Source organism: Phyllobates terribilis, unplaced genomic scaffold (assembly GCF_046119375.1).
Source record: "Phyllobates terribilis strain yellow unplaced genomic scaffold, ASM4611937v1 Scaffold_4__5_contigs__length_816908805, whole genome shotgun sequence".
Classification (NCBI taxonomy): Eukaryota; Metazoa; Chordata; class Amphibia; order Anura; family Dendrobatidae; genus Phyllobates; species Phyllobates terribilis.
This window is the reverse complement of record NW_027362764.1, coordinates 16974484-17262841: the sequence shown is the minus strand read 5'-3', so window position 1 is coordinate 17262841 and position 288358 is coordinate 16974484. Positions and strand designations below refer to the sequence as shown.

At 47.8% G+C, this 288358-nt stretch overlaps 1 protein-coding gene and 1 non-coding gene across 3 annotated transcripts; one reads left to right on the top strand and one right to left on the bottom strand.

Moving 5' to 3' along the window:
• Nucleotides 1–70857: 70857 nt before the first annotated feature.
• Nucleotides 70858–70931, bottom strand: TRNAV-AAC (transfer RNA valine (anticodon AAC)). The gene has a single exon. It is a non-coding gene; the product is annotated as a tRNA-Val (tRNA).
• A 24346-nt stretch (nt 70932–95277) lies between these two features.
• Nucleotides 95278–282417, top strand: LOC141264151 (tyrosinase-like). Of its 2 annotated transcripts, XM_073676458.1 has the most exons (3): nt 95278–96063; nt 187035–187248; nt 282275–282417. In XM_073676458.1, the coding sequence occupies exons 1-3, from the start codon at nt 95278–95280 to the stop codon at nt 282415–282417; spliced, it is 1143 nt and encodes a 380-aa protein (XP_073532559.1). The 2 variants fall into 2 exon arrangements, 1 of the variants encoding a protein (XP_073532559.1); XR_012319808.1 differs by lacking the exons at nt 95278–96063; nt 187035–187248 and adding an exon at nt 245953–246104 and having other exon boundaries at nt 282275–282403.
• Nucleotides 282418–288358: the final 5941 nt, after the last annotated feature.

The following is a 288358-nucleotide window of genomic DNA, read 5'->3' as shown; positions in this document are numbered from 1 at the left end:
TATGTATATCCTCAATACCCTAGACCAGGCGGATTTGGCCCTCCTAACCCTTGATGGAGAGGCCCGGCAAACTGTGATGTACTGCCCACCTGGGGACCGTGACACCGTGGACAAAGTGATAAAAATACTGGAGGACATGCACGATGACACCACAGATCTGGGACACTTGCGCCTACGGTTGTTTCAGCGGGGCCAAGGGGAAAATGAGACTATAAATCAGTATGTTAATGCATTACAGGAAGTGACGGCCCATATCACTAAGAATGCTCGAGATGGAAACCGAGGACTGGGACCATTGGATGAAGTGTTGCGTGACCAACTGATTGCTGGCTTGAAAGACCCTTCCCTGAGGCAGATCTTGAAGGAGCGGCTGCGTTTGAGCCCTAATCTGGGCTTCCTGGAGGTAGGGGCTGAAGCTAGAGTCCTGGAGAAAGAAGTTCCTGTTCTCAAAGCCACAGTTAGAAGTCATGAGGCAATTACCCCTGGATTCACCAACAAGGAGCCTGATTGGGTACGGGAGATACGTCAGGAAATTCGAGATATTCGGGGTGAGCTGAACACTATTAGAAAGGCCCCTGCTGCCTCCTTGCCGATGCATCCTACTGCCCCACGTGGGCGGAGACCAGAGCGAGAAAGACGTTCCTACCAGGCCCCAACACGTCATGTACCCGACCTATTGGTAGAACGAGGACCAGAGTGTTGGACCTGCGGTGGTAGGGGGCATATCTCCAAAGACTGTCCAAACTGAGAAAGGAGGAGGCGGGGGCAGCCGTTAAACTAAGATGCCCCACGGTTGTGGAGCATACCGTGGGGTCTTGAGCTTCAGAGAGTGGAAGAGAGAGCTCTGAAGACATTGTCTCCGAGAGGCCCATTATCTGGGCTGAATTTAATGGGCAGCGGATCCGCTGCCTAATGGACACTGGGTCTCAGGTGACCACTATGCCTGAGGCGTATTTCCAAAGCCACTTTCCTGAAGTTGCTCGTTCCTGGCGGAAACCCACTGTCAAGCTGGTGGCTGCTAATCAACTACCTATCCCAGTAGCGGGAGTAGTATGGATGTCTGTCTGGGCATGTGGATAGGACCTCGGTCAGAAAGGGATAGTACTGACCACAGGGCCCGAAGGCGATGGGCCCACTGTAACCCTGGGCATGAATGTGCTGAAGGAGGTCGGACAGTTACTGGCCGAGGGCTGTAACAAAAACAACTGGACCCGCGCCACTCGTGACCCAGCTAACAAGAGAGTATTCCAGCATCTTGTGCGGGTCAGTCAAATTCAAAAATTGCCTGCTACCTCTCAGTACCTTGGTAAGGTATCAATACCACCCGAAGCCACAATGACACTGCCAGTGGGACAGACCGTACTCACTCTACCGGTGCTGGCACATGTGTCCTTAGAGGGCGTGGACATTCAAATTGAACCAATGGAGGGAGAGGAAACGCCCTCTGGACTCCTGGTTGCTCGGACCCTGGCCACCGTGCGGCAGGGTCGAGTGCCCGTGCGTTGCATCAATCTAAGTGGCACGAGTTTACAGTTGTTGCCCCAACAAGAGGTGGCGCGAGTTTGTATAATGCCAGAGGCCCTTACCAGAGCTGATGCTATAGGGCTGGCACCTGTGGAAGGAGAGCCATGGACCCTGGAGGTGTCCCTCAACAGCCAAGAGCATGGAAGAGAACCTTTGACTGGGCGCCACCTCTTGGAGAAAATGGAAGCTAATCTTACTGAGTTTTCTGCTGGACAAGTAAGGCAGATCGAACAACTTCTACAGCGATATCAGGGAGTGTTTGCACAAGACGATTTTGGGTGCACTCGGGACATTCAGCACGAAATACTCACCGGAAATACTGCTTTCATTCGAGAGAGATATCGGCAGATCCCTCCTCAAATGTACCAGGAGGTGAAAGAGCTGTTGGCCCACATGTTGCGGAACGGTGTGATCCGCGAAAGTCAGAGTCCTTGGGCGGCTCCTATCGTGCTGGTCCGGAAGAAGGATGGTACTCTGAGATTTTGTGTAGACTATCGGAAGCTGAATGCCTGTACAGTACGGGACTCCTATCCACTCCCCCGAATTGAAGAGTCTCTATCTGCGCTAGGAAGCACCAAGTTCTTCTCTTCCCTCGACCTGGCCAGTGGCTATTGGCAGGTCCCAGTAGCTGAGAAGGATCATCCGAAGAAAGCTTTTGTTCTCCCTATGGGCCTGTTTGAGTTCAATCGGATGCCGTTCGGGTTAACAAATGCACTGGGAACCATCCAAAGACTGATGGAGAGATGCTTGGGGGACCTCAACTTTGAAGCCACTTTAATATATCTGGACGATATCATTATCTATTCCGCTACGTTTGAAGATCATCTCCGCCGACTGGAACAAGTGTTAGAATGGCTTCGGAGGCACGGCCTGAAGATTAAGCCTCATAAGTGTAGTCTCTTCAAGCGGGAAATTGAATATCTGGGGCACACTGTGTCCAGTGAGGGAGTGCACCCCACTGCGGAGAAAGTAGCTGTCGTGCAGAAGTGGCCCACACCCGCCAATCTAAGAGAACTGAGGGCATTCCTGGGGCTCGCTGGATACTACCGCAGATTCATTAAAGACTTCGCTAAGATTGCGATCCCGCTCAATGAATTGCTGAGAGGAATGGCTGGGGGAGCCAAGCGGCAGCCCATTCAGTGGGGCCCACGACAAGAAGAGGCATTCCGAGCATTGAAAAGGGCACTAACGGATGCCCCAATTCTGGCCTACGCTGACTTTTCGTAGCCTTTCGTGTTGTACACTGATGGAAGCTTGCATGTGTAGCACCCTGAGGATTCGGCTGCTACAGGGGTATTGCACCTCAACCCAGAGGTGTGGTATTCCACTCCCGGGTAAGGATGGAGTGTGGGACTGAGTCCAGAAAGCTGCATGCACTACACACATCCCATTTCCGGGGAACAGACCAACGGTACTCCCACTTAGAAATGTGCAGGTACGACCGAGTCTGTTCCTGGCTGGAGTGGGAGGGGGGTGGTACATCCCAGTAGTGTAGGGGCAGATAGGGGGAGCAGCCTGGGTAAAGTTAGGAGCTCATTGGGTGCTGGTCACCTGAGCTCACACATAGAGGGAGTATTTAAGGTGGGCACCATCTAAGATCAGGGTCAGTCAGCCACAGTCAGTCAGTCTGTGAGAAGCCAGAGGAGGAGAGCAGAAGAGCAGCCCCAGGCCCAGAGAGAGTGAGAGAGGAGAAGAAAGAGAGACCCAGAGGGGGAAACGAAAAGGAACTCTAAGAACCCACATACAAACACAGGGTGAAGAGTTGGCAAAAGGGAACCGGATCCCAAACTGGTGGGGGCTAAAGCACACCTCAGCCAGAGACCGGAGGCCGTGGGCAGGATCTGCCACGGCCACCCACCACATCCACCCTGAAGGCAAACCACGAGTAGGGTCAGGGAACCCAAGGCCAAGGGTTTCCCAACAGAAGGCCCGAGGGAGCTGGACCTAGGTGGATCCCTGGTGGGGACGGCCAGAAGACAGGACAGGAAGGAGGGCTCAGGGTCACGCTCCGGACTTGCTTGGGGGTTGGCTGAATCCAGGACCTGGTGGACGCAGCACGGCTCGGGTGGTCACTGAAGGCCGGAGTGACCGGAATATCTGCAGTAAGTAAACACCCTGAACTGCACAACCCGACTCTGTCTTGAATTACCATCTATGCTGCACCACCACAACCCCCATCCTCTGCACCTGACCCCCTGAGGCCATACCCCTCCCGTTGGGGGTTATACTATCAAAAGCTGCACCAACACCATCAGCCTCAGCGGACCCTGCTGCAGCGGCGGCCGTAGTGACCGCAATACAACGGGTGGCGTAGTCGACATAAAGAACTTTATAACATCTGTAGGACTGCCACATACTCTGAGCTTGACACCCTGGGCACGGACCGGGTCACAGCCACTCGGAGACTACAACCCCCATCTGATCCGGCTCCGGGTATTCCCCTAAAGAATATGGCCCAGGGGGCGCGTCACATGGACTGGGAGCAGTGCTGGCTCAAGTGCAAGGAGGAAAAGAGCGGGTGATTGAGTATGCCAGCAGGTCGCTCCGCGATACGGAGAAGAATCTGGACAACTACAGTTCGTTCAAGCTGGAGCTACTGGCACTGGTGTAGGCCATGACCGAGAAATTTGCTGAGTACTTGTCGGGATCAGAAGTGCAAGTGCGGACAGATAACAACCCTTTGGCCCACTTGGAGAACGCCAAGCTGGGCGGGCTAGAGCAGCGGTGGGTCGCAAGGATGTCCAAATACCAGTAAAAGATCGCCTATCGGTCCAAGGCTCTGAACACTCATGCAGATGCCCTGTCCCGGGTTACTCAGACGGGCCCGAAGAGTGATAGAGATGAGGAGCTAGAAGGCGACGAGATTCCGGATTTCAGCCAGTTTGCCGCTGTTGTGGTCGACGCCCAGGAGACCAGAGAGGAGCCGTGGCCCACTCAAATCCTGGGCCGCTCTAGAGACGAGTGGATACAGCTGCAACAATCCGACCCAGAGCTGGCAAAGCTGAGAGAATGGGTCGCCCTTGGTCAAAGACCCGACCAGGAAACCAGGGCCGCTTCCCTTCCAACTACCCTACAAATCCTAGGCCAGTGGGAGAGGCTCTTCCTGAAGGATGGTTTGCTATGCCGAAGAATCCAGCTACCTCGAGAGATTGATGTTACCTGGCAGGTGTTAGTTCCAGAGGCGCTGGTAACGCAGCTAGCCGTTGGGAGGCGATACCATATCGGGTGGTGAAGAAGATTCACCCCGACAACCCAGTCTACGAGGTCAGACCCGAAGGGGATGGGGGCCGCGACACCCAGGGTGTTGCACCGTAATATGCTGCTGTTATGTTCTGCTACCAGAGCTAAGGAAAGAGAGGAGATCTGTCCCTACGATAGAACTCAGCTTAATCCCTACGATGTAACAGGGAACCTGATCCTGCGATCAGACCTGCTAAAGTCCTAAGCTAGTCTGTACGGAGACCTATAGATATGGGGAAGGAATCCCTACAAGTACTAAGGACTGGGAGGAAAATGGGACACCTCCTAACAGAAATAGTAGCAGACAGACGAACAAACAAAATATATAGAACAAAGAGGTCCGTAGACCAAGCAAACTAACAGAGTTAGATACAGAGCACAGGCTAGCTAGAAAGTAGTTATACAATGAAGTCCAGCAAAGCCAGAAGGGCGGAGCAGGATTAAATAGGCCAACAAGGTCATGAGACCAGCAAAGGAAAAAACCTAAGAGCAAGGTTCTAACAGCTGCGACCTTGCTCTCCTGAAGCAGAGGCCTGTAACGAAGTTGGGCCTTCAAACGAATTGGCTGAGGTGCCGCATACAGGAACCTTGGAGGAGGAAGAAGGATGGGCCACAATGCAGTTGGGCCCGTCAGAACCGTCGATGCCAACCCCGAGTGGGACCCAGAATGAACCAAGAAGTGACTTGCAATCCCCAGAGGTTGATTCATCGAATATCCCGGAGTCACCTCCGCAGGAGGAGCCCTGCAGAACTGAGCGGGCTAATGCCGGCATTCCTCCTAACCGGTATGCTCAAGAAGAGTTTATCTGGTCTCAGATCCAACAGAAAACGCAGGAGTGTTGCCAACTCCTGTCTGAGCTTGCACTGCCTAGAAAGAGACCTCAATCCTGCAAGAAATCCACTCGCCCGAGGACTGGCGAACAAAAAGGAGGGAGGAATGTAGTAGAGGCGAGAGAGCCTTTAAGAGAACTCTTACATGATGCTTCAAAGATGGAGAGAGACTGCCATCTGCTGGCCAGACAAAGTCAAGCGGAACCAAGATATACAAGAGAAGTTGAAGGGAGAGCAGATTTAGACGCTGGACCCGGTCAGGTGACTTCCAGGAAGGAGTTCCTGGAGATAAGAGGCCAGCGCGCCAAGCCTGAGGAGTTTTTGGCGCCAAGCAACAGAGAGGAGCAGACGTGCTCCCTGCGTGCTGAGAAGCCCCGCGTGACAGGCCTAAGCCGGAGGCCTGCGAGGTGCCACAGCCGGGCGCCCGTGGAAGAGCTCCAGATCCCTCACAGATGTGACCCGAGTTCTGTGCCTGCTGAGGAGAGTCAGAACCTGCTTGCGGTGCTGAGTGAGTTCGCGGAACTCACGTGGTGTCTCCCATGATCTAGGGCACCACATTACTTTGAGAGACTTCGTATTTTGCTAATATTTCAAATTACCGTTCAATACCCTTGTTGTTATCCCCTTGTTCAAAATACCTGTTTTATATATACATAAACTGTTTATATTCATCTCCGACTGTCCCTGCCTTGTGTCTCTGTGCGTTGCATTCCGGCACCTGCATTACATTTATATCATTGTTTTTTTGTCATCTGATTCTGTAAGTATTGCTCCTGCATAATCTGCCTCAATAACAATCTTTTGTTCACATTAATCTCTTAAATAAAAGTATAAGTTTCCAGCTTACATTTTCAGGAGAATCACAGACTAAGCTTCGGAGAGAAACATGATGGCAGTGAGATCCCGATGCTGTGAGATCCTCTGCTCAGGTGTGATTGCAGAGATCCATTGTAAGGGTGGGAGCAGAATGAGGGTTCAGGAGTCAGAGATGATAGATGGCGCTCATTATTTCAGACCCTAAGATTAGACTTTGAGCCCCTGAGGACAAGGATGATTAGTGAAGGTCTCTTCTCTGTACAGGATTATGAAATCTATTGTTGCTAATATTACGTCATAAATAATATCATAAACAGGAATTAACCATATTAAAAGGCAAGGTAACATTTTAGAGGATTTACTACTAAAAATGTGTCTGAATCCTGGTTAAATGTTTCAAAAAACGACAGTCCACCATAATTATTCCATATTTCTGACACTTTTGCATCTCTACAGACACTTAAAAGGAAGCGTGACTAAGTAATAAAATGAACCAGACGTATTATTGGCAAGTTCCTGTAAAATATTCATGAAAAGAAAACTAACCAAGAGTTAAAATAAGTATAGAAATTCTTGCAAAATACGCTAAAGCTTTCACATGGCGCTCACTGCTGGGTCAGTTTGGTGCATGTTCTATGTCATCCATGTTTCCTAAACTTTAGTCAGAATTGGTAAATCTGCCCAATTTTGTCTCTGATGACATGTCTGCCGTGTATCAAAAAAAGCCAGATGTTTATGGAATAAATAGTAATTAGAGGATAATATGAGATGATTGTCAGCCCTGCATTACCAGCTGTTTATGGAGTGTGAAGCTGACAGGGAATTAAGATGTCCACCACCATTAACACGGAAGGTGTCATGATACAATCATCTCTGTTGGGCTGGTCTGCTGAAATGTCAAATAAAAATCTCATTCTGTACTTCTTGAAATTTGCAAATTTTGAGAGATTGATTTTATGTGCAGATTATCCTCACATTGCAGCTATAAAATGTTATGGACGGGACAGCATGAAGCAGAGAACCAAGAAGAATGATGTCGTATGATTTGTGGGAAGTATTTCAGGAGACCAGGAAATTCCTGCAGAATAAGGGAGAATAATCAATTCTGTCCAAGAGTCACCTGCCCAGGACAACTATAGACCTGACTCATGAGCTGCCTGGACCGAGCTCTGACTATGAAGACCTCAGTGGAAGAACACGACCAGCTTCACGTATCTTCACGCCATGTTTGGCCTCTACATCTGAACACATAGAAAACACAGCAGAGTCTTTTCTACCAAATGACAAAAAAAAAAGAACTTAGGCAGCAATTTGACTCGAAACAAGTACAATTCTGAAAAGAGCATCTGGCCCAGTTCTATAGTCACTCCAACATGTTCTGCAGCCACATAATTAGGAGTAAAAGCATTTTCTCTACAATCTCATAACCTGACGATGGCATATCCCATGAGAGAAGTCCTGGGTTCTTAGTTGAGCTGTAAGTCCCCATTAGGAATTTTTACACAGCGATATGAAGCTGTAGATATACACGCAGGCAAAAGCGAGAGTCCATATGAAAGCAGACAGATGACAACATTTTCTTCTACTATTGAGGTTAATTTAAAAAAATAAATAAATGGCAGCCATGATGAGAGAGTGTGTACGGATGGGCACCGTTTAGACACCTTTCGTATTGTGTAACCTAACCATGAGATCCAAGAGTGTGAACATTCCTCAGGCAATGTTTGTGCCAGACGGTCATCTCCTCCAATCTTCCATATTTGGCTTCACCTCGCTTCTGTCTGGTGAACAGTTTGAAATCGGAGCAAGTAAAATAGTTATTTAACTGCAACTCCAAGGTGTATGGATAAATGTCTTTAGCTGGTCGAAGACTTCCTTTAGTTAGAGCCAGTATTATTGAATAATTGTGTAGCCTGCCACAAACCAATGCAACGCCCCCTGTGGCTTTATATCTACAGTAGAAATGATGGATTGACGCATGAAACTTGTTTCATCGTTATTCCTTTTTTGTTGTTTAGTTAATAAGAACAACTGTGTTCAGATACTCAACTAAGACAGGACAGATGGCGAAAATGGCCATTCACTGGCCAATAACCTCAATGATTCGGTAGTTTTCCATCCATCTAAATAATAATGCCGAAATAGATGATCAATAAAATTATACATTGTTCCTCATTGTTTATGAAAACCTGCCCTTACAGTCATATTCCTAGCAGCAGGGGCACGAGGCATTTCTGCTTAGCACACAGTTCTCACTGGACATCTCAATCCTCTGGGAATGCGGATTGTCAGGATGGAAATGGTCATCAGTAGAGGTGAGCGAACCTTTAAATGTTTGGTTCATCTCAGCTCTGCGAACTTACCGATGTTTGCCGAATAAGTCGTCGAATGTTCGATGAACCTGCCGAACCCCATTGGATTCGATGGGAGGCAAAACCAAACGCATACACAACACCTTCAAACGGTCCCAAAAGCTACCAAAACAGCTCGAATTAGGGGCAGACACCAGGAAAAGTGGCATCAATTCACCCACAGTACAAATTTTGTAATGGCACAGCAGCAGTCAGCCATGGACCATGCATGAGGTATCAGGGTCTGGGCCATGCATGAGGTATCAGGGTCTGGGCCAGCATTTACAGCTTTAAATTGAACTTCAAATTAAGACGAGGTGGGTGAGGGATCGGTGTAGACCCGCTGTGCTGGGAGCCCTGATACCACATGCAATAGCTCATCCTGCTTTTATGCTCAGCCACACTCAGATGGCAGAAAAATCAGCTTCATAGATTAGTATTGGTACAAAAATTTAAGGTTGGTAACACGGATAGTTGACTGAAAGTAAGTGGAGGCCTGCCGGATTGGAGGCTTACTGCTACAGGCAACACACATTAAGGAGACCCAACCAGGAGTCTCCCCATTTCCAAAAAATAAAGGCTGACACCACCAAAGTAGCATCAATTTCACTAAAGTAGAAGTAGTATAATGGGGACCGACACCTCTTCCACGACAGCCAAACCAGCAGATGGAGACCCAATCAGGAGTCTTCAAATTTAAAAAAAAATAGGGGCAGACACCACCAAATTGGCATCAGTTTCACCAAAGTAGAACTAGTATAATGGGGACCGACACCTCTTCCACTACAGCCAACCCAGCAGATGGAGACCCAACCAGGAGTCTGCACATTTCCATAAATTATTATTGCTAACAGCTGCAGCAGATATCACAGACTGCAATTATGCAAGATCAATGCAGCACACTAAAAACTACAACATCGCCTACAGTCTGCGATTGGGGTGCAAAAGTCCTTGGAGATCCATGACTTGTTCATTTTGTTGAAAGTTAGGCGGTCTACACTTTCAAGGGACAGCCAGCTGCGCTTATCCGTCAGGACAGCAGTGCTGAAGATATATTCTGAGAGAATTCTGGTTGCCAGGCATGAAAAAACCTCTAAGGCATGAGAAGTGAGCTCAAGCCCCTCTTCCATTTTTGAAGAACAAAATGTAAAATGGTCCAAACCCTCCATGATATTGATATTGAGCTCTAGATACTCCTGCACCATCCTCTCCAGTCATTCACCACGTGTCAGACTTGTATTGTGCTGGTGCACGAGATGTTGTAAAAAATGTGTGAAAGGACTCACAGAAATTGCTTCTGCCACTTACGCTGCTGCTAATGTTTTGGCGTTGATGAATTGACATGCCAGAGGTTGGAAGTCTAGAGCTTGCGATGTACACTGTGAGCCTCACTGCTATCTTGGGGAAAACCTCTGTTAAGGTTGCTTAAAAGCTTGTTTTGATATTCCAGTATTAGTGGGTCCCTTTCCAGGGTGGGAAGCATATGGCAAAATTTACTCTTATAACGTGGATCTAACAGAGTGGCAACACAGTAGTCAGCACTATTTTGAATCCTAAGTATACGGGGATTATGTGCAGCAAGAAGGCGCTCATATGTCGGACTCTTCCAGGAGGTCCAAGCCCATGGTGTGTTGGTGGCTGGGTAACACTGAAGCTTGTTTCCTCCATCCCCTCCCACCAAGCACGAACAACAGCAAGGGGATGATTATCATCTTCATCTCCTCACTGGTGCTCGCCCATAACCTCTTCCTCCTCCATTTGTTCCTTGGCTCCTGCACCTTCACTAACAGTTTTTCTGGTATGACCAGCCCCCCTCGATCGCTGTAATCCACCGTCCCTTGGCACCTGCCTGTGTGATGACAGTGTGGAACTAAGAGACATTGTTATCCCTTCCGTATCCTCCTCTACTTCCTCCTCTTCTTCTGGGACGACCACCTCCTCACGCAGGCTATTCAAAGTCTGCTCCAGCATGTAGATGACCGGAATAGTGATGCTGATGACGGCATCGTCAGCGCTAACAATCTTAGTAGCCATTTCAAAACTATGCAAAAGAGGTCCTTAATCTGTGCCCACTCCGTAAAACGTGATTTGCCCCACGTCCGCACTGCGTTGGCCCAGGCTATACGACCTAACATATTGTATCAGGGCTCGTCGCTGATGACACAGTTGCTGCCACATGTGCAGAGTGGAATTCCACAGTGTCGGCACATTGTATATCAACTGGTTAACTAGCAAAGACAAAGACCTCTGTATCGATGAAAGTCGATAACCTTAGGGGTGTGGACGGCGGAAGTGAGCACATAGCTTCTGTGCTTTTTGCAGCAGCACAAGAAGGCCAGGACAGTGGCGGAGAAATTGCTGTACCACCAGGTTGAGGATGTGAGCCATGCCAGGCACGTGTGTGAGCTTGCCCCGGCGTAAGGTAGCCACCAGGTTCGCACCGTTATCGCACACGGCCTTCCTTGGATCCAAGTTCAATGGAGACAACCATTGCTTAAACTCGGCCTGGAGAGCTGTCCACAACTCTTCAGCTGTATGCGATCTCAAAGGCACATTAGTTTTAACACTGCCTGATTGTGGTGAGCCTGGCTGCGCAGTAAGAAGGTGGTAGGGATTCACTCTACACTGTTGGAACGTCTGAGGTTGAGGGCGCAGGTGGAGGCCCTAGAGGAGGTGGAGGAGGCAGAATCAGTGGAGAAAGTGTTAAATACAGAATTTTGTCTTGCAAGCCTTGGGGATTCCAAGACGTGTGGAGCAGCCCCTTCCCTGCCTGCCCCTACAGCCACAAGAGTCACCCAGTGCCCAGTCAGCGAGATGTAATGCCCCTGGCCATGCTTACTCGTCCAGGTGTCTGTGGTGCAATGCACCCTGGCAGACATAGATTTAGTCAAGGAATAGGTGATGTTGTCTGCGAAATGCTGGTGTAGTGCAGATACAGCTTCCTTAGAGAAGTAATGGCAACCGGGCAACTGGTACTGGGGGACTGCAACGGCCATCAGCTTTCAGAAACTGTCTGCATCTACCAGGCGAAAAGGCAGCATTTCCTTGGCCAATAGATTGGAGATGGTGGAGTTCAACCTCTTAGCTTTGTCATGTGTAGAAGGAAACAATCTTTTATGTGACCAAAACTGCGGGGCCGAGGGCTGTCTGCAGTGCTGAGAGGGCAGAGTAGGGTGAATACAACAAACTGTTGAACCGTGAGTGAGGTACAGAAGGAGATGTTACGGTGGATTGAGAAAGATATGGTGTGCTCATTGAAGCAAAAACAGCAGGCATGTTCTCTTCCATTACAGCTGATGGGCTCTCACTCAGCCTGACTGGAGGGGGTAAACAAGTGGAGGTTCTGCGGTTGGAGATCTGTGTGACAACACTTGGCATGGTGACAGAGGAGGAGGAAGTTGATGGGAAGGCCTATGGTTGGGGAGGCCCGCTGGATCGCATGTTAACTCAGGGACATTGCCAGAGTAACACATGTTGATCGTGCATGTGACGGTTCATGCATGTAGTATTCAAGTTATTGCACTTTTTTCTTCTACTGAGCCTTTTTTTGCAAAGTTGGCAGATAACTTGAGTTGGCTCATCCTTTATGGTGTCAAAAAGGCCCAGGCTAGGCAACCCTTGCTGCCCCTGCGAGCTGCAGACCAGCGACCGCTGCTGGCCACAGCCACTGCTAAGGATGCAGTGCTCATTGTGGTTGCATCACTCCGTGTCTGTACCGTAGAGCACAACGTAACCTCCTTGTCTTCCTCCTCCTCCACCTCCTCAGATGAGCTACTCAGCTGTGTGCCTCTGGGTTCACACCAAGTGGGATCCACAACCTCATCATCATCCTCTCTGTTCTCCCATTCCTTGCCATGAGAGTCACCCTCCTCCTCTTCCTGCCCTTACAGCACAGTGCAGTCTGCGTGAGCCTTAGTGTGAAGACCTGGAGTTTTCCGTGGGCGTAACACTACTCAGACAACACAGGGTGCAGGTAAACCAATGTGGCAATACTTTATTGAACCACAAAGCGGACAATGAACAGACAGAACAGTCCAAGCAAGTACCCAAGATGGTGCAAATAACAGAGTCCTCACCCTTCCGCTGGTCCGCCGAGAATAGAGTAGCTATTGGCGGGACCCAAAAGAGAGAAGGTAAGGACAAGCTTAGAAAACTAGCCGAGAGCAGTGAAGTCTGGGGCCAGGTGAACTGATTGTCCCAATGTGGATTCTTCAAGATGTCTCTGAGGGTTCAGCAATGGTCAATGGATTCAATCTGTATTTCTTCAGCTGGGCCGAAGTCCCCTAAGTTGGTATGCTGTAGAATGACACCGACTAGAGGCAGAGACCCCCTTTTTATAGATCACAATTGTCTTTGCAGCCATCATTCATAGGTCAAGGGTCAGGGCTGAATGTAGAAAGAGCTCATGACTCATTGTTTGAGCATTTAATCAACTTGCATAGTTTCTCATCCATTTCTCGGCAAATCAACGTCTCCCTGGGCTGGTATAATACGTAATCAGTAGTGATGAGCGAACGTGCTCGCCACTGCTCGGTACTCGCCCGAGCATCTCACTGCTCGAGATGCTCGGCACCCTGCGAGTGTTTCCTGGTTGCTCAGGCGGGAGCTCGGGTCCCCTCCCTGCATGTTTGGGGCTCTTTAGAGAGCCAATGAACATGCAGGGATTGCCTGCCACACACTGTAATGCCGTAGCCATGTTGGTTGTGGCATTACAGTGATTGGCTGGCCGCACAGCATCATCAGGTGTATATAAGACCTGGCGCCGCCATGCTCGTCATAGTCTACCCTGGAATCAGGCAGAGTAGGGAGAGCTGCTGCTGCGTCAGCGAGAGATTTACTTGTTTAGAGTTAGTATAGGTATTCCACAACATATATCTATAATATCCATCTGAACTAACAGTCCTTCTGAGGACTAATCCAGCTACATATAATCAGTGGTGATAGCAGGAATTAGGCAGTCAGTGTATGTGGCAGACTGCAGTGCATATAGCAAGAGGGTTAATTGAACGTCTTGTTAGTCTAGGTATTCCGCAACATATATTGCCAGAAAGTCAGGAGGAGGACCAGGGTTCAGAAGTGGAAGATGAAGTGGTGGACGATGAAGTCACTGACTCAACCTGGCAAGGTGACATGCAGAGCGAGGACAGCGGCACACAGGGGGAAGGAGGCATAGCACCACAACAGGCAAGAACAAGCAGTGTGATGGCTGCAGACAGAAGGCGGGCAACTGTTCCCCGTAACATCAACACGACGGAAGTTGCCAGTACAACTGTTAGGTCTTCCCGAGTCTGGTTGTTTTTTAAAGACTCTGCCGATAACCCCGAAAAGGCCATTTGCACCACCTGCCAGGCCAGCATTAGAAAGGGTAGCAAAACTAGCAGCCTGACCACCACCAGCACGATCAGGCACATGGCAGCAAAGCACCCGACTAAGTGGGCCGAAACCACGGGTCCAGCAACAGTGTCTGCGGGTGACACCACTGCTTGTTCTGCTGTTGTGCATGCACTCCAATCCCCTGTCCATGGCGCATGCCAAGCTGCCTCCCGCCCTGCACCTGTCATTGAACACTCTCAACTAGCACCATCAGCAAGCACGTCCTTGTCCCAGCTCAGCGTTCAGTTGTCCTTGGAACGCAAGCACAAATACGCAGCTTTACAGGCCACACTACTAAATTGACACATTTTGCGAATGCTTGCTCTCGAAATGTTGCCTTTTAGGCTCTTGGAGACGGAAGCTTTCCGCAACCTGATGGCGGAGGCCGTCCCTCGGTACTCAGTCCCCAGCCACCATTATTTCTCCTGATGTGCCGTCCCCACATTACACAAGCACGTGTCCCACAACATTAGCCGTGCCCTCAACAATGCAGTTACTAGGAAACTCCACCTAACCACGGACACGTAGACAAGTGCTTGTGGGCAGGGACGGTACATCTTGCTGATGGCACACTGGGTTAACATAGTGGAAGCCGAGACCCAGTCGACCTTGGGACGGAACACGTCCTCCCGACGCCGAGGATTGCGGGTCCTGGGTCAGTCAGGGGTGCCCCCACATTCTACAGCTCCTGCACCTCCTCCTCTTCACCATCTATCTCCGAAATGTCCACATTAGTCGCACGCTGGAAGCACTGCAGCACTGCCTCAGCCAAGCGGAAACAGGCTGTGCTGAAGCTATTATTCTTAGGTGACAAACCACACAACGCTGAAGAGTTTTGGACAGAAAGAGCAGGCAGATCTGTGGCTGACACAGCTGAACCTACAGCCAGGCATGGTCGTGTGTAACAATGGCCAGAACCTGGTGTCAGCTCTGAGGCGAGGTGAGCTCACACACGTACCATACCTGGCCCATGTGCTTAACCTCATGGTTCAGCAATTTCACAAAACCTACCCGGATCTGTCGGATCTGCTTGTTAAAGTACGCCGCCTGTGTGCCCATTTTAGAAAGTCAGCTACAGCTTCCGCCGCCCTTGCCGTACTTCAGCAGCGTTTGCAGCTTCCGGCATTGTCATTGGGTGACAATGAGGAAGAGGAGGAGGAGGAAGAACAGGAGCTAGTTTCCTGCGCTATAGATGTTACTACCTGCACAACTGCAATACCGTCTGTTCATCGTGGATGTCCTGAAGACAGGGAGGAGGAGGATGAGGAGGAGAGCATGGTCAGTCATCCTCTTGGCGAGGACACGGAAGTCTTGCCTCTTTGCAGTCTGGCACACATGACTGAGTTTATGTTATGCAGCCTTTCCCATGAATTTCGCGTTGTCCAAATTTTGTGTGACATTCATTACTGGTTGGTGACGCTTCTAGACCCATGCTACAGGGAGAACTTCATGTCTCTTATTCATTTGCAGGACAGTCCTAATAAAATGGGGCAGTACGAGAAAGCCCTTGTTGCGGAATTAGTGAAAAAATTCCCATCTGAAAACGCTGGCGGCAGAGGTCACAGTTCGTTGGACAACCAAGAGTACAGGCGAGAGAGACACAAATGCAATCTAGCAGAGGCAGGGGAACACTGTCAAAGTTCTGGGACAGTTTTCTCAGACCCTCCCATCGCACAGGCCCTGAGGCGTGGGGTACTCTCACAAGGAGTGCAAAGTTTTAGAAGATGGTGAGGGAGTACCTTGCTGACTGTACCAACGTCCTCTGTGATTCCGCTGTGCCTTATAATTATTGAGTATCCAAGATGGACACGTGGCATGACCTGGCTCTCTACACCTTGGAGATCCTGGCCACCCCTGCCGCTAGCGTTTTGTCAGAGCGGATTTTTAGTGCCGCCGGTGGAATTATAACCGATAGGCGCATTCACCTGTCAACTGAAAATGCTGACAGGCTGACTCTTATAAAAATGAACAAGGGCTGGAATGGGCCAGACTTCTCAACACCACCGAATGATAGCAGCGCAACATAAACTCAAATACAGTGTCTTTTTTTGGGGAGGTCTAACTCTATTCGCATGCACCTCTGTCTTCACATCCAGACATGGGTATACGCTTTCTTATTTTGTCTATTTGTTCTTGTCCCCCTCATCCTCCTCCTCCTCCACCACTATATCACCACCATATGTACCATATCAACATATCTACATCTCTTGCAAGGGGCATTGGAGTTCCTCCAAACTTTTGGCAGCCGTTGCTCCACTGCACAAGCAAACACTATGGGAGACGCACTTCCTAATAATGAGAACATTTGTTTTAGGAGGCTCTCTGACCTCTACGTCTCTTGCAAGGGGCATTGGAGTGCCTCTAAACTTTGGCAACATTTGCTTCACTGCATAGGCAAACACTATGGGAGACCCACTTCTTAATAATGAGAACATTGTTTTTAGGAGGCTCTCTGACCTCTACATCTCTTGCAAGGGGCATTGGAGTCCCTCCAAATTTTTGGTAGCCGTTGCTTCACTGCATAGGCAAACACTATGGGAGACCCACTTCCTGTTAGAACCCTCCTGTTTGTTTTTTCCATCTTATGTTTTGCGGTCACGCGACCATCTGCCTCTATATTCCAGCTCTGCCTTTTTGGCTGTGCTGGACTTCAGTGTTGTTTGACTGTTTTGCTAGCCAGGTGCTTCTGTGCCTATCTCTCAGTTTGCTTGGTCCTTTAGGGACCTCTAGTACCTTTTTGTCAGTTTATCTTTTGTGTTTTGCAACAACTTTCTCTGTTCAGGAGGTGTCCCTTTTTTGTTTCAGTCCTTAGTTCTTTTAGGGACCCCTTTCCTTCATTCTATAGGTCTTCATTCAGACTAGCCTAGGACTAAGGCGAGTCTGTTCGCTAGGAACAGGCAGCCCGCTACATCGTAGGCATTCAGCTTAGTCTTACTGTAGGGGAAGCTTTCCCCTTCTTTCCTTAGTACTTGTTTGCAGATCATAACAGTAAGTCCAGCCCAAAAAATTAAGGAAATATTTATACGGGGATCAGTATGACTTCCGTCCAGGATTTGGCTCAATGCTTTCAGGGGTTGACTCTGGAGGTGGCCGAACTCCAGCAACAAGTGAGTAGCTGTTCCAGAGCGCATTTCGTGGAACCCAAGGTAGGACTGCCAGATGTTTTTTATGGTAAACAGCAATATTTTTTTTCCTTTAAAAATGCTTGTTTGTTATATTTTCATTTGAGACCAAGGTCCTCTGGGAATGACTCACAGGGCATTGGTTTTATTATGTCACTTTTGTACAATGAACCACAAGGGTGGGCCTTTTCTCTTCAACCTAATGATCCATGTTTGGTAGAAGAGTTTTTTTCTGCTATGGGTCTATTATATGACGATCCTGATTGAATCTCATCTGCTGAGGCAGAACTAAGGCATTTGAATCAGGGGTCAGATGATGCTGAGATTTATTGCACACACTTTAGAAGGTTGGCTTCTGAAGTCAGATGGAATGATCTTGCTCTGAAATCTCTATTTCTTGCTGGTCTGAGAGAAAGGGTTAAGGATTTGCTAATTGCATTCCCTGCACCTGAGACTCTGCAGGGTGCCATGCAATTAGATGTTCGTGTGGATAGGAGGCTGAGATCTAGGCAGAATGAGGTAAAGACTCCTGTAATGCCAGGTTCTAGTCCCCAGAAAATCTGCTCAGACGGCGGAGAACCTATGGAGGTTGGGGTGATGTCGCTCCGCTCTCAGGAAAGAGACCGGACGTTCGCCGAGGGATTGTGTCTTTATTGTGGTAAAGCTGACCATTTGATTAAGTATTGTGAGCTTCGTTTAAGTAAAGAAAAAAAAAGGTAAATTACGCCTGTATAGCTTGTTTATGCCCTGCAGGAGTATTTCTATCAGGGAGTACTACTCTGCAGGAAAATTTGATTGAATTTCAGGTATTTGTGGATTGTGGTTCAACACGTAATGTGATTGATAAAGGGTTTTTGGAAAAACTTAAATTGAAATCCAAACCTTTGTCATCACCTATTTCTGTGGTTGCAATTGATAACACTCCCTTGAAATGTATTACTCAGAAGGTTGCTGCATTTCCCCTCACTATCAATGGTCTTCACCAAGAAATTTTGGACTTGGTTGTATTAGATAATTTACCCTCTCCGGTCGTTCTAGGATTGCCTTGGTTAAAACTGCACAATCCTTTGCTGGACTGGTCTACTAATATGATAAAGTCTTGGAGTCCGAAATGCTATGATAAATGCTGTAATGGTCGCATTGCGGCTGTGGGAAAAGGGGAATTACCGGTACCTATTCAAGATTTTTGGAGGGTTTTTTCGGAGGAGGAGTCACAAGTTTTACCTCCTCATAGGGATTATGATTGCGCCATTGAGTTTGTTCCAGGTGCTACTCTTCCCAAGAGTCACTTGTTTAATCTGACTTTCCCTGAAAGAAAGGCCTTGGAGGAGTACATACAGACTAGCCTGGCTGCTGGTCACATTAGACCTTCTAAGTCGCCTGTGGCAGTTGGATTTTTCTTTGTTAAAAAAAAGGACGGGGGTTTGTGTCCATGTCTGGATTTTTGTGAAATTAATAAGATTACCGTATGCAATTCCTACCCATTGCCGTTATTTCCTGACTTGTTTAACCAGTTAGTGGGGGCCAAGTGGTTCTCTAAGATTGATCTCCGGGGGGCATACAATTTGTTACGAGTGAAGGAGGGTGATGAATGGAAAACTGCTTTTAACACTCTGGTAGGTCATTTTGAGAATCTGGTGATGCCTTTTGGTCTTACCAATGCACCTGCATTTTTTCAGAACCTTATTAATGACATCCTGAGACCTTTGATTGGTAAGAATGTGGTTGTGTATTTGGTGACAGATCTGGAGTCCCATTGGCAGAGTGTACGTGAAGTTTTGCAGTTATTGAGTGAAAATTCACTCTTTGCTAAGCTGGAGAAATGTGAGTTCGCTGTGCAGAAAATTAGTTTTTTGGGCTACATTGTCTCTAGCGAGGGCTTTGAGATGGACCCGGTGAAGGTTCAGGCTGTGCAGGAATGGCCTAGGCCTATTGTTTTGAAATCTACACAGAGATTTTTGGGTTTTGCCAATTATTACAGGAAATTCATTAAGAATTTTTCTGTAATTGTTAAGCCTCTAACCGATCTCACCAGGAAAGGTGCGAATACGGTCCAATGGACTACTGAGGCCATTGAAGCATTTAAGTATCTCAAAGAGAGATTCAGTTCAGCCCCTATCCTTATGCAGCCTGATGAGACCAAGCCTTTTTTGGTCGAGGTCGATGCTTCATCGGTGGGGGTCGGAGCAGTTTTGTCTCAAGAGAACAGGGATGGAGTACATCCTTGTGCCTTCTTTTCGAAATTTTTTTCGGAAACTGACTTGAATTATGATGTTGGAAATCGGGAGTTGCTGGCTATTAAACTCGCGTTTGGCATCATTTCTTGGAAGGCGCTAGATTTCCTATTCGGGTTTTCACTCGTCAAGCTAGGTGGGCACTTTTTTTTTCTCGGTTTCATTTTTCTGTTACCTATATCGCTGGTACTAAGGATGTTAAAGCCGATGCTATATCTTGCAGCTTCTCTCCTGCGGTCGGTTCCGAGGAGGAGGAGAACATTTTACAGAAAGGAGTTGTGGTGTCGGCATTGGACTCCGTTTTGGAGAATTGGATTCTAAAAGCTTAAGATGATGCTCCATCTAACACTCCTCATGGGAACCTTTAGGAGAGACTTGTTTGTGGAGTGTCATGAGTCTCGGTTGCCAAGTCATCCAGGAATTTCTGAGACTAAGAGACTTATCAGTCGCAGTTTTTGGTGGCATGGATGGCAGAAAGAAGTCATCAATAGAGATGAGCGTTGTTCTACTCGAACTGTTCGCCAATCTCAAATTCGAGCTGTTTTGGGCGGTGTTCGAGCCGTTCGGCGAACACGAACAATTTGAGAAAAATTCGGCTGTTCGAGGTTATGTTCGATAACTGTTCGTGCACCAAAATCATAACTGGATTTTTTCTCAGTAATGATGAAAATTAATGTTAATACGCAGTTTGAGTGTACAGCGGGGTGGGGGGAGGGGCAGGGGATGGATCTCTGCAGGAATAATGAAGATCTCCATTTTTTTTTTCTTTCCCGCATTTGCAGTGGGGAGGTGCAATCTGTCAGCCTATCAGCAGCGCACACACGGAGCGAAGTGCTTTTTTTCACACAAGCAAGGGCATGTGTGATTGGCAGTGTATGTCACATGTCCTTGCCCTATAAGACCCAGCCATTTTCCCCGTCGCCACCATTTTCTCACTGCTGCAGCTGCGTGTTAGACGGCACCGCTGTTGCTGTGTGCGCTATACCTTGTTAATTTCAAGCCAATTTTCGCACAAATATACAGATAGCTTGGGAGTAGGGAATAGTTGTGATTGCAGTCCTTTTAAGGACTAGGTTACAGCATTTCCTACGACTTTTATCAGGCAGGTCTGTGCTCTTAAATAGATAGATTGTGGGAGTAAAGACTAATTGTAATTGGAGTCCTTTTCAGGACTAGGTTACATCAGTTCCTATCAGTTTTTGCCAGGCAGGTCTGTGCCAGTGCTGTGCAAGTTTTTTTCACAGCATTTGGCTGAATCTAGCAAAGCTAATCCTTTTTGGCCTATTGCAGAGTGTGTTAGTCAGTGGAGTAGCCTATCTGTGTTGCAAGATATACCACCTGTGTATAGAATACCAATTTTTTTACTGCACCTAGTGAAGTAAAATGTTTTGGGCATAGCATCATTCTATTAGTCCATCTATACTGACCTCCATCAGGTTGCAAACTGAATATAATTTTTTTCTGCATCTAGCTCTGAAAAAATATTTGGGCTTCTAGCGGTGTGTGGGACTTGGTCTATTAGTCCATCTATACTGACCTCCATCAGGTTGCAAATTAAAAATAATTTTTTTCTGCATCTAGCTCTGAAAAAATATTTGGGCTTCTAGCAGTGTGTGGGACTTGGTCTATTAGTCCATCTATACTGACCTCCATCAGGTTGCAAATTAAAAATAATTTTTTTCTTCATTTATCTCTGAAAAAATATTTTGGCTTCTAGCAGCGTGTGGGACTTGTTCTATTAGTCCATCTATACTGACCTCCATCAGGTTGCAAATTAAAAATAATTTTTTTCTGCATCTAGCTCTGAAAAAATATTTGGGCTTCTAGCAGTGTGTGGGACTTGGTCTATTAGTCCATCTATACTGACCTCCATCAGGTTGCAAATTAAAAATAATTTTTTTCTGCATCTAGCTCTGAAAAAATATTTGGGCTTCTAGCAGCGTGTGGGACTTGTTCTATTAGTCCATCTATACTGACCTCCATCAGGTTGCAAATTAAAAATAATTTTTTTCTGCATCTAGCTCTGAAAAAATATTTGGGCTTCTAGCAGTGTGTGGGACTTGGTCTATTAGTCCATCTATACTGACCTCCATCAGGTTGCAAATTAAAAATAATTTTTTTCTGCATCTAGCTCTGAAAAAATATTTGGGCTTCTAGCAGTGTGTGGGACTTGGTCTATTAGTCCATCTATACTGACCTCCATCAGGTTGCAAATTAAAAATAATTTTTTTCTTCATTTATCTCTGAAAAAATATTTGGGCTTCTAGCTGTGTGTGGGACTTGGTCTATTAGTCCATCTATACTGACCTCCATCAGGTTGCAAATTAAAAATAATTTTTTTCTGCATCTAGCCCAGCCAATAGTTTTGGCCTAATACCACAGTTTGGCCACTCAGCTCTGCTCGGTTACCATCCATTGTTTTTTTGTGCAAACAACTCCAGAGTTGTGAATTAGTTAACCACCAAAATGAGTGGAAAAAGGCCTGCTGCTGGTGGAAAGGGGAATAGGCGTGTTGGGAAGGGGAAAAAAGGTTGTGTCCGTGGGGTAGGTGCAGAAGAAAGACCATCTTCCAGCCAAACTAAAATGTCTACTTCTTTTAGCGGACAATGTGATAAGATCCCTTTCTTACGGCCACGCCAATCGCTACAAATTCCAGATGAGGCACAAAAACAGCAGGTGCTTCAACGGATATCAAGTGCTCCTTTAAGTGGGCTCTCCTCCACATCAACTTCAACATCACAAATACTCCAGTCCTCAAAGGTGTCACCCAAATCGCACTTGCTTCCTCACAGCTCCCAAATCTCCAGCTGCCCGTCTGAGTATGAGGTAGAACAGATGGTTGAGTCTGCAGAGCTGTTTACTCATACTATAGCCTGGGAATCAGAGGTCGACTCCAGCGCTTCTGTGAATCCAGACGAGGAAATGATCTGCACTGATGCCCAGAATCTTTATGAGTCGGATCCAGAACCAGACGCAGAAGGTTCTGACCATAATGTAGACCCTCATTCCCAAACTGTAACTCCTGTTGGTGGAGACAATGAGGAAGACGATGATAAGACTCAAATACCTGATTGGAGCGACAACTTTAGTTTTTTGTCAGGGCAGGAACAGGTTGGCTCTGAGGACGACGGGTGTGATAACGCACAGGGTGATGATGATGAGGTCGGAGATCCCACTTACTGTCAACCCACAGTCAGCCAAGAGATGAGGTCAGCAGAGGAGGTGGAGGAAGATGCTAGTGACGACGAGGTCAGGTTGCGCCTTCCTGGACAGAGACGTAGTACTGGAAGCACGTCAACAACTGCATCCTCAAACACAACTCTGCCTCTCACCACAAGTCGTGGTGGCTCTTCAGGTCGCATGGGTGCTAAGCCTTGCATAGCCTGGGCATTTTTTCAGATCGATAAAGATGACCCAACTCGTGTTATCTGTAACATTTGTCAGCAAAAGCTAAGTAGAGGCCAAAAAATACATAGTTTGAGTACTTCATGCATGAACCGGCACATGGACATGAAGCATAAGTTGCAGTGGGAAGCTCAGTGTGCTACAATGCGGCCTAGCCGGCCGGGCCAACCACCGTCTGCCATATCTTGTGCATCCGCGGCCTCTTCATCCTCTGTGACTGGGGGGACAGCAGTCACACCTGTTTTGGGGCGCAGACCTGCCACCTCTTTACCCGCAACAGCCAGCGTGATTGGCAGGTCATCATTTTCTTTGGAGGTGGTAACACCAGCTGGTGTTGAGCGCTGTCCGACATCGATAGCACCACCTTTGGATCAAGGCAACCTAACATGTCCGCCTGCATCTTCCTCACAGACCGGCAGTTTGCCGGGGACACCCTTATCAACCCCGTCTAAGCACAATAGCCAGCCCTCGGTCCCTCAGATGTGGACAAGTAAAAGACCATTTCCTCCTAGCCATGAGAAAGCTAAGAGGTTGAATTTCACCATCTGCAAGCTCTTGGCTACAGAAATGCTGCCTTTCCGCCTGGTGGACACAGAGGATTTTCGAGACCTTATGTCCGTCGCAGTGCCCCAGTACCAGATGCCCAGTCGGCACTACTTCTCAAAGAAAGGTGTGCCTGCGCTCCACCAGCATGTCGCACACAACATCACCGCTTCTTTGAGAAACTCTGTGTGTGACAGGGTGCATTTCACCACAGACACTTGGACGAGTAGGCATGGACAGGGGCGTTACATGTCGCTGACTGGGCACTGGGTAACTATGGTGACAGCAGGACAAGGGGCTGCTGTCCAAGTCTTGCCGTCCCCACGAGTTGTGCGTCAATCCTCTTTATGTCAAAGTTCCTCCACTGCTTCTGCCTCCTCAACCTCCTCTCGGTCTTCCACCTGCACCCAAAGCCTGTCTGGTCATGCCACAAGCTTTCTAACTGCGCAGAAGGGATCCTGCACACCTCCTTACTATGCTGGCAGTAGGGCTCAACGTCATCAGGCGGTTTTTACATTGAAATGTCTGGGAAATGTGAGTCACACAGCTGAGGAGTTGTGGTCAGCTCTGGAGAACCAATTTCATGAATGGTTGTCTCCACTGGACCTGAAACCAGGGAAGGCCGTGTGCGACAATGCTGCAAACCTGGGTGCGGCCCTTCGCCGGGGCAATGTCACACACGTGCCTTGTATGGCTCACGTGTTGAACCTGGTTGTCCAGCAATTTTTAGCCCACTATCCCAGACTAGATGGCCTTCTGCAGAGGGCACGGTCGCTGTGTGCTCACTTCCGCCGTTCGCATCCCGCAGCTCAGCGACTTACATCTCTACAGAAGTCGTTGGGCCTGCCACTTCACCGGCTAAAATGCGATGTGCCTACCCGGTGGAATTCAACTCTGCACATGTTGCAGCGACTGTGGCAGCACCGACAAGCCCTGGTGCAATACGTTCTGACGTATAGCCTGGGCCAACGAGATTCAGAGGTGGGGCAAATCACGCTGGAGGAGTGGTCTCAGATCAGGGACCTATGCACCCTTCTGCACAGTTTTGAAATGGCGACGAAGATGTTTAGTGCTGACGATGCCATTATCAGCATGACTATTCCGGTGATTTACATGCTGGAGCACATGTTAAACAGAATTCGGAGTCAGGTGGTGGCACAAGAGGAGGTGGAGGAAGTAGAGGAGGAGGAGTTGTATGCGGAAGGGCTAACATCTGCAAGGTCCAGACGGTCGGCAGCACCAAGGCGGCAGGCATGTGAGGGTGGGGGAGATGATTTTACCAGGGCGCATGGTAGCAGCCAAACTAGTGAGGAAGGTGCAGGAGCCCAGGAAGAAGTGGAGGACGAACTGATGGAAGACTCATCAGATGAGGGAGACCTTGATCACATTTCTGTTGTGCGAGGTTGGGGGGAGAGGACAGAGGAAGGAAGCATGATTGTTACCTCGCCACCAACACAACAGGGACTTGGTGCTCCTGGATGCGCAACACACATGAGTGCCTTCTTGCTGCACTACCTGCAACATGACCCTCGAATTGTGAGAATTAGAAATAATCCTGACTACTGGGTTGCCACACTGTTAGATCCCCGGTACAAAAGTAAATTTGCAGAAATTATTCCTGCCATAGAAAGGGATGCACGCATGCAGGAGTATCAGCAGAGACTGTTGCAGAATCTTACATGTGCTTTTCCACAAAATACCAGTGGTGCACGTAGTGAATCTCACAGTTCCAACTTGCCAACCGTGGGACCGTCAAGTGTTCAGCACTCAAACCGTAACAGAACCACAGTATCTGCTGGTAACATCAATTTTGCGGAATCATTTCACCACTTTTTTAGCCCATCCTTTGCAAGGCCACAGGAGACAAGAAGTCTGACACATAGTCAACGCCTAGAGACGATGGTACAGGAGTATCTCCAAGTAAACATTGAAGCCACGACTGTGTCACTGGACCCTTGCTCTTTTTGGGCTTCCAATCTGGATAAATGGCCGGAGCTAGCCACTTACGCCTTGGAGATCTTGTCATGCCCCGCAGCCAGCGTTCTGTCTGAACGTGTGTTCAGCGCTGCTGGTGGTGTGCTGACAGATAAGCGCACGCGGCTCTCCACTGATAATGTAGACAGACTCACGTTCATAAAGATGAACAAATCATGGATCCGAAACGACTTTTCTACCCCTGTGTCATCCTGGGGAGAGTAAAAGCTTGATGATTGGTTAAAATCACCCTACCAACCGTTTTAAGCTTTCAAATTACTAATCATGTTTATCTGTATCTTGACTGGAAAATAATTTGGGCTTTGTAGCAGTGTGCAGCACTGATCCTATTAGGCCATCTATAATAAGCTTCACCAGATTTAAAATTAAAAATAATTTTTAGCTGCATCTAGCCCGGAAAATAATTTTGGGGCTCCGAGATGCGCAAGACACATAAGTGCCTTCTTGCTGCACTACCTGCAGCATGACCCTCATATTGTCAGAATTCGAAGTAATCATGACTACTGGGTTGCCACACTCTTAGATCCCCCAAACTTTTCGATCAACCTTTTCATTTTAATAAAGACCAAAAAAATGGTCATTTTTGAAATTATAAGCATTAGCAGGTTGTTAGAAACTGAAATCAAACAGTTTTCAACTCAAAACTTTATTCTAGGTGATGTTACATTTTCACATAGGACCCCTTGTTCGAAAGGAGCTTCTGAACTCTCTCGTCCATTGAATTTGTCAGGTTTTGGATGGTTTCTGCTTCAATTGTTTTGCATGAGGACAGAATACCCTCCCAGAGCTGTTGCTTAGATGTGAACTGCCTCCCGCCATCATAGACACTCCTTTTAATGATGCTCCAAAGGTTCTGAATGGGGTAGAGGTCAGGGGAGCATGGGGGTCACACCATAAGTTTGTCCCCTTTTATGCCCATATCAGCCAGAGATGCAGATGTTTTATGTGCAGCATGAGATGGTGCATTATCATGCAGAAAAATGATCTTGCTGTGAAATACACGGTTCTTCTTCTTGAACCATGGCAGGAAGTGCTGTTTGAGAAAATCCACATACATTATGGAGTTCATCTTTAGCGCCTTCAGGGATCCTAAAGGGGCCGACAATCTCTCTCCCCATGATTCCAGCCCAAAACATTACTCCACCTCCTCCTTGTTGGCGCTGTAGCCGTGTTTGCGTGGGGTGTCCATCAACCAGCCATCCTCCACTCCATTCATCTGGACCATCGAGCGCTGCATGGCACTCATCCGTGAACAAAACAGTTTTGAAATCAGTCTTCATGTAATGTTTGGCCCACTGGAGCCGTTTCTGCTTGTGTGAAGTGGATAGAGGAGGTCGACAGGATGGCATATGCACAGCTGCAAACCTCTGAAGGACCCTGCATCTTGTTGTTCGGGGGACGTTGGAGGCACAAGCAGCTTCAAAAACTTGTCTGCTGCTATGACAAGGCTTTTTTGCCGCTGCTGTTTCAACCTGACGTAATTGCCTGTAGGAAAGAGTCCTCAATTTGCCCTTATCAGCACGCACACGTGTGTACTGTGAATCAGCTACATACTTCTTGATTGCCAAGACACTTCATCCTGATCATCGGACAATGTTGATTGTAGTCATGCCTTGACCTAAACACTCCACAATTTGTTGCTTCTCAGCAGCCGACACATCCTTTTTCTTTCCCATTTTGGCAGAAAATGTAGGCTGCTTAATAATGTGAGACAGCCTTCTTAAGTAGTCTTGCCTTTCATTGGACACACCTGCCAAACTAATTAGCACAGGTGTCTGCAATTGCTTACAGTGATATAAAGAGCCCTGACACACATCACCATCAATGAGTTTAACTGACAAACAAACAAATTCTTCCCTTATCACTCCTAAACACTTTTTGCATAATAATTTGGAACGCGGTGTACATGTGCTTTTCCACAAAACACCAGTGGTTCACGTAGTGAATCTTACAGTTCTAACTTGCCAACCGTGGTCTGTATGGAATTGTTCAATAAAGGGCCCAAAATTAAGATAACATAGATGGGAGAGGTCTCTATGAATAGGAATTCCTAAGTATTTGATACCCTGTGAGGGCCAGGCAAAGGGAAAGTTGGACTGGATGGAATCCTATATGGATTTGGGGAGGGAGACATCGAGGGCCTCAGACTTCGCTGCATTGATTTTAAAATTTGACCATGTAACAAAGTGATCTATTTCAGCCATAACAGCATGGATGGATATATGTGATTGAGTGATATATACTAGGACATCATCAGCGAATAGAGAGCACTTGTACTCGGTGCCTCCCACCTCAATCCACCTAATATTGGGGTTATGGCGAATTGATGAGAGCAGGTGCTCCGTCACTAGGATGTATAAGAGAGGGGACAGAGGACATCACTGCCTTGTCCCATTGGTGATTGTGAAAGGTGATGAAAATGTTCTGACGCACCCCCTGGGCCTTGGGACACCCGGAGCCGGACACTTTTTGGTGGATGCTGGTGGTTGTAGTCTTCGTGGCGGCGATCCGGTTCCGTGGCTCAGGGCGGTCAAACCAGTGGCGGAACTATTTATGTGGTTTTGATGTTTAAATGTCCGACTACGCCACCCGTGGATTGCGGTCAGAGTGAACCGCCGCTACAGGGCAGACCGCTAAGGCTGGTGTTGTGGGTGCAGCAGAGCGTAGCATAACTCCCCACGGGAGGAGTATAGCCTCAGGGCAGTGTATGCGGAGGATGGGGGTGATGGTGCAGGGCAGCAGCAGTAACGACACGGAGTCAGTGATGCAGTTCAGGGCCTTTACTCACAGTTCTTATTATCCAGACCACGTCTGCAGGTAACGGCTGCCCACGTCGTACTGTGCTAACCAGGTGAGGGGCTCAGACAACTCCCAGATAACTTTGGAGCGCTTCACAGGACCCCCTTTGTGTGTCCTTTGTCTGGCCTTTCTTACCAACACTTCTGTCCGGCTGCCTCGGGCCTCCTCTTGGTAAACTTGGCGCTAGTTTCCCTGACCCTATGTGGTGCCTTCCTAGCGGGTGGAGCAAGGGGCTGCGCCACATAAAATGTCAGAGCCTCCGGTTTCTAGCTGAGGGTCGTTTCCTGCCTCCACTAGTTCGGGGACCGGTCTCCCCCTTTGGCCTGACCCCTCCACGCAGGTGGATTCGGGCGTGCGGTGGCGACTCGCCCGTCCGCACCCCTGGGATCCCTTCATTCCTCGTTCCTGGAGCCTTCTCCGCTCCTCTTCCTTCCTTCTCCCTCTTGCAGGCCTGGGCCTCTGTTACTAGGCCCGCCTCCGGAGCAGAGCTCATGCAGAGCCCCTGCTCCCTGCCACTTCTGCTCAGACTTCTCTGCACTGAACTAAGATGGTGCCCACCTTTTATACTCCCTTCTCAATGCACCCAGGAACTGCTTCCTCCCTGCTCCTGCACTGCAGGGTTCCCCTTCCTCAGTGTTCCCTCCCCCCACTCCAGCCAGGGACAGGGACTGTCGTGCCCATCTCAGGGGCATATTGGTCGCCCTGCCCCACGGCAATGTGGTGTAATGCATGCAGGTGTCGGGTCCTGATCCACACTCCATCCTTATCTGAGAGTGAGATATCACACCTCTGGGTGAGGTGCAATACGTCTGTAGCAACCGAGCCCTCGGTGCTACAGTTCCATTTATCTTCAGCCTAGGTGACGTATTGTGATACAGGGCCGTGATTTTGGCTATAAAAGGGTCCCCTAGACCCCTACCCCAAGCTTTTTAAGAGAATCATATATGGCGTGCCAGGAGACTCTATGGAATGCTTTCTCAGCATCCAACGAGAGTATCTACTTACAAATTTTTAACTGCATCTAGCCCAGGAAATACTTTGTGCCTAGTAGCAGTGTCTGCTAGTCAGCGGATTATCCCGGCTGTTAAGCAAGCTACACCACCTGTAGTTTGGACACTTCATTTTTTCAAAGGAAATGCTTCGGGACCACGGGATACTTAGTGAAGAGCATCAGGAGGCACCCCAAGGCATAGGGGCTGGGACTGGCAGTAGGATGCCTTGCGGTGGACAGCCGAGCTCGATCCTTATAAAAGCTTTTTAACTGCAGCAGCTTTAGTGGACGCTACTGGAGCTGGAATTACGCGGCTGCTGGCATGAGACTTGCCCTCCAATAGATCCTTGTAAATGGATTTAAAGTGTATTCATTCAAATTAGAGGGACAATTTAAATTAAAAAGCTTAGAGCTGCCTCCACCACAGGGGGGCTCTCTCGACCCACCAGCGGACAGGCACCAGTATTGGGAGAGGGGGGCTGGCCGTCAGGGTTCACCGCGGCTCTGGCACAAACCCGGCGACACGGAGGTGGCACGGGCAGGAGCGGACTGGCCGTCTCGGCTTCTCACTTTTTGGATTTTAGAAGGGCATGACATGCCTATATCTGTGTCTCCCCCTCCTTTTACTCCTCCACCTCTTTTCTTTTCGCATGACTATATGTACTTGTCACTTTTCCATGTGTTAGTTGTGTCTTCTGAGCAGTTTGTCAGCTTTTGGACACCTTTGAAGGTGTTTTCTATGTGTTTCTATGTGTTTTTGTTTGCCTGCCATTGGTTTTAACGGTGTTCGAAGGTGTTCGACGAACAGTTCGACGAACAGTTCGGCGAACACACGGGTGTTCGACGAACCGAACCGAACTCGAACACTACGGGGGTGGCTCAACACTAGTCATCAAGTGGGTGCATCAATGTACAGTGTGTGCTAGGTCAAAGGCTTCACATACTCCTGCTGTGGGGTTGCTTTGCCCTCTGGAGGTTCCTAGTGCGCCTTAGACGCATCTCACAATGGATTTTATTACTGATCTGCCTGTGTCCGAGGGTTATACTGTCATCTGGGTGGTCGTGGAACGTTTTAGTAAGATGTGTCATTTGGTTCCATTCATTAAGTTGCCCTGTGCCAAGACACTTGCTAAGGCGTTTGTTAATGAGATTGTAAAGCTTCATGGCGTTCCCACGGATATTGTTTATGATAGAGGACCTCAGTTTGTGGCTCGCTTTTGGCGTGCTTTTTGTGACAGGTTGGGAGTCCATTTGTCATTTTTGTCTGGGTATCATCCTGAGTCTAATGGACAGACTGAAAGAAAGAACCAAGATGTAGAACAGTTTTTGCAACGTTTTGTGGCGGACAATCAAGAGGTGTGGTCTGAGTTTCTGCCTCTCGCAGAATTTCCTCTTAACAATCATACATCCTCCTCTGCTGGGTGTTCTCCTTTTTTTTGTTGTACTGGGAGACATCCGTCTTTTGGTTCGTTCTCCAAATTGGGGTCGGCAGTGCTAGAGGAGGACAATTTTTCCAGTGATTTGGAGAGAGCTTGAACTAATGTACGTTGCAACCTTCAAGAGGCTAACAAGGAGTCCAAGAAGTATTTTGACAGGAAATGAAAGGAGGTTTTTCTTACTGTGGGTGACATGGTTTTGTTGTCCTCAAGGAACCTGCGGTTGAGGATTCCCTCTAAAAAACTGGGTCCTAAGTTTGTGGGTCCATTTAAAGTGCTTCAGGTTGTTAACCCGTCTGTGGTTAGGTTGGATGTTCCTACTTCCTGGAAGATTAATCCAGTGTTTCATGTTTCCTTGTTGAAAAAGGCGGATGTATCTGATAGGGATGCCACTGTCTCAGTTCCTCCTGTGGTGGAAGACGGCGAATATGAAATTTCACGTACCTTGAATTCTAGATGGCATAGAGGGAGAGTACAGTATCTCGTCTCCTGGAAGGGTTTCGGTCCCGAAGATAACTCCTGGGTAAGGGTGGATGATGTCTCCGCTCCTAGGCTTGTTAGAGCTTTCCACAAGAAGTTTCTGGATAGGTCTTGGCCTGGAGGATCCGGAGGATTCTCTTAAAAGAGGGGTACTGTTAGAACCCTCCTGTTTGTTTTTTCCATCTTGTGTTTTTCGGTCACGTGACCATCTGCCTCTATATTCCAGCTCTGCCTTTTTGGCTGTGCTGGACTTCAGTGTTGTTTGACTGTTTTGCTAGCCAGGTGCTTCTGTGACTATTTCTCAGTTCGCTTGGTCCTTTAGGGACCTCTAGTACCTTTCTGTCATTTTATCTTTTGTGTTTTGCAACAACTTTCTCTGTTCAGGAGGTGTCCCTTTTTTGTTCCAGTCCTTAGTTCTTTTAGGGACCTCTTTCCTTCATTCTATAGGTCTTCGTTGAGACTAGCCTAGGACTAAGGCGGGTCTGTTTGCCAGGAACAGGCAGCCCGCTACATCGTAGGGATTCAGCTTAGTTTTACTGTAGGGGAAGCTTTCCCCTTCTTTCCTTAGTACTTGTTTGCAGATCATAACACTTCCTAATAATGGGAACATTATTTTTAGGAGGCTCTCTGACCTCTATGTCTTTTGCAAGGGGCATTGGAGTGCCTCCAAACTTTGGCAGCCGTTGCTTCACTGCATAGGCAAACACTATGGGAGACCCACTTCCTATAATGGGAACATTGTTTTTAGGAGGCTCTCTGATTTCTATGTCTCTTGCAAGGGGCATTTGAGTGCCTCCAAATTTTTGGCAGTCCTTGCAGTCACTGCATATGCAATAACAGTATAGGAGAACCACTCGTTACTAATGGGAACAACAAATCATAGCCGACTTCTGGCCCTTTAAGAATAGTAAAGGCCGCCTGATGGCCCTATAAAAATAGGCTTTGTGACTTTCAGAGTCCCTCCATCATAAATGAAACAGGATGTGTCTGATGATGTGTCACACACCACATGGCCAGGTAAGGTTGTAAAATGTTAAAATGACATTTCCCAGTGAATGCATTTGTCTTAATAACCTCAATGTAATCACATTGTTTAGCTCATGCACCTCCTCCTCCAGTTTGGCCTCCATCTCCGAAACGACCACATCAGTCACAAGCTGAAAGCACTTCAGCACTGGTTTGGACAAGCGGCAACAGGCTGTGCTGAAGATAACATGCTTAATGCTTAGGTGACAAACCGCCCACCGCTGCAGAGTTGTTGAAAGCTGTAACACAGCAGCCTGATCTGTGGCTCTCACCGTTGAACATATAGCCAGGCATGGTCGTGTGTGACAATGGGCGGAACCTGGTGATTGAGAAATGACAGCCGGATTAGATACGGTTTCCGTCTATGCCAGTCCTTTCACTAAAAAATATGGCTGTGGTGAAATACAACTCACCGACAAGCTGTGGTCTGGCTCCGTACTGTCCGTGGCCACATTCATTTGTCCACGTGTTTGTGGTTAGGCTGTCCTTCTCAGCAAGTCACTGGGGAGGGCACGGGTAATGTTGTGGTAACCATGCTTGTGAAGGCAGAGATGACATTGGGAGAAATAGTGGCGGCTGGGGACCGACTATGGACACCTGGCCGCTGCCATGAGGTTGTGGACAGCTTCCACCTCCACAAGCCTAAAATGCCGCATTTCAAGTGCAAGGAACTTTAGAGAACTTCATGGGAGAAATCACAGCTGGAGTAGATACGGTTTCCCAAGTCCTTTCACCAAGCTAAAGAATATGGCTGTGGTGAAATACAACTCTCAGGAAAAAAAGCTGTGGATTGGCTATGTACCGTCCCTAGCCACATTCACTTGACCACGTGTTTGTGGTTAGGCGGTCCTTCCCAGTAAGTGCACTGGGGAGGTCACAGGTAATGTTGTGGGACCCGTGCTTGTGGAAGATGGAGACGACACCGGGCGAAATAGTGGCGGCTGGGGACCGAGTATAAACATCCGGCCGCCGCCACCATGAGGTTGTGGACAGCTTCCGCGAGCCCAAAAGGCCACATTTCAAGTGCAAGCAGCTGTCAAAAATTTGGCAGTATAGTATTGGGTGGGTGGCTGGCTGCATACTTGCGCTTGCATTCCAAGGACTGGGGTAGGAACAAGGTCGTGGACGGTGATTGTTGCAAGTCGGCAACGACAGGTGCATGGTGGGAGGCATCTTCGCATGCGCCAAGGATCACTTATGATGGTCACACTTTTAGGCAGTGACCTGGGAGTCAGAGATGCTTCCAGGGGTCTTCCCCATGCTGTTCCCATGTCTCTTCAGCACTGTATGCTTGTGCCAACTGATGTGTCACACACCACATGGCCAGATAAGGTTGTAAAATGTTAAAATGACATTTCCCAGTGAATGCATTTGTCACGGTTGAAAGCAATGCAAAAGTGCAAAAACGCATCAAAAACGCCATGTGTGAACAAAGCCCAAAGTGTGGAGGAGCATTTTTGTTTTTGGTTATTTATTTTGCCTTATATACAAGTCATTACCCTGGAAAGGATGTTCTTTAACATATTTCCCAGGAAAATCCATTTTGGTTTTGTTTTTGCATGTTTTATTGTGAGTACGTAAAAGTTGCGTAATACCTCTGACAACGTTGTTGACAGCAGTGATCTGGGAGACAGAAATGCTTCCCCATGCTATTCCCATGTCATTTGAGTTCCTGTCGATTTGGGCAATTTTTAGTCCCTCTGCAGACCGCCAGGGGGAGCAGCCGGAAAAATGCTCGATTTTCCCATAGACTTACATTGGGCTCATTACTTGGACCGAGCACTCGAGTATTCCAATTTGCTCGACCTGAGCAACGAGTACCCGAGCATTTTAGTGCTCGCTCATCACTAGTTATCAGCATATTATCAAACGGTATTGCTCCCTGACCCTATCTTGCAAGATTTGCAAGCAGTAAGTTGCAGTACATCTTAACTCAAGTGTCAACATTCAGGATTCAGGATTATTTAAACAATAGTCGGTGTTACTCAACCAAAGAAGAACACAGGTTAAAAAAAGTGAACATAAAAATAACGGTATATTGCTCTTAGCCATCAGAAAGTATGTCTGGCATTATTAAGCTGTGTTGTCTCTGAGTCTCATCATGAACACCTCCCCCCCCCGGAGGTTAACATCTGGTGACGAGGGTCAGGATGCTGCTCGGAACCTACTTCGTCCTGCCCCAGATCCAACCTAAAAAAATGTTGGCATCGGTGCAGAAGCTTTCCTCCTCTTCAGTCTGTGAATCTTTGGAGTACACTTCTGATGCCCATGGCATAGAATGTGTGAACAGCTCTGCAGGCTCACCCATCTGTGGCTCCCTACAGTCAGTTGGCCGGTTGGAGAGTTGTGATGCAGGGAGAAACAAGCGTAATTGGGATCCCACCTCTGTGGACTGTACTGTGTGTGATGTTGATGTTGAGGTGGAGGAAGAGGAAGAGGAGCAGAGGCCACTTGATGCAGCGCTTGCCATCCACTGGAGCACCTGCTCTTTCTGGCCCTCATCTACAAGGCGTACTGCTGTGCGGCTTCCAAAGTAAGGGAGTGGAGTAGCCTTTCCAGTAATAGAAGTTGTCAGTTGTCTTTGGATAGGACGTGACGGTGTTGGTCCACTAGTGCTTTCATGAACATTGCCAACTATCTCATGTATACCTTGCACACCAAGCTTATTCCCCCTTCCACCACAACCTCGCTTTTTCCCACTTATGTTGCTCAGATAGTGTGGTTGGAGCATGCTATTAGCAACAAAAAGTTAGACTTTTTTACTGTGGATGAGGCCTGTATTAAATAGAATATATGCTCCAAGAAATTTCAAACTGAGATCTGGTCTGCTGCATCACTTTACTAACAGAAGAAATTAGATTTTTTTTACTATGAATGAGCTCTGCATACAGCTGAATTTCACCGCCAGAAAATGACAAGCTGAGATATGGCGTGCTGTATCATGTTAGTAACAGGAAAAATTAGATTTTTAAAGGTGTACTCGTGCATGGAGCACAATGGAAGCAATGCTGAAATGTGTCCTACTGTCTTTGTCTGGATGACACTAACAGCACAAAAAAAAAATCTGATGGAAGGTCGATTTCACAGCCACACAGGACCCTATCTATCTAAACTATCTGACTTAGAAGCAACTGACTAGCTAACTATATAAAATCACTCAGTATCCAAGAGCAGCATCAGGAGCAGCGTCTGTAACTTGTTACACTCACAAAATGGCGCTAAAATAACATGTCTGCTCTTTATATAGTGAGGGACATGTGATTTCAGCAACCAATGGCACAAGCCCTTGTGTCTGGACATTGTGGATGATTCCTGCGCCCTGATTGGCTCTCCGCAATTTGTACACATTAAGTTACGGGAAAAAACATTAGATTACAAGCATGCCGCTCACCTGACCTCTCCCAACCCCCTCCCCTCATCAAACAAGTCCCCCCCGCTCATCATACAGCACCACTATCCTGGCCAAAGTGATAAAAATGCTGTAGTGGAAACGCAATCATTTGCTGGACTTTTACCGAATTTTACTGATTTTAATCCAAATGTTCAACATTTTTCGAACATGTTCGCTTGTTTCTAGTCATCAAGTTGTCACCAACAAATGTTCAGATTTAATTTGGTGTTGTGCAAAAAAGTGTTCACAAATCTGACAAAGATGTCACAATTCAAATATAAAATTCATTATTAGAACTAAAGGCCACACTTTAAAAAAATATGATTGAAATATTTTGTCTTGGGTGTGTCAGAAGTGACAGATAATCGCCCTGCAGTTGGTCCAGGAGATCTCTACATTTGACATTACAGACATCTTCTTAGAGGCTGTCTCTAGGACCCAGCAGCTACCTCCCTCTGGCTAATTAACTCCCTGGCCTGGGTGTATAAATACCTGGTGTGTTCTAGGGGGAGGTGCCGGCGATATTCATTACTACTTGTGAAGGCTTTAGCTAAAGCAGTACCTTGCCCTCTCTGGATGTCTGCACATTTGTCTGGAGTTGTTTAAAGCTAAGCTATTTCCCCCTGTATGTTCTTCCTTGTTGTCTATAGTGTTTAGTGGAGATCAACTAATGCTCATCTCCTCCCTTCCCTAGCCTGAGCCTAATGCCAGGGAAAGACAGGGCGAGGTACGCGTGCGGCGATTGGTTAAGAGCCAATACAGGGAGGTTAGGGGAGACAGGGTGACGCTAGATCAACCTAGGAGATCTTCACTTATCTCCTTTCCCTAGAGTCTGGGCTCCCTTTCCCTCTACTCTTTGTGTTGCACTAAGTCTTTCCCACACCTTGCGTGACATATTTAAGGCAAGGGAACAGGATGAATATATCCAAACATGGCTGCATCAGATATTTAAGTGTATAGTGATGAAATACTAATAAATGATTACTGAGGGATTACAATAAAGCTAATAAGTAGAATAAATAAGCCAAAATCTGCATTCCTCAACAATTAAATTGCAACAACGAGAAGGAAAAGTTGTGGAATTATGGAAATCATAGAAAGTTAATGATATGCCAATGATGATAAAATGGAAACAAAAGTTTTAAAATATCTTTATTTATTCAGTATGGAATATGAGCTTACAGAAATCCTGGCACCTCCGGCCTACGCTGCAATCACTAAAGTTATTAATGGTCGCATGAGGAAGGTTCTGTCGCTGAATGTACAAATCACCAAGATCTGCTGCTGGCAGCGCCTGTGTAATCACTGACTAATAACGTCTCTGATGTGCTCCATGAAGACAAGTCGGGAGACGCTGCCGGCAGCTCCTGTGTAATCACCGACCAATGATTTCCCCATTTTGCTCTATGGAGACAAGTGAGGAAACTCTGCTTGCAGTTCCTGTGTAATAAACCAACCAATGACATCCCCGATGTGCTTAATGGAGACAAGTCTGGAGACGCTTCCGACAGCTCTTTGTAATCACCAACCAATGACATCTCCGATGTGCTCAATGGAGACAAGTCTGGAGACACTGCAGCCACGAGAGCAGGTTTAGGCCACGCAGACAGCTCACAGTAGTATGAGGAACATACGGCTTGAGGTTGTGGTGTGAAAAAACAGCTCCTGAGACAATATGGAGAAATGGCCGCACCACAGGGTCCACCACCAAATCAATGTAAGGGTATGTGCACACGATGCAGAAATGCTCAGGATTTTTTCCTGAGCGTTTCTGCATCTCTCTGGCAGGAAAAAACGCATGCGGATTGTACATGCGGATTGTACATGCGGTTTCCTGCCAGGGACATGCGGAAATGAAGCGGTCTTCACTTTCATTTCCGCATGCGGGTTGACAAGCGCTTCCCAGGCGATTTTAGCATCACTTGGAAAGTGCTTGTCAACTTCACACTATATAAATCCATGCAGCCGGCATGTGAATGTCAAAAAATAAAAAATAAATATATACTTTACCCTCTGATGGCCCCCGGTGTCCTGCTTCATCGGTCCCGGCTGCCGGCAGTGAAGACTTTAGGACCTTCCGGCATCAGCGTCACGTGACCCGTCACATGACTCTGACGTCAGCGAAGGTCCTTCTTCATTCAACCGCGAAGTGCGGGGAACCAAGCAGGAGCGCTGCGCCTGCCGTCAGAAGGTGAGAATATATATATTTTTTATTTTATTCTTTTTTTTTTTTAATGGTACCTGGGTCTGGATGCGAGTCCTCTCTTCCACACCCGGGTACCATCCGCACATTAGACCGCATGAAAAGCGCATCAACATATACAGTGATGCGGATTCCATGCGGTCTAATGCAAGTCAATGGCGGCAAAAGAGCAGCGTTTCCGCAAAATTAATTGGCATGCTGCGGATTTTTGAGCGCAGCGTTTACGCATCATGGGCACAGCACATGCGGATTTCAATTGGGGAACATTGCTGCCCTTCTACCATGCGTTTTTCATGCGTTTCCGCGGCGTTTACGCAACTGCAAAAACGCCGTGGAAACACATGAAAAACGCATCGTGTGAACTCAGCCTAACACCGTGCTGTTAGTCACGTAGAATGAAGATTAAAGGTGTCCGGCTGCAAAATTAGTACCAACTAGTACTAAGATAAATATTAGGAATAATAACTGGAAATAATAATAAAAATTAGTGCTAATAGTACTAGTCAGGCTCATAATGAGTAGTATTACCAATAATACTAACGATAACAACTAGTGCTAAAAATAATACTACTAACTATTATTAATGAGAAACACTGTGGCCAGCATATTACCAACTCACGGAAGAGTGGTGACAGGAAAAACCTGCTCATCACCCATAACCGCAAGGAAAGAGTGCCTACTCGGAAAGCCGAATAGAAGAAGCGAAAACGAGTAAAAATGGCATAAAGAGACAATATTTTATTATTCAAATATAGATATATAAATAGTGACACCAAAGGGATGCATACAAAAACATTGGGTGATCATTGGACACGGGAACATCCCGCTACAACTTGAAACCCCTCATAGGTATATATTCTTATCCAAGGTGGATACAGGTACAGTTCACAAAGAGTTAAAGATAAAAGGAAAAAGGATTGGAAAAAGAAGGACAAGAAATCGCGGGAGGAATGGGGACATAGAGAAAATACCAAGTATCAGTACAGCCAGGGTGAGATACCCATTATCTCAAGTGAAAAAATGGTACTGTTCAAAAATTGAAGAACTCACCCAGGCAGTTAGTATAATCTCTATGATGTAGGGGGCACAGGGGTGCAGATAGTTCCCATCCACGGAGGGCCTCGACGCGCGTTTCGCGTCGGCTTTATCAAGAGGCACATGTTAATAATGAACAAGGACCTAGAATAAATAGGACCTTGATAGATCACATGGGCGATCATGTGATCGCCACATGATGGCTGCCGTGAGGGCCACCCATAGGGCGCATGCGCCGGGGTCATAGCAACCACAGCAGCCGCGCGCCGTCTGTCATGGCAAGCGCGTATCCCGGAAGTGTCCAATGACAACATTCGGGAGCGCGTCATCGCCATAAAGACAGACGCGCGCGGGTGCTGGATCACGGATAGCCCAGCGCATGCGCACCACGGGCCATCGCAGCAGACAGCAGTGTGTCCCATAAGGGAAAGCAGCAAATATGATAAGTAAGAAGATCGCAGGCAGGAACAAAAAAAGTAATAGTGTAGATGATACAGAGGAGGAACATAAACAAAAAGTAAACAAACAAGAAGTGCAAATAATAATAAAATAAGACAGTGGGAAATAAGTACAATCAAAACGACAAAATGTGAAATAAAAAATAAAAAATAATCAAAGTAAAAAATAATGAAAAATAAAATGAACAAATGACAAGAAATCATTTTGCTAGAAGAAAACTCTTGGAAGGTGCTCCTGGTTCCGGCTTGGTCATCATATAGACGGGAAGAAGATCACTGACCCAAATATTGATATGGGAATTACAAGGGGAATGTGATGAAAACACTAGACAAAAAATAACAAAATAAAAAAATTATTATTGAGACACACAGACTGTTAAAAGCAACCATAAAAATAAAAAGTGGATGTTTAACCCCTAGAGAAAACATCAAGGGGAGGCCCCTGGGGGGCACCAGGAGAAAAGCAAACCCAAGGGAGAAATCAGGCGCAGGGGCCCACATGTGGACACCCAAAAAAAGTAATGAAATAAAACATAAAAGTAGTAATATTAACAATAATACTACCAATACCAACAAAACTAATCATCTCCATAACCAATATGTAGATATCCATGAAGACAGATTCCTAGAGAGAAATCATAAGAATGGGGAGAAACCTACGTGTTCATTAAGTCCCCGTGGCGTAAGAGTATCAAGATTAACGATCCACCTGGCCTCCTTTTGCGCCAGGAGGCGTTTAGCATTCCCTCCTTGGGAGCCCAAGTGTACCACATCAATGCCACAAACCTTCAGTGATCGAGGATCACAGTTGTGAGCAGATTTAAAATGCCGTGGTAAAGTCTTGAGCTCCCGAGGATCAAGGACCGCCCCCGCCGCGCCAATGTCCCTCACATGCTCACGAACTCTGACCCGCAACTCCCTAGATGTAAGACCTACATAAATAAGTTCACATCCACATGTAGCGTGATAGATCACATGTGTAGTGCTACAAGAGATGTGATGATGGATGTTAAAGTTACGGGAGCCGTCAGAGTTCGTGAACATAGTGGTCCGTAGGACATTGGCGCAGGCGGCACAATGACCGCATGGGAAGGTCCCCAAGGTGGGGCCACGGGAGCCAAAAGGGTTTCTCCCAGAAGGGACATAGTGACTAGACACCAAGATGTCAGCTAGGGTATTGGAACGCCGAGGTGTCATGCACGGAGATTCACCAATATATTCCCTTAGGGAGGGCTCCGTACCCAATATACCCCAATGTCGGGAGAGGATACGCCGCACCCCACACCACTCAGAGTTGAATGTGGAGATAAAGCGAATCCTATCCGGGCTTTTCTGTTTACATCCGGGGAGGGGATGGATGAGTTGATCGCGGGGGGTGTTCCGAGCTCTTCTATAGCCACGGCCGATACATCGATTACTGTAACCCCTATGTTTGAAACGTACGGCCAAATCAGAGGCACGTGTCTCAAACTTAGAGTTGGTCGAGCAGATCCGCCTCACTCTGAGAAATTGTCCGATCGGGACAGCTTTGATGGTAGAAAAATCATGTGCAGATGTAGCATGGATGAGAGAGTTCACTGCGGTGGGTTTCCTGAACAAATTGGTTTGGACACGACACTCAGAGTCCACCTCCTATGTGATGTCCAGAAAATCGATCTTCCTAGGACTATATGAATATGATAGCCTCACCGCACGATCATTCGAGTTTAATTGCACCATAAACTCCTCGAGCTCCTCGACTGTCCCCTGCCAGAAGAATAGAATGTCATCTATGTACCTCATCCATGACACGACATGGTCCGCGCCCCGCGTCCCCCCATCCCCAAAAATCTCCCTCTCCCACGCACCAAGGAAGAGGTTGGCGTACGAGGGGGCGCAGGCCGCACCCATTGCCGTGCCGCGTGTCTGGAGGTACACCCGGCATAGGAAACCCACTCATAAGAAAAAACGCATTACTCCTTTTCAGGTGGGTGACCCACCAGGGGGGCTCCGTATTATCAATCTATCCTCTCATATTCTTACTCGGGCACAGATGGAGGTCCTTAGCTTTGTGCTTTCATTTTCACTAACTAATGGTTTTGATTACTTCACAGCCCTTAAGGACCTCCACCTGTTTGCCCGTAAACTTATTCTAAAAAAATTACATTTCAGAGCATCTGGTGAGGGGACCTCTGTGACTGCGGCGGAGAGGGAGGCCTTGGCTAATTTAGAGGACCTCCTTCTGGAGCAGGAGCAACCTTTGACAGGTGGGTCACTACAAGCTAGACACCCCAGGTCCACAAGATTCCCTCCCCTGTCCCTGAGCCCAGTGATAGAGTTGTTTGTGCGACTTGTGACGGGCGATCTAAGACGTCTCCCCACACGGAGATGTCGCGATAACCTTACTTATCCACAGCGCACGGCACTTAGTGAATTACAATCTTTATCTGACATTGTCATCAAGCCAGCTGACAAGGGAGGGAATATTGTTCTATGGCCCTGCTCCCTTTATGAGAAGGAGGCCCTGCGCCAACTGAGAGACACTCAAACTTATACTTGATTGTCTTATAATCCCACGGCCTCCTTCTCCGACGCACTCCAGGGTATTCTGGGTCGTGCTTGCGAGCGGGGTCTTATTGATAGAAGGACTGTGGAGGCACTTCCTATCCGCTTCCCAAAAACAGCTACTTTCTATCTTCTTCCGAAGGTTCATAAGGATGCTGCCAGCCCTCTGGGACGACTGATCGTTTCGGGTCTAGAAGGCCTATGTGGCCCTATATGTCAATATATTGACAACCATCTCCGACCCTTAGTCGAGACCCTTCCTTCTTATATCAAAGACACGACGGACGTCCTGACCCGGGTTGACGGCGTCTTCCTCACAAATGACACCCTTCTTGTCACGGCCGACGTCGAAAGTCTGTACACATGTATCGGCCATAATTTGGGCCTGGCTGCAGCCCGCCTCTTTCTGGGTAGTTCTGATCTGGACGGCCTTTCGAGAGAGTTTATCCTCGAGCTCCTCGAATTTGTCCTCCGCCATAATTACTTTCTGTTCAAGGACAGGGTGTACCTCCAGACACGCGGCACGGCAATGGGTGCGGCCTGCGCCCCCTCGTACGCCAACCTCTTCCTTGGTGCGTGGGAGAGGGAGATTTTTGGGGATGGGGGGACGCGGGGCGTGGACCATGTCGTGTCGTGGATGAGGTACATAGATGACATTCTATTCTTCTGGCAGGGGACAGTCGAGGAGCTCGAGGAGTTTATGGTGCAATTAAACTCGAATGATCGTGCGGTGAGGCTATCATATTCATATAGTCCTAGGAAGATCGATTTTCTGGACATCACATTGGAGGTGGACTCTGAGTGTCGTGTCCAAACCGATTTGTTCAGGAAACCCACCGCAGTGAACTCTCTCATCCATGCTACATGTGCACATGATTTTTCGACCATCAAAGCTGTCCCGATCGGACAATTTCTCAGAGTGAGGCGGATATGCTTGACCAACTCTAAGTTTGAGACACGTGCCTCTGATTTGGCCATACGTTTTAAACATAGGGGTTACAGTAATCGATGTATCGGCCGTGGCTATAGAAGAGCTCGGAACACCCCCCGCGATCAACTCATCCATCCCCTCCCCCGATGTAAACAGAAAAGCCCGGATAGGATTCGCTTTATCTCCACATTCAACTCTGAGTGGTGTGGGATGCGACGTATCCTCTCCCGACATTGGGGTATATTGGGTACGGAGCCCTCCCTAAGGGAATATATTGGTGAATCTCCGTGCGTGACACCTCGGCGTTACAATACCCTAGCTGACATCTTGGTGTCTAGTCACTATGTCCCTTCTTTGAGAAACCCTTTTGGCTCCTGTGGCCCCACCTTGGGGACCTTCCCATGCGGTCATTGTGCCGCCTGCGCCAATGTCCTACGGACCACTATGTTCACGAACTCTGACGGCTCCCGTAACTTTAACATCCGTCATCACATCTCTTGTAGCACTACACATGTGATCTATCACGCTACATGTGGATGTGGACTTATTTATGTAGGTCTTACATCTAGGGAGTTGCGGGTCAGAGTTCGTGAGCATGTGAGGGACATTGGCGCGGCGGGTGCGGTCCTTGATCCTCGGGAGCTCAAGACTTTACCACGGCATTTTAAATCTGCTCACAACTGTGATCCTCGATCACTGAAGGCTTGTGGCATTGATGTGGTACACTTGGGCTCCCAAGGAGGGAATGCTAAACGCCTCCTGGCGCAAAAGGAGGCCAGGTGGATCGTTAATCTTGATACTCTTACGCCACGGGGACTTAATGAACACGTAGGTTTCTCCCCATTCTTATGATTTCTCTCTAGGAATCTGTCTTCATGGATATCTACATATTGGTTATGGAGATGATTAGTTTTGTTGGTATTGGTAGTATTATTGTTAATATTATCACTTTTATGTTTTATTTCATTACTTTTTTGGGTGTCCACATGTGGGCCCCTGCGCCTGATTTCTCCCTTGGGTTTGCTTTTCTCCTGGTGCCCCCCAGGGTCCTCCCAGGGTCCTCCCCTTGATGTTTTCTCTAGGGGTTAAACATCTACTTTTTATTTTTATGGTTGCTTTTAACGGTCTGTGTGTCTCAATAATAATTTTTTTATTTTGTTATTTTTTGTCTAGTGTTTTCATCACATTCCCCTTGTAATTCCCATATCAATATTTGGGTCAGTGATCTTCTTCCCGTCTATATGATGACCAAGCCGGAACCAGGAGCACCTTCCAAGAGTTTTCTTCTAGCAAAATGATTTCTTGTCATTTGTTCATTTTATTTTTCATTATTTTTTACTTTGATTATTTTTTATTTTTTATTTCACATTTTGTCGTTTTGATTGTACTTATTTCCCACTGTCTTATTTTATTATTATTTGCACCTCTTGTTTGTTTACTTTTTGTTTATGTTCCTCCTCTGTATCATCTACACTATTACTTTTTTTGTTCCTGCCTGCGATCTTCTTACTTATCATATTTGCTGCTTTCCCTTATGGGACACACTGCTGTCTGCTGCGATGGCCCGTGGTGCGCATGCGCTGGGCTATCCGTGATCCAGCACCCGCGCGCGTCTGTCTTTATGGCGATGACGCGCTCCCGAATGTTGTCATTGGACACTTCCGGGATACGCGCTTGCCATGACGGACGGCGCGCTGCTGCTGTGGTTGCTATGACCCCGGCGCATGCGCCCTATGGGTGGCCCTCACGGCAGCCATGATGTGGCGATCACATGATCTCCCATGTGATCTATCAAGGTCCTATTTATTCTAGGTCCTTGTTCATTATTAACTTGTGCCTCTTGATAAAGCCGACGCGAAACGCGCGTCGAGGCCCTCCGTGGATGGGAACTATCTGCACCCCTGTGCCCCCTACATCATAGAGATTATACTAACTGCCTGGGTGAGTTCTTCTAATTTTTGAATAGTACCATTTTTTCACTTGAGATAATGGGTATCTCACCCTGGCTGTACTGATACTTGGTATTTTCTATATGTCCCCATTCCTCCCGCAATTTCTTGTCCTTCTTTTTCCCCTCCTTTTTCCTTTTATCTTTAACTCTTTGTGAACTGTACCTGTATCCACCTTGGATAAGAATATATACCTATGAGGGGTTTCAAGTTGTAGCGGGATGTTCCCGTGTCCAATGATCACCCAATGTTTTTGTATGCATCCCTTTGGTGTCACTATTTATATATCTATATTTGAATAATAAAATATTGTCTCTTTATGCCATTTTTACTCGTTTTCGCTTCTTCTATTCTAACAATTATTAATCTTAATGATAATAACTAGAACTTATATTAATGGTAATGAGTAATATTAATTGGAAAGAGGGTTGAATATTTTAAGAAGAATATATTGCTGTCTGCAGGGCATGCATCAGATTAGCTAAAGCTGATAATAAATTAAGAGATGTCAAAAGCAATAAGAAAGGATTTTGGGGGTATGTCAAAAGTAAAAGAAAAGTCACAGATGCTATAGGATTTTTATAGGATGAAAATGGTAAAGTGGTAAAAAATAATGCTTAGAAGTTCGAACTTTTAAATTCCTATTTTGCTTCTGTGTTCTCTAAGAAAGTAAATGTAACATCAACTGATCTTCACTGTACTATTGAAGGAATAGAAGAATCCACACTATCTATAAACAAAGAGACAGTGAGGGAATACTTAGCTAACATAAATTAATTCTAATTCCTTGGTTCAGATTAATGACATCCTAGGATACTGAAGGAGATAGCAGAGGAAATTATTGAACCACTCTCCATTATCTTTGAAAATTCTTTGAGAACAGGAGAAGTTCCAGAAGACTGGAGAAATGAGAATGTTGTCCATATTTTCAAAAAGGGGAAGAAGGTAGACCCAGGAAACTATAGGCCTGTGAGGCTTATTTCTATACCAGGAGAGATCTTTGAACAAATTATTAAACAACATGTATGCAAGTACCTTTATAAAAACGAAGTGATTAACCAGAGTCAGCATGGGCTTGTAGCTAATAAGTCATGTCAAACTAACTTAATTTCCTTCTATGACAGAATCACTGACTGGGTGGATCAGGGAAATGCAGTAGCTATAGTATATCTTGTCTTCAGCAAAGCACTTGACAAAGTATCTCATACCATTCTTATTGAAAAAAATACCAACTATGGAATGGACAAGGCAACTGTTAGGTGGATTCATAACTGGCTTAGTGATCGAACGCAAAGAGTGGTGCTAAATTGTTGCACATCCAGAATGTCTCAAGTGGGGTACTGCAAGGCTCTGTCCTGGGCCCAGTGTTGTTCAACATCTTTATCAATGATTTAGATGAAGAAATTGAGGGTAAGCTGACTAAATTTCCTGATGACACAAAGCTAGGAGGGATAGCTAACACTAAAGAAGAGAGAGAGAGAAAGATCTAAACAATCTGGAACTGTGGGCAGCAACCAACAGAATGATATTTAACAAGGAGAAATACAAAGTCCTACATCTGGGCAAGAAAAATGAAAAAAAAAAACATATACAGAGTGAGAGGAATAGGGCTAAGCCACAGCACATGCGAAAAAGACTTGGGTATACTATTAGATCACAGACTGAACAACATGAGTCAACAGTGTGATGCAGCAGCAAAAAAGGCAAACACAATTCTGGGTTGCATTAACAGAAGCATACAGTCTAGATCACGTGAAGTAATTACCCCCATCTACTTCTTGGTCAGAACTCATCTGGAATACTGTGTCCAGTTGTGGGCACCACATCTTAAAAAAGACATGAAGAAACTGGAGCAAGTTCAGAGAAGAGTGACCAAAATAGTGAGCAGTCTGCAAACAATATCCTATGAGGAACGATTAGAGTATTTGTGAATGGTTTGCTTGCAAAAGAGAAGACTGAGAGGAGACTTAATAGCTGTCTACAAATATCTCAAGGGCTGTCACACTGTAGAGGGATCAGCTTTATTCTCATTTGCACAAAGAAAGACTAGAAGCAATGGGATGAAACTGAAAGGGAGAAGACACAGATTAGATATTAGAAAAACTTTTTGACAGTGAAGGTGATTAAAGAGGGGAACAGGCGGCCACGAGAGGTGGTGAGTTCTCCTTCAATGGAAGTCTTCAAACAGAGGCTGGACAGACATCTGTCTGAGATGGTTTAGTGAATTCTGCATTGAGCAGGGAGTTGGACCAGAAGACCCTGGAGGTCCCCTCCAACAGTCTATGAATCTATGATATACCGTATATACTCATGCATAAACTGACTTTTTTATCACATTTTTTTTGCTTAAAAAGCCCCCCGCTGCTTATACTCAAGTGAGCAGGGGAAGATATACAGCCAGTGCAGCTGCATCGGGGCCCTAGGATGGAGGTGGGCCCTTGCAGGGCGGCTAATAATGAGGGCAATCTGGCCTGCTTCTCTGAGCCCGAGGCTCTGGTGGGTCCATGGCCAGATTGCCCTCATCATGTGCGGTGGGCAGGGAGTCATCCCTAAAGCTCCGCTGCCTACAAGAGGAAATGGCAGCCTACAGGAGAAAATGGCAGTTACAGGTATCCGTCCTCTGCTTCCTACCCGACGCTTTCTCCCTGACACAGGCATGTGCGGCTTCATGGCGTCATCCTGAAGTGCGAGCCTGTGTTAGAGAGACAGTGCTGTGGGGGAACGGGCTGAGAGGTGAGTGTTTTTCTTTTCTTAGTTTTTTTGTTACCAATACACTGATGAGAACAATGATGGGGGTGGGAGAGAGAATGATGGGGATGAGGGAGATGACAATGATGGAGATGAGGGAGAATAATGATGATGGAGGTGGGGGAGACAATGATGGGGATGAGGGAGATGACAATGATGGGAATGAGGGAGAACACTGATGAAAGTGGGGGGAAAAAAAGATGGAGGTGGGGTAGAGCAATGATAAGGATGGGGAGAACAATGATGGGGGAGAACAATGATGGAGGTGACCCTCTTTTCCACTTACAGAGCTAGTTTACTGTTTTTCTTTGAAGTAAATATTCAAAAACATTTCACCTACTGATGCCTCAATTAGTGTAATTTTATTGGTGTCTATTTCTATTTTTGAAACTTACCAGTAGCTGCTGCCAGGGTCGGACTGGGGCACCGGGACACCGGAGAATTCTCCGGTGGGCCCAGGTCCTCGGTGGGCCCCCGAGCGGGACGCATGAGGGCCCACTGGTTAACATGGCCGCCGGTGCACCTGCACCAGTGCCCGGAGGTGGAGGGGGTCCTTTCAGTGCAGCTGATAGTGAGGGCAATCTGACCTGCTTTTCGGACCCCCAAGCTCCGGGGGACCTATGGCCAGATTGCCCTCATCGTCTGCGGCGGGCAGGGAGTGATCCCTCCAGCTCCTCTGCTGACAGGAGGAAAATGGCTCTGTCCTCTGCTTCCTGCCCGTGCTTCCTCCCTGACAATGGCTCGCGTGGCTTGATGACGTCATCATGCAGCGCGCGCCTGTGTCAGGGAGAAAGTTGCAGACAAGGACGATGCTGCGGGGAATGAGCAGAGAGGTAAGTTGTTGTTTTTTTAACTAATACATTGGGGATGAGGGAGAGCAATAATGATAGAGGAGGTGGGGGGAGATATGGCAATGATGATGGAGGAGGTGGGGGGAGATATGGCAATGATGATGGAGGAGGTGCGTGGAGATATGGCAATGATGGAGGAGGTGGGGGAGATAAGGCAATGATGATGGAGGAGGTAGGGGGAGATATGGCAATGATGATGGAGGAGGTGGGGGGAGATATGGCAATAATGATGGAGGAGGTGGGGGGAGATATGGCAATAATGATGGAGGTGGGGGGAGGTATGGCAATGATGATGGTGGAGGTGGGGGGAGATATGGCAATGATGATTGAGGAGGTGGTGAAAGATGTGGCAATGATGATGGAGGAGGTAGGGGAGATATGGCAATAATGATAGAGGAGGTGGGGGAGATATGGCAATGATGGTGGAGGAGGTGGGGGAGATATGGCAATGATGGAGGAGATGGGGGAGATATGGCAATAATGATAGAGGAGGTGGGGGGAGATATGGCTATAATGATGGAGGAAGTGGGGGGAGATATGGCAATGATGATGGAGGAGGTGGTAGATATTGCAGTGATGATGGAGGAGGTGGGGGGAGATATGGCAATAATGATGGAGGAGGTGGGGGAAATATGGCAATAATGATGGAGTAGGTGGGGGGAGGTATGGCAATGATGAAGGAGGAAGTTGGGGAGATATGGCAATGATGATGGAGGAGGTGGGTAGAGATATGGCAATGATGATGGATGAGGTGGGGGAGATATGGCAGTGATGATGGAGGAAGTGGGGGAGATATGGCAATGATGGAGGAGGTGGGGGGAGATATGGCAATGATGATGGAGGAAGTGGGGGGATATATGGCAATAATGATAGAGGAGGTGGGGAGAGATATGGCAATGATGGAGGAGGTGGGGGGAGAGATGGCAATAATGGAGGAGATATGGCAATGATGGAGGAGGCAGGGGAGATATGAAAATGATGGAGAAGGTGGGGGATATATGACAATGATGGAGAAGGTGGGAGAGAGAAATTATGGGGATAAGCAATGATGGAGGAGGTGGGGGAGAGCAATGATGGGGAATTATTTGGACGCTCTATGCTGTTAATATCTGGTCTGGTGGTCACGGTGTGGTGGTATTTCTCCCCTGTATGTGGTATTATTCGGTCACTATGTGGTGGTAATATGTGGTCTGGTCATGGTGTGGTGATATTTCTCCCTTGTATGTAGTATTATTCGGTCACTATTTGGTGGTAATATGTGGTCTGGTCATGGTGTGGCAGTATTTCTCCCTGGTATGTGGTACTATTGGTGTTGGTATAGTGGATTGTGTTGTGTAGGGCGGTCATTTGTTCTCTCTGATATTAATTAGGAGAAGATTCTTTATTTCCATTAGTGATTAAATACTTGGAACAAGATGCACTTACAGGGGTTCTCTGGGGAAAACAAGTAATCACCTCTTCACAGGATAAGTGATAGATTATTAATTAGTGGGGGTCTGACTGCTGGGACCTGCACCGATCGGTAGAATGTGGAGTTTTTATCCCATTAGACTGGAGCTCATGTGTGACTTGACCACTGATCCATTCATTCCCTCAGTGGCTGTTCTTGTTTTTTTCTGGAAGCCCTCATAGAATGAATGGAGCTGCGGACAGACGTTCCAGCTGTCGCTGCATTTTAAAATGGGGATAAGTGTCCTGTCAGGGATAAAACTTCCCCATTCTTCCGATAGGAGCGTTTTCCAATGTTTGGACCCAAACGAACAATAAGTGATCACCGATCCTGTGGATCCCATGGATTGGTGATAACTTGTTTTAATCAAAGAACCCCTTTAATGCAAACTAATGTAATTGTACATCCCAGTTATAGCATGTGCACAGTGTATGTGCCGGAGCTGCCTGTGTGTTACAGCCGACGCTCCACTATAACAGGGATATCGGGTATATACATATAGCTGTAGGGTGGGCCCCGAGGATCAATTCCTCCTGTGGACCCCAGACACCCCAGTCCGACACTGGCTGCTGCATTTCCCACCCTAGGCTTATACTCAAGCTAATACGTTTTCCCAGTTTTTTTGTGGTAAAATTAGGTGCCTCGGCTTATATTCGAGTCAGCGTAGACTCAAGTTTATACAGTAATAAGAGCACAAATAATAACTAGCACTAATAATAATGCTAATGACAATAACTGGTGCTAATAATGATGATAACTAGTGCTAACACCAATAGTAATAAAAATAACTAATATTACTAATAATGCTAAGAACTAGTAATAACAATAACACACATGATAATAACCAGTGAGAATAATAATAGCTAATACTAATAAAAAATGGTAATAAATAGTACTAATAATACAATAATAATGCTGGAAATAATAATAACTAGTGCTAATATCACTTGTAATGATAATTATTATGAATAATAATGGAAATGCTAGTAATACTAGTATGTTTAAGAATTCCAATATTAGTTTGTGCTAATAATACTAATGCTAATAACAACTGGTACAAATAATGAAAATTAATAATAATAATAATAATAATAATAATAATTTGTACTAATACTGCTAATGATAATAATGACTTCTAATAAGAATTATTCTAACAATCAATACTACTAATTATACTATTGCTAACAATATTACCATTAACTTGTACTATTAAGAAAATCAATGATAATAACTAACACCATAAATAGATAATAACTACCACTATGAGTAGTGCTTCTAATAATGGTATTACTAGTTGTAATAATAATATCAATGATAATTCGTATTAATGCTAATAACTAGTAATATTACATTGTGCTGATAATACTAATGACAAGCAGTTCTTCCTCCGGATGATTGTGATTCGCCCATAGAAGTGAGTGAAGGCAGCGCTGATTGCCGCAGGGATCGCGTGACATATAGGACAAGCCTATAGGATAGGATAACCCTAACCCTATGAGAAGCAGAGACCAGCAGAAGTCATTTCCAAAAGGGACTGAACAAGGATAAATCCTACAGTCTCAGATCTACGGCCGATACCTGGACTGTCTCCTCTACAGTGACAAATAATCAGACATTGTACAGTTCATACATCGAGTCTGGAGCGATAAGTCATGTGACAAGTGAAACATTAATTAGGGGGCACCGTGGGATCTTCTTCATTGGGGACCATGAGCTTCGAGTTAAGCCACTGTTTTTATGTGTTTTTGAATGAGTGAAAAGACTGCAAAAATGCTGAAAAAATTGACATGCTGAAGATTTGAAAATGTTTTGATGGTTGGATGCAAGGAAGAAATAATCAGAGTGCATGACATTTCAAAGATCTCATTCATTTTGATGGTAATGTAAAGTCCAGCTTTTTATATTTTTTGAAATTCAGGGAAAAAACAGCAAAAAAATAATGTGTGAATAAGCCCTAGGATGTGCATGCTGCATTAAATCTAAATATACAACAGCTCCACTTTCTAAAGAGAAAACTTCTGAACTAATTGCTGAAGTCCACACAAGTCCGAACAGTACAAGTGATCAGACACAACCAAACATCATATTGTGTGGACGCCATGAAAGCGAGATTGTACCATGTGGGATCACTAAGCGACTTCTCTCTGTGTCCACAGAAAAAACTGGGACAGAAGAAGGGATTGTCTTAGTGCAAAAAAGATTGTCAGATTGTGTGATGCATGTGGCAGTCCAGCGCTTTTTCTAGGTCGCGAGCTAGGCCCTACAGTGCAGATAAATCCTGCCATCATGAGGCTTGTGCAAGGTTTCAGGTGTTTGAAGACACAGATCTCGGGTTCGCCGTAGTTGCGCTGTTAGACTGTGGCTGTGATGAGCCATTAATGTGCTTCCTTGTGACTAAGCAGAGGAATTATGAGCTGCAGACATTTCCAGTCACTTCAGGGCTGTTCTCTACCGGTCACCTCCCAGCCCAAAGCCTTATAAACTGGGATCCCGGCACCCATGAGCTCATAAGCCGTGACCAGAGGCCTGAAGGCAAGGTACGTCCAACATTACCTTACTTATATCCAGGGGAGGGGGCATCTACATAATAGAAATAAGAAATAAAAAACAGCAGAGATGAAAGGTATAGGAGATAAAAGATCAAAAGAAAAATGAGAAAGAATTTGTGAACTAACCAGAGAAAGAAAAGTCTCACTCACCAAAAGCCTGAAATGTAAATGTCTAGATGTAGTCTAGTGCTCGAATACTTGTCTATTAGCAGCGAGTAGTAGATATAGGGTCAACCTGTATCCTGAAATTACATGGCTCTTATATCTATTAGGAGTGAGCATCATATGTAAAACTAGGAGAGTCACTTGTAGAGAAGGGTCTGGGTTTACTTGTACGTCACATACAAAACAGCGCAATGTCAATCAGCGCCTTCTAAGGCCAGCAGGATACTGTCGTGTACTAATAGAGGTGCGGACTCACGGGGCAGGGACATAATGTGACCACTGTACAAAGCATTAGTGCCACCTCATCTGGAATATGCAGCTCAGTTCTGGGTACCAGTTCATAGAAATCATGGAGTTAGAAATGGTAAAAAAAGGACCATAAAACTGATGTGTGGTGAAGGAACTTAGTTACAAGAAAAGACTAAAATAATTAAATTCATTTACTATTTAGCCGAGACATCTAACGGGCGACATGATTAATTTGTACACAAATGGCTCCTATAAAAAACTTGGTCAAAATCTGCTTCATGTAAAACACCCTCAAAAGACAAGGGTCACTCCCACCGTCTGGATTAAGACGGATTCAGTCTCCAAAGGAGACAAGGTTTCCGTACCATGTGTGCTATTAATCTGTGAAACAGCTGCCTTCAGCAGCCGATCGCATCAAGGACCGATGATGGCTCCAAAACGAAGGAAATAACATCAATAATTCTGTAAATGTGTAAAGTTCTTTTCTGAATGTTTGGTCCAGTAGATTGACAATTGAGATCAGGAGAGAAAGATGAGCATTTCTGGGGCGGTTCGCATCTTGCATTCTGGTTGTACACGTACCTGTCCCTTTTACCCTTTCCCATCTCTCAGTTGAATTTTATCAACATTTGTTTTGTTTCAACTGTATTAACTATGTAACTATGTAATATGGCTCTTATATCTGTGTGTTAGTAGACTGAATTCATGTATTTAGTCTTGAGAAAAGATGTCTAAGTGGCATGATAGGTTTAATTCTTATCCTAATATTACATTGCTGTAATATCTCTAAGGTTGCAGCTGGACAGGTCCTGGACGAGAGGTATGTGTCACGAAGGTGCCAAGCCTCGGTGGTGTAGGACCCGGAGAAGTAGGCTTTATCATGTATAGTGCTAAGAGGTGATTTTTTTAATAGACCCGTAGTTTAGGTCCGGGTTTTAGGAATGGCCATGGAGCTGGGTGGGACTGGCCGTTCCCTTACCTCTAGTTCCAGGGCTTGCAACAGGCTATAAAAAGCAGTTCAGCTGCCTCATATAGGGCTGGGAGTTGAGGTGGAAACATCTCTGGTGTACTGATCAGCCCTGGAAGAAGCAGACCGGGTCTGCAAAGCTTGGTTCATTTATATGGACTGTTTTGTTCACTGTTTATTTGTGCCAAGAAAAGGCTGTTTCTGTTTATGTTGGGGAGATTTATGCACTAAAATAAAGCTGTCATTTGCACCAAAAGACTTTGCGCCAGTACCTACCTGACACCGCTGCCAAAGAGTGAGTGGATCTTTGTGTATTAGGAGTGTAACATACAGATTTAATGACTTTCATATTTATTAGTAGGGAATGTTATGTATTGAGTTAATTTTTATCCTGATATTAGATGACTGTTATATCTATTAGGGCCAAGGGTTATATAAGGGGTAATTTCTTAGTCTGATATTACATAGCTGTTATATCTGTGTATTAGGAGTGAGTGTTGCATACAGGGTTACTCCTTATCCTGATATCAAGGCTCACTTTTATCTGTCTATTAGGAGTGCATGTTATATATTGAGTTAAAAGGGTTGTTTGACCTTGAAATTCAACTTTTTTAAGCTAATCTGTGCTGTATTGCAATATTAAACACCCCTATAAATGTAATCTTTTGCTTCTACCTTTCGTTCCTCCTGCATCCAGTTTGTGAACATGCTGCTCTTCTAGCTTACCCTGCTTTTCCCAACCTCACAGCCAGAGCTAGCCCGCCCTGCCTAAGTATCCAGCCCTCCGCCCTTTGCCTGCCCACTACACTCTCATTGGCTGTTAGGAATCTGCCGCAGCGCTGACCTTTATCATTCATTCCAGAATTGGTGTAAATACTTTTATGCCCAAAAATGACAAAAGTATTCTCGGAGTGATACCTTTATTGACTAACCAGAAAAAAATATATACTGTATATGCAAGCTTTCATAGCACAGATGCTCCTTCTTCAAGCAATATTACAAATTAATTCATAAGACAAAAGGCACAACATTTAAGAGCTGTTACAGCAAGACATTTGTTCATGAGGTAGAGGGGGTGATGCCTCATATTGATAAGTCAAAGAGATCAAATTTAGGGTTTTTAGTTGCAAATGGCAAGTCTGTGGGAATGTTTAATTATTTACAGACCATCTGGTGGAGGTGTGAATTGAATCCATGTAGTGAGTCATAAATCCTGGGGTTAGACTGAGTCCAGTTGTCAAGCAATTGAGCATCCTTATCAATTTGAATTCCCAATTTTTTCTCTTTCTGTCATCCTTGAAATGACCTTTTAGTACTAAAACGTTTAGATCTTTCATACAGTGTCCTGGGCCAGAGAAATGTTTTCCCACAGGCGTGTCCAGTTCATTCTTAAAGGGGTTGTCCAGTACTTTAGATTACCCCCAATGTATCCCCCCTGTGAGCAGCGCTATCCTTGGCCGCCAATGATAGCATCGCTCACAGGCAGTATCTGCAACGTAAGCTAATTACAAAAATCCTTAGGGGCCCCTTTGGGGGGGTAATCTAAAGTACTGGACAACCCCTTTAATTGTGTGTCTGTGCAAATTCATTCTCGTTTGCAGTTTTTGCATCGTTTCTCCAATATAGACTCCTTCCGGGCACCCTGTACATTGTATCATGTCACCACATTGGATGATGTACATGAAAAGACATCCATGTGACGCGCCCCCTGAGCCGTGGGGGGATACCCGGAGCCGGTCCTTGTAGATGCTGGGGGTTGTAGTCACTTGACAAAGTATCTCACACCATCCTTATTGAAAAAATGACCAAGTATGCAACGGACCAGGCAACTGTTAGGTGGATTCATAACTGGCTTAGTGATCGGACTCAAAGGGTGGTTGTAAATGGCTTCACATCCAGCTGGATGAATGTCTCAAGTGGGGTACCACAGGGCTCCGTCCTGGGACCTGTATTGTTCAACATCTTTATCAATGATTTAGATGAAGGAATTGAGGGTAAACTGATTAAATTTGCTGATGACACAAAGCTAGGAGGGATAGCTAATACTAGAGAAGAGAGAGAGAGGATTCAAAAAGACCTAAATAAACTGGAGCAGTGGGCAGCAACCAACAGAATGGTTTTTAACAGGGAAAAATGCAAAGTACTACATCTGGGCAATAAAAATGAAAAAAGCACATACAGAATGGGAGGAATAGAGCTAAGCAACAGTACATGTGAAAAAGACTTAGGTATACTAATAGATCATAGACTGAACATGAGTCAACAGTGTGATGCAGCAGCAAAAAAGGCAAATACAATTCTGGGATGTATTAACAGAAGCATACAGTCTAGATCACGTGAAGTCATTATCGGTCTTTACTCCTCTTTGGTCAGACCTCATCTGGAATACTGTGTACAGTTTTGGGCACCACATTTTAAAAAAGACATAGACAAACTGGAGCAAGTTCAGAGAAGAGCGACCAGAATGGTGACTGGTCTGCAAACCATGTCCTATGAGGAACCGTTGCAGGATTTGGGAATGTTTAGCTTGCAAAAAAGAAGACTGAGAGGAGACTTAATAGCTGTCTACAAATATGTCAAGGGCTGTCACATTGTAGAAGGATCATCTTTATTCTCATTTGCACAAGGAAAGACTAGAAGCAATGGGATGAAACTAAATGGGAGGAGACACAGATTAGATATTAGAAAAAACTTTTTGACAGTTAGGGTGATTAATGAGTGGAACAGGCTGCCACGAGAGGTAGTGAGTTCCCCTTCAATGGACGTCTTCAAACAGAGGCTGGACAGACATCTGTCTGAGATAATCTAGTGAATCCTGCTTTGAGCAGGGGGTTGGACCAGATGACCCAGGAGGTCCCTTCCAACTCTACCATTCTATGATTCTATGATTCTATGATTCACCGTGGCGGCGACCCGGTCCGTGACCCAGGGCGGTCAAATCAGGGTAGTTTGTGTATAGTCCGACTACGCCACCTGTGGAATGCGGTTATTGGGAACCGCCACTGCGGAGCAGTCCACTGAAGCTGATGGTGTGTGCAGCAGGGTGATGTAACTCCCCACAGGAGGAGTGTAGCTTCAGGGCAGCGTGACTGGATGATGGTGGTGATAGTGCCTGGATCAGTAATGATAACACGGAGTCATTGCAGTGGAGTCCTAGGGTCTTTACTGGTGGCAATTATATAGGCCCCAACGGGAGTACTTGCTAGGGATGAGGGCCTGGTCAGTCTGGGAGCAATCCTAGAATCCTCCTGGCCAGGTGGAGTTGTAGGGCTGCCGTTCTGACTGTACTCTTTTGCTATCCCGCTTATAGTCGTGTTGTAGCCCACGTCTCTGAGTGTAACGTGCTGTGCTCACCCGTATGGCTGGCGACTCGGACCTCGTGGATTCCTCACTCCTCTGTGGCGTTACTGGTCCTTTCGTGTGGCTGAGCCTCCGAGCTTCTGTTGGGCCAGGAGACCTGCAATCTCCTGCCCTGCGGTATCTGCTGCTGGGCCTGAAGGGTCCCACAGCCTCGGACTCCGGTGTCCGGTTCTCTGTGTATACTGGCCAGGACGAGCTAACTCCAGCTCCAGTCCCTGGCTCCTTGCTCCTTCTTGTCCTATCTCACTCCTGACACTAGACTCGACTCCCTAACCCCGCCTCCAGATCCAGTTATATAGGGCAGGATCCTCCCCTTTCTGTTCTGAGGCAGGAGGTGTTGCAGGTCATGTGTTCCTAACCAGGAAACTCCTGTTTTGCTCCCAGACATGGTATTACTACCACTGTGGCAACCAGACCCTCTGGGGTGCCACATTCCCCCCTAGTAAATTTCAGTACTCCGGGACTGAACATATTTTGCAAAATAACAGGTAACAAATATAATAGCAAATACAAGGTACATTAGGAATATTTACAAGTATTACAGTCTTTATAGGTCACAGTATAGTCCGTAACCAGGTGTAGTTTGAGGGACTCGTCCAAAACCCTCCACGGAGGCCCTGGGGTGGCTGCAGGGCATTGATGATCCGGATGTTGGACCACGTCTTCAGCCACCTGCACGGGTTTTTGTTCTGTGGTCTGGCACAAAAGGGGCACTTTACAGGTGCAACTATTTACAGGCAAAGTTTTTGGTTATCCATTGTCCATAACCTGAAAGTCTTTTTGGACCCTGTCGGGTAACTGGAAAAACATATTTAGTACACACATACTAACATTTCAGTTATATTTTACATTTCAAATTCTCCATCGAGCAGGGATCTGACCTCTGGTGATTCTGGTAGACCTACGTAACACACTGTCTGTCTGTGTTCTACCTTGGTCCCCTGTATTTACCCCTGGTGTGGCGGGTTCAGCGTGAACTGCGCTACAGGTATTTTGAGGTGTCACTGGTAGGTTGGGCAGCTTCCTACGGATCCTTTGGCTTACCGTGGGTACTACAGGCTCGCTACTAGCAGAGGGTAGATTCTCCTGGTCTGCTGATGAGGAATCTTCTGTCTCCGGGGCCAATGGTTCTTCCAACTCTACTGGGACTTCTACGGCTCCCTGAGGGGCTGGTTGGAGAAATGTAAGGACTGGTACAACAATGGCATTATTCACTTGCGTCCATGACCGGGGAAATTCTCTGAGTACTGTGCTGACCATTTCTTCCACTTCCTCTGCGGGTTGAGGGATATCTTGGCCTTCTTCAGCATGCTGTAGCTGCTTGGGACACTTCTTCAGGTGGTCTCTGGAAACTGTTGCTGTCGTTTCTCCTCCATCCTTACTTATGAGGTACACCTTGGTGTTATCATGATTTGATGGTAGAATGGTGTACGGCTCTTTTTCCCACTGGTCATCCAATTTATGGAGCCGCCTTTTTCTCTTTAGGACTTGCTCTCCCGGTGACAAGGGGGCAGCAGGTGCATGTTGATTGTAAGTCTTCTCTTGCCTTTCTCTTGCTTGGGACAGACTTCTTTCAACACTTTCCTGTACCTTACGGTATTGCTGTTGCCGCTCAGTGTCCCAATCCGCATCCGGTGAGGAGTCCTCTGGTGTCAGAACTCCCATATCCAGATCGATGGGCAACTTACCAGGTCTCAGTCTCATCTGGTACGCTGGTGTGCAGTTGGTGGAGTTCACTGGGATATGATTGCAGAGGTCCACCAGGTCTGGCAACTTTTCTGGCCACAGACTGCGTTCCTCCAGGGGCAATGTCTTCAGTAGGTCTATCACCACCTGATTCATCTTTTCACACATCCCGTTGGTCTGGGGGTGATAAGGCGTTGTCCTGATCTTCTTGCAGCCGTATAGGTTGCAGAATTCCTGGAATACTTCTGCTTCGAAGGCCGGACCTTGGTCAGTTAGCACACGTTCTGGGTAACCATGCGGGCAGCAGAAGTGCTGCTCGAAAGCTCTGGCTGCTGTCTGAGCCGTTTGGTCCTTGACTGGCACTACTACCAGGAACCGGGAGTAGTGGTCTACGATGGTGAGAGCATAGACATAGCCTGACCTGCTCGGGGATAGCTTCACATGGTCCAGGGCTACCAGTTTGAGTGGCTGCTTGGTAATGATGGGCTGCAGGGGAGCCCTCTGGCTGTCACAGTTTTTTCTTCTCAGGTTGCATGGTCCGCATTCTCGACACCACCTCTCGGCTGCTTTCCTCATGGCAACCCAATAGAACCGTTCACGTAGCCGGACTTCCAGCTTCTTCCATCCAAAATGTCCTGATCCATCGTGGTACGCTTCCAGGACCATAGACGCATCTCGCCTCGGGACTACCACCTGCCAGACCAGCTCATGTGTCCAGGAGTTGAAAGTTCTTCGACACAGCTTCCCTTCATAGATGAACAGCTTGCTCTTTTCTTTCCACAGCTGTTTGGTTTCTTCTGGAGCATCTGAATCAGAGTATGAGTCAGCTTGTGTCAGCAACTCTTTGACTAGGCGAACAGCCGGGTCACTGTCGTGTGTTTCTGCCCATCCATGGTGGGGCAATGGATTGAACGTGGCTTCTCTTTTGGCAGAGCACCTGTTCTTCACACAATGGGAGCACTGCTTTATCCCATGGCGGTGGAATGCGGGGATTTCTATCTCTTCCAGCTCCTCTGGGTCTTCTCCCCCGTCTGGCAAGTTAGGCATTCTGGACAGCGCATCTGCGTTTGCATTCTTGTGCCCAGCCCGGTACTTGATGGTGAATTCGTAATTAGACAGTCGGGCCATCCATCTTTGTTCCAGGGCACCAAGTTTTGCAGTGTCCAAGTGTGTCAGTGGGTTATTATCCGTGTACACAGTGAATTTGGACGAGGCGAGATAATGTTTGAAGCGCTCAGTCACAGCCCAGACGATGGCAAGGAACTCCAACTTGAAGGAGCTGTAGTTTTTTGGGTTTCTTTCTGTGGGCCGGAGCTTCCTGCTGGCGTAGGCTATCACCCTTTTTCTGCCTTGCTGGATCTGGGACAGCACCGCTCCTAGTCCCACGTTGCTCGCGTCCATGTGAAGGATGAAGGGTTGGCCATAATCAGGGTCGGCCAGGACCTCGTCTCCTGTTAGGGTCATCTTCAACCTGGTGAAGGACTCATCTTCCAGCTTGTCCCATTTGAATGGTGGTTTCTTGTTCTTGGCCTTCCTGGACTGGCCTATCAGGAGGTCCTGCATGGGTGCCGCCATCTTGGTGAAGCCTGGTATAAACCTTCGGTAGTAGCCTACCAACCCGAGGAACTGCCGCACTTCTTTGATGGTGGAAGGTCTCGGCCAGTCCTTGATTACGGTGACCTTGTCGGGGTCTGGTGCTACACCGTCAGCACTTACCACATGTCCTAAGTACTGTACTTTGGGCTTCAGCAGGTGGCACTTAGACGGCTTCACCTTCAGGCCAAAGCCAGCCAGGGCTTCAAACACTTCCGCCAGGTGCTTCAGATGATCCTCATATGTTTTGGAGTATACGATGACGTCATCCAGGTACAGCAGGACTGTCTCGAAATTCTTATGCCCTAGACAGCACTCCATCAACCGCTGGAAGGTTCCTGGGGCATTGCAGAGCCCGAATGGCATGCAGTTGAACTCGCTGAGGCCCATCGGGGTGGTGAATGCGGTCTTTTCCTAATCCGCCTCTGCTACAGGAACCTGCCAATACCCACTAGTAAGATCCAAAGTAGAGAAATAATTAGCAGATTTTAACGCAGCTAGCGACTCCTCAATCCTGGGTAGCGGGTATGCATCTTTATGCGTTATGCGGTTAATTTGCCTGTAGTCTACACACATTCTCATTGTGCCATCCTTTTTCTTTACAAGAACTAATGGAGCTGCCCAGGGGCTACAACTGTCTCTTATTACCCCAGTCTCCTTCATCTCTCGCAACATCCCTTTGGCATTTTGGTAGTGTGCTGGCGGTACAGGCCGGTACCTTTCTTTAATGGGTGGATGGTCTCCCGTGGGGATATGGTGTTGAACCCCCTTTACCTGCCCGAAGTCGAATGGGTGTTTACTGAAGACCCTTTCATACTCTTGGACCGCCCGGTATACTCCTTGTTTTTGGTGTTGAGGGGTGGAGTCAGTGCCCACATACAGCTTCTGACACCAGTCCTCCATCTGTCCCTTGGAGCCATTATCCTCCGCCTGTTTGGATGGAGGCAAGGGTTCCACTGTCTTTGTAGAATTGTGATTGACGGTGAATAGTTTGGCCAGGGTGGCATACCGGGGCAAATGGAGTTCTTTTTCCCCAATATTTAGGATGCGGACTGGCACTCTCCCATGGCGGACATCATTCACCCCCCTGGCTGTCAAAATGGTGGGCCTACTGTCGGAGAAGACGGGCTCTAACAGGGCCTGGTAATCTCTACCCCGGAGACCGATTGCTGCCCGGCACCATATCAGCATTTCACTTCTTGGGGGCATGGCAATAGGGAATGGGTCACTCATGCTGACACTGCCAATTTCTCCACCAGACAGCTGTACCTGTTGTCTTTTCATCAGGGCTCTGATCTCTCTTTGTAGAACCCACGGCTGACTGGAACTAGCGGTCTCTGCAACCTGCTGTAATAAGACAATTATTTCTGCAAGACAATTTTCAATGACATTAGTGCCTAAGGTTATCATGGGATGACTTTCTTGGCGATCAATGTTGACAATAATCAGTCCTTGTGCTGGCAGTTTGACTTTGCCAACCTTTATGGTCACTTCTTTGAACCGCACCTGAGGTACGGGTTGACCATTGCTGGCATAAATGCTCAAATGTTCATCTGGACGGCGGGTAATGTCAGAGTCAGTCCAGTACCGTTTGAAAAGAATGTAGGGGATGGTGGTCACCTGGGATCCAGTGTCCAGCAATGCGCTCATTGGAAAGCCGTCCAGCACGACAGGTAGGACCGGTCGTCCTCCCACATATTTGTCTCACCAGCTTGATGGGCCTGGTGGTCTTATGCCTGGGGGTTGGTCCTCTGCCCCAGGTTTTGCTTGTTTAAATGACAGTACCTTGCATAATGTCCTGGCTGGTTGGAGCGGCGGCAGATGGGTTGTCCGTCCTGGTCGTAGCGGTCGCTGTTCCTCCCTCTGGATGGTGGAATCCTCTTCTGTCGGCGCCACGTGACGTCCTCCGGACTGGAAGCCAGCTGGATCTTTCCTTTGGGATACATCTGCAAGGACTGGTAAGTTTTGGTTAGCGCAGCTACACTTTTAGTTAACTCTTGGACCTGATGGTGCAGGTCTGCAGACAGGGCATTGTCCATAGTCTGTGCATCAGCTCCTACAGGCTCCGGGGAAAAGGGTGCCACCTCCTGGTGGTAGGTGATAGCTGTAGCGCCACCTGGTGCTGGTTCTCGTAGCACCCGGATGGCCCTGTCCTTAAACTGAGCAAAGTCCAAGTCAGGGTTTTGCAGAGCCATTATGCGCAGCTGGGTTCGGTGGGCGCTGGACAGTAAACCCTCTAATTGCTCAGTTAACAGGCTGTTTTCATCACGCACACTGTCAGGGTCTACCTGTTTGATGGCCCTCAGCGCCTCCTGTAGGTTTAAAGCATAGTCCCGTACACTGTCCTGTGCCCGTTGTCTGCACCCATAAAACTTCATCTTTATCTCTGCTGTAGTACGGGTGTCAAAAGTGTCCTTTAGGCGGCCAGTATCTCTTTTACAGTCCCTTTTTCTCTGGCTGACCAGGATTTTATTCTCTCTGGGCTGCACCAATCAACTGGCCTATAAGGATGCTCACTTTCTGCTCCTCGGACAGGGGATATACTTTAAATAAACTGCTTAGTCGCTCCTTGAAGTGACTCAGGGTGTGCGACTCTCCTGAGTATTGGGGCAACCACGCCGCCCCCGGTATATATGGCATGGAGAGTGGCATTACCGTGGCAGTGGTCGCTCCGGTGGTTGAAGTTCCCTCCATATCGGACGTCTTCCTCCCCCCTAGTGAACCGTGGCCTACCTTCCTTCTCTTTTCTTCCGTAGGCCGCAGTTCCGCAGGCGATGGTTTCCGCTGAGGACCTGGCGTCGCTTGCTTCTGACGTCAGCGCTCGCTGGGGCTCCTTCCAGGATCTGGCGCTGCATCCGTGCGTGGGGTGGGGCTTTGGACTTTGCGCCTTTCCAGCGGTTACGCCCCTCTTCTTTCCACGCGGCGATCCGGAAATGGCGGCCAATGGCTGTAAACCGGCGACAAATAGCGGGAAATATTCACCACGGTAGGTGACACAGTCTGTGAAGGCGCGCAGTACCCGGTGGTAGTGGGCACTCAATCCTGCCGACTACGCCAAAGGCAGTATCTGCAATGTAAGCTAATTACAAAAATCCTTAGGGGCCCCTTTGGGGGGTAATCTAAAGTACTGGACAACCCCTTTAATTGTGTGTCTGTGCAAATTCATTCATCGTTTCTCCAATATAGACTCCTTCCGGGCACCCTGTACATTGTATCATGTCACCACATTGGATGATGTACATGAAAAGACATCCATGTGACGCGCCCCCTGAGCCGTGGGGGGATACCCGGAGCCGGGCCTTGTAGATGCTGGGGGTTGTAGTCACCGTGGCGGCGACCCAGTCCGTGACCCAGGGCGGTCAAACCAGGGTAGTTTGTGCATAGTCCGACTACGCCACCTATGGAATGCGGTTATTGGGAACCGCACCTGCGGAGCAGTCCACTGAAGCTGATGGTGTGTGCAGCAAGGTGATGTGACTCCCCACAGGAGGAGTGTAGCTTCAGGGCAGCGTGACTGGATGATGGTGGTGATAGTGCCAGGATCAGTAATGATAACACGAGGGCCTGGTCAGTCTGGGAGCAATCCGAGAATCCTTCTGGCCAGGTGGAGTTGTAGGCCTGCCGTTCTGACTGTACTCTTTTGCTATCCCGCTTATAGTCGTGTTGTAGCGGTACTGGTCCTTTCGTGTGGCTGAGCCTCCCGGCTTCTGTTGGGCCAGGAGACCTACAATCTCCTGCCCTGCAGTATCTGCTGCTGGGCCTGAAGGGTCCCACAGCCTCGGACTCCGGTGTCCGGTTCTCTGTGTATACTGGCCAGGACGAGCTAACTCCAGCTCCAGTCCCTGGCTCCTTGCTCCTTCTTGTCCTATCTCACTCCTGACTAGTGTTGAGCCACCCCCGTAGTGTTCGGGTTCGGTTCGTCGAACACCGGGATGTTCGAGGAACTGTTCGTCGAACTGTTCGTCGAACACCTTAGAACAGAGGTCCCCAACCTTTTTTGCACCAGGGACCGGCTTTAAGCAAGACCAGTTTTCCATGGCCCGGTGGGGGTGGGGGCGGGGCTTTGGTCATATGGGGGTGTGGTTGTGGAGGGGTGGAGCTGTATGGGGAGGATGCTGGCGGGACCTCGGTGTACAGCGCTGCTAAGTAGCAGCATTGTACATTGAGCGTCAGTGTATACAGCGCTGCTGCTTAGCAGCGCTACACACTGAACACCGGTACCGGGAGCCGCGTCACTGAAGCCAGTCTGCTGCCCCAGCACGCCCCACATAACATGTTCTGCCGGGGGCGTGTCAGTGAGGAGAGCCTGCCGCCCCACCCCGTCAGGAACACACCATGCTGTGCAGGAGGGCCGCGTCACTAAGACCCGCCCCGTGACGTACAACAGGTACCATGCTGTGCTGTGGAGGGCTGCGTCACTAAGACCCGCCCGACGCCCCACCCCGTCCTGCATAATGTTCTCTGCCGGGAGCTGCGAGCTGTCACGGCTATGGCAGAAAACATTATAAATCCACACAGAGCGAGTTCTGACCAGGCGCAGGGCCGCGGAGCTAGCTGTCAGCGGCAGGGCCGGCTCCAGGTTTTTCTGGGCCCCGGGCGAAAGAGTCTCAGTGGGCCCCTTTAACACATACCACGATTCATGATGCAGAGATACGGCGGAGAAATATATATATATAGTACAATGCAAAGATTTCACTTCATGAGTGATATCTATTGTAAATTCTACAATAGCTCAGAAACCGGTGAATCGCTCCACACAGAATAGTGGCCCCCATATAAGGCTCCATACGGAATACTGGTCCCCATATAACGCCCATACGGAATACTGGCCCCCATATAACGCTTCATACGGAATACTGGCCCCCATATAAGGCCCCATACGGAATACTTGCACCCATATAAGGCCCCATACGGAATACTTGCCCCCATATAAGGCCCCATACGGAATACTTGCCCCCATATAAGGCCCCATACGGAATACTGGCCCCCATATAAGACCCCATACGGAATACTGGCCCCCATATAAGGCTCCATACAGAATACTGGCCCCCATATAACGCTCCATACTGGATACTGGCCCCCATATAACGCTCCATACAGGATACCGGTCCCCATATAATGCTGCATGCAGGCTGTTACCCCCCACAAATTGCCCCATACAGGCTGTCCCCCCCTTATAATGCTCCATGCAGGCTGTTACCCCCCACATAATGCCCCATACAGGCCCCTCCCTTTTAATGCTCCATGCAGGCTGTTACCCCCACATAATGCCCCATACAGGCTGCCCCCCCCCCTTCTAATGCTCCATGCAGGCTGTTCCCCCCCACATAATGCCCCACACAGGCCCCCCCCTTTTAATGCTCCATGCAGGCTGTTACCCCCCACATAATGCCCCATACAGGCTGCCCCCCCTCTTTATAATGCCCCATGCAGGCTGTCACCCCTCCTCTTTATACTGCCCCATGCAGGCTGTCACCCCCCCTCTTTATAATGCCCCATGCAGGCTGTCACCCCTCCTCTTTATAATGCTCCATGCAGGCTGTCACCCCTCCTCTTTATAATGCCCCAAGCAGGATGCCCCCCCTCCCCTCTTTATACTGCCCCATGCCTCCATACATTAAAAAAAAAAAAAAAATCAAATACTCACCTCCCTTCTCCTCACCTGCTACCTGCTGCCCGCCGCTCGCTGCTCGGCTCCGAACTCCAGCGTTGTCGTTTCTTCCCGCTCAGCGCTCCCTGTGACGGCTCAGGGGAGGGCGCGGTGTAAAGACGTCACCGCGCCCTCTGACCTGAGACGTCACAGGGAGCGCAGAGCAGGAAGACAGCTGATCTGCGGAGGCACGGGGAGAGGTAAGTATCGGGCTGCCGGGGCCCTGAGCAAGCGGCGGAGAAGGGCGGGCGCTGACACCGCTCTCCTCCGCCCATAGCCCAGCGGGGTGCGCGACCGCCAGTGGGCCCCTCTGCCTGCTCAGAGCCCCGGCATTTGCCCGGGTGCTGACGCCGGCCCTGGTCAGCGGCGCCGCGGACCGGCTGAAAAACCCCAACGGCCCGGTCCTGGTCCGCGGACCGGCGGTTGGGGACCTCTGCCTTAGAACACCGTCGAACACCGTTAAAACCAATGGCAGGCAAACAAAAACACATAGAAACACATAGAAAACACCTTCAAAGGTGTCCAAAAGCTGACAAACTGCTCAGAAGACGCTCTCTTTAAAAAAGCCGGCCGGCAATTCAGCAGCGGCATACACCGGTACCCGACAATTTAAACAAGAAGGAATAGAGCATCACACATAGATTAGATAGATAGAAACATGTCAGTCACATATATAAGAAGTACAGTGACAGTGTTGGTTACTGTACTTGTCATTTAGTGTAAAGGATTTATTAAAAAAAATATTAGTGTTTTCAGGCACCGTCTCTTTAAAAAAAGCCGGCCGTCAATTCAGCAGCGGTACCCGACAATTTAGAACAGAAAGAATAGAGCTTCACACATAGATTGGATAGATAGAAACATGTCAGTCACATATATAGTAAGTACAGTGACAGTGTTGCTTACTGTACTTGTCATTTAGTGTAAAGGATTTATTTAAAAAAATAATAGTGTTTTCATGCACAGTCTCTTTAAAGAAGCCGGCCGGCAATTCAGCATCTGTACCCGACAATTTAGAACAGAAAGATAGAGCATCACACATAGATTAGATAGATAGAAACATGTCAGTCACATATATAAGAAGTACAGTGACAGTGTTGGTTACTGTACTTGTCATTTAGTGTTAAAATAAAGGACAGCGTGGGAAAATTCTCCTGCACTCAGCGCTTCAGCCTGAGAATTTTCCCACGCTGTCAGTGACGTGCATGAGGTGAGCTGAGTTTATTGGACATGAACTCACCTCATGCACGTCACTGACAGCGTTGGAGAATTCTCACGCTGAAGCGCTGAGTGCAGGAGAATATTCCCACGCTGTCCTTTATTTTAACACTAAATGACAAGTACAGTAACCAACACTGTCACTGTACTTCATATATATGTGACTGACATGTTTCTATCTATCTAATCTATGTGTAATTCTCTATTCTTTCTGTTATAAATTGTCGGGTACCGGTGTATGCCGCTGATGAATCGCCGGCTTTTCGTTTTTCACTGTGAGCACTGTTCCCATTGATTTGGGCAATCACTGTAATGCCACAAACACCATGGCTGTGGCATTACAGTGAGTGGCAGACAATCCCTGCATGATTGGTGCTCTAAATAGCGCCAGACATGCAGGACACACTTTTGGTGCACGAACAGTTATCGAACATAACCTCGAACAGCCGAATTTTTTGCAAATCGTTCGCATTCGTCGAACAACTCGAACACCGCCCAAAACAGCTCGAATTTGAGATTGGCGAACAGTTCTAATCGAACACCGCTCATCTCTACTCCTGACACTAGACTCCCTAACCCCGCCTCCAGATCCAGTTATAAAGGGCAGGATCCTCCCCTTTCTGGTCTGGGGCAGGAGGTGTTGCATGTCATGTGTTCATAACCAGGAAACTCCTGTTTTGCTCCCAGACATGGTATTACTACCACTGTGGCAACCAGACCCTCTGGGGTGCCACACATGATTTTGTAGTCCTGATTTGTGTTTGGTATACAGACTGTATTTGATGGCAATATGTGGGTACAAGTTTTGCATTTTTTGTTTTTACATGGGAATGTGCCCGTCACTGATGGTGTTTGCTACTCCAAATGCATAGCTACTGTTTGTGTATCAAGTAATTCTCAACCCTTTACCCCATGTATATTTGTGAGTGAGTGCCTTCAGCTCCGCCTTCTGTGTAGATTCACTGGGGGTAGAGGTTTTCGTGTGAGTACGTTACCGTCTTGGATTACTGCATACACAGTGACAAAGTGTCCTTGTTTCTCCTTGTATACATTCAGAGGATGCAACCACAGATCTATAGCACATGGGCAGGGCCCTGTCTACACTGTCAAGCCTGACAGAGTAGTATGCGACTAGACGCTGTTTACACCATGAATTTTTGTAAACACCCTGGTAGCAAAGCCATCAAACTCGTGACAAAACAAGGTGAATAGTTTGGTATAATCCGGGATCCAATGTGGGTGATTTAGTCAGGATTGCCTTGAGGTCATGGAATGATGCCAACGCTTTGGGAGTAAGACAAAAGGGGTGAATATTCAAGCAATCATACAGTGGTCGCAGGAGTTGGGAGCAATTGATGATCAATGGGCGGTAATAACTGACAAGCCCAATAAATGTCCTTAGGGACCTGGGGGACTGAGGGATCTTGTGTTGCTGTATCAAATCAATTCTCTCCAGGGTCAAGTGTTTGATGCCGGGGAAGATGCATTAACCGAGGAAGGTGACAGTAGAGAGGCAGAGTTGAAGTTTGTCTTTAGAGGCCTTGCAACTATTCTCGGACAAGAAAATGAGCAAAGACTAAGGCTGTGTGCCCACTATGCATTTTTAAGCGTTTCTGCAGCGGCAATTCCACTGCAGAAACGCTTAAAAAACGCTTGGTAGGTCTGCAATGTTCCCCAATGATAATCCGCATGTGCTGTGCACATGCTGCGGAAATTTCCACTACGGATTATCATTGCGGAAAAATCCGCAGCACTACCAATTATTTTGCGGAATCGCAGCTTTTTCGCCGCCATTGACTTGCATTGGTCCGCATGGAATCCGCATCACTGCATCTGCACATGCGGATATCATGCTGTTCAATGTGTGGATGGTACCCGGGTTTGGAGAAGAGGAGACTCTCATCCAGACCCAGGTACCATAGTGCCTGTAAAAAAAAGAATAAAAGAATAAAATAAAAAATATATATTATACTTACCTTTTAGTCCACCGCGAGCTGCTGGCAAGCCAGGATGGATCGGATAAGGACACCAGGGTCATCAGAAGGTAAGTATAATATTTATTTTTTATTTTTTTACCATTCTTTTGGTCACACTATACATGCCGGTTGCCGGTTGGATGGATTTATATAGTTTGACCAAGTTGTCAAGCACTTTCCAAGTGATACTAAAATCTCTTGGAAAGCGCTTGACAACTCGCATGAGGAAATGCAAGTGAAGAACGCTTCACTTCCGCATGCGTTTTTTCTGCCAGGGAGATGCAGAAACGCTCAGGAAAAAGCCAGAGCATTTCTGCATCGTGGCCACATAGCCTAAGTCTCTTTAGCACAAACTGATGGATCCACTACATCAAAGCAACAGATCATCAGTATACTGCTTTAGGACAAACAAGGAATGTTTAGGAATCCCAGTCTGCATACAGGTGGAAAAGATGTCAGGATAGTTTGCGGCCCCCTGAGGCAGTACAACCCAGGTGTACACTTTCCCCTGCAAAGAGAAGGCAAAATATTGCCATGAATCTTCTGTGACGAAATCAGAGAAGAAGGCATTTGCCGAGTCTATTACGGTAAAGCATTCAGCAGAGTGTGAGGATTGGACACCTGTGGGGAATTAATAACAGTGATAGCATTCATACGATATGGTGATATGGTCACGGACCATATGATAAGTAGTGGTTGGCCTTTTGCACTTTCTTCTTAACTGGAAACAGAGATGTAGTGTTACTGTAGGGGCTTTTGACAAGCACCACCGGATGCTTGTCCAAAAGCTCCAGCAATTGCTCACCTATAGCCTCCTCTTGAGCATGAGTTCAAACAGTACTGGCGTACACAAACTGGTTTAGCATCAGATTTTAATTGAATTTGGACAGGCTGAACTGGTTATCAGTTCATCAGTTTTTGACTACGCCCAAGGGTGGGAGGGAACCCGAGAAAACCATTCAGGCTCCTCCCCCCAGGTGCAGGTGGCAATTGAGGATACGCCACCAAGGACATAAGTGTACACAAGTGTTCCTCATGTAAGGGGGTGACAATTTGAGGACTACCAGAGGAACTGATGCTTTCGTGGTGCTAAGTACATCTGTACCCAGCAGGCTGTATGGACAACTTGAACTGACTGGTACACATAGAATCATAGAATCCTAGAATGGTAGAGTTGGAGGGGACCTCCTGGGTCATCTGGTCCAACCCCCTGCTCAAAGCAGGATTCACTAGATCATCTCAGACAGATGTCTGTCCAGCCTCTGTGTGAAGACGTCCATTGAAGGAGAACTCACCACTAGTGTTGAGCGAGTATGTTCTGTTCCGAGTATGCTCGGGTGAGCTCCGAGTATTTACAGCTGCTCGGTGATATGGTTGAATCGCTCCGTGTGATGATTTGTGACTGTTTGACAGTTTTATTACATGTGAGGAATGTGTAAGAAATAGACATTCCTCACATGTATTAAAACTGTCAAACAGTCGCAAATCATGCACACGGGAGTGATACAACCAAATCACCGAGCAGCTGTAAATACTCGGAGCTTGGCCCGAGCATACTCGGCGAAAGGGTTAACAGAATATACTCGCTCAACACTACTCACCACCTCTCGTGGCGGTCTGTTCCAGTCATTGATCACCTCACTGTCAAAAAGTTTTTTTCTAATATTTAATCTGTATCTTCTCCCATTCAGTTTCATTTCATTGGTTCTAATAGAAAAATGTGTTTCTGCCCAGTTTCGAACCAGGGATCTTTCGCATGTTAGGCGAATGTGACTACCACTGCACTACAGAAAACTCCATGCAAGTTGCTGTTCCTGGCTATACATGCTATACACGCTATACACGATGATGCTATTGTAGCGCCCACATTCTTCACCAAAGAAATGTCACAGCAACTATGGGGACCAGCCATGCAGGGATCAGCCTCGTGTCACAGATCAATGCTGTCGACAGCGGGAATAAGTTTTCTGTATAACAAGATTCCACGTTTATTAGAGATGTTAATACATATTTATACAGTATCTTTTTGGATGTAGCAAATAGATAAGTGTGACAGTGTCACTGGTTTTATATGTGAGGGGAGGTATGTGTCACTCAGGATGCTCTCCTGTGTGAACTAAGACCTACTTTATTTTTCTGCCAGCGTGTTATATGCTGGTAGGTTTACTCTGTTAAAGGGTGTATGGTTTTATGGGAATGGCAAAGAGGGCGGGATGCCATTCCCCCTACCTCCTCTCAGGGTGTGGCTGAGTAATGTGTAAAAGCTCAGTCCTTTTTTTTTCTCTGGAGTGTGGTCTGGAGAGGAAAGTCTCCAGACAGTGTTGTGGAAGCTGCAGAGCTTGTTACCTGGACTTTACCTGTGCAGTTTATGCTGCCGAGAGCAGGCGGATCCCGCTCACCTATGGACTGAGCTATAGTTCGTTTTGTTTTCCCGTTTAACCCAGAGGGTCTTGTTCATCTTTCCTGTGGAACCTGCATGAGTTTATGCCAGATAATAAACCAGCAGAAAGGTAACCTGAGAACGTGTGTCCTGAGTCTGCCTCCGGGAGAGCCGAGCGAGTCGTCTTACCACATAAGATACAAAATTTAAGCATCTGATTGGTTGTATTAATATCTTACTACTGATTGGTTATAATTCAATCTTCTAGTAGTTGGATATTCATTTCTAACTAACGTCTTTCAAGCATCTTATTAACATAGTGTGGGTATACTGCCATGAGGAAGGGGTCTCAAACCTTCTCTATGGGAGATGAATATTACATTCTTTCTCAATGGAAAGTTTCAAGGCCACAAATAAAAACTTGCATAATGTTCTTCCAAAGATATTCTGAAGAACAGTACGTACGCAGAAATGTGTCTTTTCAGAAATTCAATATAGAACTATTAATACATTAATATGAATTAATACAGATAATGCATGTCAGTGTTATTTTTCTAAGATAGATGCCACTGTTACACTACCTAGAAGCATAGTTATTTTTAGGGTTACAGAGTTTTTGATAGAGGCTTAATTTAAAGGAAATCTGTCAGTAGGATTTTTCCCCCAACCTATTAATATGCTCTTTGGGGTTTAGTCCAGGTATACCTTTGTCTCATCTGTTTCTCCGTTACTGAGAAATCAGCATCTGAATGCAAATGAGGCTGTAGTACTGAAGCTGATGTCATTCCAGTGTAACGGGCTCCGGAGCGCAGGGCGCAAGCCCTCCAGTACCCCAGGCATGGGTCGGATCCTCTTGCGGTCCCCTGGTCGCAAGGTCGGTGGTGGCCGTGCCCGACGCATGGCGTTGCGGAGGTCACATTATAGGGACACACAGCTGCGGGTCTGCGGGAGTTAAATGACGCTGTACTGTTTCCTCTGGGCTATGAGATGTGGATGGAGTTCCCCGTGATGTTAGGTGAGGAGAACGACCAGGAGATGAGATGGGAGAGAGTCACAGAGGCAGGTTAACGTTGAACCATTTAACTCTTTACTTTGCACACACAGCCTTGATGGTGACAGCCATAGATAGTACAGTAGAACAACATGTGCAGATGGTAAGCAGCTCCATTAGAGCAAGCAGCATTTGGTAAATGGAGGCAGAGCAATGGGAAAACAGATGAGTAGCTTACAAGCAAGTCCCTCCAGTTGTCTAATGCCTGGTGTCCTATGCTGATGCTATAGAGATTCCTTGCGAGTCACTATCCATATTAGGCCTCAGTGTCCCATCCTCGCTAACCATCACATTACATGAGGCGCAAATACAGAATGTCGTTATCCCCACAGTCTTTCATGAGTAACCACCAATGGCCGAATGAAGCTCCTGCGTCCTGTGCACACCTGCAGTTGACAGTAGACTGTTACTGTACAAACTAGCATGAAAAGTGCTGAATCACTATAACATCAATACACATTTAACCTATACAGAGTTCTCTAGGAATACCCAACTCTGGAGTATTACACCAGCTCTATTCCCTGCCGTGCATCGCCTTTTCCTGTTTGACTAACCACCTCTACGCGTGTGAATTCAGGCAAAAGAGCAGTCAGTCAAGTATGAGTAGGGGGACTGTGTGGGGAATAGAGCTGGAATGACATACAGTAGGCTTCAGATCTACAAGTTTGCCTAATTTGCATATCAATTCCAATACTGATTTCTCAGTAATGGAGGAACAGACTGCCTAAGTAAAGGTATTGCTGCAGTATCTTTGAAAGAGCTACATGTAACCCTACAGCACCCAATGGGCTAAGGAAGATACTACACCAGAACAGCTTCTTCCAGTTGATTTCTAGATTCAGCCTTTGTACTCAGATGAAATAGGTCGGAGACGATGGAGGACCCATATCAAGCTGTTTTGCAGGCTCTGCGAGGAATGGTGGCACGGGCCCTAGAAGTGGTAGTAGCACTCTGAGCCGAGACAAATCTAAAGGTGGGAATCAGCTGGGGAAAAAGGAGCTCAGGTCATTTCCCACACTGATGCAAATGTCAGCTGAATCAGAGATGATGATGATTTTTTGGTCAACAAGACCTGGGAAAAAAGAATGTGATGTTAAGGAGTTGATGTCATTAATGGGGGGGTGTTGGCCTCATTGATACACAGTGCAGGCAAAGTGTGGCTAAAAGATCCTCTACGGCAAGACTTGCTTTTTTTTTTCAGCTCTGGAGTAGGTGATGTAATTGTAGGTGATACTGCATCTGCTCGTGGTGGTGGTGGTGGCGAGTTGTACGTGCCGGCTTCTCGTATTTGGGAGTTCTTTTGTACATTTCCGCCAGATAATTCTTTGGCACTCTGCATATGACGCGCCCCTTGGGCCGTGTGTGTAGGGGAATACCCGGAGCCGGGTCTCTCTGTGTCGTGCTAGGGGTTGTAGTCTCCGTGGCGGCGACCCGGTCCCGTGGCTCAAGGTGGTCAAACCAGTGGCGGATCTGTTTCTTTGGGTTTTAATGTTTAAATGTCCGACTATGCCACCCGTGGATTGCGGTCACTGAGAACCGCCGTTGCGGGCAGACCGCTGAGGCTGATGTCGTGTGCACAGCAGGGGGTAGTATAACTCCCCACGGGAGGAGTATAGCCTCAGGGCAGTGAGTGCAGATGGTGGGGGTGATGGTGCGTGGGAGCAACAGTAATGACTCAAAGTCCAGTGATGCAGTCCAGGGTCTTTACTCACAGTTTTACACTCCAAGCCACTTCTGCAGGTAATGGCTGCCCACGTCGTGCTGTGCTCACCAGGTGAGGGGCTCGGCCAACTCCCAGGTACGTTTGGAATGCTTTTTAGGACCCCCTTCGTGTGTCCTTTCTCTGGCCTGTCCTACCCCACAATTGACCACGTTTCTGTCCAGCTGCCTCGGGCCTTGGCGGGCAAACGTATGTTAAGTTTCCCTGGGTCCTATGTGGTGCCTTCCTAACGGGTGTAGAGAGGGGCCGTGCATGTACAATGCCACGGCCTCCGGTTACTAGCTGAGGGTAGTTGCTCTCCTCCACTAGATGAGGGATCCGGTTCCCTTTCTTGGCCTGACCCCCCTACTCTGGTAGCGGCGGGCGTGCGGTGGCGGCTGGCCGGTCCACATCCCTGGGGTCCCTTCACTCCACTCCTGGAGCCTCATCCGTTCCTCTTCTCTCCTTTTTTCTCCTCCAGGCCCAGGCCTTAAGACTTGGCCTGCCTGCGGAGCAGAGCCCATACAGAGCTCCTGCTCCCTGCCTCCTCTCTCTCTGTTCTCTCCCACTTTCTGAACTCTGTCTCTAAGATGGTGCCCACCTTATATACTCCTACTTTACAGTGCACCCTGGATCTACTCTCCCCACCCACACACTACCGGGTTCCCCCTTTCTAGGTGTTCCCTCCCCCCACTTCAGCCAGGGACTGGGACAGTTGTGCTCACTCTTGGGAGCATTGTCGCCCTGCCCCCCGGAAATGTGGTGTAGTGCATGTGGTTGTTAGGGTCCTGAGCCAAACTCCATCCTTACCTGGAAGTGAGATATCACACCTCTGGTTGAGATGCAATACCTCTGTAGCGACCGAGCCCTCGGGGCGCTACATTCCCCCCTGGTAAATCACAGCACGTCCGCGGGCTGGAACAGAGCAAAAGACAATTGATTGCAAGACATGCAAAAACATTTTAAATGCAACCATATAAAAGCAGTTCAACATTTTCTTTTTTTTTTTTCCCTTTATGGGAGACAACTTTTCCTGTTACTTTCAGCATTATTAAACTTTACTTTTTAATATATATAACATTTTCTTTCAAATATATAACTCTCGGCATATATATGTATATAAAACATCTCTTCAAGTAGAAAACACAAACTATTCTCAGCAGCATTCTTGCGACGAAGTCTCTTTAGCATATCACAGTCTTTGCCGCGACCAGGTGTCCATGTCACCCAACAAGGTGCAATTTACTAAGTGCAAATTTTCAAACACCTTCAGGTGTCCGTTGAGGTAGGTGTTTATAAAACCAATAGGGGGCACTTTAAGAAGTGCAACTATTTACAAGGGTTGGCTGCTCCCAGTCCTCAGCCGGATAGAAAGGGTTGGCTGCTCCCAGTCCTCAGCCGGATAGAAAAGGGTTGGCTGCTCCCAGTCCTCAGCCGGATAATTCACAGACCCTTTTCGGGTAACTTTAACAAACTTTTTATAATCTGCAAACGGGCGTGACTTGAAACTCTTTCACCCTGATGGGTAACTATGTACAGTTCCTGCCGTTGTTCTTCAGTAGCGGTCTCCCTCTAGTTGCGGTGTCCCCCTCGTGGACGCTCCTGCTCCTCATAGTCTTCAGACCCGTCCGGGTCCTCCGTATAGCAGAATTCAGGGTAGTGCTGTTCCTCTACCCTCTGAACGTTGAGGGCGTACCACCCTCGCAGGCCTCGATGTCGGGTATACGACACTTGATCCCCGGGGAATAGATCCCGTTTCGGGTTACCCGCGGGCAGGCGACTCTCCACATCCCTCCGATTGACAAAGAGGTCTGTGTCGGTTGTCGGGTCCAGAATGAACCCCCACCCCTTCTCCTGGTGGAACCTGACTACGACTCCTGTGACCTTGGGACTGCGTGCAGCCTGGGGGGTCTTGGCGGGTCCGGGTCTTTTCCTCCGCGCTCTGGGCCTGCAGCTGTTCTTGTCTCCGGCGCCGCGCCTGCTTCTCCTTCTCCAACTGTGCAATTTCCCGGCTGCAGAATTCCCGCCTGCGAGCTGCGTCCGTTTGCGTCTCTTGCGAGAACCTCATCAGGTACTCCCCGGTCTGGTCCTACTCCATCTGGACCTCTTCATCCGGGAGCTGGGGGATGGCGACTGGCTGCGGAGCGGTGGAAGTTGGGCTTTGGCCGCTGCGGACAGGTCTCTCCGATGGCAATGGTGAACCCATCCCGCGTAGCAGGGGGACCGGATCTCCCTTAGGACCGGCAAGTTAACTGTATAAGTCGGTCCCCAGGGGTGATAGTGTTGGGACCGGGGGCGCTCGTTGTTGGAAGGCACCTGGGGGCATCAGGTCTTGCGACCGGGCCTGGAACGGGCCGCTTCCGGTCGCACCCGGGATCAAGGGGCACGGCGTGGGACGTGGTCCGGCGGCCGCGCTTGGGGCTTTGGGCCTAGGTGCAGGCGGCGGGAGCAGAGGAGGTGCAGCGACTTCCGGGGCGATTGGCTCCGCGACAGTGTCCAGGGGCAGGTTAGTGGCGTCCGGGCTGGTATCAGGGGCGTCCCCCTTACCTGCTCCCTTTGCAGCGATGCTCTCCGCCTCCGGTGGTCCTCCTCTGTCCTCAGGGGCAGGCACGCTGTCGGGTGCTTGCAGCGCCACTTTCTGCCGGGCCGCGACCCGCCGGCCCATCTCTTCTTTCCACCCCGCGATGGCCTCCCGCTGCGCCTGGACCATCCTCCGGTCCAAATCCTCCAGTCCAGCCCGGAGGAATTCAGGGTCCTCTCCGGGGAGCAGGGTCATCAGCTCCGTGAGGCTGCATGGAGCCACTTCGGCCTGCAGTAGGCCACTGGTCAGGGTACTGGGACTGGCGCTCCCCGCCATCTGCGGGTGTGGTCTGCCAAGACTGATCCAAACCACACCCTGCCCCTCGGTTTTCTTTTCCTTCGGCCCCTGTTGGGGTGGTCCCGGGGCAATCTGCTGACAATCACTCTCAGGGGCAGCCCCCCTACGTTGATGGACATCTCTACTGCCGCACTCATGGCTGTTGGGGGTGGGCTCCGTCTTTGGCGCTATTCCGGGACCTGGCCCACGATGGGAGGTGGCTTCTTGTTGTCTTTTGGCACACACATAATGGCGTCTGTTCTTCTGGGGCGGGCGACCATTCAGTACAGTGAAACAGTCTCTAGGCACACAATACCCGATGATAACGGGTTGGTTTCGATCCTGCCGACTACGCCAAAGTTGACGCGCCCCTTGAGCCGTGTGTGTAGGGGAATACCCGGAGCCGGGTCTCTCTGTGTCGTGCTAGGGGTTGTAGTCTCCGTGGCGGCGACCCGGTGCCGTGGCTCAGGGTGGTCAAACCAGTGGAGGATCTGTTTCTTTGGGTTTTAATGTTTAAATGTCCGACTACGCCACCTGTGGATTGCGGTCACTGAGAACCGCCGCTGCGGGCAGACCGCTGAGGCTGATGTCGTGTGCGCAGCAGGGGGTAGTATAACTCCCCACGGGAGGAGTATAGCCTCAGGGCAGTGAGTGCAGATGGTGGGGGTGATGGTGCGCGGGAGCAACAGTAATGACTCAGAGTCCAGTGATGCAGTCCAGGGTCTTTACTCACAGTTTTACACTCCAAGCCACTTCTGCAGGTAATGGCTGCCCATGTCGTGCTGTGCTCACCAGGTGAGGGGCACGGCCAACTCCCAGGTACCTTTGGAATGCTTTTCAGGACCCCCTTCGTGTGTCCTTTCTCTGGCCTGTCGTACCCCACAATTGACCACGTTTCTGTCCAGCTGCCTCGGGCCTTGGCGGGCAAACGTATGTTCCATTTCCCTGGGTCCTATTTGGTGCCTTCCTAACGGGTGTAGAGAGGGGCCGTGCACGTACAATGCCACGGCCTCCGGTTACTAGCTGAGGGTAGTTGCTCTCCTCCACTAGATGAGGGATCCGGTTCCCTTTCTTGGCCTGACCCCCCTACCCTGGTAGCGGCGGGCGTGCGGTGGCGGCTGGCCGGTCCGCACCCCTGGGCTCCCTTCACTCCACTCCTGGAGCCTCCTCCGTTCCTCTCCTCTCCTTTCTTCTCCTCCAGGCCCAGGCCTTAAGACTTGGCCTGCCTGCGGAGCAGAGCCCATACAGAGCCCCTGCTCCCTGCCTCCTCTCTCTCTGCTCTCTCCCACTTTCTGAACTCTGTCTCTAAGATGGTGCCCACCTTATATACTCCTACTTTACAGTGCACCCTGGATCTACTCTCCCCACCCACACACTACCGGGTTACCCCTTCTAGGTGTTCCCTCCCCCCACTCCAGCCAGGGACAGGGACAGTTGTGCTCACTCTTGGGAGCATTGTCGCCCTGCCCCCCGGAAATGTGGTGTAGTGCATGTGGTTGTTAGGGTCCTGAGCCATACTCCATCCTTACCTGGAAGTGAGATATCACACCTCTGGGTGAGATGCAATACCTCTGTAGCGACCGAGCCCTCGGGGCGCTACACATACTCTATATCAAGCAATGAGAGTACCAATAAAACATAACCTTTATAAGCAAAACTAAAAAGAGCCATGCTCATATGAACACATGTGACATATAGAGGTATGCAAATTGTCTCTTCAGAAAGGAAGAGGACTAGAACTCTAGTGCCACCTACAGGAAGTAGCAATCCTAAAAGTCAGTGACCATTTAACGAGCCTTATCGCATGACTTAGGATAAAAGCCAATACCAGAAACTCAATTTGCAGACACTGTGTTTCAGGGTACTGCTCCTCATCAGTGCAAAGTGTGAGTTCTGTTTTGGCTGGATGAGAGGCGTCAGACCGGTATCTAGGGGTAATATTTCTCCTTGCGGAGAGTGACGTGTTAAGCACGTCAGGTGAGGAGACTTTTAAAGCTGCAATGCTCCTCTGGGAAATATGCAAATTGTCTCTTCAGAGAGGTAGAAATATTAAAAATACAAATGCAAGGTACTAATACACAAAACACTGCGCTTAGAATATGAACGTGCCCACGATGAAAACAGTGCAAGTAAAAAACAGATAGTTCTCACCTATGTTCTTGGTAGCCGAGGTAGCCCAAGGGGAAAGGGAAGATAATCAGGTAAGGCACCCCTCACAAGAAAGGGATACTCCAGCAAGCAAAAAACAAGCCCTTTTGGGAACATATAGATGCAACAGCCAAGTAACAAGGCAACAGAACAAAGGATGTATATACAGTACAGACCAAAAGTTTGGACACACCTTCTCATTTAAAGATTTTTCTGTATTTTCATGACTATGAAAATTGTACATTCACATTGAAGGCATCAAAACTATAAATTACCACATGAGGAATTATATACTTAACAAAAAAGTGTGAAACAACTGAAAATATGTCTTATATTCTAGGTTCTTCAAAGCAGCCACCTTTTGCTTTGAGGACTGCTTTGCACACTCTTGGCATTCTCTTGATGAGCTTCAAGAGGTAGTCACCGGAAATGGTCTTCCAACAATCTTGAAGGAGTTCCCAGAGATGCTTAGCACTTGTTGGCCCTTTTGCCTTCACTCTGCGGACCAGCTCACCCCAAACCATCTCGATTGGGTTCAGGTCTGGTGACTGTGGAGGCCAGGTCATCTGGCGTAGCACCCCATCACTCTCCTTCTTGGTCAAATAGCCCTTACACAGCCTGGAGGTGTGTTTGGGGTCATTGTCCTGTTGAAAAATAAATGATGGTCCAACTAAACGCAAATCGGATGGAATAGCATGCCGCTGCAAGATGCTGTGGTAGCCATGCTGGATCAGTATGCCTTCAATTTTGAATAAATGCCCAACAGTGTCACCAGCAAAGCACACCCACACCATCACACCTCCTCCTCCATGCTTCACGGTGGGAACCAGGCATGTAGAGTCCATCTGTTCACCTTTTCTGCGTCGCACAAAGACACGGTGGTGGGAACCCCAAAGATCTCAAATTTGGACTCATCAGACCAAAGCACAGATTTCCACTGGTCTAATGTCCATTCCTTGTGTTCTTTAGCCCAAACAAGTCTCTTCTGCTTGTTGCCTGTCCTTAGCAGTGGTTTCCTAGAAGCTATTTTACCATGGAGGCCTGCTGCACAAAGTCTCCTCTTAACAGTTGTTGTAGAGATGTGTCTGCTGCTAGAACTCTGTGTGGCATTGACCTGGTCTCTAATCTGAGCTGCTGTTAACCTGCGATTTCTGAGGCTGGTGACTCGGATAAACCTATCCTCAGAAGCAGAGGTGACTCTTGGTCTTCCTTTCCTGGGGCAGTCCTCATGTGAGCCAGTTTCTTTGTAGCGCTTGATGGTTTTTGCAACTGCACTTGGGGACACATTCAAAGTTTTCCCAATTTTTCGGACTGACTGACCTTCATTTCTTAAAGTAATGATGGCCACTCGTTTTTCTTTACTTAGAATTTGTATTATGGCAAGAAAAAAGCAGCTAACAGTTTATCCAGTAGGACTATCAGCTGTGTATCCACCTGACACAACTGATGGTCCCAATCCCATTTATAAGGCAAGAAATCCCACTTATTAAACCTGACAGGGCACACCTGTGAAGTGAAGACCATTTCCGGTGACTACCTCTTGAAGCTCATCAAGAGAATGCCAAGAGTGTGCAAAGCAGTCATCACAGCAAAAGGTGGCTACTGTGAAGACCCTAGAATATAAGACATATTTTCAGTTGTTTCACACTTTTTTGTTAAGTATATAATTCCACATGTGGTAATTCATAGTTTTGATGCCTTCAGTGTGAATGTACAATTTTCATAGTCAGGAAAATACAGAAAAATCTTTAAATGAGAAGGTGTGTCCAAACTTTTGGTCTCTACTGTATATATATATATTTAGTAGCACCACAAATCTATGCCACCATAGACATGAAAGGCATCCCTGCAAAAAGAGGGCTACTAGCACAACTAGTCAATATCCTTAATATAGTGTTATAATTAGTGTTGAGCGATACCTTCCGATATCGGGAAATATCGGATCGGATTGGATCGGACCGATACCGAAAAAGTATCGGATATCGCCGATTCCGATACCGGAAACCAATGCAAGTCAATGGGACAGAAATATCGGAATGAAAATAAACCCTTTCTTTCCTTGTAGGTTAATTTTACATGAAGGAAAACAACTAAGAATAATGTAGAATGTATTGGGGGAGGTGGGGGAGACAATAAAGGCATAGAGGTTTAGCCCAATCAAATGGAATAGCAGGAATTAATATTTTTTTTAAGACGTTCTGAGTTATGGAAATATTGACTATGTTAAGTATTTTTATATTTTGTCAGATATTTATGTTTCACTACTTCCATGCTCTTCACCTTCTTTTTTACTTCTCCCACACTTTCTCCTTCATCATCCTCAGCATCTTTTTCATCCTCTTCTTCTTCACCTTCTTCATCTTCTTCTTCTTCATCTTCTTCGTATTATTCTTTTTTTTTTACATTCTTCATATTCTACTTCTTCATCTTCTTCATATTCTTCTTCTTCATCATATTCTTATTTGTGACAGGCATTCCTGTAGTTGTTATCTATAAAAGGTTGGACATTACACCTTTCGTTCTGCCCGTCACAAAAGATTTACAACAGGATTTGTCCGCGTTCAGTTTGGCCTGCAGCAGCAGGTCTTTTCCAGGGGCACCACGAGGAGGAACGGACTCACCCCCATACACTGCTTAGTCATCTTCTGCTTATAATTTAGATATTATCTTTTGCTCTGATTTTTAGTCTTATGCTTAATGTTCTTCCGCTTTTTGTTCTGCAGCTTCTTGTATTTCTGCTTCTTGGTTTTCTGTCTCTTGTTCTTCTGTATCTTGGTGCTTGTCTTCTCTTCTTTGTCCTCTTGGTCAACTTCTTCAGGGTCATCTTCTTGGTCTTCTTCAGGGTGGTCTTCAGGGTCGTCGTCTTTGGGGGTCCTCGTCTTCGGGGTCCTCGTCTTCTTCGGGTTGGTCTTCTGGGTCCTCGTCTTCAGGGTCCTCGTCTTCTTCGGTGTGGTCTTCAGGGTCCTCGTCTTCTTCGGGGTGGTCTTCAGGGTCCTCGTCTTCAGGGTCGTTGTCTTCGGGGTCCTCGTCTTCTTAGGGTTGGTAGGGAGATCCAGAGTGATTACCAAGAACCATTTCAAAAAGCTTGAACTTGGAAATGTAGCAGAAGGTACAAGAAAGCTGAGGAACTACCGAGAACCAGCTGACGGTACTGGAACCCGGATGGGTAGCAGAAGGTACAAGAGCCAATGGAACTGCCGAAGACCAGCTGACGGTACTGGAACTCGGTTACTAAGCAGGAGGTACCTGTGCCAGAAAGCACTACCAAGGACCAGCAGACGTTGGTGGAACTTGGATACCGAGAAGGAGGCACCTAATCCAAAGGCACTGCCGAGAACCAGCTGACGGTACTGGAACCTGGATGGGTAGCAGAAGGTACGCATGTAAAAAAAAGTTCAAGGCCGCGAGCCGGCCGCAGTTACCAAAACCCACAGTCCTACAGGGGGTGCTTGTCCTATTGGCACTATGGAACCAGCCTTCATTGCCTGATCCCGCAGCCCACATAGGAGTCACCTAAACTGCAGGCACCATAGAGTCAGCTAACCTGACCGCAACACGACAGGACAACGCATTGGAGGCAAAGTGACGTTGACACTACCCGGAAACAGCTGGCGTGCTGGAACCAGGCTGGGCAGGAGGGAGTACCCATGCCAAAGTCACTGCCGAGAACCAGCTGACGGTACTGGAACCCGGATGGGTAGTAGAAGGTACAAGAGCAAATGGAACTACCGAGGACCAGCTGACGGTACTGGAACCCGGATGGGTAGCAGAAGGTACAAGAGCCAATGGAACTGCCGAAGACCAGCTGACGGTACTGGAACTCGGTTACTAAGCAGGAGGTACCTGTGCCAGAAAGCACTACCAAGGACCAGCAGACGTTGGTGGAACTTGGATACCGAGAAGGAGGCACCTAATCCAAAGGCACTGCCGAGAACCAGCTGACGGTACTGGAACCCGGATGGGTAGCAGAAGGTACCCATGTAAAAAAAAGTTCAAGGCCGCGAGCCGGCCGCAGTTACCAAAACCCACAGTCCTACAGGGGGTGCTTGTCCTATAGGCACTATGGAACCAGCCTTCATTGCCAGATCCCGCAGCCCACATAGGAGTCACCTAAACTGCAGGCACCATAGAGTCGGCTAACCCAACCGCAACAAGACAGGACAACGCATTGGAGGCAAAGTGACGTTGACACTACCCGGAAACAGCTGGTGTGCTGGAACCAGGCTGGGCAGGAGGGAGTACCCGTGCCAAAGACACTGCCGAGAACCAGCTGACGGTACTGGAACCTGGATGGGTAGTAGAAGGTACAAGAGCCAATGGAACTGCCGAAGACCAGCTGACGGTACTGGAACTCGGTTACTAAGCAGGAGGTACCTGTGCCAGAAAGCACTACCAAGGACCAGCAGACGTTGGTGGAACTTGGATACCGAGAAGGAGGCACCTAATCCAAAGGCACTGCCGAGAACCAGCTGACGGTACTGGAACCCGGATGGGTAGTAGAAGGTATAAGAGCAAATGGAACTACCGAGAACCAGCTGGCGGTGCTGGAACCCAGGGTAAATACTAAAAACAGAGTGGAGCCAGAGGTGTAATTGGAGCAAGTTTTAAATCAGTAGTACAGTGGATGTGGACAAAGCAGGAGAATTTGCCGGACACACAGCAGGGGAACAGCTGACGTTACTGAACCCCAATAACACTGGAGCAAGCGTTGACTGTGCAGACGGCACTTCTGAGCAGCAACTAGCGGTATTGGAGCCCAGGGTAAATACTAAAAACAGAGGAGCCAGAGGTGTAATTGGAGCAACTTTAAAATCTGTAGTAGTGAGAATGTGGACAGAGCAGGAGAAATTGCCGTCCGCACAGCCGGGGAACAGCTGACGTTACTGAACCCCAATGACACGGCAGCAAGTGTTGACTGTGCAGACGGCACTTCCGAGCGCCAACTGGCGGTGTTGGAGCTCAGGGATTACAGTTCAGGTGGTAGAAACATGAACAGAACAGGAGACCTGGATACTTTTGCCAACAATTATTTATTCTGGAAGAGGACTGGCAAATTCATGAGAGATCCAGGCCTTGTTCATTTTGAGAAAAGTAAGCCGGTCAACGTTATCGGAGGATAGTCACATGCGACGGTCTGTTAGTACACCACCTGCGGCACTAAAGACGCGTTCCGATAATACACTAGCAGCAGGGCAAGCTAGCACCTCCAATGCATACTGACTTAGCTCTGGCCATGTATCTAGCTTACAGACCCAAAACTTGAAGGGAGAAGAGCCGTCTGGGAGTACACAAAGAGGGCAAGACATGTAGTCTGTCACCATCTGACGGAAACGTTGCCTCCTGCTGACTGGAGCCGTCTGTGATGGTGTAGACATTTGTGGCGGCGGGGACACAAAACATTTCGGCCATACTGGTCTTGCCTTGTGCTGAGGCGCTGCTTCTGCTCCCTCTTTGTGCAGAGCTTCCTCCACTGCCTCGACGCAATGAGCTGCTTTGTAAAGCACTAGCAGCACTGCTCTCGGTTGGAATGGAGAACATGATGGAATGCACCAGTGCGTCTTGGTACTCCCGCATTTTACGCTCCCGGTTCAACGGTGTTATGAGGCTTTGTAAGTTGTCCCGGTAGCGAGGATCTAGGAGGGTGGACACCCAATAATCAGCCGTGTTGAGAATGTGGGCGATGCGGCGGTCGTTTCTCAGGCACTGCAGCATGAAATCAACCATGTGCTGCAGACTGCCAACTGGCCAAGAAACGCTGTCCCCTGCTTGAGGCGTGATCTCTGCCTGCTCTGCATCACCCCACCCTCGCTCTAGATACTGACTACTAGAGCATTGTGTACCTCCCTCCTCTGGACAGATGTCTTCCTCATCCATTGACTCCTCCTCATCCTCCTCACAAAGTGTCCCCTGCCTAGGCCTTTGTGAGGAACCACGTTGCGCAGACTGTAGAGAAGCAGATGGCATTTGTGACTCCTCATCCTCCACCTCTTCCAAAACCTCGTCCCTTAGTGCTTGCAGTGTTTTTTCAAGCAGGCAGATAAAGGGGATAGTCATGCTGACTAGTGCATCATCTGCACTCGCCATCCGCGTGGAATAATCGAAGGCACGCAAAACGTGGCAAATGTCCTTCATAGAGGCCCACTCAGTGGTGGTGAAGTGTGAACGGCGCGCACTGCGACTTCTTTGTGCCTGCTGCAGCTGGTACTCCATTACTGCTGCCTGCTGCTCACACAACCTCTCCAACATATGTAATGTTGAATTCCACGTGGTGGGTAGGTCACATATGATGCGATGTTCCGGAAGACGTAATCGGCGCTGCAGAGCTGCAATGCGTGATCTTGCATTGCTGGAACGCCGCAAGTGAGCGCACTCTATGCGGACCTTGTGAAGCAGTGCATCAAGATCCGGATAGTCCCTCAAAAAACTCTGCACGACCAAGTTGAGCACATGTGCCAGACATGGGATGTGAGTGAGGTTGCCTAGGCCCAGAGCTGCCACCAGATTTCGGCCATTGTCACACACTACCATGCCTGGCTGGAGATTCGCTGGCACAAACCACACGTCGCTCTGCTGCTTGATGGCATTCCAGAGCTCCTGCGCTGTGTGGCTTCGATTCCCCAAAGAAATTAATTTTAATACGGCCTGTTGACGTTTGGCCACGGCTGTGCTCATATTGGTCACCATAACAGGTAACCGTTCACGGGTCGATGTGGAGGTAGACCGTGACGGCTCCTGCAGCGCTGATTCAGAGGAACTGGAGTATGAGGAGGAGTCAATGTGTACAGACTGGATTCCTGCAATCCCTGGAGTTGGCAGAATACGTACAGCGCCACTCTCAAGATCTGTACCCGGCTCCACAACATTTACCCAATGGGCAGTGAGGGAAAGGTATCGTCCCTGTCCATGCTTACTGGTCCACGCATCGGTGGTCAGGTGGACCTTGCTACTGACGGCGTTTTGTAGCGCATGTTTAATTTTTCCCTCCACATGATGTTGCAGGGCAGGGACGGCTTGCCTGCTGAAATAAAATCGGCTGGGCACGTTGTATTGTGGGACTGCCAATGCCATAAAGTTATGGAATGTGTCAGTCTCCACCAGCCTGAATGATAGCATTTCAAGGGCCAGTAGTTTAGCAATGCCAGCATTCAGAGCCTGTGCTCGGGGGTGGTTTGCCGAGTATGGGCGCCTTTTCTCCCATGCCTGTGCTAACGATGGCTGTAGACTGGCCTGGGAGTGTGAGGATGACTGGGAAATTGGTGCTGTGGGTGGAATTACACTGTGTCTCTGTACAACAGTGCCAGAGATTCTTCCATGGCGATCCTGTGAGGAAGCCGAACCAGCTGTGTGTGAGCTGGAGGAAGAGGCTACAACACGAGCTGAAGAGGTGGTAGGTGGTGCTGTAGGTTGGCCTAGGTCTTCAGTGTGTTTTTGTAACTCCACCACGTGCTTGGTCCGCACATGTTTCCACATATTTATGGTATTGAGGTTGCTGACACTTTTCCCTCTTTTCACCTTCTGATTACACAGCTTGCATTTGACAAAGCAAATGTCATCTGCAACTGTGTCAAAAAAGGACCAGGCACTGCAAGTCTTGGGAGCGCCCGCTTTGGATTTTGGAAGAGCCATGCTCCTAATGGGTGCCGAAGTGGAGGCTACAGGCAACCAAGTCTGCCCCCTCCCTCTCCCTCCTTTTTGGGCTGTTCGGGGAATCTCTTCCTCAGAGCTGCTCCCACCACCTTCCTGTCCCTCACGCCATGATGGGTCAAGGACCTCATCATCTACACCACCCTCTTCAAACAACTGCTTCTCCTGGGTAGTCTCGACAGCACAGTACGCACCAGAAAGTGGCACCTGAGTCTCATCATCAGATGCGTACTGAGGTGTGCTGCTGACCATAGGCACTGGCCCACCCGCCTCTTCAGATTCAGAGAGACAAAACGGTTGTGCATCACTGCATACTACCTCTTCTTCAAATTCTCGAATTCTGCTTGGCTGGCCCCCTCTTTCCAAGCCAAGAGATTCAGAGAACAGAAGTAGAGATGGCTCCTGTCCAGGGCTCTCTGACTGCCTGGGCAATTTGGCAGGTGATGAAGAGACAGATGGGTGCTCTTCAGTGCTCAGGACCTGAGAGGATCTGGAACTAATTGAAGTCGATGCGTTAGCTGCCATCCATCCGACAACGGCTTCAATTTGGTCCTCCCGCAGCAGTGGGGTACGGCTAGCTCCTACAAAGCTGCGCATAAAGGACTGTTCCCTGGTAAAACTGGGGGATGCTGAGTCACTGGTGCCCGCAGCAGGCACAGAATCCCCACGTCCTCTCCCTGCAGGCACAGAATCCTCACGTCCTCTCCCTGCAGAAACTCCACGCCCACGCCCACGACCACATGCCTTACTCCCTGCCTTCTTCATCTTGGTAGACTGATAAAGATAGGCAGAAAAGTACTAAGGGCTTAGTGTGCTTATTCCTGAACAGCTGCTAACAGGTATAAGAAACACTAATTTTATAAAGTGTGGACTAGACTTTAATATGAGCTAATGTAGCCTACACAACTTTAAAGTGGAGTGTTTGGTGAACTTTATTTAGTTTTTTTTTGTCACAAAAAGACACTGGATGTGCCTAAAGATATAATAACGATAGTATCACAAACTTTTTGTAGCTATTACAATGTAGGAAGGTAACCTACAATGCAATAGATGAGGCTGCAAAAAATAGGCTAATACTAATCTGGCTGGGGCTACAGGGCCCAATGCTGCAGAAAGGCTCCTCTAACTACTCCTATATAGTGTGTTTGGAACCAATGTAGCTGAATACGGATGGAACCACCACACTAATAGGAGAAATCAGGAAAAATTATGAATTGGCAAAAAAGGACAATGTATGAGGCAGTGACACACACTGAGCGCACTACAACCAGACGTGGCTGAAGCACACACTACAGGGTGAGCTGCACTCACACACAGAGACCTTGCAGAAAGCGGTGAACAGCACAGAGAACTCTGCACTAACACTGCAAGGCACAGCAATTTATAAAGTAGCTTGGGTAAAGCAGAATAGACCAAATAGGTAGCTAAAACTGTCCCTCAGAACAACAGCGTCCTATCCCTAACTGAATTCACAGCAGAGTGAGCACAAAATGGCGGCGGCGGCTTTTATAGTGCATCATGACATCATTTCAGCAGCCAATCACAGCCACGCCATTAGTTAAGATGCCTACATGCCTAACAGGATGTGCCCACACTTCTTAGGATCCTCATTGGCTGAATAAAATGAAAATGGCTCATTGCATTATGGGAACTTCCGATTCCGGTATACGATATTGCAAAAGTATCGGAATTAAGTATCGGAATTCCGATACCGCGAATATTGGCCGATACCCGATATTTCAGTATCGGAATGCTCAACACTAGTTAGAATTCATTCAATATTTAGTTTATAAATGATGAAAAATGCCCCCTTATCCTGGCACAAGCAAAAAGACCAAAACCTGTCACTTACACATGGCTGATAATGTGCCCCAGCCTCAATAGTAGTGGCTTGCAAAGGGAGGTAATATAGACAATACCACAATATGTACTGCACGATACATTAGGAGGAATCCCAATAAATCTTAGTAGATATAAAAATATAAAGTGCTAGTTGTGCTAAAGTGCCTATAATATAAGAAATGGACCTAGTTTTACAATGAAAAATACACCATGTCAATCCATAGCAAAAGCGATAAATCTCAGCCACTGCATGGCCCTGTATAGGACCATATTATTTAACTATATGACGTACAACTTATCATTCCCTCCCCCCTCTGAATGTTTGATTCCCCTGATAAGGTCTTGACAATGAGACTGAAATGTTTAGGGCAGGAGTATATGCATGGGGCACCACCGGGGATATTAGGATTACCTGATTATTTTCCCCTTCCTCCAGTACCTTTCCCCTTGGGCTACCTCGGCTACCAAAGATATGGATGAGACCTTTCCATTTTTGACCTACACTGTTTTCATCACGGGCACACTGTTTTGTGTATTAATACCTTGCATTTGTATTTTTAATATTTCTACCTCTGTGGAAATGTCTTATTGCCCTTTTACTCCCTATGTCAGAGAACTAGAAGCAGACTGCTTGAGCCTGGACTCCAGTTATGAATATTGTTTTTTTTGTGAACCGCATAAGTCCTACAGGTATGGCAGATAAATTTTCCACGTTGTTACGAAGTGGCGAAAGTAATGCATTGACTTGCATCACTGGGCGGTTACCGCATCAGTCTCAAATTAAAATCTGACAGATGGTTAATATTAAATATTCTGTGTTTTCTGTCTATGGAAAGCTAAAATCATAATAGGAAATATGACATTAATATCTCCTGCCTGGGACTTCCAGGGGCAAACATATCCTGAAAATTGGAGTTCTCTTAATTTTTGGGACCCTAGCCACATCCCATGATCAGCCCGCATATGAGCTCACCAAAGAGAGGTATGTGAATCTGGTTTTCATCCAATAAAAGCAGATTTTGAGATTTTGTCTTTGTTAGTCCTGGAAGACAAAGTTCGCTGTGGTTCTGTACTGTTTCCCTAAAATGAGTGCTTCACTCCAAAAAAGATCTGTGCCATTGCAATGACACAGGTTTAGTACTTTTCTTTTGTTATTGATTTTTATCTTATGTGAATATGTATACTATTTTGTCCCTTTTATATCATCTTGTGTAAACATTGTGTCATGCTATGTGTAGGAAAGACTAAGTGCAACACGAAGGGGGAAAAGGGGGCCCAGACTCTAGGCTGATCTAATATCACCCTGACTCCACTAACATCCCTATATTGACTCTTCACCAATCGCCGCACGCGAACTTCACCCTGTCTTTCCCTGGTGTTTGGCCCTGGCTGGGGAAGAGAGGGGGATGAGCGCTAGTCGATCCCCACTGACCACTAAAGACAACAATGGGAAACAAACAAGGGAAGATAACTTAGCTTTAGTGGACTTCAGAGAGATGAACACCCATCCTCAAAGCTCCAGAGAGGAAGAAGTAACGCACTTGCTCCGAGCCTTCACAAGGGGTAATGTGAGTATTTCCGGCACCTCCCTCAAGCAGACAGCAGGTATTTATACACCCAGGCCAGGGTGTTAAATAGCCAGAGGAAGGTAGCCGCTAGGCCAGCCTCTAAGAAGGTGTCTGTAATGCAAAATGTAGAGATCTCCTGCAACCAACTGCAGGGCGACTCTCTGTCACTTCTGACACAACTGTGACACATTACCTACTTTTCGGATAAAATGTATAAAATGTTATGATTTAATTCCTCTTGCTCTGTAAGGCCTCCTTCACACATCAGTGTCTCCAGTATGTGTGGCGACAGTTTTCACTTACACACATAGACCCATTCAAATGAATGGATCTGGGCACATATCAGTGTGTTTCCATGGACTGTGTGTCCATGGGAAAAACATGCTGACATGTCCATTTTTTATCAGCAGCACAGGCCGCAAAACGTCCCGCACCCTGACGACACATGGATGCCATCCGTGTGTCATCAGTGTGACACGTACCGGCGCTTGGGAAAAAGCAGTACAGTTCACGCTGTTTCCAGGCAGCAGATGCTGAAGGCAGCTCACATCATTGTTGCCTGCTCTCCCTGCGATCAGTGAGAGCAGATGGCAATTATGGGAGTTGTATTCAGCACCCACTGTGAACATTGTGTGTATAATAAAAAATTAAATAAAAAAACTGTGTGGGCTCCCGCGTGTTTTTCATATCCGGCAGAGAGAATGCCGACCACTGGGGGCTGATATTAATACTCAGGAAAAGGGGCCTTTAGCTCTAAATGTTCTCAGGCTATTAATAACAGCTCACAGCTGTTCGCTTAGCATTTACAGGTTAGTTTACTGGGGGATCCCATAAAAAAAAGACCTAGGGTCTCCCTATAAATTCTAATTAGCAAAGGCTAAACATACAGCTGTGGGCTGATATTAATAGCCAGGGAAGAGGCCATGGGTCTTGGCCCCCCTCCAAAGCTAACAACATCAGTCCTCAGCTACTCTAGAAATGGCGCATCAATAAGATGCACCAAATCTGGCACTTAGCCTCTCCCTTCCCACTTGCCCTGGTGCGGTGGCAAGTGGGGTAATAGGGTTGGGGTTGATGCTAGTTGCCTTTTGACAGCTGACATGAAACCCAGTGGTTAGTAATGGAGATGCCCCCATTACTAACCCCATAGTCATATTGTAATAAAAAAACACCCAGAATAAAGTTCACATACGCCTTTATTTTAAATTAACACACCCCACCCTCATTTACCTATTTATTAGTGTAAAATTAAAAAATAAAATAAAAAATATTCCTCACCTTTCCGACAAGAAGATAATCCTTATGTCCCACGTTTTAATCCATCTCTGCTACATCTGGATTTCATGGCTGAGCTGTGGCAAGATGTGACCGATCAGCCATGAATCCAGGAGACACTGAGGTGCACTTGGTATGCAGCTTCAGTGACCTGCGCTGACGTCATTGAGGTTACTGCAGGTCACCGAAGCAGTGGTTCCCACAGGCAGCTCAGTGTGAACTGTGGTGATCTCAATGAAATCACTGCTAGCATCGTGAGAAATACAGAATCTGGCTGGACAGATGAGCGTGCACTGTCCCTCCTCAGGATCAGTACAATATATCTGATATTTCGATATGTGTATATATATATATGTGTATATATAGAGATACATAAATATAGGTTGTGTATTGGGGTTCTTTGGTGGACATTGGCTAGATGTCATGATGAAATGGTTTTAGCAAAATTGGGTGGGACTGTAAATGTCAGAAAACAATTATTGCATGGAAGGCCATCCACAGTAGAACTCTTGATATTGGGAGCCATATACAGGTGCATCTCACTAAATTAGAATATCATCAAAAAATTAATTTATTTCAGTTTCTACTTATATAGAGTCATTACAGACAGAGGGATCTATTATATAGAGTCATTACAGACAGAGGGATCTATTATATAGAGTCATTACACACAGAGTGATCTATTATATAGAGTCATTACATACAGAGCGATCTATTATATAGAGTCATTACACACAGAGCGATCTATTATATAGAGTCATTACTCACAGAGGGATCTATTATATAGAGTCATTACACACAGAGGGATCTATTATATAGAGTCATTACACACAGAGGGATCTATTATATAGAGTCATTACAGACAGAGGGATCTATTATATAGAGTCATTACACACAGAGTGATCTATTATATAGAGTCATTACACACAGAGGGATCTATTATATAGAGTCATTACACACAGAGGGATCTATTATATAGAGTCATTACACACAGAGTGATCTATTATATAGAGTCATTACAGACAGAGCGATCTATTATATAGAGTCATTACACACAGAGCGATCTATTATATAGAGTCATTACACACAGAGGGATCTATTATATAGAGTCATTACACACAGAGGGATCTATTATATAGAGTCATTACACACAGAGGGATCTATTATATAGAGTCATATTACACGGAGGGGGATCTATTATATAGTCATTACACACAGAGGGATCTATTATATAGAGTCATTACATACAGAGGGATCTATTATATAGAGTCATTACACAGAGCAATCTATTATATGGAGTCATTACACACAGAGGGATCTATTATATAGAGTCATTACACACAGAGGGATCTATTATATAGAGTCATTACACACAGAGGGATCTATTATATAGAGTCATTACACACAGAGGGATCTATTATATAGAGTCATTACACACAGAGGGATCTATTATATAGAGTCATTACACACAGAGGGATCTATTATATAGAGTCATTACACGCAGAGGGATCTATTATATAGAGTCATTACACACAGAGCAATCTATTATATAGAGTCATTACAGACAGAGGGATCTATTATATAGAGTCATTACACACAGAGGGATCTATTATATAGAGTCATTACACACAGAGCGATCTATTATATAGAGTCCTTACACACAGAGGGATCTATTATATAGAGTCATTACACACAGAGGGATCTATTTCAAGTGTTTATTTCTGTTAATGTTGATGATTGTGGCTTACAGCCAATGAAAACACAAAAGTCATTATCTCAGTAAATTAAAATAATTAACAAAAAACTCCCGCAAAGGCTTCCTAAGCATTTAAAATGGTCCCTTAGTCTGTTTCAGTAGGCTCCACAATCATGGGAAAGACTGCTGACTTGACAGATGTCCAGAAGGCAGTCATTGACACACTCCACAAGGTCCCAGAGTCTGGAGGAAGAGTGGAGAGGCCACAATCCAAGCTGCTGGAGGTCTAGTGTGAAGTTTCCACAATCAGTGATGGCTTGGGGAGCCATGTCATCTGCTGGTGTAGACCATAGAAATTATAATACAACCTCGGCACACCATAAATGGATTTTTGCTAATTTATTATGGCAGTCCAAATCAAACGTTTCAGTCCACACTTGGACCTTCGTCAGTGTACCATATGCTAAAGAATGGGGAATTGCCGGTTAACAGGGACTATGCCGGTTAACAGCGGTGGAAACCGCGTGTCCGAGGTTCTCAAACGACCCCGACCAGCGCCTTAGGATTCCCTGTCAGGGACACTGCGCCTCCCACTCCTTCCTCCAATTCCCCATTCTTTAGCATATGGTACACTGACGAAGGTCCAGGTGTGGACCGAAACGTTTGATGTGGACTGCCATAATAAATTAGCAAAAATCCATTTATGGTGTGCCGAGGTTTTACTATAATTTCTATGGTCTTGGATCTTGCTCATGCACCCTGGTCCAGTTGTGCTGCGTTACTCACCTAATCTGCTGGTGTAGGTCCACTGTGTTTTATCAAGACCAAAGTCAGCGCAGCCGTCTGCCAGGACATTTTACAGCACTTCATGCTTCCCTCTGCCGACAAGCTTTATGGAGATGGAAATGTCATTCTCCAGCAGGACTTGGCCCCTGTCCACACGGCCAAAAGTACCAATACCTGGTTTACACACAACAGTATCACTGTGCTTGATTGTCAGCAAACTCGCCTGACCTTAACCCCATAGAGGATCTATTATAGAGAATCTATGGGGTATTGTCAAGAGGAAGATGAGAGACATCAGACCCAACAATGCAGACGAGCTGAAGGCTGCTATCAAAGCCACCTGGGCTTCCATAACCCCTCAGCAGGGCCACAGGCTGATCCCTCCATGACACCGGCTGATCGCCTCCATGCCACAGGCTGATCCCTCCATGCCACAGGCTGATCCCTCCATGCCACAGGCTGATCACCTCCATGCCACAGGCTGATCCCTCCATGCCACAGGCTGATCCCTCCATGCCACAGGCTGATCCCTCCATGCCACATTGCCGCATTGATGCAGTAATTGATGCACAAGGAGCGCGACCAAGTATTGGGGGCATTTCCTTAACATACATTTCAGGAGAACATTTTGGATTTTAAAAACATTTTTCAAGCTGGTGTTATAAAGTATTCTAATTTACCGAGATAATGACTTTTGTGTTTTCATTGGCTGTAAGCCATAATCATCAACATTACCAGAAATAAACACGAGAAATAGATCACTCTGTGTGTAATGACTCTGTATAATAGATCCCTCTGTGTGTAATGACTCTATATAATAGATCCCTCTGTGTGTAATGACTCTATATAATAGATCCCTCTGTGTGTAATGACTCTATATAATAGATCCCTCTGTGTGTAATGACTCTATATAATAGATCCCTCTGTTTGTAATGACTCTATATAATATAGGAGTGTCACTTTTTGTATGGAAGAACTGAAATAAATTAACTTTTTGATGATATTCTAATTTAGTGAGATGCACCTGTATATGTCTCATGTGAAAAAAGGCTATTGGTAAAATCAGGAAAAAGAGCATAAACATTGGTAGTTTATCTCTTTTTTCCCAATATATTTAATTAATTAAATTAGGATTAAAAGTAGTAAGATTATTTAATATTTTTCTGTTTTCAGGTGCCCAACACTTTTTGAAGACATGTTTAGCTTCATAGTCATCTTCACTTTTAGCCTTGGCATTGTGGAGGGACAGTTCCCTAGAGTCTGCACTACTGAAGCTTCGTTTCGCACCAAGAGTTGCTGTCCACTTTGGAAGGACAAAAGCCCATGTGGTTCCCTGTCTGGTCGTGGGAGATGCAAAGACTGGATAGCTTCATCAGGAGAGAAGATTCCCCAGTACAACGATGACCGTCTAGATTGGCCACGACACTATTATGATTATACTTGCGAGTGTTTTGGAAACTATAGTGGCTTTGATTGTGGTGACTGCAAATTTGGTTTTCATGGTGAGAAATGTGACAGGAAGAAAATAGTCGTAAGGAGAGAAATCCGGGAACTGACGGTTCTGGAACAGAAAAGATTATTCAGTTACTTGGCCTTGGCCAAGACTACAAAAAGTCAAGATTTTGTTGTCCTGAGCACAGGAGACCGGCATCATCGTGAGACTTACCGCTTTGTAGATGCTTCTCTCTATGATGTCTTTGCGTGGATGCATTATTACGCCATGAAGCCTATCATGATTAATAGCACATTTATCCCTGAGAAAAACTTTGCCCACCAAGGGCCCACATTTCCTGGATGGCATCGATTAGGTCTCCTGTTTTTGGAGAGACAGATGCAGATTATGACTGGAGATGAAGATTTTGCAATTCCCTATTACGATTGGAGAAGCGAGAAGAACTGCTCCATCTGTACTGATGAATTGATGGGAACTAATGATGACCAGGGGGTCCTCAATCCCTACTCCCACTTTTCATTCTGGAAGGTATCTTTACAGTTCATATAATTAATTAGGATATAGTTTAACAGACTTAATGTGTTTGTTTGTTTTTATATTGAAATTGCGTTAGTTGCTTTGGCTGCATCTTAATGATTAGGGGTTCAAGTAAGAAAAAGGGAGAAGGATTAAAGATTTGGAAGACATCAAGAATGAATATGTAGCCTATTGGTTTATAGCAACAGTCAGGATATAGTTGTACAGAAAATTAAATGAACCCTTTGGAATGATCTCTCTTTCTGCACTGATTGCTAATAACATGTAGGTACAAATATAGACAAACCCAATATAACTAAAGTAATAAACAGATAGTTGAGAAAAAAAGGAAAGGATGATCCAGCAAATCAGGCTAGTTTCTTAAAATAAAACATAGCTTTTATTGTGCCCATTAAAACATTGCTCCACACCAATTGTCCATATGGTGCACTACAAGGACCTACGCGTTTCGACGTTTAAGTCTTAATCATGGTCTCACTGACCCGAGTGCTGACCGACATATAAACATAGTTAATGAGGGACATTAATTTGCCACCTGTTCACCAGCACGAGGTCACCGTGATGGCCGTGTATGCATTCAAAATAAACCATTATTATAATACATATCACAAACATTACACATACCACATACAAATATAAAAACATAAAATATGATAGTAACATGACAAGCGGAATATTCAGATTTTTATATATATATATATATACATACAGTACAGACCAAAAGTTTGGACACACCTTCTCATTTAAAGATTTTTCTGTATTTTCATGACTATGAAAATTGTACATTCACACTGAAGGCATCAAAACTATGAATTACCACATGTGGAATTATATACTTAACAAAAAAGTGTGAAACAACTGAAAATATGTCTTATATTCTAGGGTCTTCACAGTAGCCACCTTTTGCTTTGATGACTGCTTTGCACACTCTTGGCATTCTCTTGATGAGCTTCAAGAGGTAGTCACCAGAAATGGTTTTCACTTCACAGGTGTGCCCTGTCAGGTTTAATAAGTGGGATTTCTTGCCCTATTAATGGGGTTGGGACCATCAGTTGTGTTGTGCAGAAGTCAGGTGGATACACAGCTGATAGTCCCACTGAATAGACTGTTAGAATTTGTATTATGGCAAGAAAAAAGCAGCTAAGTAAAGAAGAACGAGTGGCCATCATTACTTTAAGAAATGAAGGTCAGTCAGTCCGAAAAATTGGGCAAACTTTGAAAGTGTCCCCAAGTGCAGTTGCAAAAACCATCAAGAGCTACAAAGAAACTGGCTCATATGAGGACCGCCCCAGGAAAGGAAGACCAAGAGTCACCTCTGCTTCTGAGGATAAGTTTATCCGAGTCACCAGCCTCAGAAATCGCAGGTTAACAGCAGCTCAGATTAGAGACCAGGTCAATGCCACACAGAGTTCTAGCAGCAGACATATCTCTACAACAACTGTTAAGAGGAGACTTTGTGCAGCAGGCCTTCATGCTAAAATAGCTGCTAGGAAACCACTGCTAAGGACAGGCAACAAGCAGAAGAGACTTGTTTGGGCTAAAGAACACAAGGAATGGACATTAGACCAGTGGAAATCTGTGCTTTGGTCTGATGAGTCCAAATTTGAGATCTTTGGTTCCAACCACCGTGTCTTTGTGCGACGCAGAAAAGGTGAACAGATGGACTCTACATGCCTGGTTCCCACCGTGAAGCATGGAGGAGGAGGTGTGATGGTGTGGGGGTGCTTTGCTGGTGACACTGTTGGGGATTTATTCAAAATTGAAGTCATACTGAACCAGCATGGCTACCACAGCATCTTGCAGCGGCATGCTATTCCATCCGGTTTGCGTTTAGTTGGACCATCATTTATTTTTCAACAGGACAATGACCCCAAACACACCTCCAGGCTGTGTAAGGGCTATTTGACCAAGAAGGAGAGTGATGGGGTGCTACGCCAGATGACCTGGCCTCCACAGTCACCAGACCTGAACCCAATCGAGATGGTTTGGCGTGAGCTGGACCGCAGAGTGAAGGCAAAAGGGCCAACAAATGCTAAGCATCTCTGGGAACTCCTTCAAGACTGTTGGAAGACCATTTCCGGTGACCACCTCTTGAAGCTGATCAAGTGAATGCCAAGAGTGTGCAAAGCAGTCATCAAAGCAAAAGGTGGCTACTTTGAAGAACCTAGAATATAAGACATATTTTCAGTTGTTTCACACTTTTTTGTTAAGTATATAATTCCACATGTGGTAATTCATAGTTTTGATGCCTTCAGCGTGAATGTACAATTTTCATAGTCATGAAAATACAGAAAAGTCTTTGAATGAGAAGGTGTGTCCAAACTTTTGGTCTGTACTGTATATATATATTGGGCTATGTGCACGCTGTGCGTTTTTGGTGCTTTTTTAGTGCGTCTTTTCTGCGCAGAAATGGACCAAAAATGCATTATAAACCTATATCCCATGGTCTCCCATGACATTTTGCACGATCTGTGCACATAATCAGGATTTTTCATGTGCAAAAAAAAAAGAAGAAGCAGGATGTCCTTTCTTTATGCATTTTGGCCTGCGTCTTTCCAATACAGTGCATTAAAAAAATGCATGGTAAATCCTAAGGCAAAAACCCATGAAAAAACACTGTGGATTTTCCGCAGCGTTTTTACTGCAAAAAGGTCCAAAACCTTGCAGAAATTTCTGTAAGCAATTCCTGATAGTGCGCACGTAGCCTTAATATTGCAGCATTAAATGTTGCCTTCGACTAAGTCCTGAAGGTGAGCGAGTTTCCAACATAAAAATGCAATAAGATTACCTATCCAAAAGTTTACGTTTATGATTTCCCCCCCGTATTGGTTTATATACCTTTTCAATTCCTTGAAACCTCAGGGAAGACACGTCTCCTTTATGTACTCCTGAAAAATGTTTTGAAACTGCGGATGCATTAGTTGCTAGTGGATTTACTGCATCTGACGCGCCCCCTGGGCCGTGGGGTACTTGGAAGCCAGGCCGGTCCTGTATTGGGGTAGTCACGGTGGCAGTGACCCGGTCCGTGGCCCAGGGCAGTGAAATAAAATAAAGAACAGTGAAGAGTAGTGTTGAGCGATACCTTCCGATATCGGGAAATATCGGATCGGATTGGATCGGACCGATACCGAAAAAGTATCGGATATCGCCGATTCCGATACCGGAAACCAATGCAAGTCAATGGGACAGAAATATCGGAATGAAAATAAACCCTTTCTTTCCTTGTAGGTTAATTTTACATGAAGGAAAACAACTAAGAATAATGTAGAATGTATTGGGGGAGGTGGGGGAGACAATAAAGGCATAGAGGTTTAGCCCAATCAAATGGAATAGCAGGAATTAATATTTTTTTTAAGACGTTCTGAGTTACGGAAATATTGACTATGTTAAGTATTTTTATATTTTGTCAGATATTTATGTTTCACTACTTCCATGCTCTTCACCTTCTTTTTTACTTCTCCCACACTTTCTCCTTCATCATCCTCAGCATCTTTTTCATCCTCTTCTTCTTCACCTTCTTCATCTTCTTCTTCTTCACCTTCTTCGTATTATTCTTTTTTTTACATTCTTCATATTCTACTTCTTCATCTTCTTCATATTCTTCTTCTTCATCATATTCTTATTTGTGACAGGCATTCCTGTAGTTGTTATCTATAAAAGGTTGGACATTACACCTTTCGTTCTGCCCGTCACAAAAGATTTACAACAGGATTTGTCCGCGTTCAGTTTGGCCTGCAGCAGCAGGTCTTTTCCAGGGGCACCACGAGGAGGAACGGACTCACCCCCATACACTGCTTAGTCATCTTCTGCTTATAATTTAGATATTATCTTTTGCTCTGATTTTTAGTCTTATGCTTAATGTTCTTCCGCTTTTTGTTCTGCAGCTTCTTGTATTTCTGCTTCTTGGTTTTCTGTCTCTTGTTCTTCTGTATCTTGGTGCTTGTCTTCTCTTCTTTGTCCTCTTGGTCAACTTCTTCAGGGTCATCTTCTTGGTCTTCTTCGGGGTGGTCTTCAGGGTCGTCGTCTTCGGGGGTCCTCATCTTCGGGGTCCTCGTCTTCTTCGGGTTGGTCTTCTGGGTCCTCGTCTTCGGGGTCCTCGTCTTCTTCGGGGTGGTCTTCAGGGTCCTCGTCTTCTTCGGGGTGGTCTTCAGGGTCCTCGTCTTCGGGGTCCTCGTCTTCTTTGGGGTGGTGTTCAGGGTCCTCGTCTTCTTCGGGGTGGTCTTCAGGGTCCTCGTCTTCTTCGGGGTGGTCTTCAGGGTCCTCGTCTTCTTCGGGGTGGTCTTCAGGGTCCTCGTCTTCAGGGTCGTTGTCTTCGGGGTCCTCGCCTTCTTAGGGTTGGTCTTCAGGGTCCTCGTCTTCAGGGTCCTCGTCAGGGAGATCCAGAGTGATTACCAAGACCCATTTCAAAAAGCTTGAACTTGGAAATGTAGCAGAAGGTACAAGAAAGCTGAGGAACTACCGAGAACCAGCTGACGGTACTGGAACCCGGATGGGTAGCAGAAGGTACAAGAGCCAATGGAACTGCCGAAGACCAGCTGACGGTACTGGAACTCGGTTACTAAGCAGGAGGTACCTGTGCCAGAAAGCACTACCAAGGACCAGCAGACGTTGGTGGAACTTGGATACCGAGAAGGAGGCACCTAATCCAAAGGCACTGCCGAGAACCAGCTGACGGTACTGGAACCCGGATGGGTAGCAGAAGGTACCCATGTAAAAAAAAGTTCAAGGCCGCGAGCCGGCCGCAGTTACCAAAACCCACAGTCCTACAGGGGGTGCTTGTCCTATTGGCACTATGGAACCAGCCTTCATTGCCAGATCCCGCAGCCCACATAGGAGTCACCTAAACTGCAGGCACCATAGAGTCGGCTAACCCGACCGCAACACGACAGGACAACGCATTGGAGGCAAAGTGACGTTGACACTACCCGGAAACAGCTGGCGTGCTGGAACCAGGCTAGGCAGGAGGGAGTACCCATGCCAAAGTCACTGCCGAGAACCAGCTGACGGTACTGGAACCCGGATGGGTAGTAGAAGGTACAAGAGCAAATGGAACTACCGAGGACCAGCTGACGGTACTGGAACCCGGATGGGTAGCAGAAGGTACAAGAGCCAATGGAACTGCCGAAGACCAGCTGACGGTACTGGAACTCGGTTACTAAGCAGGAGGTACCTGTGCCAGAAAGCACTACCAAGGACCAGCAGACGTTGGTGGAACTTGGATACCGAGAAGGAGGCACCTAATCCAAAGGCACTGCCGAGAACCTGCTGACGGTACTGGAACCCGGATGGGTAGCAGAAGGTACCCATGTAAAAAAAAGTTCAAGGCCGCGAGCCGGCCGCAGTTACCAAAACCCACGGTCCTACAGGGGGTGCTTGTCCTATTGGCACTATGGAACCAGCCTTCATTGCCAGATCCCGCAGCCCACATAGGAGTCACCTAAACTGCAGGCACCATAGAGTCGGCTAACCCGACCGCAACACGACAGGACAACGCATTGGAGGCAAAGTGACGTTGACACTACCCGGAAACAGCTGGCGTGCTGGAACCAGGCTGGGCAGGAGGGAGTACCCGTGCCAAAGTCACTGCCGAGAACCAGCTGACGGTACTGGAACCCGGATGGGTAGTAGAAGGTACAAGAGCAAATGGAACTACCGAGGACCAGCTGACGGTACTGGAACCCGGATGGGTAGCAGAAGGTACAAGAGCCAATGGAACTGCCGAAGACCAGCTGACGGTACTGGAACTCGGTTACTAAGCAGGAGGTACCTGTGTCAGAAAGCACTACCAAGGACCAGCAGACGTTGGTGGAACTTGGATACCGAGAAGGAGGCACCTAATCCAAAGGCACTGCCGAGAACCAGCTGGCGGTACTGGAACCCGGATGGGTAGCAGAAGGTACCCATGTAAAAAAAAGTTCAAGGCCGCGAGCCGGCCACAGTTACCAAAACCCACAGTCCTACAGGGGGTGCTTGTCCTATAGGCACTATGGAACCAGCCTTCATTGCCAGATCCCGCAGCCCACATAGGAGTCACCTAAACTGCAGGCACCATAGAGTCGGCTAACCCGACCGCAACAAGACAGGACAACGCATTGGAGGCAAAGTGACGTTGACACTACCCGGAAACAGCTGGCGTGCTGGAACCAGGCTGGGCAGGAGGGAGTACCCGTGCCAAAGACACTGCCGAGAACCAGCTGACGGTACTGGAACCCGGATGGGTAGTAGAAGGTACAAGAGCCAATGGAACTGCCGAAGACCAGCTGACGGTACTGGAACTCGGTTACTAAGCAGGAGGTACCTGTGCCAGAAAGCACTACCAAGGACCAGCAGACGTTGGTGGAACTTGGATACCGAGAAGGAGGCACCTAATCCAAAGGCACTGCCGAGAACCAGCTGACGGTACTGGAACCCGGATGGGTAGCAGAAGGTACCCATGTAAAAAAAAGTTCAAGGCCGCGAGCCGGCCGCAGTTACCAAAACCCACAGTCCTACAGGGGGTGCTTGTCCTATTGGCACTATAGAACCAGCCTTCATTGCCTGATCCCGCAGCCCACATAGGAGTCACCTAAACTGCATGCACCATAGAGTTGGCTAACCCAACCGCAACACGACAGGACAACGCATTGGAGGCAAAGTGACGTTGACACTACCCGGAAACAACTGGCGTGCTGGAACCAGGCTGGGCAGGAGGGAGTACTCGTGCCAAAGTCACTGCCGAGAACCAGCTGACGGTACTGGAACCCGGATGGGTAGTAGAAGGTACAAGAGCAAATGGAACTACCGAGGACCAGCTGACGGTACTGGAACCCGGATGGGTAGCAGAAGGTACAAGAGCCAATGGAACTGCCGAAGACCAGCTGACGGTACTGGAACTCGGTTACTAAGCAGGAGGTACCTGTGCCAGAAAGCACTACCAAAGACCAGCAGACGTTGGTGGAACTTGGATACCGAGAAGGAGGCACCTAATCCAAAGGCACTGCCGAGAACCAGCTGACGGTACTGGAACCCGGATGGGTAGCAGAAGGTACCCATGTAAAAAAAAGTTCAAGGCCGCGAGCCGGCCGCAGTTACCAAAACCCACAGTCCTACAGGGGGTGCTTGTCCTATAGGCACTATGGAACCAGCCTTCACTGCCAGATCCAGCAGCCCACATAGGAGTCACCTAAACTGCAGGCACCATAGAGTCGGCTAACCCGACTGCAACACGACAGGACAACGCATTGGAGGCAAAGTGACGTTGACACTACCCGGAAACAGCTGGCGTGCTGGAACAAGACTGGGCAGGAGGGAGTACCCGTGCCAAAGACACTGCCGAGAACCAGCTGACGGTACTGGAACCCGGATGGGTAGTGGAAGGTACAAGAGCCAATGGAACTGCCGAAGACCAGCTGACGGTACTGGAACTTGGTTACTAAGCAGGAGGTACCTGTGCCAGAAAGCACTACCAAGGACCAGCAGACGTTGGTGGAACTTGGATACCGAGAAGGAGGCACCTAATCCAAAGGCACTGCCGAGAACCAGCTGACGGTACTGGAACCCGGATGGGTAGTAGAAGGTACAAGAGCAAATGGAACTACCGAGAACCAGCTGGCGGTGCTGGAACCCAGGGTAAATACTAAAAACAGAGTGGAGCCAGAGGTGTAATTGGAGCAAGTTTTAAATCAGTAGTACAGTGGATGTGGACAAAGCAGGAGAATTTGCCGGACACACAGCAGGGGAACAGCTGACGTTACTGAACCCCAATAACACTGGAGCAAGCGATGACTGTGCAGACGGCACTTCTGAGCAGCAACTAGCGGTATTGGAGCCCAGGGTAAATACTAAAAACAGAGGAGCCAGAGGTGTATTTGGAGGAGGTTTTAAATCAGTAGTACAGTGGATGTGGACAAAGCAGGAGAAATTGCCGTCCGCACAGCAGGGGAACAGCTGACGTTACTGAACCCCAATAACACGGCAGCAAGTGTTGACTGTGCAGACGGCACTTCCGAGCGCCAACTGGCGGTGTTGGAGCTCAGGGATAATACTGAAAACAGAGGAGCCAGAGGTGTAATTGGAGCAACTTTAAAATCTGTAGTAATGAGAATGTGGACAGAGCAGGAGAAATTGCCGTCCGCACAGCAGGGGAACAGCTGACGTTACTGAACCCCAATAACATGGCAGCAAGTGTTGACTGTGCAGATGGCACTTCCGAGCGCCAACTGGCGGTGTTGAAGCTCAGGGATAATACTGAAAACAGAGGAGCCAGAGGTGTATTTGGAGGAGGTTTTAAATCAGTAGTACAGTGGATGTGGACGAAGCAGGAGAAATTGCCGTCCGCACAGCAGGGGAACAGCTGACGTTACTGAACCCCAATAACACGGCAGCAAGTGTTGACTGTGCAGACAGCAGTTCCAAGCGCCAACTGGCGATGTTGGAGCTCAGGGATAATACTGAAAACAGAGGAGCCAGAGGTGTATTTGGAGGAGGTTTTAAATCAGTAGTACAGTGGATGTGGACAGAGCAGGAGAAATTGCCGTCCGCACAGCAGGGGAACAGCTGACGTTACTGAACCCCAATAACATGGCAGCAAGTGTTGACTGTGCAGACGGCACTTCCGAGCGCCAACTGGCGGTGTTGGAGCTCAGGGATAATACTGAAAACAGAGGAGCCAGAGGTGTAATTGGAGCAACTTTAAAATCTGTAGTAATGAGAATGTGGACAGAGCAGGAGAAATTGCCGTCCGCACAGCCGGGGAACAGCTGATGTTACTGAACCCCAATGACACGGCAGCAAGTGTTGACTGTGCAGACGGCACTTCCGAGCGCCAACTGGCGGTGTTGGAGCTCAGGGATTACAGTTCAGGTGGTAGAAACATGAACAGAACAGGAGACCTGGATACTTTTGCAAACAATTATTTATTCTGGAAGAGGACTGGCAAATTCATGAGAGATCCAGGCCTTGTTCATTTTGAGAAAAGTAAGCCGGTCAACGTTATCGGAGGATAGTCACATGCGACGGTCTGTTAGTACACCACCTGCGGCACTAAAGACGCGTTCCGATAATACACTAGCAGCAGGGCAAGCTAGCACCTCCAATGCATACTGACTTAGCTCTGGCCATGTATCTAGCTTACAGACCCAAAACTTGAAGGGAGAAGAGCCGTCTGGGAGTACACTAAGAGGGCAAGACATGTAGTCTGTCACCATCTGATGGATACGTTGCCTCCTGCTGACTGGAGCCGTCTGTGATGGAGTAGACATTTGTGGCGGCGGGGACACAAAACTTTGCCACATTTCGGCCATACTGGTCTTGCCTTGTGCTGAGGCGCTGCTTCTGCTCCCTCTTTGTGCAGAGCTTCCTCCACTGCCTCGACGCACTGAGCTGCTTTGTAAAGCACTAGCAGCACTGCTCTCGGTTGGAATGGAGAACATGATGGAATGCACCAGTGCGTCTTGGTACTCCCGCATTTTACGCTCCCGGTTCAACGGTGTTATGAGGCTTTGTAAGTTGTCCCGGTAGCGAGGATCTAGGAGGGTGGACACCCAATAATCAGCCGTGTTGAGAATGTGGGCGATGCGGCGGTCGTTTCTCAGGCACTGCAGCATGAAATCAACCATGTGCTGCAGACTGCCAACTGGCCAAGAAACGCTGTCCCCTGCTTGAGGCTTGATCTCTGCCTGCTCTGCATCACCCCACCCTCGCTCTAGATACTGACTACTAGAGCATTGTGTACCTCCCTCCTCTGGACAGATGTCTTCCTCATCCATTGACTCGTCCTCATCCTCCTCACAAAGTGTCCCCTGCCTAGGCCTTTGTGAGGAACCACGTTGCGCAGACTGTAGAGAAGTAGATGGCATTTGTGACTCCTCATCCTCCACCTCTTCCAAAACCTCGTCCCTTAGTGCTTGCAGTGTTTTCTCAAGCAGGCAGATAAGGGGGATAGTCATGCTGACTAGTGCATCATCTGCACTCGCCATCCGCGTGGAATAATCGAAGGCACGCAAAACGTGGCAAATGTCCTTCATAGAGGCCCACTCAGTGGTGGTGAAGTGTGAACGGCGCGCACTGCGACTTGTTTGCGCCTGCTGCAGCTGGTACTCCATTACTGCTGTCTGCTGCTCACACAACCTCTCCAACATATGTAACGTTGAATTCCACCTGGTGGGTAGGTCACATATGATGCGATGTTCCGGAAGACGTAATCGGCGCTGCAGAGCTGCAATGCGTGATCTTGCATTGCTGGAACGTCGCAAGTGAGCGCACTCTATGTGGACCTTGTGAAGCAGTGCATCAAGATCCGGATAGTCCCTCAAAAAACTCTGCACGACCAAGTTGAGCACATGTGCCAGACATGGGATGTGAGTGAGGTTGCCTAGGCCCAGAGCTGCCACCAGATTTCGGCCATTGTCACACACTACCATGCCTGGCTGGAGATTCGCTGGCACAAACCACACGTTGCTCTGCTGCTTGATGGCATTCCAGAGCTCCTGCGCTGTGTGGCTTCGATTCCCCAAAGAAATTAATTTTAATACGGCCTGTTGACGTTTGGCCACGGCTGTGCTCATATTGGTCACCATAACAGGTAACCCGTTCACGGGTCGATGTGGAGGTAGACCGTGACGGCTCCTGCAGCGCTGATTCAGAGGAACTGGAGTATGAGGAGGAGTCAATGTGTACAGACTGGATTCCTGCAATCCTTGGAGTTGGCAGAACACGTACAGCGCCACTCTCAAGATCTGTACCCGGCTCCACAACATTTACCCAATGGGCAGTGAGGGAAAGGTATCGTCCCTGTCCATGCTTACTGGTCCACGCATCGGTGGTCAGGTGGACCTTGCTACTGACGGCGTTTTGTAGCGCATGTTTAATTTTTCCCTCCACATGATGTTGCAGGGCAGGGACGGCTTGCCTGCTGAAATAAAATCGGCTGGGCACGTTGTATTGTGGGACTGCCAATGCCATAAAGTTACGGAATGTGTCAGTCTCCACCAGCCTGAATGATAGCATTTCAAGGGCCAGTAGTTTAGCAATGACAGCATTCAGAGCCTGTGCTCGGGGGTGGTTTGCCGAGTATGGGCGCCTTTTCTCCCATGCCTGTGCTAACGATGGCTGTAGACTGGCCTGGGAGTGTGAGGATGACTGGGAAAGTGGTGCTGTGGGTGGAATTACACTGTGTCTCTGTACAACAGTGCCAGAGATTCTTCCATGGCGATCCTGTGAGAAAGCCGAACCAGCTGTGTGTGAGCTGGAGGAAGAGGCTACAACACGAGCTGAAGAGGTGGTAGGTGGCACTGTAGTTTGGCCTAGGTCTTCAGTGTGTTTTTGTAACGTGGTTGGTCCGCACATGTTTCCACATATTTGTGGTATTGAGGTTGCTGACACTTTTCCCTCTTTTCACCTTCTGATTACACAGCTTGCATTTGACAAAGCAAATGTCATCTGCAACTGTGTCAAAAAAGGACCAGGCACTGCAAGTCTTGGGAGCGCCCGCTTTGGATTTTGGAAGAGCCATGCTCCTAATGGGTGCCGAAGTGGAGGCTACAGGCAACCAAGTCTGCCCCCTCCCTCTCCCTACTTTTTGGGCTGTTCGGGGAATCTCTTCCTCAGAGCTGCTCCCACCACCTTCCTGTCCCTCACGCCATGATGGGTCAAGGACCTCATCATCTACACCACCCTCTTCAAACAACTGCTTCTCCTGGGTAGTCTCGACAGCACAGTACGCACCAGAAAGTGGCACCTGAGTCTCATCATCAGATGCGTACTGAGGTGTGCTGCTGACCATAGGCACTGGCCCACCCGCCTCTTCAGATTCAGAGAGACAAAACGGTTGCGCATCACTGCATACTACCTCTTCTTCAAATTCTCAAATTCTGCTTGGCTGGCCCCCTCTTTCCAAGCCAAGAGATTCAGAGAACAGAAGTAGAGATGGCTCCTGTCCAGGGCTCTCTGACTGCCTGGGCAATTTGGCAGGTGGTGAAGAGACAGATGGGTGCTCTTCAGTGCTCAGGACCTGAGAGGATCTGGAACTAATTGAAGTCGATGCGTTAGCTGCCATCCATCCGACAACGGCTTCAATTTGGTCCTCCCGCAGCAGTGGGGTACGGCTAGTTCCTACAAAGCTGCGCATAAAAGACTGTTCCCTGGTAAAACTGGGGGATGCTGAGTCACTGGTGCCCGCAGCAGGCACAGAATCCCCACGTCCTCTCCCTGCAGGCACAGAATCCTCACGTCCTCTCCCTGCAGAAACTCCACGCCCACGCCCACGCCCACAACCACATGCCTTACTCCCTGCCTTCTTCATCTTGGTAGACTGATAAAGATAGGCAGAAAAGTACTAAGGGCTTGGTGTGCTTATTCCTGAACAGCTGCTAACAGGTATAAGAAACACTAATTTTATAAAGTGTGGACTAGACTTTAATATGAGCTAATGTGGCCTACACAACTGTAAAGTGGAGTGTTTGGTGAACTTTATTTAGGGTTTTTTTGTCACAAAAAGACACTGGATGTGCCTAAAGATGTAATAACGATAGTATCACAAACTTTTTGTAGCTATTACAATGTAGGAAGGTAACCTACAATGCAATAGATGAGGCTGCAAAAAATAGGTTAATACTAATCTGGCTGGGGCTGCAGGGCCCAATGCTGCAGAAAGGCTCCTCTAACTACTCCTATATAGTGTGTTTGGAACCAATGTAGCTGAATACGGATGGAACCACCACACTAATAGGAGAAATCAGGAAAAATTATGAATTGGCAAAAAAGGACAATGTATGAGGCAGTGACACACACTGAGTGCACTACAACCAGACGTGGCTGAAGCACACACTACAGGGTGAGCTGCACTCACACACCAGACCTTGCAGACAGCGGTGAACAGCACAGAGAACTGTGGACTAGCGCTGCAAGACAAAAAAAATTTCTCTATCTACTCCTATATAGTGTGTTTGGAACCAATTTAGCTGAATACGGATGGAACCACCACACTAATAGGAGATATCAGGAAAAATTATGAATTGGCAAAAAAGGACAATGTATGAGGCAGTGACACACACTGAGTGCACTATAACCAGACGGACAGAGAACTGTGCACTAGCACTGCAAGGCACAGCGATTTATAAAGTAGCTTTGGTAAAGCAGAATAGACCAAATAGGTAGCTAAAACTGTCCCTCAGAACAACAGCGTCCTATCCCTAACTGAATTCACAGCAGAGTGAGCTCAAAATGGCGGCGGCGGCTTTTATAGTGCATCATGACATCATTTCAGCAGCCAATCACAGCCATGCCATTAGTTAAGATGCCTACATGCCTAACAGGATGTGCCCACACTTCTTAGGATCCTCATTGGCTGAACAAAATGAAAATGGCTCATTGAATTATGGGAACTTCCGATTCCGGTATACGATATTGCAAAAGTATCGGAATTAAGTATCGGAATTCCGATACCGCGAATATTGGCCGATACCCGATATTTCAGTATCGGAATGCTCAACACTAGTGAAGAGTCAATTGGGGAATAAAGTTTTTGGGATAAAGATTTGTGACGCCACCCGTGGTATGCAGCTATATGGGGCCTCTGCTGCGGTGCAGATCCACTGGAGCTGATGATGACGCAGCTGGGATAGTGCAGCTCTCCACGGGCAGAGCTAGGCCCCAGGGCAGTATATGGTGGATGTTGTAGATGTTGCTGATGTAGTGCAAGACAGGTGATGGCACCGCAATTATTCAAGGACACAGTGGGGTGCAGTCTTCACATTTTACTCATAGTTATTAAGTTCTCCAGGTTACAGTTACCGGTCTGTAACCGCCCACGTCGTCCTGTGTCCTCCGGGGAAGTGATCCAGCCAACTCTCAGATATTTTGGAAGCACTTGAACGGGACCCCTTTCTTATGTACCTTCCCAGGTCATCTCTCTCTGTGCTGGCTCTCACCCTCCTGCCCTGCGCCACACACACAGTGTCCCGAGCCAGTGGCTGCGGGCCTTGTTGGGCAACGTCCACTGAGTCCCCTTGGTCCTATATGGCCACCTTTTCAGCGATTATGTATGGATTGTGGCTATGGCACATGAAGATACCGCAACCTCCGGTTTGCTAGCTGAGACTTGAAGTACTCCACTAGTCTGGGGTCGGTCCCCTATTGCGGCCTGATCCCTCCACGGTCAGCGTGAACTCGGTTGCACGGGTGGACCCCGCACTCGCTGTGCCCCCAGGATCCCCTCTATATCTGGAGCCTTTCCCACTGCTCCTGTCTTCTCTCCTCACTCTTCTCCTGGGCCTTTCTCACTGGGCCCCACTCCTCTGCTCTCCTGAGCAGGACTGAACTCCTCAAAACTCCACTCCACTCCACAGAACTGAACTCAACTCCTCCCCTGAGCAGAACTGTCTTCAACTGCTCCCCTGAGCAGAACTCCTTCTAGATCTTTCCATCCTTCTTTTTATACTGCTCTCTCTCAGTGCTCCCCTGAACTTCTTCCTCCACCCACAGCCACTACATGGTTCCCTCTCTTTTGGTTCCTCCCTTCCAGCCAGGGACAGGGCTCAGCAGTGACCAAGTGCATCTTGCCCCGTCTGCTGGTCTGGAGTGGTGTAGTGTCCTTACCTGAGAGTGGGGTACCACACCTCTGGTTGAGATGCAGTACCTCTGTGGCAACTGGACCCGCAGGGACGCCACACATCCGAGATGTGTCTTCTTATGCGGACCTTTAGAGCTCCCGTGGTACAACCTATGTATTTTACTTTACATCTCCACAAGGTAAATTACCCAGGGAGTGTTGCAGTTTATAAAATCATGTATTTTGTATGTATGTTCATTACGTATAGATGTAAAATTATCTTTTTTTATTACATGTGGACATACTTTGCAATGATTAGCACCACATTTTAAAAAAACATTAAATTCAAGCCACGTACTCGATTTAGTATGGTATGTTCGCTCTGAAAACGGCTTGGAGACAGTGTCATACCCAGTGTAGGTGATTTCCTGGCCACAAATCTGATATCATTACTGAGTATATTGCTGAGACAAGAATCCTGATGTAACATTGGAATATATTTTTTAATAATATTCACTATTTTTGTGTATTGGGGACTGTATGTTGTGGAGAATGTTATGTTTGGGCTAAAATTACTCTTGTTACTTCTCTTATTGTTTCTAAGAGTATCCTTGCGATCCAAATTTGTTGCTGATTGATAAGCCTTTCTAAGTGTCCATTCTGGATACCCTCTGGCTTGCAGTCTCCCACAGACTTTATTTGCATCCTTTTCAAAAGTAATCCTATCTGTGCAATTACGTCTAGTCCTGATTAGTTCCCCATAGGGGATATTCTGTTTGATTTGTGGGGGATGACATGATTTTGCTTGTAAAATGGTATTGCTGGCTGTACTCTTTCTAAATGGAGCTATATTCACTGAATGGGTGTATTTATTTCCAATCAATTTAAGATCTAGAAAATTAATAGAATAATTGTCAAAACAAGTAAATTTGAGATTAAAATCATTGCAATTTAGGTTTTTCATAAAGTCCCACGCCTCCTCCTGTGTGCCCCCCCACACCAGGAGGAGATCGTCAATAAATCGACCATACCATATAATTTTAGAACTATATGTTAGTGTCATTATAGATGTAAAGCTCCTCCCATCTAGACATGACAATATTGGATAAGGAAGGGGAGACTTTGCTGCCCATACTGACTCCCCTCTTTTGTAAGTAAAAAAGACCATCAAAAACAGATAGTTGGTTATGTCTTTTATCACCCGCAGTTCAGGCAGAAAACGATGGTAAGGAAACACATGAGTTTAATAATCAGAATGTCCCCCTTTAGCAGAATTCACCTTTTGATTCACATAAGGTTACAGAGGAATTATGGATCACTGCCGCCTTTATATGTTTTACAGTTCATCAATATTTCTGAGGTGCCTTGCTCTGAACCCCAGACATGGACCCCGATTTATCAAGACCAACGTTGTTCACGGGGTTGTGCTGGAGTTAGAAGTTCCTGATTCATGAAGAGGCGCATGTCTCAGAAGTAGCGTGTGCCTCCGTAAGCACCTCGCCACTAATCTTACTCCATTTGTAGCGAATTCCACCATTCTTCATGAATTAGATGAGTGGCAGTTATTACGCTCCTGCCTACTTTGACAGAAAATGTGGTGAGAATGCCGTACGTCACAAAATGTTAGCACAGTCTCGAGTTGCGCCAAAATTATGCTAGTTTTCAAAAATTTGTATGCCAGAAGATTAAATAAAATTAGAACAATAAATTAGCAAATTTTGAGAAATTAGTTTTAGGTCCAATTCATTCAATTTGGCCCCAAAATTGTAATTGATACAGCACAACTTGAAAATGTTCCAAACATATTCAAAGCTCATTGAAGCCACACAGCCTTAGAAGTGTCAAAGTGACCCCAAGACAAAATGGCTATGGGTAACAGGATGGTAATTGGTGGTATCCAACAGTCAGTTTACGACTTCCAGAATACTGGTGCCGGCAGTGCTGCCTTTACTTCTTGCACTCCAGTCTCCCACATTCTAAGTGGCAGATGACGTGGCACTGGTGTTACCCTTTAAATTACCCTGTTAGCAGCCATGCTTTCTTCTGCCAGCCAGACTTTACTGATTATTCAATGATGAATTTTCACAAACTAAATTGTCACATACATGGCTATGCTTTAATGCTAGTTTACACAGAAAATACAAATAAGCAATACAAGGTGCGGCAGTCGTAGACTCTGAGAAATAAATTGTCAGAGAAAGCCACAGACAGCAGTGACAGCTCCAGCCTGTGACAGTGACTCCATCTCTTCTCTACTCTTCCTCTATCTCTTCTCTCCCTCTATCTCTTCTTTTCCGCTGTCATCTCTTCCCTTCTCTACTCTTCTCTCTCTATATCTATTCTCTGCTGTCTCTCTATCTGTTATCTCCCTCTATCTCTTGTCTTCTCTTCTCTCCAACTCTTCTTTTTTCTTCCCTTTTCTTCTTCTATCTCATCTCTTGTCTTCTCTACTCTATCTTTTCTTTTCTCTCCCTCTATCTCTTCTCTTTTCTCTTCCTCTATCTCTTCTCTTTTCTCTTCCTCTATCTCTTCTCTTCTTTTCCTCTATATCTTCTACCACACTATTTGTTCTCTATGCACCACTGTATGTCTGTCTGACTGAATCTGAGATGCTCTGTCCTCACAAATGCACCACATAATCTCCTGCTTCGGCTCTTATAGTGACTAATGGGCATCAGAAACATGTGACTGCAAGGAACTATGGGAAGTTTCCCAAGTCACACCGATGTAATGTCATACAACATCTCTTCCAGCAATCTGTAATTTGGCAGCAGCCATTATAAATATTTTATTCAAAGCAAAATTGCTACATTTTTGGATTTGCAAAATTTATTGAATTGAAAAAAATTCATAGCAAAATTGATTAATGCAGATTTGATTTGTTCATCTTGAGTTTGGACATAATCTGTACAATTGAAGTGCAGACTCCATAGGTATTTCCAAAGTACGCATTTTATTTTTCCTCCATTCTTTAGCCTATTTCCTTCTGAGTGTTGTGTTATTGTCCTGTCAGTGATGGTTGCCCCCATATTCTCCTGGAGAATGCTTCCATACCCTCTCAACAATTTGCTATTCCTTTAGAGTGAGTTTGCCTGTACTTGTTAGGCATTGGTTCAGAAGTTAAGGTAATTTCAAAGTTTTTTATTATTTTCGCTTGAAGTTATAAATTTGCTAAATGGAATTCATAAATTGTTCCTGCTCCTATCCAGAACCACATTACAAAATGCAAAGAAAAGGAAGTAGTTCTTTGTTCTCTGAACGAAGATATTTGTGAGGAGAATGTCAGGTCCACTGTAATATCTACGCATAGTAAGGTTTATTATTAATTAATACACTGGGGTTGAATGTCCGTGATAATACCGGTACATCTATGTATGTCATGATAAACAATAGAGATATGAATTAACAATACATGGTGGATGTATGTACATAACTAGAGATGAGCGAATATTTCAATGTTCGGTTCAGATTATGATCATCAGTCATGGGCCATGCATGAGGTATCAGGGTCTGGGCCATGCATGAGGTATCAGGGTCTGTGCCAGAATTTACAGCTTTGAATTGAACTTCAAATTAAGACAAGGTGGGTGAGGGATCGGTGTAGACCCGCTGTGCTGGGAGCCCTGATACCACATGCAATAGCTCAACCTGCTTTTATGCTCAGCCACACTCAAATGGCAGAAAATTCAGTTTTGTACGAATGGATTAGTATTGGTTACAAAAATTTAAGGATATTAACACGGGTAGTTGACTGAAAGTAAGTGGAGGTCTGCCGCTCTGGGAGGCCTACTTTTACAGGCAACACACATGAAGGAGACCCAACCAGGAGTCTCCCCATTTCCAAAAATGAAAGGCTGACACCACCAAAGTAGCATCAATTTCACAAGTGTATAAATAATATAATTAAGACCGACACCTCTTCCACTACAGCCAACCCAGGAGATGGAGACCCAATCAAAAAATCATGAGTGTTCACATTTCCCTAAATTAGGGTTTGACACCACCGAAGTGGCATCAATTTCAGTAGAGTAGCACTAGTATAATGGGACCGACACCTCTTTCACTACAGCCAACCCAGCAGATGGAGACCCAAAAGGAGTCTCCACATTTCCAAAAATTAGAGTCTGACATCACCGAAGTGGCATCAATTTCAGTAGAGTAGAACTAGTATAATGGGGACAGACACCTCTTTCACTACAGCCAACCCAGCAGATGGAGACCCAACAGGAGTCTCCATATTTTCAAAATTTAGTGGCAGACACCACTAAAGTAGCATCAATTTCAATAGAATAGGACTATTATAATGGGGACCGACAACTCTTAAACTACAGCCAACCCAGCAGATAGAAACGCAATCAGGAGTCTCCACATTTCCAAAAATTAGGGCCAGACACCACCGAAGTGGCGTTAATTTCAGTAGAGTAGAAATAATATAATTAGGACCGACACATCTTCCACTACAGCCAACCGAGCAGATTGAGACCCAACCAGGAGTGCTCACATTTCCAAAAATTAGTGTTAACATCTGCAGCAGCAGCAACAACAGGCACAGAAGCCACACTAAAGATATCACAAACTGCAATTAGGCGAGATAAATGCAGCACACTAAAAACTACAACATTGCCCAGTCTGTGCAGTCTGTGATTGAGGTGCAAAAGTCATTGGAGACCCATGGCTTGTTTACACCACTAGCAGTGCTGAAGACAAGTTCTGAGAGAACGCTGGCTGCCGGGCATGGTAAAACCTCCAAGGAGTGACAAATGAGCTCAGGCCACTCATTTTTGAAGACCAAAATGTCAAAAGGTCCAAACCCTCCCTGATGGTATTGATATTGAGTTCTAGATACTCCTGCACTATCCTCTCCAGTCATTCACCACATGCAGACTTGTACTCTGTTGTGCTGGTGCACAAGCTGGTCTAAAAAATGTGTGAAAGGACTCACATAAATTGCTTCTGCCACTTACACTGCTGCTGCTAATGTTTTGACGCTGATGAATTGACATGCCGAAGGTTGGAAGTCTAGAGCTGCTATGCACACTCTGTGCCTCACTGCTGTCTTGGGGAAAACCTCTCTTAAGGTTGTGTAAAAGCGTGTTTCGATACTCCAGTATTCGCGGGTCCCTTTCCAGGGTGGGAAGGTTCTGGAAAAATGTATTCTTTTAACGTGGATCTAACAGAGTGGCAACCCAGTAGTCAGAACTATTTTGAATCATAACTATACGGGGATCATGTTGCAGATAGTACAGCAAGAAGGCACTCATATGTCGGGCTCCTCCATGAGGTCCAAGCCCATGCTGTGTTGGTGGCTGGGCAACACTGATGCTTGTTTCCTCCATCCCCACCCGCCAACCACAAACAACAGAGAGGGGATGATTATCCTCTTCATCTCCTGACAGTTGCTCACCTACCAACTCTTCCTCCTCCATTTGTTCCTCGGCTCTTGGACCTTCACTAATATTTTGTCTGGTATCACATGCCCCCCCTTGATTGCAGTAATCCACCCTCCCTTGTCACCCGCCTGTGTGATGACAGTCTGGAACTTTGAGACAGTGTTATCCCTTCCACATCATCCTCTTCCTCTGGGACTACCACCTCCTCCCGCACGCTATTCAAAGTCTGCTCCAGCATCTAGATGACCGGAATAGTGATGCTGATGATGGCATCTTCAGTGCTAACCATCTTAGTAGCCATTTCGAAACTGTGCAAAAGGGTACAGAGGTCCTTAATCTGTGCCCACTGCATAAATGTTATATGCCCCACGTCCGTACTGCCCAGGGCATATGTCATGACATACCTCGCCAGGGCTCGTTGCTGCTGCCACAGTCGCCGCATCATGTGCGGAGTGGAATTCCATCATGTCGGCATATTGCATATCAACCTGTTAACTGGCATGGACAAAGACCTCTGAATCGATGCAAGTCGATGACCTGAGGCGTGCGAATGACGGAAGTGAGCACACAGCTTCCGTGCTTTCTGCAGCAGCTCATCCAGACCAGGATAGTGGTGGAGAAATCACTGTACCACAAGGTTGAGAACATGAGCCATGCAAGGCACGTGTGTGAGCTTGCCTCGGCCTAGGGCCGCCACCAGGTTCACACCATTATCGGACACAGCCTTCCCTGGATTCAGGTTCAGTGGAGACAGGCATTGCTCAAACTCAGCCTGCAGAGCTGTCCACAAGTCTTCACCTGTGTGACTGTGATCTACAAGGCATGTTAAGTTTAAAACTGCCTGATTGCGATGAGCCATGGCTTTGCAGTAAGGAGGTGGTGGGGATTCGCACTGCACTGTTGGAACGTGTGTCTTATTAAGGCAGAGGTTGAGGGCGCAGGTGGAGACCTTAGAGGAGGTGGAGGAGGCAGAAGCAGTGGAGGAAGTGTGAAATACAGAGGTTTGTCACGCAAACCTTGGGGATTCCAAGACTTGTGGACCAGCCCCTTCCCCGCCTGCCCCCACAGATACCAGAGTCACCCAGTGCCCAGTCAGCTAGATGTAACGCCCCTGGCCATGCTTACTCGTCCAGGTGTCTGTGGTGAAATGCACCCTGGCAGACATAGATTTAGTCAAGGAATAGGTGATGTTGTCTGCGACGTGATGGTGTAGCGCAGATACAGCTTCATTAGAGAAGTAGTGGTGACTGGGCAACTTTTACTGGGGGACTGTGACGGCCATCAGCTTTCAGAAACCATCTGTATCTATCAGGCGGAAATGGTGGAGCTCAACCTCTTAGCTTTGTAATGTGCAGGAGGAAACAATCTTTTACGTGACTACAACTGCGGGATCGAGGGCTGGCTGCAGTGCTGAGAGAAGACGGAGTAAGGTGAACTGGACAAACTGCTGGACCGTGAGTGAGGTGCAGGCGGAGATGTTACAGTGATTTCATAAAGTTGTGATGTGCTCGTTCTCTGATGTCGGTCAAAAACAACAGGCATGGCACTTTCGTTACAGCTGGCAGGGTTCTCGCTCAGTCCGAACGGAGCGGGTAAAGAACCGGAGGTTCTGCGTTCGGAGACCTGCGTGACAATACTTGGTAATGGAGGAGAAAGACAGCAGATGCAGTTGATGGGGCAACTGATGGTTGTTGAGGCCCGCTTGTACGCATTTTACCGCAGTCGGATTGCCAGAGTAATGCATGTTGATTGCGCATGTGAAGATTCATGCATGTAGTTTTCAAATTATTGCACTTTATCCCTCTACTGTGTTTTTTTTGCAAAGTTGACAGATAACGTGAGTTGGCTCCTCCTTTGAGGTGTAAAAAAAGTCCTAGGCTAGGCTACCCTTGCCGCCCCTGCGAGCTGCAGACCCACGAATGCTACTGGCAACAGCCACAGTTGTGGCTGACAATGCAGTGCTCGTCATGGTTGCATCACTTCGTGTCTGCTCAGTAGAGTGCAACGTAACCTCCTCGTCTTCCTCCTCCTCCACCTCCTCAGATGAGCTACTCAGCTGTATGCCTCTAGGTTCACACCAAGTGTGATCTACAACCTCATCATCATCCTCTGTGTTATCCCATTCCTTGCCATGAGAGTCACCCTCCTCTTCTTCCTGCCCTGACAACACAGTACAGTCCGCGTGAGCCTCAGGTATCTGAATCTAATCAGGATCACCTTTCCCCCAGGGGTTAACGTCTGGTGACAAGGGTCAGGATTCTGCTTGGACCCTACTTCGTCCTGCCCCGGATCCAGCTTAAAAAAATTTGGGGTATTGGTGCAGATGCTTTCCTTCTCTTAACTCTGTGAATCTTTGGAGTACACTTCTGATGCCGATGGCATAGAATGTGTGAACAGCTCTGCAGACTTACCCATCTATGGTTCCCTACAGTCAGTTGGGCGGTTGGAGAGTTGTGATGCAGGGGGAAGCAAGGGTAATTGGGATCCCACCTCTGTGGACTGCACTATGTGTGATGTTGAGGTGGAGGAAGAGGAGGAGAGGCCACTTGAAGCAGCGCTTGCCATCCACTGGAGCACCTGCTCTTTCTGTCCCTCATCAACAAGGCGTACTGCTGTGCGGCTTCCAAAGAAAGGGAGTGGAGTTGCTTATTCAGTAACAGAAGTTGTCAGTTGTGTTTGGGTAGGACGTGAAGGTGTTGGTTCACTAGTGCTCTCACTAACATTACCACCTACTCTACGTATACCTTGAACACCCAGCCTATTCCCCCTTTTACCATGACCTCTCTTTTTCCCACTCATGTTGCTCAGATAGTGTGGTAGGAGCACATTATTAGTAACAAAAATTTAGATGTTTTACTCTGCACCAGCTTTGCACACAGCTGAATTTCAGCCGCACTAAATGGGAAGGTGAGATATGGCGTCCTGAATTACGTTAGCAACTGAAAAAAATATTTTGTTTTACTCTGCAACAGCTCTGCACACAGCTGAGTTTCACAACCACAAAATGACAAGGTGAGATATAGCGTTCTGAATCACGTTAGCAACTGAAAAAAATAGTTTTTTTTACTCTGCACACTGCTGAATTTCAGCGCACTAAATGACGAGGTGAGATATGACTTGCTGTATCACGTTAGCAACTGAAAAAAAGCCACGGTCACACAAAGGCAAAGGTGGGAAAGTTGAATTACTGTCACAAGAGGTGGATGATGATGAAACAATTGCCAGAAAGTCAGCAGGAGGACCAGGGTGCGGAAGTGGAAGACAAGGTGGTGGACGATGAAGTCACTGCGAACCTGGCAAGGTGACATGCAGAACGAGGACAGCAGCACACAGGGGGAGGGAGGCATAGCACCACAACAGGCAGGAACAAGCGGTGTGGTGGCCACAGACACAAAGTGGGCAACTGTTCTCCGGAACACCAACATGAAGGAAGTTGCCATTACAACTGTTAGGTCTTCCCGAGTCTGGTTGTTTTTTAAAGACTGTCCAAATAACCCCAAAAAGGCCATTTGCAATATCTGCCAGGCCAGCATCAGCAGGGGCAGCAAAACTAGCAGTCTGACCACCACCAGCATGATCAGGCACATGACAGCAAAACACCCAACTAGGTGGACCGAATGCCAGGGTCTAGAAACAGTGTCTGTGGGTGATACCACTGCTTGTTTCGCTGCTGTGCATGTACACCAATCCCCTGTCCATGGCGCATGCAAAGATGCCTCCCGCCCTGCACCTGTCATTGTGCACTCGCAACTATCACTATCAAGAACCATGTCCTTATCCCAGCGCAGCATTCAGTTGTCCCTACCCCAGTCTTTGGAACGCAAGCGCAAATATGCAGCCACCCACCCACAGGCCACAATACTAAACTCACATTTCTCGAATGCTTGCACTCGAAATGTTGCCTTGGAGACAGAAGCTTTCCGCAACCTGATGGCGGTGGCTGTCCCTCGGTACTCTATCCCCAGTCACCACTATTTATCCAGGTGTTCCGTCGCCGCATTACACAAGCACATGTCCCAGAACATTAGCCGTGCCCTCAACAACGCTGTTATTGGGAAGGTCCACCTAACCACGGACACGTGGACAAGTGCTTGTGGCCAAGGATGGTACATCTTGCTGATGGCACACTGGGTTAATATGGCGAAAGTCGTGACCCAGTCGGACCTTGCGATGGAACACGTCCTCCCGACGCCGAGGATTGCGAGCTCTGGGCCAATCAGGGTTGCCCCCAAATTCTACAGCTATTGCACCTCCTCCTCTTCAGCCTCCATCTCCGAAATGACCACATCAATCGGAAGCTGGAAGCACTGCAGCATTGCCTCGGCTAAGCGGCAACAGGCACTACTGAAGCTAATTTGCTTAGAGGACAAATTGCACACCTCTGAAGAGTTATTGACAGCTGTAACAGAGCAGGCAGATCTGTGGCTGTCACCCCTGAACCTACAGCCAGGCATGGTTGTATGTGACAATGGCCGGAACCTGGTGGTGCCTCTGAAGCTAGGCAACCTCACACACGTACCATGCCTGGCCCATGTGCTCAACCTAATAGTTCGGTGGTTTCTCAAAACCTACTCAGATCTGCCTGATCTGCATGTCAAAATATGCCACGTGTGTGCCCATTTCAGAAGGTCACCAACAGCTTTCGCCGCCCTCGCCGTGCTTCAGCAGCAATTTCAGCTTACAGCTGACCAACTGATGTGCGATCTAAATACGCGTTGGAGCTCAACCTTGCAGATGTTGGGAAGGTTTTGTGAGCAGCAAAGAGCAGTTGGTGAGTACCAGGTTCAACACGCCTGTCGGCATTCAGGTCAGCCTCCTGTGACAGAGTCACTGGTATGAGTTATGAGGGGAAGTATGTGTCACACAGATTGCTAGCCTGTGTGAACTGAAACCAGTACACTTTCTGCCAGCATGTTACATGCTGGAGAGTTAACTCACTTAAAGGGCATGGTTTTAAGGGAATGAACTCCATACCTGCACCTCAGAGTGTGGCTGAGCAACGTTTAAATGTTCAGTCCTGTTTTTATTTTCTGTGTTGTGTTTGGAGAGGAAAGGTCTCCAGATTGGACAGCCATTGCTCTGGAGAGAGCTTTAGGCTGGACATAACCTGTGTGGGCGAAGTGCACACACATATATGGACTGTGCTATAGTTTATCTTTTGTTATGTTGTTTTGCCAAGTAAGGCTGTGTTTACTTTGTTGGCGTGCAAAGCTTTATGCTGTTAATAAAGCCTGCAAATAAATCCCAGGTTCCTGAGTCTACTTCCGGAAGTGGCCGAGCGTGTCGTCCTACCACAGTTGGTGTGAGAGTGCTGGAAAGATTCCAGGAACACGTGTACCTGCCACAGAGACCGGTGGATGTCCTGGGTAAAGGCTGCTAGCCAACCAGAGAAATCCGACAGCATGGAGGACCTGCTTAAACATCTGTTGCAGGCACAGCAGCTGCAACAAATGCAGCACCAGCAGCAGCTGCAGCAACAGCAGGCGCAGTACGCGCAGTAGCACATGCAGAGCCAGCAGAGTATGCAACAGCAGCACCAGGAGATGACCAAATTGTTGCTACAACAGATCCAGTTGCAGCAAAAGGCGCAGCAGCAGCACCAGCAGGAGCAACAGCAACATATTCAGCTTCTGGGCAGGGCAGCCGCCACACCCCCAGAGCCGACTGATGACTCCCACGTCAGGAAGGTGGTAAGATGTACCATGCAGAAGATGACCCCCAGGGATGATGTAGAAGCCTTTCTGACAGTCTTTGAGAGGGTGGCTGATCGGGAGAGACTTCCACTAGAACAGAATATGCCAAAAGGCATATTACGACTTGGCACTGCAGGATGCCAAGGAATACGCCAAGCTAAAGACAGATATCTTAGCACGCCTGGGAGTGAATATGGCGGTGAGAGCCCAACAAGTCCACCACTGGGCGTATGCCAGCGAAAACCCTTTCGCTCGCAGATGTTTGACCTATAGCATCTCATTCAGAAGTGGTTGCAGCCAGAGTCATCAACTCCAGCCCAGATGGTCAAGCGGGTGGTGATTGATAGATTCGTGCACTCTCTTCCCAAGTCAGTACAAACTTGGGTTGCCCAGGGCGATCCCCAGAACGCAGATGATTTAATCGGCCTGGTAGACAGGTATCAGGTGGTGGAGAAATCGCTACGGAAACCGGATATAGCCACTTCTCCGTACTGGGATACAAAAAAGGGGGGCGGGTTCACCCTGAAAGGGGTCTAGAGCAACCACTGGGGGGCATCCCACTCCCACTAAAGGTGTCACAAGGACTGTTGTTAAAGATATAGTCTGTTGGTGGTGTCCCCCTGAACCCATGGACTGCAGCCTAGGAAAACACGGTTCTTATTATGCTTATCCAGCCTGCAGAGCGGACTATCGACCCGGCGAGGGGCCGCAGGCATGTGCCGTATCCATTAATGGAGTAAAGGTGCTTGGACTGTTGGACTCTGGGAGTCTGGTGACCTTAATCAGAGGTACCATTCCCCACCAGTTGATCCCTTCCAAAACTGTAGGCATTCGGTGCATCCATGGCGACGCCAAGGACTACCCGTGGCCACAGTGACAGTGGGAACAGACTGTGGCACCCAGTCCCATGAGGTCGGCGTGGTTAAGGACCTGATACATCCTGTCATACGTGATTTTTCTTTATTTTGGGACTTGTGGGGGAAGGGAACTGGACTAAGTAGCATAGGGAAAAGCCAGGTCCCTGGAGAAGAACCACTGACAAAGTCTCAAGTGGATGAGTTCCCACTGTGCGTCCTTGCCGGCGATGAGGGTGAGACGGTGACCGAGGAGGCCGACCTCCCTGAGTTAGATGTGTCTGGAGAAAACTTTGGGACTGCTCAAGTTCGGGACCTGACCTTAAAGGGTGCGTTTGACCAGGTTGCTGTATGTAATGGGGTTGCCCAAGAGCCGGGGGCCGATACCAGGTTCCCCCACTTTGCAGTTCAGGGGGAGTTGCTATATCGGGTGGCTAAACTAAGGGGCGGTGAGACAGTGGAACAGTTGTTAGTACCGGGACCATACCGACGGAGGGTACTGGATATGGCACACTCACATATTCTGGGGGACACCCAGGGGTGGAAAAAACTCAGGAGAGAATAGTGAGGAGGTTTTATTGGCCAGGATGTTACCGGGAGGTCTTAAATTATTGTAGGTCATGCCCCATCTGCCAGATAACCGCGCCCACCTCCCACTTCCGTAGCCCCTTAGTTCCACTACCTGTGATAGAAGTTCCCTTTGAGAGGACTGCCATGGACCTCGTAGGCCCCTTAGTTAAATCGACCCGGGGCCACCAATATATCTTGATCATCATGGACTATGCGACCCGGTACCACGAAGCGGTTCCCTTAAGGAACTCGTCCAGTAGGAGCATAGCTTGGGACCTTGTCCACATCTTTGCCAGGACCGGCCTGCCGAAGGAAATCCTGACAAACCAAGGAACCCCATTCATGAGCAAGGTGATGAAGGAGCTGTGTAAAGTGCTTTGAATTACCCAGCTGCGAATCTCCATTTACAATCCGCAGACAGATGGCCTGGTGGAGCGCTTCAATAAGACTCTGAAGGCAATGCTCAAAAAGGCCGTCAAGAAGGATGGTCGAGACTGGGACTACCTGCTCCCGTTTCTACTGTTTTCCATCAGGGAAGTTCCCCAAGCCTTCACTGGCTTCTCTCCGTTTGAGCTTCTATATGGCTGGCATCCAAGGGGTCTCCTAGATATCGCCAAGGAAACCTGGGGGGCCGAGGTCACCCCCCACCGGAGCATCACAGAACATGTCGCCCAGTTACAGGAGAGAATGGCGAAAATGATGTCCATCGTGAAGGAACATCTCCTCCGGGCGCAGGAAGCCCAAGCAAGGGTGTATAACTGGTTGGCAAGGCTGAGACTGTTCCAGCCTGGGGATCGCGTTCTGGTTCTCATTCCCACTGTCGAAAGTAAATTCCTGGCCAAGTGGCAAGGCCCGTATGAGGTAGTGGAGAAACTCAGTGAAGTGAACTACCGAGTCCACCAGCCTGGCCGAAGAAAGCCGCACCAAGTATACCATGGGTACTTGCTCAAGCCATGGAGGGACCGGGAACCGGTGGAAACTCCTTGCCTGGGAGCCGCTCCTGAAGGCAAGGTGGACGAGGTAACTGTAGCAGAGACTCTATCGCAGCCCAGAAGCAACAATGTTTCGAGAACTACTACAACGAAATCGGGAGTTGTTCTCAGAGTTGCCGGGGCATACTCAGGTGGTCGAGCATGATGTACTGACAGAGCCTCATGTAGGAGTGAATCTGAAGCCGTACCGGAAGCACGCCGGAAGGTGATCTCCGACGAGGTAAAAAGGATGCTAGACCTTGGGGTGATAGAGAAGTAAAAGAGTGGGTGGTCGAGCCCAATCGTCCTCGTGCCAAAACTCAACGGAGAGTCGAGGTTTTGTAATGATTACCGCCGGCTGAATGAGGTGTCCAAGTGTGACACGTACCCTATGCCCCACGTCGATGAACTCATCGAGAGGCTTGGACCGGCAAGGTACATCACCACTCTTGACCTGACGAAGGGCTACTGGCCGATCCTTATGTCCCAGACTGCCAAGGAGAAGACTGCTTTCTCGACACCTGATGGGTGCTGTCAATATACCCGGATGCCGGTCGAACTACAGGGGGCTCCAGCCAGCTTCCAGAGGGCTATGGATCGGATCCTAGCCCCACATAGGAAGTATGCCACAGCCTATCTTGATGACATTGTAGTCTTTAGCCCAGACTGGGCTAGTCATCTACCTAAGCATTCTGGATGCTCTAAGGAAGGTGGGATTTACTATAAATCTGAAAAAATGAGGAGGCCAAGTACTTGGGCTATGTCGTCGGAAGAGGTGAAAAAAAGCCGCAAGTTAATAAAGTGGAGGCAATCCAGACCTGGCCGAAACTGCTCTCCAAGAAGCAAGTGAGAGCATTCCTGGGAATGGTCGGAGATTACCGGCGGTTTATCCCAAATTTTGTCATGATGGCCGCGCCACTGACGGATCTCCTAAAAAGCACCAGATCAACCATGGTGAAGTGGACGGAGGAAACAGAGACCGCGTTTCAACTGTTGAAGTCAGCACTGTGTAAACAGCCGGTACTGGTCGCACCAGACTTCAAGAAAGAGTTTGTGGTCCAGGCAGACACTTCAGAGGTTGGTCTAGGAGCCGTACTCTCTCAAGAGATAAATGGGGAAGAGCATCCCATTCTCTATCTGAGCCGGAAGCTTTCGTCCTGTGAGAAAAACTATGCAATAGTAGAAAAAGAGTGTTTAGCCATAAAGTGGGCCGTAGATACACTAAGATACTACCTATTAGGCCAGAAGTTTAAGTTGGTGTCAGACCATGCCCCGTTGAGATAGTTGAGGGAAAAGGGGGGTAAAAATGGCAGGTTAACTAGATGGTCCCTAGCTCTTCAGGACTTCAACTTTCACGTAGAGCATAGGCCCAGGAAGTTACACGGGAATGCTGATGCCCTTTCTAGAATATCCTGTCTGGTATCGGAAGGTGCCCAAACCCTGGCTTTGGGCAGAAGGGGGGAATATGTGTCAGAGTCACTGGTATGATTCATGAGGGGAGGTATGTGTGACACAGATTGCTAGCCTGTGTGAACTGAAACCAATACACTTTCTGCCAGCATGTTATATGCTGAAGGGTTAACTCACTTAAAGGGCGTGGTTTTAGGGGAATGACCTAGAGATGGGAGGGACGTCATTCCTCCATACCTCCACCTCAGGGTGTGGCTGAGCAATGTTTAAATTTCCAGTCCTGTTTTTTTTTCTCTGTGTTGTGTTTGGAGAGGCAAGGTCTCCAGACTGGACAGCCATAGCTCAGGAGGGAGCTGAAGGCTGGATATAACCTGTGTGGGCGAACCGCAAACTCTCCATAATCTTTGAAAATTCTTGGAGAACAGGAGAAGTCCCAGAAGACTGGAGAAGAGCAAGTGTTGTTCCTATGTTCAAAAAGGGCAAGAAGGTGGACCCAGGGAACTATAGGCCGGTGAGTCTGACTTCTATACCAGGAAAGATCTTTGAACAAATTATTAAACAACATGTGTGTTAGTACCTGGATAAGAATGAAGTGATTAACCAGAGTCAGCATGGGTTTGTAGCTAACAAGTCATGTCAGACTAACTTAATTTCCTTCTATGACAGAATCACTGACTGGGTGGATCAGGGAAATGCTGTAGATATAGTATATCTTGAATTCAGCAAAGCATTTGACAAAGTATCTCACCCCATCCTTATTGAAAAAATGACTAAGTATGGAATGGACAAGGCAACTGTTAGGTGGATTCATAACTGGCTTAGTGATCAGACTCAAAGAGTGGTCGTAAATGGCTTCACATCCAGTTGGATGAATGTCTCAAGTGGGGTACCACAGGGCTCTGTCCTGGGACCTGTATTGTTCAACATCTTTATCAATGATATAGATGAAGGAATTGAGGGTAAACTGATTACATTTGCTGATGAAACAAAGCTAGGAGGGATAGCTAACACTAGAGAAGAGAGAGAGAGGATTCAAAAAGACCTAAATAAACTGGAGCAGTGGGCAGCAACTAACAGAATGGTTTATAACAGGGAAAAATGCAAAGTACTACATCTGGGCAATAAAAATTAAAAAAGCATATACAGAATGGGAGGAATAGAGCTAAGCAACAGTACATGTGAAAAAGACTTAGGTATACTAATAGATCATAGACTGAACATGAGTCAACAGTGTGATGCAGCAGCAAAAAAGGCAAATACAATTCTGGGATGTAGTAACAGAAGCATACAGTCTAGATCACGTGAAGTCATTATCGGTCTTTACTCCTCTTTGGTCAGACCTCATCTGGAATACTGTGTCCAGTTTTGGGCACCACATTTTAAAAAATACATTGACAAACTGGAGCAAGTTCAGAAAAGAGCGACTAGAATGGTGACCGGTCTGCAAACCATGTCCTATGAGGAACGGTTACAGGATTTGGGAATGTTTAGCTTGCAAAAAAGAAGACTGAGAGGAGACTTAATAGCTGTGTACAAATATGTCAAGGGCTGTCACATTGTAGAAGGATCATCTTTATTCTCATTTGCACAAGTAAAGACTAGAAGCAATGGGATGAAACTGAATGGGAGGAGTCACAGATTAGATATTAGAAAAAACTTTTTGACAGTTAGGGTGATCCATGAGTGGAACAAGCGGCCACGAGAGGTGGTGAGTTCCCCTTCAATGGACTTCTTCAAACAGAGGCTGGACAGACATCTGTCTGAGATGATTTAGTGAATCCTGCTTTGAGCAAGGGGTTGGACCAGATGACCCAGGAGGTCCCTTCCAACTCTACCATTCTATGATTCTAGTAAAATGTTGCAGCACCAGGAGGCCCTTGTTGTGAAATTATTAAAAAAAATTCCATTCTGAAGATGCTGGCTGCAGAGGTCACAGTTCCTTGGACAACCAAGGAGTACAGGCGAAGGAGACACAAATACAATGCAGTGGAGGCAGGGGAACACTGTCAAAGGTGTGGGACAGTTTTCTCAGACTCTCCCAAAGCCCAGGCCCTGATGCGTGGGGTATTCTGACAAGGAGGGAAAAGTTTGGGAAGATGCTGAAGGAGTACCAAGCTGACCTTACCAACGTCCTCCGTGATTCCTCTGTGCCTTATAATTATTGGGTATCTAAGCTGGACACGTGGCAAGAACTGGCTCTCTACGCCTTGGAGGTCCTGGCCTGCCCTGCCGCTAGCGTTTTGTTAGAGCAGGTTTTTAGTGCCGCCAAGGGCATTATAACTGATAGGCGCACCCGCCTATCAACTGAAAATGCTGACAGACTGACTGTAATAAAAATGAACAAGGGCTGGATTGGGCCAGACTTCTCAACACCACCAGATGATAGCAGTGGAACATAAAGTCAAATCCAGTGGCTTTTTTTGGGAGGTCTATTCCCATACACCTCTTCACTAGAGATGAGCGGTGTTCGACTCGAACTGTTCGCCAATCTCAAATTCCAGCTGTTTTGGGCGGTGTTCGAGCCGTTCGGCGAACACGAACGATTTGAAAAAAATCCGGCTGTTCGAGGTTATGTTCGATAACTGTTCATGCACCAAAATCATAACTGGATTTTTTCACAGTAATGATGAAAATTAATGTTAATACGCAGTTTGAGTGTACAGCGGGGTGGGGGGAGGGGCAGGGGATGGATCTCTGCAGGAACAATGAAGATCTCCATTTTTTTTTTCTCTTTCCCGCATTTACAGTGGGGAGGTGCAATCTGTCAGCCTATCAGCAGCGCACACACGGAGCGAAGTGCTTTTTTTCACACAAGCAAGGGCATGTGTCATTGGCAGTGTATGTCACATGTCCTTGCCCTATAAGACCCAGCCATTTTCCCAGTCGCCACCATTTTCTCACTGCTGCAGCTGCGTGTTAGATGGCACCGCTGTTGCTGTGTGCGCTATACTTTCAGTGTTAATTTCAAGCCAATTTTCTCAGAAATATACAGATAGCTTGGGAGTAGGGAATAGTTGTGATTGCAGTCCTTTTGAGGACTAGGTTACAGCATTTCCTACGACTTTTAGCAGGCAGGTCTGTGCTCTTAAATAGACAGCTTGGGAGTAGGGACTAGTTGTAATTGCAGTCCTTTTGAGGACTAGGTTACAGCATTTCCTAGGACTTTTTGCCAGGCAGGTCTGTGCCAGTGCTGTGCAAGTGTTTTTCACAGCATTTGGCTAAATCTAGCTAAGCAAATCCTTTTTGGCCTCTTGCAGTGTGTGTTAGTCAGTGGAGTAGCATATCTGTGTTGCAAGTGACGCGCCCCTGGGCCTGTGTCGCGCTGCGTTGCGCACGCGGGAGCTTACCCGGAGCCGGATCTCTTGAGGGTTGTAGTCTCGTGGCGGTGACCCGGTCCGTGCCCAGGGAGTCAAACTGAGCGGCGATGTAACAGCGGTAGATGCAGGACGACTACGCCACCCGTTGAATGCAGCTATGGAGCTGCCGCTGCAGGACAGTCCGCTGAGGCCGGTGGATGGATGGTGCAGCGTAGATGGTATAACCCCCAACGGGAGGGGTATGGCCTCAGGGCAGCAGATGTGGATGATGGGGGTAGCAGGAACCACTCAGAGACGGTGCGGTGTAATCCAGGGTCTTTACTGGTAACAACGATAGACCCTCCCGGAATACTTGCTAGTGAACGGGGCCTGGTCAGTCCTTGAGCAGATGGGATCTCCCCTGGCCAGGCGGAGTTGTAGGCCTCCCAAACTGACTGTACTCTTCTGGCTACCTTGCTAGAAGCGGATATAAGTAGCCCACGTCCCTGAGTGTACCGTGTGGTGCTCACCCGTATGGCCGGTGACTCGGGGCCTTCTAATGGCTTCCGCTCCACGATGGCGGTGCTGGTCCCACGCGTGTGACCGTGCCTTCGGGTTTCTGGGCCTGAGGACCTGAAATCCCCTGCCGGTCGGCTTCTGCTGCTGGGTAAGAGTTAGTCCCCACAGCCTCGGACGCCGGGTCCGGTAAGAAAGCTTCTCAGTCAGGGCGAGCTCTGCAGCTGCCAGCCCCTGACTCGTAGTAATATTGCTCCCAATGAGCTTCTGCTGTTTCTTCCTATGCTGCTTCTCTGTCTCTACTCTCCTTGACTGACTAACCCTGCCTCAGCCCAGGGTTTATACAGGGGAAGTTCTTCCCCTCCCAAGACTGGGCAGGAGGTGTGGCATGCACAGGATCCCTGACCAAAGGACCTCTCACGTGCTCTCAGACATAACATTACATTACTGTGGAAAACCAGACCCCTGGGGTGCCACATTCCCCCCTAGTGAAATTTAGTACTCCGGGACTAAACATATTTTAGAAAAACATAACAAGATATAACAACAATAACAGTACAATAAGAAGAAACACATAAAGGTGGTCACGGCATGTCCGTAACCGGGTGCAGTCTTTGAAGAAAAGCAAGGTGTCCATTTCACCAAAACAGGGAGACGTAACCAGGTAGGGGTCTGTCCTACCCCGAGTCCTTAACAGTCTCTAGTCCATCCTGGGTTACACTCCAACTATGTACAAGGATTCCCGGTAAATCCACCAAGGATTCCTAAAAATAACTGGAAACACAAAATTATACACAAGCACCAATACACAGATAAACATAAATAAAACAATTTATACACTTCAAATCCTCCAGCGTGCGGGTAACTGGCCTCTAGTGGCCCTAGTGGACCTACGGAGCTGACTGTCTGGCCCTGAACTACAGGGTGTAGGAGCTGTCAAGGGTAAACTGGGCAGCTGTCTACCGGCTCTTTGTCTCACTAGGGGTACGGCAGGCTCACTATAAGCAGAGGGTTGATCCTCCTGTTCTGCTTGTGTGGAGTCTTCTGCCTCCTGGACCGGCTGTTCTTCCAGCTCTACCTGTTGCTCCGTAGGTGCTTGGGATGCTGGTTGGAGGAAGGTGAGTACGGGTACCACAACTGCACCATTGACTTGAGTCCAAGACCGAGGGAAGTCCCCGAGCACAGTACTAACCATATCTTCCCTTTCCTCTACGGGTCGATGGTCTTCTTGTTCCTCTTCAGGGTTCCTCAGTTGTTCGGGACACTTCTTCAGGTGGTCCCGGGATACAATGGCTGTGGTTTCCCCTCCGTCTTTACTGATGATACAAACCTTCGGGTTCTCGTGGCTTGAGGGCAGTACGGTGTACGGGTCCTTCTCCCACTGGTCATCCAACTTGTGGAGCCGTCTCTTCCTCTTCAAGACCTGCTCTCCGGGTACCAGGGGAACAGCGGGAGCATACTGGTTGTAAGTTTTCTCTTGTCTTTCCCTAGCCTGACAGAGACTTCGCTCCACGCTCTCCTGTACTCTCCGGTACTGCTGCTGCCTCTCTGTGTCCCAGTCTGTTTCTGGTGAAGTGTCCTCGGGTGTCAGGACTCCCATTTCCAGGTCAACAGGTAACTTACCAGGTCTTGCCCTCATTAGGTAAGCCGGGGTACAGTTGGTGGAACCTACCGGGATGTGGTTGTATAGGTCCACCAGATCGGGCAACTTCTCAGGCCACAGACTGCGTTCTTCCAGGGGCAACGTTTTTAGAAGATCCATTACCACCTGGTTCATTTTCTCACAAAGTCCATTAGTTTGCGGATGGTAGGGTGTCGTCCTTATCTTCCGGCAGCCATACAGATTGCAGAATTCCTGGAAGACCTCCGCTTCAAAGGCAGGTCCCTGGTCCGTCAGCACTTGGTCCGGGTACCCGTGTGGACGGCAAAAGTGCTGCTGGAAGGCTCTAGCTGCTGTTTGAGCCGTTAAGTCCTTGACGGGGACGACAACCAGAAACCGGGAGTAATGATCCACGATGGTTAACGCGTAGACGTAGCCACTTCTGCTTGGGGTCAGTTTTACATGATCCAAGGCTACCAGTTCCAACGGTTGCCGGGTGACGATGGACTGCAGGGGAGTCTTCTGGCTGGCACGGTCCTTCCTTCTCAGGTTGCACGGGCCACAGTCTCTACACCACTTCTCGATGGTTCCCCTCATGCCTACCCAGTGGAACCGCTTGCGCAGCAGGAACTCCAGCTTCTTCCACCCGAAGTGTCCAGCTCCGTCGTGGTATGCCTCCATCACCATGGCTGCGTCTCTTCGTGGCACCACTACTTGCCAGAGTAATTCATGCGTCCGGGAGTTAACCATTCTGCGGCACAACTTCCCTTTGTAAAGGAACAGTCGACTCTTCTCTGCCCATAGTTGTTTGGCTTCCTCCGGAGCGTCTGGTTCAAGGCGAGCCTCCGGCCTAGTCAGCATCTCCTTCACCAGTCGGACGGCAGGGTCGCTGTCTTGCGTTTCTGCCCAGTTGTAGTGGGGTAAGGGGTTCAACGTAGCAGCCTGCTTACTCCTTACCCGGTGGGAATACTGGATAGTCCCATGACGGTGGAACGCAGGGAGTTCAACTTCTTCCAGTCCCTCCGGATCTTCTCATCCGTCCGGCAGGTTGGGCATCCTGGACAGGGCGTCCGCGTTGGTATTGCAGCGTCCTGCCCGGTATTTGATTGTGAACTCGTAGTTGGACAGACGGGCCATCCACCTCTGCTCCAGGGCACCGAGTCTTGCCGTGTCCAGGTGTGTCAACGGGTTGTTATCCGTGTACACGGTGAACCGGGAAGAAGCGAGGTAATGCTTAAAGCGCTCGGTGACTGCCCATACTACGGCCAGGAACTCTAACTTAAATGAGCTGTAATTCTCGGGGTTCCTTTCGGTGGGTCGCAGTTTTCGGCTGGCGTAGGCGATTACTCGTTCCTTCCCCTGCTGGATCTGGGACAGTACGGCTCCTAGCCCGATGTTACTGGCGTCGGTGTAGAGGATAAAGGGCTGGCTATAATCCGGGTACGCCAGGATTTCGTCCCCCGTGAGGGCCATCTTCAGCTGGCGGAAGGACTCTTCTTCCAGCTCCTCCCATTTGAAGGGCGGCTTCTGGTTCTTGGCCTTCCGGGACTGGCCTATCAGGAGGTCCTGCATAGGTGCTGCCTTTTTGGTGAAACCGGGAATAAACCTTCGGTAGTAGCCTACCAACCAGAGGAACTGCCGCACTTCTTTTACGCTGGAGGGGCTTGGCCATTCCTTAATTGCGGTGATCTTATCAGGGTCGGGAGCCACTCCGTCAGCGCTCACCACGTGTCCCAGGTACTGCACCTTTGGTTTCAGGAGGTGACACTTGGAGGGTTTCACCTTTAGGCCGTAACTTGCCAGAGCTTCGAACACTTCCGCCAGGTGTTTCAGGTGGTCCTCATACGTCTTGGAATATACGATGACATCGTCCAGGTACAACAGGACCGTCTCGAAGTTTCTGTGGCCCAGACAACACTCCATTAGTCGTTGGAAGGTTCCCGGTGCGTTGCAGAGTCCGAACGGCATGCAGGTGAACTCGCTAAGTCCCATCGGGGTGGTGAATGCGGTCTTCTCCCGGTCCGCCTCTGCTACAGGAACCTGCCAGTACCCGCTAGTGAGATCCAAGGTAGAGAAGAAGTTAGCAGATCTTAAAGCAGCCAACGACTCCTCTATCCTTGGTAAGGGGTACGCATCCTTGTGTGTGATACGATTGATTTTCCGGTAATCTACACACATCCTCATGGTGTTGTCTTTCTTTCGGACTAAGACTAGTGGAGCTGCCCAGGGGCTACAGCTATCCCTGATCACCCCAGCCTCCTTCATGTCTCTAAGCATCCCCTTGGCGTGTTGGTAGTGGGCAGGGGGTACGGGTCGATACCTCTCTTTTATAGGAGGATGGTCTCCCGTGGGGATGTGGTGTTCTACCCCCTTGACTCGCCCGAAGTCTAACGGGTGTTTACTGAACACTCTCTCGTACTCCTGAACCACCCGATAGACTGCTTGTTTCTGGTGTGCGGGAGTGGAGTCAGTACCCAGATGTAGTTGCTGACACCAGTCCTCCATGTTTTTCTTAGAGCCGTTACCTTCCTCCGGGTGAGATGGAGGCAAGGGTTCCACAGATTGTATAGAATTTTGGTTAATGGTATATAATTTGGCTAGCGTGGCATACCGGGGCAGGTACACTTCCCTCTCCCCGATATTTATTATGCGAACGGGCACCCTCCCATGGCGTACATCAACCACCCCCCGTGCTGTCAAAATGGTGGGCCTACTGTCCGAGTAAACTGGTTCTACCATTGCCTGGTAATCTCTACCTCTCAGACCAATAGCTGCCCGGCACCAAATCATCATTTCACTTTTTGGGGGCATGGCAATAGGAAAAGGGTCACACATTCTTACGCTACCAATCTCACCGCCGGAGAGTTCCACCTGTTGCCGTCGCATCAGTGCCCGGATCTCTTTCTGGAGCACCCGCTGCTCGCCGGAGCTGGCGTTCTTGGCAACCTGCTGTAAAAGGAAAATCACCTCTGCAAGACAATTTTCAATTACATTAGTTCCTAGAGTTATTTTTGGGTGACTCTCATGTTTGTCAATATCTACAATGATCAGTCCCTGTGCTGCCAGTTCGACTCTACCGATTTTGATGGTCACCTCTTTAAATCCGATCTGTGGCACGGGCTGGCCATTGCTGGCGATGATACTCAAGTCGTCGTCAGGGTAGCGGGTAATATCCGAGTCATTCCAGTACTGCTTAAAGAGCACGTACGGGATGGTGGTGACCTGTGACCCGGTGTCCAGTAGGGCACTCATGGGAATGCCATCCAGTACCACAGGCAAGACTGGACGTCCTCCCACATATCTGTCGCGCCAGTTCGATGGGCCTGGTGATCTTTTTCCTGGGGGTTGGCCCTCTACCCCAGGTTGTGCCCGTTTAAAGAACAGTACCTTGCCATATGTCCAGGTTGATTGCAGCGGCGGCAGATGGGTCGTCCGTCCTCGCTGTATCGGTCACTGGGTCTTCCTCTGGCCGGTGGGGTCCTCCTTGGTCGACGCCACGGGATGTCCTCCGGTCCGGATGCCAGCTGGATCTTCCCTGGGGTGGAAGCCTGTAAAGACTGCACAGTTCGGGTTAGCGCAGCAACGCTCTTAGCTAGCTCTTGGACCTGATGGTGTAGGTCTGGAGCCGGGTCATTGTCCAAAGCCTGCGCATCAGCTCCCACAGGCCCTGCCGACAAGGGCGCCGCCTCCTGGTGGTAAGTGATAGCAGGGCGCTTGTGGGTCACAACGCCACCCGGTGCCGGTTCTCGGAGCACCCGGATGGCTCTGTCCTTGAACTGTGCAAAGCCCAGATGGGGATCCTGTAAGGCCATTGCCCGCAACTGGGTTCGGTGGGTATTACAATACAGTCCCTCTATAAACTGTTCGGTCAACAGCCTGTCCTCGTTTCCCACTCCATCAGGGTCGGTCTGCTTAATGGCCCTCAGGGCCTCTTGTAGGTTTAGTGCATAGTCCCTTATACTCTCATGCGCTCGCTGCTTGCACCCGTAGAATCTAAGCTTAATCTCGGCTGAGGTGCGGGTATCAAAGGTGTCCTTCAGCCGGGTTAGTATCCCTGCGACAGTCTTCCTCCCAGGTGGCCAGGATTTTACTTCCCTTTTGGCTGCCCCGGTTAGTTGGGCCACCAGGATGCTCACTTTTTGCTCTTCTGTGAGGGGGTACACCTGGAAGAGGCTATCCAGCTTTTCTCTAAAGTCATGCAGGGTATGTGACTCCCCTGAGTACTGGGGTAGCCAAGCTGCTCCCGGGATATAGGGCATGGTGAAGGGCATAACTGCAGCAGCGGTAGCGCTGGCGGGGGTTGAGGCAGTGAAGCTCTCCTCCGTATCCGACATCTTCCTCCCCCCTAGTGGACCGTGGCCTACCTTGCGATGATCCTGTTCCGTAGGCCGCGGCTCCGCAGTGGATCGTCAGGGTTGAGGACCTTCCGTCGCGCTCCTGTGACGTCGGCGTCTGCTGGGCTCCTTCCAGGACCTTACACAACGTCCGGACGTGGGGCGGGGCTTCAGTTCTCGCGCGCTTTCGGAGTCCACGCCCCTCTTCTTCCCGCGCGGCGTCCTCAAGATGGCGTCCAATGGCGGGAAAACTCCACGGATGGCGGGAAGAAGGCAGAAGATGGCGCCGGATGGCGGGAAACTTCACCGATGGCGGGAAGAAGGCTGAAGATGGCGCCGGATGGCGGGAATCTTCACCACAGGTAAGTTTGAAAAGTCTCTTTTTCAGGCACGCAGTACCCGGTGGTTGCGGGCACGAAATCCTGCCGACTACGCCAAAAGTTGACGCGCCCCTGGGCCTGTGTCGCGCTGCGTTGCGCACGCGGGAGCTTACCCGGAGCCGGATCTCTTGAGGGTTGTAGTCTCGTGGCGGTGACCCGGTCCGTGCCCAGGGAGTCAAACTGAGCGGCGATGTAACAGCGGTAGATGCAGGACGACTACGCCACCCGTTGAATGCAGCTATGGAGCTGCCGCTGCAGGACAGTCCGCTGAGGCCGGTGGATGGATGGTGCAGCGTAGATGGTATAACCCCCAACGGGAGGGGTATGGCCTCAGGGCAGCAGATGTGGATGATGGGGGTAGCAGGAACCACTCAGAGACGGTGCGGTGTAATCCAGGGTCTTTACTGGTAACAACGATAGACCCTCCCGGAGTACTTGCTAGTGAACGGGGCCTGGTCAGTCCTTGAGCAGATGGGATCTCCCCTGGCCAGGCGGAGTTGTAGGCCTCCCAAACTGACTGTACTCTTCTGGCTACCTTGCTAGAAGCGGATATAAGTAGCCCACGTCCCTGAGTGTACCGTGTGGTGCTCACCCGTATGGCCGGTGACTCGGGGCCTTCTAATGGCTTCCGCTCCACGATGGCGGTGCTGGTCCCACGCGTGTGACCGTGCCTTCGGGTTTCTGGGCCTGAGGACCTGAAATCCCCTGCCGGTCGGCTTCTGCTGCTGGGTAAGAGTTAGTCCCCACAGCCTCGGACGCCGGGTCCGGTAAGAAAGCTTCTCAGTCAGGGCGAGCTCTGCAGCTGCCAGCCCCTGACTCGTAGTAATATTGCTCCCAATGAGCTTCTGCTGTTTCTTCCTATGCTGCTTCTCTGTCTCTACTCTCCTTGACTTACTAACCCTGCCTCAGCCCAGGGTTTATACAGGGGAAGTTCTTCCCCTCCCAAGACTGGGCAGGAGGTGTGGCATGCACAGGATCCCTGACCAAAGGACCTCCCACCTGCTCTCAGACATAACATTACATTACTGTGGAAAACCAGACCCCTGGGGTGCCACACAAGCTACACCACCTGTGTATAGAATACAATTTTTTTTACTGCACCTAGCCAAGTAAAATCTTTTGGGCATAGCATCATTCTATTAGGCCATCTATACTAAGCTCCACCAGCTTACAAATTACTAATAATTTTTATCTGCATCTAGCTCGGAAAATAATTTTGGGCTTGTAGCAGTGTGTGGGACTTATTCTATTAGTCCATCTATACTAAGCTCCACCAGCTTTCAAATTACTAATAATTTTTAGCTGCATTTTGCCTGGAAAATATTTTTGGGCATAGTAGCAGTGTGTGGTACTCATTGTATTAGGCCATCTATACCAAGCTCCACCAGCTTTGAAATTAATGATAATTTTTAGCTGCATCTTGCCTGTAAAATAATTTTGGGCATATTAGCAGTGTGTGGTACTCATTCTATTAGGCCATCTATACTAAGCTCCACCAGCTTTCAAATTACTAATAATTTTTAGCTGCATCTTGCCTGGAAAATAATTTTGGGCATAGTAGCAGTGTGTAGTACTCATTGTATTAGGCCATCTATACCAAGCTCCACCAGCTTTGAAATTAATAATAATTTTTAGCTGCATCTTGCTTGTAAAATAATTTTGGGCATAGTAGCAGTGTGTGGTACTCATTCTATTAGGCCATCTATACCAAGCTCCACCAGCTTTGAAATTAATAATAATTTTTAGCTGCATCTAGCCCGGAAAATAATTTTTCTTTCCAATAGTGGTAGCAATAGAAATATGGGGCGCGCTCCTGGCTAACAAAAATATACGTTTCATAACAAAAAACACCATCCTAGCGCACTGCATTAATAAGATGGCATCATCGTCTCTCCCAGTGCTAGGCCTACTATGCCGGCTAGCATTCCTGTGCCTAAAACACAATGTATGGGTCCGCGCTAGCCACGATGCTGAGGGGTCTAAAGCTGCTGCTGACGCTTTATCACAATTCAATTGGCAGATTTTCACAGAGCTCCTCCCCAACGCCCACCCATCGGGCAACAGTTGCCCACCCTCCCTATGAGATCTAGTGGCGAATAGTTGATGCCATTAATCAGAGCGTCAGTTGCCCCGTCGACGTGGCAAGCATACGGTAAGGCATGGGAAGAGTGGACACGACTAGTAGCAGGCAGACGGGTTGACCAATGTGAACAAGCCAGATTACAAGTCACCATAGAATTTCTCCACCAGCTAATGATGAGGGGCATATCAGGGGCGTCAGCGCAGCGGTGTCTGACCGGAGTAGCATTTCACTTCCAACTACTGAATTGGGGAGATGTGACAAAGAGATTCATCATCAGACAATCCATAAAAGGGTGGAAAAGGGGTTAGCCAAGTCAGGAGTGTAGACGTCCCGTCCCGTGTCACTAAAACTGATTTCTCACATCATATCCCTAACACCATTAACATGACACTCACAATTTGAAGTAACACTACTGTCTACTGCATTTGCGATCGCCTTCTTCGGGGCGCTATGCATAAGCGAATTATTCCCTCAATCCAAAATTACCACCAGTGGAGGCTTATTACACCATCTGGATCTCGTTGGCCCAGGCTATACGTCAGAACGTATTGCACCAGGGCTTGTCGGTGATGCCACAGTCGCTGCAACATGTGCAGAGTTGAATTCCACCGTGTCGGCACATCGCATTTCAGCCGGTGAACTGGCATGCCCAACGACTTCTGTAGAGATGTAAGTCGTTGAGCTACAGGATGCGAACGGCGGAATTGAGCTCACAGCGACCATGCCCTCTGCAGAAGGCCATCTAGTCCGGGATAGCGGGCTAAAAATTGCTGGACAACCAGGTTCAACACGTGAGCCATACAAGGCACGTGTGTGACATTGCCCCGGCGAAGGGCCGCACCCAGGTTTGCAGCATTGTCGCACACGGCCTTCCCTGGTTGCAGGTCCAGTGGAGACAACCATTCATGAAACTGGGTCTCCAGAGCTGACCACAACTCCTCAGCTGTGTGACTCACATTTCCCAGACATTTCAAAGTAAAAACCGCCTGATGATGTTGAGCCCTGCTGCCAGCATAGTAAGGAGGTGTGCAGGATTCCTTCTGCGCAGTTAGAAAGCGGGTGGCATTACCAGACAGGCTTTGGGTGCAGGTGGAGGACCGAGAGGAGGATGAGGAGGCAGAAGCAGTGGAGGAACTTCTAGATAAAGAGGATTGACGTACAACTCATGGGGACGGCAAGACTTGGACAGCAGCCCCTTGTCCTGCTGTCACCATAGTTACCCAGTGCCCAGTCAGCAACATGTAACGCCCCTGTCCTTGCCTACTCGTCCAAGTGTCTGCGGTGAAATGCACCCTGTCACACACAGATTTTCTCAAAGAAGTGGTGATGTTGTGTGCGACATGCTGGTGTAGCGCAGGCACACCTTTCTTTGAGAAGTAGTGCCGACTGGGCATCTGGTACTGGGGCACTGCGACGGACATAAGGTCTCGAAAATCCTCTGTGTCCACCAGGCGGAAAGGCAGCATTTCTGTAGCCAACAGCTTGCAGATAGTGAAATTCAACCTCTTAGCTTTGTCATGGCTAGGAGGAAATGGTCTTTTACTTGTCCACATCTGAGGGACCGAGGGCTGACTGCCGGTCTGTGATGAAGATGCAGGCGGAAAAGTTAGGTTGCCTTGATCCAAAGGTGGTGCTCTCGATGTCGGAGAGCGCTCAACACCAGCTGGTGTTTCCACTTCCAAATGAAATGATGACCTGCCAATCACACTGGCTGTTGTTTGTAAAGAGGTGGCAGGTCTGCGTCCAAAAACATGTGTGACTGCTGTCCCCCCAGTCACAGAGAATGAAGAGGCCACGGATGCACAAGATGGGGCAGACGGTGGTTGGCCCGGCCTGCTAGGCCGCATTGTAGCACAGTGAGCTTCCCACTGCAACTTATGCTTCATATCCATGTGACGGTTCATGCATGAAGTACTCAAACTATGGATTTTTTGGCCTCTACTTAGCTTTTGGTGACAAATATTACAGCTAACACGAATTGGGTCATCCTTATCGATCTGAAAAAATGCCCAGGCTATGCAAGGCTTAGAGCCCATGCGACCTGAAGAGCCACTACAACTTGTGGTCAGAGGCAGAGTTGTGGTTGAGGATGCAGTTGTTGACGTGCTTCCAGTACTCCGTCTCTGTCCAGGAAGGCGCAACCTAACCTCGTCCTCAATAGCATCTGTGACGCCCAGCTGCGCTTGGTATCACAGATCCTAGAAGAGTGCATTGATGGAATCCTCCACAAGAGGCCCCCATAAACATTCACACATCTCCACCTTCCACCTCAGACCAGCAGAGGGAGCCCGTTAGGGATATAAATAGGGAAGATGGCGCTAGGCAGTTCAGTTCCTCTGAAGAGTTCCTGCAGTAGAGAAGCCTAAGAGAGGTCAGTCTGCAGTGGAGCTCAGTCTAGTCTAGAGAACTCAGTTAATAGTTCAGCAGTGGAGCATGATGCTCCTGCTAGCTAGATTCAGGGAGCCCAGTTAGAGCTTAAGGTGTGCCGGCGCCATAAGATCAGTGAAGCGCGGCAAGCTGCTGTTAGTGTGTATAGCCTAGTGAGGGCCCGAGTAGGCCGAAGGCGAGTGGAGAGTTAGTACATAGGGGGCAGAGGAGCTTAACCTGCTCACCCCGAAGCATTTACCAGACACCGGATCCGAGCTTACCAGGATCTCTATGACCCAGTAAGGCATAACCGGAATCCCTGGAGAACTACAAGTCCCAGGATCGCTAAGGTGCTGATACGTAACAGAGCCAGGAGACGTTTAGGCCCCGCATACTGTGAGCGTGAACTCCAAGACAAGGCCCTACCACAAGGTCAGCCAGCGCAGGACAGAGACAAAGTTAGGCCTAGCTCCAGGCAGGTCAGAATCTTACTACGCAGAGGCAAGAAACAGGAGGCCCTACACCCGCTCATTGGGGAGGATCCTGATATGCACCCTTCACCCTACAGTGCTCCGGGATGTGCCTGAATTTCCACCAGTAAAAGGTACTGAAGTGACTACCGTGTCCGTTCCCGTTCTTGCTCTGACCCAGCTGGGTCTCGCCTGTCCTGCATTCCCCCTGCATACGCTTTTCTGAGGCCTAGCTCCACCTGTGGGGAGCTATACCATCGAGCTGCCTTATTACCTCAGTGGACTGCTGCAGCGCTGGTGCTTCTCACCAGATACCACAGGTGGCGTCACGAACTCTTATAAAATTAACAATTATCCACCCTTTTAAAGAGTGACCCCAGGGTACGGGCCCGGGAGCCGACCACCGCGACATCCCCAAGGCCAGGCAAAGGCCCGGGTACCGAGTCATCCCCATCCCCTGGGCTAGTCACATCCTCCTCCACCTCCTCTGCTGACCTCATCGACTGGCTGACTGTGGGTTGACAGTAAGTGGGATCTCCAACCTCGTCATCATCACCCTGTGTGTTCTCACACCCGTCGTCCTCAGAGCCAACCTCTTCCTGCCCTGACCGAAAAGTCAAGTTGTCGCTCCAATCAGGTATTTGAGTCTCATCATCGTCTTCATCATTGTCTCCACCAACAGGAGTTACAGTTTGGAAACGAGGGTCTACATTATGCTCAGAACCTTCTTCATCTGGTCCTGGATCCGACTCATAAAGATTCTGGGCATCAGTGCAGATCATTTCCTCGTCTGGATTAACAGAAGCTCTGGAGCAGACCTCTGTTTCCCAGGCTATAGTATGAGTAAACAGCTGTGCAGACTCAACCATCTGTGTTACCCCATACTCAGATGGGCAGCTAGTGACTTGGGAGCTGTGAGGAAGCAAGTGCGATTGGGGTGACACCTCTGAGGACTGGAGTATTTGTGATGCTGAAGTTGAGGTGGAGGAGAGCCCACTTGAAGGAGAACTTGATATCCGTTGAAGCACCTGCTGTTTTTGTGCCTCATCTGGAATTTGTAGTGATGGGCGTGTCCGTAAGAAAGGGATCGTATCACATTGTCCACGAAAAGAAGTAGACATCTTAGTTTGGCTGGAAGATGGTCTTTCTTCTGCAGATGTTACTCCCCCCCCACCGCGGGGGGGCTCGACCCACCAGCGGACAGGCACCAGTATTGGGAGAGGGGGGCTGGCCGTCAGGGTCCACCGTGGCTCTGGCACAAACCCGGCGACACGGAGGTCGCACGGGCAGGAACGGACTGGCCGTGTCGGCTTCGCACTCCAGCGTAGTCCCTCTGCCCGCTCACGCCCGTAACCTCAAAGGGATGCGCAAGCGGCTTTTCTTCCCAGGGCTGTTCCCCACCCAGCAGGAACGTGGGGGAGCTCAGGTCGGCCTTCCACTGTACTCCCTTGCCCTCTTTCTTTCTTCCGTTCTCCATCTAACCCCTCGGCTCTGTGGTGTCCGCTCTCCCTCCAGCTTCCTCCTTCTCGCAGGTGGACTACCGCGTGTATTCACACTGTGGCGAATCTTTTGGGCCCAGGCATAAGAAGTTGTCGAGGCAATGAATAATATGTGCCCCCTTAGAAACGTCCATTACAACCCATTCGAGGAAGCAACTAAACGCCTCAAATAGTGACCAGGATCTGGACCACCCCATGGGCAAACAGCGATCTATATAGTATGCTCCTTCCCAGAAGCAGCCCAATAGGTGGACACTATTCGGAGGCACAGGTAGTAAGTAACCGGAACGCCGCATCAATGTCTGTTTTGGCCATTAGGGTGACCCTTCCCAACTTATTGATCCGCCTGATTGCCTTGTCAAAGGATGTACAGTATATACTATTGTACTTGGTTCCGCGTCGATGTTGTCGTTTACGGACCTGCCCCTTGGATATGACAAATGGTGGATTAGTCCGAATGTATTGGGTTCCATTTTTGGCACAACTCACAACGGGGATACCACTACGTCTTGTAAGGAAAGTGTTCTGAATGGAACCGCCATTCTACCCCTAAGATATTTCTTTTTTTAATTTTCTTGTCACAATGTCTGGGTGTTGGTAGGCTGATTTTAGATTTTTACTCCAGCCTTTCTTGATTTTAGAAGGGCATGACATGCCTATATCTGTGTCTCCCCCTCCTTTTACTCCTCCACCTCTTTTCTTTTCGCATGACTTTATGTACTTGTCACTTTTCCATGTGTTAGTTGTGTCTTCTGAGCAGTTTTTCAGCTTTTGGACACCTTTGAAGTGTTTTCTATGTGTTTTTGTTTGCCTGCCATTGGTTTTAACGGTGTTCAAAGGTGTTCGACGAACAGTTCGGCGAACATACGGGTGTTTGACGAACCGAACCGAACTCGAACACTATGGGGGTGGGTCAACACTACTCTTCACAGCCAGACATGGGTATACGCTTCCTGATTTGGGCTATTTTATGTCACCCTCCTCCATCTCCTCATCCTCCACCACCATATCACCAGGGTGACCGTGATGCAACACCCACATCATTTTTTTTAAGGGTGTTTATGATGCCCGTAGGAATTCTTTTTAGAGGCCTACCTCTAACATTCTGTATGATATATAGTATGTTCATGTATACCCCCCAGGGTTAAATGTTTTTCAGCCCATGCACTTAGTGCATGGGTATTACCAGTATAGGATAGCCACTCCTTAACAATGGTAACAATTTTTTGAATGAGGATCTCTTCTACATATCTTCAAAGGGGTATTGAAGTGCGTCCAATTTTTTGGCAGTCCTTGCATTCACTGCATGGGCAATAACAGTATAGGAGACCCACTTCCTAATAATGGGAACATTTTTTTTTACCCTCCTCTACACACGTGGTCAAAATTGTTGGTGCCCCTCGTTTAATGAAAAAAAAACCCACAATTGTCACAGAAATAACTTGAATCTGACAAAAGTAATAATAAATTAAAAATCTCTGAAAATGAACAAATGAAAATCAGACATTGCTTTTCTGCTTCCACAGAATTAAAAAAAAATTAAATTCATGAAATAGGCCTGGACAGAAATGATGGGACCCCTGAAAATAATGTGACAAAAGGGACATGTTTAATCAAGTTGTGTCCACTAATTAGCATCACAGGTGTCTACAATCTTGTCTGACAATCAGTCAGTGGGCCTGTATATAGGGCTACAGATACTCACTGTGTGCTGTTTGGTGACATGGTGTGTACCACACTCAACATGGACCAGAGGAAGCAAAGGAAAGAGTTGTCTTAGGAAATTAGAAAGAAAATTATAGACAAACATGTTAAAGGTAATGGTTATAACAAGACCATCTCCAAGCAGCTTGATGTCCCTGTGACTACAGTTGCACATATTATTCAGAAATGTAAGATCCATGGGACTGTAGCCAACCTCTCTGGACGTGGCCGCAGGAGGAAAATTGATGACAAATCAAAGAGACGGATAATATGAATGGTAACAAAAGACCCCAGGATAACTTCTAAAGAGATAAAAGGTGAACTTCAAGCTCAAGGAACATCAGTGTCAGATCGCACCATCCGCCGTTGTTTGATCCAAAGTGGACTTCATGGGGGACGACCAAGGAGAACACCATTTTTGAAAAAAAATCATAAAAAAGCCAGACTGGAATTTGCCAAACTACATGTTGACATGCCACAAAGCTTCTGGGAGAATGTCCTATGGACAGATGAGACAAAAATGGAAGTTTTTGGCAAAGCACATCAGTTCTATGTTCACAGACGGAAAAATGAAGCATATCAAGAAAAGAACACTGTCCCTACTGTGAAACATGGAGGAGGCTCTGTTATGTTCTAGGGCTGCCTTGCTGCATCTGGCACAGGGTGTCTTGAATCTGTGCAGGGTACAATGAAATCTCAAGACTATCAAGGGATTCAAGAGAGAAATGTGCTGCCTAGTGTCAGAAAGCTTGGTCTCTGTTGCAGATCATGGGTCTTGCAATAGGATAATGACCCAAAACACACAGCTAGAAAACACCCAAGAATGGCTAAAAGGAAAACACTGGACTATTCTGAAGTGGTCTTCTATGAGCCCTGACCTAAATCCTATTGAGCATCTTTGGAAAGAGCTGAAACATGGCGTCTGGAAAAGGCAACCTTCAAACACACACGAGACAACTGGAGCAGTTTACTCATGAGGAGTCGGCCAAAATACCTGTCGAGAGGTGCAGAAGTCTCATTGACAGTTACAGGAATCATTTGATTGCAGTGATTGCCTCAAAAGGTTCAACAAAATATTAAGTTAAGAAGAACCATCATTTCTGTCCAGGACGATTTCATGAGGTTAATTTTTTTTTAAATTCTGTGGAAGCAGAAAAGCAATGTCTGACCTTCATTTGTTCATTTTCAAAGATTTTTAATTTATTATTACTTTTGTCAGATTCAAGTTATTTCTGTGACCATTGTGGGTTTTTCTTTCATTAAACGAGGGGTACCAACAATTTTGACCACGTGTGTATATCTCTTCAAAGGGGTATTGGAATGCGTCCTAATTTTTGGCAACCCTTGCAGTCACTGCATACACAATAACAGTATAGCAGAACCGCTCTTGTATAATGGGAACATTTTGTTACTGAGGCCTTCCTCTATGTGTCTTTAAATTGGTATTGTGTTTTTTCCAAAATTTAGGCAGCCGTTGCAGTCACTGCATCTATATATATAATTGTCTTATCCCGTCTATCTGTCTGTCTTTCTTTCTGTCTGTCTGTCCAGGAAATCCCGCGTCGCTCATTGGTCCGGCCGCTGTCTGTCCAGGAAATCCCGCGTCGCTCATTGGTCCGGCCGCGGCCAATCAGCGACGCGGGATTTCAGAAAAAAGATGGCGGCTGTTAGCGGCTCATCTGCCGGACGGAGGTCAGCGGTGATGCAGCTGGGAGATGAGCGGCGCTAGCAGCAGAACTACCCCGACCGGCGGCGCCGCTGACCTCCATGCGGCTAACGTCGGGAGATCAGCGGCTAGGACCGCTGATCTCCCGATGGCAAGTGTGAACGGAGGACCGGGGAGCGGCGCCGCCGGTCGGGATGCTTCTGCTGCGAGCAGCCACTCATCTCCCAGCTGCTTGCAGCGGAAGTACCCGCACAGGCAGCGCCGCTCCCCGGTCCTCGCTAATACGACGCTGATTGGTCGCAGCCGCCGGACGCGACCAATCAGTGATATGGGCGGCAAATTTAAACGCCGCTCTACTGATTGGTCGCGGCCGCCGCCCGCGACCAATCAGCGATTTGGGCACCAAATTTAAACTCGCTCTCCAGTACTCACTAACACGGTTCGCTGATTGGTCGCGGCTGCCGGCCGCGACCAATCAGCGATATGGGCGGCAAATTTAAACGCCGCTCTGCTGATTGGTCGCGGCCACTAGCCGTGACCAATCAGCGATTTTGGCGCCAAATTTAAACACCGCTCTGCTGATTGGTCGCGGCCGCCAGCCGCGACCAATCAGCGAGATTGGCGCCAAATTTAGACAACGCTCTGCTGATTGGTCGAGGCTGCCGGCCACAACCAATTAGCATTATGGGCGCCAAATTTAAACACTGCTTTGCTGATTGGTAGTGGTCGCCGGCCGCGACCAATCAGCATTATTGGCGCCAAATTTAAACATCGCTTTGCTGATTGGTCGCGGTCGCTGGCCGCGACCGCTCTGCTGATTGGTCGTGGTCGCAGGCCACGACCAATCAGCATTATTGGCGCCAAATTTAAACACCCCACTGCTGATTGGTCACGGTTGCCGGCCGCGACCAATCAGCGATATTGGCGCCAAATTTACACCCCCCTCTGCTGATTGGTCGCGACCGCCGGCCGCGACCAATCTGCATTATTGGCGCCAAATTTAAACAACGCTCTGCTGATTGGTCGCGACCACCAGCCGCAACCAATCAGCGACATTAGCGCCAAATTTAAACACCGCTCTGCTGATTGGCCGCGGTCGTCGGCCGCAACCAATCAGCATTATTCGCGACAAATTTAAACCCCGCTCTGCTGATTGTTCGCGGCCGGCGGTCGCGACCAATCAGCGATATTGGTGCCAAATTTAAACACCGTTTTGCTGAGTGGTCGCGGTCGCAACTAATCAGCGATTTTATCGCCAAATTTAAACAAGCTCTCCAGTCCTCACTAACACAGTTCGCTCATTGGTCGCGGCCGCCACCCACGATCAATCACCGATATTGCTGCCAAATTTAAACACCGTTTTGCTGATTGGTCGCATTTCCGGCCGCGACCAATCAGCGATTTTGGTGGCAAATTTAAATAACGTTCTGCTGATTGCGCCCGGTCGGCCGCATACATATTCTAGAATACCCGATGCGTTAGAATCGGGCCACCATCTAGTACGTTATAACTGTATAGCAGAACCGCTCCTTTATAATGGGAACATTTTGTTACTGAGGCCCTCCTCTATGTGTCTTCAAATTGGTATTGGGGTTTTTCCAAAATGTGGGCAGCCCATTCAGTCACTGCATATACAATAACAGTATAGGAGACCTGCTCCTTAATAATGGGAATGTATTTTTTTAAATCAGGCCCTCTATGTCTCTTCAAAGGGGTACTGGGGTTTTTCCAAATTTTGGGCAGGCCTTGATGTCACTGCATACGCTACAACAGTATTTGAAACTCGTTCCCAAATAATGGGAACAACAAGGCATAGCCAGCTAATTGCCCTCTCACAATAGTGATGGCCGACTGCTTGGCCCTTTAACAATCGTAAGGGCAGCCTGGTGGCCCTATAAAAATAGGATTTGTGACTTTCAGAGTCCCTCCTTCATGAATGAGACAGGATGTGTCTGATCATGTCTCACACACCACATGGCCAGGTAAGGTAGTAAAATGTCAAAATGACATTTTCCCGTGAATGTATTTTTCACCCTTGAAAGCAATGCAAAAGTGCAAAAACACATCAAAACGCTACGTGTGAACATAGCCCAAGGAGTGGAGGATCATTTTTGTTTTGTGTTATTTATTTTGCCTTATATACAAGTCATTACCCTGGAAAGGATGTTCCTTAACATTTTTCCCAGGAAAATCCATTTTGGTTTCGTTTTTGTATGTTTTATTGTGAGCCCGTAAAAGTGGCGTTATATTCTGACAACATTGTTCACAGCAGAGGTACTTCCAGGGGTATTCTACATGCTGTTCCCATGTCATTTCAGCACTGTTCCCATTAATTTGGTCAATTTTTAAGGGGGAAGGGGTCTGCCGGAAAAATGCTAGAGTTTCCCATAGACTTACATTGGGCTCGTTGCTCGGGTCAAGCACCCAAGCATTCCAATTTTCTCGACCAGAACATCGAGCACCTGAGCATTTTAGTGCTCGCTCATCACTAATCACATCATAAAAAAGAGAAGTCATATCCTGGTGATGATAATGAGGGCAGGATAACGTCACATCATCTTTGAGAGAAGTCAGTTGTTGTCACGGGTGTATCAGAGGTGACAGATAGTCGCCCTGCAGTTGGTTGCAGGAGATCTCTATGTTTGCCATTACAGACATCTTCTTAGATGAGAGGCTGTCTCTAGGACCTAGCGGCTACCTCCCTCTGGTAATTAGCTCCCTGGCCTGGGTGTATATATACCTGGTGTGTCTGAGAGGGAGGTGCCGGCTATATTCATTTCTAATTGTGAAGGCTTAGCAAGAGCAGTACTTCGTCCTCTCTGGAGCTTGAGGCCGAGTTCACATTTGTCTGGAGTCGTCTAAAGCTAAGCATTCTCCCGCTGTTTGTCTACCCTTGTTGTCTATAGAGGTTAGTTGAGATCGACTAGCGCTCTTCTCCTCCCATCCCTAGCCTTAGTCATACGCCAGTGAAAGACAGGACGAGGCACGCATGCGGCGATTGCTGAAGAGGGACGGCAGTTGAGACAGGGTGACACTAGACCTGTCTAGGAGGTCTCCACTCCCCCTTTCCCTAGTGTCTGGGCTCCCTTTCCCCCTTCCCTCTATGTTGCACTAAGTCTTTCCCACACCCTGCGTGACAGCTGTGGGGATAATAATGAGGGCATTATAACACCACATCATATTAAAGAGAAGTAATCAACGAAGGTTGATAATGAGGGAAGGATAACGTCACATCATATTAGAGAGTAGAGATGAGCGAACCTTTCAAGGTTCAGTTTAGTTTGGATCGGCGAATATCCAGATGTTTGTCGAACTTATCCGAACCCCATTGAATTCAATGGGAGGCAAAACCAAACGCATAGAGAACAGCTTCAAAGGGGCCCAAAAGCTGCCAAAACAGCTCAAATTAGGGGCAGACACCAAGAAAGTGGCATCAATTGACCCACAGTACAAGTTGTATAGCAGTCAGCCATGAGCCATGTCTGGCCCAGCATTTACAGCTTTGAATTTAACTTAAAATTAAGACAAGGTGGGTGAGGGATCGGTGTAGGCCTGCTGTGCTGGGAGCCCTGATTCCAAATACAACAGCTCAAGCTGATTTTCTGCTCAGCCACAGTCAAGTGGCACAAACAACAGTTTTGTAGAGTACTATTGGGAGAAAAATATAAGGATAGTAACACAGATAGTTGACTGAAAGTAAGTGCAGGCCTGCCGGTCTGGGAGCCCTATTGCTACATGCAGCACACATGAAGGAGACACAACTTGGAGTGTCCACATATCAAAAAATTAGCGACAGACACCACTAAAGTGGCATCAATTTCCCCACAGTAGAAATATTTTAATTGGGCTCTGACATCCCTTCCACTACAGGCAACCCACCAGATGGAGACCGAACTTCAAGTCTCCACATTTCAAAAAATTATTATTAACATCATCAGCAGTAGCAACAACAGGAACAGAAAAGTATCACAAACTGCAATAATGCGATATCAATGCAACACACTAAAAACTACACCATTGCTTAGTCTGTACAGTCTGCAGCTGGGGTGCAAAAGTCCTTGGAGATCCATGACTTTTTCATCTTGATGAATGTTAGGTGGTCTACACTTTCAGGGGACAGATGGATGAACTTATCTGTCAGGACACTGCCAGCAGCGCTGCAGACACGTTCTGAGAGAACACTAGTCTGCCGGGCATGACAAAACCTCCAAGGCGTGACAGGCGAGCTTAGGCCACTCTTCCATTTTTGAAGAACAAAATGCAAAAGGGTCCAAACCCCCCCACCTGATGGCATTGATACTGGGCTCGAGATACTCCTTCACCATCCTCTCCAGTTGTTCAATAGGTGTCAGATTTGTACTCTGTTTTGCTGGTGCACAGGTCTACAAAATGTGTGAAACAACTCACAGAAATTGCTTCTGCCACTTACACTACTGCTGCTAATGTTTTTTTGTTGACGACTCGATGTTCCTGGGGTTGGAAGTCTACAACTGTGATGCACACTGTGTGCCTCACTGCTGTCTTGGGGAAAACCACTCTTAAGATTGTTTACAAGTGTGTTTTGATACTACAGCATGGGCGCGTCCCTTTCCAGAGGTGGATAACATCTGGCAAAATTTAGTCTTGTACCGAGGATCTAACAGAGTGGCAACCCAGTAGTCAGCACTATTTCTAATCCTGACAATACGGCCATCATGTTGTAGATAGTGCAGCAAGAAGGCGCTCATGTGTCAGGCGCTTCCATAAGGTCCAAGTCCTTTGTTTGTTGGTGGCGGGGTAACACTCTAGCCCTCTGTCCTCTCCCGCCAACCACAGACAACAGAGAGGGGATCATTATCCTCTTCATCTCCTGAATGTTGCATACCCATCACCTCTTCCTCCTCGCCCCCTCCATTTGTTCCTTGGCTCCTGCACCTTCACTAACAGTTCGTCTGGTACCATGAGCCCCCCTCGATTGCTGTAATCCACTCTCCCATTGCAGCCACCTGTGCAATGACAGTCCGGAACTTACAGATATTGTTATCCCTTCCACATCCTCCTCTGCTTCCTCCTCTTCCTCTGGGACCACCACCACAGACTATCCAAAGTGACCGGAATAGTAATGCTGATGATGACATCGTCAGCTCTAGCCATCTTAGTAGCCAATTCGAAACTGTGCAGAAGGATGCAAAGGTCCTTCATCTGTGCCCACTCCACAAGCGTGATATGCCCCACGCCTGTACTGCGTTGGCCCAGGCTATGCACTGGCCCAGGGCTCGTTGCTGCTGCCACAGTCTCTGCAACATGTGCAGAGTTGAATTCCACCATGTCGGCACATCTCATATCAACCGGTTAACCAGTAGGCCGAGAGACCTCTGTACCAATGCAAGTCGATGACCCACAGTGTGCAAATGGCGTAAGTGAGCACACAGCGACCGTGCTTTCTGCAGCAGCACATCCAGGCTAGGATAGTGGTGGAGAAATTGCTGTACCACCAGGTTGAGGATGTGAGCCATGCAAGTCACGAGTGTGAGGTTGCCCCGATGAAGGGCCGCCACCAAGTTTGCACCATAATCGCACATGGACTTCGCTGGATCCAGGTTCAATGGAGACAGCCATTGCTCAAACTCGACCTGGATAGCTGTCCACAACTCTTGAGCTCTGTGACTGCGATCTACAAGACATATTAATTTAAACACTGCCTGATTGCAGTGAGCCCTGACTGTGCAGTATGCTGGTGGAGGGGATTCTCTATGCACTATTGAAAATCAAGTCACATTAAGGCAGAGGTTGAGGGTGCAGATGGAGGCCCTAGAGGAGGTGGAGGAGGCAGAAGCAGTGGAGGAAGCGTGCGATACAGAGGTTTGTCGCGCAAGCCTTGGGGATTCCAAGACTTGTGGAGCAGCCCCTTCCATGCTGGCCCCCACAGCCACCAGAGTCACCCAGTGCCCAGTCAGCAAGATGTAACGCCCCTGGCCATGCTTGATCATCCAGGTGTCAGTGGTGAAAAGCACCCTGTCAGACATAGATTTTTTTCAAGAAACACGTGATGTTCTCTACGATATGCTGGTGTAGCGGCGGCACAGGTTTCTTAGAGAAGTAATGGCGACTGGGCAACAGTTACTGGGGGACTGCGACAGCCATCAGCTGTAGGAAGAAACAACCTTTTACTTGACCACAACTGTGGGACAGAGGGCTGGCTGTTGTGCTATGAGAGTGTGGGGTAGTGTGAATACGACAAACGGCTGGACAGAGAATGGGGTGCAGGCAGAGATGTTCTGGTGGTTTGAGAAAGATATGGTGTGCTTGGTGAAACCAAAACAGCAGGCATGTCCACTTCTGAACAGCTGATGGGCTCTCACTCACCCCGACTGGAGTGGGTAAACAATAGAGATGAGCGTTGTTCTACTCGAACTGTTCGCCAATCTCAAATTCGAGCTGTTTTGGGCGGTGTTCGAGCCGTTCGGCGAACACGAACGATTTGAGAAAAATTCGGCTGTTCGAGGTTATGTTCGATAACTGTTCGTGCACCAAAATCATAACTGGATTTTTTCTCAGTAATGATGAAAATTAATGTTAATCCGCAGTTTGAGTGTACAGCGGGGTGGGGGGAGGGGCAGGGGATGGATCTCTGCAGGAATAATGAAGATCTCCATTTTTTTTTCTCTTTCCCGCATTTGCAGTGGGGAGGTGCAGTCTGTCAGCCTATCAGCAGCGCACACACGGAGCGAACTGCTGTTTTTCACACAAGCAAGGGCATGTGTCATTGGCAGTGTATGTCACATGTCCTTGCCCTATAAGACCAAGCCATTTTCCCCGTCGCCACCATTTTCTCACTGCTGCAGCTGCGTGTTAGACGGCACCGCTGTTGCTGTGTGCGCTATACCTTGTTAATTTCAAGCCAATTTTCGCACAAATCTACAGATAGCTTGGGAGTAGGGAATAGTTGTGATTGCAGTCCTTTTAAGGACCAGGTTACAGCATTTCCTACGACTTTTATCAGGCAGGTCTGTGCTCTTAAATAGATAGGTTGGGAGTAAAGACTAATTGTAATTGCAGTCCTTTTCAGGACTAGGTTACATCAGTTCCTATCAGTTTTTGCCAGGCAGGTCTGTGCCAGTGCTGTGCAAGTTTTTTTCACAGCATTTGGCTGAATCTAGCAAAGCTAATCCTTTTTGGCCTATTGCAGAGTGTGTTAGTCAGTGGAGTAGCCTATCTGTGTTGCAAGATATACCACCTGTGTATAGAATACCAATTTTTTTACTGCACCTAGTGAAGTAAAATCTTTTGGGCATAGCATCATTCTATTAGTCCATCTATACAGACCTCCATCAGGTTGCAAACTGAATATAATTTTTTTCTGCATCTAGCTCTGAAAAAATATTTGGCCTTCTAGCAGTGTGTGGGACTTTCTCTATTAGTCCATCTATACTGACCTCCATCAGGTTGCAAATTAAAAATATTTTTTTTCTGCATCTACCTCTGAAAAAATATTTGGGCTTCTAGCTGTGTGTGGGACTAGTTCTATTAGTCCATCTATACTGACCTCCATCAGGTTGCAAACTGAATATAATTTTTTTCTGCATCTAGCTCTGAAAAAATATTTGGCCTTCTAGCAGTGTGTGGGACTTTCTCTATTAGTCCATCTATACTGACCTCCATCAGGTTGCAAATTAAAAATAATTTTTATCTGCATCTAGCTCTGAAAAAATATTTGGCCTTCTAGCAGTGTGTGGGACTTTCTCTATTAGTCCATCTATACTGACCTCCATCAAGTTACAAATTAAAAATAATTTTTATCTGCATCTACCTCTGAAAAAATATTTGGGCTTCTAGCTGTGTGTGGGACTTGTTCTATTAGTACATCTATACTGACCTCCATCAGGTTGCAAACTGAATATAATTTTTTTCTGCATCTAGCTCTGAAAAAATATTTGGCCTTCTAGCAGTGTGTGGGACTTTCTCTATTAGTCCATCTATACTGACCTCCATCAGGTTGCAAATTAAAAATAATTTTTATCTGCATCTACCTCTGAAAAAATATTTGGGCTTCTAGCTGTGTGTGGGACTTGTTCTATTAGTCCATCTATACTGACCTCCATCAGGTTGCAAACTGAATATAATTTTTTTCTGCATCTAGCTCTGAAAAAATATTTGGCCTTCTAGCAGTATGTGGGACTTTCTCTATTAGTCCATCTATACTGACCTCCATCAGGTTGCAAATTAAAAATAATTTTTTGTCTGCATCTAGCTCTGAAAAAATATTTGGCCTTCTAGCAGTGTGTGGGACTTTCTCTATTAGTCCATCTATACTGACCTCCATCAGGTTGCAAACTGAATATATTTTTTTTCTGCATCTACCTCTGAAAAAATATTGGGCTTCTAGCTGTGTGTGGGACTTGTTCTATTAATCCATCTATACAGACCTCCATCAGGTTGCAAACTGAATATAATTTTTTTCTGCATCTACCTCTGAAAAAATATTTGGGCTTCTAGCTGTGTGTGGGACTTGTTCTATTAGTCCATCTATACTGACCTCCATCAGGTTGCAAACTGAATATATTTTTTTTCTGCATCTAGCTCTGAAAAAATATTTGGCCTTCTAGCAGTGTGTGGGACTTTCTCTATTAGTCCATCTATACTGACCTCCATCAGGTTGCAAATTAAAAATAATTTTTATCTGCATCTACCTCTGAAAAAATATTTGGGCTTCTAGCTGTGTGTGGGACTTGTTCTATTAGTCCATCTATACTGACCTCCATCAGGTTGCAAACTGAATATCATTTTTTTCTGCATCTAGCTCTGAAAAAATATTTGGCCTTCTAGTAGTGTGTGGGACTTTCTCTATTAGTCCATCTATACTGACCTCCATCAGGTTGCAAACTGAATATAATTTTTTTCTGCATCTAGCTCTGAAAAAATATTTGGCCTTCTAGCAGTGTGTGGGACTTTCTCTATTAGTCCATCTATACTGACCTCCATCAGGTTGCAAATTAAAAATAATTTTTTTCTGCATCTACCTCTGAAAAAATATTTGGGCTTCTAGCTGTGTGTGGGACTAGTTCTATTAGTCCATCTATACTGATCTCCATCAGGTTGCAAATTAAAAATAATTTTTATCTGCATCTACCTCTGAAAAAATATTTGGGCTTCTAGCTGTGTGTGGGACTTGTTCTATTAGTCCATCTATACTGACCTCCATCAGGTTGCAAACTGAATATATTTTTTTTCTGCATCTAGCTCTGAAAAAATATTTGGCCTTCTAGCAGTGTGTGGGACTTTCTCTATTAGTCCATCTATACTGACCTCCATCAGGTTGGAAATTAAAAATAATTTTTTGTCTGCATCTAGCTCTGAAAAAATATTTGGCCTTCTAGCAGTGTGTGGGACTTTCTCTATTAGTCCATCTATACTGACCTCCATCAGGTTGCAAACTGAATATATTTTTTTCTGCATCTACCTCTGAAAAAATATTTGGGCTTCTAGCTGTGTGTGGGACTTGTTCTATTAGTCCATCTATACTGACCTCCATCAGGTTGCAAACTGAATATAATTTTTTTCTGCATCTAGCTCTGAAAAAATATTTGGCCTTCTAGCAGTGTGTGGGACTTTCTCTATTAGTCCATCTATACTGACCTCCATCAGGTTGCAAACTGAATATATTTTTTTTCTGCATCTACCTCTGAAAAAATATTGGGCTTCTAGCTGTGTGTGGGACTTGTTCTATTAATCCATCTATACAGACCTCCATCAGGTTGCAAACTGAATATAATTTTTTTCTGCATCTACCTCTGAAAAAATATTTGGGCTTCTAGCTGTGTGTGGGACTTGTTCTATTAGTCCATCTATACTGACCTCCATCAGGTTGCAAACTGAATATAATTTTTTTCTGCATCTAGCTCTGAAAAAATATTTGGCCTTCTAGCAGTGTGTGGGACTTTCTCTATTAGTCCATCTATACCAGGGGTCTCAAACACGCGGCCCGCGGGCCGCATGTGGCCCCTGAGGCTGCTTTATGCGGCCCGCAGGCACAGACCCCTTGACGATCCCGACCTGGTCCAGGAGTAGCCGCCGACAGCAGCGCTGAATTGCCACACAGAGACTGTCTCCCAGCACTGCATTTCCAATGCCAGCCGCTGGCCAATCAGAGGCCAGCAGCTGATATCTGCGTGTCGGCGCAGCGAGTATGACGTCATTGCCATATGCAGATGTCAGCTGCTGGCCTCTGATTGGCCGGCGGCTGACATTGAAAATGCTGTGCTGGGAGACAGTCTCTGTGCGGCAATGCGCTGCTGTCGGCGGCTCCTCCTGGACCAGGTTGGGATCGTCAAGGGGTCTGACTCTGTGGTGCCTGCGGGCCACATCTGCAGGAAGGCCGCCGAGGGAACGGAGGACAGGTGAGAATCATCTTTTTTTTTTTCTATTTTATGTGTGTGAAGAACAGCACAGGGGGCACATAGCCACAACATGGGGACCGGGATGGGGCACAGAGCCACAAGAGGGGACCTGGATGGGGCACATAGCCACAAGAGGGGACCTGGATGGGGCACATAGCCACAGGATGGGGACCTGGATGGGGCACAGAGCCTCAAGATGTGGACCTGGATGGGGCACATAGCCACAAGATGGGGACCTGGATGGGGCACATAGCTTCAAGATGTGAACCTGGATGGGGCACATAGCCACAAGATGGGGACCTGGATGGGGCACTGAGCCACAAGATGGGGACCAGAGCCACAACATGGGGACCTGGATGGGGCACATAGCCACAAGATGGGGACCTGGATGGGGCACATAGCCACAAGATGGGGACCTGGATGAGGCACATAGCCACAAGATGGGGACCTGGATGGGGAACATTGCCACAGGATGGGGACCTGGATGGGGCACATAGCCCCAAGATGGGGACCTGGATGGGGCACATAGCCCCAAGATGGGGACCTGGATGAGGCACATTAGTACAAGATGGGCGCCAGGATGGGGAACGTTGCCACAGGATGGGGACCTGGATGGGGCACATAGCCACAAGATGGGGACCTGGATGGGGCACAGAGCCACAAGATGGGGACCTGGATGAGGCACATAGCCACAAGATGGGGACCTGGATGGGGAACATTACCACAGGATGGGGACCTGGATGGGGCACATAGCCCCAAGATGGGGACCTGGATGGGGCACATAGCCCCAAGATGGGGACCTGGATGAGGCACATTAGTACAAGATGGGCGCCAGGATGGGGAACGTTGCCACAGGATGGGGACCTGGATGGGGCACATAGCCACAGGATGGGGACCTGGATGGGGCACATTAGTACAAGATGGGGACTTGGATGGGGAACATTACTACAAGATGTTTTCCATTATTACTATATGATGCTAATTGTAAGACAATATTACTGTATGTGGCCAATTGGGGGAAATAAAATTGTAAAAAAAATAAAAAATAAATCATGAAAAAATATTGGGCACTAAAAATGCTGTTTTATATGTAAACTAAAGTAAACACAAAAAAGTGCACGTTTATTATCGCCACATCCATAACGACCCAAGCCATAAAAAAATAAACACGGCAAAAATGTTCAAAAGGTGTATACAAAAAAAATGGTATCACTAAAAATGTCACATTGAACAAAGAATGCGGCCCCCCAAATTCAAATTTTTTCCATGTGCGGCCCATATACCCAGCCGAGTTTGAGACCCCTGATCTATACTGACCTCCATCAGGTTACAAATTAAAAATAATTTTTATCTGCATCTACCTCTGAAAAAATATTTGGGCTTCTAGCTGTGTGTGGGACTTGTTCTATTAGTACATCTATACTGACCTCCATCAGGTTGCAAACTGAATATAATTTTTTTCTGCATCTAGCTCTGAAAAAATATTTGGCCTTCTAGCAGTGTGTGGGACTTTCTCTATTAGTCCATCTATACTGACCTCCATCAGGTTGCAAATTAAAAATAATTTTTATCTGCATCTACCTCTGAAAAAATATTTGGGCTTCTAGCTGTGTGTGGGACTTGTTCTATTAGTCCATCTATACTGACCTCCATCAGGTTGCAAACTGAATATAATTTTTTTCTGCATCTAGCTCTGAAAAAATATTTGGCCTTCTAGCAGTATGTGGGACTTTCTCTATTAGTCCATCTATACTGACCTCCATCAGGTTGCAAATTAAAAATAATTTTTTGTCTGCATCTAGCTCTGAAAAAATATTTGGCCTTCTAGCAGTGTGTGGGACTTTCTCTATTAGTCCATCTATACTGACCTCCATCAGGTTGCAAACTGAATATATTTTTTTTCTGCATCTACCTCTGAAAAAATATTGGGCTTCTAGCTGTGTGTGGGACTTGTTCTATTAATCCATCTATACAGACCTCCATCAGGTTGCAAACTGAATATAATTTTTTTCTGCATCTACCTCTGAAAAAATATTTGGGCTTCTAGCTGTGTGTGGGACTTGTTCTATTAGTCCATCTATACTGACCTCCATCAGGTTGCAAACTGAATATAATTTTTTTCTGCATCTAGCTCTGAAAAAATATTTGGCCTTCTAGCAGTGTGTGGGACTTTCTCTATTAGTCCATCTATACTGACCTCCATCAGGTTGCAAATTAAAAATAATTTTTATCTGCATCTACCTCTGAAAAAATATTTGGGCTTCTAGCTGTGTGTGGGACTTGTTCTATTAGTCCATCTATACTGACCTCCATCAGGTTGCAAACTGAATATCATTTTTTTCTGCATCTAGCTCTGAAAAAATATTTGGCCTTCTAGTAGTGTGTGGGACTTTCTCTATTAGTCCATCTATACTGACCTCCATCAGGTTGCAAATTAAAAATAATTTTTATCTGCATCTAGCTCTGAAAAAATATTTGGCCTTCTAGCAGTGTGTGGGACTTTCTCTATTAGTCCATCTATACTGACCTCCATCAGGTTGCAAATTAAAAATAATTTTTTGTCTGCATCTAGCTCTGAAAAAATATTTGGCCTTCTAGCAGTGTGTGGGACTTTCTCTATTAGTCCATCTATACTGACCTCCATCAGGTTGCAAACTGAATATATTTTTTTTCTGCATCTACCTCTGAAAAAATATTGGGCTTCTAGCTGTGTGTGGGACTTGTTCTATTAATCCATCTATACAGACCTCCATCAGGTTGCAAACTGAATATAATTTTTATCTGCATCTACCTCTGAAAAAATATTTGGGCTTCTAGCTGTGTGTGGGACTTGTTCTATTAGTCCATCTATACTGACCTCCATCAGGTTGCAAACTGAATATAATTTTTTCTGCATCTAGCTCTGAAAAAATATTTGGCCTTCTAGCAGTGTGTGGGACTTTCTCTATTAGTCCATCTATACTGACCTCCATCAGGTTGCAAACTGAATATATTTTTTTTCTGCATCTACCTCTGAAAAAATATTGGGCTTCTAGCTGTGTGTGGGACTTGTTCTATTAATCCATCTATACAGACCTCCATCAGGTTGCAAACTGAATATAATTTTTTTCTGCATCTACCTCTGAAAAAATATTTGGGATTCTAGCTGTGTGTGGGACTTGTTCTATTAGTCCATCTCTACTGACCTCCATCAGGTTGCAAACTGAATATAATTTTTTTCTGCATCTAGCTCTGAAAAAATATTTGGCCTTCTAGCAGTGTGTGGGACTTTCTCTATTAGTCCATCTATACTGACCTCCATCAGGTTGCAAATTAAAAATAATTTTTATCTGCATCTACCTCTGAAAAAATATTTGGGCTTCTAGCTGTGTGTGGGACTTGTTCTATTAGTCCATCTATACTGACCTCCATCAGGTTGCAAACTGAATATAATTTTTTTCTGCATCTAGCTCTGAAAAAATATTTGGCCTTCTAGCAGTGTGTGGGACTTTCTCTATTAGTCCATCTATACTGACCTCCATCAGGTTGCAAACTGAATATATTTTTTTTCTGCATCTACCTCTGAAAAAATATTGGGCTTCTAGCTGTGTGTGGGACTTGTTCTATTAATCCATCTATACAGACCTCCATCAGGTTGCAAACTGAATATAATTTTTTTCTGCATCTACCTCTGAAAAAATATTTGGGCTTCTAGCTGTGTGTGGGACTTGTTCTATTAGTCCATCTCTACTGACCTCCATCAGGTTGCAAACTGAATATAATTTTTTTCTGCATCTAGCTCTGAAAAAATATTTGGCCTTCTAGCAGTGTGTGGGACTTTCTCTATTAGTCCATCTATACTGACCTCCATCAGGTTGCAAATTAAAAATAATTTTTATCTGCATCTAGCTCTGAAAAAATATTTGGCCTTCTAGCAGTGTGTGGGACTTTCTCTATTAGTCCATCTATACTGATCTCCATCAGGTTGCAAATTAAAAATAATTTTTATCTGCATCTACCTCTGAAAAAATATTTGGGCTTCTAGCTGTGTGTGGGACTTGTTCTATTAGTCCATCTATACTGACCTCCATCAGGTTGCAAACTGAATATATTTTTTTTCTGCATCTAGCTCTGAAAAAATATTTGGCCTTCTAGCAGTGTGTGGGACTTTCTCTATTAGTCCATCTATACTGACCTCCATCAGGTTGGAAATTAAAAATAATTTTTTGTCTGCATCTAGCTCTGAAAAAATATTTGGCCTTCTAGCAGTGTGTGGGACTTTCTCTATTAGTCCATCTATACTGACCTCCATCAGGTTGCAAACTGAATATATTTTTTTCTGCATCTACCTCTGAAAAAATATTTGGGCTTCTAGCTGTGTGTGGGACTTGTTCTATTAGTCCATCTATACTGACCTCCATCAGGTTGCAAACTGAATATAATTTTTTTCTGCATCTAGCTCTGAAAAAATATTTGGCCTTCTAGCAGTGTGTGGGACTTTCTCTATTAGTCCATCTATACTGACCTCCATCAGGTTGCAAACTGAATATATTTTTTTTCTGCATCTACCTCTGAAAAAATATTGGGCTTCTAGCTGTGTGTGGGACTTGTTCTATTAATCCATCTATACAGACCTCCATCAGGTTGCAAACTGAATATAATTTTTTTCTGCATCTACCTCTGAAAAAATATTTGGGCTTCTAGCTGTGTGTGGGACTTGTTCTATTAGTCCATCTCTACTGACCTCCATCAGGTTGAAACTGAATATAATTTTTTTCTGCATCTAGCTCTGAAAAAATATTTGGCCTTCTAGCAGTGTGTGGGACTTTCTCTATTAGTCCATCTATACTGACCTCCATCAGGTTGCAAATTAAAAATAATTTTTATCTGCTTCTAGCTCTGAAAAAATATTTGGCCTTCTAGCAGTGTGTGGGACTTTCTCTATTAGTCCATCTATACTGATCTCCATCAGGTTGCAAATTAAAAATAATTTTTATCTGCATCTACCTCTGAAAAAATATTTGGGCTTCTAGCTGTGTGTGGGACTTGTTCTATTAGTCCATCTATACTGACCTCCATCAGGTTGCAAACTGAATATATTTTTTTTCTGCATCTAGCTCTGAAAAAATATTTGGCCTTCTAGCAGTGTGTGGGACTTTCTCTATTAGTCCATCTATACTGACCTCCATCAGGTTGGAAATTAAAAATAATTTTTTGTCTGCATCTAGCTCTGAAAAATTATTTGGCCTTCTAGCAGTGTGTGGGACTTTCTCTATTAGTCCATCTATACTGACCTCCATCAGGTTGCAAACTGAATATATTTTTTTCTGCATCTACCTCTGAAAAAATATTTGGGCTTCTAGCTGTGTGTGGGACTTGTTCTATTAGTCCATCTATACTGACCTCCATCAGGTTGCAAACTGAATATAATTTTTTTCTGCATCTAGCTCTGAAAAAATATTTGGCCTTCTAGCAGTGTGTGGGACTTTCTCTATTAGTCCATCTATACTGACCTCCATCAGGTTGCAAACTGAATATATTTTTTTTCTGCATCTACCTCTGAAAAAATATTGGGCTTCTAGCTGTGTGTGGGACTTGTTCTATTAATCCATCTATACAGACCTCCATCAGGTTGCAAACTGAATATAATTTTTTTCTGCATCTACCTCTGAAAAAATATTTGGGCTTCTAGCTGTGTGTGGGACTTGTTCTATTAGTCCATCTATACTGACCTCCATCAGGTTGCAAACTGAATATAATTTTTTTCTGCATCTAGCTCTGAAAAAATATTTGGCCTTCTAGCAGTGTGTGGGACTTTCTCTATTAGTCCATCTATACCAGGGGTCTCAAACACGCGGCCCGCGGGCCGCATGTGGCCCCTGAGGCTGCTTTATGCGGCCCGCAGGCACAGACCCCTTGACGATCCCGACCTGGTCCAGGAGTAGCCGCCGACAGCAGCGCTGAATTGCCACACAGAGACTGTCTCCCAGCACTGCATTTCCAATGCCAGCCGCTGGCCAATCAGAGGCCAGCAGCTGATATCTTCGTGTCGGCGCAGCGAGTATGACGTCATTGCCATATGCAGATGTCAGCTGCTGGCCTCTGATTGGCCGGCGGCTGACATTGAAAATGCTGTGCTGGGAGACAGTCTCTGTGCGGCAATGCGCTGCTGTCGGCGGCTCCTCCTGGACCAGGTTGGGATCGTCAAGGGGTCTGACTCTGTGGTGCCTGCGGGCCACATCTGCAGGAAGGCCACCGAGGGAACGGAGGACAGGTGAGAATCATCTTTTTTTTTTTCTATTTTATGTGTGTGAAGAACAGCACAGGGGGCACATAGCCACAACATGGGGACCGGGATGGGGCACAGAGCCACAAGAGGGGACCTGGATGGGGCACATAGCCACAAGAGGGGACCTGGATGGGGCACATAGCCACAGGATGGGGACCTGGATGGGGCACAGAGCCTCAAGATGTGGACCTGGATGGGGCACATAGCCACAAGATGGGGACCTGGATGGGGCACATAGCTTCAAGATGTGAACCTGGATGGGGCACATAGCCACAAGATGGGGACCTGGATGGGGCACTGAGCCACAAGATGGGGACCAGAGCCACAACATGGGGACCTGGATGGGGCACATAGCCACAAGATGGGGACCTGGATGGGGCACATAGCCACAAGATGGGGACCTGGATGAGGCACATAGCCACAAGATGGGGACCTGGATGGGGAACATTGCCACAGGATGGGGACCTGGATGGGGCACATAGCCCCAAGATGGGGACCTGGATGGGGCACATAGCCCCAAGATGGGGACCTGGATGAGGCACATTAGTACAAGATGGGCGCCAGGATGGGGAACGTTGCCACAGGATGGGGACCTGGATGGGGCACATAGCCACAAGATGGGGACCTGGATGGGGCACAGAGCCACAAGATGGGGACCTGGATGAGGCACATAGCCACAAGATGGGGACCTGGATGGGGAACATTGCCACAGGATGGGGACCTGGATGGGGCACATAGCCCCAAGATGGGGACCTGGATGGGGCACATAGCCCCAAGATGGGGACCTGGATGAGGCACATTAGTACAAGATGGGCGCCAGGATGGGGAACGTTGCCACAGGATGGGGACCTGGATGGGGCACATAGCCACAGGATGGGGACCTGGATGGTGCACATTAGTACAAGATGGGGACTTGGATGGGGAACATTACTACAAGATGTTTTCCATTATTACTATATGATGCTAATTGTAAGACAATATTACTGTATGTGGCCAATTGGGGGAAATAAAATTGTAAAAAAAATAAAAAATAAATCATGAAAAAATATTGGGCACTAAAAATGCTGTTTTATATGTAAACTAAAGTAAACACAAAAAAGTGCACGTTTATTATCGCCACATCCATAACGACCCAAGCCATAAAAAAATAAACACGGCAAAAATGTTCAAAAGGTGTATACAAAAAACTGGTATCACTAAAAATGTCACATTGAACAAAGAATGCGGCCCCCCAAATTCAAATTTTGTCCATGTGCGGCCCATATACCCAGCCGAGTTTGAGACCCCTGATCTATACTGACCTCCATCAGGTTACAAATTAAAAATAATTTTTATCTGCATCTACCTCTGAAAAAATATTTGGGCTTCTAGCTGTGTGTGGGACTTGTTCTATTAGTACATTTATACTGACCTCCATCAGGTTGCAAACTGAATATAATTTTTTTCTGCATCTAGCTCTGAAAAAATATTTGGCCTTCTAGCAGTGTGTGGGACTTTCTCTATTAGTCCATCTATACTGACCTCCATCAGGTTGCAAATTAAAAATAATTTTTATCTACATCTACCTCTGAAAAAATATTTGGGCTTCTAGCTGTGTGTGGGACTTGTTCTATTAGTCCATCTATACAGACCTCCATCAGGTTGCAAACTGAATATAATTTTTTTCTGCATCTAGCTCTGAAAAAATATTTGGCCTTCTAGCAGTATGTGGGACTTTCTCTATTAGTCCATCTATACTGACCTCCATCAGGTTGCAAATTAAAAATAATTTTTTGTCTGCATCTAGCTCTGAAAAAATATTTGGCCTTCTAGCAGTGTGTGGGACTTTCTCTATTAGTCCATCTATACTGACCTCCATCAGGTTGCAAACTGAATATATTTTTTTTCTGCATCTACCTCTGAAAAAATATTGGGCTTCTAGCTGTGTGTGGGACTTGTTCTATTAATCCATCTATACAGACCTCCATCAGGTTGCAAACTGAATATAATTTTTTTCTGCATCTACCTCTGAAAAAATATTTGGGCTTCTAGCTGTGTGTGGGACTTGTTCTATTAGTCCATCTATACTGACCTCCATCAGGTTGCAAACTGAATATAATTTTTTTCTGCATCTAGCTCTGAAAAAATATTTGGCCTTCTAGCAGTGTGTGGGACTTTCTCTATTAGTCCATCTATACTGACCTCCATCAGGTTGCAAATTAAAAATAATTTTTATCTGCATCTACCTCTGAAAAAATATTTGGGCTTCTAGCTGTGTGTGGGACTTGTTCTATTAGTCCATCTATACTGACCTCCATCAGGTTGCAAACTGAATATCATTTTTTTCTGCATCTAGCTCTGAAAAAATATTTGGCCTTCTAGTAGTGTGTGGGACTTTCTCTATTAGTCCATCTATACTGACCTCCATCAGGTTGCAAATTAAAAATAATTTTTATCTGCATCTAGCTCTGAAAAAATATTTGGCCTTCTAGCAGTGTGTGGGACTTTCTCTATTAGTCCATCTATACTGACCTCCATCAGGTTGCAAATTAAAAATAATTTTTTGTCTGCATCTAGCTCTGAAAAAATATTTGGCCTTCTAGCAGTGTGTGGGACTTTCTCTATTAGTCCATCTATACTGACCTCCATCAGGTTGCAAACTGAATATATTTTTTTTCTGCATCTACCTCTGAAAAAATATTGGGCTTCTAGCTGTGTGTGGGACTTGTTCTATTAATCCATCTATACAGACCTCCATCAGGTTGCAAACTGAATATAATTTTTTTCTGCATCTACCTCTGAAAAAATATTTGGGCTTCTAGCTGTGTGTGGGACTTGTTCTATTAGTCCATCTATACTGACCTCCATCAGGTTGCAAACTGAATATAATTTTTTTCTGCATCTAGCTCTGAAAAAATATTTGGCCTTCTAGCAGTGTGTGGGACTTTCTCTATTAGTCCATCTATACTGACCTCCATCAGGTTGCAAACTGAATATATTTTTTTTCTGCATCTACCTCTGAAAAAATATTGGGCTTCTAGCTGTGTGTGGGACTTGTTCTATTAATCCATCTATACAGACCTCCATCAGGTTGCAAACTGAATATAATTTTTTTCTGCATCTACCTCTGAAAAAATATTTGGGATTCTAGCTGTGTGTGGGACTTGTTCTATTAGTCCATCTCTACTGACCTCCATCAGGTTGCAAACTGAATATAATTTTTTTCTGCATCTAGCTCTGAAAAAATATTTGGCCTTCTAGCAGTGTGTGGGACTTTCTCTATTAGTCCATCTATACTGACCTCCATCAGGTTGCAAATTAAAAATAATTTTTATCTGCATCTACCTCTGAAAAAATATTTGGGCTTCTAGCTGTGTGTGGGACTTGTTCTATTAGTCCATCTATACTGACCTCCATCAGGTTGCAAACTGAATATAGTTTTTTTCTGCATCTAGCTCTGAAAAAATATTTGGCCTTCTAGCAGTGTGTGGGACTTTCTCTATTAGTCCATCTATACTGACCTCCATCAGGTTGCAAACTGAATATATTTTTTTTCTGCATCTACCTCTGAAAAAATATTGGGCTTCTAGCTGTGTGTGGGACTTGTTCTATTAATCCATCTATACAGACCTCCATCAGGTTGCAAACTGAATATAATTTTTTTCTGCATCAACCTCTGAAAAAATATTAGGGCTTCTAGCTGTGTGTGGGACTTGTTCTATTAGTCCATCTCTACTGACCTCCATCAGGTTGCAAACTGAATATAATTTTTTTCTGCATCTAGCTCTGAAAAAATATTTGGCCTTCTAGCAGTGTGTGGGACTTTCTCTATTAGTCCATCTATACTGACCTCCATCAGGTTGCAAATTAAAAATAATTTTTATCTGCATCTACCTCTGAAAAAATATTTGGGCTTCTAGCTGTGTGTGGGACTTGTTCTATTAGTCCATCTATACTGACCTCCATCAGGTTGCAAACTGAATATAATTTTTTTCTGCATCTAGCTCTGAAAAAATATTTGGCCTTCTAGCAGTGTGTGGGACTTTCTCTATTAGTCCATCTATACTGACCTCCATCAGGTTGCAAACTGAATATATTTTTTTTCTGCATCTACCTCTGAAAAAATATTGGGCTTCTAGCTGTGTGTGGGACTTGTTCTATTAATCCATCTATACAGACCTCCATCAGGTTGCAAACTGAATATAATTTTTTTCTGCATCTACCTCTGAAAAAATATTTGGGCTTCTAGCTGTGTGTGGGACTTGTTCTATTAGTCCATCTCTACTGACCTCCATCAGGTTGCAAACTGAATATAATTTTTTTCTGCATCTAGCTCTGAAAAAATATTTGGCCTTCTAGTAGTGTGTGGGACTTTCTCTATTAGTCCATCTATACTGACCTCCATCAGGTTGCAAATGAAAAATAATTTTTATCTGCATCTACCTCTGAAAAAATATTTGGGCTTCTAGCTGTGTGTGGGACTTGTTCTGTTAGTCCATCTATACTGACCTCCATCAGGTTGCAAACTGAATATAATTTTTTTCTGCATCTAGCTCTGAAAAAATATTTGGCCTTCTAGCAGTGTGTGGGACTTTCTCTATTAGTCCATCTATACTGACCTCCATCAGGTTGCAAATGAAAAATAATTTTTTTCTGCATCTAGCTCTGAAAAAATATTTGGCCTTCTAGCAGTGTGTGGGACTTTCTCTATTAGTCCATCTATACTGACCTCCATCAGGTTGCAAATTAAAAATAATTTTTATCTGCATCTACCTCTGAAAAAATATTTGGGCTTCTAGCTGTGTGTGGGACTTGTTCTATTAGTCCATCTATACTGACCTCCATCAGGTTGCAAACTGAATATAATTTTTTTCTGCATCTAGCTCTGAAAAAATATTTGGCCTTCTAGTAGTGTGTGGGACTTTCTCTATTAGTCCATCTATACTGACCTCCATCAGGTTGCAAATTAAAAATAATTTTTATCTGCATCTAGCTCTGAAAAAATATTTGGCCTTCTAGCAGTGTTTGGGACTTTCTCTATTAGTCCATCTATACTGACCTCCATCAGGTTGCAAATTAAAAATAATTTTTTGTCTGCATCTAGCTCTGAAAAAATATTTGGCCTTCTAGCAGTGTGTGGGACTTTCTCTATTAGTCCATCTATACTGACCTCCATCAGGTTGCAAACTGAATATAATTTTTTTCTGCATCTACCTCTGAAAAAATATTTGGGCTTCTAGCTGTGTGTGGGACTTGTTCTATTAGTCCATCTATACTGACCTCCATCAGGTTGCAAATTAAAAATAATTTTTATCTGCATCTACCTCTGAAAAAATATTTGGGCTTCTAGCTGTGTGTGGGACTTGTTCTATTAGTCCATCTATACTGACCTCCATCAGGTTGCAAACTGAATATAATTTTTTTCTGCATCTAGCTCTGAAAAAATATTTGGCCTTCTAGTAGTGTGTGGGACTTTCTCTATTAGTCCATCTATACTGACCTTCATCAGGTTGCAAATTAAAAATAATTTTTATCTGCATCTAGCTCTGAAAAAATATTTGGCCTTCTAGCAGTGTGTGGGACTTTCTCTATTAGTCCATCTATACTGACCTCCATCAGGTTGCAAATTAAAAATAATTTTTTGTCTGCATCTAGCTCTGAAAAAATATTTGGCCTTCTAGCAGTGTGTGGGACTTTCTCTATTAGTCCATCTATACTGACCTCCATCAGGTTGCAAATTAAAAATAATTTTTATCTGCATCTACCTCTGAAAAAATATTTGGGCTTCTAGCTGTGTGTGGGACTTGTTCTGTTAGTCCATCTATACTGACCTCCATCAGGTTGCAAACTGAATATAATTTTTTTCTGCATCTAGCTCTGAAAAAATATTTGGCCTTCTAGCAGTGTGTGGGACTTTCTCTATTAGTCCATCTATACTGACCTCCATCAGGTTGCAAACTGAATATATTTTTTTTCTGCATCTACCTCTAAAAAAATATTGGGCTTCTAGCTGTGTGTGGGACTTGTTCTATTAATCCATCTATACAGACCTCCATCAGGTTGCAAACTGAATATAATTTTTTTCTGCATCTACCTCTGAAAAAATATTTGGGCTTCTAGCTGTGTGTGGGACTTGTTCTATTAGTCCATCTCTACTGACCTCCATCAGGTTGCAAACTGAATATAATTTTTTTCTGCATCTAGCTCTGAAAAAATATTTGGCCTTCTAGCAGTGTGTGGGACTTTCTCTATTAGTCCATCTATACTGACCTCCATCAGGTTGCAAATTAAAAATAATTTTTATCTGCATCTACCTCTGAAAAAATATTTGGGCTTCTAGCTGTGTGTGGGACTTGTTCTATTAGTCCATCTATACTGACCTCCATCAGGTTGCAAACTGAATATAATTTTTTTCTGCATCTAGCTCTGAAAAAATATTTGGCCTTCTAGCAGTGTGTGGGACTTTCTCTATTAGTCCATCTATACTGACCTCCATCAGGTTGCAAACTGAATATATTTTTTTTCTGCATCTACCTCTGAAAAAATATTGGGCTTCTAGCTGTGTGTGGGACTTGTTCTATTAATCCATCTATACAGACCTCCATCAGGTTGCAAACTGAATATAATTTTTTTCTGCATCTACCTTTGAAAAAATATTTGGGCTTCTAGCTGTGTGTGGGACTTGTTCTATTAGTCCATCTCTACTGACCTCCATCAGGTTGCAAACTGAATATAATTTTTTTCTGCATCTAGCTCTGAAAAAATATTTGGCCTTCTAGCAGTGTGTGGGACTTTCTCTATTAGTCCATCTATACTGACCTCCATCAGGTTGCAAATGAAAAATAATTTTTATCTGCATCTACCTCTGAAAAAATATTTGGGCTTCTAGCTGTGTGTGGGACTTGTTCTATTAGTCCATCTATACTGACCTCCATCAGGTTGCAAACTGAATATAATTTTTTTCTGCATCTAGCTCTGAAAAAATATTTGGCCTTCTAGTAGTGTGTGGGACTTTCTCTATTAGTCCATCTATACTGACCTCCATCAGGTTGCAAATTAAAAATAATTTTTATCTGCATCTAGCTCTGAAAAAATATTTGGCCTTCTAGCAGTTTGTGGGACTTTCTCTATTAGTCCATCTATACTGACCTCCATCAGGTTGCAAATTAAAAATAATTTTTTGTCTGCATCTAGCTCTGAAAAAATATTTGGCCTTCTAGCAGTGTGTGGGACTTTCTCTATTAGTCCATCTATACTGACCTCCATCAGGTTGCAAACTGAATATATTTTTTTTCTGCATTTACCTCTGAAAAAATATTGGGCTTCTAGCTGTGTGTGGGACTTGTTCTATTAATCCATCTATACAGACTTCCATCAGGTTGCAAACTGAATATAATTTTTTTCTGCATCTACCTCTGAAAAAATATTTGGCCTTCTAGCTGTGTGTGGGACTTGTTCTATTAGTCCATCTATACTGACCTCCATCAGGTTGCAAACTGAATATAATTTTTTTCTGCATCTAGCTCTGAAAAAATATTTGGCCTTCTAGCAGTGTGTGGGACTTTCTCTATTAGTCCATCTATACTGACCTCCATCAGGTTGCAAACTGAATATATTTTTTTCTGCATCTACCTCTGAAAAAATATTGGGCTTCTAGCTGTGTATGGGACTTGTTGTATTAGTCCATCTATACTGACCTCCATCAGGTTGCAAACTGAATATATTTTTTTCTGCATCTACCTCTGAAAAAATATTGGGCTTCTAGCTGTGTGTGGGTCTTGTTCTATTAATCCATCTATACTGACCTCCATCAGGTTGCAAATTCAAAATAATTTTTTTCTGCATCTAACCCAGCCAATAGTTTTGGCCTAATACCACAGTTTGGCCACTCAGCTCTGCTCGGTTACCATCCATTGTTTTTTTGTGCAAACAACTCCAGAGTTGTGAATTAGTTAACCACCAAAATGAGTGGAAAAAGGCCTGCTGCTGGTGGAAAGGGGAATAGGCGTGTTGGGAAGAGGAAAAAAGGTTGTGTCCGTGGGGTAGGTGCAGAAGAAAGACCATCTTCCAGCCAAACTAAAATGTCTACTTCTTTTAGCGGACAATGTGATAAGATCCCTTTCTTACGGCCACGCCAATCGCTACAAATTCCAGATGAGGCACAAAAACAGCAGGTGCTTCAACGGATATCAAGTGCTCCTTTAAGTGGGCTCTCCTCCACATCAACTTCAACATCACAAATACTCCAGTCCTCAAAGGTGTCACCCAAATCGCACTTGCTTCCTCACAGCTCCCAAATCTCCAGCTGCCTGTCTGAGTATGAGGTAGAACAGATGGTTGAGTCTGCAGAGCTGTTTACTCATACTATAGCCTGGGAATCAGAGGTCGACTCCAGCGCTTCTGTGAATCCAGACGAGGAAATGATCTGCACTGATGCCCAGAATCTTTATGAGTCGGATCCAGGACCAGACGCAGAAGGTTCTGACCATAATGTAGACCCTCATTCCCAAACTGTAACTCCTGTTGGTGGAGACAATGAGGAAGACGATGATAAGACTCAAATACCTGATTGGAGCGACAACTTTAGTTTTTTGTCAGGGCAGGAACAGGTTGGCTCTGAGGACGACGGGTGTGATAACGCACAGGGTGATGATGATGAGGTTGGAGATCCCACTTACTGTCAACCCACAGTCAGCCAAGAGATGAGGTCAGCAGAGGAGGTGGAGGAAGATGCTAGTGACGACGAGGTCAGGTTGCGCCTTCCTGGACAGAGACGTAGTACTGGAAGCACGTCAACAACTGCATCCTCAAACACAACTCTGCCTCTCACCACAAGTCGTGGTGGCTCTTCAGGTCACATGGGTGCTAAGCCTTGCATAGCCTGGGCATTTTTTCAGATCGATAAAGATGACCCAACTCGTGTTATCTGTAACATTTGTCAGCAAAAGCTAAGTAGAGGCCAAAAAATACATAGTTTGAGTACTTCATGCATGAACCGGCACATGGACATGAAGCATAAGTTGCAGTGGGAAGCTCAGTGTGCTACAATGCGGCCTAGCCGGCCGGGCCAACCACCGTCTGCCATATCTTGTGCATCCGCGGCCTCTTCATCCTCTGTGACTGGGGGGACAGCAGTCACACCTGTTTTGGGGCGCAGACCTGCCACCTCTTTACCCGCAACAGCCAGCGTGATTGGCAGGTCATCATTTTCTTTGGAGGTGGTAACACCAGCTGGTGTTGAGCGCTGTCCGACATCGATAGCACCACCTTTGGATCAAGGCAACCTAACATGTCCGCCTGCATCTTCCTCACAGACCGGCAGTTTGCCAGGGACACCCTTATCAACCCCGTCTAAGCACAATAGCCAGCCCTCGGTCCCTCAGATGTGGACAAGTAAAAGACCATTTCCTCCTAGCCATGAGAAAGCTAAGAGGTTGAATTTCACCATCTGCAAGCTCTTGGCTACAGAAATGCTGCCTTTCCGCCTGGTGGACACAGAGGATTTTCGAGACCTTATGTCCGTCGCAGTGCCCCAGTACCAGATGCCCAGTCGGCACTACTTCTCAAAGAAAGGTGTGCCTGCGCTCCACCAGCATGTCGCACACAACATCACCGCTTCTTTGAGAAACTCTGTGTGTGACAGGGTGCATTTCACCACAGACACTTGGACGAGTAGGCATGGACAGGGGCGTTACATGTCGCTGACTGGGCACTGGGTAACTATGGTGACAGCAGGACAAAGGGCTGCTGTCCAAGTCTTGCCGTCTCCACGAGTTGTGCGTCAATCCTCTTTATGTCAAAGTTCCTCCACTGCTTCTGCCTCCTCAACCTCCTCTCGGTCCTCCACCTGCACCCAAAGCCTGTCTGGTCATGCCACAAGCTTTCTAACTGCGCAGAAGGGATCCTGCACACCTCCTTACTATGCTGGCAGTAGGGCTCAACGTCATCAGGCGGTTTTTACTTTGAAATGTCTGGGAAATGTGAGTCACACAGCTGAGGAGTTGTGGTCAGCTCTGGAGAACCAATTTCATGAATGGTTGTCTCCACTGGACCTGAAACCAGGGAAGGCCGTGTGCGACAATGCTGCAAACCTGGGTGTGGCCCTTCGCCGGAGCAATGTCACACACGTGCCTTGTATGGCTCACGTGTTGAACCTGGTTGTCCAGCAATTTTTAGCCCACTATCCCAGACTAGATGGCCTTCTGCAGAGGGCACGGTCGCTGTGTGCTCACTTCCGCCGTTCGCATCCCGCAGCTCAGCGACTTACATCTCTACAGAAGTCGTTGGGCCTGCCACTTCACCGGCTAAAATGCGATGTGCCTACCCGGTGGAATTCAACTCTGCACATGTTGCAGCGACTGTGGCAGCACCGACAAGCCCTGGTGCAATACGTTCTGACGTATAGCCTGGGCCAACGAGATCCAGAGGTGGGGCAAATCACGCTGGAGGAGTGGTCTCAGATCAGGGACCTATGCACCCTTCTGCACAGTTTTGAAATGGCGACGAAGATGTTTAGTGCTGACGATGCCATTATCAGCATGACTATTCCAGTGATTTACATGCTGGAGCACATGTTAAACAGAATTCGGAGTCAGGTGGTGGCACAAGAGGAGGTGGAGGAAATAGAGGAGGAGGAGTTGTATGCGGAAGGGCTAACATCTGCAAGGTCCAGACGGTCGGCAGCACCAAGGCGGCAGGCATGTGAGGGTGGGGGAGATGGTTTTACCAGGGCGCATGGTAGCAGCCAAACTAGTGAGGAAGGTGCAGGAGCCCAGGAAGAAGTGGAGGACGAACTGATGGAAGCCTCATCAGATGAGGGAGACCTTGATCACATTTCTGTTGTGCGAGGTTGGGGGGAGAGGACAGAGGAAGGAAGCATGATTGCTACCTCGCCACCAACACAACAGGGACTTGGTGCTCCTGGATGCGCAACACACATGAGTGCCTTCTTGCTGCACTACCTGCAACATGACCCTCGAATTGTGAGAATTAGAAATAATCCTGACTATTGGGTTGCCACACTGTTAGATCCCCGGTACAAAAGTAAATTTGCAGAAATTATTCCTGCCATAGAAAGGGATGCACGCATGCAGGAGTATCAGCAGAGACTGTTGCAGAATCTTACATGTGCTTTTCCACAAAACACCAGTGGTGCACGTAGTGAATCTCACAGTTCCAACTTGCCAACCATGGGACCGTCAAGTGTTCAGCACTCAAACCGTAACAGAACCACAGTATCTGCTGGTAACATCAATTTTGCGGAATCATTTCACCACTTTTTTAGCCCATCCTTTGCAAGGCCACAGGAGACAAGAAGTCTGACACATAGTCAACGCCTAGAGACGATGGTACAGGAGTATCTCCAAGTAAACATTGAAGCCATGACTGTGTCACTGGACCCTTGCTCTTTTTGGGCTTCCAATCTGGATAAATGGCCGGAGCTAGCCACTTACGCCTTGGAGATCTTGTCATGCCCCGCAGCCAGCGTTCTGTCTGAACGTGTGTTCAGCGCTGCTGGTGGTGTGCTGACAGATAAGCGCACGCGGCTCTCCACTGATAATGTAGACAGACTCACGTTCATAAAGATGAACAAATCATGGATCCGAAATGACTTTTCTACCCCTGTGTCATCCTGGGGAGAGTAAAAGCTTGATGATTGGTTAAAATCACCCTACGAACCGTTTTAAGCTTTCAAATTACTAATCATGTTTATCTGTATCTTGGCTGGAAAATAATTTGGGCTTTGTAGCAGTGTGCAGCACTGATTCTATTAGGCCATCTATACTAAGCTCCACCAGATTTAAAATTAATAATAATTTTTAGCTGCATCTAGCCCGGAAAATAATTTTGGGGCTCCGAGATGCGCAAGACTCATAAGTGCCTTCTTGCTGCACTACCTGCAACATGACCCTCATATTGTCAGAATTCGAAGTAATCATGACTACTGGGTTGCCACACTCTTAGATCCCCCAAACTTTTCGATCAACCTTTTCATTTTAATAAAGACCAAAAAAATGGTCATTTTTGAAATTATAAGCATTAGCAGGTTATTAGAAACTGAATTCAAACAGTTTTCAACTCAAAACTTTATTCTAGGTGATGTTACATTTTCACATAGGACCCCTTGTTCGAAAGGAGCTTCTGAACTCTCTCGTCCATTGAATTTGTCAGGTTTTGGATGGTTTCTGCTTCAATTGTTTTGCATGAGGACAGAATACCCTCCCAGAGCTGTTGCTTAGATGTGAACTGCCTCCCGCCATCATAGACACTCCTTTTGATGATGCTCCAGAGGTTCTGAATGGGGTAGAGGTCAGGGGAGCATGGGGGTCACACCATAAGTTTGTCCCCTTTTATGCCCATATCAGCCAGAGATGCAGATGTTTTATGTGCAGCATGAGATGGTGCATTATCATGCAAAAAAATGATCTTGCTGTGAAATACACGGTTCTTCTTCTTGAACCATGGCAGGAAGTGCTGTTTGAGAAAATCCACATACATTATGGAGTTCATCTTTAGCGCCTTCAGGGATCCTAAAGGGGCCGACAATCTCTCTCCCCATGATTCCAGCCCAAAACATTACTCCACCTCCTCCTTGTTGGCGCTGTAGCCGTGTTTGCGTGGGGTGTCCATCAACCAGCCATCCTCCACTCCATCCATCTGGACCATCGAGCGCTGCACGGCACTCATCCGTGAACAAAACAGTTTTGAAATCAGTCTTCATGTAATGTTTGGCCCACTGGAGCCGTTTCTGCTTGTGTGAAGTGGATAGAGGAGGTCGACAGGATGGCGTATGCACAGCTGCAAACCTCTGAAGGACCCTGCATCTTGTTGTTCGGGGGAAGTTGGAGGCACCAGCAGCTTCAAAAACTTGTCTGCTGCTATGACAAGGCTTTTTTGCCGCTGCTCTTTTAACCTGACGTAATTGCCTGTAGGAAAGAGTCCTCAATTTGCCCTTATCAGCACGCACACGTGTGTACTGTGAATCAGCTACATACTTCTTGATTGCCAAGACACTTCATCCTGATCATCGGACAATGTTGATTGTAGTCATGCCTTGACCTAAACACTCCACAATTTGTTGCTTCTCAGCAGCCGACACATCCTTTTTCTTTCCCATTTTGGCAGAAAATGTAGGCTGCTTAATAATGTGAGACAGCCTTCTTAAGTAGTCTTGCCTTTCATTGGACACACCTGCCAAACTAATTAGCACAGGTGTCTGCAATTGCTTACAGTGATATAAAGAGCCCTGACACACATCACCATCAATGAGTTTAACTGACAAACAAACAAATTCTTCCCTTATCACTCCTAAACACTTTTTGCATAATAATTTGGAACACAGTGTACATGTGCTTTTCCACAAAACACCAGTGGTTCACGTAGTGAATCTTACAGTTCTAACTTGCCAACCGTGGTCTGTATGGAGTTGTTCAATAAAGGGCCCAAAATTAAGATAACATAGATGGGAGAGGTCTCTATGAATAGGAATTCCTAAGTATTTGATACCCTGTGAGGGCCAGGCAAAGGGAAAGTTGGACTGGATGGAATCCTATATGGATTTGGGGAGGGAGACATCGAGGGCCTCAGACTTCGCTGCATTGATTTTAAAATTTGACCATGTAACAAAGTGATCTATTTCAGCCATAACAGCATGGATGGATATATGTGATTGAGTGATATATACTAGGACATCATCAGCAAATAGAGAGCACTTGTACTCGGTGCCTCCCACCTCAATCCACCTAATATTGGGGTTATGGCGAATTGATGAGAGCAGGTGCTCTGTCACTAGGATGTATAAGAGAGGTGATAGAGGACATCCCTGCCTTGTCCCATTGGTGATTGTGAAAGGTGATGAAAATGTTCTGATGCACCCCCTGGGCCTTGGGACACCCGGAGCCGGACCCTTTTTGGTGGATGCTGGTGGTTGTAGTCTTCGTGGCGGCGACCCGGTTCCGTGGCTCAGGGTGGTCAAACCAGTGGCGGAACTATTTATGTGGTTTTGATGTTTAAATGTCCGACTACGCCACCCGTGGATTGCGGTCAGAGTGAACCGCCGCTACAGGGCAGACCGCTAAGGCTGGTGTTGTGGGTGCAGCAGAGCGTAGCATAACTCCCCACGGGAGGAGTATAGCCTCAGGACAGTGTATGCGGAGGATGGGGGTGATGGTGCAGGGCAGCAGCAGTAACGACACGGAGTCAGTGATGCAGTCCAGGGCCTTTACTCACAGTTCTTATTATCCAGACCACGTCTGCAGGTAACGGCTGCCCACGTCGTACTGTGCTCACCAGGTGAGGGGCTCAGACAACTCCCAGATAACTTTGGAGCGCTTCACAGGACCCCCTTTGTGTGTCCTTTGTCTGGCCTTTCTTACCAATACTTCTGTCCGGCTGCCTCGGGCCTCCTCTTGGTAAACTTGGCGCCAGTTTCCCTGACCCTATGTGGTGCCTTCCTAGCGGGTGTAGCGAGGGGCTGCGCCACATAAAATGTCACAGCCTCCGGTTTCTAGCTGAGGGTCGTTTCCTGCCTCCACTAGTTTCGGGGACCGGTCTCCCCCTTTGGCCTGACCCCTCCACGCAGGTGGATTCGGCCGTGCGGTGGCGACTCACCCGTTCGCACCCCTGGGATCCCTTCATTCCTTGTTCCTGGAGCCTTCTCCGCTCCTCTTCCTTCCTTCTCCCTCTTCCAGGCCTGGGCCTCTGTTACTAGGCCCGCCTCCGGAGCAGAGCTCATGCAGAGCCCCTGCTCCCTGCCACTTCTGCTCAGACTTCTCTGCACTGAACTAAGATGGTGCCCACCTTTTATACTCCCTTCTCAATGCACCCAGGAACTGCTTCCTCCCTGCTCCTGCACTACAGGGTTCCCCTTCCTCAGTGTTCCCTCCCCCCACTCCAGCCAGGGACAGGGACTGTCGTGCCCATCTCAGAGGCATATTGGTCGCCCTGCCCCACGGCAATGTGGTGTAATGCATGCAGGTGTCGGGTCCTGATCCACACTCCATCCTTACCTGAGAGTGAGATATCACACCTCTGCGTGAGGTGCAGTACCTCTGTAGCAACCGAGCCCTCAGGGTGCTACAGTTCCATTTATCTTCAGCCTAGGTGACGTATTGTGATACAGGGCCGTGATTTTGGCTATAAAAGGGTCCCCTAGACCCCTACCCCAAGCTTTTTAAGAGAATCATATATGGCGTGCCAGGAGACTCTATGGAATGCTTTCTCAGCATCCAACGAGAGTATCTAATTACCAATTTTTAACTGCATCTAGCCCAGGAAATACTTTGTGCCTAGTAGCAGTGTCTGCTAGTCAGCGGATTATCCCGGCTGTTAAGCAAGCTACACCACCTGTAGTTTGGACACTTAATTTTTTCAAAGGAAATGCTTCGGGACCACGGGATACTCAGTGAAGAGCATCAGGAGGCACCCCAAGGCATAGGGGCTGGGACTGGCAGTAGGATGCCTTGCGGTGGACAGCCGAGCTCGATCCTTATAAAAGCTTTTTAACTGCAGCAGCTTTAGTGGACGCTACTGGAGCTGGAATTACGCGGCTGCTGGCATGAGACTTGCCCTCCAATAGATCCCTGTAAATGGATTTAAAGTGTATTCATTCAAATTAGAGAGACAATTTAAATTAAAAAGCTTAGAGCTGCCTCCACCACAGGGGGGCTCGCTCGACCCACCAGCGGACAGGCACCAGTATTGGGAGAGGGGGGCTGGCCGTCAGGGTTCACCGCGGCTCTGGCACAAACCCGGCGACACGGAGGTGGCACGGGCAGGAGCGGACTGAACGTGTCGGCTTCTCACTTTTTGGATTTTAGAAGGGCATGACATGCCTCTATCTGTGTCTCCCCCTCCTTTTACTCCTCCACCTCTTTTCTTTTCGCATGACTATATGTACTTGTCACTTTTCCATGTGTTAATTGTGTCTTCTGAGCAGTTTGTCAGCTTTTGGACACCTTTGAAGGTGTTTTCTATGTGTTTCTATGTGTTTTTGTTTGCCTGCCATTGGTTTTAACGGTGTTCGAAGGTGTTCGACGAACAGTTCGACGAACAGTTCGGCGAACACACGGGTGTTCGACGAACCGAACCGAGCTCGAACACTACGGGGGTGGCTCAACACTAGTAAACAAGTGAAGGTTGACCTGTGTGAGAACCGGAGACCTATGTGAGAACACTTGCCACGGTGACGGAGGAGGAAGAAGCAGCAGTTGCCGTTGATGGGGCGTCCGGTGGTTGGCGAGGCCCGGTAGTCCGCATTTTAGTGCTCTGAGATTCCCAGACTAACGTATGTTGATCATGCATGTGCCGGTTCATGCATGTAGTTGTCAAATTACTGCAATTTTTGCCTCTACTGAGTCATATTTTTCAAAGTTGGCAGATAACGTGAGTTGGGTCATCCTTTGCGGTATCAAAAAAGGCCCAGGCTAGGCAACCCTTGCTGTCCCTGTGAACTGCAGATCTGCGTCCGCTGCTGGCCACAGCCACAATTGTGGCTGAGTGTCAGGATTTGTCAGGGATTCGCGCACACACGATCCCGATTGCTCACTATGTAGCTATCGGCAAGCGAGCAGAGAGCGTATGGCGTACACACCTCTGGATTCCAATGCATGGAATATGTGTATACGCCCCATACGGTCACTGCCAGCTTCACAATAGCCCTATTACGATTATTCGCTGCCACCACCAATCAATTTTAAAATATAATAGAGGCCTGATCGGACGCCTGCTTTCTGGCAGCGTTTATGGCTTCGGGGGAGGAACAATTACAGGACAAAAGAAACAGGACTATTACATTTTATATTTAATCCAAAAGGGAGGCATTGTTTATGAAAAATCAACAAAAGGTTTTACAAAAGGAGACATTACAATACAGAATATACAATTACACAATTAAAATGGGATTAAAGAAGAACTTACTATACAGATCGCAGAGACGATTCTGTTTAGCTGGAGGGGAGGTGCTCCAATTGACCGTTATCGAACGTGACCTGTGCTATATAAAATATATACTCCCGGCATGAGTACTGACCCATCTTCGGCTGGGTCTTTTATGCCGAAGGGGGAACCTGCCCACACACCCCCTGTGATAACATCACGTGGGCTGGGCTCCAGCCTTCATATTTTTATTAAAATATCTAACTTCCGCGATAACTTATTGCTGCTTGATCACACAAGCTTACAAGTGACGAAATATTCTTTGTTACGAATTTACCTTTGCTTAGAGACTACACATGGCATAGCTGCGATCCATTATTCTGGTACTTTTGTGCCAAAGCTCACAGGAGGGGCTCACAACTACGGAAAACTATGCATATTGTTCCTTAGCTGACCCTGCCGCTAAAAATATGTGTCACATTATTATCGGAAGTATAGAACTTCCGATATTCCATATTTCATGTTGGTGCCGGCGAGACTTCAGATTTCTGTTGAGGAAATGAGGGATGCCCTGGGGGTGAGAGAATTCTTTGAAGCCAGGAACTGCATCCTTCTCACCTAGCTGTATATTTATCACAGGCCGGTTCCACTATAAAATACACTCGTATGTTAATTGGGTTAGTAGCTTACTTTGTACTAGCATTTGCCTATTAGCCACTTCTCCTGTGTGTGCTAATTTGCATAGAGACAGCTCCGTAGATTGCCAGCTTTTCTACTCTGACAAATGGTCGATAAGGGAGGGGGGAAGAGCAGCTTGGGAGAAAAGAGAGAGGGAGATATTTTCAATATTTCTATGACATCTCCCCCTCTTTGATTCTCCGACATCCCCACTTCCCTTAACCCCCTTCCCGCACCCCAGTCCAGGAAAACTCGAGCCATCAGTATGGGAGGGCAAACACCCCCAAACCCAGTGACAGTCAGGGTCTTCCCAGGAATGAGTTCTGGTAACACGAACTCAGGGCGGATGAGGGTACATTCTGCGCCAGTGTCCTTAAGGCCAACAGTAACTGTGTTGCCCACGGTAACCGGTTGTAAGTTCTCACAGCCCCCGCCGACCGCCCCACCCACAAAAATAATGGCTGCAGTAGGCCCTGGGGCCTCAGGTGTGGGGTTCATCTTCTGCCTCTCCAGCAGACAAGGCTGATGTGACTTGGTTACAAGTATAACGGTTATGGGAGTCAAATGCAGGCCAGGTGCTGGAAGATGAGGCAGAAACCGCTGAGGGCCGGCTAGCTGGAACACTGGGGGTGGTTGTAGGCTTACCCCCTTTCCAGCTGGCAACGGCTGTCTTCCGCACCTCTGGGGTGTGGTTGGCCTCATAGGCATCCGCGATCTGGGTTGCTTTGGCTGCTTCCTTTGGCTCCCGGTCCAGCACAAACTGTTGCACTTCCACTGGGCGAAGATGAAGAAACTGGTCCTTCACCATCAGATTCTTCAGGTCCTCAAAGGTGGTGACTGACAGTCCTTGGACCCACTGTTCAAAGTTGGTCCTGAGCCCATCCACCACACTGCCGTAGCTGTCATGTGGCCCAGCTGCGGGGCTCTGAACTTTTTCCGGTAAACCTCCGGAGTCAGCTGGTACTTTTTTATCAGGGCCTGCTTGACGGCCTCATAGTCTCCATCTTGGTCCTGAGGGAGAGAAGCAAACACTTCCAGAGGTTTTCCTCTGAACCTTGGCTTTAAATACCTGGCCCACTGGTTCTCAGGCAGCTGGTACTGTCTGCAGGCTTTTTCAAATCCCCGCAGAAATATGTCCAAGTCCCCGTCTTTTTCCATTACAGGAAAATGCTCAGGACGGGGTTTGAAGCAGTTGACACTGTTGAACTCACGGATCTGTGGGGTGGAGGTCCGCAGCTGGATTGAAGTGCAGCTGGATTCGGGCTAACTTCAGCTGGTACAGCCGCTCGTCTTGGGCTCATTGCTCAGATCTCTCAGCCTCTCGCTCAGCAGCCTCTCGGTCAGCTTGGGTCCGTTGCTCTGCTCGCTCCTGGAATTTCAGGATCAGCTGCAGTCGTCCGTCACGATCTTCTGCGGCGAGCTGCTCCAAGTCCATCTGCAGGTGGGGGTCCACACTACCCTGGCTGCAGGTGTGGTTGGCAATCACAGGTGGGACCCCTACAGCAGCGCCATCAGGGCCTTGGCTGGCTGCCACATCATCAGGGCTCTGCTGTCGGACTGGCTCTGTGGCACCTTACTACAGTTCAGCAATCGGTTGGGTGTTGTTTTTTCCCGTGGAGTCAATCTGTCTCAGCTCACAGAGGGCAGTGAGAGTGGCCTTAGACTGCTGGGTATACCAGGGTTCTCCACGCGTAGCCATCATTGCCAAATAAAAGATAGGACAGAAAAACAAGAGAAGGGAGGGAATGTAACTGCTACACGTACAGTAATGTCCCAGATAAAAAAATATTAAAACACTGAGTCTGGTTCCTTAAAACTTTGCACAGAATTCTCGCAAGAACCGTTCAAGTTTTCAATGACAGGAATGATTGCTCAATCCAGCCACTGATGTTCTGTAATATCCCACCGCTTGCCACCAATTTGTCAGGATTTGTCAGGGATTCGTGCACACACGATCCCGATTGCTCACTACGTAGCTATTGGCAAGTGAGCATAGAGCGTATGGCGTACACACCTCTGGATTCCAATGCATGGAATATGTGTATACGCACCCGTACGGTCACTGCCAGCTTCACGATAGCCCAATTACGGTTATTCGCTGCCACCACCGATCAATTTTAAAATATAATACAGGCCTGCTTGGACACCTGCTTTCTGGTAGTGTAATATGGCTTCGGGGGAGGAATGATTACCGGACAAAAGAAACAGGACTATTAAATTTTATATTTAATCCAAAAGGGAGGCAATGTTTATGAAAAATATACAAAAGGTTTTACAAAGGGAGACATTACTATACAGAATATACAGCTACACAAATAAAATGGGATTAAAGAAGAACTTACTATACAGATCGCAGAGACGATTCCGTTTAGCTGGAGGGGAGGCACTCCAATTGACCGTTATCGAACGTGACCCGTGCTATATAAAATATATACTCCCGGCATGAGTACTGACCCATCTTCGGCTGGGTCTTTTATGCCGAAGGGGGAACCTGCCCACACGCCCTGTGATGACATCATGTGGTCTGGGTTCCAGCCTTCATATTTTTATTAAAATATCTAACTTCCGCAATAACTTATCGCTGGTTGATCACAGAAGCTTGCAAGTGACGCCATATTCTTTGTTACGAATTTACCTTTCCTTAGAGACTACACATGGCATAGCTGTGATCCATTATTCTGGTACTTTTGTGCCACAGTTCACCAGAGGGCCTCATAGCTATGGAAAACTATGTATATTGTTCCTTAGCTGACCCTGCTAAAAATATGTGTCCCATTATTATCGGAAGTATAGAACTTCCGATATTCCATATTTCATGTTGGTGCCGGCAAGACTGCAGATTTCTGTTGAACAAATGTGGGATGCCCTGGGAGTGAGAAAGAAATTTTTTGAAGCCAGGAACTGCATCCGTCTCACCTAGCTGTATATTTATCACAGGCCGGTGCCACTATAAAATACACTCGTATGTTAATTGGGTTAGTAGCTCCCTTTGTACTATTATTTGTCTATTAGCCACTTATCCTGTGTGTGCTAATTTGCATAGAGACAGCTCTGTAGATTGCCAGCTTTTCTACTCTGACAAATGGTTGATAAGGGAGGGGGAAAGAGCGGTTTGGGAGAAAGAGAGAGGGAGAGATTTTCAATATTTTTATGACACCAAGGATGCAGTGCTTGTGGTTGCATCACTCCATGTCTGTGCGGGAGGCCAAAACATAACCTCCTGGTATTCCTCCTCCTCCACCTTCTCTGTTGAGCTACTCAGCTGCGTGCCTCTGAGTTCACACCAAGTGGGATCTACAACCTCATCGTCATCCTCTCTGTTCTCCCACTCCTTGCCCTGAGAGTCACCCTCCTCCTCTTCCCACCCTGACAGCACAGTACAGTCCGCGTGAACCTTAGGTATCTGAGTCTCATCAGGAACACCTCTTCCCCCGGGGGCTAACATCTGGTCACGAGGATCTAGATTCTGCTTGGACCCTACTTCATCCGGTCCCAGATTCAACTGAAAAAAATTTTGGGCATCGGTGCAGATGCTTTCCTTCTCTTGTGTATGTGAATTTTTGGAGCAGAACTCTGATGCCCATGGAATAGAATGTGTGAACAGTTCTGCAGATTCGCTCATCTGTGGTTCCCCACAGTCAGTTGGGCAGTTGGAAAGTTGTGAAGTGGGGGGAAATGGGTAATTGGGGTCACACCTCTGTGGACTGTACTGTGTGTGATGTTAAGGTGGAGGAAGAAGAGGAGAGGCCACTTAATGCAGCGCTTGCTATCTACTGGAGCACATGCTCTTTCTGTCCCTCATCAACAAGGCGTACTGCTGCGCGGCTGCCAAATAAAGGGAGTGGAGTAGCCTGTCCAGTAACAGAAGTTGTCAATTGTTTTTGGATAGGACGAGTCAGTGTTTGTTCAGTAGAGCTGTCAGTAACATTGCCACCTACCTCATGAATACATTGAACACCAAGCATATTCCTCCTTCCACCACAACTTAGCTTTTTACCATTCATGTTGGATGTACCCTTCCCCTCTTTTAACGAGATGTTTCACAACCCTAGGCCCAGATCTGTCAGTCACCTGTCAATAAATGAGCAAACAGTATTTATTTGCTGAGATAGTGTGGCTGGAACATGCTATTAACACAAACAATTTAGATTCTGAAAAGTGGAGTCTTGGCTGGAGCAAAAATATGAGCACAAAATATTTATATGCAGAAATGTGGCCTGGTTTCAAGACCACACTATTAGCACGAAGAATTTAGATTTTCAAATGTGGACTCCTGGCTGGACAAAAATATTACCAGCACAAAAGAGTTATACGCAGAAATGTGGCCTGGTTTCAGGACCACGCTATTGGCACAAATAATTTAGATTCAGAAATGTGGACTCCTGGCTGGAGCAAAAATAGTAGCACAAAATATTTATATACTGAAATGTGACCTGCTTTCTGGAGCACGCTATTAGAACAAACAATGTAGATTCTCAAATATGGACTCCTGGCTGGAGCAAAAATATGAGCACAAAATATTTAAAAGCAGAAATGTGGCCTGGTTTCAGGACCACATTATTAGCACAAAGAATTTAGATTTTCAAATGTGGACTCCTGGCTGAAGCACAATATAAGCAGCACAAAAGAGTTATATGCTGAAATGTACCCTGCTGTCTATGTCTGGACCACACAGTTAGTAAAAAAAATTGATCTACTGGAAGGTCGATTTCACAGCCACACAGGATCCTATCTGAATTAGCTGACTGACAATCAACTGCCTAGATAACTATCTGCTTATCCAGTAGCAGCAGCAGGAACAGCCTCTCTGCGCTGTTACACAAAATAGCGCCAAAACAAAATGTCCGCTCTTTATATTGGGAGGGACATGTGACTTAAGCAGCCAATGACACAAGCCCTTATGTCTGGATGTTGTGGATGCCTCCTATGCCCTGATTGGCAGGCGGAATCTCCACACTTTATTTGTCAGGATTTCTGTTGCCCTTCTACAGTTTGACCACTAGTGGCCGTTGTTGTTCACTTTAATAATTGTGCTGCAGTTTCACTCCTTACCACTGGAGTCTGCTGTTGTGTTGCAATTGCCCTTTACCAAGATGGCAGATTCTGAATCTTGGGAATCCATCTTGTTTCCTGTTTGGGCCTACTTAAAGCCACATGAAACTCTCACTCATTGCTGGAGTATTGTGTCTAGCAACTAGCCTAGTTTCAGTCTCCAGTTCCTGAATATTCTTACACAGTCTGTTCTAATTCATCTATAGATTGTTTCCTACAACTCCTTGCTAAGTTCAAGAACGTCTACTACCACTTGCTGTTTCTGCTTGTTCTCCTTCGGCCACTGGTTTCCAGCAGTACTAAATTAAGAATAACAGTCCACCGCTCCTCTGACCTCTCCCCACACTTCTTATCTTAATCAGCTGGAAGTCTAGATTTGTTAAGCCAAGAGAAATACACTATTGTGTCTGTGTTGACTTGTGAATGTATGTGTGTTTCTTTGGCTGGTCAAGAACAGTGACTCCGGGTGAAACAATGATGTTTGTTACTATGCTAATTGCACATTGTACTAAAGCCAGCTAGATGTAGATTTAAAGGGGCCCCCCCAGCTATACCAACTATGTAAATTGATTAAATGCACAAACAATGAGACCTGAGCCCTGTGGAATAATATCATCCCTAACCCTTCACCTGTGGATGTGTACTTGAAAGGACACTTGTAACTATGTAAGTGACATATGCCTCTGTAGCAGTCAGAATTGAAACAAAGAATCAAAGATCAGTCAGACTCTTCAGGGGGCATCAGCTTGGTAGCATGGCTCGATCCAGAGAGACAGAGTTGGATTCTACATGATTCCAGCCTAAGGGTACATGGCCCTGACTGGAAGGATATGGATCTGCTTCATTGACCATCAGAAAACTCATGGATACATTTGGGGAGACCAGGTTGGGATGATGAAGTCACTTGGCCCCATGGATATGTTGTTTGGGGTTGCCAGGTGGGACCCTCTGGTCTCGTGGAACCCATGTAGAGATTTGGAGAAGCCATATTCGGACCAGCTGGTCATCGATCCCATGGAAATTCTCAGAGAGGCCTGGGTGCGACCCTCGGGTCTCCTGGCCTTGTATCTCAATGGACTGTCAGCTTCCTAAACTTGCAGCTACCTCCTCTCCGTAAAATATTGCCACACCGTTTCATCCTCACCCTGTGCTGTCTGAGTAGTATTACGCCCACGGAAGACCTCAGGTCTTCACATGAGGGCAGAACAACATCACACACATATTAGAGAGAAGTCAGCTCCGGAGGATGATATTGAGGGCAGGATAATGTTACATCATATTAGAGAGAAGTCAGCTCCGGGGGATGATAATGAGGGCAGGATATTGTAACATCATATTAGAGAGAAGTCAGCTCTGGAGGTTGATAATGAGGAAAGGATAATGCCACATCATATTAGAGAGAAGTCAGCTCCGATGGATGATAATGAGTGCAGGATAACGTCACATCATATTAGAGAGAAGTCAGCTCCGAGGGATGATATTGAGGGCAGGATAATGTCACATCATATTAGAGAGAAGTCAGCTCCGAGGGATGATAATGAGGGCAGGATAACGTTACATAATATTAGAGAGAATTCAGCCCCGAGGCATGATATTGAGGGCAGGAAAACGTCACATCATTTTAGAGAAAAGTCAGCTCCGAGGGATGATAATGAGGGCAGGATAATGTCACATCACATAAGAGAGAATTCAGCTCCGGGGGATGATAATGAGGGCAGGATAACATCACATCACATAGAAGTCATCTCTGATGGATGATAATGAGGGCAGGATAACGTCACATCATATTAGAGAGGTCAGCTCTGAGGGATGATAATGAGGGCAGGATAATGTCACATAATATTAGAGAGAAGTCAGCTCTGAGGGATGATAATGAGGGCAGGATAACGTCACATCATATTAGAGAGAAGTCATATCCAAGGAATGATAATGAGGGCAGGAAAATGTCACATAATTTTAGAGAAAAGTCAGCTCTGGTGGTTGATAATGAGGAAAGATAATGTCACATCACATAAGAGAGAATTCAGCTCCGGGGGATCATAATGAGTGCAGGATAATGTCACATCATATTAGAGAGAAGTGAGCTCCGGAGGATGATAATGAGGGCAGGATAATGTCACATAATATTAGAGAGGAATCATCTCCAGGGGATGATAACGAGGGCAGGATAATGTCACATCATATTAGAGAGAATTCAGCTCAGTGGGATGATAATGAGGGCAGGATAACGTCACATCATATTAGAGAGAAGTCAGCTCCGAGGGATGATATTGAGGGCAGGATAATGTCACATAATATTAGAGAGAATTCAGCTCAGGGGGATGATAACGAGGGCAGGATAACGTCACATCATATTAGAGAGAAGTCTTGGACATTTCCCTGTCACTCTTTCTTCTCTTTACAGGCCATTTGCAGCGGCTTCAATTTCCAGGATGAATATTGTCCTTTGGCTGATGCTGAATACAAAATGGAAAGGCTACACCGAAGGCCCGGCACTACACCTTATGCTCCAAACTTGCCCACATTGGAGGATGTTGAAAATGCACTCAAGCTGAAAAATTTTGATACACCCCCATATAATGAGACATCCCGACGAAGCTTCCGGAATGCTCTAGAAGGTTTGTACTGTGCTAACTAGAGATGAGTGTTGTTCTACTCGAACTGTTCGCCAATCTCAAATTCGAGCTGTTTTGGGCGGTGTTCGAGCCGTTCGGCGAACACGAACAATTTGAGAAAAATTCGGCTGTTCGAGGTTATGTTCGATAACTGTTCGTGCACCAAAATCATAACTGGATTTTTTCTCAGTAATGATGAAAATTAATGTTAATACGCAGTTTGAGTGTACAGCGGGGCGGAGGGAGGGGCAGGGGATGGATCTCTGCAGGAACAATGAAGATCTCCATTTTTTTTCTCTTTCCCGCATTTACAGTGGGGAGGTGCAATCTGTCAGCCTATCAGCAGCGCACACATGGAGCGAAGTGCTTTTTTTCACACAATCAAGGGCATGTGTCATTGGCAGTGTATGTCACATGTCCTTGCCCTATAAGACCAAGCCATTTTCCCCGTCGCCACCATTTTCTCACTGCTGCAGCTGCGTGTTAGACGGCACCGCTGTTGCTGTGTGCGCTATACCTTGTTAATTTCAAGCCAATTTTCGCACAAATATACAGATAGCTTGGGAGTAGGGAAGAGTTGTGATTGTAGTCCTTTTAAGGACTAGGTTACAGCATTTCCTACGACTTTTATCAGGCAGGTCTGTGCTCTTAAATAGATAGGTTGTGGGAGTAAAGACTAATTGTAATTGGAGTCCTTTTCAGGACTAGGTTACATCAGTTCCTATCAGTTTTTGCCAGGCAGGTCTGTGCCAGTGCTGTGCAAGTTTTTTTCACAGCATTTGGCTGAATCTAGCAAAGCTAATCCTTTTTGGCCTATTGCAGAGTGTGTTAGTCAGTGGAGTAGCCTATCTGTGTTGCAAGATATACCACCTGTGTATAGAATACCAATTTTTTTACTGCACCTAGTGAAGTAAAATCTTTTGGGCATAGCGTCATTCTATTAGTCCATCTATACTGACCTCCATCAGGTTGCAAATTGAATATAATTTTTTTCTGCATCTAGCTCTGAAAAAATATTGGGCTTCTAGCTGTGTGCGGGACTTGTTGTACTAGTCCATCTATACTGACCTCCATCAGGTTGCAAACTGCATATATTTTTTTCTTCATCTACCTCTGAAAAAATATTGGGCTTCTAGCTGTGTGTGGGACTTGTTCTATTAATCCATCTATACAGACCTCCATCAGGTTGCAAACTGAATATATTTTTTTCTGCATCTACCTCTGAAAAAATATTTGGCCTTCTAGCTGTGTGTGGGACTTGTTCTATTAGTCCATCTATACTGACCTCCATAAGGTTGCAAACTGAATATAACTTTTTTCTGCATCTACCTCTGAAAAAATATTTGGCCTTCTAGCTGTGTGTGGGACTTGTTCTATTAGTCCATCTATACTGACCTGCATAAGGTTGCAAACTGAATATAATTTTTTTCTGCATCTACCTCTGAAAAAATATTTGGCCTTCTAGCTGTGTGTGGGACTTGTTCTATTAGTCCATCTATACTGACCTCCATCAGGTTGCAAATTGAATATAATTTTTTTCTGCATCTAGCTCTGAAAAAATATTGGGCTTCTAGCTGTGTGTGGGACTTGTTGTACTAGTCCATCTATACTGACCTCCATCAGGTTGCAAACTGCATATATTTTTTTCTTCATCTACCTCTGAAAAAATATTGGGCTTCTAGCTGTGTTTGGGACTTGTTCTATTAATCCATCTATACAGACCTCCATCAGGTTGCAAACTGAATATATTTTTTTCTGCATCTACCTCTGAAAAAATATTGGGCTTCTAGCTGTGTGTGGGACTTGTTGTATTAGTCCATCTATACTGACCTCCATCAGGTTGCAAACTGAATATATTTTTTTCTGCATCTACCTCTGAAAAAATATTGGGCTTCTAGCTGTGTGTGGAACTTGTTCTATTAATCCATCTATACAGACCTCCATCAGGTTGCAAACTGAATATATTTTTTTCTGCATCTACCTCTGAAAAAATATTGGGCTTCTAGCTGTGTGTGGGATTTGTTGTATTAGTCCATCTATACTGACCTCCATAAGGTTGCAAACTGCATATATTTTTTTCTTCATCTACCTCTGAAAAAATATTGGGCTTCTAGCTGTGTTTGGGACTTGTTCTATTAATCCATCTATACAGACCTCCATCAGGTTGCAAACTGAATATATTTTTTTCTGCATCTACCTCTGAAAAAATATTGGGCTTCTAGCTGTGTGTGGGACTTGTTCTATTAATCCATCTATACAGACCTCCATCAGGTTGCAAACTGAATATATTTTTTTCTGCATCTACCTCTGAAAAAATATTGGGCTTCTAGCTGTGTGTGGGACTTGTTGTATTAGTCCATCTATACTGACCTCCATCAGGTTGCAAACTGAATATAATTTTTTTCTGCATCTACCTCTGAAAAAATATTTGGCCTTCTAGCTGTGTGTGGGACTTGTTCTATTAGTCCATCTATACTGACCTCCATAAGGTTGCAAACTGAATATAATTTTTTTCTGCATCTACCTCTGAAAAAATATTTGGCTTCTAGCTGTGTGTGGGACTTGTTCTATTAATCCATCTATACAGACCTCCATCAGGTTGCAAACTGAATATAATTTTTTTCTGCATCTACCTCTGAAAAAATATTTGGCCTTCTAGCTGTGTGTGGGACTTGTTGTATTAGTCCATCTATACTGACCTCCATCAGGTTGCAAACTGAATATATTTTTTTCTGCATCTACCTCTGAAAAAATATTGGGCTTCTAGCTGTGTGTGGGACTTGTTGTATTAGTCCATCTATACCGACCTCCATCAGGTTGCAAATTGAATATAATTTTTTTCTGCATCTAACCCAGCCAATAGTTTTGGCCTAATACCACAGTTTGGCCACTCAGCTCTGCTCGGTTCCCATCCATTGTTTTTTTGTGCAAACAACTCCAGAGTTGTGAATTAGTTAACCACCAAAATGAGTGGAAAAAGGCCTGCTGCTGGTGGAAAGGGGAATAGGCATGTTGGGAAGGGGAAAAAAGGTTGTGTCCGTGGGGTAGGTGTTAAAGCAACAGTAACATCTGCAGAAGAAAGACCATCTTCCACCCAAACTAAAATGACTACTTCTTTTAGCGGACAATGTGATAAGATCCCTTTCTTACGGCCACGCCAATCGCTACAAATTCCAGATGAGGCACAAAAACAGCAGGTGCTTCAACGGATATCAAGTGGGCTCTCCTCCACATCAACTTCAACATCACAAATACTCCAGTCCTCAAAGGTGTCACCCCAATTGCACTTGCTTCCTCACAGCTCCCAAATCTCCAGCTGCCCGTCTGAGTATGAGGTAGAACAGATGGTTGAGTCTGCAGAGCTGTTTACTCATACTATAGCCTGGGAATCAGAGGTCGACTCCAGCGCTTCTGTGAATCCAGACGAGGAAATGATCTGCACTGATGCCCAGAATCTTTATGAGTCGGATCCAGGACCAGACGCAGAAGGTTCTGACCATAATGTAGACCCTCATTCCCAAACTGTAACTCCTGTTGGTGGAGACAATGAGGAAGACGATGATAAGACTCAAATACCTGATTGGAGCGACAACTTTAGTTTTTTGTCAGGGCAGGAACAGGTTGGCTCTGAGGACGACGGGTGTGATAACGCACAGGGTGATGATGATGAGGTTGGAGATCCCACTTACTGTCAACCCACAGTCAGCCAAGAGATGAGGTCAGCAGAGGAGGTGGAGGAAGATGCTAGTGACGACGAGGTCAGGTTGCGCCTTCCTGGACAGAGACGTAGTACTGGAAGCACGTCAACAACTGCATCCTCAAACACAACTCTGCCTCTCACCACAAGTCGTGGTGGCTCTTCAGGTCGCATGGGTGCTAAGCCTTGCATAGCCTGGGCATTTTTTCAGATCGATAAAGATGACCCAACTCGTGTTATCTGTAACATTTGTCAGCAAAAGCTAAGTAGAGGCCAAAAAATACATAGTTTGAGTACTTCATGCATGAACCGGCACATGGACATGAAGCATAAGTTGCAGTGGGAAGCTCAGTGTGCTACAATGCGGCCTAGCCGGCCGGGCCAACCACCGTCTGCCATATCTTGTGCATCCGCGGCCTCTTCATCCTCTGTGACTGGGGGGACAGCAGTCACACCTGTTTTGGGGCGCAGACCTGCCACCTCTTTACCCGCAACAGCCAGCGTGATTGGCAGGTCATCATTTTCTTTGGAGGTGGTAACACCAGCTGGTGTTGAGTGCTGTCCGACATCGATAGCACCACCTTTGGATCAAGGCAACCTAACATGTCCGCCTGCATCTTCCTCACAGACTGGCAGTTTGCCGGGGACACCCTTATCAACCCCGTCTAAGCACAATAGCCAGCCCTCGGTCCCTCAGATGTGGACAAGTAAAAGACCATTTCCTCCTAGCCATGAGAAAGCTAAGAGGTTGAATTTCACCATCTGCAAGCTCTTGGCTACAGAAATGCTGCCTTTCCGCCTGGTGGACACAGAGGATTTTCGAGACCTTATGTCCGTCGCAGTGCCCCAGTACCAGATGCCCAGTCGGCACTACTTCTCAAAGAAAGGTGTGCCTGCGCTCCACCAGCATGTCGCACACAACATCACCGCTTTTTTGAGAAACTCTGTGTGTGACAGGGTGCATTTCACCACAGACACTTGGATGAGTAGGCATGGACAGGGGCGTTACATGTCGCTGACTGGGCACTGGGTAACTATGGTGACAGCAGGACAAGGGGCTGCTGTCCAAGTCTTGCCGTCCCCACGAGTTGTGCGTCAATCCTCTTTATGTCAAAGTTCCTCCACTGCTTCTGCCTCCTCAACCTCCTCTCGGTCCTCCACCTGCACCCAAAGCCTGTCTGGTCATGCCACAAGCTTTCTAACTGCGCAGAAGGGATCCTGCACACCTCCTTACTATGCTGGCAGTAGGGCTCAACGTCATCAGGCAAACCGCATTGCATTACATTGAAATGTCTGGGAAATGTGAGTCACACAGCTGAGGAGTTGTGGTCAGCTCTGGAGAACCAATTTCATGAATGGTTGTCTCCACTGGACCTGAAACCAGGGAAGGCCGTGTGCGACAATGCTGCAAACCTGGGTGCGGCCCTTCGCCGGTGCAATGTCACACACGTGCCTTGTATGGCTCACGTGTTGAACCTGGTTGTCCAGCAATTTTTAGCCCACTATCCCAGACTAGATGGCCTTCTGCAGAGGGCACGGTCGCTGTGTGCTCACTTCCGCCGTTCGCATCCCTCAGCTCAGCGACTTACATCTCTACAGAAGTCGTTGGGCCTGCCACTTCACCGGCTAAAATGCGATGTGCCTACCCGGTGGAATTCAACTCTGCACATGTTGCAGCGACTGTGGCATCACCGACAAGCCCTGGTGCAATACGTTCTGACGTATAGCCTGGGCCAACGAGATTCAGACGTGGGGCAAATCACGCTGGAGGAGTGGTCTCAGATCAGGGACCTATGCACCCTTCTGCACAGTTTTGAAATGGCGACGAAGATGTTTAGTGCTGACGATGCCATTATCAGCATGACTATTCCGGTGATTTACATGCTGGAGCACATGTTAAACAGAATTCGGAGTCAGGTGGTGGCACAAGAGGAGGTGGAGGAAGTAGAGGAGGAGGAGTTGTATGCGGAAGGGCTAACATCTGCAAGGTCCAGACGGTCGGCAGCACCAAGGCGGCAGGCATGTGAGGGTGGGGGAGATGGTTTTACCAGGGCGCATGGTAGCAGCCAAACTAGTGAGGAAGGTGCAGGAGCCCAGGAAGAAGTGGAGGACGAACTGATGGAAGACTCATCAGATGAGGGAGACCTTGATCACATTTCTGTTGTGCGAGGTTGGGGGGAGAGGACAGAGGAAGGAAGCATGATTGTTACCTCGCCACCAACACAACAGGGACTTGGTGCTCCTGGATGCGCAACACACAGTGACTTCTTGCTGCACTACCTGCAACATGACCCTCGAATTGTGAGAATTAGAAATAATCCTGACTACTGGGTTGCCACACTGTTAGATCCCCGGTACAAAAGTAAATTTGCAGAAATTATTCCTGCCATAGAAAGGGATGCACGCATGCAGGAGTATCAGCAGAGACTGTTGCAGAATCTTACATGTGCTTTTCCACAAAATACCAGTGGTGCACGTAGTGAATCTCACAGTTCCAACTTGCCAACCGTGGGACCGTCAAGTGTTCAGCACTCAAACCGTAACAGAACCACAGTATCTGCTGGTAACATCAATTTTGCGGAATCATTTCACCACTTTTTTAGCCCATCCTTTGCAAGGCCACAGGAGACAAGAAGTCTGACACATAGTCAACGCCTAGAGACGATGGTACAGGAGTATCTCCAAGTAAACATTGAAGCCACGACTGTGTCACTGGACCCTTGCTCTTTTTGGGCTTCCAATCTAGATAAATGGCCGGAGCTAGCCACATACGCCTTGGAGATCTTGTCATGCCCCGCAGCCAGCGTTCTGTCTGAACGTGTGTTCAGCGCTGCTGGTGGTGTGCTGACAGATAAGCGCACGCGGCTCTCCACTGATAATGTAGACAGACTCACGTTCATAAAGATGAACAAATCATGGATCCGAAACGACTTTTCTACCCCTGTGTCATCCTGGGGAGAGTAAAAGCTTGATGATTGGTTAAAATCACCCTACCAACCGTTTTAAGCTTTTAAATTACTAATCATGTTTATCTGTATCTTGGCTGGAAAATAATTTGGGCTTTGTAGCAGTGTGCAGCACTGATTCTATTAGGCCATCTATAATAAGCTCCACCAGATTTAAAATTACTAATCATGTTTATCTGTATCTTGACTGGAAAATAATTTGGGCTTTGTAGCAGTGTGCAGCACTGATCCTATTAGGCCATCTATACTAAAGCTTCACCAGATTTAAAATTAATAATAATTTTTAGCTGCATCTAGCCCGGAAAATAATTTTGGGGCTCCGAGATGCGCAAGACACATAAGTGCCTTCTTGCTGCACTACCTGCAGCATGACCCTCATATTGTCAGAATTCGAAGTAATCATGACTACTGGGTTGCCACACTCTTAGATCCCCCAAACTTTTCGATCAACCTTTTCATTTTAATAAAGACCAAAAAAATGGTCATTTTTGAAATTATAAGCATTAGCAGGTTGTTAGAAACTGAAATCAAGCAGTTTTCAACTCAAAACTTTATTCTAGGTGATGTTACATTTTCACATAGGACCCCTTGTTCGAAAGGAGCTTCTGAACTCTCTCGTCCATTGAATTTGTCAGGTTTTGGATGGTTTCTGCTTCAATTGTTTTGCATGAGGACAGAATACCCTCCCAGAGCTGTTGCTTAGATGTGAACTGCCTCCCGCCATCATAGACACTCCTTTTAATGATGCTCCAAAGGTTCTGAATGGGGTAGAGGTCAGGGGAGCATGGGGGTCACACCATAAGTTTGTCCCCTTTTATGCCCATATCAGCCAGAGATGCAGATGTTTTATGTGCAGCATGAGATGGTGCATTATCATGCAGAAAAATGATCTTGCTGTGAAATACACGGTTCTTCTTCTTGAACCATGGCAGGAAGTGCTGTTTGAGAAAATCCACATACATTATGGAGTTCATCTTTAGCGCCTTCAGGGATCCTAAAGGGGCCGACAATCTCTCTCCCCATGATTCCAGCCCAAAACATTACTCCACCTCCTCCTTGTTGGCGCTGTAGCCGTGTTTGCGTGGGGTGTCCATCAACCAGCCATCCTCCACTCCATCCATCTGGACCATCGAGCGCTGCACGGCACTCATCCGTGAACAAAACAGTTTTGAAATCAGTCTTCATGTAATGTTTGGCCCACTGGAGCCGTTTCTGCTTGTGTGAAGTGGATAGAGGAGGTCGACAGGATGGCGTATGCACAGCTGCAAACCTCTGAAGGACCCTGCATCTTGTTGTTCGGGGGACGTTGGAGGCACAAGCAGCTTCAAAAACTTGTCTGCTGCTATGACAAGGCGTTTTTGCCGCTGCTCTTTCAACCTGACGTAATTGCCTGTAGGAAAGAGTCCTCAATTTGCCCTTATCAGCACGCACACGTGTGTACTGTGAATCAGCTACATACTTCTTGATTGCCGAGACACTTCATCCTGATCATCGCACAATGTTGATTGTAGTCATGCCTTGACCTAAACACTCCACAATTTGTTGCTTCTCAGCAGTCGACACATCCTTTTTCTTTCCCATTTTGGCAGAAAATGTAGGCTGCTTAATAATGTGAGACAGCCTTCTTAAGTAGTCTTGCCTTTCATTGGACACAGCTGCCAAACTAATTAGCACAGGTGTCTGCAATTGCTTACAGTGATATAAAGAGCCCTGACACACATCACCATCAATGAGTTTAACTGACAAACAAACAAATTCTTCCCTTATCACTCCTAAACACTTTTTGCATAATAATTTGGAACGCAGTGTACATGTGCTTTTCCACAAAACACCAGTGGTTCACGTAGTGAATCTTACAGTTCTAACTTGCCAACCGTGGTCTGTATGGAGTTGTTCAATAAAGGGCCCAAAATTAAGATAACATAGATGGGAGAGGTCTCTATGAATAGGAATTCCTAAGTATTTGATACCCTGTGAGGGCCAGGCAAAGGGAAAGTTGGACTGGATGGAATCCTATATGGATTTGGGGAGGGAGACATCGAGGGCCTCAGACTTCGCTGCATTGATTTTAAAATTTGACCATGTAACAAAGTGATCTATTTCAGCCATAACAGCATGGATGGATATATGTGATTGAGTGATATATACTAGGACATCATCAGCAAATAGAGAGCACTTGTACTCGGTGCCTCCCACCTCAATCCACCTAATATTGGGGTTATGGCGAATTGATGAGAGCAGGTGCTCTGTCACTAGGATGTATAAGAGAGGGGACAGAGGACATCCCTGCCTTGTCCCATTGGTGATTGTGAAAGGTGATGAAAATGTTCTGACGCACCCCCTGGGCCTTGGGACACCCGGAGCCGGACCCTTTTTGGTGGATGCTGGTGGTTGTAGTCTTCGTGGCGGCGACCCGGTTCCGTGGCTCAGGGTGGTCAAACCAGTGGCGGAACTATTTATGTGGTTTTGATGTTTAAATGTCCGACTACGCCACCCGTGGATTGCGGTCAGAGTGAACCGCCGCTACAGGGCAGACCGCTGAGGCTGGTGTTGTGGGTGCAGCAGAGCGTAGCATAACTCCCCACGGGAGGAGTATAGCCTCAGGGCAGTGTATGCGGAGGATGGGGGTGATGGTGCAGGGCAGCAGCAGTAACGACACGGAGTCAGTGATGCAGTTCAGGGCCTTTACTCACAGTTCTTATTATCCAGACCACGTCTGCAGGTAACGGCTGCCCACGTCGTACTGTGCTCACCAGGTGAGGGGCTCAGACAACTCCCAGATAACTTTGGAGCGCTTCACAGGACCCCCTTTGTGTGTCCTTTGTCTGGCCTTTCTTACCAATACTTCTGTCCGGCTGCCTCGGGCCTCCTCTTGGTAAACTTGGCGCCAGTTTCCCTGACCCTATGTGGTGCCTTCCTAGCGGGTGTAGCGAGGGGCTGCGCCACATAAAATGTCAGAGCCTCCGGTTTCTAGCTGAGGGTCGTTTCCTGCCTCCACTAGTTCGGGGACCGGTCTCCCCCTTTGGCCTGACCCCTCCACGCAGGTGGATTCGGGCGTGCGGTGGCGACTCGCCCGTCCGCACCCCTGGGATCCCTTCATTCCTCGTTCCTGGAGCCTTCTCCGCTCCTCTTCCTTCCTTCTCCCTCTTGCAGGCCTGGGCCTCTGTTACTAGGCCCGCCTCCGGAGCAGAGCTCATGCAGAGCCCCTGCTCCCTGCCACTTCTGCTCAGACTTCTCTGCACTGAACTAAGATGGTGCCCACCTTTTATACTCCCTTCTCAATGCACCCAGGAACTGCTTCCTCCCTGCTCCTGCACTACAGGGTTCCCCTTCCTCAGTGTTCCCTCCCCCCACTCCAGCCAGGGACAGGGACTGTCGTGCCCATCTCAGGGGCATATTGGTCGCCCTGCCCCACGGCAATGTGGTGTAATGCATGCAGGTGTCGGGTCCTGATCCACACTCCATCCTTACCTGAGAGTGAGATATCACACCTCTGGGTGAGGTGCAATACGTCTGTAGCAACCGAGCCCTCAGGGTGCTACAGTTCCATTTATCTTCAGCCTAGGTGACGTATTGTGATACAGGGCCGTGATTTTGGCTATAAAAGGGTCCCCTAGACCCCTACCCCAAGCTTTTTAAGAGAATCATATATGGCGTGCCAGGAGACTCTATGGAATGCTTTCTCAGCATCCAACGAGAGTATCTACTTACAAATTTTTAACTGCATCTAGCCCAGGAAATACTTTGTGCCTAGTAGCAGTGTCTGCTAGTCAGCGGATTATCCCGGCTGTTAAGCAAGCTACACCACCTGTAGTTTGGACACTTAATTTTTTCAAAGGAAATGCTTCGGGACCACGGGATACTCAGTGAAGAGCATCAGGAGGCACCCCAAGGCATAGGGGCTGGGACTGGCAGTAGGATGCCTTGCGGTGGACAGCCGAGCTCGATCCTTATAAAAGCTTTTTAACTGCAGCAGCTTTAGTGGACGCTACTGGAGCTGGAATTACACGGCTGCTGGCATGAGACTTGCCCTCCAATAGATCCTTGTAAATGGATTTAAAGTGTATTCATTCAAATTAGAGAGACAATTTAAATTAAAAAACTTAGAGCTGCCTCCACCACAGGGGGGCTCGCTCGACCCACCAGCGGACAGGCACCAGTATTGGGAGAGGGGGGCTGGCCGTCAGGGTTCACCGCGGCTCTGGCACAAACCCGGCGACACGGAGGTGGCACGGGCAGGAGCGGACTGAACGTGTCGGCTTCTCACTTTTTGGATTTTAGAAGGGCATGACATGCCTATATCTGTGTCTCCCCCTCCTTTTACTCCTCCACCTCTTTTCTTTTCTCATGACTATATGTGACGCGCCCCCTGGGCCAGTGTTGTTGGGGATACCCGGAGCCGGATCAGATGGGGGTTGTAGTCTCCGAGTGGCTGTGACCCGGTCCGTGCCCAGGGTGTCAAGCTCAGTGTGTGGCAGTCCTTATGATGTTACTAGATGTTCTTTTGTGTCGACTACGCCACCCGTTGAATTGCGGTCACTACGGCCGCCGCTGCAGCAGGGTCCGCTGAGGCTGATGGTGTTTGTGCAGCCCAGGTAGTATAACCCCCAACGGGAGGGGTATAGCCTCAGGGGGTCAGGTGCAGAGGATGGTGGTTGTGGAGGTGCAGTGAGGATGGTAATGAGAGTCAGAGTCGGGCTGTGCAGTTCAGGGTTTGTTTACTTACTGCTGTTCTTGTACCGGTCACTCCGGCCTTAAGTGACCACCCGAGCCGTGCTGCGTCCACCAGGTCCTGGACTCGGCCAACCCCCAAGTAGTTCTGGAGCGTGGTTCTGAGCTCCCTTTCTGTCCTGTCCTCGTCTCTGGCCTTCCCCACCAGGGATCCACCTAAGTCCGGCTCCCTCGGGCCTCTTGTTGGTGAACCCTTGTCTCTGGGTTCCCTGACCCTATGCGTGGTCTGCCTTCCGGGTGGATATAGTGGGTGGCCGTGGCAGATCCTGCCCACGACCTCCGGTTCCTGGCTAAGGTGTGCTGTAGCCTCTGCCAGCTTGGGATCCGGTACCCTGTTGCCAACTCTTCACCCTCTGGTCTAATTTGGGCTCTTGGAGTTCCTTCTTTCTCCCCCTCTGGGTCTTTCTTTCTCCTCTCTCACTCTTGGCCTTGGGGCTGCTCTGCTCCTCTGCTTTCCTCCACTGCTCTGCAAAAGACTGACAGACTGACCAGCCTTCTGCAAAAGACTCCTCTGCAAAGACCCTGATCTAAGATGGTGCCCACCTTATATACTCCCTCTATGTGTGAGCTCAGGTGACCAGCACCCAATGAGCTCCTAGCACTACCCAGACTGCTCCCCCTATCTGCCCCTACACTACTGGGATGTTCCACCCCCCTCCCACTCCAGCCAGGAACAGACTCTGTTGTACCTGCACATTTCTCTAGTGGGAGTACCATCGGTCTGTTCCTCGGAAATGGGATGTGTGTAGTGCATGCAGCTAACTGAGCTCAGTTCCACACTCCATCCTTACCCGGGAGTGGAATATCACACCTCTGGGTTGAGGTGCAATACCCCTGTAGCAGCCGAATCCTCAGGGTGCTACATTCCCCCCTGGTAAATCACAGCACGTCCTCGGGCTGTAAGATATAAACAACACCAAAACATACAATTTTTGCATAAACAACATAATAAAACATCATATAAAACTTTTCATAAAAACTTTTCATAAAAACATTCTTGTTTCTGGTTCCTCCGGTCACGGTGCAACTTGTGACCGGGTAAAGTGCGACAGTCTCTTGAAGAAACACGGTTTCCTATAAAACCGGTAGGGGGCGCTTTAGGAAGCGCAACTATATACAAGGGAATTATGGCCGCTCTCAGTCCTCGGCCAGGTAATGGGAATAGGGACACACGGGGTTAACAGTTCAATTGGCTGGTCCCAACGGGGACTATATTTTAACTAGAACAGTTCTTATACCCTGACGGGTAACTATGTACAGTCTCTCTCTACCGTACTTCAACGACGGCGTCCTCCTGCTCTTTCTTGTTGGTTGGTTTCAGTTTCAGACCCGTCCGGGTCCTCTTGCTCCTCCTCACACCGCAGCTCCTCCTCCGTCAGGCGATGCACATGGAGGGCGCAGGGTCCTTTGGCACACTTGTGCCGGGTGAAGGTGACCTCGTCCCCTAAATACAGGTCACGACCTCTGTGTCCCTCCGGTAGGTGGGACTCAACGTCTCTCCTGGTCACGAAGACGTCGCCTGGGGTGCGGTGATCCCTGATGAAACCCCACCCATGCTGCAGATTGAACTTTATCACAGTCCCGATGGTACGGGGACCATGCGCTGCACGGGGGTCTCTCCTGGTCCGGCTCTTCTGCTCCGCGCTCCTTATCTGGGCTTGCTGTTCCCGGACCCGCCTCTCTCTCCGCTCCCTCTCAAAGACCTCGAGCTGCTGGCGGCAGCACTCTGCACGCTCCGCTGCGGCTGCCCGAGTCTCCTGAGTGAACCCCATGAGGTCTTCTCCGGTGGGATCCCACTCAAACTGGGTCTCTTCTAGCGGGGGCGAGATCCTCTTTATGGGCTTTGGAGCCGGGATCAGGGGTTCGCACATGGCCCTTGCTTTTTGCAGCTCCAGCTGGATGTATTCCTGGGGCCATACGAAGGGCTGCCCATCCGGGCACGTATGCTGGGCGAACAGGTCCTCACCCAGGTGCGGTACTTTAGGTGTTATGGGCGCCGTGGTGGTAGCGGCGCCCGGGCTAACCAGGCCTTGCGACCAGGCCTGGGGCACCTTGAAAGTAAAGGGCACCGTAAGAACGGCGGCGCCCTGTGTTACTTGGCCCTGCGACCAGGCCGGGGGCTCCGCGGAGGTAGAGGGCGCTGTTGGTATTGCGGCGCCCGGGGGTACTAGGCCTTGCGACCAGGCCGATGGTACTTCCTGCTTGGCCACGCTCGGGGTCGAGGCGTGTGACGTCACAGGGGTCGCGGCTTCCGTTTGAGGCCTAGTCTGCGGCGGTGACGTTGCAGCGACGGGCACGGCAGGGGGTACTTCGGGCTCTGCGACGGGGAGCTGGGGCAGGCACGCGGCTTCCCGGCTCGGGGTAGTGACGTCCCCTTTACCTGCCTCCATTCGTTCGGCTCCCTTCTCGGCGCCGTCTCCGGCCTTCAGTCCTCCTGCGCCATCCTCAGAGGCGGTCTGTCTCCTCGTCTCGGGTGGCGTGCTCCGCTGACGAGTCTCGGTCTGCTGGGCCATCTCTCGGCTCCACTCCGCCAACGTCTCTCGTTGCACCCGGGCCAACCTCCGTGCGAGGCCCTCCAGCGCGGTCTGTGCACACTCCCGGTCTCGGGGGAGCTGTGTTAGGATCTCCAGCAGGCCTTCTGGAGTGGCGACCTGCAACAGGCTCCTGACCACTGGGTCGGTGCTGCCTGGAGTGGCGGCCCGCATCAGGCTCCTGACCGCTGGGTCGGTGCTGCCTGGCTCTCCCTCCATCTCCGGGTAGGCTCTCTCTGGACTCTCTTCCAGACGTCTTGTCTCCGGGTGCGCTCTCTCCAGACTGCTCCAGGCGACACCCATCTTTGTTCTCTTCTTCTGTCTCCGCCCACATTGAGGGTGGTCCCGGGGCAACTTTGTGATTGTCAGTTCCAGGGGCAGTTCTCTTACGCTGATGGACACTTCCAGCATCACAGTCTCTGTTGGTGGGGGCGGTTTCCGCTTTTGGCGCCATTCTTTGACCTGGCCCACGATGGGAGGTGACCTCTTGCCACCCTCTGGCACGCCCATAATGGCGTCCGCTCTTCCAAGGCGGGAAATCTTCGGAAATGGCGGGAATCGTCTCCCAGTGGCGGGAAACTCCATGGATGGCGGGAAAAAGCTGCAAATGGCGGACAACCGGCGGGAAACGACCTGTGATGGGGCCCGATGGCGGGGACCCTCCGGAACCGGCGGGAGACTTCTTTTTAAGGTAACGGTGAACTTCTCTTCAGGCACGCAGTACCCGGTTGTTGCGGGCACGTTATCCTGCCGACTACGCCAAAGTTGACGCGCCCCCTGGGCCAGTGTTGTTGGGGATACCCGGAGCCGGATCAGATGGGGGTTGTAGTCTCCGAGTGGCTGTGACCCGGTCCGTGCCCAGGGTGTCAAGCTCAGTGTGTGGCAGTCCTTATGATGTTACTAGATGTTCTTTTGTGTCGACTACGCCACCCGTTGAATTGCGGTCACTACGGCCGCCGCTGCAGCAGGGTCCGCTGAGGCTGATGGTGTTTGTGCAGCCCAGGTAGTATAACCCCCAACGGGAGGGGTATAGCCTCAGGGGGTCAGGTGCAGAGGATGGTGGTTGTGGAGGTGCAGTGAGGATGGTAATGAGAGTCAGAGTCGGGCTGTGCAGTTCAGGGTTTGTTTACTTACTGCTGTTCTTGTACCGGTCACTCCGGCCTTAAGTGACCACCCGAGCCGTGCTGCGTCCACCAGGTCCTGGACTCGGCCAACCCCCAAGTAGTTCTGGAGCGTGGTTCTGAGCTCCCTTTCTGTCCTGTCCTCGTCTCTGGCCTTCCCCACCAGGGATCCACCTAAGTCCGGCTCCCTCGGGCCTCTTGTTGGTGAACCCTTGTCTCTGGGTTCCCTGACCCTATGCGTGGTCTGCCTTCCGGGTGGATATAGTGGGTGGCCGTGGCAGATCCTGCCCACGACCTCCGGTTCCTGGCTAAGGTGTGCTGTAGCCTCTGCCAGCTTGGGATCCGGTACCCTGTTGCCAACTCTTCACCCTCTGGTCTAATTTGGGCTCTTGGAGTTCCTTCTTTCTCCCCCTCTGGGTCTTTCTTTCTCCTCTCTCACTCTTGGCCTTGGGGCTGCTCTGCTCCTCTGCTTTCCTCCACTGCTCTGCAAAAGACTGACAGACTGACCAGCCTTCTGCAAAAGACTCCTCTGCAAAGACCCTGATCTAAGATGGTGCCCACCTTATATACTCCCTCTATGTGTGAGCTCAGGTGACCAGCACCCAATGAGCTCCTAGCACTACCCAGACTGCTCCCCCTATCTGCCCCTACACTACTGGGATGTTCCACCCCCCTCCCACTCCAGCCAGGAACAGACTCTGTTGTACCTGCACATTTCTCTAGTGGGAGTACCATCGGTCTGTTCCTCGGAAATGGGATGTGTGTAGTGCATGCAGCTAACTGAGCTCAGTTCCACACTCCATCCTTACCCGGGAGTGGAATATCACACCTCTGGGTTGAGGTGCAATACCCCTGTAGCAGCCGAATCCTCAGGGTGCTACATATGTACTTGTCACTTTTCCATGTGTTAGTTGTGTCTTCTGAGCAGTTTGTCAGCTTTTGGACACCTTTGAAGGTGTTTTCTATGTGTTTCTATGTGTTTTTGTTTGCCTGCCACTGGTTTTAACGGTGTTCGAAGGTGTTCGACGAACAGTTCGACGAACAGTTCGGCGAACACACGGGTGTTCGACGAACCGAACCGAACTCGAACACTACGGGGGTGGCTCAACACTAGTTCTAACTTGGAAAGTGAGGATGAAAGTTCAAGGTGGTGGCTTTGATAGTCTCTCATTTTATGATTGATGTCTCATGCGGTGACTATGAGAGTCTTTAATTTTTTAATGCCTTGAACTTTGACTATGAGAGTCTCTCATATTGTGGTGTCTATGACAGTCTATCATTTTGTTTTGTCATTTGCCGGGACTATGAGAATCTCTTTTTGTGGTGTCTCATGCTGGGACCATGAGAGTCTCTGATTTTTTGGTGTCTCTTCCCTGGACTATGAAAGTCTCTCATTTTGTGGTGTCTCATGCCGGGACTATGACAGTCTCTCATTTTGTGGTGTCTTGTGCTGGGACCATTAGAGTCTCATTTTGTGGTGTCTCATGCTTGGACTATGAGAGTTTGTCATTTTGTGATGTCTCGTGCTGTGTCTAATAAACATTTATCTCTGTAAGTAGGAAACAGGGTGGATACTAAGGTTGTGCTTCTAGACTTGGGTTAGGGCTAGGGTTAGGGTTAGGGATTTGTCATTTTTTCTCCGCCACACTTGATTTTAAATTCAGTTAATGAAGGATTGAACGTTTTTTGTGCAGAAGACGAGTGCAGGAGCTTTGTCCATTGTTTGGGTCTAGTATGCTGAACCCACTGGGAGTTGTTCCTCTGAATCCACTGAAATTTGCATCATTTAATGAGTATTTACAAGTATTTGATCAATAGCCTCATTTTATTTTTGCCAATTCATCACATTTTTTATTTTTTGGATCTTTCAGCTAATATCAATATAAGATGACAATGACACAGGGAAATACAGAAACTGGCTTTTATGTCATACATCATTTATTACAGAGAAAACTGGCCGGCACTTCCCAAACAAGAAACAGGTGTGAACAGGTGCTTACTAGAAGCAGCTACCTCCATATACAACTAGCAAACAAAGCAGCACACTGTAACGCTAAGTATGTGACTTGCCCCCTGGGCCGTGGGGTACCCGGAACCGGGCTTCTGTACGATGCTGGGGGTAGTAGTGACAACCCGATCCCGTGGCTCAGGGTGGTCAGACCAAGTTGTGGCAGTCTATCAATCAGTGCTTTAAAAGTCCGACTACGCCACCCGTGGATTGCGGTCAGGGATAACCGCCGCTGCAGGGCAGGCCACTGGGGCTGGTGTTGGTGTGCAGCACAGAGGTAGGAGTGTAGCCCCAGGGTAGTGTAGGTGGATGTTGGGGGTGATAGTGCAGGCCACAATAGTAAGAGTTCAGAGTCAGCTTCGAACAGTTCAGGGTCTTTATTGAAGATATTATTAATGACCCAACAGTAGTACCGGTTAGGAATGGGCCTGGGTGTCTGAGAGCATTCGGAGAACCCCACTGGTCAGGGTGAGTGTGTAGGCCTACCGTTCTCTCTATGCTCTTTCTGACTATCCCCCTCTTCGTGGTGTAATAGCCCACGTCCCTGAGCTGGCCGTGTACTTCTCGCCTGTATGGCTTGCGACTCGGGCCTTGGGTACCTTTTGCTTTCTCCTCGCTGTACTGGTCCCTCTGTGTGGCGGAGCCTCCAGGCTTCTTAGGCCAAGGGACCTGAAATCCCTCGCGGGTTGGTTCTCTGCTGCTGGGCTTATAACCCTGTCAGCCTCGGACCCCAATGTCCGGTTAGATTGGTTCTCTGCCAGGACCGGCTCTCGTCGCCTCTGTCCCTGGCTTGCAGTTTCTCCTCTGCCTCACGGACTCCTCAGCTGCTGCTGACCTGTCCCTCTTCTCTGAGAACCCTTCTGGTCACTTCAGAAGTGGGTTCTGGTCTCTCTAACCCTGCCCCAGTTCCAGCTTTTATAGGGCAGCCAGCTCCCCCTACTGGCCTGGGACAGGAGGTGCTGCATGCTAATGGTCCCTAACCAGGGAACCTCCCTCCTGCTCTCAGACTCAGATTATTGTTTGTGGCATCCAGGCCTGGGGTAACACATATGCGAACATGAAATATATGAAATATGAATAGCATTACTGCTCTAGAAAATAGAAATAAATGAGAAATCTTAGCGCATAAAATGGGCAATTCATGTGTACCTGGTAGCCATGGTAAGGCGTTTCTCAAAATACCAGGACCCTATCAATGTGAATTGCTCTCTAAGAGACATATGTCTGCTTGTGTGTGGGATAATAAGATCCTGCTGTAATTAAAACCGCCTGTGGCATAGAGGCAGAGTGCTCAGTCCAAGCTTATACAGTACAGACCAAAAGTTTGGACACACCTTCTCATTTAAAGATTTTTCTGTATTTTCATGACTTTGAAAACTGTACATTCACACTGAAGGCATCAAAACTATGAATTACCACATGTGGAATTATATACTTAACAAAAAAGTGTGAAACAACTGAAAATATGTCTTATATTCTAGGTTCTTCAAAGTAGCCACCTTTTGCTTTGATGACTGCTTTGCACACTCTTGGCATTCTCTTGAGGAGCTTCAATAGGTAGTCACCGGAAATGGTCTTCCAACAATCTTGAAGGAGTCCCAGAGATGCTTAGCACTTGTTGGCCCTTTTGCCTTCACTCTGCGGTCCAGCTCACCCCAAACCATCTCGATTGGGTTCAGGTCTGGTGACTGTGGAAGCCAGGTCATCTGGCGTAGCACCCCATCACTCTCCTTCTTGGTCAAATAGCCCTTAAACTGCCTGGAGGTGTGTTTGGGGTCATTGTGTAGATCTAAGCAGATACGTCCCTATATATTGAGACATAGTCAAGGGGCAGCATTTATGCGGGGGCATTTATGCATATAGCCATAATTTATCAAAGTGTCTCGGCAGTTAGATATGGCAGTTGGACAGGGCAGGAGACAGGTAAGACATGCAAGACAATTAAACAAACTTGCTTCCAGGTCATCTTTTTGACAAACAGTATTCACCATTTGTATCTGTGCCATTTATATTCTGGCTGCTACAATCATCCACATTCACCGTTTTCCCACAAATTCGGCACACTTCATTCATATTAACCCCTCTCTCATCTCTTCTCTTATGTACAGCTCTCATGCTCTCTTCACAATGTTATGCCACACATATAGTTACATAGTTACATAGTTTATAAGGCCGAAAAAAGACAAGCGTCCATCCAGTTCAGCCTATTTCTTGTGCACTGCAGCTATTCCGCAGCGTTGATCCAGGGGAAGGCAACAAAAAACCATGCGGTATAGGCCAATTTACATCATTGAGGAAAAATTCACTTCCCGACACCAATCTGGCAGTCAGATTAAATCCCTGGATTAATTAACTAAGCGTAAGATGTAATTTTATTGTTCTCAAGAAAGGCGTCCAGGCCTCTCTTGAACTCTTTAAGTGAGTTGGACATCACCACTTCCTCTCCCAGAGAATTCCAGAGTCTCACGGCTCTGACCGTAAAGAATCCCCTTCTATGCTGGTGCAGGAACCTCCTTTCCTCCAGACGCATAGTGTGCCCCCTCGTCTTTGTCACCATCCTTGGTATAAACAGGTTATGGGAGAGATCTCTGTACTGCCCCTGATGTATTTATTAGTGTTGAGCGAACATGCTCGACACTGCTCGGTACTCGCCCGAGCATCACGCTACTCGGGATGTTCGGCGAGCACCGAGCATTTCCGGGTTACTCGGGCGGGAGCTCGGGTTTCCGCCCTGCATGTTTGGCGCTCTTTACAGAGCCAATGAACATGCAGGGATTGCCAGCCAGTCACTGTAATGCCGCAGCCATGTTGTTTGTGGGCATTACAGTGATTGGCTGGCCGCACAGCGTCACCTCGAGTATTTAAAACCGGGCGCCGCCATCTTGGACACAGTTGCTCCGGATCAGACAGTGTAGGGACAGCGCTGCTGATTTAGGGAGAGATATATCCTGCAAAATAGTTAGTGTAGGGTCTGTAAAGGCTGCCAGATCAAACAAACAGTCCTTCTCAGGACTAATATCCATCCCAGGTATATCAGGCAGGCAGGCAGGCTGTATAGGAGACGCAGTGGTTACACCAGCAAACGCTGCATTACAGTCCTGTGTGCTGCTCCTGTTGCTGAAATTGCTGGACTTAGCTCCAGGTCCCGGGGGCCAGTAAAAATACCTTTTTTTTATCTAAATCCTCTTTTTTTTTTCCTCCTTCACAATGTACAAATACCCATCTTATTAACCTTTTGGTATCCCCCCCCCCCCCCAAAAAAAAAAGTGTGCCTCTGATTTTTCAGACAAAAATATATCTGTTGAAAATAGTCTGGTGTAGGCCAGAGAAATAGAAGTGTGGTTTTGCAGTTCTATGGGCCATTTGTATCTAAAAAAAACAGATTGAGTGTGTCGCTCACTGTTCAGCCACAAATATATATTTAAAAAAGTCTGGTATACACCAGTAAATTATTACTGTGGTTTTGATGTTCCACGGTAAAACATCTCTATTATCCTGTTTTTGGCATTTTTTGCTGTATAAAAATAATAATAGTGTCTCCCTGATTTTTCAGACACAAATATATCTCTTGAAAATAGTCTGGTGTAGGCCAGAGAGACAGAAGTGTGCTTTTGCTGTTCCACGGTAAAAAATCTCTATTATCCTGCTTTTTGCATTTTTTGCTGTAAAAAAAATAAATAATAGTGTCTCCCTGATTTTTCAGACACAAATATATCTGTTGAAAATAGTCTGGTGTAGGCCCGAGAAATACAAGTGTGGTTTTGCAGTTCCACGGTACAAACCTCTGTATTATCCACTTTTGGGCCATTTGTATAAAAAAAAAACAGTTTGAGTGTGTCGCTCACTGTTCAGCCGCAAATATATATATATTTTAAAAAGCCTGGTATACACCAGTAAATTATAACTGTGGTTTTGCTGTTCCACAGTAAAAAATCTCTATTATCCTGCTTTTGGCATTTTTTGCCGTAAAAAATAAATAGTGTCTCCTGATTGTTCAGACACAAATATATCTGTTGAAAATAGTCTGGTGTAGGCCCGAGAAATACAAGTGTGGTTTTGCAGTTTCACGGTTCAAACCTCTGTATTATCCACTTTTGGGCCATTTGTATCTAAAAAAAACAGTTTGAGTGTGTCGCTCACTGTTCAGCCGCAAATATATATATATTCAAAAAAGTCTGGTATACACCAGTAAATTATAACTGTGGTTTCGCTGTTCCACAGTAAAACATCTCTATTATCCTGCTTTTGGCATTTTTTGCCGTAAAAAATAAATAGTGTCTCCTGATTGTTCAGACACAAATATATCTGTTGAAAATAGTCTGGTGTAGGCCCGAGAAATACAAGTGTGGTTTTGCAGTTCCACGGTTCAAACCTCTGTATTATCCACTTTTGGGCCATTTGTATCTAAAAAAAACAGTTTGAGTGTGTCGCTCACTGTTCAGCCGCAAATATATATATATTCAAAAAAGTCTGGTATACACCAGTAAATTATAACTGTGGTTTTGCTGTTCCACGGTAAAACATCTCTATTATCCTGCTTTTGGCATTTTTTGCCGTAAAAAATAAATAGTGTCTCCTGATTGTTCAGACACAAATATATCTGTTGAAAATAGTCTGGTGTAGGCCAGAGAGACAGAAGTGTGCTTTTGCTGTTCCACGGTAAAAAATCTCTATTATCCTGCTTTTTGCATTTTTTGCTGTAAAAAAAAAAAATAATAGTGTCTCCCTGATTTTTCAGACACAAATATATCTGTTGAAAATAGTCTGGTGTAGGCCCGAGAAATACAAGTGTGGTTTTGCAGTTCCAAGGTTCAAACCTCTGTATTATCCACTTTTGGGCCATTTGTATCTAAAAAAAACAGTTTGAGTGTGTCGCTCACTGTTCAGCCGCAAATATATATATATTAAAAAAAGTCTGGTATACACCAGTAAATTCTAACTGTGGTTTTGCTGTTCCACGGTAAAACATCTCTATTATCCTGCTTTTGGCATTTTTTGCCTTAAAAAATAAATAGTGTCTCCTGATTGTTCAGACACAAATATATCTGTTGAAAATAGTCTGGTGTAGGCCCGAGAAATACAAGTGTGGCTTTGCAGTTTCACGGTTCAAACCTCTGTATTATCCACTTTTGGGCCATTTGTATCTAAAAAAAACAGTTTGAGTGTGTCACTCACTGTTCAGCCGCAAATATATATATATTTTAAAAAGCCTGGTATACACCAGTAAATTATAACTGTGGTTTGGCTGTTCCACGGTAAAACATCTCTATTATCCTGCTTTTGGCATTTTTTGCCGTAAAAAATAAATAGTGTCTCCTGATTGTTCAGACACAAATATATCTGTTGAAAATAGTCTGGTGTAGGCCAGAGAGACAGAAGTGTGCTTTTGCTGTTCCACGGTAAAAAATCTCTATTATCCTGCTTTTTGCATTTTTTGCTGTAAAAAAAAAAAATAATAGTGTCTCCCTGATTTTTCAGACACAAATATATCTGTTGAAAATAGTCTGGTGTAGGCCCGAGAAATACAAGTGTGGTTTTGCAGTTCCACGGTTCAAACCTCTGTATTATCCACTTTTGGGCCATTTGTATCTAAAAAAAACAGTTTGAGTGTGTCGCTCACTGTTCAGCCGCAAATATATATATATTCAAAATAGTCTGGTATACACCAGTAAATTATAACTGTGGTTTTGCTGTTCCACGGTAAAACATCTCTATTATCCTGCTTTTGGCATTTTTTGCCGTAAAAAATAAATAGTGTCTCCTGATTGTTCAGACACAAATATATCTGTTGAAAATAGTCTGGTGTAGGCCCGAGAAATACAAGTGTGGCTTTGCAGTTTCACGGTTCAAACCTCTGTATTATCCACTTTTGGGCCATTTGTATCTAAAAAAAACAGTTTGAGTGTGTCACTCACTGTTCAGCCGCAAATATATATATATTTTAAAAAGCCTGGTATACACCAGTAAATTATAACTGTGGTTTTGCTGTTCCACGGTAAAACATCTCTATTATCCTGCTTTTGGCATTTTTTGCCGTAAAAAATAAATAGTGTCTCCTGATTGTTCAGACACAAATATATCTGTTGAAAATAGTCTGGTGTAGGCCAGAGAGACAGAAGTGTGCTTTTGCTGTTCCACGGTAAAAAATCTCTATTATCCTGCTTTTGGCATTTTTTGCTGTAAAAAAAAAAAATAATAGTGTCTCCCTGATTTTTCAGACACAAATATATCTGTTGAAAATAGTCTGGTGTAGGCCCGAGAAATACAAGTGTGGTTTTGCAGTTCCACGGTTCAAACCTCTGTATTATCCACTTTTGGGCCATTTGTATCTAAAAAAAACAGTTTGAGTGTGTCGCTCACTGTTCAGCCGCAAATATATATATATTCAAAATAGTCTGGTATACACCAGTAAATTATAACTGTGGTTTTGCTGTTCCACGGTAAAACATCTCTATTATCCTGCTTTTGGCATTTTTTGCCGTAAAAAATAAATAGTGTCTCCTGATTGTTCAGACACAAATATATCTCTTGAAAATAGTCTGGTGTAGGCCCGAGAAATACAAGTGTGGTTTTGCAGTTCCACGGTTCAAATCTCTGTATTATCCACTTTTGGGCCATTTGTATCTAAAAAAAACAGTTTGAGTGTGTCGCTCACTGTTCAGCCGCAAATATATATATATTCAAAATAGTCTGGTATACACCAGTAAATTATAACTGTGGTTTTTGCTGTTCCACGGTAAAACATCTCTATTATCCTGCTTTTGGCATTTTTTGCCGTAAAAAATAAATAGTGTCTCCTGATTGTTCAGACACAAATATATCTGTTGAAAATAGTCTGGTGTAGGCCCGAGAAATACAAGTGTGGTTTTGCAGTTCCACGGTTCAAACCTCTGTATTATCCACTTTTGGGCCATTTGTATCTAAAAAAAACAGTTTGAGTGTGTCGCTCACTGTTCAGCCGCAAATATATATATATTCAAAAAAGTCTGGTATACACCAGTAAATTATAACTGTGGTTTTGCTGTTCCACGGTAAAACATCTCTATTATCCTGCTTTTGGCATTTTTTGCCGTAAAAAATAAATAGTGTCTCCTGATTGTTCAGACACAAATATATCTGTTGAAAATAGTGGTGGAAGAGGAGATCCCATGTTGCGATGCCCAAATATTTGAACAGCCACGGCCACAGGAAGTCGACGCTGGCAATCTGTCACAAGAGGTGGACGATGACGAGACACAATTGCCAGGAAGTGAGGAGGAGGATCGTGGTGCGCAAGTGGAAGAGGAGGAGGTGGTGGATGATCTAGTAACTGACCCAACGTGGAAGGAGGACATGCAGAGTGAGGCCAGCAGCACACAGGGGGAGGGAGGCAGAGTACCCCAACAGGCAGGAAGAAGCAGTGTGGTGGCCGCAGACAGAAGGCAGGCAACCATTCCCCGTAACACCAACACGAGGGACGTTGCCAGTACAAGCGGTAGGTCTTCCAGAGTCTGGAATTTTTTTAAAGACTCTGCTGATAACCCCAAAAAGGCCATATGTTCCACCTGCCATGCCAGTGACGCGCCCCCTGGGCCAGTGTTGTTTGGGGGATACCCGGAGCCGGATCAGATGGGGGTTGTAGTCTCCGAGTGGCGGTGACCCGGTCCGTGCCCAGGGTGTCAAGCTCAGTGTGTGGCAGTCCTTATAGATGTTACTAGATGTTCTTTTATGTCGACTACGCCACCCGTTGAATTGCGGTCAATACGGCCGCCGCTGCAGCAGGGTCCGCTGAGGCTGGTGATGTGTGTGCAGCTCAGGTAGTATAACCCCCAACGGGAGGGGTATAGCCTCAGGGGGTCAGGTGTAGAGGATGGTGGTTGTGGAGGTGCAGTGAGGATGGTAATGAGACTCAGAGTCGGGCTGTGAGGTTCAGGGTTTTTACTTACTGCTGTTGTTCTGGTCACTCCGGCCTTGAGTGACCGCCCGAGCCGTGCTGCGTCCACCAGGTCCTGGACTCGGCCAACCCCCAGGTGATTCTGGAGCGTGGTCCTGAGCTCCCTTTCTGACTTTTCCTTCTCTCTGGCCTTCCCCACCAGGGATCCACCTAAGTCCGGCTCCCTCGGGCCTCTTGTTGGTAAACCCTTGTCTCTGGGTTCCCTGACCCTATTCTTGGTTTGCCTTCCGGGTGGATTTAGTGGGTGGTCGTGGCAGATCCTGCCCACGACCTCCGGTCTCTGGCTAAGGATTAGGGCCCTACACCAGCTTGGGATCCGGTACCCTTGTGCCAACTCTTCACCCTCTGATCTAATCTTGGGTTCTTGGAGTTCTCTCTTCTCCCCCTCTGGGTCCTTCTTTCTCCTCTCTCTCTCTCTTCTCAGGACTGCCGACCCTCTACACAAGGCTGACTGAACACTGTCTGCCTGTCTGACTGACCCTGATCTAAGATGGTTCCCACCTTATATACTCCCTCTATGTGTGAGCTCAGGTGACCAGCACCCAATGAGCTCCTAGCACTACCCAGACTGCTCCCCCTATCTGCCCCTACACTACTGGGATGTTCCACCCCCCTCCCACTCCAGCCAGGGACAGACGCTGTCGTACCTGCACATTTCTCTAGTGGGAGTACCATTGGTCTGTCCCCCGGAAATGGGATGTATGTAGTGCATGCAGCCTACTGAGCTCAGTTCCACACTCCATCCTTACCCGGGAGTGGAATACCACACCTCTGGCTTGAGGTGTAATACCCCTGTAGCAGCCGAATCCTCAGGGTGCTACATTAGCATCAGCAGGGGTGACAAAACTACCAGCCTGACCACCACCAGCATGATCAGGCACATGGCAGCAAAGCACCCAACTTTGTGGGGCGAAACCCAGGGTCCACGACCAGTGTCAGCGGGTGTCACCACTGCTTCTTCCACTGTTGTGCGTGCAATAGAAATCCCTGTTGTGTGTGCAAGGCAATCCCCTGTCCATACTGCATGTAAAGATGCCCCCTCCTCTCAGTCTTCACTTGTTATGGCAGTTTCTCAAGAAACAGCATCAACGTCCACGTCCCACCGCAGCGTTCAATTGTCCATATCCCAGACCTTTGAACGAAAGCGGAAATTCGCAGCTAACGCCCCACAGGCCACAGTCCTAAATTCGCACATTTCATGACTGCTTGCATTGGAAATGCTGCCTTTTAGGCTGGTGGAGACGGAATCCTTCCGCAATCTTATGGCGGTGGCCGTCCCTCGGTACTCGGTCCCCAGCCGACACTATTTTGCCCGGTGTGCCATCCCCGCACTACACAAGCACGTGTCCCAAAGCATCTGCCGTGCCCTCAATAACGCAGTTACTGGGAGAGTCCACCTGACAAAGGACACGTGGACAAGTGCTTGTGGCCAGGGACGGTACATCTCTCTGACGGCACACTGGGTAAACATAGTGGAAGCCGGGACCCAGTCGGACCTTGGGACGGAACACATCCTCCCCACACCGAGGATTGCGGGCCCTATGTCAGTCAGAGTTGCCCCCACAGTGTACAGCTCCTGCGCATCCTCCTCCTCCTCCTCCTCCTCATGTTCAGCCTCCATCTCAGATATCACCACATCAGTTACAAGCTGGAAGCATTGCAGTACTGCCTCCGCCAAGCGGCAACAGGCTGTGCTGAAACTCATAAGCTTAGGTGATAAACCTCACACTGCTTGTGAGTTATGGAGAGCTGTGAAAGAGCAGGCAGATCTGTGGCTGAGACTGCTGAACCTACATCCCGGCATGGTCGTGTGTGACAATGGCCGTAACCTGGTGGCGGCTCTGAGGCGAGGTGAGATCACACACGTACCATGCCTGGCTCATGTGCTTAACCTCGTGGTTCAGCGGTTTCTTAAATCGTACCCCGAGTTGCCAGATCTGCTCGTGAAAGTACGCCGCCTGTCAGCTCATTTTCGCAAGTCGGCTACAGCTTCCGCCGCCCTTGCTGTGTTGCAGCAGCGTTTGCAGCTTCCGGCACACCGACTGGTGTGTGATGTCCCCACACGTTGGAACTCTACCCTCCACATGTTGCAAAGGATTTGTGAGCAGAAGAGAGCAGTTGTGGAGTACCAGCTGCAACAAAGCCGTCGATATTCAGGTCAGACTCCACACATAAGACCTCAGGAGTGGACCTGGATGTCTGACATATGTACCATCCTGAGAAACTTTGAGGAGGCCACCAAGATTGTGAGTGGCGATGACGCCATCGTTAGTGTCAGCATCCCACTTGTCTGTCTTTTGCAACGCTCTCTGCAGAGAATTAAAGAGGAGGCATTGCAGCCAGAGTATGATGAGATGGATCAAGAAGCTGTAGAGGGCGATTACACACAGCCCAGCCTCATCTCATCCCAACGTGCATTGGGGGACAATGAGGGAGAGGAGGAGGAGGAGGAGGAAGAACAGGAGCTGCTATCATGCGTTGTAGACGGTAGTACCTGTACAAGTGTCATACCGTCGGTTCAGCGTGGGTGGCCTGAGGACAGGGGGGAGGAGGAAGAGGAGGAGGAGGAGGAGAGCATGGTCAGTCGTCATCTTGGTGAGGACACGGAAATCTTGCCCGTTACCAGTCTGGCACGCATGGCTGACTTTATGTTACGCTGCCTTAACCGTGACCCTCGCGTTGTCAAAATGTTGGGTGACAGTCATTACTGGTTGGTGACACTTGTAGACCCCCGCTACAAGGAGAACTTTCACTCTCTTATTCCTGAGGTGCAGAGGTCTACAAAAATGGGGCAATACCAGAAGGCCCTTGCTGCAGAACTCTTAAAAAAATTCCCATCTGAACACGCTAGCGGCAGAGGTCACAGTTCGTTGCCCAACCAAGGCGTACAGGCGAGAGAGATGCAACTCCAATCCAGCAGAGGCAGGGGAACACTGTCAACGTTCTGGGACAGTTTTCTGACACCCGCCCAGCTTACAGGCCCTGAGGCGCGGGGTACTCTCACAAGGAGTGGAAAGTTTCAAAAGATGGTGAGGGAGTACCTTGCCGATCGTACCAGCGTCCTCCGTGATTCCTCTGTGCCTTTTAATTATTGGGTATCCAAGCTGGACACTTGGAATGAACTCGCTCTGTACGCCTTGGAGGTCCTGGCCTGCCCTGCCGCTAGCGTGTTATCGGAGCGTGTTTTTAGTGCCGCTGGGGGAATTATAACTGATAAGCGCACTCGCCTGTCAACTGACAATGCTGACAAGCTGACCCTTATCAAAATGAACAAGGGCTGGATTGGGCCAGACTTCTCATCACCACCAAATGACAGCAGAGTAACATAAAGTCAAATCCACTGTGTTATTTCGGGAGGTGTATTCCCATGCACCGCTTCACACCCACACATGGGTATACGCTTCCTCATTTCGGCTGTTTAATCTTCTTCTCCTTATCCTCAGCCTCCACCACCACTATACCACCAGGGTGCCAGCATTGCAAGTTCCTCCGTCCTAATTTTTTGGCAGCTTTTGCTGGGAAAGCATAAGCAAATACTATGGGAGACCCACTCCCCAATAATAGGACTTATGTTTGTAATATGCTGTACTGCATGGCTGTTGTAAGGGGCATTGCAAGTTGCTCCGTCCTAATTTTTGGCAGCTTTTGCTGGGAAAGCATAAGCAAATACTATGGGAGACCCACTCCCCAATAATGGGACTTATGTTCGTAATATGCTGTACTGCATGGCTCTTGTAAGGGGCATTGCAAGTTGCTCCGTCCTAATTTTTGGCAGCTTTTGCTTGCAAGGCATAAGCAAATACTATGGGAGACCCACTCCCCAATAATGGGACTTATGTTTGTAATATGCTGTACTGCATGGCTCTTGTAAGGGGCATTGCAAGTTTCTCCGTCCTAATTTTTGGCAGCTTTTGCTTGCAACGCATAAGCAAATACTATGGGACATCCACTCCCCAATAATGGGACTTATGTTTGTAATATGCTGTACTGCCTGTGACGCGCCCCCTGGGCGGTGTGTACACGTGTGTGGGATACCCGGTGCCGGGTCTCTGGGGTCTGTAGTCTCCGTGGCGGTGACCCGGTCCCGTGGCTCAGGCTGGTCAAACCAGTGGCAGTCTTTCTTAGGTTTTGAGGTTAATTGTCCGACTGCGCCATCCGTGGATTGCGGTCAGGGAGTACCACCGCTGCGAGGCAGACCGCTGAGGCTGGTGTTGTGTGCGCAGCATAGAATGGGATAACTCCCCTCGGGAGGAGTATAGCCTCAGGGCAGTGAGTGTGGATGATGGGGGTGATGGTGCACGAGCGCAGCAGGAATGACTCAGAGTCTTTGCAGTGCAGTTCAGGGTCTTTACTGATGATTATAAGGTAGACCCTCCCGGGAGTACTGGCTAGCATAAGAGGCCTGGTCAGTCTGTGAGCAAGCAGGAGTTCCCCTGGCCAGGTGGAGTTGTAGGCCTCCCCGTCTGTCTGCACTCTTCCTGGCTACCTTGCTGTAAGCGGGTAGAAGTAGCCCACGTCCCTGAGTGTACCGTGTAGTGCTCACCCGTATGGCTGGTGACTTGGGGCCATCTGTTAGCCTCCGCTCCATGACGGCGGTGCTGGTCCCTTGCTTGTGACTGAGCCTCCGGGCTTCTATGGCCAGAGGACCTGAAATCCCCTGCCGGCTGGTTTCTGCTGCTGGATATATAAGTCCTCACAGCTTCGGACTCCTGTGTCCGGTTCCTATTGTCTTCTGCCAGGGTGAGCTCTGCTCAGCTTCTAGCCCCTGGTCTTTAGCTCCTAGCTCCTACAGAGCTCCTTGCTGTTACTTTCCCTTGCTCTCACTCTGACTCTGACTGTTCTCTGACTCACTCAACCCCGCCCCAGATCCAGTTTATAAGGGCAGAATTCTCCCCTCCCAGGACTGGGGCAGGAGGATGTTGCATGTTTAAGGGATCCTGACCAGGAAACCTCCCACTTGCTCTCCGACGTAATATCTCTATTACTGTGGTGACCAGACCCCTGGGGTGCCACACATGGCTCTTGTAAGGGGCATTGCAGTTCCTCATAATTTTTGGAAAGCCTTCCATTCACTGCTTAGGCCAACAGTGCACGGGAGACCCAGTTGCTATAAATCGAAAAAAAGGTTTAGTTAACGCCCTCTGACCTCCATGTCATTTCCAAGGGGCATTGGAGTGGCTCGAAATTTTTGGTAGGCATTGCACTCACTGTATGCCCTATAACTGTGTAGCCAAACCGCTCCTTTTGTTACAGAAACATATCCTACAAGACATATCTGGTTGACTGGCCTGATATTGATGTGAATGGTCCCTGTTCCTCCTGCTCTTTCTCCTTTGCCACCACCTCATCCATCATTCATCACCTGAAGCTTTGTTTTATCGGGAGTCATAGAACTGGGATAGTAGCAGGAAAACATCCAGCAATCCTCGAAGGAGGTAGAATATGCGCCAAAACGCTGACCACCTCAGGCCTAGCTGCTACTACATACATGCGCTTGCATTCCAAGGAACAGAAAGCTAAGGAGGTGGATGGCCTCATGATCATGAATAATTTACTCGTCGTGTAGGAGGCCGACCACTGCTGCTGTCTACCTTCTGAACTTTGTGTTGAAGCCTGATTGACCCAGGACCCGCAATCCTCTATGTCTGGAGGACATGTTGCATCCCAGTGTCCAACTGTGTCCCGGCTTCCACAATATTAACCCAGTGTGAAGGCGTCAGTGAGATGGACCATTCCTGGCCACATTCACTTGTCCACGTGTTTGTGGTTAGGCTGTCCTTCCCACTAAATGCACTGGGGAGGGCACAGGTAATGTTTTGGTATGCGCGCTTGTGTATAAGGCGCACCGAGACAAATAGGGGCGGCTGGGGACCGTTTATGGACACCCGGCCACCCCCACGCGGCTGGGGACTGTGTGTGGGCACCCGGCCGCAGGGCGGCTGGGGACTGAGTATGGACACCCGGCCGCCCCCTGGCGGTTGGGGACCAAGCGTGGACACCCGGCCGCCGGGCGGCTGGGGACTGAGTATGAATACCAGGCTACCGACGCAGCCATGACGTGGTGGCCAGATTCCACCTCCACATGCCTAAAAGGCCCAATTTCAAGTGCAAGCAAGCTAGCAGTATGGTATTGCAGCCTGGGAGTGGGTGGGTGGCAGGCTGCATACTTGCGCTTGTATTGCAAGTTATGGGGGAGCTACAATTGAACACTGCCCTGGGACAAGGACTTGCACGGGGATAGTTGCAAGTCTGCATCTTCTGATGCGGCAAGGATCACTTCTGATGGGCACACTTTTAGGCAGTGACCTGGGTGTCAGAGATGCTTCCAGGGGTCTTCCCCATGCTGTTCCCATGTCTTTTTAGCACTGTATGCATGTGTCACACAGCACATGGCCAGATAAGGTTGTAAAATGTTAAAATGACATTTGCCGGTGAATGCATTTGTCACGGTTGAAAGCAATACAAACGTGCAAAAACGCATAAAAAATGCTACTTGTGAACATAGCCCAAGGTGTGGAGGAGTATTTTTGTTTTTGGTTATTTATTTTACCTTATACACAAGTCTTTACCCTGGAAAGGATGTTCCTTAACCCCTTTCCGACCTGGTCAGTAATAGTACGCACCAGGTCGGGAAGGCCGGTTCAGCGGGGGCTCCGGCGGTGAGCCCGCACTGAAGCGAGCACATGTCAGCTGATTATTGGAATCGCAATCCACCCGCGGCTGTTAACATGTTAAATCTCTGACAGTGACAGTGGCATTTAACTCGCGCTCCCGGGAGTCCTAAGCCCTGCCCATCAGTGACCCCGTCATGTGATCGCGGGTCACCAATGGGTGGGCATTACAACTCAGGGTCTGCAGCAGACGCCTGTGGTTGTCATGTCTCAATTGCTATGAGCGCCACCTAGTGGTCAGCGCTCATAGCAAGTGAGCATTTCTCCTGCATACAAGCTATCAGCTCATCGCTTGTATGCAGTAGAAGCAATCAGACAACTGCTGCTTCTAGCAGAAAGTGTAAAAAAAAAAGTTTTTAAAAAAATAAAAAAAATAAAAAATATATAAAAGTTTAAGTCACCCCCCTTTCGCCCCATTCAAAATAAAATATATATATATAAAAAAAAAACCACATACACATATTTGGTATCGCCGCGTTCAGAATTGCCCGATCTATCAATATAAAAGGAGAATTAATACAATCAGTAAACGGCGTAACAAGAAAAAAAATTTAAACGCCAGAATTAAGTTTTTTTGGTCGCTACAACTTTGCAATAAAATGCAATAACGGGCGATCAAAACATCGGATCTACCCCAAAATGGTATCAATAAAATCGTCAGCCCGGCACGCAAAAAATAAGCCCTCACCTGGCCCCAGATCCCGAAAAATGGAGAAGTTAAGGGTCTCGGAAAATGGCGTCATTTCTTTTGTTTTTTTTAGCAAGCTTTGGATTTTTTTTTCACCACTTAAATAAAAAAGAACCTATACATGTTTGGTGTCTATGAACTCGTAACGACCTGGAAAATAATGATGGCAGGTCAGTTTTAGCAATATGTGAACGTGGTAAAAAAAGGACCCAAAAAACAACTGTGGAATTGCATTTTTTTTGCAGTTTCACTGCACTTGGAATTTTTTTACCATTTTCCAGCACACGATATGGTAAAATCAGTGATGGTGTTTAAAAGTACAACGCGTCCCGCAAAAAATAAGCCCTCACATGGCCATATTGAACGAAAATTAAAAAAGTTCTGGCTCTGGGAAGAAGGGGAGCAAAAAAGGAAAACACAAAAACAGAAAGACCCATGGTCGTTAAGGGGTTAACATATTTCACAGGAAAGCAGTTTCACTTTCGTTTTTGAACGTTTTATTGTGAGCCTGTAAAAGTGGCTTAATACCTCTGACCACGTTGTTGACAGCAGTGACCTGGGGGTCAGAAATGCTTCCTGGGGCAATCCCCATGCTGTCCCCATGTCATTTGAGCACTGTCACTATCGTTTTGGGCACTTTTTAGGCTTTCTACAGACTGCCGGGGGTGCCGCCGCAAAAATGTTCGGGTCTCCCATAGACTAACATTGGGCTCGTTGCTCGGGTCGAGCACCCGAGTATCACAGTGAGCTCGGCCCGAGCTTCGAGCACCCGAGCATTTTAGTGCTCGCTCAACACTAGTATTTATACATGTTTATGAGGTCTCCCCTAAGCCTTCTCTTTTCCAACGTACATAGGCCTAATTTTGACAACCTCTCTGGGTATTCTAGTCCCTCCATTCCCTTTATTACCTTAGTCGTCCTCCTTTGTACCCTTTCTAGCTCCAATATGTCTTTCCTGAGCACCGGAGCCCAGAACTGTGCACAATATTCTAAGTGCGGCCTTACCAGCGCTTTATACAGAGGAAGAACAATGTTCTCATCATATGCCCCTATTCCTCTTCTGATGCATGCCATGACTCTATTTGCCTTCGCAGCTGCTGCCTGACACTGGGCACTCCAATTTAATTTGCTATTAACCAAGACGCCCAGGTCCTTCTCCATGTCAGATTTCCCCAACGGTTTCCCATATAATATGTATGGGTGACTGCTGTTTTTCTTTCCCATGTGCATGACCTTACATTTATAGGCATTGAACCCCATTTGCCATTTTTTGGCCCAACTCCCCAATTTATCTAAATCCTCCTGTAGCTGTGCCCTATCCTCATCTGTATTAACTACTTTACAAAGTTTAGTATCATCTGCAAATATTGCTATTTTACTATGCAACCCTTCCACTAGATCATTAATAAATATATTAAATAATATAGGGCCCAAGACAGACCCTTGAGGCACCCCGCTAGTAACCCTGACACCCCCTGAGCTTACTCCATTGATAACCACCCTCTGCTTTCTATCACTCAGCCAGCTATTTACCCACTTGCACACATTATCCCCCAGACCAAGCATTCTCATTTTATATACCAACCTTTTGTGTGGCACGGTATCAAACGCTTTGGAGAAGTCAAGGTCTACAACATCCACTGACTCTCCCCGGTCCAGCTGTGAGCTCACCTCCTCGTAGAAGGCCATCAGGAGCGATCCCTCATGAATCCATGTTGATATGGAGTTAGACAGTTATTATCATTAAGATATTCTACAATAGCATCTCTAAGAAATCCTTCAAACAATTTACCCACAACAGACGTTAAGCTGACTGCTCTATAGTTCCCAGGGTCACTTTTAGACCCCTTTTTGAACATTGGTACCACATTTGCTTGGCGCCAGTCTAGTGGGACAGTCCCTGTCCATAAAGAGTGCTTGAATATAAGATACAGCGGTCTGTCTATCACATTACTTAATTCTTTTAGTACACGGGGGTGTATGCCATCTGGGCCTGGTGACTTGTCTATTTTGATATTATTTAGGCGTTTCTGAACTTCCTCCTGGGTTAGGTGGGTGATATTTAGCGGAGGGTTTACTTTATCACTCTGCATTTCCTCCGATAAATTGTTTTCTTTTGTGAAAACAGTGGAGAAGAAGCTATTGAGTAGGTTTGCTTTACCCTCATCGCCCTCTAGGATTTTACCCAGGTTATTTTTCAATGGGCCAACTCCATCAGTTTTTATCCTTTTACTGTTTATATAGTTAAAGAACAGTTTGGGATTGGTTTTACTTTCCTTGGCAATTAGTCTCTCTGTCTCCTCTTTTGCTATTCTTATTTGTTTCTTACAGATTTTGTTTTTTTCCCTATAAGATATTAGCGCTTCCTCGCTGCCTTCTTGTTTAAGTTTACCGAAAGCCCTTTTTTTGTTTTTCATTGCCCTCTTGACTTCCTTATTTAGCCACATTGGCTTCCTCCTATTCCTAGCCCTTTTATTCCCATAAGGTATGGACCTTCTACAGTGACTATGTAGGACTGTTTTGAACATTTCCCATTTTCTATCCGTGCTCCTATTACTGAAGATCCTATCCCAGTCTATAAGGTGAAGGGCATCTCTTAGCTGAAGTTCAGTGTTTTTGTGACTCCCTTGCTGGGCACCTACTGAAGCACATGTGGAATTGTATAATGTTGGGGTCACTATTTCCCAGGTGCCCCCCGACCTGCACCTCAGTTATTCTGTCTGGCCTGTTAGTTAATATTAAGTCTAAAAGGGCCGTCCCTCTAGTTGGTTCCTGCACAAGTTGTGACAAATAATTGTCTTTGATAATTGACAGAAACCTGTTTCCTTTCTGAGATCAACAGCTTTCGGTTCATTCATTCCCACCATACAACACAGGAAACGCTCTCACAAATCACTCAACCATCTGCTCACTCTCTGTATCTTCCTTCTCTTAGTCGCAGGTGATATTTCTCCTAATCCAGGACCCTCCAGTAATAACACTAACTCTTTCCCTGTTACATTCAGAAACCCTGCTAATCTCATTAATATTCCCTGCATATCTTCTGTCTCATTCAACTGTGCCCTTTGGAATGCGCGCTCAGCATGTAATAAACTCTCTTACTTTTTCGTCTCTAATTCCCTCAACCTTCTGGCTCTCACTGAAACCTGGATCCAGCAGTCGGACACCACCGCCGCTACAGCTCTCTACTATGGTGGCCTACACTTCTCTCATACTCCGAGACCTGACAACAGATCAGGTGGAGGTGTTGGTCTGCTTCTTTCAACAAAATGTACTTTTCAGGTTATCCCCCCAGTACTCTCCCTTATCTTCCCTTCTTTTGAGGCCCACACAGTCAGACTCTACCGGCCCTTCACCCTGCGAGTGGCGGTTGTCTATCGCCCTCCAGGTCCCTTCCGTCAGTTCCTGGATTACTTTGCTGCCTGGCTTCCAAATGTTCTATCCTGTGACATCCCCACGATAATCATGGGAGATTTTAACATCCCAATTGGTGATCCTCTTTCCCCATCTGCCGCTCACCTTTTATCACTAACCTCCTCCTTCGGCCTTTCACTGCTTGATAATTCTCCTACACATGAGGACGGGAACACATTGGACATGATCTTCTCCCGGCTTTGCTCAGTACATGACTTTACTAACTCTCCCCTTACACTGTCTGACCATAATCTTCTTTCATTCTCGGTTAAGAACTGTGACTCTACTCAAGACCCCACCCACTTTCCACACTTATAGAAATATACGCGCCATTAACACCCAGAAATTTATGAAAAAGTTGCAATCATCATTGGCCCCAATCTCCTCCCTCTCATGTCCCGACTCTGCATTGAAGCATTATAACGAAATAATGCTATGCGCCCTGGATGAAGCTGCACCTCCTACACAAAGAACAATTCGGCATAGATGGCGAAACCCTGGCACACGCCTCAAACACGTCTTCTCCAGCGGTGTTCCAGGTGCGCTTAAAGGCTGTGGAGAAAATCAAATCTGCCCGAAGATTTCCTCCACTATAAATTTATGCTGAAAACATATAACTCTGCATTTCACCTCTCCAAACAAACCTACTTTAACAACCTCATAATCTCACTTTCCAATAATCCTAAATGACTCTTTGACACGTTTCATTCTCTCCTCAATCAAACAGCACAGGCCCCGATCACCGACCTCAGCGCAGACGATCTGGCCAATTATTTCAAAGAAAAAATTGACCATATCCATCAGGAAATTTTCTCCCAATCCCCAAACTTTTGCATGCTCTTCCCCGCCACATTGTGTCTTGCTCACTTTCTGATTTCGAACCAGTCACGGAAGATGAAGTGATCAGACTCCTTGCATCTTCTCGCCCTACCACCTGCACCAGTTACCCTATTCCCTCACATCTCCTTCAGTCCCTTGCTCCAGCTGTCACCACTCACCTAACTAAAATTTTCAACCTCTCCCTCTCATCTGGTATCTTTCCCTCTACTTTTAAACACACCAGCATACATCTATTACTTAAAAAACCATCCCTCGACCAGAACTGCACGGCCAACTACAGACCTGTTTCCAATCTTCCCTTTATCTCTAAACTCTTGGAACGCCTGGTCCATTTCCGTCTAATCCGCTATCTCTCAGACAACTCTCTTCTTGACCCTTTACAATCTGGTTTCCGCTCTTTACATTCTACTGAAACTGCCCTCATTAAAGTCTCTAATGATCTACTAACAGCTAAATCTAATGGTCACTATTCCCTGCTGATTCTCCTGGATCTCTCTGCAGCATTTGACACTGTGGATCACCAGATCCTCCTCACTATGCTCTGCACTATTGGCCTCAAGGACACTGTTCTCTCCTGGTTCTCCTCCTATCTCTCTGACCACTCCTTCTCGGTGTCTTTCGCCGGCTCCTTCTCCTCTCTCCTTCCCCTTACTGTAGGGGTTCCTCAAGGATCAGTCCTAGGCCCCCTTCTTTTCTCTTTATACACCGCTCCCATTGGGCAAACAATCAGCAGATTCGGTTTTCAGTACCATCTCTATGCTGATGACACCCAATTATACACCTCTGCTCCGGACATCACCCCTGCATTACTACAAAAGACCAGTGATTGTCTTTCTGCTGTGTCTAACATTATGTCCTCCCTCTGTCTAAAACTGAATCTGTCAAAAACTGAACTACTCGTCTTTCCTCCCTCCACTAACCTACCTGTGCCCGATATTGCCATTTCTGTTTGTGGCTCCACCATTACTCCCCAGCAACAAGCCCGCTGTCTTGGGGTAATATTTGACTCAGATCTTTCCTTCACTCCTCACATCAAATCACTCGCTCGTTCGTGTCATCTACACCTCAAAAACATCTCAAGAATCAGGACTTTTCTCACCTTTGACTCAGCAAAAACTCTTACTGTCGCTCTTATTCATTCTCATCTGGACTACTGCAACTCTCTATTTATCGGGCTCCCTCTTACTAAACTCTCCCCTCTCCAATCCATCCTTAACGCAGCAGCCAGGATCATATTCCTCGCCAACCGCTACACTGATGCCTCTTCCCTGTGCCAGTCATTGCATTGGTTGCCCATCCAATATAGAGTTCAATTTAAACTTATCACGCTTACCCACAAAGCGCTCCATGCTTCAGTACTCCCCTACATCTTCTCCCTTGTCTCAGTCTACCACCCTACACGTGCCCTCCGTTCTGCCAGTGACTTAAAACTTAAATCCTCCATAATCCGAACTTCCCACTCCCGTCTCCAAGATTTCTTGCGTGCTGCGCCATTTCTTTGGAATGCATTACCCAGGACAGTTCGATTAATTCCCAATACCCACAGTTTCAAACGGACCCTAAAAACCCATTTCTTTAGACTGGCGTATCGCCTCCATACACTATCTGTCCGTCCCAATTGTTCGTCCCAGTTTTCCCTCATATTAAAATCTTCTTCAATTTCAGGTTCATACCAACCATGCACATAATAGCCTCGGTCAGGACTGCACACATACTGGCAGGCGACCAGTCCATGTATTATTTATCATATATAGTATAGTATATCAAGGCAACATTATACAATATATGTACATTCTACCTTTTGTGTCTCCCCCATGTCCTCATAGACTGTAAGCTTGCGAGCAGGGCCCTCACTCCTTTCGATATGAGTTATGTTTATTCTGTATTGTTTATATAAGTCCCCCCTAAAATTTGTAAACTGCTGCGGAATATGTTGGCGCTAAAAAAAATAAAAATTATTATTATTATTATTATTATTATTGTCCTGTTGAAAAATAAATGATGGTTCAACTAAACGCAAACCAGATGGAATAGCATGCCGCTGCAAGATGCTGTGGTATCCATGCTGGTTCAGTATGCCTTCAATTTTGAATAAATCCCCAACAGTGTCACCAGCAAAGCACCCCCACACCATCACACCTCCTCCTCCATGCTTCACGGTGGGAACCAGGCATGTAGAATCCATCCGTTCACCTTTTCTGCGTCGCACAAAGTCACGGTGGTTGGAACCAAAGATCTCAAATTTGGACTCATCAGACCAAAGCACAGATTTCCACTGGTCTAATGTCCATTCCTTGTGTTCTTTAGCCCAAACAAGTCTCTTCTGCTTGTTGCCTGTCCTTAGCAGTGGTTTCCTAGCAGCTATTTTACCATGAAGGCCTGCTGCACAAAGTCTCCTCTTAACAGTTGTTGAAGAGATGTGTCTGCTGCTAGAACTCTGTGTGGCATTGACCTGGTCTCTAATCTGAGCTGCTGTTAACCTGCGATTTCTGTGATTCTGGTGACTCAGATAAACTTATCCTCAGAAGCAGAGATGACTCTTGGTCTTCCTTTCCTGGGGCGGTCCTCATGTGAGCCAGTTTCTTTGTAGCGCTTGATGGTTTTTGCAACTGCACTTGGGGACACTTTCAAAGTTTTCCCAATTTTTCACACTGACTGACCATCATTTCTTAAAGTAATGATGGCCACTCGTTTTTCTTTACTTAGCTGCTTTTTTCTTGCCATAATACAAATTCTAACAGTCTATTCAGTAGGACTATCAGCTGTGTATCCACCTGACTTCTGCACAACACAACTGATGGTCCCAACCCCATTTATAAGGCAAGAAATCCCACTTATTAAACCTGACAGGGCACACCTGTGAAGTGAAAACCATTTCCGGTGACTACCTCTTGAAGCTCATCAAGAGAATGCCAAGAGTGTGCAAAGCAGTCATCAAAGCAAAAGGTGGCTACTGTGAAGAACCTAGAATATAAGACATATTTTCAGTTGTTTCACACTTTTTTGTTAAGTATATAATTCCACATGTGGTAATTCATAGTTTTGATGCCTTCAGTGTGAATGTACAATTTTCATAGTCATGAAAATACAGAAAAATCTTTAAATGAGAAGGTGTGTCCAAACTTCTGGTCTGTACTGTACATAGAAACAGAGAAAACTGTCCGGCACTTCTAAAACAAGAAACAGGTGTGAACAGGTGCTTACTAGGCGCAGCTACCTCCATATACGACTAACAAACAAAGCAGCACTCTGTAACGCTAAGTATGTGAACATGAAATATATGTAGGTCTATGGGTCCTTGTAAAACACGTACAGCACACAGGCGGCATTCGTGTGTCATCCATGTACTGTACGTGTTTAACACTGCAAGGTATAGGAGAAGCTTTGTAATTGATTTTTCTTAAGCCATATCGGAAGAAATCGACAGGCACACGGATGGCACACTGATCCAAAACACTTTTTTCCGGTACCGATATTATACGGACGTGTGAAGGGGGCTTTATGGTCGGCATTAGTGATGAGGAAGCACTAAAATGCTTGGGTACTCGTTGCTCGGGTCGAGCACATTGGAATACTCGGGTGCTTGACCCGAGCAACGAGCCCAATGTAAGTCTATGGGAAACTCAAGCATTTTTCAGGCGGCTCCCCCCGGCGGTCTGCAGAGGGCCTAAAAATTGCCCAAATCGATGGGAACAGTGCTCAAATGACATGGTAACAGCATGGGGAAGACCCCTGGAAGCATTTCTGACTCCCAGGTCACAGCTGTCAACAACGTTGTCAGAGTATTACGCCACTTTTACAGACTCACAATAAAACATACAAAAACGAAACCAAAATGGATTTTCCTGGGAAATATGTTAAGGAACTTCCTTTCCAGGGTAATGACTTGTATATAAGGCAAAATAAATAACCAAAACCAAAAATACTCCTCCACACCTTGGGCTATGTTCACACTTAGCGTTTTTGATGCGTTTTTGCACTTTTGCATTGCTTTCAACAAAGACAAATGCATTCACTGGGAAATGTCATTTTAACATTTTACAACCTTATCTGGCCATGTGGTGTGTGACACATCATCAGACACATGCATACAGTGCTGAATAGACATGGGAACAGCATGGGGAAGACCTCTGGAAGCATTTCTGACTCCCAGGTCACGGCCTAAAAGTGTGCCCATCATAAGTGATCCTTGGCGCTTGCGAAGATGCCTCCCCCCATGCACCTGTCATTGCAGACTTGCAACAATCACCATCAACGTCCTTGTCCCAGTGCAGAATTCAGTTGTCCCTACCCCATTACTTGGAATGCAAGCGCAAGTATGCAGCCAGCCACCCACCCACAGGCTGCAATACTATACTGCCAAATTTTTGACAGCTGCTTGTACTTGAAATGTGGCCTTTTAGGCTCGTGGAGGTGGAAGCTTTTTATAACCTCATGCCGGCGGCGTCCGGGTGTCCATACTCGGTCCCCAGCCGCCACTGTTTCTCCCGGTGTCGTCTTTGCCTTCCACAAGCACGGGTCCCACAACATTACCCGTGCCCTTCCCAGTGCACTTACTGGGAAGGACCGCCTAACCACAAACACGTGGACAGGTGAATGTGGCCAGGGATGGTATGGAGTCAGTCCACAGCTTTATTTGCTGAGTTGTATTTCGCCACAGCCATATTCTTTGGCTTGGTGAAAGGACTTGGGAAACCATATCTACCCAGCTGTCATTTCTCCCAGGAAGTCCTCTAAGGCCACGTGCCCACGTAGCGTTTTTGTAGCATTTTTGCGGCCGCGAAAACGCTTGTAAAACCATCTGCCATGCAAAGCAATGTGAATTCGGATGTGCTGTGCACATGATGCGCTAATTAGCGCACTGAATTCGCATTGCGTTGCAAAACGCAGCATGACCATTTCTACCGCGATTACACTGCAAATTCTCCGCCTTCCACCAGCACGGGTCCCACAACATTACCCATGCCCTCCCCAAGTGCCCTCCCCAGACTCCTCCGGTGGGCCCTGGCTTCTCCTTCAGGAGAGCTCATAGTACCGAGGTGAGGCCATGATGATGATAGACGCCACCATCTGCATAGTTTTCTGTTACTTGGAATACAAGCGCAAGTATGCAGCCAGCCACCCACCCAAAGGCCGCAACACTAAACTGCCAGATTTCTAGGCAGCTGCTTGCACTTGAAATATGGCCTTTTAGGTTCGTGGAGGCGGAAGCTTTTCACAATCTCATGCCAGGGCCGGGTGTCCATACTTGGTCCCCAGCCGCCACTATTTCTCCCGGTATCATCTCCGCCTTCCACAAGCACGGGTCCCACAACATTACCCGTGCCCTCCCCAGTGCACTTACTGGGAAGGACCGCCTAACCACAAACACGTGGAGAGGTGAATGTGGCCAGGGACGGTACGGAGCCAGTCCACAGCTTTTTTTGCTGAGTTGTATTTAGCTCGGTGAAAGGACTGGCATAGAGGGAAACCGTATCTATTCAGGCTTTCATTTCTCTGTCACCAGGTTCCGCCCATTGTCACACACGACCATGCCTGGCTGTATGTTCAGCGGTGAGAGCCAAAGATCAGGCTGCTGTGTTACAGCTTTCAACAACTCTGCAGCGCTGGGCGGTTTGTCAATTAAGCATTAAGCATGTTATCTTCAGCACAGCCTGTTGCCGCTTGGCCAAGGCAGTGCTGAAGTGCTGTCAGCTTGTGACTGATGTGGTCATTTCGGAGATGGAGGAGGAGGTGCAGGAGCTGAACAATGTGATTACATTGAGGTTAAATTGGTGACGCTGTTTTTTATACTAAAGAAAGATCCTATTGTTTTGTTTTTTTTTACGTTATTTTTTAAGACAAATGCATTCACCGGGAAATGTCATTTTAACATTTTACAACCTTATCTGGCAATGTGGTGTGACACATCATCAGACACATCCTGTTTTATTTATGATGGAGGGACTCTGAAAGTCATAAAGCCTATTTTTATAAGGACATCAGACGGCCCTTACTATTCTTAAAAGGCCAGCAGTCGGCCCTCGCTATTGTTAGAGAGCCATCAGCCGGCTATGCTTTGTTGTTCCCATTATTAACAAGTGAGTCTCCTATACTGTTATTGCGTATCCAGTGACTGCAAGGGCTGCCAAAAATTTGGACGCAACCCAATACCCCTTTGAAGAGACATAGAGGAGGGTCTCAGTAAAAAAAATGTTCTCATTATAAAGGAGCCAGTCTCCTATAGTGGTAATGCCCATGCTGTGACTGCAAGGGCTGCCAAAATTTGGGAAAAACCCCACTAAGAATTTAAAGACACATAGAGCAGGGCCACAGTAACGACAAATTCCCATTAGAAAGGAGAGGGACTCCCAAAGTGTTGGCCTTTGCAGTGAATGCAAGGGCTGCCAAAAATTGGGAGGCACTACAATGCCCCTTGGAAGAGACTTAGAGAGCCTCATAAAAAAATGTTCCCATAAGAAAGGAGCGGGTCTCCTATACTTGTAATGCCCATGCACTAAGTGTATGGGCTGACAAACATTTACCCCTGGGGGCTATACATTAACATACTATATAATTTTTTTTTTCACGGGCATCATAAACAACCTTTAAAAAAATTATGTGGGTGTTGCATCACGGACCATGGTCACCCTGGTGATATGGTGGTGGAGGATGAGGATGAGGAGAAGGAGGAGGACAAGAGGAAATAGCCAAAATCAGGAAGCGTATACGCATGTGTGGGTGTGAAGAGGTGCATGGGAATACACCTCCTAAAAAAAGACACTGGATTTGAGTTTATGTTACGCTGCTATCATTCGGTGGTGTTGAGAAGTCTGGCCCAATCCAGCCCTTGTTCATTTTTATAAGAGTCAGCCTGTCAGCATTTTCAGTTGACAGGCGGATGCGCTTATCAGTTATAATTCCACCAGCGGCACTAAAAACCCGCTCTGATAAAACGGTGGCGGCAGGGCAAGCCAGGACCTCCAAGGCGTAGAGAGCCAATTCATTCCATGTATCCAGCTTGGATACCCAATAATTATAAGGCACAGCAGAATCACGGAAGACGTTGGTACGGTCGGCAAGGTACTCCCTCAGCATCTTCCCAAACTTTGCATTCCTTGTGAGAGTACCCCGCACCTCAGGGCCTGTGCGATGGAAGGGTCTGAGAAAACTCTCCCAGAACTTTGACAGTGTTCCCCTGCCTCTGCTGGATTGAAGTTGTCTCTCTCGCCTGTACTCCTTGGTTGTCCAACAAAGTGTGCCCTCTGCCGCCAGCGTTTTCAGATGGGAATTTTTTTAATAGTTCCGCAACAAGGGCCTTCTGGTGCAGCCCCATTTTTGTAGACCTGTCCGCCTCAGGAATAAGAGATATAAAGTTCTCCTTGTAGCGTGGGTCTAGAAGTGTCACCAACCAGTAATGACTGTCACCCAAAATTTTGAGAACGCGAGGGTCATGGGAAAGGCAGCGTAACATAAACTCAGCCATGCTTGTCAGACTACTAACAGACAAGACTTCCGTGTCCTCACCAAGAGGATGATTGACCATGCTTTCCTCCTCCTCCTCTCTGTCCTCTGGCCATCCACGCTGAACAGACGGTATGACAGCTGTGCAGGTAGTACTATAGTGCATGAAACTAGCTCCTGTCCTTCCTCCTCCTCCTCCTCTTCTTCATTGTCACCCAATCCACGTTGGGATGAGATGAGGTTTGGCTGTGTGTAATCACCCTGTATGGTTCCTTGCTCCATCTCATCATGCTCCATCTGCAATGCATCCTCTTTGATTGTGAGCAGAGAGCGTTTCAGAAGACAGAGAAGCGGGATGGTGACGCTAATTATGGCATCATCGCCGCTGTAGGTTCAGTGGTGTGAGCCACAGATCTGCCTGCTCTTTCAGAGCTGTCCACAACTCTTCAGCATTGTGCGGTTTGTCACCTAAACATATTAGCTTTAGCACAGACTGTTGCCGCTTGGCCGAGGCAGTGCTGCAGTGCTTCCAGCTTGTGATTGAGGATGTGTTTCGTCCCAAGGTCCGACTGGGTCCCAGCTTCCACTATGCTAACCCAGTGTGCCGTCAGCGAGATGTACCATCCCTGCCCACAAGCACTTGTCCATGTGTCCGTGGTTAGGTGGACTTTCCCGGTAACTGCGTTTTTGAGGGCACGGCTAATGTTTTGGGACACGTGCTTGTGTAATGCGGAGACTGCACACCGGGAGAAATAGTGGCGGCTGGGGACCGAGTACCGAGGGACGGCCGCCACCATCAGATTGCGGAATGCTTCCGTCTCCACGAGCCTAAAAGGCAACATTTCGAGCGCAAGCAGTCGTGAAAGGTGAGAATTTAGTAGTGTGGCCTGTGAGGCGTTTGCTGCATATTTGCGCTTGCGTTCCAAGGACTGGGGTATGGACAACTGAATGCTGCGCTGGGACAAGGACATGAACGTGCTTCCTGATGCTGCTACTTGAGAGTGCGCAATGACAGGTGCAGGACAGGAGGCATCTTCGCATGCACCATGGCTTGCATGCACAACAGCGGAAGAAGCAATGGTGCCACCTGCAGACACTGTTCCTGGACCCTGGGGTTCGGCCCACAAAGTCGGGTGCTTTGCTGCCATGTGCCTGATCATGCTGGTGGTGGTCAGGCTGGTTGTTTTGCCACCCCTGCTGATGTTGGCCTGGCAGGTGGTGCAAATGGCCTTTTTGGGGTTATCAGCAGAGTTTTTAAAAAAACAACCAGACTCGGGAAGACCTAACACTTGTACTGGCAGTTTCGTTCGTGTTGGTGTTATGGGGAACGGTTGCCTGCCTTCTGTCTGCGGCCATCACACTGCTTCTTCCTGCCTGTTGGGGTGCTCTGCCTCCCTCCCCCTGTGTGCTGCTGTCCCTGCTCTGCATGTCCTCCTGCCAGGTTGGGTCAGTTACTATATCATCCATCACCTCGTCTTCCACTTCCGCACCCTGGTCCTCCTCCTGACTTTCTGGAAATTGTGTCTCATCATCGTCCACCTCTTGTGACACTTTCCCACCATCGCCTTCGTGTGACCGTGGCTGCTCAAATATTTGGGCATCGCTACATGCGATCTCCTCTTGCTCCGCTTCAAGTGGACCGGGTGAGAGGCCCGAATCTATAAATGGAAAACTGAACAGCTCTTCGGAGAGTTCAAGTGTGGGATCATTTGTCTCCGGGCACTCGGCATGGTGGGAGGAAGGAGGATCAGGGTGAGGAATATGCGGCCCAGACTCACGGCTACTGAGACTTGACCGTGTGGAAGACAGGGTGGTGGTGGTGGTGGTGGCTAAGTGACTGGAAGCATTATCCGCTATCCAACCAACAACCTTTTGACACTGCTCTGCGTTCAATAGTAGTGTGCTGCGGTCCCCTAGGAATTGGGACAGGAAGGTCAGGCGAGAAGATATGGGTGTTTGTTGTGGCACAATTTCAGCTTGCCCACGGCCTTGTCCTCGGCCTCTGCATGCACCATCACCATCACGTCCAGTTCCCCGTCCCTTGCCACGTGCCTTGCCCATTTTAAATGGAGGACAGTATCTTCCACGCTCACTACAAATAGCTGAATTTGGAGCGAACTTATATGTCATCCGTGTGACGGAGAAAACAGAGTTTTAAATACCTGGCCTCTAGTTAAGTAGTTTGAACAGCAAACTGGTGTGAATTGCTTCACTGACACACTAAAGGAAATTTTTAATGGAAGCCAGAAATGGCAGTATTTTCTGACAACGTATATGTGATCCGTGTGACGGAGAAAACTGGATTTCTAGCGCTGTAATATGGAAAGGACCTGGCTGTATTCTGCAGTGCCAACAAGAAAATGGCGCAGAAAAACGGTGTTCTCTGGATTGCTTTTTAAGCAAATAATGAGGATTAAGATCCAAAAAAAAATTATTCCTGGCCCCTGAGACCTGGGCCTTTGTCTAGAAATATCTAACAGCAGCAGAAGGCAGAATTGGAATGGAGCCTCTTGTGCTATATGCACTGCAGTCTGCTATATACCCTGCCTGCCTGCCTATATACACTGCCTGCTTGCTGGATTAGTCCTCAGAAGGACTGTTTGTTGAGATGGATATGTGTCTCTAATATAGTTTGGTACACCTACACTAACTATAAACAAGCATCTCTCCCTAGCTCAGCAGCACCTCACTACACTGTCTGATTCCGGAGTGACTGTGACAAGCATGGCGGTGCCAGGTCTGATATACACCTGATGATGCTGTGCGGCCAGCCAGTCACTGTAATGCCACAACCGACATGGCTGCGGTATTACAGTGAGTGGCAGGCAATCCCTGCATGTTGATTGGCGCTCTAAAGAGCGCCAAACATGCAGGGAGGGGACCCGAGAACCCGCCGAGCAACCCCGGAAATACTCGGCGAGCGCCGAGCATCTCGAGCAGTGACATGCTCAGGCGAGCACCGAGCAGTAGCGAGCATGCTCGCTCATCACTAGTCGGCATTCCACAGTCTGACTCCTCTAACTGTAAAAAACACTTTCCTCTATAAGTGCTGGAATCGCCTTTCCTCCACATGTAATGAATGTCTCCTTGTCCTTAGTATGGTCTTTGAAAGGAATAAATTATGTGCCAGTCCTTTGTACCCACACATTAATTTATACATATAAAGGAGATTGCCTCTGAGGCTTCAGTTTTCTATGCTAAAAAAAAGCTCAACTGTTCCAACCTCTCATCATAGGAGAGGCCTCCATCCTGTGTAACATAGGAGAGGCCTCCATCACGTTTAATGTAGGAGAGACCTCCATCCCATGTAATAGAGGAGAGGCCTCCATCCCGTGTAATAGAGGAGAGGCCCCCGTCCCGTGTAATGTAGGAGAGGCCTCCATCTCGTGTAATGTAGGAGAAGCCTCCATCCTATGTAATATAGGAGGCCTCCATCACGTTTAATAAAGGAGAGGCCTCCATCACTTGTAATGTAGGAGAGGCCTCCATCCCATGTAATGTAGGAGAGGCCTCCATCCTGTGTAATGTAGGAGGCCTCCATCCCGTGTAATGTAGGAGAGGCCTCCATGCCGTTTAATGTGGCAGAGGCTTCGATCCCGTGTAATGTAGGAGAGGCCTCCATCCCGTGTAATGTAGGAGAGGCCTCCATCCCGTGTAATGTTTGAGAAACCTCCATCCCGTATAATGTAAGAGAGGCCTCCATCCCTTGTAATATAGGAGAGGCCTCCATCCCGTGTAATATAGGGGGAGGCCTCTATACCATGTAATATAGGGGTAGACCTCCATCCCATGTAATATAGGGGGAGGCCTCCATCCCATGTACTATAAGGAAGGCCTCCATCCCGTGTTATATAGGAGAGGCTGTAACGAGCTGGGTGGTGAACCACTGTGCCGTAATCCGAGGAGAGCCTGGAGGGGCGTGACTAGCGACCTCACCAAGTCCGACCTCAGATGCACAGTGGCCTGACGATACCAGGATCCTGGGAGGGATGACGGAGGCGGGACCAGGTGCTACTCTGGGACTGTCCTCGGGTGGAGGGCAGCTGGCCCCCAAGAGACAGGAGGCAGGCATGGCCAGGAATGGTAGATAAGCTGACACTGCTGGTATAGTGACAGGTGCGCCAGACACACAGGAAGGCAGGTACAGGTGGGGACGAATGGAGAATAGGCAGGCTGGTGCAGGTAGACACGGCTGATAGACCGACAGGCAGGTTGGCACGGATGGTATACTGGCAAGCAGGTGTTGATGATAGACAGGCAGGCGGGCACGGCTGATGGACAGGCAGGCGGGCACAGCTGATGGACAGGCAGGTGGGCACGGCTGATGGACAGGCATGTATACAGGGTACAAGCACTGGGACCTGAGAACTAGCAAGCATGTTAATAACAGACATACAACGTTGCTCAGGCACCTCCATGTTGGAGGAGGTGCCTTAAACAGTAAGTGTCCTCCAGCAATTGGCTGGGGACACTTTACGACGGTCAGAGAAGAGGGACAGCGTGCGGGGACGCTGGTGATACAGTACCCCCCTTTATGCCCCCTCTATTTCAAGCCCGCAAGAAATCTATTTAGGAGGAGAGGGGCATGAATGTTTTCCCTGGGATCCCAGGACCTTTCCTCAGGATCAAACCCCTTCCAATTCAGAAGAAAAAAGTTTTTTTCTCTTACCCTCTTGGTGGCCAGAAGGTTTTCAACGTCAAAAACATCTTCAGTGCTGACTGGAACAGGAGTGGTACCAAGGTCTTTGAAGAAAGAACTGAGGATGACAGGTTTGAGAAGAGACACATGAAAGGAATTGGGGATTCGTAAGGAGGCCAGGAGTTTGAGCTCTTAGGCGACCGGAATAATTTGTTTCAACACCTTGAAGGGACCGATGAAGCGAGGCCCCAATTTATATGATGGTACCTTGAGATGGATATACTTGGATGACTGTCAGACCTTATTCCCAGGACGAAACAGAGGTGAATTCAGACGTCTCTTGTCTGTATGTCTTTTCATCCGCTTGGAGGACTTTAATAAGGAAGACTTGGTGTTCTTCCAGATTTCAGAAAAACTCTTGATGAGGGAATCACCAGCAGAAATATTGGAGGTGGTCGACTGGGCAGTGGAGTGAAGTCAGCCATCTTGGAGAAGGGATCCACAACCACCCAGATGACAACACACCCAGCCGATACTGGCAAATCAGTGATGAAATCCATAGCAATATGCTGCCAGGGAGCAGATGGCTGTTAGGGCCATGCTGGATCCCCACTCTGATAGGCAGGGACTCCGGCGTGTCACTTCACTCACCCGCACTGCGACCGGTGCTTCCCTCCCCTTTGCTCTGCCTGCTTCCAGCAGGGCTTCTGGTCATGTCTTTAGGGCATGCACGCGCTCCCGCCCTCTTAAAAGGCCAGTGTGCGCACTTGCTATTACGTCCCCAGACAATGGCTGTGGGACATTATATATATATATATGTATATATTTTCTTTTATTGTGTGGCGATGAGAATTCATTCATCTTCATCTTGTCTGTGGTCATTATAAATGGCCAAGTTTTACATCTTTTCTGGTTTCAGGGAAAGGTTCCTGTAGCTGGTGGAGATGACAGGGAGGTTCTGACAATGATGCTTCTTAGATTTGGGGGCTGCCTGAAACACAAAAGTGGGGGGTCTGGAAATATGGATTATAGTCGAGCATCTTTTTGTAGTAAAGGTTGTAGTTTCCGTGCAGCTCCCCTTATATGTACCAAATGTTCAGCTGGGGGTCTGTATGTAGGGAAGACAGGGCAAAAACTTAGAACAAGGATGAATTCTCATTGCCACACAGTAAAAGAAAAAAGAATAGATCTACCTGTGGCCAAATATTTTTGTTTCCCTGATCACAGCATCATGGATATGAAATTACTGGTATTGAAAGGTAATTTCAAATCTCAGAGAGACAGAAAAGTTTGGGAATATAAACTCATGATGACCTTTGACACCTTCAGAACAGGAATGAATGTGTCGCATGGATTTATGTCATTCTACATCAACTAAGGAATGTGCTCCTCAGACTTGTGGGGTCATCACAACCCTGGACCAGACCTCAATCACAGGATAATAAAACTTTCACACTCCTTATCTACGAACTATTCCAATATTTACGGCCACAACTGTTTATCCTTCTCCTATTGTAATACTTCTGCTTTACGTCACTTGTCTCATCTATTGCATTATTTCTGTGTCTTGCTGTGTATAAATATGTGACTCTTCAGATTTTGTGTTATACTATGCCTGATGAAGAAACCTTAGTATTTTCGAAAGCTTGCAATTTGTTACCATCTTTTCAGTTAGCCATTAAAAGGTATCAACCACTGAGGACTCTCAAATCTAAATATTTTTCTATCTGCTGAGAAGAATTATGATATTGGAGTGGGTGATAAATACAGAAGTGGTGATGTGTTTCTATAATACTTTTCCTGTAATTGTTTTACTCCTGGTTTTGGTTTACAAATACTGATATAAAATACTAGCTAAATACTGAACATGTGAACGTGGCCTTATTATGTGTCCTGGATGGTGACTGGTGGCGTGTAGAATTGTGTTTCCCATTGTTCTTTTTCTGAAAGTAGATATCTTTATAAAAGTGTTATTTTGACCTGTCAATTTTAAGTCCAAAAATTCAATGGTATGTTTATGACAAAGAGAGATGAGCGAATATGTTCGGCGAACGATCGCCATTTTCAAATTCAACACGAATATGTCACATTTGGATTTGTGGTCGGGTTACCAAGATTTTGCGCAAAAATTGGCAAAAGTTGACCCCGAACACGAACATGCCCCGAACATCCCTGGTCTCCGCGCTGTCATCTGCGTGACAGCACAGGAAACATGGGCTGTGACCGGTGGTAAAATCGTTACCACAGGTAACAGCGCTGTGGGGATCATGCTGTCAGTTGTCAGCGTGATCCCCGCAGCTGTGACAGTGACCCGCGGTAAAAAGCTTACCGCAGGTCACAGGCGCCGGCTGATGGGACTAAAAAAAGTTAAAATAAATATTTAAATGAAAATAATAAACACATCATACTCACCTATCATTTACCTGCAACTTGACCCCGATATTCTCGTCACCTGTAAAAAATAAAAAAACACCATATACTCACCTTACAGCTAATCCCCGAAGCCCAAGCTCACCTGCAATAAAGGTAAAATAATAAACTAACCTCATCCTCACCTGTCCGCCATAGTCCATATAGTGAGTGTCCCACAATGATCTCACAGATAGCACGGCCACATCCGGAGATGTGACCGTCCTATCCGGCAGCCAGCGATACACTGACAGGAGCTATGGCTCCCACAGTGTATCGCGAGAAGCTGCTGGCTGAGTTCACCGGAGTTCAAACAGCTGATGATCAGCTGAGAGCACTAATCAGCTGTTTGAACTCAAGTGACCTCAGCCCCAGCAGCAATGCAGCACTATACACTGACAGGAGTGATTACACTCCTGTCAGTGTACAGTGCTGTCTTCTACAGCAGTGACATCAGTGATTGCTGATGTCCCTGCTGTAGAAGTGACTCAGATCGCCATGGGACAATCTGGATTACATCATGACGGCAGAGAGGTGAGGGATATGGTTGTTTTTTATTTTTGTTTTTTTTACAGAAGATCGAGGGATTCAGGGACTGGGCGAGTAATAAATTCATTATTAAAACTGTGTGGAATTTTATTTAAATAAAAGACTTTATTCTGGCGGTGTCTTTATTGAAAAAGCATTGAAAACCTTTAGTACGAGGTTAGTAATGGGGGCGTCTTATAGACGCCCTCCATTAATAACCTGGACTTCATGTCAGCCACCAATACAAGGCTGACATGAACCCTAACCCTATTACCCCACTCGCCACCGCTACACGTCAGTGGGAAGAGCGAGGCTAAGCCCCAGAATTTCTTATGGATACGCCGTTTCTGGGTCTGCTGAGGGCTGATGTTATTAGCCTCGGAGGGGGCCAGGATCCATGATCCCTTCCCTGGCTATTAATATCAGCTAACAGCCGTCTGTTTAGCCTTTGCTGGTTACATTTTATAGGGGGACCCTACGTCAATTTTTTTCTAGGGTCCCCCTGTAATCTAGCCAGTAAAGGCTAAGCAAACAGCTGTGAGCTGTTATTGATAGTCAGGGAACATTTTTGGCTAATGACTCCCTCCCCAGCTACTAATATCAGCCCTCAGCGGTCGGCTTTCCCTCTGCTGGTTCCGAAAATTTATTTAATCTATAAGAAATCCCATGCCCACTGTGCTTGGTTTTAACGCTGTGTAAACTCACTCACAGCATGTCAATTCTCCGCTGAAGATTTTGACTGATTGAAATGTCATTACATGCAGTGGATCAGCATGTACTGACAAAACAAGTGTGGCATTAGAACGTAGCATTTCAGATGCAGCGAAAATACTCACCCCTGGTCCAACGGTAATCCAAGGATTAGGGTATGTGCACATGATCCGAACAAGCAGCGCTTTGGACGCAGTATACTTTATGCTGTGTCCAAAGTGCTGCGATCTATTGAGCGCAGGTGAATCCGCATGTGTTCATTGAACCATGCGGATTCCCCGCATTCAATACATCCTACTGATCATATTTAGTTTGCGTAAACTAGCGACTCAGCAAGAGAAATTTACATGGTGAGGTCTTGAAAGATGCGCCGCATGTCAGTGTCCGCGGGTGATCTGCAGGCACAGATGGACGCATAGTGGTCATGGGATTTCTACAAATCCCATCCACTATGTTGTAACATTTGGCCGCTGCAGGTTTGGCGCTGCGTAAGCACGCATCGTCAAACCCGCAGCAGCTCCTGATCGTGTGCACATATCCTTAAAGCGATGTCCCACGTTTTTTTTTTAAATATCTTTAGTTCCAAAAACCATTCATTGCTGTACAAAAACGCATGCAAAAAATGCATGCAAAAACGCACCAAAACCTCTGCAGCAAAGTGAATGAGAAACGTGAAGTGTCATGCACACATTGAGTATTTTTTGACTTGCAGATTTGGTGCAGAAAATAATCATCAGCATGTCAATTCTCTGCATTTTTGCCTGCGTTTTTTCAGTGCATTCAATGGGTGAAAAAAGCAGGCAAAACGCACCAAAAGCCAAAACAGAAAGTAATCTTCAGCATGTCAATTCTCTGTGCATTGAATACACGGAAAAAACGCATCAAAATCGTGACAAAAAACGCGGCAATAACGCAGGCAATAAAACGCATCAATATCATGGTAAAAATCGCGGCAAAATGCAATGTGTGAACATAGCCCTATTCTGCAAAAAAAACATGCAAAGCACAAAATCCTGATAAAAAAAACCCAAGATGTGTGCATGAGATTTCTGGAATCTCATAGACTTTGCTGGTACTGTGAAACGCAGCAGAAAATGTGGGATCATGTCACTTCTTCCAGCGTTTTTTCAGCGTTTTTCACCTATTGGAAGTAATGGGTGGTGAAAAAAAGCTGGAAAAAAGCAGCAAAGGTGCAGGTGTCAGTATTTTCAGCGTTTTTTCTGCATTTTTTGTACCAAAACCTGATGAGATTTTTTTTTTCACTGAACTTTAAGTACTTGCATAAAGAGACAAAAGGACAGTGAAAAAAACACAGCAAAAACACAGCAGAATAGCAAGACAAATCCTGAACAAACCATCCTGGCAAGAGATCAGGATTTGCTGCAATAAAAAAAAAAGCAGCAAAAACGCATTCCTTTTTTTACATTTGCAGCTGCGTTTTACAGTACCAGCAAAGTCTATGAGATTCCAGAAATCTCATGCACACACCTTGTTTTTTTTTTTATTAGGATTTTGTGCGTTGCATGATTTTTTTGCAGAATAGGGCTATGTTCACACATTGCGTTTTTGCCGCGATTTTGATGCGTGTTATTGTCTGTTTTTTTGCAGTGGTTTTACTGTGATTTGATGCGTGTTATTCCCTGCGTTTATTGCCGCTGTTTTACCACGATTTTGATGCTTGCTATTGCCGGCGTTTTTTGCCGCAATTTTACCGTGATTTTGATGCGTGTTATTGCCTGTGCTTTTTGCCGCGGTTTTACCGCGATTTTGATGCTTGTTATTGCCTACTTTTTTCCGCTATTTTGTCGCGATTTTACCGCGATTTTGATGCGTGTTATTGCCTGCGTTTTTTGCCGCGATTTTGATGTGTGTTATTGCCTGCATTTTTTACCGCGATTTTACCTAGATTTTGATGCGTGTTATTGCCTGAATTTTTTACCGCGATTTTACCTAGATTTTGATGCTTGTTATTGCCTGTGTTTTTGGCGCGATTTTGATGCATGTTATTGCCAAAAAAAATTTGCCACGATTTTACCGCGTTTTGATGCTTGTTATTGCCACAATTTTACCGTAATTTTGATACGTGTTATTGCCTGCGTTTTTTGCCGCAGTTTACCACAATTTTGATGCTTTTTATAGCCTGCGTTTTTGCACCGATTTTAGGCTATGTTCACACATGTGTTTTTTCTGCTGTAAATCTGCTGCAAATCTGCTGCTAACTTTTCTCTGGCAGGAAAACAGCTGCATAAAAAACAGGTTTTGTTGCGTTTTTTGCTTCGTTTTTGCTGCGTTTTTTTACCACCCATTACTTTTTTCACCCATTACTTGGGTGAAAAAATGCACCAAATGCGCAGGTGCGTTTTCTGCTGCAGAAACACTGAAAGAAGTGACATGCTCTATTTTCCAAATGAGCAAGCAAGGCAGAAAATACGCAGCAAACAAAAAGCAACATGTGTAAACAGAGAATTCTGGTTTCTCATAGACTTTTGCTGGCACTGCAAAACGCTGCTGAAAATTTGCATAAAAATCTGCTGCAAAATATGCAGCGAAACACAATGTGTGTGAATATAGCCTTTACCGCAATTTTGATGCATTTTATTGCCTGTGTTTTTGCCACGATTTTACCATGATTTTGATGCGTGTTATAGTCTGTGTTTTTTGCCGCGGTTTTACCTCGATTTTGATGCATGTTATTGCCTGCGGTTTTGCTGCGATTTTGTCACGTTTTTTGTCTCAATTTTGATGCGTTATTTCAGTGCATTCAATGCACAGAGAATTGAGATGCTGAAGATTATTTTCTGTTTTTTCTTTTGCCTACGTTTTCACCCAATGCACTGAAAAAATGCAGGCAAAAAACGCGGCAAAAATGTACAGAGAATTGACATGCTGATGATTATTTTCTGCACCAAATCCGCAAGTCAAAAATACTCAACATGTGCATGACACTTCACGTTTCTGATTCGCTTTGCCGCAGAGCTTTTGGTGCGTTTTTGCATGCGTTTTTATACAGCAATGAATAATTTTTGGAGCTAAATAAAGATATTTGAAAAAAGAAACTTGGGACATCGCTTTAAGGGTATGTGCACACGATCAGGAGCCGCTGCGGGTTTGACGCTGTGTGCTTATGCAACTATGCAAGCGCTAGATGTTACAGCATAGTGAATGGGATTTGTAGAAATCCCATGTCCACTATGCGTCTCCGTGCACCTGCGGATCACCCACGGACTTGGACATGCGACACATCTTTCAAGACCGCACCATGTCAATTTCTCTTGCGGAGTTGCTAGTTTGCGCAAAAGAAATCTGAACTGTACAATGTACTGAATGCGGTGAATCCGCATGGATCAATGAACACATGCGGATTCACCTGCGTTCAATAGAACACAGTGCTTTGGACGAAGCAAAAAGTATACTGCGTCCAAAGCGATGCTTGTCCGGATCGTGTGCACATACCCTAACCTTTGAATTACCGTTGGAACAGGGGTGAGTATTTTTGCAGCATCCAAAACACTGCATCCTAATGCCGCACTTGTTTTGTCAGTACAGGCGGATCCACCGCATGTAATGACATTTCAATTGGTCAAAATCTGCAGCGGAGACTTGCGTCTCCGCTACAGAAATTGACATGCTGCAGGTGAGTTTACACAGCATCAAAAACAAGCACAGTGGGCATGGGATTTCTTATAAATGAAATAAAATTAAGAATTAATAAAAAAACTGGCGTGGGCTCCCGTGTCATTTTTATAGCAAGCAGAGTGAAAGCCAAATGCTAGGTGCTGATATTACTAGCCGTGGAGGGGGCCATTAGCCAAAGATGTTCCCTGGCTATTAATAACAGCTCACAGCTGTTTGCTTAGCCCTTACTGGCTAGTTTACAGGGGGACCCCAGAAAAAAATTGATGTAGGGTCCCCCTATAAAATCTAATCAGCAAAGGCTAAACAGACAGCTGTTAGCTGATATTAATAGCCTCCGATGCTAATAACATCAGCCCTCACAGCCCTCAGCTGACTCAGAAACAGCGCATCCATAAGATGCGCCAATTCTGGCGCTTAGCCTTGCTCTTCCCACTGCCTTGTAGCAGTGGTGAGTGGGGAAATGATCCCCGCAGCGCTGTGACTGGCGGTAGCGATATTACCGTGGGTCACTGTCACAGCTGCGGGATCATGCTAACAGCTGACAGCATGATCCCCGCAGCGCTGTGACCGGTGGTAGCGATATTACTGCGGGTCACTGTCCCAGCTGCAGGATCACGCTGACAGTATGATCCCCGTAGCGCTATAACCAGCGGTAGTGTTATTACCGTGGGTCACTGTCACAGCTGCAGAATCACGCTGACAGTATGATCCCCGCAGTGCTGTGACTGGTGGTAGCGATATTACCGTGGGTCACTGTCACAGCTGAGGGATAACACTGACAGCTGACAGCATGATCCCTGCAGCACTGTGGCCGGCGGTAGCGATATTACCGCAGGTCACTGTCACAGCTGCGGGGATCACATTGACAGCTGTCAGTATGATCCCCGCAGCACTGTGGCCGGCAGTAGTGATATTACTGCGGGTCACTGTCACAGCTGCAGGGATCATTCTGACAGCTGACAGTATGATCCCCGTAGCACTGCAACCGGCGGTAGCATTATTACCATGGGTCACTGTCACAGCTGCGGAATCACGCTGACAGTTGACAGTATGATCCCCGCAGCGCTGTGACTGGTGGTAGCGATATTACCGTGGGTCACTGTCACAGCTGCGGGGATCACACTAACAGCTGACAGCATAATCCCCGAGGAGCGGTAACCGGCTGTAGCGATGTTACCACAGGTCACTGTCACAGCTGCGGGATCACGCTGACAGCAGACAGTATGATCCCCGCAGCGCTGTGAGCGGCGGTAGCGATATTACCGTGGGTCACTGTCACAACTGCGGGGATCACACTAACAGCTGACAGCATAATCCCCGCAGAGCGGTAACCGGCTGTAGCGATGTTACCACAGGTCACTGTCACAGCTGCGGGATCACGCTGACAGCAGACAGTATGATCCCCGTAGCGCTGTAACCGGTGGTAGCGATATTACCGTGGGTCACTTTCACAGCTGCGGAATCACGCTGACAGCTGACAGTATGATCCCCGCAGCGCTGTGACTGACGGTAGCGATATTACCGCGGGTCACTGTGACAGCACGGGGATCACATTGACAGCTGTCAGTATGATCCCCGCAGCGCTGTGACCGGCGGTAGCGATATTACCATGGGTCACTGTCACAGCTGCGGAATCACGCTGACAGCTGAAAGTATGATCCCCGCAGCGCTGTGACAAAAATAGCTATATTACCGTGGGTCACAGTCACAGCTGCGGAGATCACGCTGACAGCTGACAGTATGATCCCCGCAGCGCTGTGACTGGTGGTAGCGATATTACCGCGGGTCACAGTCACAGCTGCGGAGATCACGCTGACAGCTGACAGTATGATCCCCGCAGCGCTGTGACTGGTGGTAGCTATATTACCGCGGGTCACAGTCACAGCTGCGGGGATCACGCTGACAGCTGACAGCATGATCCCTGCAGCGATGTAATCAGCGGTAGCTATATTACCACGGGTCACTGTCAAAGCTGCGGAGATCACGCTGACAGATGACAGCATGATCCCCGCAGCGCTGTTACTGGCGGTAACGATTTTACCGCCGGTCACAGCCTCTGATTTCCGCACTGTCACGCAGATGACAACGTGGAAACCAGGGATGTTCGGGGCCATGTTCATGATCGGGAGCCCGAACACGAATATTTTTTTGATGTTCGGGTTTATTACCTGAACTCGAACATCAAAACATTCGCTCATCTCTAATGACAAACGGCACGGCCTTTTTCTAATCAAATTGTTCCTGTTTCTCACCCATCTCTGCTTTATTTATAACATCACATACATTTCTTATAGAAATTATATCATACACCCATCATCCTGGTATGTATATTATATACTATATATATATGTACTAAATATCTACTATATACACTATACAATAATATATATAATGTGCTGTTCCTTGCTGCTTTTTTCTTTCCCCTTTCCTTCTACTTTTATTGCTATAACATGAACAGGCCTTTTATATCAGAACCTTGCTGCTGCTGTCACATATGACAATCTTATCGTTATGTCCCCAACATGTATTATATTACAAATTCAATTACAGCACGTCAAACATTCTCCCATAGTGGTTAATGAGTATGTGTGAACAAGAACCTAGTTTAACCATTGCACGCCCTCTACTTAATCACATCGTCTCCATTGGCCGGGGACTTTTTAGGACGGCGTGCGCGGCCCCTTTAAGAGGGAGGGAGCGCGTGCATGCCCTAAGCAAAGTGCCTGGGAAGCTGCGCGTCACAGTATCAGCAGGGCGGGAGCCGGAAGACACCGGACCTGGACCGCGGCGGTGAGGGGAACGGCGTCTCTGCCTGGCAGGAAGCAGAGACGCCGATGCTACACATTCATTCAGATCTAAGATGTGTTATTTGAGTGTTCCCTTTATTTTTTTGGTATGTATGTATGTCCCCATTTTCCTCCAAAATTTTGGAGGAAAAAAGTGCTTCTTATAGTCCGAAAAATACGGTATATATTGGCAGTGCGTGTGTGTAGCTTTTATATATATATATGTTAGCATTGTGTGTGTGTCTTGACAGGCTGGTACTTCGCAGGTGGTATGGGATGATGTCGCTCCTTGATGGGAGGATGATCACCTGTGAGGATTCGATGCTGAATCAGAGTAGTCTTGCCCAAATCCAATGGGTGCTTACTGAATGCTTGGTGATAACGTTTGGCAATGTTCAGAACTCCATTGATTCTCTTTACTGGAGTAGTGGCATCTCCCACATTCAGCTCAGTCCACCAGGGGTCTGAAGTAACCTTCCTACTGTCTTGGACAGCTTGGGTAGAATGTTGATATGTTGATTGGCTGTTACTTCACTTGAAATGATGTCTTCTGGTGAGAGTTGACACAACTGCGCCACTGGATGAAATTTGTGAAGATTAACAGGTGCGTCACTTAAGCTAATCCGTCGAACTGGCACTCTTCCATTGGAGACAGTTACAATGCTGCAAGCAGCTTTCACTAATGGTTGTCCTTCCAGCAGGATTGATTCGAGGAGAGCCTGATAATCCCCCGGCTGATGCTCGGGCCCCCTCCCTGCATGTTTGGGGCTCTTTACAGAGCGAATAAACATGCAGGGATTGCCTGCCACTCACTGTAATGCCGTAGCCATGTTGGTTGTGGCATTACAGTGATTGGCTGGCCGCACAGCTTCATCAGGTCTATATCAGACCTGGTGCTGCTGTGCTCGTCAGTCTACTCCGCATTCAGACAGTGTAGGGAGAGGTGCTGCTGAGGTAGGGAGAGATTTGCTTGTTTATTAGATGTAGGTAGAACAGAAGTATATTACACATATCCATCTCAACAAACAGTCCTTCTGAGGACTAATCCATCTGCAGAGATATCAGGCAGGCAGTGTATATAGGCAGACTGGCAGTGCATATAGCAGACTGGCAGTGCATATAGCAGACTGCAGTGCATATAGCACAAGAGGCTCCATTCCAGTTCTGTCTGCTGTTGCTGCTGCTAGACATTTCTAGACATAGGCCCAGGTCACAGGGGCCAGGAATAATTTTTTTTGGATCCTAATCCTCATTATTTGCTTAAAAAGCAATCCAGAGAACACTGCGCCATTTGCTTGTTGGCACTGCAGAATACAGCCATGTCCTTTCCATATTACAGCACTAAAAATCCAGCTATTTAAAACTGTGGTTTGTCTGTCACACATATCACATATAATTGCGCTGAAAATATTGCTATTTATGGCCTCCATTGAAATTTTGTTGCAGTGTGTCCGTGAACTGATTGACACGAGGTCGGCGCTGTTAAAAATAGTTACCTACAGGCCAGGTATTTAAAACTGTGGTTTGTCTGTCACACGGATCACATATAACTTCGCTTCAAATTCAGCCATTTGTAGTGAGTGTGGAAGATATTGTCCTCCATTTAAAATGGGCAAGGCACGAGGCAAGGGACAGGGAACTGGACGTGATGGTGCATGCAGAGGCCGTGGGCAAGCTGAAATTGTGCCACAACAAACACCCACATCTTCTCACCCGACCTTCCTGTCCCAATTCCTAGGGGACCGCAGCACACCACTATTGAACCCATAGCAGTGTCAAAAGGTTGTTGGTTGGATAGCGGATAATGCTTCCAGTCACTTTGCCACCACCACCATCACCCTGTCTTCCACACGGTCAAGTCTCAGTAGCCGTGAGTCTTGACTGCATATTCCTCACCCTGATCCGCCTTCCTCCCACCATGCCAAGTGCCCGGAGACAGCTGATCCCACACTTGGACACTCCGAAGAGCTGTTCACTTTTCCATTTATAGATTCGGGCCTCTCGCCTGGTCCACTTGATGCGGGGCAAGAGGAGATTGCATGTAGCGAAGCCTAAATATTTGAGCAGCCAAAGTCACACGAAGGCGATGGTAAGAAAGTGTCACAAGAGGTGGACAATGATGAGACACAATTGCCAGAAAGTCAGGAGGAGGACCAGAGTGAGGAAGTGGTAGACGAGGTGGTGGATGATATAGTAACTGACCCAACCTGGCAGGAGGACATGCAGAGCGAGCACAGCAGCACACAGAGGTAGGGAGGCAGAGCACCCCAACAGGCAGGAAGAAGCAGTGTGGTGGCAGCAGACAGGCAACCATTCTTCGTAACACCAACACGAAGGAAGTTGCCAGTACAACTGTTAGCTCTTCTCGAGTCTGGTTGTTTTTAAAGACTCTGCCGATAACCCCAAAAAGGCCATTTGCCATGCCAGCATCAGCAGCGGTAGCAAAACTACCAGCCTGACCACCACCAGCATGATCAGGCACATGGCAGCAGAGCACCCGACTTTGTGGGCCGAACCCCTGGATCCAGGAACAGTGTCTGCGAGTGGCATCACTGCTTCTTCCGCTGTTGTGTATGCAAGCCAATCCCCTGTCCAAGGTGCATGCGAAGATGCCTCCTGCCCTGCACCTGTCGTTGCACACTCTCAAGTGGCAGCATCAGGAAGCATGTCCACGTCCTTGTCCCAGCGCAGCGTTCAGTTGTCCATACCCCAGTCCTTGGAATGCAAATATGCAGCCAACGCCCCACAGGCCACACTACTAAATTCCCACATTTCGCAACTGCTTGCGCTCGAAATGTTGCCTTTTAGGCTCGTGGAGACGGAAGTATTCCGCAACCTGATGGCGGCGGCCATCCCTCGGTACTCGGTTCCCAGCCGCCACTATTTCTCCTGGTGTGCCGTCCCCGCATTACACAAGCAAGTGTCCCAAAACATTAGCCGTGCCCTCAACAACACAGTTACCGGAAAAGTCCACCCAACCACGGACACGTGGACAAGTGCTTGTGGGTAGGGACGGTACATTTCGCTGATAGCACACTGGGTTAACATAGTGGAAGCCGGGACCCAGTCGGACTTTGGGACGGAACACGTCCTCCCGACGCCATGGATTGAGGGCCCTAGGTCAATCAGGGTTGCCCCACAGTCTACAACTCCTGCACCTCATCCTCCTCAGCCTCTTCAGCCTCTGCTCCAAAATGACCACAACAGTCACAAGCTGGAAGCACTGCAGCACTGCCTCAGCCAAGTGGCAACAGGCTGTGCTGAAGCTAATATGCTTAGATGACAAACCGCACAATGCTGAAGAGTTGTGGACAGCTTTGAAAGAGTAGGCAGACCTACAGCCAGGTATGGTCGTGTGTGACAATGGCCGGAACCTGGTGGCAGCTCTGAGGCGCGGCGAGCTCACACACGTACCATGCCTGGCCCATGTGCTTAACCTCGTGGTTCAGCGGTTTCTCAAATCCTACCCAGAGCTGCCGGATCTGCTTGTCAAAGTACACCGCCTGTGTGCCAATTTTAGAAAGTCACCTACAGCTTCCGCCGCCCTTGCCGTGTTTCAGCAGCGTTTGCAGCTTCCGGCTCACAGACTGGTGTGTGATGTCCCCACGTGTTGGAACTCTACACTGCAGATGTTGGGAAGGATTTATGAGCAGAAGAGGGCAGTTGTTGACTACCAGCATCAACAAGGCTGTTTGCATTCAGTTCAGACTCCACACATAAGACCTCAGGAGTGGACATGGATGTCAGACATCTGTACCATCCTCCAAAACTTTGAGGACTCCACCAAGATGGTGAGCGGCGATGATGCCATAATTACCATCACCATCCTGCTTCTGTCTTCTGAAATGCTCTCTGCTCACAATCAAAGAAGATGCATTGCAAGCGGAGCATGATGAGATGGAGCAAGAAACCATACAGGGTGATTACACACAGCCTAGCCTCATCTCATCCCAACGTGGATTGGGTGATAATGAGGAAAAGGAGGAGGTGGAAGAACAGGAGCTAGTTTCATGTGCTATAAACGGTACTACCTGCACAACTGTCATACCGTCTGTTCAGCGTGGATGGCCTGAGGACAGAGAGGAGGAAGAGGAGAGCATGGTCAGTCGTCCTCTTGGTAAGGAGTAAGGACACAGAAGTCTTGCCTGTTTGCAGTCTGGTACGCATGGCTGAGTTTGTTACGCTGCCTTTCCCGTGACCCTCGCGTTCTCAAAATTTTGGGTGACAGTCAGTCATTACTGGTTGGTGACACTTCTAGACCCATAATACAAGGAGAACTTTATATCTCTTATTCCTTAGGCGGACAGGTCTACAAAAATGGGGCAGTACCAGAAGGCCCTTGTTGTGGAACTATTAAAAAAATTCCCATCTGAAAATGCTGGCGGCAGAGGTCACAGTATGTTGGATAACCAAGGATTACAGGCGAGAGAGACACAACTTCAATCCAGCAGAGGCAGGGGAACACTGTCAAAGTTCTGGGAGAGTTTTCTCAGACCCTCCCATCGCACAGGCCCTGAGGCGCGGGGTACTCTCACAAGGAGTGCCAAGTTTGGGAAGATGTTGAGGGAGTACCTTGCCGACCGTACCAACGTCCTCCGTGATTCCTCTGTGCCGTATAATTATTCGGTATCCAAGCTGGACACGTGGAATGAACTGGCTCTCTACGCCTTGGTGGTCCTGGCCTGCCCTGCCACTAGCGTTTTATCAGAGCGGGTTTTTAATGCTGCTGGTGGAATTATAACTGATAAGCGCATTTCCCTGTCAACTGAAAACGCTGACAGGCTGACTCTTCTAAAAATGAACAAGGGCTGGATTGGGCCAGACTTCTCAACACCACCGAATGATAGCAGCGTAACAAACTCAAATCCAATGTCTTTTATTTGGAGGTGTATTCCCATGCACCTTTTCACACCCACACATGGGTATACGCTTCCTAATTTTGGCTATTTGCTCTTGTCCTCCTCCTCATCCTCCACCACAATATCACCAGGGTGACCGTGGTCCGTGATGCAACACCCACATAATTTTTTTAAAGGTTGTTTATGATGCCCGTAAAAAAAAATTTTTTATACAGTATGTTCATGTATACCGCCCAGGGGTAAATGTTTGTCAGCCCATACACTTCGTGCATGGGCATTACAAGTATAGGAGACCCACTCCTTTCTAATGGGAACATTTTTTTTATGAGGCCCTCCTCCATGTCTCTTCCAAGGGGCATTGGAGTGCCTCCCAATTTTTGGCAGCCCTTGCATTTGACACGCCCCCTGGGCCATGTTTAGGGAGTACCCGGAGCCGGATCTGTTGGGGGTAGTAGTCCTCGTGGCGGTGACCCGGTCCGTGCCCAGGGTGTCAAACTAAGTGGCAGAATTAGTATATGATGTTTTAGTGTTCGACTACGCCACCCGTTGAATGCGGTTATGAAACCGCCGCTGCAGGGCAGACCGCTGAGGCCGGTAGTACAGTTGTGCAGCGTGGGTAGTATAACCCCCAACGGGAGGGGTATGGCCTCAGGGCAGCAGACGTGGATGATGGGGATGGTAGAATTGCACGCAGGCACCAGGAACCACTCAGAGACGGTGCGGTGTAGTTCAGGGTCTTTACTGGTGACAAAGATAGACCCTCCCGGGAGTACTGGCTAGCGGTCGGGGTCTGGTCAGTCCGTGAGCAGACAGGATCTCCCCTGGCCAGGCGGAGTTGTAGGCCTCCTCAACTAACTGTACTCTTCTTGGCTACCTTGCTAGAAGCGGGTAAAAGTAGCCCACGTCCCTGAGTGTACCGTGTGGTGCTCACCCGTATGGCCGGTGACTCGGGGCCTTCTGGTAGCCTCCGCTCCACGACGGCGGTGCTGGTCCCTTGCGTGTGACCGTGCCTTCGGGTTTCTTGGCCAGGGGACCTGAAATCCCCTGCCGGTCGGTTTCTGCTGCTGGGTATGGAACAGTCCCCACAGCCTCGGACTCCGTGTCCGGTGAGATCTCTTCAGCCAAGGCGAGCTATCTAGCTTCCAGCCTCTGGCACTCACTCCTGCTCCTACAGAGCTCCTGTTGTTACTTTCCCTGCAACTGCTCCACACCAGACCAGACTGTGTCTCTGTCTCTGTCTGTGCTCTATTCTAACCCCACCTCAGCCCCAGTTTATATAGGGGAAGTTCTTCCCCTCCCAGGACTGGACAGGAGGTGTGGCATGCTTAGGATTCCTGACCAGGAGACCTCCCACCTGCTCACAGACGTAATATTGCTATTACTGTGGTAACCAGACCCCTGGGGTTCCATATTCCCCCCTAGTAAAATTTAGTACTCCGGGACTAAACATATTTTTTTTGAAAACATAACAGAGTATAAACAGGAACAATACAATAAGGAAAAACATGTTAAAGTGGTCACGGCGTGTCCGCAACCGGGTGCAATTTTTGAAGCAAAAGGGTGTCCATTTCACGAAAGAACAGGGAGCCGTAACCAGGTAGGGGTCTGTCCTGCCCCGAGTCTTTAACAGTCTTTAGTCCGTTCCTGGGTTACGCTCCAAACATATATACAATAGAGTTCTAGTAAATCCACAAAAGATACCTATAAAATAACTGGAAAAAACATAATTATTTACAAGCAACAGTAAACAGGTAAATACAAATAAAACAGTCTAAACACTTTAGATCCTCCAACGTACAGGCAACTGGCCTCTAGTGGCTCTAGTGGACCTACGGAGCTTACTGACCGGTCCTGAGCTACAGGGTGTAGGAGCTGTCAAAGGTAAGCTGGGCAGCTGTCTACGGACTCTTTGGCTCACTAGGGGCACGGCAGGCTCACTATAAGCAGAGGGTCGATTCTCCTGGTCTGCTTGTGTGGGGTCTTCTGCCTCCTGGACCGGCTGCTCTTCCAGCTCTACCTGTTTTTCCGTAGGCACTTGGGATGCTGGCTGGAGGAAGGTGAGGACGGGTACCACAACAGCGCCATTTACTTGTGTCCAAGACCGAGGGAAGTCTCCGAGTACAGTACTGACCATCTCTTCCCTTTTCTCTGCGGGTCGAGGGTTTTCTTGATCTTCTTCAGGGTTTCGTAGCTGCTCGGGACACTTCTTCAGGTGATCTCGGGAGACAATGGCTGTGGTTTCTCCTCCATCCTTACTGATTGTGCAGACTTTCGGGTTTTCATGGCTTGATGGCAGTACGGTGTACGGGTCCTTTTCCCACTGGTCGTCCAACTTGTGGAGCCGTCTTTTCCTCTTCAAGACCTGCTCTCCAGGTACCAGGGGAACAGCGGGAGCATACTGGTTGTAAGTCTTCTCCTGTCTTTCTCTTGCTTGACGGAGACTTCGCTCAACGCTCTCCTGTACTTTCGGGTACTGCTGCTGCCTCTCTGTGTCCCAGTCTGCTTCTGGTGAAGTGTCCTCGGGTGTCAGGACTCCCATATCCAGATCAACAGGCAGCTTACCAGGTCTTGCTCTCATTAGGTAAGCCGGGGTACAGTTGGTAGAACCTACAGGGATGTGGTTGTATAGGTCCACCAGATCAGGCAGTTTCTCAGGCCACAAACTGCGTTCTTCCAGGGGCAATGTTTTCAGAAGATCTATCACCACCTGGTTCATTTTTTCGCAGAGTCCATTGGTTTGTGGATGATAGGGTGTTGTTCTTATCTTCCGGCAGCCATACAGAGTGCAGAACTCCTGGAAGAACTCCGCTTCGAAGGCAGGTCCCTGGTCCGTCAGCACCTGCTCTGGGTATCCGTGTGGACGGCAGAAGTGCTGCTGGAAGGCTCTAGCTGCTGTTTGAGCCGTTAAGTCCTTGACAGGGACTACAACCAAGAACCGGGAGTAGTGATCCACGATGGTTAACGCATAGACGTAGCCACTTCTGCTGGGGGTCAGTTTTACATGGTCTAAGGCTACCAGTTCCAACGGCTGCCTGGTGACGATGGACTGCAGGGGAGTCTTCTGGCTGGCACGGTCCTTCCTTCTTAGGTTGCATGGGCCACAGTCTCTGCACCACCTCTCGATGGTTCCTCTCATGCCTACCCAATGGAACCGCCCGCGCAGCAGGAACTCCAGCTTCTTCCATCCGAAGTGCCCAGCTCCGTTGTGGTATGCCTCCAGTACCATAGCCGCGTCTCTTCTTGGCACCACTACTTGCCAGATCAGTTCATGCGTCCGGGAGTTAACCATTCTGCGGCACAACTTCCCCTTGTAAAGGAACAGTCGACTCTTCTCAACCCACAGTTGCTTGGCCTCCTCCGGAGCGTCTGGGTCAAGGCGGGCATCTGGCTGAGTCAGCATCTCCTTCACCAGTCGGACGGCGGGGTCACTGTCTTGCGTTTCCGCCCAGTTGTAATGAGGTAAGGGGTTGAACGTAGCGGATTGCTTACCCCTTACACGGTGGGAATACTGGATAGTCCCATGACGGTGGAACGCGGGGAGTTCAACTTCTTCCAATTCCTCTGGATCCTCCCCTACGTCCGGTAGGTTTGGCATTCTGGACAGGGCATCCGCGTTGGTATTGGAGCGTCCTGCCCGGTATTTGATCGTGAACTCATAGTTGGACAGGCGGGCCATCCATCTCTGCTCCAGGGCACCGAGTCTTGCCGTATCCAGGTGTGTCAACGGGTTGTTATCCGTGTACACGGTGAACCGGGAAGAGGCGAGGTAGTGCCTAAAGCGTTCGGTGACTGCCCACACCACTGCCAGGAACTCTAGCTTGAATGAGCTGTAATTCTCAGGGTTTCTTTCGGTGGGTCGCAGTTTTCGGCTGGCGTAAGCAATTACCCGTTCCTTCCCCTGCTGGATCTGGGACAGTACGGCTCCTAGCCCGATGTTACTTGCGTCGGTGTAGAGGATAAAGGGCTGGCTGTAATCAGGGTACGCCAGGATTTCATCCCCCGTGAGGGCCATCTTCAGCTGGCGGAAGGACTCTTCTTCCAGCTTCTCCCATCTGAAGGGTGGCTTCTGGTTCTTGGCCTTCCTGGTCTGGCCTATCAGGAGGTCCTGCATAGGAGCTGCCTTTTTGGTGAAACCGGGAATGAATCTTCGGTAGTAGCCTACCAACCCGAGGAACTGCCGCACTTCCTTTACGCTGGAGGGGCTTGGCCATTTCTTAATTGCGGTGATCTTATCAGGGTCGGGAGCCACTCCGTCAGCACTCACCACGTGTCCCAGGTACTGCACCTTTGGTTTCAGGAGGTGACACTTGGAGGGTTTCACCTTTAGGCCGTAGTTTGCCAGGGCTTCGAACACTTCTGCCAGGTGTTTCAGGTGGTCCTCGTAGGTCTTGGAGTAGACGATGACATCGTCCAGGTATAACAGGACCGTCTCGAAGTTTCGGTGTCCCAGACAGCATTCCATCAATCGTTGGAAGGTTCCTGGTGCGTTGCAGAGTCCGAACGGCATGCAGGTAAACTCGCTAAGTCCCATCGGGGTGGTGAATGCGGTCTTCTCCCGGTCCGCCTCTGCTACAGGAACCTGCCAGTACCCACTAGTGAGATCCAAAGTGGAGAAGAAGTTAGCAGATTTTAAAGCAGCCAAAGACTCCTCTATCCTTGGTAAGGGGTACGCATCTTTGTGTGTGATACGGTTGATTTTCCGGTAATCTACACACATTCTCATGGTGTTGTCCTTCTTTTTAACCAAGACTAGTGGAGCTGCCCAGGGGCTACAGCTATCCCTGATTACTCGAGCCTCCTTCATGTCTCTAAGCATCCCCTTGGCGTGTTGGTAGTGTGCTGGGGGTACGGGTCGGTATCTCTCCTTTATGGGAGGATGGTCTCCCGTGGGGATGTGGTGTTCTACCCCCTTTACTCGCCCGAAGTCTAACGGGTGTTTACTAAACACTCTCTCGTACTCTTGAACCACCCGATAGACTCCCTGTTTCTGGTGTGAGGGAGTGGAGTCAGTACCCAAATGTAGTTGCTGACACCAGTCCTCTATTGTTTTCTTAGAGCCGTTACCTTCCTCTGGATGAGATGGAGGCAAGGGTTCCACGGACTGTACAGAATTTTGATTGATGGTATACAATTTGGCTAGCGTAGCATACCGGGGCAGGTACACTTCCCTCTTCCCGATATTTATTATGCGAATGGGCACCCTCCCATGGCGTACATCAACCACCCCCCGTGCCGTCAAAATGGTGGGCCTACTATCTGAGTAGACTGGTTCTACCATTGCCTGGTAATCTCTACCTCTCAGACCAATAGCTGCCCGGCACCAAATCATCATTTCACTTTTCGGGGGCATGGCAATAGGGAAAGGGTCACACATTCTCACGCTACCAATCTCACCACCGGAGAGTTCCACCTGTTGCCGTCGCATCAGTGCCCGGATCTCTTTTTGGAGCACTCGCTGCTGGCCGGAGCTGGCGTTCTTGGCAACCTGCTGTAAAATGAGAATCACCTCTGCAAGACAATTTTCAATCACATTAGTTCCTAGAGTTATCTTTGGGTGACTCTCGCGCTTGTCAATGTCCACAATGATCAGTCCCTGTGCTGCCAGTTCGACTTTACCGATTTTAATGGTCATCTCTTTAAATCCGATCTGTGGCACGGGCTGACCATTGCTGGCGATGATACTCAAGTCGTCGTCTGGGTAGCGGGTTATATCCGAGTCATTCCAGTACTGCTTGAAGAGCACGTACGGGATGGTGGTGACCTGTGACCCGGTGTCAAGTAGGGCACTCATAGGAATGCCATCCAGTACTACAGGCAAGACTGGACGTCCTCCCACGTATTTGTCACGCCAGTTCGATGGGCCTGGTGATCTTATTCCTAGGGGTTGGCCCTCTACCCCAGGTTGTGCCAGTTTTAAAGGACAGTACCTTGCCATATGTCCAGGTTGATTGCAGCGGCGGCAGATGGGTTGTCCGTCCTCGTTGTATCGGTCGCTGGGTCTTCCTCTGGCCGGTGGGGTTCTCCTTGGTCGGCGCCACGGGATATCCTCCGGTCCGGATGCCAGCTGGATCTTCCCTGGAGTAGAAACCTGTAAAGACTGCACAGTTCGGGTTAGCGCGGCAACGCTTTTAGTTAGCTCTTGGACCTGATGGTGCAGGTCTGTAGCCGGGTCATTGTTTAAAGCCTGCGCATCAGCTCCCACAGGCCCTGCCGACAAGGGCGCCGCCTCCTGGTGGTAAGTGGTAGCAGGGCGTTTGTGGGTCACAGCGCCACCTGGTGCCGGTTCTCGGAGCACCCGGATGGCTCTGTCCTTGAACTGTGCAAAGTCCAGATGAGGGTCCTGTAAGGCCATTGCCCGCAACTGGGTTCGGTGGGCATTGCAATGTAGACCCTCTATAAATTGTTCAGTCAACAGCTTGTCTTCGTTTCCCACGCCGTCAGGGTCAGCCTGCTTAATGGCTCTCAGGGCCTCTTGTAGGTTTAGTGCATAGTCCCTTATATTCTCATGTGCTCGCTGCTTGCACCCGTAGAATCTAAGCTTGATCTCGGCTGAGGTACGGGTATCAAAGGTGTCCTTCAGCCGGGCTAGTATCTCTGCGACAGTCCTCCTCCTCCCAAGTGGCCAGGACTTTACCTCCCTTTGGGCTGCCCCTGTTAATTGAGCCACCAGGATGCTCACTTTTTGCTCTTCTGTGAGTGGGTACACCTGGAAGAGGCCATCCAGCCTTTCTCTGAAGTCATTTAGGGTATGTGACTCCCCTGAGTACTGGGGTAGCCAGGCTGCCCCCGGGATATAGGGCATCGTGAAAGGCATGACTGCTGCAGCGGTGGCGCTGGCGGTGGCTGTGGCAGTGAAGCTCTCCTCCGTATCCGACATCTTCCTCCCCCCTAGTGGACCGTGGCCTACCTTGCGATGATCCTCTTCCGTAGGCCGCGGCTCCGCAGTGGATCGTCAGGGTTGAGGACCTTCCGTCGCGCTCCTGTGACGTCGGCGTCTGCTGGGCTCCTTCCAGGACCTTACGCAACGTCCGGACGTGAGGCGGGGCTTCAGTTCTCGCGCGCTTTCGGAGTCCACGCCCCTCTTCTTCCCGCGCGGCGTCCTCAAGATGGCGTCCAATGGCGGGAAGACTCCACGGATGGCGGGAAGAAAGCAAAAGATGGCGTCGGATGGCGGGAAAACTCCACGGATGGCGGGAAGAAGGCAAAAGATGGCGTCGGATGGCGGGAATCTTCACCACAGGTAAGTTTAACAGTCTTTTTCAGGCACGCAGTACCCGGTGGTTGCGGGCACGAGATCCTGCCGACTACGCCAAAAGTTGACGCGCCCCCTGGGCCATGTTTGGGGAGTACCCGGAGCCGGATCTGTTGGGGGTAGTAGTCCTCGTGGCGGTGACCCGGTGTCAAACTAAGTGGCAGAATTAGTATATGATGTTTTAGTGTTCGACTACGCCACCCGTTGAATGCGGTTATGAAACCGCCGCTGCAGGGCAGACCGCTGAGGCCGGTGGTACAGTTGTGCAGCGTGGGTAGTATAACCCCCAACGGGAGGGGTATGGCCTCAGGGCAGCAGACGTGGATGATGGGGATGGTAGAATTGCACGCAGGCACCAGGAACCACTCAGAGACGGTGCGGTGTAGTTCAGGGTCTTTACTGGTGACAAAGATAGACCCTCCCGGGAGTACTGGCTAGCGGTCGGGGTCTGGTCAGTCCGTGAGCAGACAGGATCTCCCCTGGCCAGGCGGAGTTGTAGGCCTCCTCAACTAACTGTACTCTTCTTGGCTACCTTGCTAGAAGCGGGTAAAAGTAGCCCACGTCCCTGAGTGTACCGTGTGGTGCTCACCCGTATGGCCGGTGACTCGGGGCCTTCTGGTAGCCTCCGCTCCACGACGGCGGTGCTGGTCCCTTGCGTGTGACCGTGCCTTCGGGTTTCTTGGCCAGGGGACCTGAAATCCCCTGCCGGTCGGTTTCTGCTGCTGGGTATGGAACAGTCCCCACAGCCTCGGACTCCGTGTCCGGTGAGATCTCTTCAGCCAAGGCGAGCTATCTAGCTTCCAGCCTCTGGCACTCACTCCTGCTCCTACAGAGCTCCTGTTGTTACTTTCCCTGCAACTGCTCCACACCAGACCAGACTGTGTCTCTGTCTCTGTCTGTGTTCTATTCTAACCCCACCTCAGCCCCAGTTTATATAGGGGAAGTTCTTCCCCTCCCAGGACTGGGCAGGAGGTGTGGCATGCTTAGGATTCCTGACCAGGAGACCTCCCACCTGCTCACAGACGTAATATTGCTATTACTGTGGTAACCAGACCCCTGGGGTTCCACACATTCACTGCATAGGCCAACACTATGGGAGACCCACTTCCTAATAATGGGAACATTGTTTTCAGGAGCCCTCCTCTAAGTCTCTTCAAAGAGGTATTGGGGTGCGTCCAAATTTTGGGCAGCCCTGCCACTCACTGCATACGCAATAACAGTATAGGAGACCCACTCTTTAATGGGAACAACAAAGCATAGCCGGCTGATGGCTCTTTAAGAATAGTGAGGGACGACTGGTGGTCCTATAAAAATAGGCTTTGTGACTTTCAGAGTCCCTACTTCATAAATGAAACCGGATGTGTCTGATGATGTGTCACACACCACATGGCCAGATAAGATTGTAAAATGTTAAAATCACATTTCCCAGTGAATGCATTTGTCACGGTTGAAAGCAATACAAAAGTGCAAAAACGCTAAGTGTGAACATAGCCCAAGGTGTGGAGGAGTATATTTGTTTTTGGTTATTTATTTTGCCTTATATACACATCATTACCCAGGAAAGGATGTTCCTTAACATATTTCCCAGGAAAATCCATTTTGGTTTCGTTTTTGTATGTTTTATTGTGAGTCCGTAAAAATGGCGTAATACCTCTGACAACGTTGTTGACAGCAGTGACCTGGGAGTCAGAAATGCTTCCAGGGGTCTTCCCCATGCTGTTCCCGTGCCATTTGAGCACTGTTCCCATCGATTTGGGCAATTTTTAGGCCCTCTGCAGATCGCGGGGGGGAGCCGCCTGAAAAATGCTCGAGTTTCCCACAGACTTACATTGGGCTTGTTGCTCGGGTCGAGCAGCCGAGTATTCCAATGTGCTCAACACGAGCAACGAGTACCCAAGCATTTTAGTGCTCGGCCATCACTAGCTACCTGTGAGCCGGTGTCGACGAGAGCTTCCAGAGGTACACTGTTTACCAGGACAGTTATGTGCGGGCAGGATGAGATGAAGCGAGGCACCCACATGGATGCTCCCTTCGGACCTTTTCTTCTTCCTCCTGAGGGGCAGTCCGCAGCCTCGGGGGTGGCCGATTTAACTGATAGCACTGGGCCTCGGTGTGTTCATATCTGTGGCAGTGCTGACAGAAAGGTCTGTTACAGCGAGCAGCTTTGCCTGGAGGTAGACTTCTTGGTAAAGGCTCAGGAGAGAGAGTTCTGTCCTGGGCTTGCTCCCTGGAGCGCGAAGGTGAAATAATCAGATTTTTGATCTGCTGAGAGACTTGTTCGAGTCCCCTGGCAATGTCATCTCCACGGGCTTCAAGGGATGTCTTGGAGGCCACAGGAGTCAGCGCAGCTTGTGTAGCTTGCATGGTACCTGGCGATGTCATCTGAAAAGATGGAGGGGCTGCAGTAATAGACCCAGCTAGAGGAGCAAAGGGGACATAGTTTCCCTGTACATATTCATTGCCAAGGACACGGATGGCTCGGGTCTTGAAGTCTGCAAGCTGGGATGTTGTGCAGCGAGCATGCTGAGTTGGCTCTGCGACAGTTCAGAGCGAGTCCCCTCTATGAAGTGGTCTATCAAGATTTTGTCAGAGTCCAGTTTCACGGGGGTCAACCTGTAGAACAGTGGAGAAAGCCTCTTGGAGGGATAGAGCATAGTCCCGTAGGGTCTCACCTAGCTATTGTCGTCTTGCAAAGAATCTCATCTTTACTTCAGAGATGGATGTAACCTCAAAGGCATGATTCAGTTTCACAAGGATTTGCTCAGACGTTTTCTTCTCTGTTGGGGGCCAGGATTGAACTTCCCTGGAAGCAACACCTTCAAGCTGACCCAGCAGGATCTGCACTTGCTGTTCTGGAGAGAGGGGGTAAAACAGAAAGAGAGCCAGCAACTTGTCACGGAAGTCCCTGAAGGTGTGTGGCTCCCCCTTGTAGCGTGGCAACCAGGGTGTCCCAGGATAAAATGGGACACGGAACAGCATGTTGCATGCGATGAGCACAGCAGGGCTGTTGGCACCAGCTTGACTGTTGTTGCTGGGCTCACTAATGATGTAGATGCTGACATGATTGCTCACAATCGGACAGAGTCTCTGATACAGGCACACAGATGAATCCTGTTTGTGACACCACAAATTGTGGTGGGCCACTGGGGAGGCGTCAGACGTTGCAGAAGGGCCAGCTGGGGTGTGTAGCCTCACTGGCAGCAGATAATGATGTCACGGTAGCTGAAGTGGGTCGCTGGACCCTTCAACACTTCCGTCGTGTCCACAACAATTTAAAAAGCGGGAGGTGGTACTTGTGGATGGTATAGGACCCCCCGGGGCACTCCTCGGTGGTGTCTGGGTGCAGGTTTTGGAGTGCCCGTGATGTTGGTGTAATCTCAAGCAGCCAGACACGCAGATGAACTTATAAACATAACAATTTTACTGAAGGAGGTAACTGGGTACAGTCGCTCTTACAGGTAAAGTTCACAGTATATTGTGCATATGAAAATAATGGTTCTCTCCTCATGAGACAAGAATTGTTATGGCCTCTCTGGGCGGCTGGAGAAGAGTTCTCTTCAATAGTAGAGGAAATGCTATGTGCAGTCCACAGAATATTACACTGATGGAGGGACCTTCACAGATTAGCGTGTTTCCACAGAGAGCCAAAGTGTGGATGTATTCACAGTTTTTATCCCACCGTTCCCTCTCGCAGGGGGTAGGTTTAAGCAAAGTCGGTGGCGTGGCAGCCACGTGGATCTGGTCCTGGCTAGAAGCGATCAGGATAACCAGAGAGCAGGAGAGCAGGAGAGTCCATGTACAGCTTTCTCTCTCCTGAGTAGAAGACACTTCACTCTTTTTGTGACGGAGATTATGTGAGGAAAAATGTCCCCTCAGCGTAGACTGGCATTGAAAACCCTTCTCTGAGAGAATTATGTCTCTCCTCAATCTTCCTGAGGCAGCAGGAGCCGCCCACAACTGGTTTATACCAGTGTTCAGTCAGAGTGAGAGCCCTAAGCTGGGAGGCTCCTCCCAGCCGTTGCTATGGCCATCACTTGTTAGGAGAATATTAATTACTTCATATACACACATTGGCCAGCAGATGGCAGGAAAGTACAATTTACAATGCAATGTATTATACCCCCTAACTCAGTACACACAATAGAACAAATCTAATACCACACTACAACTGTCTCATTTAGCAGTAGTAGAACGGGTACCGGGATGCCACATGTTTTTGAAGCTTTTATATATACTGTATATTGGCACTGTGTATGTGAAGCTTTTATATATATTGGCTGTGTGTGTGTAGCGCATATATACGTGTGTATATATATATATATATATATATATATATATATATAATGTACAGACCAAAAGTTTGGACACACCTTCTCATTTGACGATTTTTCTGTATTTTCATGACTATGAAAATTGTACATTCACACTGAAGGCATCAAAACTATGAATTACCACATGTGGAATTATATACTTAACAAAAAAGTGTGAAACAACTGAAAATATGTCTTATATTCTAGGTTCTTCAAAGTAGCCACCTTTTGCTTTGATGACTGCTTTGCACACTCTTGGCATTCTCTTGATGAGCTTCAAGAGGTTGTCACCGGAAATGGTCTTCTAACAATCTTGAAGGAGTTCCCAGAGATGCTTAGCACTTGTTGGCCCTTTTGCCTTCACTCTGCGGTCCAGCTCACCCCAAACCATCTCAATTGGGTTCAGGTCTGGTGACTGTGGAGGCCAAGTCATCTGGGGTAGCACCCCATCACTCTCCTTCTTGGTCAAATAGCCCTTACACAGCCTGGAGGTGTGTTTGGGGTCATTGTCCTGTTGAAAAATAAATGATGGTCCAACTAAACGCAAACCGGATGGAATAGCATGCCGCTGCAAGATGCTGTGGTACCCATGCTGGTTCAGTATGCCTTCAATTTTGAATAAATCCCCAACAGTGTCACCAGCAAAGCACCCCCACACCATCACACCTCCTCCTCCATGCTTCACGGTGGGAACCAGGCATGTAGAGTCCATCCGTTCACCTTTTCTACGTCGCACAAAGACACGGTGGTTGGAACCAAAGATCTCAAATTTGGACTCATCAGACCAAAGCACAGATTTCCACTGGTCTAATGTCCATTCCTTGTGTTCTTTAGCCCAAACAAGTCTCTTCTGCTTGTTGCCTGTCCTTAGCAGTGGTTTCCTAGCAGCTATTTTACTATGAAGGCCTGCTGCACAAAGTCTCCTCTTAACAGTTGTTGTAGAGATGTGTCTGCTGCTAGAACTCTGTGTGGCATTGAGCTGGTCTCTAATCTGAGCTGCTGTTAACCTGCGATTTCTGAGGCTGGTGACTCGGATAAACTTATCCTCAGAAGTAGAGGTGACTCTTGGTCTTCCTTTCCTGGGGCGGTCCTCATGTGAGCCAGTTTCTTTGTAGCGCTTGATGGTTTTTGCAACTGCACTTGGGGACACATTCAAAGTTTTCCCAATTTTTCGGACTGACTGACCTTCATTTCTTAAAGTAATGATGGCCACTCGTTTTTCTTTACTTAGCTGCTTTTTTCTTGCCATAATACAAATTCTAACAGTCTCTTCAGTAGGACTATCAGCTGTGTATCCACCAGACTTCTGCACAACACAACTGATGGTCCCAACCCCATTTATAAGGCAAGAAATCCCACTTATTAAACCTGACAGGGCACACCTGTGAAGTGAAAACCATTTCCGGTGACTACCTCTTGAAGGTCATCAAGAGAATGCCAAGAGTGTGCAAAGCAGTCCTCAAAGCAAAAGGTGGCTACTGCGAAGAACCTAGAATATAAGACATATTTTCAGTTGTTTCACACTTTTTTGTTAAGTATATAATTCCTCATGTGGTAATTTATAGTTTTGATGCCTTCAGTGTGAATGTACAATTTTCAAAGTCATGAAAATGCAGAAAAATCTTTAAATGAGAAGGTGTGTCCAAACTTTTGGTCTGTACTGTGTGTGTGTGTGTGTGTGTGTGTGTGTGTGTGTGTGTGTAATAAATAAATATATATATATATATATATATATATATATATATATATATATAGTACAGACCAAAAGTTTGGACACACCTTCTTAATTAAAGATTTTTCTGTATTTTCATGACTTTGAAAATTGTACATTCACACTGAAGGCATCAAAACTATGAATTAACACATGTGGAATTATATACTTAACAAAAAAGTGTGAAACAACTGAAAATATGTCTTATATTCTAGGTTCTTCAAAGTAGCCACCTTTTGCTTTGATGACTGCTTTGCGCACTCTTGGCATTCTCTTGATGAGCTTCAAGAGGTAGTCACCGGAAATGGTTTTCACTTCACAGGTGTGCCCTGTCAGGTTTAATAAGTTGGATTTCTTGCCTTATAAATGGGGTTGGGACCATCAGTTGTGTTGTGCAGAAGTCCGGTGGATACACAGCTGATAGTCCTACTGAATAGACTGTTAGCTGCTTTTTTCTTGCCATCATACAAATTCTAAGTAAATAAAAATTAGTGGCCATCATTACTTTAAGAAATGAAGGTCAGTCAGTCCGAAAAATTGGGCAAACTTTGAAGGTGTCCCCAAGTGCAGTTGCAAAAACCATCAAGCGCTACAAAGAAATTGGCTCACATGAGGACCGCCCCAGGAAAGGAAGACCAAGAGTCACCTCTGCTTCTGAGAATAAGTTTATCCGAGTCACCAGCCTCAGAAATCACAGGTTAACAGCAGCTCAAATTAGAGACCAGCTCAATGCCACACAGAGTTCTAGCAGCAGACACATCTCTTCATCAACTGTTAAGAGGAGACTTTGTGCAGCAGCCCTTCATGGTAAAATAGCTGCTAGGAAACTACTGCTAAGGACAGGCAACAAGCAGAAGAGACTTGTTTGGGCTAAAGAACACAAGGAATGGACATTAGACCAGTGGAAATCTGTGCTTTGGTCTGATGAGTCCAAATTTGAGATCTTTGGTTCCAACCACCGTGTCTTTGTGCGACGCAGAAAAGGTGAACGGATGGACTCTACATGCCTGGTTCCCACTGTGAAGCATGGAGGAGAAGGTGTGATGGTGTGGGGGTGCTTTGCTGGTGACACTGTTGGGGATTTATTCAAAATTGAAGGCATACTGAATCAGCATGGCTACCACAGCATCTTGCAGCGGCATTCTATTCCATCCTTTTTGCATTTAGTTGGACCATCATTTATTTTTCAACAGGACAATGACCCCAAAAACACCTCCAGGCTGTGTAAGGGCTATTGGACCAAGAAGGAGAGTGATGGGGTGCTACGCCAGATGACCTGGCCTCCACAGTCACCAGACCTGAACCCAATCGAGATGGTTTGGGGTGAGCTGGACCGCAGAGTGAAGGCAAAAGGGCCAACAAGTGCTAAGCATCTCTGGGAACTCCTTCAAGATTGTTGGAAGACCATTTCCGGTGACTACCTCTTGAAGCTCATCAAGAGAATGCCAAGAGTGTGCAAAGCAGTCATCAAAGCAAAAGGTGGCTACTTTGAAGAACCTAGAATATAAGACAGAAGTTGCTCAGGTAGTGCAGCTCATCCAGGATGGCACATCAATGCGAGCTGTGGCAAGAAGGTTTGCTGTGTCTGTCAGCGTAGTGTCCAAAGGCTGGAGGCGCTACCAGGAGACAGGCCAGTATACCAGGAGACGTGGAGGGGGCCGTAGGAGGGCAACAACCCAGCAGCAGGACCTCTACCTCCACCTTTGTGCAAGGAGGAACAGGAGGAGCACTGCCAGAGCCCTGCAAAATGACCTCCAGCAGGCCACAAATGTGCATGTGTCTGCACAAACGGTTAGAAACCGACTCCATGAGGGTGGTATGAGGGCCCGACGTCCACAGATGGGGGTTGTGCTCACAGCCGAACACCGTGCAGGACGCTTGGCATTTGCCACAGGACACCAGGATTGGGAAAGTGGCCACTGGCGCCCTGTGCTCTTCACAGATGAAAGCAGGTTCACACTGAGCACATATGACAGACGTGACAGAGTCTGGAGACGCCGTGGAGAGCGATCTGCTGCCTGGAACGTCCTTCAGCATGACTGGTTTGGCAGTGGGTCAGTAATGGTGTGAAGTGGCATTTCTTTGGAGGGCCGCACAGCCCTCCATGTGCTCACCAGAGGTAGCCTGACTGCCATTAGGTACCGAGATGAGCTCCTCAGACCCCTTGTGAGACCATATGCTGGTGCGGTTGGCCCTGGGTTCCTCCTAATGCAGGACAATGTCAGACCTCATGTGGCTGGAGTGTGTCAGCAGTTCCTGCAAGATGAAGGCATTGAAGCTAAGGACTGGCCGCCCGTTCCCCAGACCTGAATCCGATTGAGCACATCTGGGACATCATGTCTCGCTCCATCCACCAACGTCACGTTGCACCAGACTGTCCAGGAGTTGGCGGATGCTTTAGTCCAGGTCTGGGAGGAGATCCCACAGGAGACCATCCGCTACCTCATCAGGAGCATGCCAAGGCATTGTAGGGAGGTCATACAGGCACGTGGAGGCCACACACAATACTCAGCCTCATCAGGAGCATGCCCAGGCGTTGTAGGGAGGTCATACAGGCACGTGGAGGCCACACACAATACTCAGCCTCATCAGGAGCATGCCCAGGCGTTGTAGGGAGGTCATACAGGCACGTGGAGGCCACACACAATACTCAGCCTCATCAGGAGCATGCCCAGGCGTTGTAGGGAGTTCATACAGGCACGTGGAGGCCACACACAATACTCAGCCTCATCAGGAGCATGCCCAGGAGTTGTAGGGAGGTCATACAGGCACGTGGAGGCCACACACAATACTCAGCCTCATCAGGAGCATGTCCAGGCGTTGTAGGGAGTTCATACAGGCATGTGGAGGCCACACACAATACTCAGTCTCATCAGGAGCATGCCCAGGCATTGTAGGGAGGTCATACAGGCACGTGGAGGCCACACACAATACTCCGCCTCATCAGGAGCATGCCCAGGCGTTGTAGGGAGGTCATACAGGCACGTGGAGGCCACACACAATACTCAGCCTCATCAGGAGCATTTCCAGGCGTTGTAGGTGACGCGCCCCCTGGGCCAGTGCTGTTAGGGATACCCGGAGCCGGATCAGATGGGGGTTGTAGTCTCCGAGTGGCTGTGACCCGGTCCGTGCCCAGGGTGTCAAGCTCAGTGTGTGGCAGTCCTTACTGATGTTACTAAAGTTCTTTATGTCGACTACGCCACCCGTTGAATTGCGGTCACTACGGCCGCCGCTGCAGCAGGGTCCACTGAGGCTGATGGTGTTTGTGCAGCTTAGGTAGTATAACCCCCAACGGGAGGGGTATAGCCTCAGGGGGTCAGGTGCAGAGGATGGTGGTTGTGGAAGTGCAGGGATGATGGTAATGAGAGTCAGAGTCGGGTTGTGCAGTTCAGGGTTCTTTACTTACTGCAGATGTTCCGGTCACTCCGGCCTTGAGTGACCACCCGAGCCGTGGTGCGTCCACCAGGTCCTGGACTCGGCCAACCCCCAAGTAGTTCTGGAGCGTGGTTCTGAGCTCCCTTTCTGTCCTGTCCTCGTCTCTGGCCTTCCCCACCAGGGATCCACCTATGTCCGGCTCCCTCGGGCCTCTTGTTGGCGAACCCTTGCCTCTGGGTTCCCTGACCCTATGCGTGGTCTGCCTTCCAGGTGGATTTGGTGGGTGGCCGTGGCAGATGCTGCCCACGGCCTCCGGTCTCTGGCTGAGGTATGCTGTAGCCCCCACCAGTTTGGGATCCGGTACCCTGTTGCCAACTCTTCACCCTGTGGTTGTATTTGGGCTCTCAGAGTTCCTTCTTTCTCCCCCTCTGGGTCTTTCTTTCTCCTCTCTCACTCTGGGCCTGGGGCTGCTCTGCTCCTCTGCTTTCTTCCACTGCTCTGCAAAGACTTACTGACTGACTTCTCACAGACTGACTGTGGCTGACTGACCCTGATCTTAGATGGTGCCCACCTTAAATACTCCCTCTATGTGTGAGCTCAGGTGACCAGCACCCAATGAGCTCCTAACTTTACCCAGGCTGCTCCCCCTATCTGCCCCTACACTACTGGGATGTACCACCCCCCTCCCACTCCAGCCAAGGACAGACTCGGTCGTACCTGCACATTATTAAGTGGGAGTACCATTGGTCTGTCCTCCGGAAATGGGATGTGTGTAGTGCATGCAGCCTACTGAGCTCAGTTCCACACTCCATCCTTACCCGGGAGTGGAATACCACACCTCTGGGTTGAGGTGCAATACCCCTGTAGCAGCCGAATCCTCAGGGTGCTACATTCCCCCCTGGTAAATCACAGCACGTCCTCGGGCTGTAAGATATAAACAACATCCAAAACATACAATTTTTTATAAACATAAACATATAAAACATATAAAACATCATCATATATATCAGCATAAACTTTTCATATAAACTTTCTTATCTTCTGGTTCCTCCGGTCACGGTGCAACTTGTGACCGGGTAAAGTGCGACAGTCTCTTTTAGTAAAAACAACAGTTTCCTATAAAACCGGAAGGGGCGCTTTAGGAAGCGCAACTATATACAAGGGAATATGGCCGCTCTCAGTCCTCGGCCAGGTATTAGGGAGGATTGACCGCTCTCAGTCCTCGGTCAGTGGGAATAGGGACACACGGGATTAACAGTTCACTCTTGGCTGGTCCCAACGGGGACTATATTTTAACTAGAACAGTTCTTATACCCTGACGGGCAACTTTATACAGTCTCTCTCTACCGTACTTCAACGACGGCGTCCTCCTGCTCTTTCTTTGTGATTAACTTTAGCTTCAGACCTGTCCGGGTCCTCTTGCTCCTCCTCACACCGCAGCTCCTCCTCCGTCAGGCGATGCACATGGAGGGCGTAGGGTCCTTTGGCACACTTGTGCCGGGTGAAGGTGACCTCGTCCCCTATATAAAGGTCACGACCTCTGTGTCCCTCCGGTAGGTGGGACTCAACGTCTCTTCTTGTCACGAAGACGTCGCCTGGGGTGCGGTGATCTCGGATGAAGCCCCACCCGTGCTGCATATTAAACTTGATCACAGTCCCGGTGGAAGGGGGACCATGAGCTGCACGGGGACTCCTCCTGGCCCGGCTCTTCTGCTCCGCGCTCCTTATTTGGGCTTGTTGTTCCCGGACCCGCCTCTCTCTCCGCTCCCTCTCAAAGACCTCGAGCTGCTGGCGGCAGCACTCTGCACGCTCCGCTGCGGCTGCCCGAGTCTCCTGAGTGAACCCCATGAGGTCTTCTCCGGTGGGATCCCACTCAAACTGGGTCTCTTCTAGCGGGGGCGAGGTCCTCTTTACAGGCTTCGGAACCGGAATCAGGGGTTCGTCTAGGAGTCTCTCTTTCCGGAGTCGAGGATGGTGAAACTCCGGTGGCCATATGAAGGGCTGCCCATCCGGGCACGTATGTTGGGCGAACAGATCTTCTCCCAGATGCGGCACTCTTGGTTTTATGGGCGCGGTGGTGGTGGCGCCCGGGTTGCCCAGGCCTTGCGGCCAGGCCTGGGGCACCTGGAAAGTGAAGGGCACCGTAAGGACGGCGGCGCCCTGGGCTACTTGGCCCTGCGACCAGGCCGGTGGCTCCGCGGAGGTAGGGGGCGCTGTTGGAATTGCGGCGCCCGGGGGTACTAGACCTTGCGACCAGGCCGGTGGTATTTCCTGCTTGGCCACGCTCGAGGTCGAGGCGTGTGACGTCACAGGGGTCGCGGCCGCGGTTTCCGTTTGAGGCCTAGTCTGCGGCGGTGACGTTGCAGCGACGGGCACGGCAGGGGGAACTTCGGGCTCTGCGACGGGGAGCTGGGGCAGGCACGCGGTTTCCCAGCTCGGGGTAGTGACGTCCCCTTTACCTGCCTCCATTCGTTCGGCTCCCTTCTCGGCGCCGTCTCCGGCCTTCAGTCCTCCTGCGCCATCCTCAGAGGCGGTCTGTCTCCTCGTCTCGGGTGGCGTGCTCCGCTGACGAGTTCTTGTCTGCTGGGCCATCTCTCGGCTCCACTCCGCTAACGTCTCTCGCTGCACCCGGGCCATCCTCCGTGCGAGGCCCTCCAGCGCAGTCTGTGCACACTCCCGATCTCGGGGGAGCTGTGCCAGGACCTCCACTAAGCCTAGTGGGGTCGTTGCTTCTAGCAGGCTCCTGACCAACGGGTCGGTGCTGCTCTGCTCTCCTCCCGTTGTCTCCAGCAGGCCTTCTGGAGTGGCGACCGGCAACAGGCTCCTGACCACTGGGTCGGTGCTGCCTGGAGTGGCGGCCCGCATCAGGCTCCTGACCACTGGGTCGGTGCTGCCTGGCTCTCCCTCCATCTCCGGGTAGGCTCTCTCTGGACTCTCTTCCAGACGTCTTGTCTCCGGGTGCGCTCTCTCCAGACTGCTCCAAGCGACACCCATCTTTGCTCTCTTCTTCTGTCTCCGCCCACATTGAGGGTGGTCCCGGGGCAACTTCAGTTCCAGGGGCAGTTCTCTTACGCTGATGGACACTTCCAGCATCACAGTCTCTGTTGGTGGGGGCGGTTTCCGCTTTTGGCGCCATTCTTCGACCTGGCCCACGATGGGAGGTGGCCTCTTGCCACCCTCTGGCACGCCCATAATGGCGTCCGCTCTTCCAAGGCGGGAAATCTTCGGAAATGGCGGGAATCGTCTCCCAGTGGCGGGAAACTCCATGGATGGCGGGAAAAAGCTGCAAATGGCGGACAACCGGCGGGAAACGACCTGTGATGGGGCCCGATGGCGGGGACCCTCCGGAACCGGCAGGGGACTTCTTTTTGAGGTAACGGTGTACTTTTCTTCAGGCACGCAGTACCCGGTTGTTGCGGGCACGTAATCCTGCCGACTACGCCAAAGTTGACGCGCCCCCTGGGCCAGTGCTGTTAGGGATACCCGGAGCCGGATCAGATGGGGGTTGTAGTCTCCGAGTGGCTGTGACCCGGTCCGTGCCCAGGGTGTCAAGCTCAGTGTGTGGCAGTCCTTACTGATGTTACTAAAGTTCTTTATGTCGACTACGCCACCCGTTGAATTGCGGTCACTACGGCCGCCGCTGCAGCAGGGTCCACTGAGGCTGATGGTGTTTGTGCAGCTTAGGTAGTATAACCCCCAACGGGAGGGGTATAGCCTCATGGGGTTAGGTGCAGAGGATGGTGGTTGTGGAAGTGCAGGGATGATGGTAATGAGAGTCAGAGTCGGGTTGTGCAGTTCAGGGTTCTTTACTTACTGCAGATGTTCCGGTCACTCCGGCCTTGAGTGACCACCCGAGCCGTGCTGCGTCCACCAGGTCCTGGACTCGGCCAACCCCCAAGTAGTTCTGGAGCGTGGTTCTGAGCTCCCTTTCTGTCCTGTCCTCGTCTCTGGCCTTCCCCACCAGGGATCCACCTATGTCCGGCTCCCTCGGGCCTCTTGTTGGCGAACCCTTGCCTCTGGGTTCCCTGACCCTATGCGTGGTCTGCCTTCCGGGTGGATTTGGTGGGTGGCCGTGGCAGATGCTGCCCACGGCCTCCGGTCTCTGGCTGAGGTATGCTGTAGCCCCCACCAGTTTGGGATCCGGTACCCTGTTGCCAACTCTTCACCCTGTGGTTGTATTTGGGCTCTCAGAGTTCCTTCTTTCTCCCCCTCTGGGTCTTTCTTTCTCCTCTCTCACTCTGGGCCTGGGGCTGCTCTGCTCCTCTGCTTTCTTCCACTGCTCTGCAAAGACTTACTGACTGACTTCTCACAGACTGACTGTGGCTGACTGACCCTGATCTTAGATGGTGCCCACCTTAAATACTCCCTCTATGTGTGAGCTCAGGTGACCAGCACCCAATGAGCTCCTAACTTTACCCAGGCTGCTCCCCCTATCTGCCCCTACACTACTGGGATGTACCACCCCCCTCCCACTCCAGCCAAGGACAGACTCGGTCGTACCTGCACATTATTAAGTGGGAGTACCATTGGTCTGTCCTCCGGAAATGGGATGTGTGTAGTGCATGCAGCCTACTGAGCTCAGTTCCACACTCCATCCTTACCCGGGAGTGGAATACCACACCTCTGGGTTGAGGTGCAATACCCCTGTAGCAGCCGAATCCTCAGGGTGCTACATAGGGAGTTCATACAGGCACGTGGAGGCCACACACAATACTCAGCCTCATCAAGAGCATGCCCAGGCGTTGTAGGGAGGTCATACAGGCACGTGGAGGCCACACACAATACTCAGCCTCATCAGGAGCATGCCCAGGCATTGTAGGGAGGTCATACAGGCACGTGGAGGCCACACACAATACTCAGCCTCATCAGGAGCATGCCCAGGCGTTGTAGGGAGGTCATACAGGCATGTGGGGGCCACACACAATACTCAGCCTCATCAGGAGCATGCCCAGGCGTTGTAGGGAGGTCATACAGGCACGTGGAGGCCACACACAATACTCAGCCTCATCAGGAGCATGCCCAGGCATTGTAGGGAGGTCATACAGGCACGTGGAGGCCACACACAATACTCAGCCTCATCAGGAGCATGCCCAGGCATTGTAGGGAGGTCATACAGACACGTGGAGGCCACACACAATACTGAGCCTCATCAGGAGCATGCCCAGGCGTTGTAGGGAGGTCATACAGGCACGTGGAGGCCACACACAATACTCAGCCTCATCAGGAGCATGTCCAGGCGTTGTAGGGAGTTCATACAGGCACGTGGAGGCCACACACAATACTCAGCCTCATCAAGAGCATGCCCAGGCATTGTAGGGAGGTCATACAGGCACGTGGAGGCCACACACAATACTCCGCCTCATCAGGAGCATGCCCAGGCGTTGTAGGGAGGTCATACAGGCACGTGGAGGTCACACACAATACTCAGCCTCATCAGGAGCATTTCCAGGCGTTGTAGGTGACGCGCCCCCTGGGCCAGTGCTGTTAGGGATACCCGGAGCCGGATCAGATGGGGGTTGTAGTCTCCGAGTGGCTGTGACCCGGTCCGTGCCCAGGGTGTCAAGCTCAGTGTGTGGCAGTCCTTACTGATGTTACTAAAGTTCTTTATGTCGACTACGCCACCCGTTGAATTGCGGTCACTACGGCCGCCGCTGCAGCAGGGTCCACTGAGGCTGATGGTGTTTGTGCAGCTTAGGTAGTATAACCCCCAACGGGAGGGGTATAGCCTCAGGGGGTCAGGTGCAGAGGATGGTGGTTGTGGAAGTGCAGGGATGATGGTAATGAGAGTCAGAGTCGGGTTGTGCAGTTCAGGGTTCTTTACTTACTGCAGATGTTCCGGTCACTCCGGCCTTGAGTGACCACCCGAGCCGTGGTGCGTCCACCAGGTCCTGGACTCGGCCAACCCCCAAGTAGTTCTGGAGCGTGGTTCTGAGCTCCCTTTCTGTCCTGTCCTCGTCTCTGGCCTTCCCCACCAGGGATCCACCTATGTCCGGCTCCCTCGGGCCTCTTGTTGGCGAACCCTTGCCTCTGGGTTCCCTGACCCTATGCGTGGTCTGCCTTCCAGGTGGATTTGGTGGGTGGCCGTGGCAGATGCTGCCCACGGCCTCCGGTCTCTGGCTGAGGTATGCTGTAGCCCCCACCAGTTTGGGATCCGGTACCCTGTTGCCAACTCTTCACCCTGTGGTTGTATTTGGGCTCTCAGAGTTCCTTCTTTCTCCCCCTCTGGGTCTTTCTTTCTCCTCTCTCACTCTGGGCCTGGGGCTGCTCTGCTCCTCTGCTTTCTTCCACTGCTCTGCAAAGACTTACTGACTGACTTCTCACAGACTGACTGTGGCTGACTGACCCTGATCTTAGATGGTGCCCACCTTAAATACTCCCTCTATGTGTGAGCTCAGGTGACCAGCACCCAATGAGCTCCTAACTTTACCCAGGCTGCTCCCCCTATCTGCCCCTACACTACTGGGATGTACCACCCCCCTCCCACTCCAGCCAAGGACAGACTCGGTCGTACCTGCACATTATTAAGTGGGAGTACCATTGGTCTGTCCTCCGGAAATGGGATGTGTGTAGTGCATGCAGCCTACTGAGCTCAGTTCCACACTCCATCCTTACCCGGGAGTGGAATACCACACCTCTGGGTTGAGGTGCAATACCCCTGTAGCAGCCGAATCCTCAGGGTGCTACATTCCCCCCTGGTAAATCACAGCACGTCCTCGGGCTGTAAGATATAAACAACATCCAAAACATACAATTTTTTATAAACATAAACATATAAAACATATAAAACATCATCATATATATCAGCATAAACTTTTCATATAAACTTTCTTATCTTCTGGTTCCTCCGGTCACGGTGCAACTTGTGACCGGGTAAAGTGCGACAGTCTCTTTTAGTAAAAACAACAGTTTCCTATAAAACCGGAAGGGGCGCTTTAGGAAGCGCAACTATATACAAGGGAATATGGCCGCTCTCAGTCCTCGGCCAGGTATTAGGGAGGATTGACCGCTCTCAGTCCTCGGTCAGTGGGAATAGGGACACACGGGATTAACAGTTCACTCTTGGCTGGTCCCAACGGGGACTATATTTTAACTAGAACAGTTCTTATACCCTGACGGGCAACTTTATACAGTCTCTCTCTACCGTACTTCAACGACGGCGTCCTCCTGCTCTTTCTTTGTGATTAACTTTAGCTTCAGACCTGTCCGGGTCCTCTTGCTCCTCCTCACACCGCAGCTCCTCCTCCGTCAGGCGATGCACATGGAGGGCGTAGGGTCCTTTGGCACACTTGTGCCGGGTAAAGGTGACCTCGTCCCCTATATAAAGGTCACGACCTCTGTGTCCCTCCGGTAGGTGGGACTCAACGTCTCTTCTTGTCACGAAGACGTCGCCTGGGGTGCGGTGATCTCGGATGAAGCCCCACCCGTGCTGCATATTAAACTTGATCACAGTCCCGGTGGAAGGGGGACCATGAGCTGCACGGGGACTCCTCCTGGCCCGGCTCTTCTGCTCCGCGCTCCTTATTTGGGCTTGTTGTTCCCGGACCCGCCTCTCTCTCCGCTCCCTCTCAAAGACCTCGAGCTGCTGGCGGCAGCACTCTGCACGCTCCGCTGCGGCTGCCCGAGTCTCCTGAGTGAACCCCATGAGGTCTTCTCCGGTGGGATCCCACTCAAACTGGGTCTCTTCTAGCGGGGGCGAGGTCCTCTTTACAGGCTTCGGAACCGGAATCAGGGGTTCGTCTAGGAGTCTCTCTTTCCGGAGTCGAGGATGGTGAAACTCCGGTGGCCATATGAAGGGCTGCCCATCCGGGCACGTATGTTGGGCGAACAGATCTTCTCCCAGATGCGGCACTCTTGGTTTTATGGGCGCGGTGGTGGTGGCGCCCGGGTTGCCCAGGCCTTGCGGCCAGGCCTGGGGCACCTGGAAAGTGAAGGGCACCGTAAGGACGGCGGCGCCCTGGGCTACTTGGCCCTGCGACCAGGCCGGTGGCTCCGCGGAGGTAGGGGGCGCTGTTGGAATTGCGGCGCCCGGGGGTACTAGACCTTGCGACCAGGCCGGTGGTATTTCCTGCTTGGCCACGCTCGAGGTCGAGGCGTGTGACGTCACAGGGGTCGCGGCCGCGGTTTCCGTTTGAGGCCTAGTCTGCGGCGGTGACGTTGCAGCGACGGGCACGGCAGGGGGAACTTCGGGCTCTGCGACGGGGAGCTGGGGCAGGCATGCGGTTTCCCAGCTCGGGGTAGTGACGTCCCCTTTACCTGCCTCCATTCGTTCGGCTCCCTTCTCGGCGCCGTCTCCGGCCTTCAGTCCTCCTGCGCCATCCTCAGAGGCGGTCTGTCTCCTCGTCTCGGGTGGCGTGCTCCGCTGACGAGTTCTTGTCTGCTGGGCCATCTCTCGGCTCCACTCCGCTAACGTCTCTCGCTGCACCCGGGCCATCCTCCGTGCGAGGCCCTCCAGCGCAGTCTGTGCACACTCCCGATCTCGGGGGAGCTGTGCCAGGACCTCCACTAAGCCTAGTGGGGTCGTTGCTTCTAGCAGGCTCCTGACCAACGGGTCGGTGCTGCTCTGCTCTCCTCCCGTTGTCTCCAGCAGGCCTTCTGGAGTGGCGACCGGCAACAGGCTCCTGACCACTGGGTCGGTGCTGCCTGGAGTGGCGGCCCGCATCAGGCTCCTGACCACTGGGTCGGTGCTGCCTGGCTCTCCCTCCATCTCCGGGTAGGCTCTCTCTGGACTCTCTTCCAGACGTCTTGTCTCCGGGTGCGCTCTCTCCAGACTGCTCCAAGCGACACCCATCTTTGCTCTCTTCTTCTGTCTCCGCCCACATTGAGGGTGGTCCCGGGGCAACTTCAGTTCCAGGGGCAGTTCTCTTACGCTGATGGACACTTCCAGCATCACAGTCTCTGTTGGTGGGGGCGGTTTCCGCTTTTGGCGCCATTCTTCGACCTGGCCCACGATGGGAGGTGGCCTCTTGCCACCCTCTGGCACGCCCATAATGGCGTCCGCTCTTCCAAGGCGGGAAATCTTCGGAAATGGCGGGAATCGTCTCCCAGTGGCGGGAAACTCCATGGATGGCGGGAAAAAGCTGCAAATGGCGGACAACCGGCGGGAAACGACCTGTGATGGGGCCCGATGGCGGGGACCCTCCGGAACCGGCAGGGGACTTCTTTTTGAGGTAACGGTGTACTTTTCTTCAGGCACGCAGTACCCGGTTGTTGCGGGCACGTAATCCTGCCGACTACGCCAAAGTTGACGCGCCCCCTGGGCCAGTGCTGTTAGGGATACCCGGAGCCGGATCAGATGGGGGTTGTAGTCTCCGAGTGGCTGTGACCCGGTCCGTGCCCAGGGTGTCAAGCTCAGTGTGTGGCAGTCCTTACTGATGTTACTAAAGTTCTTTATGTCGACTACGCCACCCGTTGAATTGCGGTCACTACGGCCGCCGCTGCAGCAGGGTCCACTGAGGCTGATGGTGTTTGTGCAGCTTAGGTAGTATAACCCCCAACGGGAGGGGTATAGCCTCACGGGGTTAGGTGCAGAGGATGGTGGTTGTGGAAGTGCAGGGATGATGGTAATGAGAGTCAGAGTCGGGTTGTGCAGTTCAGGGTTCTTTACTTACTGCAGATGTTCCGGTCACTCCGGCCTTGAGTGACCACCCGAGCCGTGCTGCGTCCACCAGGTCCTGGACTCGGCCAACCCCCAAGTAGTTCTGGAGCGTGGTTCTGAGCTCCCTTTCTGTCCTGTCCTCGTCTCTGGCCTTCCCCACCAGGGATCCACCTATGTCCGGCTCCCTCGGGCCTCTTGTTGGCGAACCCTTGCCTCTGGGTTCCCTGACCCTATGCGTGGTCTGCCTTCCGGGTGGATTTGGTGGGTGGCCGTGGCAGATGCTGCCCACGGCCTCCGGTCTCTGGCTGAGGTATGCTGTAGCCCCCACCAGTTTGGGATCCGGTACCCTGTTGCCAACTCTTCACCCTGTGGTTGTATTTGGGCTCTCAGAGTTCCTTCTTTCTCCCCCTCTGGGTCTTTCTTTCTCCTCTCTCACTCTGGGCCTGGGGCTGCTCTGCTCCTCTGCTTTCTTCCACTGCTCTGCAAAGACTTACTGACTGACTTCTCACAGACTGACTGTGGCTGACTGACCCTGATCTTAGATGGTGCCCACCTTAAATACTCCCTCTATGTGTGAGCTCAGGTGACCAGCACCCAATGAGCTCCTAACTTTACCCAGGCTGCTCCCCCTATCTGCCCCTACACTACTGGGATGTACCACCCCCCTCCCACTCCAGCCAAGGACAGACTCGGTCGTACCTGCACATTATTAAGTGGGAGTACCATTGGTCTGTCCTCCGGAAATGGGATGTGTGTAGTGCATGCAGCCTACTGAGCTCAGTTCCACACTCCATCCTTACCCGGGAGTGGAATACCACACCTCTGGGTTGAGGTGCAATACCCCTGTAGCAGCCGAATCCTCAGGGTGCTACATAGGGAGTTCATACAGGCACGTGGAGGCCACACACAATACTCAGCCTCATCAAGAGCATGCCCAGGCGTTGTAGGGAGGTCATACAGGCACGTGGAGGCCACACACAATACTCAGCCTCATCAGGAGCATGCCCAGGCATTGTAGGGAGGTCATACAGGCATGTGGGGGCCACACACAATACTCAGCCTCATCAGGAGCATGCCCAGGCGTTGTAGGGAGGTCATACAGGCACGTGGAGGCCACACACAATACTCAGCCTCATCAGGAGCATGCCCAGGCATTGTAGGGAGGTCATACAGGCACGTGGAGGCCACACACAATACTCAGCCTCATCAGGAGCATGCCCAGGCATTGTACGGAGGTCATACAGACACGTGGAGGCCACACACAATACTGAGCCTCATCAGGAGCATGCCCAGGCGTTGTAGGGAGGTCATACAGGCACGTGGAGGCCACACACAATACTCAGCCTCATCAGGAGCATGTCCAGGCGTTGTAGGGAGTTCATACAGGCACGTGGAGGCCACACACAATACTCAGCCTCATCAAGAGCATGCCCAGGCGTTGTAGGGAGGTCATACAGGCACGTGGAGGCCACACACAATACTCAGCCTCATCAGGAGCATGCCCAGGCGTTGTAGGGAGGTCATACAGGCACGTGGAGGCCACACACAATACTCAGCCTCATCAGGAGCATGTCCAGGCGTTGTAGGGAGTTCATACAGGCACGTGGAGGCCACACACAATACTCAGCCTCATCAGGAGCATGCCCAGGCGTTGTAGGGAGGTCATACAGGCACGTGGAGGCCACACACAATACTCAGCCTCATCAGGAGCATGCCCAGGCGTTGTAGGGAGGTCATACAGGCACGTGGAGGCCACACACAATACTCAGCCTCATCAGGAGCATGCCCAGGCGTTGTAGGGAGTTCATACAGGCACGTGGAGGCCACACACAATACTCAGCCTCATCAGGAGCATGCCCAGGAGTTGTAGGGAGGTCATACAGGCACGTGGAGGCCACACACAATACTCAGCCTCATCAGTAGCATGTCAAGGCGTTGTAGGGAGTTCATACAGGCACGTGGAGGCCACACACAATACTCAGCCTCATCAAGAGCATGCCCAGGCATTGTAGGGAGGTCATACAGGCACGTGGAGGCCACACACAATACTCAGCCTCATCAGGAGCATGCCCAGGCATTGTAGGGAGGTCATACAGGCACGTGGAGGCCACACACAATACTCGGTCTCATCAGGAGCATGCCCAGGCATTGTAGGGAGGTCATACAGGCACGTGGAGGCCACACACAATACTCAGCCTCATCAGGAGCATGCCCAGGCATTGTAGGGAGGTCATACAGGCACGTGGAGGCCACACACAATACTCAGCCTCATCAGGAGCATGTCCAGGCGTTGTAGGGAGTTCATACAGACACGTGGAGGCCACACACAATACTCAGTCTCATCAGGAGCATGCCCAGGCGTTGTAGGGAGGTCATACAGGCACGTGGAGGCCACACACAATACTCAGCCTCATCAGGAGCATGCCCAGGCGTTGTAGGGAGGTCATACAGGCACGTGGAGGCCACACACAATAATCAGCCTCATCAGGAGCATGCCCAGGCGTCGTAGTGAGGTCACACAGGCACGTGGAGGCCACACACAATACTCAGCCTCATCAGGAGCATGCCCAGGCGTTGTAGGGAGGTCATACAGGCACGTGGAGGCCACACACAATACTCAGCCTCATCAGGAGCATGCCCAGGCGTTGTAGGGAGTTCATACAGGCACGTGGAGGCCACACACAATACTCAGCCTCATCAGGAGCATGCCCAGGCGTTGTAGGGAGGTCATACAGGCACGTGGAGGCCACACACAATACTCAGCCTCATCAGGAGCATGCCCAGGCGTTGTAGGGAGGTCATACAGGCACGTGGAGGCCACACACAATACTCAGCCTCATCAGGAGCATGCCCAGGGGTTGTAGGGAGGTCATACAGGCACGTGGAGGCCACACACAATACTCAGCCTCATCAGGAGCATGCCCAGGCGTTGTAGGGAGGTCATACAGGCACGTGGAGGCCACACACAATACTCAGCCTCATCAGGAGCATGCCCAGGCGTTGTAGGGAGGTCATACAGGCACGTGGAGGCCACACACAATACTCAGCCTCATCAGGAGCATGCCCAGGCATTGTAGGGAGGTCCTACAGACACGTGGAGGCCACACACAATACTCAGCCTCATCAGGAGCATGCCCAGGCGTTGTAGGGAGGTCATACAGGCATGTGGGGGCCACACACAATACTCAGCCTCATCAGGAGCATGCCCAGGCTTGTAGGGAGGTCATACAGGCACGTGGAGGCCACACACAATACTCAGCCTCATCAGGAGCATGCCCAGGCATTGTAGGGAGGTCATACAGGCACGTGGAGGCCACACACAATACTCAGCCTCATCAGGAGCATGCCCAGGCATTGTAGGGAGGTCATACAGACACGTGGAGGCCACACACAATACTGAGCCTCATTAGGAGCATGCCCAGGCGTTGTAGGGAGGTCATACAGGCACGTGGAGGCCACACACAATACTCAGCCTCATCAGGAGCATGTCCAGGCGTTGTAGGGAGGTCATACAGGCACGTGGAGGCCACACACAATACTCAGCCTCATCAGGAGCATGCCCAGGCGTTGTAGGGAGTTCATACAGGCACGTGGAGGCCACACACAATACTCAGCCTCATCAGGAGCATGCCCAGGCGTTGTAGGGAGGTCATACAGGCACGTGGAGGCCACACACAATACTCAGCCTCATCAGGAGCATGCCCAGGCGTTGTAGGGAGGTCATACAGGCACGTGGAGGCCACACACAATACTCAGCCTCATCAGGAGCATGCCCAGGCGTTGTAGGGAGTTCATACAGGCACGTGGAGGCCACACACAATACTCAGCCTCATCAGGAGCATGCCCAGGCATTGTAGGGAGGTCATACAGGCACGTGGAGGCCACACACAATACTCAGCCTCATCAGGAGCATGCCCAGGCGTTGTAGGGAGGTCATACAGGCACGTGGAGGCCACACACAATACTGAGCCTCATCAGGAGCATGCCCAGGCGTTGTAGGGAGGTCATACAGGCACGTGGAGGCCACACACAATACTCAGCCTCATCAGGAGCATGCCCAGGCGTTGTAGGGAGGTCATACAGGCACGTGGAGGCCACACACAATACTCAGCCTCATTGTGACTTGTTTTAAGGACATTACATCACAGTTGGATCAGCCTGTAGTGCGTTTTTCCACTGTAATTTTGGGGGTGACTCCACATCCAGGCCTCCATTGGTTAATAAATGTGATTTCCATTGATGATTGTTGTGTGATTTTGTTGTCAGCACATTCAGCTTCTACAGAACAAAGTATTCAATGAGAATATTTCATTCATTCACATCTAGGAGGGGGGATTTCAGGGGTCCCTTTATTTTTTTGAGCTATATATATATATATATTATATATAATGTGTGTGTGTGTGAAGCTTTTATATATATTGGCATTGTGTATATGAATTCTTTCAGAAGGTGACATCTAGTGATGAGCGAGTATGTTCGGTTAACCCTTTCGGCGAGTATGCTCTGGCGAGTACCGAGTATTTACAGCTGCTCGGTGATATGGTTGAATCACTCCTGTGTGCATAATTTGCGACTGTTTGACAGCTTTATTACATGTGAGGAATGCTTGTTTCTTATGCATTCCTCACATGTATTAAAGCTGTCAAACAGTTGCAAATCATGCACACAGGAGTGATTCAAACACATCACCGAGTACGCTGAAGATACTCGGTACTCGCCCGAGCATACTCGCCGAAAGGGTTAACTGAACATACTCGCTCATCACTAGTGACATCGTATCCATCAATCTCTGTAAATCATGGCATTGTTTGTTAATCTCTTGAATCGTGACATCGTAATTAGAATGTGACATCATGCACAACTTTGAGATTTTCACGTCACTTCAAATAACCAGAAAACTATGGAAGTGACATTCAGATTCTGTGGGTGACAGTGATTATACAGTGGCTTGCGAAAGTACTCCCTCCCTTGGCTTTCTCCCTATTTTTCTACATTACCACCAGTGTGTAAATATTTCTGTCATCTGATTTGTGTGTGATGTATCAGCACTAAATAGTGTAAGAAAAATATAGGCAAAAATTACATGTATGGGATCAAATAACTAAAACTTGTCATGTGCAAATGTATTCACCCCTTTTACACCTGCCGACACATCCTGTTCTCCTCTATTTCCAGGATATCTGTCCCCCGACGGCATCACCCTGAAAAGGAGCATCCACAACCTGGTCCACATCTACATGGGGGGCACCATGTCGCAGATCCCCATCTCCAGCAATGACCCATTCTTCATCTTACATCACGGCTTCATAGACAAGTGAGTGAAAAACCAAGTTCTGTCCTATTATACCATACTATTATATTATATCTACTGTTACCAGAGACCGTACATTATATATACTGTTACCAGAGACCGTACATTATATATACTGTTACCAGAGACCGTACATTATATCTACTGTTACCAGAGACCGTACATTATATCTACTGTTACCAGAGACCGTACATTATATCTACTGTTACCAGAGACTGTACATTATATATACTGTTACCAGAGACCGTACATTATATCTACTGTTACCAGAGACTGTACATTATATCTACTGTTACCAGAGACCGTACATTATATATACTGTTACCAGAGACCGTACATTATATCTACTGTTACCAGAGACTGTACATTATATCTACTGTTACCAGAGACTGTACATTATATCTACTGTTACCAGAGACTGTACATTATATATACTGTTACCAGAGACCGTACATTATATCTACTGTTACCAGAGACTGTACATTATATCTACTGTTACCAGAGACTGTGCATTATATCTACTGTTACCAGAGACTGTGCATTATATCTACTGTTACCAGAGACTGTACATTATATATACTGTTACCAGAGACCGTACATTATATCTACTGTTACCAGAGACCGTACATTATATCTACTGTTACCAGAGACCGTACATTATATCTACTGTTACCAGAGACTGTACATTATATCTACTGTTACCAGAGACCGTACATTATATCTACTGTTACCAGAGACCGTACATTATATCTACTGTTACCAGAGACTGTACATTATATCTACTGTTACCAGAGACCGTACATTATATCTACTGTTACCAGAGACCGTACATTATATCTACTGTTACCAGAGACTGTACATTATATCTACTGTTACCAGAGACTGTACATTATATCTACTGTTACCAGAGACTGTACATTATATATACTGTTACCAGAGACTGTACATTATATATACTGTTACCAGAGACTGTGCATTATATCTACTGTTACCAGAGACTGTACATTATATCTACTGTTACCAGAGACCGTACATTATATCTACTGTTACCAGAGACTGTACATTATATCTACTGTTACCAGAGACCGTACATTATATCTACTGTTACCAGAGACTGTACATTATATCTACTGTTACCAGAGACTGTACATTATATCTACTGTTACCAGAGACTGTGCATTATATCTACTGTTACCAGAGACCGTACATTATATCTACTGTTACCAGAGACTGTGCATTATATCTACTGTTACCAGAGACTGTACATTATATCTACTGTTACCAGAGACTGTACATTATATCTACTGTTACCAGAGACCGTACATTATATCTACTGTTACCAGAGACTGTACATTATATCTACTGTTACCAGAGACTGTGCATTATATCTACTGTTACCAGAGACCGTACATTATATCTACTGTTACCAGAGACTGTACATTATATCTACTGTTACCAGAGACTGTACATTATATCTACTGTTACCAGAGACCGTACATTATATCTACTGTTACCAGAGACTGTACATTATATCTACTGTTACCAGAGACTGTACATTATATCTACTGTTACCAGAGACCGTACATTATATCTACTGTTACCAGAGACCGTACATTATATCTACTGTTACCAGAGACTGTACATTATATCTACTGTTACCAGAGACCGTACATTATATCTACTGTTACCAGAGACCGTACATTATATCTACTGTTACCAGAGACTGTGCATTATATCTACTGTTACCAGAGACCGTACATTATATCTACTGTTACCAGAGACTGTACATTATATCTACTGTTACCAGAGACTGTACATTATATCTACTGTTACCAGAGACTGTGCATTATATCTACTGTTACCAGAGACTGTACATTATATCTACTGTTACCAGAGACTGTACATTATATCTACTGTTACCAGAGACTGTGCATTATATCTACTGTTACCAGAGACTGTACATTATATCTACTGTTACCAGAGACCGTACATTATATATACTGTTACCAGAGACTGTACATTATATCTACTGTTACCAGAGACCGTACATTATATCTACTGTTACCAGAGACTGTACATTATATATACTGTTACCAGAGACTGTGCATTATATCTACTGTTACCAGAGACCGTACATTATATCTACTGATACCAGAGACTGTACATTATATATACTGTTACCAGAGACTGTGCATTATATCTACTGTTACCAGAGACCGTACATTATATCTACTGTTACCAGAGACTGTACATTATATATACTGTTACCAGAGACTGTGCATTATATCTACTGTTACCAGAGACTGTGCATTATATCTACTGTTACCAGAGACTGTACATTATATCTACTGTTACCAGAGACTGTACATTATATCTACTGTTACCAGAGACTGTGCATTATATATACTGTTACCAGAGACTGTACATTATATCTACTGTTACCAGAGACTGTACATTATATATACTGTTACCAGAGACTGTGCATTATATCTACTGTTACCAGAGACTGTACATTATATCTACTGTTACCAGAGACTGTACATTATATATACTGTTACCAGAGACTGTGCATTATATATACTGTTACCAGAGACCGTACATTATATCTACTGTTACCAGAGACTGTACATTATATCTACTGTTACCAGAGACTGTACATTATATATACTGTTACCAGAGACTGTGCATTATATATACTGTTAGCAGAGACCGTGCATTATATCTACTGTTACCAGAGACTGTATGTTATGTTCTGCTACCAGAGCTAAGGAAAGAGAGGAGATCTGTCCCTACGATAGAACTCAGCTGAATCCCTACGATGTAACAGGGAACCTGATCCTGCGATCAGACCTGCTAAAGTCCTAAGCTAGTCTGTACGGAGACCTATAGATGTGGGGGAGGAATCCCTACAAGTACTAAGGACTGGGAGGAATATGGGACACCTCCTAACAGAAATAGTAGCAGACAGACGAACAAACAAAATATAAAGAACATAGAGGTCAGTAAACCAAGCAAACTAACAGAGCAAGACACAGAGCACAGGCTAGCTAGAAAGTAGATATACAATGAAGTCCAGCAAAGCCAGAAGGGCGGAGCAGGATTAAATAGGCCAACAAGGTCATGTGACCAGCAAAGGAAAAAAAACCTAACAGCAAGGTTCTAACAGTACCCCCCCTTCTAAGAGGATCCTCCGGATCCCCTAGGACCAGGCTTATCAGGAAATCTCCTGTGAAACGCTCTGATAAGTCTGGACGCGGAAACATCATCTGACCTCACCCAAGAGTTATCCTCGGGTCCGAAACCTTTCCAGGCCACAAGATACTGCAAACTACCTCTATACCGTCTAGAGTCAAGGATGCGAGAAATTTCATATTCCCCGTCCTCCACCACCGGAGGAACAGAGGCAGAGGCGTCACCATCCGACACAACAGCTTTCTTTAACAGAGAGACATGAAATACCGGATTAATTCTCCAGGAGGTAGGAACCTCCAACCTAACAGCAGATTGGTTGACAACCTGAAGCACCTTAAAGGGCCCTACAAACTTGGGACCCAATTTCTTAGAAGGAATCCTCAACCGCAGATTCCTAGAGGACAACCAAACCATGTCGCCAACAGCGAACAAAACCTCCTGTCGTTTCCTATCAAAGTAGTCTTTAGATTTTCTGTTGGCCTCCTGAAGATTACCACGCACATCCGTCCAAACTCTTTCCAAATCACCGGAAAAATTCTCCTCCTCAGGCACGGCAGATCCCAACTTGGAGAACGACCCAAACGACGGATGTCTCCCAGAACAACAAAAAAAAGGCGAACAACCAGCAGAAGAAGATGTATGATTGTTCAGAGCAAATTCGGCAAGTGGCAGAAACTCAGACCACCCCTCTTGATTGTCTGCCACAAAACAACGCAAGAACTGCTCAACATCCTGGTTTTTCCTTTCTGTCTGGCCATTAGATTCAGGATGATATCCGGACGAAAACGACAAATGAATTCCCAACCTGTCACAAAAGGCACGCCAAAAACGAGCCACGAACTGAGGACCCCTATCAGAAACAATGTCAGTAGGAACGCCATGAAGTCTGACAATTTCCTTGACAAAGGCCTTAGCGAGAGTTTTAGCGCAGGGCAGTTTGATGAAGGGAACCAAGTGACACATCTTACTAAAACGGTCCACGACCACCCAGATGACAGTAAAACCCTCAGAGGGGGGAAGGTCAGTTATAAAGTCCATAGCCAAATGTGTCCAAGGAGCACTGGGGACCTCCAAAGGACAAAGCAACCCCGCAGCAGGAGTATGTGAGGACTTAGATCTAGCACATACAGTACATTGGCGTACCCACTTAATGACTTCCTTCTGCCATCCAGGCCACCAAAAACTGCGACCCACCAGTCTCTTGGTCTCAGAGATTCCGGGATGACCTGCCAACCGAGATTCGTGACACTCAACAAACAAATCTCTCCTAAAGGTCCCAGGCACAAACAACCTCCCATGAGGAGTGTTAGATGGGGCATTCTCCTGAGCTTTAAGAATCTCATCTTCCAAAACGGAGTCTAAAGCAGCTATCACAACACCTTCTTGTAAAATGTTTTCCTCTTTCTCAGCACCGACTATGGGAGAAAAACTGCGAGACAAGGCATCCGCCTTAACATTCTTAGTACCAGGGATGTAAGTAACGGAGAAATTAAACCGCGAGAAAAACAGTGCCCACCTAGCCTGACGGGCATTCAGGCGCTTGGCAGCGTCAAGATATATCAGATTTTTATGATCCGTAAGAACCTGAACGGGAAATTCCGCACCTTCCAAGAAGTGGCGCCAGTGTTCAAATGCGAGTTTAATAGCCAATAATTCCCGATTACCAATATCGTAATTCAATTCAGTCTCCGAAAATTTTTTTGAAAAAAAGGCACAGGGATGTAATCCATCCCCGTTATCCTGAGACAATACTGCGCCAACCCCCACAGAGGAAGCATCAACCTCAACCAAAAACGGCCTAGTAACATCAGGCTGCATAAGGATGGGAGCAGAGGTGAACCTCTCCTTGAGATACACAAAAGCTTCAATGGCCTCAGAAGACCACTGAACCGCATCAGCACCTTTCCTGGTGAGATCAGTCAGAGGTTTGACAATACTAGAAAAATTTTTTATGAATTTTCTATAGTAATTGGCGAAACCCAAAAACCTCTGTATCGATTTCAAACCAATAGGCCTAGGCCATTCCTGCACAGCCTGAACCTTAACCGGATCCATCTCAAAACCTTTGCTGGAGATAATGTAGCCCAAAAAACTAATTCTCTGTACAGCGAACTCACATTTCTCCAGCTTAGCAAAAAGCGAATTGTCCATTAATAACTGTAATACCTCACGCACGCTCCGCCAATGAGACTCCAGATCTGGCGAATAAATCAAAATGTCATCCAAATACACAACCACATTTTTACCGATCAAAGGTCTAAGGATGTCATTAATCAGATTCTGAAAAAATGCAGGAGCATTAGTAAGACCAAAAGGCATAACCAGATTCTCAAAATGACCCACAGGAGTGTTAAAAGCAGTCTTCCATTCATCACCCTCCTTCATGCGCAACAGATTGTATGCCCCCTTAAGGTCAATTTTAGAGAACCACTTGGCCCCCAATAACTGGTTAAACAGATCAGGAATCAATGGCAGTGGGTAAGGATTGCGTACCGTAATTTTGTTAATCTCACGAAAATCCAGACAAGGACGTAAACCGCCGTCCTTTTTTTTTACAAAAAAAAATCCAACCGCCACAGGAGACTTAGAGGGCCTAATGTGACCGGCGGCCAAACTTGTCTGTATGTATTCCTCCAAAGCCTTCCTCTCAGGAATAGTAAGGTTAAATAAACGACTTTTAGGAAGAGTCGCTCCAGGGACAAATTCAATAGAACAATCATAGTCTCTATGGGGAGGCAAAACCTGCGATTCCTTCT

Coding starts and splice junctions, on each gene's coding strand:
- LOC141264151 (XM_073676458.1), top strand. CDS start 95,278: ATGTTTAGCTTCATAGTCATCTTCACTTTTAGCCTTGGCATTGTGGAG. Junction 96,064..187,034: donor CCCACTTTTCATTCTGGAAG/GTATCTTTACAG, acceptor TTCTCTTTACAG/GCCATTTGCAGCGGCTTCAA. Junction 187,249..282,274: donor CTTCCGGAATGCTCTAGAAG/GTTTGTACTGTG, acceptor CTCTATTTCCAG/GATATCTGTCCCCCGACGGC.